The sequence below is a fragment of the Hypanus sabinus genome, chromosome 11, assembly GCF_030144855.1.
Source record: "Hypanus sabinus isolate sHypSab1 chromosome 11, sHypSab1.hap1, whole genome shotgun sequence".
NCBI lineage: Eukaryota > Metazoa > Chordata > Chondrichthyes > Myliobatiformes > Dasyatidae > Hypanus > Hypanus sabinus.
In genome coordinates, this window is record NC_082716.1 from 29,406,992 (window position 1) to 29,695,349 (window position 288,358).

Genomic DNA, 288,358 nt, shown 5'->3' on the forward strand with positions numbered 1-288,358 from the left:
AGGCAGAGGTTAATAGGATCCTGATTAATCAGGGCATGCAAGGTTATGGGGAGAAGGCAGGAGAATGGATTTGATCAGGAAATGGATCAGCCATGATGAAATGGCGGAAAAGATTTGATGGGCTGAATGGTCCAATTCTGCTCTTCTGTTTTATTATTGTATGGTCTAATGAATCAATGACAATTAATTAGCTTACATACTGAACCAGAACCTAGGCTACCTCAGATATGTATGTACAGTAAAGTGTTGTGTTTAGGGAGTTTTTTAGAATTTAAATAAATCAATTAGTTAATGCATGGAGTTTCCAATATTTAAAGGTGGTTCAAATTTTGCAGATGGCACAAGTTTTAGTGATTTGATAGGCAGTTTGAAGAAATGGAAAAGATTTTTCAAACAGTAAGGGCAACAAAAGGAGTTCAGAGATGCAATTTAATTTAAAGTATATCACCTTAAGGTTTCTGAAAGGGGAAAAAGAACAACAGGGATCTAAACGATAGAAAAAGAACTAAAGAAAAACAGAATAGATGGCTGAATGTGCAGAAGGCTAATGTGTGGAACTGTAAACCATCAGCGCCAACATGAGTTTCTAAAACAAGGTAAAAGTGATTGTGATAGTTCGGTACATGTGAGTGGTCAAGGCTACAATCCTTGTGCTGTAAGCTTTTGCTGATCTATCATCAGATCTGGTTTATGCTTTTAGTAGGTGCTGACATGACCACAAAGTGTAAATGGAAACATGCTTTATTCCGTCCCAGAATCATTTTTCATGAGCTGAAAATGAAATAAATAATAACTTCTCAAAATTCAGAGACAAGAACAATCCTCCCACACTCTATGATCTATAATAATTGACTAGTTCCAAGGTAACAATAGCTGTGCTTCACTTATGCCTCATAAATCAGCCAGCTTCTGAGTGAAGTCTGTGAACACTGGTGAATGCTCTTTAGGTCACTCCTGGCAATACCACAGCTTCTTCTTTCCCCACCAGTTGAACTAAGGTGCCACATTTAATTGTAATGAAAGCAAACCCTTTTCTTTACTTTACCTCCCATCTCTTTCAACAATAATCATCCAGTGACCCTGCTTCACCCACTAATATGAAACAATTAAATCTTGAATCACTTGATATCCCTTAGGGAAATTTTGTTTCTGTTTTTATGATTTTGCAAAAAAGAAACACGACACACATCGCTGGATTTTAGGGATTCATGCCCTGCTGAAAAGGCTGATGACTGTGCTGTGAAGTGTTTTCAAATGAATGAATAGGTAGAATAAGACCCTTCAGGGTTTAACTTGTCATATTTAGTTGGTAAGAAAAATAAAATTGCCCTGTTAGTTTTCTGAGTGCTGACTGCATGGCTAATGAGAAAGTGATTGAATTGTTATGCATGGCCTAGTCTGAATTGTAATTACATTTTTTTTAATGCGGGATGTTTTTTTCACATTAGCTTAACACCAGTCACTTTCAGCTGAGTATCAACATTGCATTGCAACTGATTCCATCTAATATTTAACAGTACTGTCACTTGTCACTTACTGCCATTGTCACTTACAGCCAAATCTGAAATAAAAGCAAAGATTAAAGGGAAAGGACAATTCTCGTGCCTTGTAACTGTTGAACTTAACACTGGCTGCTGGAAAATCAGGCTATGTGATTGAATAACTATCAGTCAGAAGGAATCAGATATTCAGAGATTGAGTAGGTAATTTCAGCTGGGTTGAATGCGCAGTGTCAGCTTTATGTGTTACAGTCCGAAGTTCCACTATTGCCCATATATACTAGGTCTTTGCTGATCAGCGATTAAGCTATTGTCAGAGCCACCGCTGAATTCCAATAAGATCTAGAGAGTACTGTAGAAGAGAGTACAATTGCACAGTGGTACTGAATTGCATTTTCAACTGTGCTTCAGTCTTTCAGTGTTTGGGCATTTAGAATTGCTTGTGGTTTTATTGACTTTTGATTTGGTCACCTTCCCATTTCTTTATATTTTAATCTGTCCTTATGAGCAGAAGACCATAAGGTATAGAAGAACAAATAAGCCATTCACCCCTTTCATTCTGCTCTGCCGTTCAATCATGGTTGAATTTTTCAACCCCATTCTCCTGCCTTCTCCCCTTCACTCTTAACTCACTTATCAATGAAGAACCTATCAAACTCTGCCTTAAATTCACTCAGTGACTGGGCTTTCACATCTGTCTGTGACAATGAATTCCACAAGCTCATTGGCCTCTGGCTGAAAAAGTGTCTTCTCATCTCAGTTCCAAAGAGGCGTCCCTTTTATTCTGTGTCGTCAGATCCTCGACTCTCTTACTAATGGAAACAAATCCTCTTTATCCAGATTTTTCATGATTTGGTAGATTTCAATGAGATTCCCCTCATCTGTCAGACAAGAACATTTAACTAAACACCTTCTTTGTGCTGCACAGGTGTTGCAGGGTGTGAGTCAAAGTAATTGTTTTTTATTGTGAAGACAGGGAGAAGAAAAATTGAAACAAAAGATCTTTAGCAGCTACACTTTACTTTTTAAGGCATTGTTTAAGGTACCAGGAAGAATTAAAGCACTATTACAAACTCCTCCTTCAGAATCCATTCTAATTATAAGACCATAAGCCTGTAATACATTGGAGCAGAATTAGGCCATTCAACCCATCAAGTCTGCTCTGCCTTTCCATCATGGCTGATTTATTATCCCTCTCAACCCCATTCTCCTGCTTCTCGTAAACATTGATGCCCTTACTAATCAAGAACCTATCAGCCTCTGCTTTAAATATACCCAGTGGATTGGCCTCCACAGCCATCTTTGGCAAAGAATTCCACAGGTTCACCACTCTCTGGTTTCCACCTCATCTCTGTTTTAAAGGGACATACTTCTGTTCTGAGGCCACGCTCTCTGGTCCTAGACTTCCCCACTGTAGGAAATATCTTCTCTACATTATTACCTTTGTCTTTTGAATATTCTTCATGCCGGCAACTATTTCTTCAGTCCTGACCTTGATCTTGTAAAAAGGGGTTGCAGGAGGGTGCTGGCAAGAAGTCAAAGTGATTCTAAGTACAAAGGTACCCAGAGATTCAGCCAAATCTTTGTGCTGCTTTATTGCAGCTGTTCATGTTTGATCTATCTCAATGGTGTGCCAACCAAAGAGTTCTGTTGGTCTGGATGACAACGTTTAAACAGCTGCAGCACAGTTTGAGAAAGGGACAAAAAAATTAGCCCCATTAAGTAATTCTCCATGTGCAGCCAATTATCCTGTACTGATGTCAATTACTTCTAAGTGGTTGGGAACTGGAGCCAATCTCATCAGGATGGTTGTGTGCTTGGAACCCTCAGTTATTTCTGCTCTGTGGTCATGCAGATGATTAGTCATCACTCCTTCACTGGGTTCAGAAGGCATGCCAGAGGTTTGAGTGAAAATAATGGGAGCAGTTAAATATAGAAGGAAGGTAGAGAACCATCATCATAAAGCCTTGGAGGAAAAAGGAATTCCAGTGGTTTTTCAACACACTGGTAAGATGAAATGCGATAAAGACCAAATAAAACAAGCACAAAGGCATCCATAAAGGAAGAAGTGAGACTGTAGAGATTTGACAGAGCATCTTAGTAGCTGTCAGAGTTTGATGGCTGTAGAGGAGTTGCTAGAACAGCATGGATTGTGGCCAAACATTTTACATTGCAGCAACTTTGACATGATTGCAAGGAGATGGAGGCAGGCTTGAGGTCAATAGGTTTTGCTATTCACTGTGCTGATTGTAAACGCTTACAGCAGCTAGCACAGGTTTCTTTCCTGTTCTCAGCAGACATGGGCCTTGCAATATGGTTATCAATAGAAGTTGTTGCAAGTTGTGGCTGAGGTCACCTTTAAAACTTTGGCCAATTTGACATTACGCTGTCCCATGTTGCACTCAGCAACTTGGAAAATATGCCATCCTACATCTGAGGTGCTTCCAATAAATGGCCTGGCCTTGAAATATTAAAACTCTTAATTTATTTATTTAAGTTTCTGGTAAGAATATCATCACACCTTTATCATCCAGCCTAATATTAATAGGAATTATCCCAATAGGTGTCTCCGGAGAAGAGATTGAGCAGAGTATTGTATATTCATCACTACCTACAGGTGGTTGAGTGTCAGTGCCAGAGACAACACTCTGGTTCATTATAATTGTTCTTGGCTTCCATTTACAAATCTGATTTATTTCTTCTCCTCTCCAGCAATGTCATTTGCAGCAAGACATATTCCCTCCTTATTACATATTCAATCCATGATTAAATTGAGCTATTGAAAGAATCAAAAGAACTATTCAATGTTGCCATAACTTATGCTGTACCTCAGTCCAACACATTGAAACTGATTTGGTGAAATCCAACTTAGCCTCAATAAAATGTGCTGCTCAACAGCTCTAGAAGAGAAAATAAAACCTCATATATCATGAAGGGCAAGTAGCACTTACTCCTCCAACAGAAGTGACTAATGTTCTTTCATCCCCTGCCACCATTTAGCACAATGGAAACATTCAATGTCAGCAAATATCAATTAAAAATACTCACGATGGATAATATCAGAAGTGACTGCATGTGCAAAGCTATTTTATGTTCAGTTATTGTCTAGCCACCAAATAGAACTTAAAAGGAATAAAGAAGGGGTTTCTGGTGACGTCATCGTTGAGAATGGTAGCTTAAGTCACTAGCTCCTCCGGAAAAACGCGTATTAAGCCCCATTAACCCGTCAAATATAATATTTTTTGAGAAATATTTGAACTGAAAAGAGGGGCAAGAATGGGGAAAAAGAAAGGAAATTTAAAAAGTGACTCTGCGGAGCCTGCGTCCAGGAGGAGTGCAGCGAGCGGCTCTCCGACCCGACCGCGTGCAAGCGAGGCGGTCGCTGGGCCTCGTTCAGTCGAAGCGGCGAATGTCTTCGAAATCCTGAAAGAAATAATGGAGGTCCAGAAAGATATAAAGCAGCAGCTCCATGATATTAAGGCAGAGCTCGCCAGCGTTGATCAAAAAATAGCGGTGGCAGAGACTCGCATTACGTGGAACGGTTACTGAGCAAGACAATAAAAATCATACACCACCAAGAAGGTAAACTGCTTGATCTGGAGGGAAGATCACGGCAGAAAAATATCAGAATCTACAATGTTCCCGAAGGAGCGGAGGGCCGTCTATGACGGAGTTTGTCGGAAAGTTATTGCGGGACGCATTGGATCTTCCCCCAGCTATGAAGCTGGAAATCAAGAGAATGCAGTGCGTGCTAGTCCCAAAACCTACCCAGGATAGAAAGCCATGATCAATTATAATTAAATTATTTCGGTACAGCACAAAGGCGGAGATTCTACAAAGGGCCTGGGGTAAGAAGAGAGTGTTTTTAGAGGATAAATTAATATATTTCGACCAAGATTACCCCCCCCCCCGCGGTCCTCCAGAAACGCAAAGAATACTCCAAAGTAAAGCGAGTGTGCTGTCTTTACGACAGTTATTTAGTTTATAATATTTTCGCTTAGTAATTCATTCAATAGTATTTTCTAGTTAGAATTAGAAGTGTTTAAAGTGTATTCATTGCATGTAAAATATATCGGCATGCGATGACGTCACATCCGGTTTCGCCGCGTCTTGTGGGAAAATACCGGTTTGAAATTAGCGCGAGGGTGGGGGCTTTCCACGAGGCTCACCTGAGCAGAAGCAGTTTTGCAGGCATGAGAAATCACAGTGAGAGCAACGCTGTAAGTTAATAGATAATCGATATATTGAACTAAGATGTTAATGCTGATCCTGTTAGAGGTAACGACGGTAGATAACGTTTATGCTTTCGTTAGTTAAAGAGTCGCGGATAGTTTGCATGGAAGTGTATTTAAAGTAGTCAATGGAGCAGGTAAACTCTCCCTGTATACTGCACCTTAGTGTAATGTAGTTATAGTCACCTTTGCAAGTATTTACACTTGAAATGTGATATTAAGGAAGGAACAAATACTGTATCAATCTTGTATTGTTTTATCAACAGTTTTCACCATATGTTAATGTGAAGAGTGAACAGTAAATGGTTAATCTTACTGCGATCTGGTTTGCATTGGCTGTGGTTTATCCGGACGTTAAATTCGGCGTTCGTTACACCCGAAGGAGAACGTTACAGCGAGTACTAAAGCAAAATAAGATTAGATTTCAAACTCCGTACCCTGCTGAACTTCGAGTGTTTTATGATAACGGGATGCAGTTGTACCAGACAGTGGAAGAGGCGACTACAAATATGAAGGCCAGAGGGTTGTCTGTCAGCATGACCAAAATGAAAGAAAGCCTGGCTGAGGAATTGTCTCACTCGACTTGGGAAATAGTGCGAGAATCGAGAAGGCAGGAGGCAGGAAGAAGCCAAGAGAAACATATCAGGAAGAGACCAGGAGTTTCCCAAAGACAGTCCTCACCCCTTTCAGAAGAGCCATAAGGTTTGGCTAACTTTTAAAATGCTGAGAAGATAAACAGAAGCAAAAGTACACGGTGATATACCTATCTCGAGAAATACTGATTATAATGTGGATTTTACATGACTTAGTTGTTATTCTTTATTCGTTCACTTACTCCTTTTTCCCCACCAAAATGAGAATATATATATGTATATGTGTGCATATATGTGTATCTGTGTAATGTGTATGTATATGTGTATGCATATATATATTTGTGTGTGTGTGTGTGTGTATATATAGGAGGAGTACACAGGGAAATCTTTTCTGTGTAATGGATTTGTTCACTGACTTTTATGAATACTGCAATGGGGGCCCTCAACTCACAAATAGGAGGGGTTATCCCCCACAACTAGACATTTCCTCTAGCTTAACACATGGTCATCTACTACAGAGCTCAGCCTTGGAATCACATGTTCATTACCATTTTTGTTATTATCTGTGTTTCTTGGTTCTTATTTGTTCAGGGAGTAGATCGATTAAGTTTTATTCTAATTTCAATGATACATTGACAGATAAATACAGATGGCTAAGGACAAGGTAAAATTCATTTCTTTTAATGTAAATGGGCTATTAAATCCAATCAAATGTAAGAGAATTTTATCCAAAATAAAAAAAGAACAAGCCCATGTAGTATATTTACAGGAAACTAATTTAAATGATAATGAGCATAAAAAACTAAAGAGAATGGGCTTCACTAATCTGTTTTTCTCCACATATAAATCAGGACATAAGAGGAGTTGCTATTCTTATCTCAAGTAAGCTAAATTTTGAAAAAATATTCAAAAGAAGGCAGATATATTCTGGTAAAGGGGAATATAGACAGCAATTCAGTTACTCTATTGAATATATACACACCCCCGGGAAGTGATATTGGTTTCTTTCAGAAAATTACTGATATTATGGTAATGGAAACAGAAAGTCTTCTGATATGTGGGGGAGACTTAAATTTACAATTACACCCAAACTTAGACTCTTCCAATAGAAAAACCTATGAAACAAAATCTTTACATAAGAAAGTTAATACACTTTTTGAGGATGTATGGAGGAACCTTTTCCCTGACAGAAGGGATTACACTCATTATTCTGCTCCACATTCTGTATATACAAGAATAGACTATTTCATAGCATTTGGAAAAGACAAAGACAAAATAAGCACCTGTGGAATTGGGAAAATAGATGTAAGTGACCATGCACCTATATATTTATCTGTTGATTTTGACCTACAACCAAACAATACTATTTGGAAACTAATTTCAAGTCTACTCAATGATCCATACTTTAAGGAACAAATTTAAAAAGAAATTGGTCTCTACTTAGAATTTAATGATAATGGAGAGGTTTCACCTCCCATTTTATGGGATACTCTGAAGGCGGTCTTAAGAGGGAAAATTATAGTGATACCTTCATATAAGAAAAAAAGAAGGAATAAAACATTAGAGGAACTACAAAATAGACTGAAGGAACTAGAGAAAAAACACAAATTGAATTTGGCACAGGATACATTAGGGGAAATTAAAAGAATTAGGAATGAAATAAATAATTTTCCTATGCAAGAAATCAGGAAAAACTTAATGTTTCTGAAACAGAGACATTATGAAAGTGGATCAAAATCTATGAAAATACTGGCGTGGAAACTGAAAAAAAGGATAGCAGAAAATACAATTCATCAAATTAGGGACCCAAGAACGAAAATGATGAAAAATAAGCTAAGTGAAATTCAAGAAGCTTTTGAAGTGTTTTACAAAATGTTGTATTCCAAAGTTCCAGGGGAAGCATAACCCAAACTGACACCTTCTTGATTTCTCTAGAGTTACCCACTTTAAGTGAAGAACAAAATAGAACGATGACTACTGACATAACTGAAGTTGAATTAAAAGATGCAATTAGTAGGCTTAAATTAAGCAAGTCACCAGGATCAGATGGGTATATGGCAGAGTGGTACAAAGAATTTAAAAATGAGTTAATTCCTGTTTTACTCCCCATGCTGAACTGGGCTCTAAAAAAGGCACAAATGCCACCCAGTTGGAAGGAAGCGATAATCTCAGCTATACCGAAAGAAGTCAAAGATAAAATAGAATGTGGGTCATTTAGACCAATATCCATTCTTAATGTAGATTATAGGTTATTTACCTCCATCATGGCCAAACAATTAGAGGAGTTTCTACCCATACTTTATACGTAATGATCAGACAGGTTTTATACAACAACACCAGACTCAAGACAATATACAAAGGACACTTCACATTATGGATCATATACAGAAAAATAAAATCGAAGCAATAGTGATAATCACGGATGCCGAAAAAGCATTTGATTCGGTTAATTGGAATTTTCTTTACAGAGTTTTACATAGATTTGGTTTCCAAGACACAATTATTAAAACTATACAGACACTATACAACAATCCTACTGCTAGGATTAAAATCAATGGATATTTATCAAATAGTCTTACCCTAGAAAGGGGCACAAGACAGGGTTGTGCATGGTCACCGCTACTCTTCGCGCTATATCTAGAACCATTAGCTCAATATATCAGACAAAATGATATCAGGGGAATTACTATTAAAGGGACAGAGCATAAATTGGCTTGTTATGCGGATGACATTTTGATCTATTTAGGGCAACCAACATACCCTTTACCTAATTTGATGCAATCCTTTGAACAATATGGTCAATTATCAGGATACAAGATCAACGTAGATAAAACCCAATTACTTTCATATTACTATAGCCCACCAAGAGAAATTGAAAGTCGATACACCTGGGCATGGCACACAGAGTCTTTCAAATACTTGGGCATCATTATGCCAAAAGATTTGGCAAAATTATCAGAATGTAATGATCAGCCTTTATATAAAAAAAATTAAGGAAGTTGTGGCAAGATGGAGCCTGATTCCTTTTTTCAGTCTCAGTTCAAGGATTGAGTCTATTAAAATGAATATACTGCCCAGACTGTTATATCTCTTTCAGACCCTACCAATAGAGATTAATCAAAATCAATTCAATAAATGGAACAAGATGTTATCAAGGTATATTTGGCAGAGTAAAAGGCCTAGCATTCATCTCAAAACTTTGCAATTAGCAAAGAAAAGGGGGGATGGGGCTTGCCTTCTCTTAGAGATTATTATTTTGCAGCACAGTTGAGAGCTGTGATATGTTGGTGCAACCCATCATATGATGCTCAATGGAAAAACATTGAGGAGCGGGTACTTCCCATCCCCATACAAGCAATTTTGGCTGATAACAACCTGCAAAGGTACATAAATATTATTGATTACCCATGGGTGAAATTGACTCTATAAAAGAATATTATCTAGAGGGAGATATTGCAATTCTTAAATGGTGTGCATATGGCTCTGATTTTACACCAAATAAATTGGATGCTAGATTTAAGGACTGGACAGCTAAAGGAATAACAGTTCTTTGCAACATAATGAAAGAAGGAACACTGTTCAGTTTTGAAATGCTTAAAGAAAAACACTTAGGAAAACAAGATTTTTATCGGTATTTACAGATGTGACAATATATTACTAAAACGCTTAAAAATGTAACCAAGGCAAATACGTGCTTGATAGAGCTCTTTAGAAAAGCATATAATTCAGATAATGGTAGTAGAATCATTTCAAGCATGTATAAGGGGTTGTCAAATCTTAAAACACATTCGACTTCATACATTAAAACAAAATGGGAGAAGGAAGGAGGGATAATTATATCTGAGGAAGAATGGACAACAATATGGAGATATCAATGGAAGTGTACCAATTCATGAAATGGAGGGAGTTTGGATGGAAAAACTTGATAAGATATTTTATTACACCCTCTCAAAAATCCCATTATGATAGTAACCTCCCAGTTTGCTGGAGAAATTGTGGAAATCAAAATGCAAATCATTATCATATTTTTTGGGACTGCCCTGTTATCAAGAACTATTGGAGGGGGATACACAATGCCCTACAAGATATCTTTAATTGTGAAACACCCTTGGAGAGTAAGACCATATATTTTGGATATATACCTCAAGAATGGTTGAAAAGAGATAAATATTTAATGAATATACTGTTGGTGGCTGGTAAAAAAAACTCTTACTAGGAAATGCTTATCACAGGAGAGCCCAACTTTAAATACATGGATGGAAATTACAATGGACATTTACAAAATGGAGAAGATAACAGCATCTGTTAATCATAAGCTGGAACAATTTGATTCATATTGGGAAAAATGGTTTAACTACATAATGCCTCAAAGGCCTGATTTTATTCTTACAAATCAATGAATCTTTTGTAAAAAAAAAGATCACTCCCTACTTGTACATAGTTCTTTCCTTTTGCTTGTTTTTTCTTTCCACTCTTTTCTATAAGTGTACACCTCAGATAAATACTTTGTGGAGATTTGTGATATATATAATTATATGATGTATATGTACAATGTCTGAAATACATCTTATGGAAATGTTTGTTTGATGAACTTCAATAAAAAAAATAAATTACAAAAAAAAGAAATAAAGAAAAACAAATCGCTATGGGACCAGAAGACCATAAGATATAGAAGCAGAAATAGATCATTTGGCCCTTTGAGGCAGCTCCACAATTTCATCATGTTGATCTAATTTTCCTCTCATCCCCAAACTCCTGCCTTCTGAATTCAAGTGAGTACAAACGCAAAGCCTTCAAACACTCTTGATAAGAGAAACCGTCCAATCCTGCAATGTGAACCTTCTTTGAACTCTTTTCAGTTTCAGCACATCCTTTCTAAGATAAGAGGTACAAGCCTGTTCACAATAGTCCAAATGAGGCCTTACTATTGCTTTATAAAGTTTCAACATTACATCCTTGCTTTTATATTTTAGTCCTCTTGAAATGAATGCTAACATTGCATTAGCCTTCCTCACCACAGACTCAACCTGCAAATTAACCTAAAATCCTGTACTAAGACTCCCAAGTCCCTTTGTGCTTCCATTTTTTGTATTTTCTTTCCATTTAGAAAATAGCCAACCCTTTGATTTCTTCTACCAAAGTACATGACCATACACTTCCTGTCACTGTATTCCATTTGCCATTTCTTTGCTCATTCTCCTAATCTGTCTGTCCTTCTGTAGCCTCTCTACTTCCTCAAAGCCATCTGCTCCTCCACCTATCTTTATTTCATCTCTAAACTTTGCAACAAAACCGTCAATTCCATCATCCAAATTATTGACATATAACGTAAAAAGAATCGGTCCCAACTCAGACATCTATGGAACACCACTAGTCACTGGCAGCCAGTCAGAAAAGGCTACCTTTGTTCCCACTCTGCCTCCTGCCAATCAGCCAATGTTTTGTCCATGCCAGAATCTTTCCTGTAGTGCCATGGACTCGTAGTTTGTTAAGCAGCCTCATGTGTGACACTTTGTCAAAGGCTTCTGAGAATCCAAGTCACAACATCAACTGATTCTCCTTTATATGCCCTGTTCATTATTTCTTCAAAGAATTTCAAAAGATTTGTTAGGTAAGAATTTTCCCTTGATGAAACCATGCTTGACTATAGCCTACACACACAAAGTGCTGGAGGAGCTCAGCAGGCCAGGCAGTATCTATAGAGAAAAGTACAGTCAGGCCAAAATGTTGACTGCACTTTTTTTCCATTGATGCTGCCTAGCCTGCTGAGTTCCTCCAACATTTTGTGTGTGTTGCTCGGATTTTCAGCATCTATAGATTTTCTCTTGTTTCTGTTCGGACTACAGCCTACTTTACCATATGCCTCCAAGTACCTTGAAACCTCATAATTAATAATTGACTCCAACATCTTCCTAACCATTGAGTTCTGACTAATGTCTATTGTTTCCTTTCTTCAGCCTCTCTCTCTTCTTGACGAATGGAGTGGCATGTGCAAGTTTACAGTCTTCCAGAACCATTCCTGAATTTAGTGATTCTTGAAAGATCATTACTAATGCTACCACAATCTCTTCAGCCATCTCTTTCAGAACTCTGGGGTGTTCACCATCTGGTCCAGGTGACTTATCTACCTTCAGACCTTTCAGTTTCCCAAGAACCTTCTACCTGGTTATAAAAACTTCACACACTTCATGCCCCTGACACCTGAAACTTCCACCATAGTGCTAGTGTGTTCCACAGTGAAGACTGATGCAATATACTTATTCAGTTCACCTGCCATTTCCTTGACCCCAATTACTACCTCTCCAGCATTGTTTTTCAGCAGTTTGATATTCATTTTCATCTCTGTTTTACACTTCATTAATCTGAAGAAATTTTTGGTATTTTCTTTAATATAACTGGCCAGCTTACTTTTGTATTCCATCTTTACCTTCTTAATACAGTATCTTTTTAGTTGCCTTCTGTTGGACTTAAAAGCTTCTCAATTCTCTATCTTCACAATAATTCTTGCTTTATTATATGCCCTCTCTTTGGATTTTATGTTGGGTTTGACTTCTTTTGTTGGTCACGGTTGTGTCATCTTTCCTTTAGAATACTTCTTTCTCTTTGTGGTGTATATATCCTGTGCCTTTCAAATCTGACATTTGCTTCTCCTTCTCAAATTTCAAGGTGAATTTGATCATATTATGATCACTTGCCCCTAAGGGTTCTTGTACCTTATGCTCTCTAATCAGTTCAGGTTCATTGCACAACACCCACTCATCTAGTGTGCTCGGCCACAGGCTACTCTAAAAGGTCATTTGATAGGCACTCTAGAAATCCCCCCTCCTGTAATCTAGTACCAACCTGATTTTCCCTATCTACTTGTATATTGAAGACTCCAGGACTATTGTAACATTGCCCTTTTGGCATACGTTTTCTATTTCCCATTGTAATTTGTAGGCCACATCCTTACTACTGTTTGAGGGTCTGTATACAACTCCCATCAGGGTCTTTTTACCCTTGTTATTCCTAAGCTCTATCCACAATGATTCAACACCTTCCAACCCTGTGTCACCTCTTTCTAATGATTTGGTTTCATTTTTTTTATCAATACAGTAATGCCGCTGCCCCCCCACCACTGCCTTCCTGCCTATCCTCTTAATACAATATGTATCTTTGTACATTAAGCTCCCAGCTATAATCTTTCAGCCATGATTCAGTGATGCCTACAATATCATACCTGCCAACCTGTAACTGCACTACAAGTTCATCAACCTTATTCCATGTGCTGCATGCATCAGATACAACACCTTCAGTCCTCACTTCACCCTTTTTGATTTTGTTGCAACCTTTTAAATTTCAACTCATCTTGTTGATTGCAATTTTTCATTATCAACAGCCCCTCCTCACTACACATTGCTTCTGTTTGAAAACCAGCTACTTCATCTTCAGCACTATTATCCGCCTTTCCTACCATACTTCTTGCATTGAAATACAGGCAGCTCAGGACATTGGTCGCACCATGCTCAACCTTTTGATTCCTATCTTTGTCTGAGGTCTTATCAACATCTGCCTCCACAATCACTCCACTAAATGTTCTGGCACTCTGGTTCCCATACCCCTGCAACTCTAGTCTAAACCCCACCGTGCAGCATTAACATTAAATTTCCCTCTAGGATATTAGTCCCTCTCCAGCTCAAGTACAAACAACCCCTTCTGCAAAGGTCCTACCTTCCCTGGAAGAGAGTTCAATAATCCAAAAATCTTATGCTCTCCCTCCTACACCAACTCCTTAGCCACATGTTAAACTATATAAGCTGCCTAGTTCTGGCCTCAATAACAAGTGACACAGGTAGCAAACATGAGATTGCAACCCAGGAGGTCCTGCCCTTTAACTTAGCACCTAAATCTTTGAACTCCTTATGCAGAACCTCGTCACTCGTCCGACCCATGTCATTGTTACCTACCTGGACCATGACTTCTGGCTGTTCACCATCCCACTTAAAATTGCTGAGGGCTCAATCCAAGATATCCCAGACCCTGACACCTGGGAGGCAACGTGCCATCTGGGAATCTTGTTCACACCCACAGAACCTCAGGGTCCACAGTGGTTTAGGCAGCACCTGTCAAGCCAGTGGGATTATCATCATTTGGAGCTAAATATATATATAAAAATAATCAAAAAATCTAAATATATCAGGGATGGGATAAGAAGCGGAGGAGGGTATTTAGCATTCTCCCCCCCTTTCCTTTTTGTCTCTCTTTTTGCCCATCACTCTGCCTGTTCTCCATCTCCTTCTGGTGCTCCCCTCCCCTTTTCTTTCTCCCTAGGCCTCCCATCCCATGATGCTTCCCCTTCTCTAGCTCTGTATCCCTTTTGCCAATTACCTTTCTGGCCCTCAGCTTCACCCCACTCCCTCCGGTCTTCTCTTATCATTTCGCATTTCCCCCTCCCCCTCCTACTTTCAAACCTCTTACTATCTTTCCTTTCAGTTCGTACTGATGAAGGGTCTTGGCCAGAAACGTCAACAGTGCTTCTCCCTATAGATGCTGTCTGACCTGCTGCGTTCCACCAACATTTTGTGTGTGAAGATTGAAAGTACATTTGTTATCAAAATATGAATGCAGCATACAAACCTAAGATTCATTTTCCCACAGATAGCCACAAAACAAAAAAAAATGTAAACTATTGAAAGAATAGCATCAAACCCCCAACGCACAAAGAACAAATCACACAAACAGCACAAAAAAGCATGAGTGCATAACGCAGAATATAAGATATCAAACCACAAGTCATCGAGACAGTCCAGAAATGTTCAGTTCAGCTCAGCTCACTTCAAGGAGGCAACCAGAAACCAGAAGCACATCTTAACATGAACGACAGAGTCCAAGCACAAACAACGTCAATTAAACATTGCGCAAGGCCCACCTTCCTCCAGGAGCAGCAAGCAAGAGCAAGAGAGAAACTGGTAACTCAAGCACCCATGCAAAACCTGCAATTTTCATGTTATATTCTCCAATGGTGAAGAAGCTGAAAGGATTGAGGGGTATATGTGGTGGGGAAGGCATTCGTACCAGCCACCAAAATCCCAGTTAACATTATCCAGCAAAAGCAAATAACAGTCTTGTAGGCACTGGATTTCAACATCAGTCTTTGCAATGACTTGAAGTTTTAACAAGTGGAGGTCCATCTCCACAGTGACCTTGGGAGAGTGTGGAATTAGATAAAGGGAGAGATCCTTATTGTGCAATATTTGACATCAAGCCAATGAGCACAGAGCCAGGGTGTGTATGCTATCATATAGTATCCAGGGATATCGCTCAGCATCTTGTTTGAAATCACAACAAGACCACTGAACTTCAGGTTACTGAGCAATGTGAGGTCCATTTGGGAAGGTTACTAAATAAGAACCTGATGAAGAGGTTGGTGACCAAAATGAATTGTAAACACTCTTCACACTATCAGAATTTTATTTTCCTTTAGACCACAAGAGCAGAATCAGGCCATTCAACCCATTAAGTCTGCTCCACTATTCAATCATGGCTGATTTATTATACCCCTGAATCCCATGCTCTTGCCTTCTCCCTGTAACCTTTGACACCCTTACTAACTAAGAACCTAACAACCTCCACTTTTAATATACCCAATTACTTGGCATCTGTGGCAATGAAATCCACAGGTTCATCACCATCTGGCTAAAGAAATTCCTTCTCATCTCAGTTCTAAAGAGATGTCCTTCTGTTCTGAGTCTGTGTCATCCGGTCTAGACTCCCTGACTGTAGGAAACATCCTATCCATGTCAACTCTATCTAGACCTTTCAATATCTGCTAGGTTTCAATTACATCCCCACCCTTCATTCTTCTAAACACCAGTGTGTACAGACCCAAAGCTTTTAGTCCTCTCAAAATGAATGCTAAGTCATTTATCAATATCTGTCTGTATCTATTGAAAGAAAGGGAGTGTCCATGGAACTTAATGCTGTGGCTGCAGTTTTGATGAGTAAGAATGTAACTGACAGTGGGAAGATGGTACTATGAACCTTCCTTCATAGCACAAAAAGGCATTGATCAAGGTGAAAGAGATGGGTTAAGTTTGAGTTATGAGTGGTGAAAATGGAGCAAAGCCTTGTCTTCTGATTGTTCCAGAGCACAAATCATATTTGATATAAGAGGTCAAGCGCGTGAAGAAACTATATCAGCTATGCCTGACAAGTACCCCTGAAAGTTTTGTTATTAATTCGTGGTATAAAAGCCAAGATTCACTGAACACAGAGCACTGCATCTCAGTTCTTCAAAGCTCATCTGCCCCTGCAGCTTTGATTGGAAAGGGATAAAGAGGCAATACATGTACTAGCTAAGTTTTTTGATTGGGTTACACCAGATGGCATCATTAGCTTCTGTGGAGATTGTAACCATCAATGCAGAAGCAAAAGTGGAGGTATATTCCTTAAAACTGATATTTTGTTTTCTCTGCTTGAAGAGGGAAAGACCTACACAATCCTTGCTGTAGCATGATTTGTTGTCTGTCGTATCTGATGATGGCAGATTTTCAAACCTGTGCAGAAGAATTTTAAAATGTAAAAGCTGGTTCATTTGGGCATTTCCACTCCCTCGATTTCAGAAATACAGGTCCAAGTAGTACAAGTAATCATGACAATCAAACTTCCTTGATTGCAGTAGGTAACCATAACTTTTTCTGTGCCTTGTCATGCCCCTTCACAAAACATGTGAGATCTGACTTCCTGGCAATTGGATCCCAGTGTCAATCTCATTCACCCAGTACACTGGAGCTGACTTTGCATGCTATGACAGTCCTGTCTCTATCTCACTGGGGTATGAGGCCCTCCAGCTGTCCTCACTTGGTTTAGCCCACTTTGTCAAAGCCTGTCCTGGATAATTGCAAAGAAAGCACTTGTTTTCTCACGTCACGTTCTTTCTTCATGTCATGCCTCAGGTAGAAATACAAGAACCTCAGGACTCTCACCACAAAGTTCAAGAACAGTTACTACCCTTCAACCATCAGGCAATTGAACAAAAGGAAATAGCTACATTCATTCAACAACTCCTTCATCTTGTTACTTCATGCTTGATATTTATTGTTGTCCATTGATCCTGTTTACAGTTACTGTTCTATAAATTTGCTAAGTATGCCCACAGAAAAGGAATCTCAGAGTTGTATGTGGTGGCATGTATGTACTCTGGTAATAAATTTTACCGTGGACTTTGAAAATGGTGCATGCAAACAGCTACTTGGAGTCACAGGTAAGAGCTGAGTGCCCAGTGGGCTGTGAAGGTAGTGAACTGCACCAGAAGGAATATGACAAGTCCCTTCTCAGGATGTGCTACCCCTCCCTGAACACCCTACAATCTACACAATCCTAGCACATAATTGCCAGTAAGTCACAAGAGTCAAAAGTTCATAAGTCTACCTAACGATAAGTACCCAAGTTAATCAGTTCCAAAAATAAAAAGACTTCTGTTTGGAATAACATCATCTGTGAGCATTTTCCAGATGACAATGGATAATCCTTTCCTGGATTTTCTAAACATAAGTTATCAAAATGATATTTCAGTGTCTGGAAAAGCAAAGTTAGGCCATGGGGAGAACCTAGTAGATGGATTGCAGTGATCTAGAGTGAAGGGAGACTAGTGTATGTCAAGAGTAGGCACATCTCTTATCATACCTCTCAACTGACAAAACCCCAATCAGCACCAGCTTACTAACGCTGTGACCACTTTGCACTAAATTTGACTTTGTTTCTTTTTGTTCTCATTGTAGTTTTTCTTGTAAAATTATGTACAAGTTATATTTAATTCATGGCTTTCTTGTCAATGTTGATTATATAATGCTATTTGCCGATTATACTACTGCAAGTTGTCAGTCCTTGTATATACGACTTTGACTTTAATGTGAATGAAGATGGTGAAATGGTTAGTAAAGAAGTCCACTTCATCTTTTACTGCTTCTTGCTGACCCATTAGTGACACATACAGGAGAATGAGCCTTATGATTAACCACCATGACATAGAAATCCTCTATTAACCTGCAACTACAACACAATGTTATCTCACATCTTTTATAAAGTCCTCAAAACAAGCCTGGAAACCACTGGCCACTTTACATAATTTAGGAGCTATCTCTCACTGAAAGCAGTTATCAAAGATAGAATTCATTTTGGCCTTCAATACACCAGAATAGATTAAGCTGTGTGAGGAAAAGTTTAAAACTTAGCACCAAACAGCCAGCAGTGATTCCTGCCCTTTGATTATTCTCAAACATGGACTAATTTCAGGAGGGATCTCAAGCACCAAAGAGATATCACTGCAGCCTCCACAAAATCTTCCAAATTCAGGTTTGGTATTTTTCTTTTAGTTTTCCCTGCAGTTATTTTTTTTTCTTTTACTCTGTAGTTGACTTTATTGATTTCCATTTGTGAAGTAAGAAATGTGAAATGTTATTTCAGATATCACAGCCTAGGCTCCTCTTTCTCTATATCATGTGAGGCAGGATAGTATAGAATGTTGTGCATTTGCTAAACATCATTCCGTATGAGGAATTCAACAGACTGAACACTGGTGAAATAACTTCCAATGATTAGAAGGCTGTATGTAAGCAAATTGTTTTCAGTATTGAAATCTCTGCTCCATAAGTTCAGATGACGATAAGGAGTATGAGCAGAATTAATCCATTAGGTTCATCAAGTATGCTCCGTCATTACATCACTATTCCCCTCAACTTCATTCTCCCTCCTTCTCCCCATAACCTTTAATGTCCTTTCTATTTAATAACCTATCAACCTCTGCTGTATGTATGCACAATAACTTGGCCTCCACAGCCATCTGTGGCAATGATTTCCACAGATTCACCAACCTCTGGTGGAAGAAATTTCTCCTCATCTCTGTTCTAAAGGAATGCTCAAAGGTTCAAGGTATACAACTCTGAAAGTCTTCTTCTCCAGATAATCACAAAACTAAGGAAGAGAAGAACAGCAACATGATCATCAACCCCCAAATCCCTCTTCCCTGCACAAAAGCAGAACAAGCACATCAGCCCCAAATTCCCCTCCCCTGCACACAAAAAAAAAGCGAGGAAGATCGGGCAGAAAACATAGAATATAAAAAGCTACAAGACTGGGAAAAGAAAGGTCTGTAGTCAAAGTCCATATCCAAAACACAAAAAACCTGGGTAACATTTTCTGGACCCAGCACAGAGAATAGAGGAATGTCCTTTTATTCTAAGACTGTTCCTGCTGGTCCTAGACTCCCCCACTAAAGGAACTATCCTCCCCACTTCCACTCTATCTAGGATGTTCAATATGTTACTCAAGATGTAGAAGTATGCACGGGGAGTTTCTTCTATCAAAGTCAGCAGCAGGTTTCGAAAGGCAGCTGAGGTTCCCCGACCATATCGCAGCCACCACCCTGAAACCAGACATTGTCATTGTGTCTGAGTCTACGAAGCAGGTGGTGATGCTGGAGCTGACAGTCCCATGGGAAGATCACTTGGAAGAGGCCTTTGAAAGGAAGCTATCGAGGTACACAGGACTGGTCAGCAACTGCCAACAGGCTGGATGGAGAGCGAGGTGTCTCCCAGTGGAAGTTGGTTGTAGGGGATTTGCAGCCCGTTCCTTAGCCAGAGCCTTCAGCAATTTGAGCATTGAGGGAGAGAGGAAGAAGAGAGCCATCCGCAGTACCACCGATGCGGCAGAGAGGCCTCAAGGTGGCTGTGGCTCAAGAGAGGGGAGCCATGGAGTCATGTGTAGCTAGCCATCTGGACACAAGCTGGAGTCTGATCAGCCCCGGCTGGGTCACCTGGAGGAGGGTGTATGATGTTGAAAGACCCAAAACACCCAATGATTCCAAGAACATCACTGATGATGTGTCCAGAAGCATCAGTACATGTATGCACACAGAATATCACTAGCATATGTTGTGAAATTTGTGGTTTTGTGGCAGCAGTACAGTGCAAAACAGTAAACTTACAATAAGTTGCAAAATAAATAAATAGCACAAAAGATGAATAATAAGAATTTATGAATAATATCCACATGATATGTGCATCTACCATAATCATGATTCTTCCCATAAAAGGATTTGCAACCACTAAGGCAAAGGTTTGAATGGAGCTATTGCTAGTCTTTGGGATATTTTTGTCATTGCTTCCAGATCTTCATAATGAGCTCTAGCATTTTGTGAATTTACAGTTGCTGGACCAACCTTGCGTGTCCTTCATGCAATGACTTCAGAAAGACTGCTCACCCATGTGTAGATCTCTAAGCATTCTGGATTGTTATTTTTTATATTATTCAGTAATATGGTAAAAATGAGGCATCTTCACATTCACCTTCTCATTCATGGACATGTATCCGTACATCCCCCTGATAGTGGCATTGTAGCAGGTGTACTGTTAGTGAATTCCAGCATTTTCACCATCTGATTTTGTACTAAAGTTTCACATGAAGGTGAGGTGACACAGGACATTCAGATACTGATTTTACCACCCATTCTTGATCTCCACAATGCAATTGTGTGCCTCCAATGTCATTATTTAACTCTATGATCTGCCTGAAACACCAAAAATACTCTGCAGGGCCTTGTGGTTCATTAAAGCTATAAGGTCATAGTTTTACACTTACTTGGAGAACTTTGTCACTCTGTGGAAGACAGCCAGATTCTGCATCTAATCATGAGTAATATTTCACTTCTAAAAAAGGGACTTTGATGCAAGATTAACTAATTGCTTCTCCCTATTCCTTTTAGAGTGTGACAAAACTACATTACAGGGCAAAAGTAATGGCTTTGCTGGATCGTAATGTACTAAAATCCATGAAGTCAGCAGAAATTGTTTTACTTCTCAAAGTACTACTTTATGTTTCTTTGTCTAGTTCCTTTCTCTTGTGTGTTTCCAGCAACTTTTCTAGAGGTTGTAATACTTCTTATAGGTAGTAGGAAAATGTCATTAATAGTGAGAAATCCTAAGCTATGTTGATCCAATTACCTTTAAGGGATGTCAACTGATGTGATGGATGATAACACATCAACTCGAGTCCAGTAGAACTTGGTCTTTAATAGGAATTCAATCACTTCAAACACACCATCATTCAATTAATCCTCAGTGGCTTTGCATTTTGAAGATTTCCCAGGATGTTGCCTGGATTGTAAAACAAGTCTTATGAGGCAAGGTTAGCAGAGCTGGGACTTTTCTCTTCGGAGCGTAGAAGGATGAGAGGGGATTTGATAGAGGTCTACAAGATTATGAGAGGCAGAGATAGGGTGGATAGCCAGTACCTGTTTCCCAGGGCACGAATAGCAAACACCAGAGGGCATAGGTACAAAATTAAGGGAGGGAAGTTTAGGGGAGACATCAAGGGTAAGTTTTTTACACAGAGGGTTGTGAGTGCCTGGACTGGCTTGCCAGCGATGGTGGTGGAGGCTAAATCATTAGAGGTATTTAAGAGCCTCTTGGACCGGCACATGGATGAATGAAAATTAGAGGGTTACGGGGTAGTGTGGGGTTTAGTGTTATCTTTAAGGAATGTATGGGTTGGCACAACATCGAGTGCCGAAGGGCCTGTACTCCGCTGTAGTATTCTAGTGTCTAGTGTCTAGTTCACTATTCTTGGCTTATGACTATATCACAAGAATCAGAATGAGAATCGGGTTTAATATTATTGGCAAGCATCATTAAATTTGTTGTTTTGCAGCAGCAGTACACAACAATACATAATAACAAAAAACACTACTAATTACAATAATACTAATATATAAAAATTACGTTAACTAAGTAGTGAAAAAAGAAAGAAAATATAGTGAGGTAATGTTCATGGGTTTGTTGTCCATTCAGAAATCTGATGGCAGAGAGAAAGGGTCTGTTGCTGAAATATTGATTAGGGGTCTGCAGCCTCCTTGGTGGTAACAATGAGAAGAGTGCATGTCCTGGGTGATGGAGGTTCTTAATGATGGATGCTGCTTTCTTGAGGCACCACCTTTTGAAGGTGTCCATGATGCTGGGGATGCTAGTACCCATGATGGAGCTGGCTGAGTTTACAACTTTCTGCAGCTTTTTCCAATCCTGTGCAGTGGCCCCTCCATACCAGACAGTGATGCAATGAGTTCGAATGCTCTCCACAGTGTATCTGTAGAAATTAGTCAGTCTTTGATGACATATCATGTCTCCTCAAATTCCTAATGAAATATAGCAACAGTGGTGTCTTCTTTTTAATTGCATCAATACATTGGACCCAGGATATATCTTTAGAGATAATTTCACCCAGGAGCTTGAAACTGCTCACATTTTCCACTGCTGATCACTCGATGAGGACTGGTCTGAGTTCTATTAATTTCTCCTTGCACAATCAGTTTTTGGTTTTACTGACATTGAGTCCAAGGTTGCTGTTGCAACACTACTAAACCAGCTGATCTACCTCGTTCCTATACACGTCCTCATCACCATCTGAAATTCTGCCAACAATAATCGCGTCATTGACACATTTATAGATGGCATTTGAATTATGGTTTTATAGAGAGTAGAGCAATGGGCTAAGCATGTATCCTTGAGGTAAGCCAATGTTGACTGTCAGCAAGGAGATGTTATTTCCAATCCACACTTCATCTGGTCACCCGGTGAGGAAGTCAAGGATCCATTTAGAGAGTGAACTACAGATACCTAGGTTTTGTAGCTTGTTGATTGGAACTGAGGGTACTATGGTGTTCAACACTGAATTGTAATCAATGGATAGTAGCCTGATGTAAGCATTGCTATCGTCCAGTGGAGCACCAATTAGATTGCATACCTTGTAGACCTATTGTGCGTACAGACAAACTGCAGCAGGTTCAGGCCCTTGATTAGACAGGAGTTGATTCTGGCCATGACCAGCCTCTCAAAGTGCTTCTTCACTGTAGATGTGAGTGCAACTGGGCAATAGTTATTGAGGCAGCATGCTCACCCTGCTCTTCTAGGTGTAAGGTTCAACACGTACGGTTGACTTCTTTTCCCATGGTGCTTTTTCGAAGCATGTGGGAACATTCAACTGCAGCAGAGAGAGATTTAAAATGTCCTTAAACTCCCCAGTAGTTAGTTGATTAGGACAGGTTTTCAGATACAACCAGCAGGGGCTTACGCCTTGCAAGGGTTCACCCCCTTAAAAGATGTTCTGAAGTCGGCCTCTGAGATAGAGATCACAGGATAACCAGATACTGCAAGGATTCGCACTGGTATTTTTTCTCCCATTCTATGCATGGATAAGAGGCATTGAAGAGCACCCCACCAAATGCTACATGGATGAGATGAAGAGCCCAGACTAAGTCTGGCGTTTTATAGACTTCTCTGAGTTTCAAGCTCAGCATCTCTATCTGCAGTGGTCACTCCTGGATCGTCACTGTTAATGTCATTGGGAAACCTTTTATTTGTTTTATCTAGTGTCCCTGAATGTTCATTGACATATTCCTGCCCACGGACCTCTTGACACGAAGAACATTTGTTTAAGAGTCTGGTAAACAGGGCACATCTATTAAATTATTCCCTTCTTCATCTTAATTTTGCAGCCTTATTCCATCTCTGAATGTCTGCAACTCAGCTGTCTGTTTCCATTTCATTCTTTCAAAGTACAGGGATGTGAGTGAGGAGAATGATGCCCACATGTCTGGGCTGGTATTCACAGCCTTTCGGAATGCAAGTTAAATCCACAATACATTTATTTGGTATTTTACGTGCTAACATAGAGGACAGTTCATATTTATAAAGTGTAGATAATACTGTCTTCGAAGCTACAGCATCTGGTCAAACTACGGCATCAGCAGCATCTGGTATTCACAGCATTTTAGGAAATGTTATGAACTCAATCCGCAATACTTTGTCAAACTGGTGGCCGAAGCCATTTGCTAAGTGTGAATGATCTAAACCCAAAAATTCACTCTAACAGTCCCTCCTCTTCGCCCTTCTGGACAAAATTAAATTTGTACCAGGAAAGGCCAACCTAGGAGCAAAAACGCCCTTTCTCGAAACTCCACCCCCTTCCCAATTTGTGTGACTCGATATTTATCCTAGCATTCCCTAATCACTACCTACTAAACGTTAAGCAGAGAGGCTGTTCCAAGTCTGTAGAAATGCGGCTCCTTTCGTGTGCCTGTCGGCTCTCTCCCTGCTGGCTGACTGCAGCTTAATCACATTCCTTTGTCTTCAGCCCCTCATCCTCTGGTCGCTGAAACTCTCTTCCCAGGACTCCCACAGTCTCTCTCATCGATGTACAGGAAGGGGCTGGGGTGGCTGCAAGGACCTCTCCCCGGTGGCACCCCCTTCTGAACTGCCCGGTCAATCACTGGCCCAACTGCTGAAAAGGCAGACTGCTCAGACTGGGGGTGATTGCTTTCAGATGCCGTGTGCAGTCTGAAATGCCATCGAAGTGGTGGAACTTGTCGTCTCTGCTTTAACTTAAAAAATCCCTCCCCATCTATTTTCCAATATTTTTCTATTCTATGCTATTAAACTAATCATCTACCTTCAGCAATCAGCTTTCTTTACCGAGTACCATCATCATCACACTTCAGCAGGCTATTCATTGTTTTCCACACGCTTTCGGCGTTTTCTGCCTTTGCGTTTCCTCTGAGTATGTTTGGACATACCCAGAAATACACTGGAAGCTGCACTCTCCTGATTTCTAGTATTTGTGACTCACTTCTTTCTGCTTTTACTGTTTTCCCTCTTACACCCTTGTGTCACGTACCCTGTGACGGGTTAAAGAACCAGCAGAAATGGAAAACACATTGGAGTCTGGTACTGCTATTAACTAATATTGTGTACTGATCGATTTCCCTGCATCGATCCTCCAAAAACCCACCTTCCTGTGGGTACAACAAAGCTCGTCCAGTGTCCAAAACCATGGGTCTGTCTGTGTATCAGCGGACCTGGTATTTATCCCGACATGTTGGACACCAGCTGTCCATCAACCTGCTCCGCCCTCCTCTCTCTGTAAGAGTTTTACAAGCAGGCAAGTGTCCTTGTGGAAAGGTAAACAAGCTTGTAGAGAAACCATAACATCAATCTTTCGAGCAGTCTTTCTCTCTCTCTCCCTCACTCATTGGACGCCTCCCTTTCTCTCTTAATAATAACTCAAACAGTGTCCAAAATCCAGTCTCATTCTCCCTACATTTTAAAGTGATAGTCCACAGAACATATGAACCCTAGGGGTACATAACACTTGATACAACTGGCCTGTCCGGTTGTTGGTAAGGGTAAGTCTGTTATCAATACCGATGCCGCTGTGTCTACTACCATATGGCATTGCATCCCCCTAACAATGCCGTTGTGTACATCCGCGGGTCACCAGCACTGGCAGTGGAGCCCGCCGTCACATCCTTTTCTGACCTAGGAGCTGTCTTTATTAGTTCTGTGATCTGAATGACAGTCAGACTGGTCAGACCGGGCACCGATGGGGTGGGAGATGGAGTGTCTGCTGTGACGTTCACCCGGGATTTCCCCCTTCCTTTTGGACACTCTCTCCAGCCATGTCCCGATAGGCCACAGCTGCAGCATATCAACTACTCCACTGTCTTATACCTAGTCCAGCTCTCGTTTGCTAGGTGCCCTGCTTGTCGGCACCTAAAACAAAACCTCTGGGTCATCATAACATCTGCACCTCCTATACCCACTTTACGATTTCTCTTTGCCCTTTCGTCGGTCTCTCACTAGCCAACGAAACTATCGCAGAGTAGGTCGACCCTACTGTAATGCCTAAATCTAAAACTTCCTGGTGGGCTGAGCTCAGGCCTTCCTTCAGCGTTTTCAGGAAGACTTGCTCGTCATCCAGCCTCTCTCGCCTCCCCCCAGTCACTGCCTCACTTCCCCTTTAAAAGAACCTTTACTGGTAGGTACAAAGCAGCTTCTTTATTCGACACAACAAGGTACAGCAAGCATCATACGGAGACCCTTTGGTGGAAGAGGTCTGCTAGCCCAGTGTGGACTCTATATTTATTTGCTAAACACAAAGGGCAATCCCTGTTTATACAGTATAGACAATGCATAGACAATACTTTCTTTTGAAGCTACATACAAAACATCACGCCTTCTGGCTTCATCCTTTCCTCCTGAGGCCCGCATGTCTGGGCTGGTATTCACAGCCTTTCGGAATGCAAGTTAAATCCACAATACATTTATTTGGTATTTTACGTGCTTACATAGAGAACAGTTCATATTTATAAAGTGTAGATAATACTGTCTTTGAAACTACAGCATCTGGTCAAACTACGGCATCAACAGCGTCTGGTATTCACAGCTTTTAGGAAATGCATTGTTATGAACTCAATCCACAGTACTTTGTCAAACAGAAGACTGGTGGCCAAATTGTTTGCTAAGTGTGAATGATCTAAACCCAAAAATTCACTCTAACACAGTGTATCTTATGGCGCTACATACCATTATACATGTAAGGCTGACTTCTTTTCCCATAGTGCTTTTGGGGATTTTAGCTTTGACTGTTTGCCCTCCAGTTACAATTGTCCTTTAACTCTATCTAATTGATTCGACTCAGTGCATCCAACATTACTGTTAATCCTTTAACAGACAGTTTTGACATTATATTGTTATCAACTATTTCTCGAGGTTGGTACAAAATAAACACTAATTAAGCTTGCAATGCCAGGGTAGGAAAGGACATAGAGCCATGTTGACTGCTGGGAATATGTGCTTGGACATGTTTTGGAGTTTCACTGGCTTACTTTCATGGAACAGTGAAATTAATTCAGCGCATTCCGTCAAAATTGACATTTTTTTTTGACAGCTAAGATGAAGTAATGGTTTCCGACAAAACTGAATCAGCCCTGTCTGTACCAGTATGCTCTTATTGCTTATTTGTTTTAATCATAGAAAGTTGGAGACAGAAACAATATGGAAGCAGGCCATTTGGCCCATAAATTCTATGCTGACTATTATTCACCCATTTACACCAATCCTACATTGACCTAATGTTTTTATTTTCCCCACATTCCTATCAACTTATCCCTGATTTCGCACTTTCACGATATACTAGACTAGGGGCAACTTACAGCAGCCAATAGCCTATGAACCCATGCATCTTTGGTCTGTGGGAGAGAATCTGACGACTTGGAAGAAACCAAGTGGTCAGAGGAAGAATGTGCAAAATCTGTACAGAGATATCCCAAGGTCAGACAGACCGACATACTTTATTGATCCCAAGGGGAATTTGGGCAACCAGGATAAATCCTGAATCTCTGCTGCTGCAAGTCATTGGTGCTTCCATTAATTGCTTCTACAACAGGCGGCAGACAATACTTATCATGACACAGAGTGTTGCTGGAGCTGAACGATAAATGGAAAGGCAGGCGGCAGGCAATACTTACCTTGGCACAGAGAGACCGAGTTACACAGGCAAACTTCGGTACTGAAGTAAAACTTAGAATACACAATCCTAAGCGGCCGGGAACGTGAATTACCACACTGGCTAAAACAACGATCTGGCAATGAGTGGCTGCAAAGCCAGGGTATCTATGCTGCAGATTGAAATGAGAATCAGGTGCCACAATCAAGGAGCCTGGGAGAACACAGGAAAAAGGGAATTAGAAGAATATGAAGAATTAAGGTTCGGGACCATGACAGCTTGCTGCATTTGATCTTCTGTCTCCCACGACACACCAGTTTCCTGCAGCGGCACCATCCTCAAGTCTGGCCCCAGAGACACGAAATCCTGGAACCCTGAAGGTGCATTAGTCTTCTAGGCTGCATCCTCGGCATATCGAATAGCAGGCAGTCATGAGACCCTGAGAGCGGGTCCCAATCGTGCAAAGAACTGAAGATCACATTTCTTCCCCATTCTGATGTTTGGTCTGAACAGCAACTAAATCTCCTGACTTGATCATGTCTACATGTTATGCATTGAGTTACTGCCACATGATTGGCTGCTTAGATATTTGCATTAAGATGCAGGTGTACCTAATAAGGTGACCACTGTGTGTAGACCACGATTTTAACTTGATTCCCAGTTCTGAAAGCTTTGATTTCCCTGCAAGCAATGAACTAGTTTTATGGTTGACTTTCTAATGCCTGGTGAAAGAAAATTATTTGAAATGTTTGGGATTGAACTTAGAGACACAGAACCTTAGAGTCATACAACTTGAAAACTAAGGATCTTCAGCCCAACTGATCCAAGCTGACTGAGATACCCCATCCAAGCTAATCCCATTTGCCAGCATTGGCCCATAACTTTCTAAACCTTTCCCAATCTTCTACCTCTCCAGCTGAATTTTAACAGCTATTTATTGCTCTTGCCTCAACCAATTCTTCAAGCAACTCATTCCAAACACACACTTCTCTTCACATAAAGTTGTGGCCCCTCAAGTTCCTACTAAATTTTTTCCCACTCACTTAAACCTGTGCCCTCCATTTCCCAGTTCTGGGAAAATGACTGAGTACATTCACCCAGTTTAACCATTCATGATTTTATATGCTTCTGTAAGATCAACTCTGTCTCCTACGCTCCAAGGAATGAAGTCTTAGTCTCTGCAATCTCCCTCTAACTGTCCCTTGTGTCCCAGCAGATTTTTGTAAATCCTTTCTGCACTCTTTCTCATTTAATAACATCTTTCCTATAGCAAGGCAATGAAAACTGTACTCACACACCAAGTGCAACCTCACCTCTGCCCTGTAAAATTCTAACATGACATCCCTTCAAACTTTTATACTCTAAGCCCTTATTATGAAGGCCAGTGTGCTTCACCACTATGTCTATCTGTCACTCTATGTTCAGTGAAATTTGTATTTGTACTCCAAGCTCCCTCTTTTCTTCCACAGCTCCCAGGGTTCTTTCAAACTCTGTACAGCTCCTATCTGGACCTATCTTTCCAAACTATAACACCTCATGCTTTCCCAAATTGAAGTTCATTTATATTTCTTAGCCCACTTATTCAGCTGATAAAGATCCCCTCTGTAATCTTTGATTACATTCTTCATTGTTCATATTACCACCTATTTATATCTGCACACTTACTAATCATGCTTTGTACATTCTTATCCAAGTTGTTGGTATAGACAATAAACAAGGATGGGCCCACCACCCTGAGGCACTCCACTAATCAAAGACCTCGCATCTTAGGCTACATCCACACTATGCCGGATAAATCCATAACCGAAGCTTTTTCTCTTCGTTTTTACCCTCCGTCCACACTAAAACAACGTTTGCGTCTCCAGAAACCGGAGCTTTTCAAAAACGCTTTCCAAGGTGAATATTTTTGAAAACGATGTTCGGGCAGATCAGTGTAGGCCTTCTAGTAACCGGAGACTTCTGAAAACGCTAACAGACAGCAGTGTGCTATTTCATTGTTTTCTTGAACGCAACCTAACAATTTCAGAACAGACAGCAACAAGACTGAAGCCAGAAGAGGTAGAAATGTACTCACCAAATACCTTGACCCATAACTTACTGAATAAATAAATATACTGTACTCACTTTGCCCTGTTTTCTGTCCTTGCTCGTATGAATGTGGTTTACCCATTTATGCAAGTACTTCTCTGACAATAGATGTGTAACAACCTAATGTAACATTGTCTAGAAATACAAGATAACACTGATGCAGACATGTTTTATACATTTAACAAGGTGTGTTATTAATGCAACAGTTAGTCAGTTTTTCAATGTTCGTCATTAGCCGGGTTATACTGCCCGTGAACTCCCTGTCAGTTGCCGCCGTACGCTCCAGTATTTGTTTTTTTTTTAGTTTTAAGCTCTCCTGCGCGAGAGCCAACAGCTGTCATTTTAAGTTTTTCTCTCTATAACTACACAAACGCGCACTTTTACAGCGAGATTCGACACCAAACATGTCGCTTGTTTTTGATAGATGTGTCCTGCACATGCCAAGTAGGAGGAGATTCGCCAAAATCTCCATTTCAGTGTGGGTAGAGATATTTTCAAAAACGCATAGTGTGGACGCCTATCGTTTTTACGCGAAACCGGCGTTTTCAAAATTATCTGGTCTGGTGTGGATGTAGCCTTAGAAGCAAACTTCCATCACCTGCACTTGTATCTACGCTTGCCCGTTTACCTGCTCCCTCAACTGCATTCAAGGCCTTTCATGTGAGGGAACACTTCACCTGCAATCTGTGGGATCATCGACTATATCCAGTGCTCTTGGTGAGGCCTCTCTATATTGTAGACCGATGAAGACTAGGGGATTGCTTTGTAGAGCACCTTCACTCTCCCTGCGAAAAGTGGGATTTCCCGGTGGCCAACCATTTTCTTTCCAAACCCTGTTCCCATTCCAACACATTGGTCCATGGCCTCCTTTTCTGCCATGATGAGACCACTGTCAGGTTGGAGGAGAATCACCTTATATTTTGCCTCCAACCTGATGGCAGGAATATCGATTTCTCCAACTTCTAGTAAATTATTTTTTATCTCCTCTTTCTCTTTTCTTTATTTCCCCACTCTGTCTTATCTCTTGTCCTCACCTGCCTATCACTTCTCCCCAGTGGAGCTCACATTCCCTTTCTACCATGGTCCACTCTCCTCCACTATCAGATTCTTCTTCTCCAGCCCATTTAGCTTTTCTACCTATCACCTCCCAGTGTCTAACTTCACGGCCCTTCCCCATACACTTGTCTTCACCTATCTCTTCTATCTTGTACTCTCTCCCCTCTCCCATTTTATTCTGGCACCTTCCTTTCCAGTCCTGATGAAGGTTCTCAGCTGAGCACGTCAAATGATTATTCAGTTCCATAGATGCTGCCTGACCTGCTGAATTCCGTTAGCATTTTGTACGTGTGCTCTGAATTTCCATAGTCTGAAGAATCTCTTGTATTCCACCATTTCTTTTAGCTTTCTACCATCAAACCAATTGTGAATCCAATTCACTCCTTCTCCCTCTCCCTAGGTTCTACGTGATCTAACCTTTCAGAGCAACCTATCATGTGGAAACCTATCAAAGGTTTTACTGAAGCCCACATCTACTGCCCTGTCTTGGTCATCTCATCAAAATAAAAACAGTCAGGTTAATAGGACATAATTTCCCATGCACAAAACCATGCTCACCTCCCCCAGTGAAACCCGGTCTCTCCAGTTACCCATATATTTCAACAAATCTGAATCCTCTCCAGTGACTTATCTACCACATATTTTAAACTTACTCTCCTATAGTTCCAAGGTTTTTCCTTGACATGCTTTTTTAAATCAAGACACAACATTTACTGCCTTCCTGTTGACACTGCACTCGTGGCTGATGATACGAACGTCTCAGTTTGCAATTTCTCCTCTGGCCCCCTATGGTGCACTTGGATGTACCTCATCAGACCCTGAAGATTTGTCTACCTGCATACCACTCACATAGCCTCACTGGATTATTTCATCTCTGACTGTTTCTGAACATTCTCCTTAATCAAAGAATGGAACTCACCCCTTCCCTCTATTGCCTGCCTCTATCCTGCATAAAGTACCTAAAGGGCAGTGTAATACCCTGGCACATTAAGATGCCAATCCTGTCTCTCCCTTAGCCATATTTCTATCAACAATTACAAGCTATTACTTCATCCACCTTGCCAGTCAGACTTTTTGCATTGAAATAAATGCAATTGAATCCAGCAGGATTTCCTCACTCATTGCAGTTCTCCTGCCTGTCAGCCCTATTGAACTTGCTGTCCCTGACTTCTGCATCACTTTCCAGTGTCTCATCAACTTCTGCACATTGATACACTTTGTTCATGATTATATTGCAGATTAGAGCATTTTCAGGGCTGGTTTATGAAATAATATTGCTATTGTGAAGAATCAACTTTCTGACATGATTACTGCCTGTTTAATGTTCCATTTAGTAATGTAGAGGAGCTTCAACAGTTCAGGGACACGGTACACTGGAGTCCATAAGTATGAAAAATACAATGTGCTCCCCCATTCTCACCCAGAGAAAACTCAGTACTTTCAAAAGCCATACCCAATAGTTTATATTTCCTCACATAGTGGATGACTGGAATAGATTATTATATGCAGTTTTGTTGTGTAGGAGAGGAGGACATACTTAATTGTCTCCAATAAAGATCAATGAAGCCTCACCTATGAGGGAGTTATCGTCTAATAAAAGATTAGCAAAATAGGGTTGTAATCTAGGATAGTAATTTCTGGATTGCTACCTGTGCCATGCACCAGTGAGGGTAGAAACAGGATGAAGAGGCAGATGAATGCATGGCTGAGAAACTGGTGCAGACAGCAGGGCTTCAGGTTCTTGCATCACTGGGATCTCTTCCAGGGGAGGCATGACTTATACAGGTTGTTCCTGAACCTGAGGGGGACCAATATTCTCGCAGGCAGGTTTATTAGAGCTGTTCGGGAGGGTTTAAACTAGTTTGGCAGGGAGATGGGAAACTGAGTGAAGGGATTCAGGAGAGGACAGATGGTAAACAAATGCAAAGATTGTGTGCAGTCAGACTGTCAGGAAGGGTGGACAGGCAGATGACAGGACAGAATTGCAGCCAGCAGGGTGAGTATCAGTGCATTAGGGATGCAGAAACAAAAAGTGTAGCAAAAATACTACTCAAAGTATCGTATCTTAATGAGCGGAGTATAAGAAATAAGGTGGATGATCTTGTTGCATTTTTACAGATTGTCGGGTATGATGTTGTGGCCATCACTGAATTGTGTCTGAAGGGTGGTTGTAGTTGGGAGCTGAATGTCCAAGGTTACACATTGTATCGGGGGGTTAGAAAGGTAGGCGGTGGGGACATGGGGAGGTGATTGGTGTGGCCCCACTGATAAAGAATGATAGAGCATCAAATCATTAGAAAGATGTGACATAGAATCAGAAGGTGTTGAGTCCTTGTGGGTTAAAAAATTGCAAGTGTAAAAGGACACTGATGGCAGTTATCTACAGGCCTCCAAACAGTAACTGGGATGTGGACTACAGATTACAAAAGGAAATAGCAACAATGTGTCAAAAGAGCAGTGTTATGATAGTCAAGGCAGATTTTAACATGCAGGTAGATTGAGAAAATTGGGTTGGTAATGGATCCCAAGAGAGTGAATTTGTTGATTGCCTCTGAGATGGCTTTTCAGAGCAGTTTGTCATTGAGACTAATAGGGGATCAGCAATAGTGGATTAGGTGTTATGTAATTTTGAACCGGAGATGATTAGGGAGCTTAAGGTAAAGGAACCCTTAGGAGCCCATAATCACAATACGATTGAGTTCAACTTGAAATTTGGCATTAGCGATGATCTTTCAAAAATCATTGGACTCTGGCATGCTTCCGGAGGACTGAAGAATTGCAAATGTCACTCCACTCTTTAAGAAAGAAGGGAGGCAGCAGAAAGGAAATTATAGAGCAGTTAGCCTGACCTCCGTGGTTGGGAAGATGTTGGAGTCATTTGTTAATGTTATGGAGTACTTGGTGCCACAGGACAAGATAGGACAAAGTCAGCATAGTTTCCTTAAGTGGAAAACTTGCCTGATGATCCTGTTGAAATTCTTTGAAGAGATTATAACTAGGATAGATAAATGGGATTCTGTGGATGTTGTATATTTGGACTTTCAGAATGCCTTTGACAGGGTACCACACATGAGGCTGCTTACCATGATAGTACAGGAAAGATACTGGTATGGTTAGAGTATTGGTTGATTGATAGGAGGCAACGAGCGAGAATAAAAGGTTCCTTTTCTGATTGGCTGCCAATGACTAGTGGTTTTCTGCAGGGGTCAGTGCATGAATCACTTCTTGTTATGCTGTGTATTAATGTCTTGGATGATGGAATAGATGGCTGCTTTGCAACATTTGCAGATGATATGAAGATTGGTGGAGGGGCAGGTACTGTTGATGGAGCAGGAAGGCTAAAGAAATACTTAGACAGATTAGGAGAATGGGTAAGAAAGTGATAAAAGAAATACATTGTTGGAAAATGCAAAGTCATGTTCTTTGGTAGAAGAAATAAATGTGCAGACTGTTTTCTAAATGGGGAGAAAATCCAAAAATCTGAGATGCAATGGGGCTTGGGAGTCATTGTGCAGAACACACTAAAGGTTAGCTTGCAGGGGATGCCCTTTCCTCACTGTCACCATCAGGTAGGAGGTACAGAAGCATGAATGCACACACTTGGTGATTCAGAAACAGCTTTGTTCCCTCTGCACCCAATTCCTAAATGGACATTAATCCCATGAACACTATCTCACTTTTTAAATATATATTATTTCTGTTTTGCACACTTTTTAATTTATTCATTATTTTAAGCATCTGTTAGTCTCAAAAGGCCATGGATTTGCGCCTTGGAAAGTTTCCAGGGCGCAGGCCTGGGCAGGGTTGTATGGGAGACCTGCAGTTACCCATGCTGCAAGTCTCCCCTCTCCACACCACCGATGTTGTCCAAGGGAAGGACAAGGGCAGATACAGCTTGGCACCAGTGTCATCGCAGATCAATGTGTGGTTAAGTGCCTTGCTCTAGGACACAACATGCTGCCTAATCTGAGGCTTGAACGAGCAACCTTCAGATCACGAGACCAATGCCATAACCACTTGGCCACACACCAACACTCTATTCATTATATGTATTCTGTAATTGAGTTATTTATTTCTTTTTTTTTAATCTTTTTTTTCCTTCTTCTATCTTATGTATAGCATTGAACTGTTATTGCTAAGTTAACAAATTTCACGACACATGCTGGTGATAATAAACCTGATTCTGATTCTGTTTCTAAGGTTAAATCAGTGGTGAGGAAGGTAAATGCAAAGTTAGCATTCATTTCAAGTGGTCTAGAATATGAGCAGGGGTATAAGACACTGGTGTGGCCTCACCTTCAGCATTCTGAATAGTTTTGGGCTCCTTTTCTAATAAAAGATGTGCTGGCCTTGGAGAGGGTTCATTGGAGATTCTCAAGGATGATTCTGGGAATGAAAGGGTTATCATATGAGGAAGGTTTGATGGCTCTGAGTATGTACTCGCTGAAATTTAGAAGGATAAGGGGGGGATCTCATTGAAACTTTTTGAACATTGAAAGTCAAGACAGAATAGATGTGGAAAGAATGTTTCCCGTGGTGGGGGAGTTTAGGACAAGAGTGCACAGCCTCAGGATAGAGGGGCGTCCATTTGAAACAGAGAACTGGAGAAATTACTTTTGCCAAGCCATTGGGTCATTGGGTCATTAGGTGTATTTAAGGCAGAAGTTGATATGTTCATTATTGGCCACAGCATCAAAGGTTACAGGGAGAAGGGCGGGGAGTGGGGCTGAGGACAGAAAAAAAAGGTTCAACCATGATTGAATGACGGAGTAGACTTGATAGGCTTAATGGCCTAATTCTGCTCCTATGCCTTACAGTCTTATTGTCCTATAATCTCCGGAAATTTAGAATGAAAGATAATTCCCTAATGGGTTTTGAGAAGGTGAATGTTCTGAGGATGATTACCTTAATTGAGTAGTCTTTAATTATGAAGGACATAGTTATAAGAAAGACTGTAGTAGTATTGGAAGAGTCCAAAATGGTTTCACTTGGCTAATTCCTGGAATCAAAACATTGTATTATTAAGAGAGGCTAGACAATTTTGATTTGAGCTCTTTCAGGTTTAGAAGAACGAGTAGGAATCTCATTGAAGCAGTTAGGATCCCAAAGCGGGCCACAAAAGAGTCCCAAACAAAGGGACCAAGCTTCACGGTAAGGACAGGACGTATAACACTAAAGTACACTGTAACTTCTTCATGCAGGGTCTCTGGAATTCTTTGCCCCAGAGAATGGTTGAGACAAATGTGTTAAAGGTATTTAAAGTGGAGATAGATAAGTTTTTGTATAATCGGGGCCTTGAGGTAATTGGGAACTTACATAGAGTAGGAACTGAAGTCTGGAGTAGATCAGCCATGATTCTATTGAACAGCTGGGCAGGTATAAGGAGTCAGGAGGCCAACTCCAGATCCTACCATCTTCTGTTCTCATGTGTCATAAGATCTGACTTCACAATCATGATAAAGAGAGTTAAGGGTCTTTGAAATTCTCTATCTCAGAGAAGTGCAGAGTCTTTTAATATTCAAAGCTGTGTCAAGCAGATTTTGGATTAAAGGGGAAGCAAGGCTTATGAGGGTCAATGGGAAAATGGTATTGATGCTAAGGAACACATCAGCTGCATTCTTATTGAATGGCAGTACACACAATAAAGAAAACTGTATGAGCCACCCCTGATCTTACTTCCTTTGTTCTTATGTTCTAGTTTTGTTTCAGTACAGCTCATCCCAAAGTCTTGTATAGCTATATTGAAAACAAAATTATAGCAGTGATGGGAATTAGTTAGGAAATTATAAGCCAGTGAGCCTGATGTCATTCATGGGTAAACTATAGGAAGGTATTCTAAGAGACAGGGTATATAAGTATTTGGATAGGAGAGTCTGATTAATGATAGTCAATGTGGTTTTGTGCATGGCAGGTCATGTCCAATCAATCTTAGAATTTTTTGAAGAGATAACCAAGAAGGTTGATGAAGGAAACATTGTTGACGTTATCTACATGGAATTCAGCAAGCCCTTTGACAGAGTTTCACATGGGAGGCTGTTCCAGAAGGTTAAGTTGCTTGACATTCAAGATAAAGTAGCCAACCGGATTTAACATTGGCTTAGCAGGAAAAGCCAGAGAGTGCTAGAAGATGGTTGTCTCTTTGACTCTTTGATTAGAAGCTTGCTAAGGGATCAATGGACCCATTGATGTGTTTTTATCTATATCAACAATCTGGATGATAATGTGGAAACTGGATCAGCAGATTTGTACATAACACCACATCTATGGGTGCAGTGGAGCATGAGGAAGGCTATCAAAACTTAAAGGAGGATCTGGACTAGCTGGAAAAATGGGCTGAAAATGGTAGATGAAATTTAATGCATGTGAGATGTTGCACTTTGGAAGAACAGACCAGAGTTGGACTTACACAGTGAACAGTACTGCACAAGGAATGTGGTAGAACAGAAGGATCTGGGAACATGGTATCACAGGTAGATAACATTTTACACATAGGCCTACATAAATCAAGGTATTGAGTACAGGAGTTGGGTTGTTATGCTGAAGTTTTTTAAGATGTTGATGAGGCAAAAATCTGGAGTATTATGAGCATTTCTGGTCACCAACTACAGGAAAGTTCAAAGTAAATTTATTATCAAAGTTCAACCCTGAGATTCATTTTATTGTGGGCATTCACAGTAAAATACAAAAAACACAATAGAAGCAATAAAAGATTGTGCACAAAAGGATGGATAAACACCCAATGTGCAAAAAAACCACAAAAAAACTGTGCAAATACAAGAAGAATATGAACAAAGAAAAAATAATAATGAGCAATAATTATTGAGAATATGAAATGAAGTGTAACTGAAAATGAGTCCATGGGTTGTGGGAACATTTTTGTAGTGGGGTGAGCAAAGATGTGTGAAGTTATCTCCTCTGGTTCAGAAGCCTGATGGTTGAGGGGTAATGACTATTCCGCCTGGTGGTGTTGGTCCTGAGGCTCATGTACCTTCTTCCCGATGGCAGCAGCGAGAAAGGGGTATGGCCATGATGGTGGGAGTCGTTGATGGTAGATACTGCTTTTCTACAACAGCACTCAGTGTAAATTTATTTGTTTGTTTTTTTATTTGTGGTGTGGTGTAGGACCTTTCAACCTTTCACGCCACACTGCCCCAGCAACTCCCGATAAACCCTATTAACACAAACCTGATCACAGGACAATTTACAACAGCCAGTTAACCTACCCGGTATGTCTTTGGATTGTGGGAGGAAACCGGAGGACCTAAAGAAAGTCCATGTATTCCACGGGGTCAATATAGAGAGATACCTTACAGAATGGTTCTGGAATTGAACTCTGACCTCTTGAATGCCTCAAACTGTAATAGAGTCACACTAACCACTACGCCAGTATGGCAAAGGTATGCTCAGCGGTGTAGAGGGCTTTACCCACGATGGCCATTTCCATTATAGTTAGCAGACGTTTCCATTCAAGGTTGTGGGTACTTCCATATAAGGCTGTGTTGCAAGTTTTCAACATTCCAACGCACATCTATAGAAGCTTGTCAAAGTTTTAGATGATGTGGCAAATCTTCATAAACTTGCAAGGAAGTAGAGGCACTGCCATGCTTCCTTTCTATTGGCACTTACTTGCTGAATCAGGGCAGATCCTCTGAAATTATAACACTGGGGAATTTTAAGTTGCTGACCCTCTCTGCTTCTAATCACTCAATGCGGTCTGGCTCATGGACCTCCGATTTTCCCCTCCTGAAGTCAATAATCGGCTCCTTGTCTTGCTGACATTGAGTGAGAGGTTGTCGTTATATACCACTTAGCCAGATTTTCAATATCCCTCCTACATGCTGATTCACCACCACCTTTGATACGGCCATTAACAGTGATGTCATCAGCAAACATAAATGTGACAGTGGACCTGTGCTCAACCTCAGAGTCATAAGTGTAAAGTGAGTAGAGTAGGAGGCAAAGCACACAGCCCTGTGGTGCACATGTGCTGATGGAGATTGTGGAGAAAATGTTGTTGCCGATATAAACTGACTGGGACCTGCAAGTGAGGAAATCAAGGATCCAGTTGGACAAGGAGGTATTGAGCCCAGGACATGAAGCTTATTGATTAATTTTGAGAGATGATAGCATTGCATGCCAAGCTGTAGTCAATGAAGAGCATCCTGATGTATGCATCTTCACCATCCAGATATTCCACGGCTGAGTGAGCCAATGAAATATCATCCGCTGTTGACCTGTTGTGATGGTAGGCAATTTGGAGTGGATCCAAGTCACTTCTTCAGGCTTTCACAATAATTCAATTCAAGCTTTCAGTAAGCTTGAAAGAGTGCAGAGAAAATCCATGATAATGTTGATCTGAGTTAAAAGGAAATGCTGAATAGGTTAGGACTTTATTATGTGGAGCGCAGGAGAATGAGGAGAGATCTTTACAGAGGTATACAAAATTATAAGTGATCTAAATAGGGTGAATGAATGCAGGCTATCTCCGGTGGGATTAGCTGAGACTGGTACCAGAGATCAAATGTTCAGGGTGAAAATTTAAATTTTAAAGAGGAATTTCTAACTCAGAGGATGGTTCCAGTATCAAACGAGCTGCTAGAGGAAGTGATAGATGTGGGTTCAAACTGACAATTAACAGAAGTTTGTATAAGTACGTAGAAGGGAGGGGTAGATGGAACTAGGTAGAAGATCAGGGTGGCACAGAATAGATGAGCCAATGGGCCTGTTTCTGTGCAGTAGTGTTCTATGACTATACGATATGCTCAAACTACATGGCATCAACAGCTAAGTTGCCACAGGTGAAACAAATCTCCCCTCCCTACATGATGTTCCATCCAACAGGTCACCTCAGGAAAAAAATGCAATTGCTGTTCCGGAAAGCAAACAAGCTCAGTCCGTAAACATAATCATAGTATAAGACAAAAGCAATTACACAGGATGATTCAGCACAAGACAGAGGACAACCTGAATCCTTGCCAGCTTCACTGGTACCGAGGAGTCAGGCACCACATTGACTCGTTCCACAGGAAAAGACGGCTCAAATTAGTGATTAAATGCTGTACACAGTAAACACAGCACAGATGGCATATTCTATGATTAACTTTCAAACCAGCATGGAGTTCATTATACGTGAGTTCAGCTTGCACTTGGTAGCCATGCAAAAGACCATTAACCCTGTTGGAAGAGCAGCATTCTACCTTTGGATTCAAATAAAAGACCAACATTAATCCCTGTAATCCAAATGCTAGTCATTACTAGCAGGGCAAACAAAATGCTGGAGGAGCTCAGCAAGTCAGGCAGCATCTATGGAGGAGGAATAAACAGTCAAAAGTTTTGTCTGAGACTCTTATGACCGCAAAGGTCATGAGTTCTGACGTTCTGTCCTCGACATTCTCTGCCCCTCACCCTTTTTTCAGGTTATACAATTTGACCAAGATTTTTGTCATCTGTCCAGGAACCTCAGTGAATGACTTGTATTCACATTTTGTTTAATTACATTTCTGTGAAGAATTCTGCAATGTTTTGTTGTGTTGAAGTCACAATATAAATACAAGCTGTGTTGCTTCCAAATGAAGGTGTGTACATGACATATGACAAATATCGATAATTCATCTCTGGTGGCATTTCAATCTCTTTGTGTCTGTTTCCATCACATCAGGAATTGAGTACAGTCCTTCTAACACTGATGATTATTGAATTCAACAAATTGGTTTGGTTTAGGTTTAAAATGTATATTGAATTCAAGTCTGAAAGTGAAATATTTGTGTTTAATGGATACTCTGGGAACAACAGTTTGACCTCATGTACATAACTCAAAGCTCTAATTAAATTTTTGCATCCTCTGTTCAAAAGGTGGAATTCTGCAGAATATCCAGGTCAGATTTTCAACCACATTATTAGAAAGAAGACTTGACAACTTCATTTCCTTCTCCTATTGCAGACTCCACTAAGTGATTGCACACCAGTAGTTCAATATAAGGTGAGCAAACATTTTTAACTGTTGAGTGTCCAGCTCCTTCTCCAGCAGGAGGGTTATTATTTTTCACAAGGTACATCAAAACACCACTGCTGAGAAACTAGACGTATTTGGAGTTGTCCCTTTTTTAAATTGTGTGTGATCAGAATTTTGCATCAATTCCAAATGCCTTGCGTCCATTTCCTGTTAAATCTAGCACATGGGAAATTGGGCCAACTGTGATCCATCTTGTCACATGTAATGTCTTCTTGTGATAAAACCTCTCACATATGATGAGCCAACACGAGGAAATCTGCAGACGCTGGAAATTCAAACAACAACGCACACAGAATGCTGGCGGAACACAGCAGGCCAGGCAGCATCTATAAGGAGAAGCATTGTCGACGTTTCGGGCCAAGACCCTTCATCAGGACTAACTGAAAGGAAAGATAGTAAGAGTGGGGTAATGGGGGGAAGTAGTGAAAGTAGTGGGGGGAGGGGGAAATGTGAAATGATAGGAGAAGACCGGAGGTAGTGGGATGAAGCTAAGAGCTGGAAAGGTGATTGGCGAAAGTGATACAGAGCTGGAGAAGAGAAAGGATCATGGGACGGGAGGCCTAGGGAGAAAGAAGGTGGGGGAGCACCAGAGGGAGATGGAGAACAGGCAAACAACTAAATATGTCAGGGATGGGGTAAGAAGCGGGGGAGGGACATTAATGGAAGTTAGAGAAGTCAATGTTCATGCCATCAGGTTGGAGGCTACCCAGCTGGTATATAAGGTGTTATTCCTCCAACCTGATTTCGGATCAGAAAATATCAAAATGAATCCATGAATGGCAGCCTCTGATGGTTTGGTTCAGGTCATTGTGTAAGTCATGTAACAGCAACTTACCTAAACAACTACAGCATGTGTAAAACATGCAGGTTGGGTTTTAACGCCACTAAAGTAGTGCAGACCAAGATAACCATTTCTCTCAGGAGGGATTTTCTATTTTTTATTATCTCCACTCTGGCATTAATGCAGTATCCATTCCATGTGCCAAAAAAAGTCAAATTTCTAGGCACATTGCCCTTCCTTATCCATTGGCAAGCAACTATCTCAGAACGTCTCTCATTTTCAGTCAAAAGCTGCTGCTGTCTGTAAAGCCAATTTTAATTTAAAAATAGTCATCCAAACAAAACTTTGTTCAATCAGTTTTGTCCTATAAATCAAACAACTCTTCACTTCATAAACACCTGAGTCCTGATGAGGGGTCTCGGCCTGAACCATCGACTCTTTATTCCCTTCCATAGATGTTGCCTGACCTGCTGAGTTCCTCCTGTCTTCTGTGTAAGAAACTCTTTAGAATCAGAATCAGCTTCACAATCAGGTTTAATATCATCGGCATATGTCATCAAATTTGCTAACTTTGCAGCAGCAGTACCATGCAATATACTACAATAGAGAGAAAAAGAGAACTGTGAGTTATTGTAAGTATATAAATATATTAAATAGTTAAATAAAATAAGCAGTGCAAAAATAGGAATTTTTTTTTAAAAGTAGTGAGATAGTGTTCATGGGTTTAATATCCATTCAGAAATCGGATGGCAGAGGGGGAAAAGCTGTTCCTGGATCATTGAGTGTGTGCCTTCAGGCTGTTATACCTCTTTCCTGATAATTGCAATGAGAAGAAGGCATGTCCTGGGTGGTGGAGGTGCTTAGGGATGGACACCACCTTTCTGAGTCATTGCCTTTTGAAGGTGTCCTTGATGCTGAGAACGCAAGTGCCGGAGATCAAGCTGGCTGAGCTCACAACTTTCTGCTGCTTTTTTTTGGCCCCTCCATACCACTTGGTGATGCAGCCAGTTAGAATGATCTCCACAATGGTTGTATTGTCAGCAAATTTACAGGTGGCCTTTGAGCTGTGGCTTGCCACATAGTCATGGGTGCAAAGAGAGTAGGGCAGTGGGCTAAGCACACATCCGTGAGTGTTGACTGTCCACGAGTGGGAGACGTTATATCCAATTCACACAGATTGTGGTCTTTTGGTTAGGGAGACAAGGGTCCAATTGCAGAAGGAGGGACAGAGGCCCAGATTTTGAAGCTATTCAATCAGAATTGTAGGAATGATGGTGTTAAATGCTGAGCTGTAGTCAATAAACAGCACACTGACATAGTCATTTGTGTTGTCCAGGTGATCTAAGACCGTGTGGAGAACCAATGAGATCATATCCGCTATAGACCTATTGTGGCAATAGTCAAATCACAGTGGGTCCAGGACCCTGCTGAGGCAGGAGTTGATTCTAGCCATGACCAACTTCTCAAAAACTTCAGCACCATAGATGTGAGTGCTCTGGATGAAAGTCATTAAGGCAGATTAACCTGCTGTTCTTGGGGACTGATATAATTGTTGCCCTTTTGAAGTTGGTGGGAGTTTCTGACTGTAACAACGAGAGATTGAAATGCCTTTGAACACCCCTGCCAATTGGTTGGCACAGGTTTTCAGAGCCTTACCAGGTACTCCATCGGGGCCTCCTGTATTGCAAGGGTTCATCCTGTTGAAAGTCAGCCTCCGAGACAGAGATCACGGCCTAACAAAGTGCTGCAGGGATCCTTTTAGCTGTAGTTTTATTCTCCCTTTCAAAGTGAGCATAAAAGGCGTTGATCTCGTCTGGGAGTGAAACATCACTGCCATTCATGATGCTGTGTTTCGCTCTGTAGGAGCCAATGGCCTGCAAACCCTGTCAGAGTTGACATACATATGATGTCACCTCCAACCTCGCTCAGAATTACACTTCAGTTAATTTTCAGGTGCCGCTTCCATAGCAGTGGTTCTAATATATGTGACAAACATTTCTAGAAACCAAACAAATACAGTAACATATGTTGACAAAAATACATATGAAGTTTATTAAAAGTGAATATAATACAATATTGGGAGAGTTAGAGAACAGAGGCTGACACCTCAATTGAAAGAGATTGACCTTAATTAGTCCTTTGATGAATTTACTCTAATATTCACAGGAATTCCCCAATGTGATTTTCAATCAGCTTGCCTGTCAGTCAGCTAGACCAACAATTTTTTGATAAGGAAACCATTATAACAGCAACATTTGAATTTGTTTCTTTAACTCAGGCAACCTATTCATATTCTATACCTTCACAGTATGGTCTGGGTCAATTTTGACCTGGCCCAAGAATCCCCTCATAACAAGTGTCTATACCAAATTTTGAACCACAGATCTAGTCAGAATGTATAAATAGCCTACCTAACATTAATAAATGAGTGATTAATCCAGAGATCTGAAATCCATTTCAATAGGTACGGGTCAAATTTGACCCAGATCAGCCTCAATGTACAAAAATTTGTAGCACCTGTACAAAAGTATAAAAATTTTTTTATATTTTCATTTTTGCACATTTTAGGCCACTTTAGGAAAAGTCATCAAATTTCAGCTTTAAAAAATGGCATTTAGGGTGTTTTTACTGCTGTCAAATGTCAAAACGGGTCAAATTTGACCAGAACAGTATGTCAGGGTTAATTGGCAACTCAACTTGCAAATACATATCAAGGAATAGGGAGGCTGTAAAAGTATTGGAAGTTATGTAGCGAGCAATGGCTCAGAAAAGGGGCTTCTGTTTCTGTGCAGTAAAGGAATAGTTTCCCTTTACCAGAAATGGGAAAAATCACTAAGGAACTCCAGGCCAAAAGCTTAGCTTCTAACAGTATCTCTTGCAATATCAGTTTTCTTAGCATATTTGTTCACTTCTCATGTCCTCTGGAGTATAATTCACAACACCTACTCTCTCCCTCACTTCTCCTGCCTATGAATAGTGCATCACAACTTATTTCTTTTCCTTACTCCTCTCTCACATTCTCTGCCTCATACAGAGATCACTGCTTATCCAAAACATGGCATCATGGGATGCTTAAGTTGAGGCAGTGAGTATAAAACATGGAGATTCAATGCAATTCAAGTTTTTTTTCATTCAACCATACATAAATACTCATGAATACAGAAATGAGACAGTGTTACTATGGGGTTAAGGTGCTAAAACACTTTACCAACAGTCACACACGAGAACTCATACGTGGAATAAAAGAGTCCCCATGCACAGCCTCCCTGCAGCTTGATGCCCAGTCCTCCCACATACACGTCAACAAACACCTGTAGAATATCAGTAAGATATGATACAGAATATGCATGTATATAGTTCAGACCTCCCAGCCCACCGATATAATCTATCGACCCACCCCGATACCTGTTAGGTAACACTGCAGCTTCAAGACCCAGTCCTCACATATGCATGGTAATAAACCCATACAGAATATCAGTAAAATACAATGAAACAGAGTATCTATGTACACGGACCATTCCTCCTAGCCCACCAAGATCTCTCGATCAGCCCCAACACCCCCCCCCCCCGATGCCCATTGCCCAGGTGATACCAGGGCTTAGTGGCCTAGTCCTCCCATAAACAGGCATATATAGAAAACAGTATAAACAGAACCAGGCAGACATATATGTATATAGTCTAGACCTCTCAGTCCAATTGAAAACTTCACTCCAATTTGAATCTTTTCGAACAGCGGGTTCAGCCACTATGTTCACATCTAGGCATAAGACTTTGAAATGTTGGGGCCCTAGAGGGGGTGCAGAGCAGATTCATTAGAATGCGCACCAGGATGATGGATTCATTTACAATGTTAGATTTGTGAATCTGTGACAGTTCTTAGAGCAAAGAGGTTGAAAAGGATATTTGATATAGATGTACATTATCCCAATGGATTAAGATAGGATAAATAGTGTAGAGAGAAACTGATCTCATTGGCAGATAGTTCAAAGACTTGGGGGCACAAACTTAAAGTGAAGAGAAAATGGTACAGGCGATGTAAAAGAAAACTCTTTTATGTAGGTAGGGATAATACTGTAGAACTGACTGCCAGCTAAATGTGATCGAAGCAGAGTTGCTCAGAGCTTTCAAAGAGAATTTATCACCACATGAGGGAAAAATAACTTGCAAGGCTAACAGAAGGAGCAAGGGATTGGTAACAGATAAAATTTTCATTGGATACCAGGCTTGACCTTGACAGTGTGAATGGCTTTCTGCACTGTAATTATTTGATGATTAGACGATTCTACCTCATCTGATGCAATCCTGACTTCCTTGAGTCTTTCATGCAACAGCTAACGGGCAGTGTTCCAGAACACCTCAGAAGGGTGACAGTGATGCACAGCCATCAGTCAGGGCTGAGAAAACACAATACAAGGCACCTGGTGGCAAAAGGGGAGGTCACTGTCCCTGCTGCTGAGCGTTCTGAAGGAAGGTGGGCAAAGCGCAAAGAAAGACTCATGACTGTGGCATTCAGCCATGGTTGGGAGGCCTTGAGTAGGCTTCTCCACATCTTCCCGTTCTGCCTCATGCTATACATGCCACATGACAAGTTTCAGCTTCTGGCAGTTCATCCTTGCCTCCTATTCAACATATTTATGTAGTTGATGATAGTGCGGAGCATAATATGAGGTTATAGGGTGATAGTGATGTGATGATGAAATGGGCTGAGAAATACCAGATGAAATTCAATCCAGATAAATGCCAAGAGATGCATTTTAGAAATACTAGTGGGGCTATGACCTATGCCATGAATGGTCAGGACTCAGGGAATATTGAGGAACAAAGGCATCTTGGTATGCAGTTGAAAGATCCTTGAATCTGTCAGCACAGATAGATAACTTGGTGTATTAGATGTTGGGATTGAATATAAGAGCAGAGGGGTTATACTCCTGTGATGGAGATTTTTGAATTATGTGGAGAGACTAAAGTGGCTAAGTCTGTTTTCCTTAGAGCAGAGGAGACATGAGTGAAGCATATAAAACTATAAGGGGTATAGATAGGGTAGACTGCAGAGTAGAAGCAGAAAGCTCCATCACAGGCACTGATGACAGACCTCTTGGTGGGAGAGCATTTTGGTGAGAGTGACTACAACTCTCTTAGCTTCAGCATAGCTATGGAAAGGGATAAAATCAGACAAAATGGTAATATGCTTAACTGGGGAAGGGCTAACTTTGAAGGATTGAGGCAGGAACTAGTGAGAGTAAATTGGAAACAGATGTTCAAAGGAGAAAGCACAGCAGTAATGTGGGAGAAGTTTAGGGACCACTTGAACTGGGTTCAGGATAGGTTTTTCCCACTGAGGCAAGGAAAAAATGGTAGGGAAAGGGAACTGTGGCTGACGAAACACATGAGGCAACTCGTCAAGAGGAAAAAGGAAGCATATATTAGATATAAGAAGCAGGAAGTAGGAGGGGCTCATGAGAAATATAGGGTAGCCAGGAAGGAGCTGAAGAAAGGACTTAGGAGAGCTCGAAGGGGGCATGAGAAGGCCTTGGCATGGATTAAGGAGAACCCCAAGGTGTTCTATGCGTATGTGAAGAACAGGAGGATGACGAGAACAAAGGTGGGACCGCTAAAGGATAAAGGGGGCAACATGTACCTGGAGGCGGAGGAGGTTGGGGAGGTCCTAAGTGAATACTTTGCTTCAGTATTCACAAGTGAAAAGGATCTTGACCAGAGTGAGTTTGAAATAGAGCAGGCCTGAGTGCTGGACAATGCAGAGATTATAGAAGAAGAAGTGCTGGACCTTCTTAGAAACATCAAGATTGCTAAAGCCCTAAGCCAGATATGATACACCCCAGGTTGTTGTGGGAATTGGGAGAAGAGATCGTTGGAACCATAGAACCATAGAAAACTACAGCACAGAAACAGGCCTTTTGGCCCTTCTTGGCTGTGCCAAACCATTTTTCTGCCTAGTCCCACTGACCTGCACCTGAGCCATATCCCTCCAAACCCTTCTCATCCATATACCTGTCCAAGTTTTTCTTAAATGTCAAAAGTGAGCCCACATTCACCACTTCATCTGGCAGCTCATTCCACACTCCCATCACTCTCTGCGGGAAGAAGCCCCCCCAATGTTCCCTTTAAACTTTTCCCCCTTCACCCTTAACCTATGACCTCTGGTTTTTTTTCTCCCCTAGCCTCAGTGGAAAAAGCCTGCTTGAATTTCCACTCCTTGGCTTCTTCCATTGAGCCAATGTCTAATCCAATTTACTACCTCTACATTTATATCTAACAACTGAATCTTCCTAACTAACCTCCCATGCGGGACCTTGTCAAAGGCCTTACTGAAGTCCATGTATACAACATCCACTACCTTCCTTTCATCCACTTTCCTGGTAACTTCCTCAAAAAACTATAATAGATTGGTTAAACATGACCTACCACACACAAAGCCATGCTGATGTTTTCTAATAAGTCCCTGTCTATCCAAATATTTGTAGATCCTATCTCTTAGTATTCCTTCCAATAATTTATCTACTACTGATGTCAAACTTACCGGCCTATAATTTCCCAGCTTACTTTTTGAGCCTTTTTTAAACAACAGAACTACATGGAAGAGCAAATGTGTAAGGAGATAGCAGATATTTGTAGTAAACACAAGGTGGTGATTGTGGGAGATTTTAATTTTCCACATGTAGACTGGGAAGCTCATTCTGTAAAAGGGCTGGATGGTTTAGAGTTTGTGAAATGAGTGCAGGATAGTTTTTTGCAACAATACATAGAAGTACCGACTAGAGATGGGGCAGTGTTGGATCTCCTGTTAGGGAATGCGATAGGTCAGCTGACAGATGTATGTGTTGGGGAGCACTTCGGTCCAGTGATCACAATAGCATTAGCTTCAATATAATTATGGAGAAGGACAGGACAGGACCTAGAGTTGAGATTTTTGATTGGAGAAAGGCTAACTTTGAGGAGATGCGAAGGGATTTAGAGAGAGTGGATTGGGTCAAGTTGTTTTATGGGAAGGATGTAATAGAGAAATGGAGGTCATTTAAGGGTGAAATTATGAGGGTACAGAATCTTTATGTTCCTGTTAGGTTGAAAGGAAAGGTTAAAGGTTTGAAAGCACCATGGTTTTCAAGGGATATTAGAAAATTGGTTCAGAAAAAGAGGGACGTCTACAATAGATATAGGCAGCATGGAGTAAAGGAATTGCTCGAGGAATATAAAGAATGTAAAAGGAATCTTAAGAAAGAGTTTAGAAAAGCTAAAAGAAGATACGAGGTTGGTTTGACAAATAAGGTGAAAGTAAATCCGAAAGGTTTCTACAGTTATATTAAAAGCAAGAGGATAGTGAGGGATAAAATTGGTCCCTTAGAGAATCAGGGTGGTCAGCTATGTGTGGTGCCGAGGGAGATGGGAGAGATTTTGAACGATTTTTTCTCTTCGGTATTCACTAAGGAGAAGGATATTGAATTGTGTAAGGTGTGGGAAACAAGTAAGGAAGTTATGGAACCTATGACAATTAAAGAGGTGGAAGTACTGGCGCTTTTAAGAAATTTAAAAGTGGATAAATCTCCGGGTCCTGACAGGATATTCCCCAGGACCTTGAGGGAAGTTTGTGTAGAAATAGCAGAAGCTCGGAAGGAGATATTTAAGATGTCATTAGAAACGGGGATTGTGCCGCAGGATTGGCGTATTGCTCATGTGGTTCTATTGTTTAAAAAGGGTTCCAGAAGTAAGCCTAGCAATTATAGACCTGTCAGTTTGACATCAGTGGTGGGTAAATTAATGGAAAGTATTCTTAGAGATAGTATTAATAATTATCTGGATAGAAAGGATCTGATTAGGAGTAGCCAGCATGGATTTGTGCGTGGAAGGTCATGTTTGACAAACCTTATTGAATTTTTTGAAGAAGTTACGAGGAATGTTGACGACGGTAAGGCAGTGGATGTAGTCTATATGGACTTCAGCAAAACCTTTGACAAAGTTCCACATGGAAGGTTAGTTAAGAAGGTTCAGTCGTTAGGTATTAATGCTGGAGTAATAAAATGGATTCAATAGTGGCTAGATGGGAAATGCCAGAGTGTAGTGGTGGATAATTGTTTATCGGGATGGAGGCCGGTGACTAGCGGGGTGCCTCAGGGATCTGTTTTGGGCCCAATGTTGTTTGTAATATACATAAATGATCTGGATGATGGGGTGGTAAATTGGATTAGTAAGTATGCCGATGATACTAAGGTAGGAGGTGTTGTGGATAATGAGGTGGATTTTCAAAGCTTGCAGGGAGATTTATGCCGGTTAGAAGAATGGGCTGAACGTTGGCAGATGGAGTTTAATGCTGAGAAGTGTGAGGTTCTACATTTTGGCAGGAATAATCCAAATAGAACATACAGGGTAAATGGTAGGGCATTGAGGAATGCAGTGGAACAGAGAGATCTAGGAATAACAGTGCATAGTTCCCTGAAGGTGGAGCCTCATGTAGATAGGGTGGTGAAGAAGGCTTTTGGAATGCTGGCCTTTATAAATCAAAGCATTGAGTACAGAAGTTGGGATGTAATGTTAAAATTGTACAAGGCATTGGTAAGGCCAAATTTGGAATATTGTGTACAGTTCTGGTCACCGAATTATAGGAAAGATATCAATAAATTAGAGAGAGTGCAGAGACGATTTACTAGGATGTTACCTGGATTTCAGCACTTAAGTTACAGAGAAAGGTTGAACAGGTTAGGTCTCTATTCATTGGAGCGTAGAAGGTTGAGGGGGGATTTGATCGAGGTATTTAAAATTTTGAGAGGGATAGATAGAGTTGACATGAACAGGCTGTTTCCATTGAGAGTAGGGGAGATTCAAACTAGAGGACATGATTTGAGAGTTAGGGGGCAGAAGTTTAAGGGAAACACGAGGGGGTATTTCTTTACTCAGAGAGTGATAGCTGTGTGGAATGAGCTTCCTGTAGAAGTAGTAGAGGCCAGTTCAGTTGTGTCATTTAAGGTAAAATTGGATAGGTATATGGACAGGAAAGGAGTGGAGGGTTATGGGCTGAGTGCGGGTAGGTGGGACTAGGTGAGATTAAGGGTTCGGCATGGACTAGGAGGGCCAAGGTGGCCTGTTTCCATGCTGTGATTGTTATATGGTTATATGTTCTATCCTCCAATCCTCCCGTGGATTTCGACATTTTAAATATTTCTGCCAGGGCCCCTGCAATTTTAACACTAGTCTCCTTCAAGGTCCAAGGAAATACCCTGTCAGGTCCTGGGGATTTATCTACTCTGATTTGCCTCAAGACAGCAAGCACCTCCTCCTCTTTAATCTATATAAGTTCCATGACCTCCCTACTTGTTTGCCCTGTTTCCATAGACTCCATTCCAGTTTCCTTAGTAAATACAGATGCAAAAAACCCATTTAATATCTCTCCCATTTCTTTTGGTTCCATACATAGCCGACCACTCTGATCTTCAAGAGGACCAATTTTATCCCTTACTATCTTTTTGCTCTTAACATACCTGTAGAAGCTCTTAGGAATATCCTTCATCCTGACTGCCAAAGCAACCTCAAGTCTCCTTTTAGCCTTCCTGATTTCTTTCTTAAATATTTTCTTACTCTTTTTATACTCCTCAAGCATCTTATTTCCTCTCTGTTGCCTATACATGTTATACATCTCTCTCTTCTTCTTTATCAGAGTTCTAATATCCCTCAAGAACCAAGGTTCCTTATTCTTATTCATTTTGCCTTTAACCTTGACAGGAACATACAAACTCTGTGATCTGAAAATTTCTCCTTTGAAGGCCTGCCACTTACCAATCACATCCTTGCCAGAGAAGAACCTGTCCCGATCTACGCTTTTAGATCCTTTCTCATTTCTTCAAATTTGGCCTTTTTTCAGTTTGGAACTTCAACTCGAGAACCAGATCTATCTTTATCTATGATCAAGTTGAAACTTGATCAACTTGATCAACTGGAGCATTAGCTATGATCTTTGAATCCGGGGAAGTGCCGGAGGACTGGAGAATGACAAATATAGTTCCCTTGTTTAAAAACGATAATAGGGAGAAACCTGGGAACTGTAGACCGGTGAGTCTTATGTCTCTGTGGTCTGCAAACTACTGGAAAGGATTCTTAAGGTTAGGATCTACAAGCATTTGGAGAAGTACAGTCTACTCGTGGATAGTCAACATGGTTTTGTGAAGGGAAGATCACAAGCCTGATTGAGTTTTTTTGAAGAGGTAACAAAATAGATTGATGAGTGTAGGGCAGTGGATGTGGTCTACATGGACTTTAGCAAGGCATTTGACAAGGTCCCTCATGAGAGACTCATCCAGAAAGTCATGAGGCATGGGATAAGTGGAACCTTGGCTGTTTGGATAAAAAATTGGCTTAAAGGGAGAAAGCAGAGGGTAGTTGTGAAAGGAAAGTATTCTGCCTGGAGGTCGGTGACTAGAGGAGTGCCGCAGGGATCTGTCCTGGGACCCCTACTATTTGTGATTTTTATAAATGACCTGGACGTAGAGGCAGAAGGATGGATGAGTAAGTTTGTGGATGACACGAAGATTGGAGGAGTTGGGGATGGAGCTGCAGGTTATCGAAGGTTATAAGAGGATATAGATAGGCTGCAGAGTTGGGCAGAAAAATGGCAGATGGAGTTCAATCCGGATAAGTGTGAAGTGATGCATTTTGGAAGGACAAACCAGAAGACTGACTACAGGATTAATGGTCAGTTACTTAAAAGTGTGGATGAACAAAGGGACCTTGGGCTTCAAATCCATACATCACTCAAAGTCGCTGCACAGGTTGATAGGGTAGTTAAGAAGGCCTATGAGATGCTAGGCTTCGTTAACAGGGGGACTGAGTTCAAGAGTAGAGAGGTCATGTTGCAACTCTACAAATCTCTGGTGAGACCGCACTTAGAGTATTGTGTTCAATTCTGGTCACCTCATTATAGGAAGGATGTGGAAGCTATGGAGGGGGTGCAGAGGAGATTTACCAGGATGTTGCCTGGTTTGGAGAACAAGTCATATGAAGCAAGGTTAGCAGAGCTGGGACTTTTCTCTTTGGAGCGTAGAAGAATGAGAGGAGACCTGATAGAGGTCTACAAGATTATGAGAGGCATAGATTGGGTGGATAGTCAGTACCTGTTTTCCAGGGCACCAACAGCAAACACCAGAAGGCATATGTACAAAATTAAGGGAGGGAAGTTTAGGGGAGATATCAGGGGTAAGTTTTTTTACACAGAGGGTTGTGAGTGCCTGGAATGGCTTGCCAGCGATGGTGGTGGAGGCTAAATCATTAGAGGTATTTAAGAGCCTCTTGGACAGGCACATGGATGAAATTGATGAGATCGATGAGGACCTAGAATACACTACCTGAGAGAGTGGTGAAAACAGAGTCACTGACATCATTGTCTAGCATTGAAAGCTAATGGCCAACTGCTGGATGGGTGCCCACTGATCACTGTGGATGTTGAGAACTGAATATCCTGTCCCTATGCTGTATGGCGCTGACACTAAACACTATCCCTTGTCCGTCTACTTTGTACAGTATAATGCAGGAGAGTTCTCAGCTACCCTTTGCCTCATTAGAGGAAGAGACTGATATTTCCAAATGTATGCCCACACTGACCTGACCCAGTAACCAATAGTTCAATCACACATGTGTAGGTTGGGGAATCACTGTATGCAAACAAAAGAGTGAAGGATAGTGTGAAAGTCAGAAGGAAAAAAACGGCTGTTTGTGTAAAACTGTAATAAAGCCAGAAGGTGCAAGATTACTTAACTCTCTTCCACTTTCCACAGATGCTGCCTGACCTGTTGAGTGCTTCTAACACCTTATTCCAATGCATAGTGTGCAGTGAATGTCAGCTGGCTGGTGGGGGGTGTTTTGTTTCGTAACTCCAAAACACAAAACTAATCAAAGGAAAAACATGGAGTGGGGATAACGTGTTCTCAGTTCATTCTTTCTTTAGCAAGGCACACACATATGATATAATGTTATAGTGAGGTATGCTGTTCATCTACTTTTACATATAACTCATAATGAGTTGCACAAACAACAAAGAATGTTTAATCAAACAATATATTTACAATATTACTTGAATATTATTGAAATATTAAATACACAACAGTGGAGAGGCTAGACTAATTCTGCTGCAGAAATCATAGTTTTGAATTCAAGTCCAGTTATGAATGAAGGTGAATGGACTTACACTAGGGCATGCACTGTAGAACTTGCCTGTAGGCTGCATACAGTATTAAGCCAGGCTTCATCTCAGGCTGGGATTTCATCAGGGACATGTAAGGAATTTTATTCCATGTAGATCAAATGGTGACTTTTAACTTGAAGGGGGGCACCACTTTCATTATGAAACTGGTTGTTTCCATGGAAGCACAGAATGTTGCCAGGAAAGATTGGACTGCTGCTGTTTTGTCTCTGGGGAGCCATGTGAAGTTCCAGAGCATCACATCCATCCTGTATTCTCTAGAAAGCTCACAGCATCATCAATGGAGGCTTGACTATATCTCTTCCCACACTGCTTCCTATAAAAATGCTACTCCCTTTTCTCTGTTCCCTTGCCTCTGCCACATCCGTTCCCAGCATGTAGCTTTCCTTTCCAGGACATCAGTGGTGCTCTCCTTCATCATAGAATGGGGCTTCCCTTCCTCCACCATTGATGCTGCCCTCACCTGCACCTCCTCCATTTCCTTAACATCCATGCTCTCCCCATCTTCCAGTTGTCTTAACAGTTCCTCTTATCCTTGCCTATCATCCCATCAGCCTCCGCTTCCCACACATCATTCTCCACAACTTTCAGCATCTCCAAAGGGATCCTACCACCAAGCATATCTTTACCTCCACCCTCTCTCTCTGTTTTCTGCAAGGATCACTCCCTTTATGATTCCCTCGTCCATTTGTCCCTCCCGGCACTTGTCTCTGCAAGTGGCCAAAGTGCTACACCTGCCCATTCACCTCCTCCCTTACCTCCATCTAGGGCTCCGAAGACTCCATTCAGCTGAGGTAATACTTCGCCTATAGATCTGCTCAGGTTGTCTGTGAAATCCAATGCTCCCAAGTCAGCCTCCTCTACATTGGTGAGACCCATTGTCAACTGGGGGACCGCTTTGTCGAGCATCTCTACTCCAACCATCAAAAGCAGAACTTTCCAATTGCCAAACTTTTTAATTCCAATTTCCATTCATGTTCCCACGTGTCAGTCTATGGCCTCCTGTTGTCCCAAGATGAGGCCACCCTCAGTGTGGAGGAGCAACACCTTATATTCCGTTGCCTCCAACCTGATAAAATGAATTTCAATTCTCCTGGTAAAAAAATTCCCTCCCCTCCCCTCTTCTTCTATTCTCCAGTCTGGCCTCTTACCCCTTCTCACATGTCTATCACCTCCCCCAGGTCCCTCCTTCCTTCCCTTTCTCCTGTGGTCCACTCTCCTCTCCTATCGAATTCCTTCCTCTCCAGCCTTTATCTTTCCTACACACCTGGCTTCATCTAGCTCCTTCTAGCTATCCTCATTCCCCTCCACCCACCTTTTTATTCTAGCATCTTCCACCTGGCTTTCCAGTCCTGAAGAAGAGTCTCACCCCAAAATGTTGAATGTTTATTCATTTCCATAGATGCTAACCTGTCAATTTCCACCAGCATCTTGTGCGTGTTGCTGTGTATGGAGACTGCAACATTTTGGATCCCAGGCAAATCCACAGGCACTCCCCATCCTCGAGGAATTTGATTCAGGTTTTGCTGCTTGAGTAGAGAAGCACAGACTCCTTCCTGCTACATTGTCGCAGCATATAATAGGAGATGCCATCTGCTCCAGCCTGGAATAATTCTGCAGGACAAATGCCAAAGGCTGCAGTATCTTCATCAGCTGTAGGCATTGGCATGATGCCTTGGTCTGGGCATCAGTTGTAACAGAGCACTGGTAGCATCTACCGCACTGAAAGTGGAAACCTCCCACATGACTGTGGTTGAAGCCAAACCAGGATGAGAGCTCCCTCTGGGTGTGGCCTGACTACTGCAGTCAATACACCTCTCTGCTGCTAACTATTGCTTCTTGACCTCCTTGTTCCCTTGCTTCTTCCCCTCTTCAAGCACCTGATACAGGCAAAAATCTGTCTCACAAAGGCAGAGTCAATTGTAATGGAGAAAGGTGCAGAGAAGGATGAACCAACAAATGTAGAACAGATTGATCATATTCTAAATAGTGCTTCTTTGGGGCCCTTGCTGAAGGTTAGCATTGTAATTGGCTGGGTGAGTTTATCATGTGGTGAGTCAGATACTGGGCAGGCAGATAACCCGAAAACTGTGTAACTCCTAATTTAATTACAAGACTTTAATAACAACTCTGGTTGATATCTGTAAGGCAGCGTGGCACACCTCCATGGTAACGTACCTTAGGTGGCTACCTCATGCCTGTAAAATAATTGCTTTTTTCATTCTTCTGTGTTTGGAATAGCTTTATCTGTAATACTTTGACATGTAAATTATTCCAAACTGTTATCAGATCCTGAATAGAGAATTTCTTCCTGACTTTTGTATATTTCCTACTGACAAATCATTATTTATATCCCTGGTTTGGTTTCTCAGTGCACTTTGAAGTAATAATCTGAAATTCTGTTATCTGTGCTATCTTATCTACTTTGATAAGATTCTGCTTATCTGTCTGCTTTCTGGACTCTGAAGTTTAAGCTTTTTTGCTCTCTCATATGGCTCACTTTAATTAATTTTTGGGATTGGTCTTACTACGCACAAGATATATAATACGTGTATATCTTCTTAGTTCTACTCTGAACAAACCTAAAAGCAGTAATTCAAACATGACTACCCTGAACATTGCCAGTCTTTTAATTTCTGCTGCTGTCTTCTGCATACATTGTATCCTTCAGAATCAGAATCAGCTTTAATACCACCAGCAAACGTCACAAAATTTGTTGTTTTGTGGCAGCAGTATATCACAATGCATAATAATAAAAACTATAAATTACAATAAGAATTAAATAAGTAGTACAAAAGTGAGCAAAAAATTACTGAGATAGTGTTTATGGATTCATTGTCCATTCAGCAATCTGATGGCAGAGGGGAAGAAGCTGCTCTGGAAAAGTTGAGTGTGTGTCTTCAGCTCCTATACCACCTCCTTGATGGTAGCAAGGAGAGGAGGGCATTATGGGGGTGATGGAGGATCCTTAATGATAGATGCCACCTTTTTGAGGCATCGCCTTTAGAAGGTGTCCTGGATGTTGGGAAGTCTGGTGCTCATGATGGAGCTAGCTGAGTTTACAACTTTCTCTAGCTTTTTCCAATCTGGAGCAGTGGCCCCTCCATATCACATGGTGATGCAACCAGTTAGAATGACCTCCACGGCACATCTGTAGAAATTTGCAAGTGACTTTGGTGACATACTAGTTCTCAAGTCATGTCAAGTCACTTTTATTGTCATTTTGACCATAACTGCTATGTACAGTACATAGTAAAAATGAGACAACGTTTTTCAGGACCATGGTGTTACATGACACCGTACAAAAACTAGACTGAACTACGTAAAAAACAACACAGAGAGAAAGAAACAACTACACTAGACTACAGACCTACCCAAGACTACGTAAAGTGCACCAAACAGTGCAGGCATTACAATAAATAATAAACAGGACAATAGGGCAGTAAGGTGTCAGTCCAGGCTCTGGGTATTGAGGAGTCTGATAGCTTGGAGGAAGAAACTGTTACATAGTCTGGTCGTGAGAGCCCGAATGCTTCAGTGCCTTTTCCCAGGCGGCAGGAGGGAGAAGAGTTTGTATGAAGGGTGCATGGGGTCTTTCATAATGCTGTTTGCTTTGCGGATGCAGCATGTAGTGTAAATGTCCGTGATGGTGGGAAGAGGAGATCTATTATTCTCTTCAAACTTCTAATGAAGTATAGCCACTGTTGTGCCTTCTTCGTAACTATGTCAATAGTCTGGGCCCAGGATAGATCCTCAGAGATGTTGACACATTGGAACTTGAAACACCCCAACCTTTCAACTTCTGATTCCTCAATGAGGACTGGTGTGGTTTCCCTCAATCTCCCCTTCTTGAAGTCTTTCTGAAGTTGAGTGCAAGGTTGTTTCTGCAACGAAACTCAACCAGCTCAACTATCTCACTCCTGTATGTCTCCTTGTCACCATCTGAAATTCTGCCAGTGTTGATTGCCAGCGAGAAGGAGCTGTTATTTCTGATCCGCACACACTGTGGTCTCCTGGTGAGGAAGTCAAAGATCCATTTGCAGAGGGAGGTACAGACTCCCAGGTTTTGGAGCTTTTTGATTAGAACTGAGAGTATGATTGTGGTTGGGACACAGAGCTGTAGTCAGTAAGTAGCAGCATAGTATGTATCACTATTGTCCAGGTAATCCAAGGCCGAGTGGAGAGCCAGAGAAATTCCATCCACTGAAGACCTATTATGGTGTCAGGCAAATTGCAGTGGGTCCAGGTCATTGTTTAAGCAGGGGCTGACTCTAGCCTTCTATTGGCCTTTAAAGATACTTTGTGAAATACCAAGCTCAATGCTAAAATTCCACTCCATTACACACTGGAGAATGTGTCTTAAAGCTGTCATGCTCTTTGCCGTTTTTGGGGTGGATTTAGTGTTGTGAAAGAATCCCACCTGCAATTTCCAGTGGCTAACTACCTTTTTGCCGTTTCTTGGGGACTTGAAAGATCACCTTCAATAAATGTTGCCCTTCTTATTCTTCTTGACAGATGAATGACAGTATACACATAATTTTGTTGGAAAGTACCAATTAAAGAGCATTTCCAGTACTTTTTTTGTTTTTATAATATTTAATTTGGCATTGGTTTCATAGAATCATAGAATTACAGAACACTACAGCATATTACAGGCCTTTAGGCACACAATGTTATGCTGTCAGCGGTTAATGCTGTCTAAATCCACATTTCTCCTCAGCTGTATTACTAAAATACTTCTTTTAGGAACGTAGAAAAGTCATAAAATAGGAACAGGCCCCTTGAGTCACAATGTTCTGCTGAAATAATTAAATTAGCAATCAAATGTCCAACTTACAAATCCCTTCAGCCTTCACTCTGAACATATCCTTTCATTTTCGGCACATTCATGTGCCTAACCAAGACCCTATAGAATGCCACTGTAGTACTTGCCTCCATCACCATCCCAGGCATGCATTCCAGGCACCTATTAATCTCTGTGTAAAAAAAAAGAACTTGTCCTACACATCTGCTTTGAATTTTACTCCCTCTCACTTTAAATGCACGTCCTCTGGTATTGAACAATACAAATATGGTAAAAAGATGCTGGCTGTACTCTCCATCTATGCCCCGACTAAACTTATCTACTTCTACAGGACCTTTCCTCAGTCTCAGATAGCACAATCTAAGTTGGTCAACCTTCTCATTTTAACAATGATTTTCTATATTTTTACTGAGGCCTCTTCTCACCATGTCAAGCCTGAAATAGTAACTGACACCCTGTGAGACATCCCACACTGCTTGGTTTTACCTTCTCCCCAAGATCCACAAGTCTGACTGTCCTGGTAGACTCACAGTTTTTGCCTGCTCCTGCCCCACCGAACTTGTATCTGCCTACCTGGACTCCATTTTGTCACCCATAGTTCAGTCCTTCCCCACCTACATCCGGTTTACATCCCACGCCCTCCACCTCTTCAATAACTTCCAGTTCCCTGGTCCTGACCGCTTCATTTTCACTATAGACTTCCAATCTTTATACCACTTCCATTCCCCATCAAGAAGGCTTCAAAGCCCTTCGCTACTTTCTTGACAATAGACCTCACCAGTTCCCCAACACCACTGGTTGGCGAAACTGGTACTCACACTTAATAACTTCTCTTTTGGCTCTTCCCTTTTTCTTCAGACCAAGGGTGTAGCTATGGGCACTCACTCGCATGGACCCCAGTTATGCCTGCCTCTCCATTAGTTACGTGGAACAGTCTTTACTCCAAATCTATGCTGGTACTGCTCTCCAACTTTTCCTTTGCTACATTGACGACTACATTGATGCTGCTTCCTGCACCCATGCTGAGCTCGTCAATTTCATCGACTTTGCCTCTAATTTCCACCATCCTCAAATTCACTTGGTCCATCACGGACACTTATCTCCCCTTTCTTGATCTCTCAGTCTCCATCTCTGGAGACAAGCTGTCCACTGGCATCTTCTATAAACCCATTGACTTTTATAACTACCTCAACTACACCTCCTCCCACCTTGCCAAATGCAAAAATGCTATTCCCTATTCCCAGTTCCTCCATCTCCACCGCATCTGCTCCCAGGATAAGGTTTTCCATCCAGAACATCTCAAATGTCCTCTTTCTTTAAGGATCGTGGTTTCCCTTCTGCCGTCATCAATGATGTCCTCACCCACATCTCCTCCATTTCCCTCACATCGGTCCTCACCCCATCCTCCCTTCACCACAACAGGGACCATGTTCCCGTCCTCACCTACCACCCCACCTGCCTCCAGATCCAGCATATTATCCTCCGCAACTTCCGCCACCTTCAACAGGACCCCACCACTAAGCACATCTTTCCCTCTCTACCCCTCTCCGCTATCAACAGGGATTGTTCCCTCCACGACTGCCTGGTCCACATGTCCCTCCCCACAGATCTCCCACCAGACACTTATCCCTGCAAGAGTAAGTGCTACTAAGGAGGTGTCCCTACACCTCCTCTCTCACCACCATTCAGGGCCCCAAACAGTCCTTCCAGGTGAGGGAACACTTCACTTGTGAGTTTGTTGGGGTCGTCTATTGCATCCGGTGTTCCTGGTGCGGCCTCCTCTACATCGGCGAGGCCCGATGCAGATTGGGGGACCGCTTCATTGAGCACCTCCTCTCTGTCTGCCACAACAGACAGGATCTCCCGGTTGCCAGCCACTTCAACTCTCCTTCACATTCCCATTTGGATATGTCCATACATGGCCTCCTCTGTAGCCATGATGAGGCCAAACTCAGGTTGGAGGAGCAACACCTCATATACCATTTGGGCAGTCTCTAGCCCCTTGGCATGAACATTGAATTCTTCAACTTCCGGTTAATCCTCTCCCTTCCCCCATCCCAGATTCACTCTGCCTCCTCCTCCAGCTGCCTATTACCTCTCTCATGATTCTGCCTTCTTCTGCTACACATAGTGCTTTCCCCTTACATTCCTACTTCACCTCTCCTGCCTATCCCCTCCCTGCTTCCCCTCCCCTACTCCTTGATCTTTCCCCTTACTGGTTTTTCACCTGGCACCTACCCGCCTTCTCCTTCCCACCCTCCCCCCACCTTCTTTATAGGGCCCCTGCCCCCTCCCTCTTCAGTCTTGACGAAGGGTCTCGGCCCAAAACGTTGACTGCTCGTTTCCACGGATACTACCCAACCTGCTGAGTTCCTCCAGCATGTTGAACGTGTTGCTTTGACCCCAGCATCTGCAGTGTACTTTGTGTTTACCCTTTGAGACTTCTTTCACTGATGTTTCTGTTGCAGGCCCAAAGACAGGTACAATTGCCCATTCAATCACCTTCTGCTCTTTACTTTTACTTGGTTTAATGACTTATTTAGATTGGGAAATGCCAAAGTAGAGAACTGTGAACATTAATGGAAAGTTTAATCGGTGTAAAGCAGCAATTTATCGTTTTACTTTTGTACAGTGGCTAAAGTAAAGGAGTAAAATATGATAAATAATTAAACATATGTATTAGTTCAGTATTTCAAAAAGAATATTTTTTGTTTTAAGGCATATGAATCCCAAAATCCTTTGCTCCCACCAAATTTATAAACTCACTCTCCATTCTATGTTGACAAATACAGTGTTCTGCAAAAGTCTTAGGCACACTAGTCACTGGCAGTTGACCACTCACTGCCTCCTGCCTGTCAGCCATTCCGCTATCCATGCCAGAATCTTTCCTGTTACGCCATAGGATTTTATCTTGTTAAGAATGCTCATTTGCGGCACCTTGTCGAAGGCCTGAAGATACAAGTAAATGAGATCCACTGACTTTCCTTTGTCCACCCTGCTTGTTACTTCCTCAAAGAACCCTAACAGATTTGTCAGGCAAGATTTCCCTTTACAGAAACCATGCTGACTTTGACTTATTTTATCGTTAGTCTCCAAGTACCCTGAAATCTCATCTTGAATAATAGACCCCAACACTTTCCCAACCACTGAGGTTAGGCTAACTGGCCTAAAATTTCCTTTCTTTTGCATTCCTCCTTTCTTAAAGAATGGAGCAACATTGGCAATCTTCCAGTCCTCAGAGTCTATGCTAGATTCAAGTGATTCTTGAAAGATCATGAACAATGCATTCATTATCTCATCAGCAATCTCTCTCAGGACTCTGAGATGTAGCCCATCTGGCCCAGATGACTTATCCACCTTAAGACCTTTCAGTTTGTCTGGCATTTTTTCCATTGCAATGGCACTTCTGCTCCCTGACCTGCACAGACTTCTGGCACACTGTTAGTGTCTTCCACATTGAAGACTGATGCAAAGTATCCAATAAGTTCATCTGTCATTTCTTTATTTCACATTATTACCTCCCCAGCATCATTTTCCAGTGGTCCAATATCTACTCTCACCTCCTTTTTACTCTTTATATAAATGAAAAAAAATTAGTATCCTGTTTTGTTATTGGCTAGTTTGCTCTCATATTTCATCTTTACCCTTCTTACAGCTTTGCTGTGGATTGTTGTTGCCTTTTGTGGATTTTATAAGCTTCTCAATCATCCAACACCGAACTGCAGGATAAATTCAATCATATAATGATCACTGCTTTCTAAGGGTTCTTTTACATTAAGCTTCCTAATAAGATCTGGGTTATTACACAACAAACTAAGATAACCTTTCTCCGAGTAGGCTCAAGCACAAGCAAGCTCTAAATATCTATTTTGTAGGCAAATTCTCTCTCTTGCAATCCAACACCAACCTGATTTTCCCAAATCCCCTTGCATATTGAAGTCCCCCATTACAATTCTGTCATTACCCTTATTATATGCCCTTTCCAGCTACCTTTGCAATCTCAACCCCACATCTTGCCTACTATTTGAAGGCCTATATATAATTCCTATAATAGTTTTTCTACCAATGCACCCACAAAGATGAAACATTCTCTGACCCCATGTCACCTCGTCCTAAAGATGTAACCACATCTCTTACCAAGAGAGCCACACCACTGCCTATGCTTTCCTGCCTGTCTTTTTGATGCAAAGTATATCATTTGATGTTAAGCTCTCACCTATGGTCTTCTTTCAGCCATGACTCAGTGATGCCCACATGTCTTACTGACAAATCTCTAACTGCACCACAAGTTTGTCCACCTTATTCTGAATGCTACACTCATTTAAATACAGCGCCTTCACTCCTGTATTCTTTACCCTTTTGTATTTTTGTTCTGTGGTACAATTTAACTCTTTGCTCCGTCTGCATTTGTACCCAATCATTGGCTTGTCCTTCCTTACATTTATATTAAATGTTACATCGTCTACTTGTGAACCTGCTAGCTCATCTTCAGCTCTATCATACTGGTTCCCATCTCCCTGCCATATTAGTTTAAACCACTCCCAACAGCTCTAGTAAATTTGCCCCCAAGAATTTTGGTCCCCCTCAGACTCAAGTGCAACCCATCCCTTTTGTACAGATCACACCTGCCCAGAAGAGATCCCAATCATCCAGAAATCTGAATCCCTGCCCCCTGCTCCAATTCTTCAGCCACACATTATCTGTCATCTCATTCTATTGCTATCCTCACTGTTGTGTGGCACTGGCAGCAATCCCAAGATCACTACCCTTAAGTTCCTGTTTCTCAGCTTCCTTCCTAACTCCCTGTATTTTTTATTCAGGACCTCCCCCCCTTTTCCAATATTTACCTTGACTTCTGGTTATTCACCCTCCCTTTTCAGGATATTGTGGACACATTCAGAAACATTGAGGACCCTGGCACCTGAGGGTTTTCTTTTTCACATCCAGAGAATTGCCCATCTGTTCCCCTAACTATAGAGACACCTATTACTGCTGCCATCCTTTTCAATTCCCTATCATTCTGAGCCACAGGGCCAGACTCGGAGACAGAGGTACAGCTACTGCAGGCAAGTTCACCTTACACACACCCCCCCCCCCACCAAAAGTACTCACGACGGAGTACTTATGAAGGGGATGGCCACAAGCGTGCTCTCCACTATCTGACGTTCTTCCTTCCCATTCCTGACAGTCACCCAATTGCCTGTCTTCTGTAGCCTTGGGGTGACCCCTTCCCTGTAGCTCTATTACGTCTTCACTTTCCTTAACAAGCCAGAGGTCATCGAGCTGCAGCTCCAGTTCTTAGTCATGGTGTCTAAGGAGCTACACCTGGTGCAGATGTGGCCATTGTGGAGGCTGGTAGTCTCCTGCAATTCCTATATCTGACACCTAGTACAGAACACTGCTCCTGTAGACAAACTCCCTATTCCCTCAACAGTTAAATAAGAAGAAATAAGAAATAAGGAATGAACTTGCCTCCTTACCACACTTCTGACTGTTCTCACCAAAGATCCATTGAGCCAAAGCCTTACCACTCTGACTCAGACCACTCAAATGATGACCACTGCTCTAGACAGTACCCCACTTTTATGGAGACCGGGTTTGTAAAGCTTCGCCGAATTTGCGCGGGAACACTACTCCTGCATCTGCGCTGTACCCCAATCAGCGACTCCTGCTGAAAAAAACTTTTTAGCCCTTCTTGAAGCATTGTATTTTGAAAATTTCATCATTGCTGGGGAGGCTAGGCTCATGACGGAGCTGCCTGAGTTTACAACCCTTTGCAACTTTTTCTAATTCTGATTGTTACAGCTTCCACACTAGACGGTAATGCTACCAGATAGAATTCTGTAGAAATTTTTTTAGATCTATGTGGATCCCTGCAACATCTGGTGACCCCGTGTTGTCTTGGAAGCCGACAACAAAACATCTTTCAAGAAGGTGATCCCTCTCAAGGCATCATGCTCAGATGGAGTATCTGGTAGGGTTCTGAAAACCTTAGTCAATCAACTGGCAGGAGTGTTTAATGACATCGTCAATCTCTCACCGCTGCATTCTGAAGTTCCCACCTGCTTCAAAAGAGTGACAATCATACCAGTGCCCAAGAGGAGCAGACTCAGTTGTCTCAATGTGTATTGCCCAGTGACACTCACGTCTACTGTGATGAAATGCTTTGAGAGGCTGGTCATGGCCAGAATCTACTCTTGCCTAAGCAAGGACCTGGACCCATTTCAATTTGTCTATCACCACAATAGGTCTGCAGCAGATGCAATCTCACTGTCTCTCCCCTCTGTCTCGGATAACCTGGACAATAGTACCTCAAGGATGCATGCTTCGCTGATTGCTCTACTCTTTCTACTCCCATGGGAGTGAGCCAGGGCTCAGCTCAAACACCATCTATAAATTTGCTGACAACACTATTGTTGGAAGAGTTTTAGATGGTAATGAGGAGGTGTACAGAGTGAAGTAGATCAGCTAGTTGAGTGGTGTCACAGCAACACCCTTGCACTCAGCATTAGTGAGACCAAGGAATTGATTGTAGACTTCAGGAAGGGGAAGTCAGGAAATACACAGCAGTCCTCATCAAGGGATCTGAAGTGGCAAAATGAGCAGTTTCAAGTTTCTGGTCTGTCCACGTGTCTGAGGAACTACCCCAGACCCAAATTACAAATACAATTACAAGGATGGCATGACAGCAGCTATATTTCATTAAGAGTTTGAGGAGAATTGGCATGTCAACATAGACAGTTGCAAATTTCCACAGATGTACTGTGGAGAGCATCCTAACTGGTTGCAAAACTGTCTGATATGGAGGGGCCAGTACACAGAATCAGAAAAAGCTGCAGAAAGTTTTGAATTCAGCCAGCTCCATCATGGACACTAACCTACCTAGGAAAGAGGACGCATACGAAAGATGATGCCTCAAAAGGCATCCATCATCAAGGACTCCCATCACCCAGGACATGCCCTCTTCTCATAGCTGCCATCAAGGAGGAGGTACAAGAGCCTGAAGGCACACACTCAACAATTCAGGAGCAGCTTCTTCCTCTCTGCCATCAGATTTTTAAATGGACAATGAACCCATGAGCACCTTATTGGCATTTTTACCTCTATCTTTGCACTACTTATTTAATTTGTTTTTTTAATATATACTTTTATTGTAATTTATGGTTTTAATTCCTTTGGTTCCACAGGTGACATGTGGTGTTACTTGTTCAGAGACTTCTTGAAGTCCTCTGCAATTATTGGGAAGGCAACAGGGTGTGCTGTTTCATGATTGTTGATCACTGTGTTCAGCTCCTCGAGTGCCAGTGTAATATTGGCCAGTGGTGGAATGTACCAAGACTAAAACTCCTTTGGCAGATAGAATGGACAACACTTGACTACCAGATTTTCCAGATTGGTGGGGACAGGACTAAAATACAACCACCTTGTCCATGCACCGTGATGAATTAGTTATGAAACAAATTCCACCACCTCTGCCTTAATTCATAGTCCATAATGAATTATTGAAACAAAGAATGCTTAGTCAACAACATATTTACCAGATTACTCAAATACCACTGAAATATTAAGTACACAGCACACTTCATACCAGAGGATGATGCAATCTGTTAGAATACTTTCCATGGTACACTTGTAGAAATCTCCATATGAGTCTTTGGAGACGTACCATGTCTCCTCAAGCTCCTGATAAAATATAATAGCTGACATACCATCTTTCTAATTGTATCAATATGTTGGATCCAGGTTAGATCTCCAGAGATGTTGACACCCAGGTACTTGAAATGGCTCACTCTATCAACAGCTGATCCCTCGATGAGGACTGGTGCATGTCTCCTTGATCTAACCTTTCTGAAGTTCACAATCAATTCCTTGTTCTTATTGCCGTTGAGTGCCAAGTTGTTGCTGCGGCACCACTCAACCAGCTGATCTGCCTTTTTCCTGTTCACCTCCTCATCACTCTCTGAAATTCTGCCAATAATAATTGTGTCATCAGCAACTTTACAAATGGCATTTGAGCTGTGCCTAGCCAAACAGTCATGGGTGTCGAGAGAGTAAAACAGTAGACTGAGCACACATCTCGAGGTGCACCAGGGTTGATTGTCAGCAAAGAGAAGATGTTATTTCGGATCCATAATGACTGTAATCTGCCAGTGAGGAAGTTGCAGAGGGAGGTACAGAGGCATGGGTTTTGGAACTTGTTGTATAGAACTGAGGGTATGAATGTGTTGAACACTGAGCTGTGATCAATAAACAACAGCCTGACATAGTTATTGCTATTGTCCAAGAGAACCAAGGCCGAATGGAGTGTCAGTGAGATTGGCTTCAGCTGTAGGCCTATTATGGTGATAGGCAAATTGTAAAGGGTCCAAGTCTTGGCTTAGGCAGGAGTTGATTCTAACCATGATCAAACTCTCAAAGCATGTCATCACAGTAGATGTGGATGCAACTGTGTGATAGTCATGAGGCAGCTCACCCTGCTTTTCTTGGGCATGGATCCTTGAAGCAAATTACGCAGCAGTGCCTGGTGTCCATCTGCTGCTGCAGTTTTTATTTTAATATCGATATATCAAATCCATAAACCACAGATATAGCAAAAAAGCTTCACTTCAGCTTTAATGACCATGCAGTCACATTTTGACGTCTTCTAATGCTAGATTTTAGACCAAAGAAACAAGTGGTTACACATATCAAAAAGACCAGGCTCAGCGGACGTTTCCAAGGAAACATGAAAATACCATATGCGTAATTATCTACTATGAGTTTGTCTTGTTTCAAGTGAACAAAACTACATCGAGTACATGATGTTATAGAGCACAGTCAAATTTATAAAGTACTGAATGTTTTGTTTTTCTACAATCAATTGAATTCAATGTCCAAAAGGAGAAACTACATAGCTTCTCTGCTGTCCATTATAAGTAAATGTTTCGATGTTAATTTTTTGTTAAATATTCTTTTACTCTGTAGGCAATCAACGGTCAGCGTTAGAACTCTTTTTATTTGTCTGTATCTTGCTGATATTGCTATTAAGGCCAGCATTTATTGTTCACCTTTAGTTGTCCTTGCTACCCCATATGAGAGTGGCAGTGCGGTAGCATGCAGTGGGAGTCTAGAGTTATACGTAGATCAGTCTGAGATACCCTCCCTAATATAACTCAACAAAGCAGTTGAGTTTACTGTGTCAGCATTACTGACACTAACTCTTTAATTAAATCTGAGGTGCAAAAAAATCTGAGGTGCAAAGGAACTTGGAAGCCTTTGTACATTTCCCTAAAGGTTAATTTGCAGATTGGTGAGGAAGGCAAATGAAACGCTAGCATTCATTTCAAGAGGACTAGAACATAAAAGCAAGGATGTAATATTGAGGCTTTATAAAGTGCCAGTGAGGCCTCACTTGGAGTTTCAGACCCCCTCGTTTTAGAAATGATGTGCTGCAACTGGATAGGGTTCAAAGGAGGTTCACAAAATTAATTCCAGCATTGAATGGCTTGTCATATGAAGCGTGTTTGATGGCTCTAGGCCTGTGCTCACTAGAATTTAGAAGAATGAGGGGTGACTTCATTGAAACCTATTGAGCGAAAAGCCTTGTTAGAGTGGATGTGGAGAGGATGTTTCCTATGATGGGGAGTCTAAGACCGGAGGGCACAGCCTCAGAATCGAGGGACTTCCATTTAGAACCACGATGAGGAGGAATTTCTTCAGCCAAAGAATGGTGAATTTGTGGAATTCATTGCCACAGGCAGCTGTGGATTCAAAGTCATTGGGTATATTTAAGGCAGAGTTTGATAGATTCTTGATTAGTCAGGGTATGAAGGGTTATGTGGAGAAGGCAGAAGATCTGGGTTGAGAGGGAAATGGATCAGACATGACGAAATGGCGGAGCAGACTTGATGGGCCAAATGGCCTAATTCTGCTCCTATGTCTTATGGTCTCAGTAATATCTAATTAACCACATTCTCATTCACCAGATCCCACAATGGGATTTGAATTCTTGCCTCCAAATCATGTCACTCCACTCTCTAAGAAGGGAGGGAAGCAAAAAAAAGGATATTGTTGACCAAGTAGCTAGACTTCAGTGGTTGGGAAGATTATTAAGGACAAGGTTTCGGGTTACTTGAAGGTACACAATAAAATAGACTGAAGTCAGCATGGTTTCCTTAAGGATAAATCTTGCCTGAAAATTCTGCCGGAAACCTTTAAAGAAATTACAGGTAGGATTGACAAAGGAAAATCAATGGATGTTGTTTACTTGGATTTTTAGAAGGCCTTTGACAAGTTGTTGCACATGGGGCTGCTTAACAAAATAATAATCCTATGGTATTACAGGAAAGATGCTAGTATAGACAGAAGGTTGGCTGACTGGCAGAATGCTAAAAATGGGAATGAAGGGGGCCTTTTCTGGATGTCTGCCAGTAATGAGCAATGTTCTGCAGGTGCCAGTGTCTGCCACTTTTCCATATTACATGTTAATGATCTGGATAACAGTATTAATGTTTTTGTGGCCATGTTTGCAAAGATACAAGGGTGGGTGGAGGGGCAGCTAATATTGTGGAGCTTGCAGAAGGTCTTGGACATATTAGAAGGATGGGCAAAAAAATGGCAGGTGCAATACAGTGCAAGGAATTTATTTACTTTTTTTTATTGATACAGCATGGAGTACACTTTTCTGGTCCTTTGAGTTGCACCACCCCAGCAACCCCCAACAACCCTGATTTAACCATAAACCTAACTGAGGGACAATTCACAATGACCAATTAAAATACCTGGTATATCTTTGGATTGTGGGCGGAAACTAGAGTACCTGGAGAAAACCCACACATTTTGTGGCAAGGATGTAAAGACTCCTTACAGGTGACGCCAGAATTGAATTCTGAACACAATTGCTTAGAGTTGTAATAGCATCGTGCTAAATACAGTGCTATTATGGCACTCGCGGTAGTGTAGAGTATGGTCATGAAATTTGGTAGAAGGAACAAAGGCGTAGACTATTTATTCAACAGGTAGCAAAGTCAGAAATTGGAAGTGCAAAGAGACTTGGAAGGCCTATTGCAGGGTTCCCTATATTGCAGGTTGAGTCAGTAGCAAAGAAGGTGAATACAAAGCCCGTACTTGTTTCAAGAGCACTGGAATACAAGAACAAAGATGTAATGCTGAGGCTTTATAAGGCTCATTTAGCTGTATACATGTGTATGGTTGAATGACAATAAACTTGACCTTGAACTTGAGATCTAAGTAAGGATGTGTTGGCATTGGAGAGAGTCCAGAGGAGGTTTATGAGAATGTTCCCTGGAATGAAAGCTTTAATGTATGAGAAAGGTTTGATAGCCCTGTGCCCGTATCTGCTGGAATTTAGAAGAACCATGATGGCAATACAGAAGACATGTGATAGGTTATTGATAGCTCAAAAGCAAGGGAATTTGATTAAAAACGTTATTAATAACACTTTTTTTTGAAGTAAGTTGTACTAACCTCTCACCACAAATACGAAGGAGTGTGCAAATGCAAAATAGAAACATGCCCTGCTGATGCGCTCAAAAATCAACACACTTGGAGTTGGAGTCGTGCTGGTTGGAGTTAACAATTCGTAGGGGAGAAGATAGGTCAAAGGAGTTCCAATGCCCGTCCAACTAACCCAGATGCAAGGGTGGATCACTCTAAGTGCCAAGCCAATTTGGAGGGACCGAGAATGACTTCTTCCGCAGTGAAATCCAGGTCCAAAGCAAATCTCTGGGTGGCATGTTCAAGGCCCAGAATGATTCACTGCATGAGGCCTAGGTCATAATGCAAAGTACAATCTGCTGTTTAGACAGTCTAAGTCCCGACCCATATAGAGTGGAAAAGCGGTGTGTCGAGAGCTGGGGTGTTGTGGTGAACTACGTGTGCCTGTCTGGACACACCCCCTGCTGACTGCTCCTGTGGCTCCTCCCACAGGCCCCTGTATAAAGGCGATTCAGGTCTAATCCTCTGCCTCATTCTCCAGGATGTAATATGATGGTCACTCACTGCTGGTTCCTTCTTCAGTCAATAAAAGCCGATATCTCGCCTTACGTCTCAGAGTGGGTTATTGATGGTGCATCAATTTTATTGACTGAAAGTTTTAAAACATGGAAACCGTTTTACGTCCGGAAAGGTTGGATTTGGACCCTCAAGACCCTGAAGCAGCTCTTGCTTTTGAACACTGGCTTGCATGCTTCCAATCATACTTGGCGGAGCTTCGTGCGACTGACCCTGCCGTTATGTACAGAATTCTACTCTCGAGGGTCACCCCCAAAGTTTACTCCATTATCCGGGACCTGCCGACCTACGAAGGGGCACTGGATGCCCTCAAAAGACAGTACCTGCGGCCGGTGAACACCGTTTACGCAAGACATCGTTTAGCTACCCGGCGACAGCAGCCTGGAGAATCGAGCGCCGAGTTTCTCCGAGCACTACAGACACTCGTCCGAGCTTGTGACTGCAAGACGCTCACGGCAGAACAACATGCGGAGCTGCTAGTGCGAGATGCCTTTGTGACGGGACTGAGGTCAGTGTACGTGCGCCAGCGGCTGCTGGAACACTCAGATCTTACCTTACACTCGGCGATCGAGACGGCCAATGCTCTGGAAGCTGCGCTGCACTACGCCGACGCTGTCCAGTCGCGCGATTCCCCGCCGGTTCCGTGGATGCTTCAGACCCCGCCACCGCCGGCACCCGCGAGCGAAATTGCCGCTGCCAGTCGCGATTCCACGAGCTCCCCAAACCCGACCACAGCGGCAGCCCATCAGAAGCCTGTGCTTTGTTATTTCTGTGGCCATAAAAAACACTCTCGAAAACGCTGTCCAGCGCGAGAAGCGACCTGCTCCAGCTGCGGAAAGCGGGGCCATTTCGCCAAGGTCTGTAAGTCTAAACTGCGAGCGGAGTGCAGCGCTGCAAGTGAAACGTGGGGGCCGCCATCTTGCATGCCCGGATGTGGGCGGCCATCTTTGTCGGCGTCAGCACTCCCCACCCCCGACCCTCCGATGCTTACCGGGTACCCCGGATGTGGGCGGCCATCTTTGTCGGCGTCAGCATGCCCCGCCCCCGACCCTCCGATGCTTACCGGGTACCCCGACGGCGATTCAATTCTGGCCACTGTAACCCTTGACCAAAGCGCCCCACACCAGCTTGCAAGGTCCATGATGGACATCCGGGTGGAGGGGCACAGGACTAGATGCCTGTTTGACACGGGCAGCACTAAGAGTTTCATTCACCCGGACACAGTGCAACGCTGTGGACTCGCAACACGGCCAGTAAGTCAGAAGATCCATTTGGTTTCTGGGTCACATTCCACAGACATCCGGGCAGGTTGTGTAGCGACATTGGTGGTGCAAGGCACAGAGTATCGGAACTTTGCGCTACTGGTCATGCCTAATCTGTGCGCACCTGTGCTATTGGGGCTGGACTTCCAGAGCCACCTCGAAAGTGTGACTATGGCATATGACGGGACCCTCCCACCACTCACTGTCCGGAATCCTCAGTTCTGCGGGCCTTCATCACTACTGACCACACACACACAGCGACACACACATCCCATCCAGCATGACAGCTGCGCTACCAACACCACTTGCAGTCTCTCCACTCTCAAGGTCCCTCCCCCGCCGCTGTTCGCCAACCTGACCCCGACTGTAAACCGGTGCAGTGGTTGCTCAGGGAGGGGATCATTGAGCCAAGCACAAGCCCTTGGAGGGCCCAGGTGATCGGATGGTGGCCCCACCCCCCCCTCACGAACTCCTATTCTCTTTTCCCAGGAAGTCTGTCACTGGGACCGCTCTACCAGTTTGGCTGATGTCCCCGGGGCCAGTGCTGCTCCGGAAACATGTGAGGAGCAATAAATACTCCCCGCTGGTCGAGAGGGTTCACCTTCTGCATGCGAACCCCTAGTATGCTTACGTGGTCTTACCTGATGGGCGGGAGGATACGGCCTCCATCCGCGACCTGGCGCCCGCAGGTGCAGCAGACCACTACCCTGAACACTCTCCGGTAACTATGAACCCTGTACCCGGGGTGACACCGCGCTCACCAGGCCCTACATGGACTCCTCATGACACTTATATACCAGGTGCCTCGCACATGCATGAGCTGGAACCAGCACAACTTCCATCTCCTGTGCAATCACCAATGCCACCGGCGTCTGTGCAATCACAGCTGGTGCTACGTAGATCGCAGCGACAGGTTCGACCACCTGATAGACTTGACCTGTAAGAAACTTTGCCACATGGGGACTCTTTCAAACAAAGGGGGGGTGAATGTGGTGAACTACGTGTGCCTGTCTGGACACACCCCCTGCTGACTGCTCCTGTGGCTCCTCCCACAGGCCCCTGTATAAAGGCCATTCAGGTCTAATCCTCTGCCTCATTCTCCAGGATGTAATATGATGGTCACTCACTGCTGGTTCCTTCTTCAGCTGATATCTCGCCTTACGTCTCAGAGTGAGTTATTGATGGTGCATCAGGTGTAGATAGTTCTGGGCGCTGAGCTGATTTGGAGAGGTTGAAAACAGCTCCTTCAGCAGTGAAACCTAGGCCTGAAACGATTCACTGGTGGCAGGGCTGGGTCCTAGTGCAAAGTTTGGACAACTTAAACACCAGCCCAGATAGTCTGGGGGCTTCTCTCTCTGTGACACTAAGGCTGTGAGACTGCCCCCAGCTGCTATGCTTCATGTCTGTGAACTTTGTCCTGCTAATATGATGAATTAAATACCTAGGCTTTGGGCCTACTCCGGGCTGCTATGGGGATTTGGATTTAAGGACTCAATTTGGTTTGGAATGCTGTTGTTGCTCGCTTTTATTGTTTGTATGATTTTTTTGTGTTTTTTTTTCTTTCTCTGATGGCATTGAGGGCTGGTCTTACTTTTTTGACTTGGGTTCTTTCAGGTTCTTTGCTTTGTGACTGCCTGTTAGCAAATAAATCTCAAGGTTGTATAATTTATACATTCTCTGACAATAAATACACTTTGAAACTTTGAATAATAGAGCAGACTCAATGGGCTGAATAGGCTAATTCCACTCCAATGTCTTATGGTCTTGGTCTTGTGGACCAAGGCTTCCATTTCCCACAAGATCACTGACTTTATGTAATCTCACTATGTTGTGTCTTCTATTGTTCTATGGGAGGCTGGTAATCCCAGAGCTTTGCAGGGACTTTCCAAGTGCAACTGATTGACTGCCCTGAGAGAACAGCTTGAACAAACAGTGAAGCCTTACCTTCAAGCTCACCAGCTGTCAAATCCACTACTATTATTGCAAATGTGTTTGACTTGGTAACCCAGGTTCAGACAGAAGATTTTTCAGCCTCAAAGCTGGGAAATCCATGGATGTTTGCACAGCCTGCTTGGACTCCATGAAAAGTCTACCGATGCAGATTTGAGTTCTGTAGCCAATGGTAGCTAAGGAGAAGCCTGCACAGTTAAATGCTGATCTGCCAACAGATCCATTTGGAATTGAGCAGATGATTGACATCATTAATAAAGGTCACTTGATTACTAGTGCAGTTACATAATCACTATGCAGCTGCCCCCAAGGTATCACATTTAGTGTGTTATCCATCGATTAACAATAACTTAGAAATATATCAGGTGGTCAAGTTCAAGCCTATGGTAAGCATACAGGAAATAGGCTTATCATGATTGCAATATGTCTTCATTACTCATAGATGATTTAGTCTACAGCACTGAAGAGGAAGCTTTTTAACTAATTGTCTCTGTGCTGCTGTGTATATGCTTTGCACAGGAATACTGTTTTTATCAGAAATCGATGTTTAAGACAAACAGGCTGTTCTATTATTACCCAAAGAAATTTACAGCTGGAAGAATGATATTGCAGGAGATAAAATTCCTATAGGCATTGCAATTAATATAGATGATTAGCACATGTTAATGAGAGGAAATTTCTTTGGTCAGCAATTGCCCCAATTTTAGCTAAAGTGACTCTTGGAGGAATAATCCGGATTTATGCGCAGACTCTTGTGATTTGTTGATGATTTTAAACAGCAATTATAGGGTACTGTAGAACCATTATTGTATATTTGCTCTGTGGTTCACTCGGCAGCATGGAGTCAGTAGAAGTTCAGAGCAGTGCAAAGCAAAGCACTTTGTTACGACCGACTCTGCTACTTTATACCCACAATGGGAATGTTGCATTTTATCAGGGAAGTTTTAAGAACTTCTTTAAATCTTACTCCCAGGCTACCTGTTAATATCTTTACTTGACAGGGTTTGGAATACATATTCACTTTAGGAAATGTGGTGTTGAGCATGTGATTAATTCGGTCTGGCCAATGGGGTTAATTCAGGTCCTAACGCTGACCTCAAAGAGCGAGTCTATTTTAGCTGCAGACAAAATGATGGATGAACTCAGCAAGTCAGGCAGCTTCTATGGAGAGGAATAAACAGTCGACAGTCCATATACCCCCTCCCTCACCACCATTCAGAACCCCAAATTTCCAGGTGAGGTGCAACATCATTTGCCAGGGTAGCGAGTGCTCCCAATGCAGCCTCCGCTACATTGGTGAGACCCAGTATAGACTGCGGATCACTTCGTCAAGGATCTTCACTCCATCTGTCACACAAGCTGGGATTTCCTGGTGGCTATGCCTACCAAAGCAGCAGGTCCACAGCAGATGTGATCTCATTAGCTCTTCACCCAACCCTGGAATATCTGGACAACAAATATGCAAACATCAGGATGCTCTTTATCAATTACAGCTCAGCATTAGCATTTAATACCATCATCCCTTCAAATCAGTAAATTCCAAGACCTGGGCCTTAGTGCCCAGTCAATTAAGATTTGCAAAGCACAATCTGTATCAGCACCGATGCACCGCAGTGCAGTGATGTGTACTTAACCCCCTGCTTAACTTGCTATACACCTCTGACTTTGCAGCTAAGTTCAGCTCCAGTACCATATTCAAGTTTGCTGATGACACCACTGTTGTGGGCCATATCAACAATGGTGTTGAATCCTCATATAGGAGGGAGATTGAAAATTTGGCTAAGTGGTGTAACAACGACAGCCTCTCACTCTGTCAGGGTGCTGGAGCAGGGACCCAATCATAGACCAAGTACTGGGCACACTGTGATATTTATTGATAAACAAATCCAGAGGGGCAACAAGATCGGCATCAAAGTTCAGGCAGAGATCAAAACATCCAGAGAAATCCAAAAATCAGAATCAGCAAACAGGCAGAGTCAAAAACCAAAATAATCAAGATAAACAGGCAGGGTCAATACTCAAAAGGACAGAGTTTAAATATGAATACTAGACAGGCTCAGGAAAACTTACTGACACAATCTGGCAAAACACAGGTGCAAACACAGGACTGAAATACACTGAGCAATAAACAGTGAGGGAGATGATAGGTGGAGCACAATGAGACACAGGTGGCAGCATTACAGGTAATGATGAGAAACAGGTGAGGGGCGGAGTAATCATTAATACAGGGGCCAGAGTAGAGCAGGGGCGGGGACAGGAGCACGAGAACATGAGACATGTAAACAAACAAGAGCACATGGCAATACAAAAGCACAGAATGACGGCTGGGGAGAAGCACACAAAAAGACAAGGTTCAACTGGAAGTACTGACACACTCAGTCAACAAGACCAAGGAACAGATTGTAGACTTCAGGAGAGGGAAACCAGAGGTCCATGAGCCAATACTCAGCAGAGAATCACAGGTGGAGAGGTTCAGTAATTTTAAATTTCTGTGTGTCACTATCTCAGAGGACCTCTCCTGGACACGTAATATAAATACAATTGCAAAGAAAACACGACAGCGCCTCTATTTCCTCTGGAGTCTGCAAAGATTCGATATGATGAAGATGGCAGAGTTGGTCATTGAAACACTGTTTTTAATTGATACCTGCACCCTGCTGGAAGCCCGAGAAGAGTTTACTCATTTGATACATCATCAAAAATATTGACAATCTTCTATAGATGTGTGGTGCAAAGTTTGCTGACTGGCTGCATTAAGGCCTGGTTTAGGAACACCAATGCCTTTGAGTGGAAAATCCTACAAAAGGCAGTGATTTGGCCCAGAGTAAAGCCTTCTCTACCATTGAGCACACCTACATGAAATATTGCCATAGAAAGGCAGCATCCATCATCAAAGATCCTTATCACCTGGTCATGCTCTTTTCTCGCTGCTGCCATCAGGTAGAAAGTACAAGTCCCTCAGGACTCACTCCACCAGGTTCAAGAACGGTTACTAACCTTCAACCGTCAGGCTCTTGAACAAAAAGGAATAACTACACTCGTTCTATTTCTTGTGTTCCCACAACCAATGGTCTCACTTTAAGGACTCTTTATCTTGTTACTTCATGCTGTCACTATTTATTGCTATTTATTTATATCTGCATTTTCACAGTTTGTTTACAGTTAACAGTTCTGTTCTATGGATTTTCTAAGTGTGCCCGCAGGAAAAAGAATCCAATACAGTAGTTTTATGTGAAAACATGTATGTACTCCAATAATAATTTTACTTTGAACTTTAAACATTCTTGTTCTGACATGTCACCTCAGCTGTCACTGTGAAGGAGGTGGGAAAGCAGAAGATATTTAACATTAGGTTTTTTTTAATCACATGTACGTCGCAACATTTAAGCATGCAGTGAAAATGTGTTATTTTGCATCAATGACCAACGAAGACCAAGGATTGTGCTGAGGACGGCCCACAGGTATAACCATATAACAATCACAGCACGGAAACAGGCCATCTCGGCCCTCCTAGTCCGTGCCGAACTCTTAATCTCACCTACCCGCACTCAGCCCATAACCCTCCACTCCTTTCCTGTCCATATACCTATCCAATTTTACCTTAAATGACACAACTGAACTGGCCTCTACTACTTCTACAGGAAGCTCATTCCACACAGCTATCACTCTCTGAGTAAAGAAATACCCCCTCGTGTTTCCCTTAAACTTCTGCCCCCTAACTCTCAAATCATGTCCTCTCGTTTGAATCTCCCCTACTCTCAATGGAAACAGCCTATTCACGTCAACTCTATCTATCCCTCTCAAAATTTTAAATACCTCGATCAAATCCCCCCTCAACCTTCTACGCTCCAATGAATAGAGACCTAACTTGTTCAACCTTTCTCTGTAACTTAAGTGCTGAAATCCAGGTAACATCCTAATAAATCGTCTCTGCACTCTCTCTAATTTATTGATATCTTTCCTATAATTCGGTGACCAGAACTGTACACAATATTCCAAATTTGGCCTTACCAATGCCTTGTACAATTTTAACATTACATCCCAACTTCTGTACTCAATGCTTTGATTTATAAAGGCCAGCGTTCCAAAAGCCTTCTTCACCACCCTATCTACATGAGGCTCCACCTTCAGGGAACTATGCACTGTTATTCCTAGATCTCTCTGTTCCACTGCATTCCTCAATGCCCTACCATTTACCCTGTATGTTCTATTTGGATTATTCCTGCCAAAATGTAGAACCTCACACTTCTCAGCATTAAACTCCATCTGCCAACGTTCAGCCCATTCTTCTAACCGGCATAAATCTCCCTGCAAGCTTTGAAAATCCACCTCATTATCCACAACACCTCCTACCTTAGTATCATCGGCATACTTACTAATCCAATTTACCACCCCGTCATCCAGATCATTTATGTATATTACAAACAACATTGGGCCCAAAACAGATCCCTGAGGCACCCCCCTAGTCACCGGCCTCCATCCCGATAAACAATTATCCACCACTACACTCTGGCATTTCCCATCTAGCCACTGTTGAATCCATTTTATTACTCCAGCATTAATACCTAACGACTGAACCTTCTTAACTAACCTTCCATGTGGAACTTTGTCAAAGGTTTTGCTGAAGTCCATATAGACTACATCCACTGCCTTACCGTCGTCAACATTCCTCGTAACTTCTTCAAAAAATTCAATAAGGTTCGTCAAACATGACCTTCCACGCACAAATCCATGCTGACTACTCCTAATCAGATCCTTTCTATCCAGATAATTATTAATACTATCTCTAAGAATACTTTCCATTAATTTACCCACCACTGATGTCAAACTGACAGGTCTATAATTGCTAGGCTTACTTCTGGAACCCTTTTTAAACAATAGAACCACATGAGCAATACGCCAATCCTGTGGCACAATCCCCGTTTCTAATGACATCTTAAAGATCTCCTTCCGAGCTTCTGCTATTTCTACACAAACTTCCCTCAAGGTCCTGGGGAATATCCTGTCAGGACCCGGAGATTTATCCACTTTTAAATTTCTTAAAAGCACCAGTACTTCCACCTCTTTAATTGTCATAGGTTCCATAACTTCCTTACTTGTTTCCCACACCTTACACAATTCAATATCCTTCTCCTTAGTGAATACCGAAGAGAAAAAATCGTTCAAAATCTCTCCCATCTCCCTCGGCACCACACATAGCTGACCACCCTGATTCTCTAAGGGACCAATTTTATCCCTCACTATCCTCTTGCTTTTAATATAACTGTAGAAACCTTTCGGATTTACTTTCACCTTATTTGTCAAACCAACCTCGTATCTTCTTTTAGCTTTTCTAAACTCTTTCTTAAGATTCCTTTTACATTCTTTATATTCCTCGAGCAATTCCTTTACTCCATGCTGCCTATATCTATTGTAGACGTCCCTCTTTTTCTGAACCAATTTTCTAATATCCCTTGAAAACCATGGTGCTTTCAAACCTTTAACCTTTCCTTTCAACCTAACAGGAACATAAAGATTCTGTACCCTCATAATTTCACCCTTAAATGACCTCCATTTCTCTATTACATCCTTCCCATAAAACAACTTGACCCAATCCACTCTCTCTAAATCCCTTCGCATCTCCTCAAAGTTAGCCTTTCTCCAATCAAAAATCTCAACTCTAGGTCCTGTCCTGTCCTTCTCCATAATTATATTGAAGCTAATGCTATTGTGATCACTGGACCGAAGTGCTCCCCAACACATACATCTGTCAGCTGACCTATCGCATTCCCTAACAGGAGATCCAACACTGCCTCATCTCTAGTCGGTACTTCTATGTATTGTTGCAAAAAACTATCCTGCACTCATTTCACAAACTCTAAACCATCCAGCCCTTTTACAGAATGAGCTTCCCAGTCTACGTGTGGAAAATTAAAATCTCCCACAATCACCACCTTGTGTTTACTACAAATATCTGCTATCTCCTTACATATTTGCTCTTCCAACTCACGCTCCCCATTAGGTGGCCTATAATACACTCCTATCAGTGTTACTGCACCTTTCCCATTCTTCAATTCCACCCAAATAGTCTCCCTAGAGGAGCTCTCTAATCTATCCTTCCAAAGCACCGCCATAAGATTTTCTCGGACAAGCAATGCAACACCTCCTCCTCTGGCCCCTCCTAATCTATCACACCTGAAGCAACTAAATCCAGGAATATTTAGTTGCCAATCACACCCTTCCTGCAACCATGTTTCACTAATAGCTACAACATCATAATTCCAGGTATCAATCCACGCTTTAAGCTCATCCACCTTTCTTACAATGCTCCTAGCATTAAAATAGATACATTTAAGATACTCTCCACCTCCTCCTCTCTTTTCATCCCTAACAATGCATTCAAATTTATTATCCTTTTCTTTCTTCTCCCCTACATCTTTGGGCTGAGCGCATCCCTTCTCCATCACCTGCCTTTCCTCCCTCACACAATGTCTCTTTACTTGCTCTACTGGTGAACTAACCTCCTCTCCCATAGTTTCCTCAAATTGATTCCCGCCCCCCCCCTCCCATCTTACTAGTTTAAAGTCTGCCCTGTAGCCCTGGCAAACCTCCCCGCTAGGATATTGGTCCCCCCAAGATTCAAGTGTAACCCGTCCTTCTTGAACAGGTCACGCCTGCCCCATGATCCAGAAACTTGAATCCCTGCCCCCTGCTCCAATCCCACAGCCACACATTCATCCTCCACCTAATTCCATTCCTACTCTCACTGTCGCGTGGCACAGGCAGTAATCCCGAGATTACTACCTTTGCGGTCCTTCTTCTTAACTGCCTTCCTAACTCCTTATAATCTCATTTCAGGACCTCTTCCTCTTTCCTACCTATGTCATTGGTACCTACATGTACCACGACCTCTGGCTCCTCACCCTCCCACTTCAGGATATCTTGGACGCGATCAGAAACGTCCTGAACCCTGGCACCAGGGAGGCAAATTACCATCTGGGACTCCCGATCACCTCCACAGAACCGCCTGTCTGAACCCCTGACTATCGAGTCCCCTATTACTATGGTCCTCTTTCTTCTATCCCTACCCTTCTGAGCTACAGGGCCGTCCTCTGTGCCGGAGGCCCGGCCACGTCACTTCCACCAGGTAGGCTGTCCCCCCCAACAGTACTCAAACATGAGTACTTATTGTCAAGGGGTACAGCCACTGGGGTACTCTCTAGTACCTGCCTCTTCCCCTTCCTGACTGTGACCCACCTATCTGCCTCCCGTGGCCCCGGAGTGACCACCTGCCTGTAACTCCTCTCTATCACCTCCTTACTCTCCCTGACCAGGCGAAGGTCATCAAGCTGCAGCTCCAGTTCCCTAACTCGGTCCTTCAGGAGCTGCAGTTCGGCGCACCTGGCGCAGATGTGGACGTCCGGGAGGCTCGGAGACTCCAGGATCTCCCACATCCGACACCGAGAACAACAAGCTGCCCTCACATTCATACTTCCCAAATAACTGACAATAACAAGAACTAAAAGATAAGCCTACTGTGCCCTCTTTCGCCTAAACCCCCTGAGCCCAAGCCCTACACTCTGCTCCCGGCTCACTCCGCTGCCCACAAATGAAGCTGCCCGCTTCTTAAGGCTGCGTTCTTTTTATATCTTCCCTCCTTCCCAGGCCTCCTTCACGCGCCTGCGCAGTCCTGCCTCTCAGAACTCCGATCTGAGACGCAATTGGACAATTTGAAAATGGCCGCCACCGCACTTCCTCTCAAAGCCTCGCTGTCCTCTTCCAAAAGAGAACTACCTCACTCAGTCTTCTCCTTTTTATATCTTCCCGCCTTCCCAGGCCTCCTTCACGCGCCTGCGCAGTCCTGCCTCTCAGAACTCCGATCTGAGACACAATTGGACAATTTGATAATGGCCGCCGCCGCACTTCCTCTCAAAGCCTCAAAGGTATCACCATGCTTCCTGTGCCAACATAACATGACCATAACTCATTACCCTATGTCATACATCCTCGGAATGTGGGAGGGAAAAGAAGCATTGGGAGGAAACCCATGCAGTCATGGGAAGAATATATAAACTCCTTACTGACAGCAGTGGGAATTAAACCCCGATTGGTGATTGCTGGAGCTATAAAAGTGATTGGACTAATCACTATTCCTCTATGCCTTAAGGAGAGGTATCACTTATTGAAGGACACCTAATCTTAGACCTGCTCTAGTCAATAAATTTTGTAATTATTCTGAGAAAAAATTAAGGGGTGTCAGTGTGTTATTGAACTCTAATAAAGTCTATTGCATAGTTCACAAACCAATATGTGTGGGACTCAAGGAGCTTAAAGTATATGTTAATTATTCCCTTTGGATCTTTCCAAAGTGTTGAATCTCACAGCTGGTCACACAGCTTAAAGCAGCAAATGTTGTTACATGTTACATGTACTATATCCAGTTAAGATTCTGGTCAATACCCTATCTCACCTCTCTTGGTCTATTCATGATGGGATCTCAGAGATGGTAGGGCAGTCGTTGGCATTTGATTCATTATTTTCCATTTATCAACTTCTATCCAAATGTTAGTTGTGTAATAATGCCTGCAGGCAGGAGCTACTGCAGCATCTAAGTACTTACAAAGAGAAGTTAACATTGTATAATTATCAGAGAACATTCCTAATTTTGAGTTTCTAGGAGTGGAAAGGCCATTAGTAAAGCAGCTGTTGAAGGCTGAAGCAAGATTCCTCCCCTCGGGAATATGGGCAGTGATAACTCGGGCCTTAGAATGGAATGAAGCATAGAAACATAGAAAACCTACAGCACAATACAGGCCCTTCAGCCCACAATGGTTGAAAATGATTAGATTGCACAAAACACGCCTGTTCTTTTTTCCCTACATTTGCACCAGGAAAACTTGCACCTCCTCTGCCTGACCTTCTCCTCTTCCTCCAACCACAGCTCTGTATGATTCTTGCAATCTGATTTTATCTACGTTGCCAAGGCATGTTTCCGTGAGTACTTAGCAAAGAACTTCTGCCATTCAGATCCCCACCCTCACTGGCTACTGGGAGAACATAAAATGAACCAGAATTAAATAACAGAAACATAGTAATATGGAAAATAGTGGTACTATTCAATATGATAATGGCTAGTCACCAAATTCAGCACTAGCTTTCTCACTACTCCAAAGAATACAGAAAATGGCAGGGGGATGGGAACCTGGATGATGGAGCGGAGGATGAGCCTGCAGTTCTACAAGTAGATGATGGATGTAACATGAATGAAAGGAAGGACAAGCCAATGACTGGGTACAAATGCAGACAGAGCAAAGAGTTAAATTGTACCACAGAGGCAAAATTCAAAAGGGCAAAGAATACAGGACTGAAATTGTATTTAAATGTAAGTAGCATTCAGAATAAGGTGGATGAATTCGTGGTGCGATTAGAGATTGGTTGGTATGATGTTGTGGGCATCACTGAGTCATGGCTGAAAGAAGGCCATGGTTGGGAGCTTAACAGCAAATGATATACTTTGTATTGAAAGGACAGGGAAGAATGCGTAGGCGGTGGTATGGATCTGTTAGTATGGGATGGAATTACATCTTTAGAAAGAGGTGACGGTGTCAAAAAATATTGAATCTTTGAAACTGGAGTTAAGAAACTGCAAGGGTGAAAAAACATTATGGGAATCATACATAGGCATCCATATCATAGTCAAGAAGTTGAAAAGGGAGCTGTAGAAGACATTTAATAAGGGCAATAACACCATTGTAATAGGGAACTTAATATGCCAGGGGATTAGGAAAATCAGGTTGGTCTCGCAAGAGAGGGAATTTGCTGAATAACGACAAGATGGCTTTTTAGAGTAACTTGTGTTTGAGCCTACTCGGCGAAAGGCTATCTTAGATTGGGCGTAGTGTATTAACCATGATTTTATTTGGGAGCTTAACGTAAAGGAACCCGTAGGAGGCAGTGATTGAATTCATACTACAATTTGAGAGGAAGCATAAATCCATGTATCAGTATTGCAATAGAATAAAGGAAATTACAGAGGCATGAGAGAGGAGCTTGTCCATGTGGATGTGAGGAGGATACTGGCAGGGATGACGGCAGAGCGGAGATGGTTGAAGTTTCTGGGAATAGTTCACAAGGCACAAGATAAATAAATCCCACAGAGGAAGAATTTTTCAAATGTCACAGGTAGGCAACTGTGGCTGACAAGGGAAGTTAAGAACTGCAAAAAGCCAAGGAAAATGCATATAAAGTAGAAAAAGTGAGTGGGAAGTCGGATGATTGGGAAGCTTTTAAAATCCACAAAAGGCAATTAAAAGATCCAAAAGAAGGGAAAAGATGAAATATGAGGAAGGACTAGCCAATAATAGATACCAGAAAGTATTTTTTTCAGTTATACAAAGAGTGAAAGGGAGGTGAGAGTTGATGTGGAACACTGGAAAATGATGTTGGTGAGCTAGTATTGAGGGATAAATAAATAGCAAATGAATTTAATGAGTACTTTGCATCTGTCTTCACTGGGGAACACTAGCAATGTGCCAGAGGTCCCTGAGTGTCAGGGAGCAGGAGTGAGCATCAATGCTATTACAAAGGAAAATGTGCTAGGCAAACTGAAAGGTGGCTACGTCACCTAGGCCAAATGGACTACATCCCTGAGTCCTGAGAAAGGTCGCTGAAGAGATAACGGATGTATTGGTCATGGTCTTTCAAGAATCACTTGATTCTGGCATGGTCCTGGAGGACTGGAAGATTGCAAATGCCACTCCACTCTTTAAGAAGGAAGGAAGGAAGGCAAAAGGAAGGAAATTATAGGCCAGTTAGCTCAACCTCAGTGGTTGGGAAAGTGTTGGAGTCTATTATTAAGGATTATTGAGGCACTTGGAGACTAATGATAAAATAATTCAAAGTCAGCATGCATTCTGTAAAATTTTGTTTGTCAAATCTGTTGGGAAATGTATGATAATGTATTTTGGTAAAAGGAACAATAGTGTGGAATATTATCTAAATGGGGAGAAGGCTCAAACATCAGAGGTGCAGAGGGACTTAGGAGCCCTCATGCAAGACTCGCTGAATGTTAATTTACAGGTTGAGTCTGTGGTAAAGAAGGCAAATGCAATGTTGGCATCTATTTCAAGGGAAATAGAATGCGAAAATAAGGAGATAATATTGAGCTTTTATAAGACACTAGGCAGGCTTCACTTGGAGTATTGTCAACAGTTTTGGGCCTCATATCTCAGAAAGAATGTGTTGCCATTGGACAGAGTCCAGAGGAGGTTCACGAGAACGATTCCGGGAATGAAGGGGTTAACATATGAGGGGTGTTTGACAGTTTTGGGCCTGTACTCACTGGAATTTAGAAGAATCCATAGGTATCTCATTGAAACTTACTAAATGTTGAAAGGACGAGATAGGGTGGATGTGGACAGGACGTTTCCTGTGGTGCTGGTATCCAGAACTGGAGGTCACAGCTTCAAAATTGAAGGACCACCCTTTGGAACAGAGATAAGAAGGACTTTTTTAGCCAGAGAGTGGTGAATCTGTGGAATGCTCTGCCATAAACTGCAGTGGAGGTCAAGTCTGTATGTATATTTAAGGCAGAAGTTGATAGTTCCCTGATTGGTCAGGGCATCAAAGGATATGGCAAGAAGGCTGGTGTATGGGGTTATGTGGGATCTGGGATCAGTCATGATAGAATGGCAGAGTAGACTCGATGGGCTGAATGGACTAATTCTGCTCCTATGTCTTGCTCCATTTATGCTCCATTTATTTCCTTCTCAACTCCATTTAGCATATAATAACATCATGGTAGATAGAGGTCAAATATTATTTTCACATTTCACTAAATCTACACTCTACTGCATTTTGGGTGAATATTCTCACTCCTGACTAAGAATCCATCACAAATTGTGACAGTGGAATTTCAATATGAAATTACAGTATGGAAAACTAGCATTATTGTTAAAAACAATATTGATAAGATGTTTTAAAATGAACCTAATATGATAGGGCAACTCCCCAGTGGTATGTGTATTAATGCATTGTGGCCCAGCTACAGTATATGAGTCCAGAGGTTTCCTGAGAGATCTTTTGGGGATTTTTTCTGATTCAGCTGTCTGCCATCTCTACGTACTTCAGGCCCTAATAGCCCTCCATGTGTATCAGAAATAATAAATCGTATTCTAGCTGTAAGACCCCTTCTTCTGGGGCACCGCCTGTCACTTGTGCAGTGACAGAAGCAGGCAAGGGACTGACAATAGCTGGAGAGCCACCTGCTTGTTCGTATGTCTGCCAAGCTGTGCTGGAGCTGAGTTTGCAGATCAGCCAGTGATCCGCTTAAGCACAGGCTGCTGCAGGACCACAAGGTCTCTGAATCCCTCGCTGCTGCTCCCTGCACGTCCGTGGCTACATAATCCTGAAAGCCATGTATCCCATAGGCTGTGTAGGCTCCCACAGGCATAGCTGGTTGCCTCAGGGAATACCCTACCTGGTTTTCAGCTGAAAAGGTATGTAAAAGGTTCCAGCATCACTTAAGTAACCACACTGTCACTGACGTGACAAGACTGGTGAAGTAAAATCTTTTCTCTTGCACACTGCCAGTTCCATTGGTGCTACACTGCATATCCCAATGAACACCCTGAAACAAAGTTTAACTTTTTTTTTTGACATTGTGGGGCATCTCATCGTCCACCACGTCATTATCAGCGAACAACTGGTGGAAAAGAATCAGACAACTCATAACGTGAACGTGCTCACCACTTCTGAAAGACCTGACTGCAAATGCAGAACAGGTGTCATAAAAATCTTTGTGAGGGATTTCTCATCGATTCCTATATCTCAAGAATGCATGCCTCAAACTTATAACATGTTAATCTCTGCAAAGTGTTCGTGCCACTTGAGTTCTCCGGTAGACAAAATTGTTTGCACTAGTCACACTATTCAATCCAAATGTGTATATGACCTGAAGCTCCTGGATTATGGTAACTATGTGGGAATATTAGATATATACTTGTAGCTGTTATCCACCTTTTTTACAGGAAACCACAGTAATTTCTTCACGCCATCCAATAACATACTGTAAGCACTGGATAAGGTTTGTAACCCTGGAGACCTAAGAGCTAAACACAGCTTTTTTGCTAGGTATGTGAAGAATTGACTGGGTCCAGGATACATTGTTCAGGCTGGGAGACTCTCCTGATGTCTGACCTTGATGACGGAAGGATTAGGAGCAAGATGGGATTGGATTGCAGAAGGGGATATTCCATCAACGTCAGTTACACTGATGCAAACAACGAACACAAGTTGGCTTAACTACACAGGTTGGACAGCCTTTGCCTGTACTTTTGAACACCGGACTGTAATTTTGGTCAAAGTCAAAGATCAATTTTGACCTTGCCCTAGCTCTTATACTGGAAAAGTCCCTGCCTATCGAGTTTGAAGATATCAAATGTGTACACGAGGTAACATCTCTCACCTTGAGAATGGACTTACGTGATCTCCCTAATATAACACTGCACACCAAATTTTGAGATCCAGATAGCATCAGCAGCAGTAGTCCAGAACTTTAGGTCAGGAAGTTGAGTGAACCCTAATCTCCTTTGACAAAACCATCAAAGCAAGTTTGAATTTAAGATTGGAGATCTCAGTGAAGCAGCCTGAATGTTGCTCCTTTAGTAGCACAGTTGCATGGTGAAGGGGACTTACCTGGCTGCTGTGTAGAGAAATAAGACACATTGTTTTACAGACCTCTGAGACTGAAAATCCCACTGCCATCCAATTATATTTGTTGCATGATTGAACTTTTTCTCCAGATTCCAACATCTGCAGCCTGTATAACATCTGTGTCTGTATAATTTATTTGTTTTGAGATGCAGCACAGTAACAGCCCCTTCCATCCCAGCAAGTCCACGCCACCCAATTAAACCCATGTAACCCATTAACCAACTAACCTGTGCATCTTTTGGAATGGAAACCAGAACGCCCAGAGGAAACCTACACAGTCACAATGAGAACATACAAACTCCTTGCAGTCAGCAGTGGAACTGAACCCAGATTGCTAGTGCTGAAATATCGTTACAGTAAATATCGTTACTGTGCTCCCCGCCCCCACCCCTCCCCCACCCCCGTATGCTGTTGCACTGCTCTTCTTAACAGCTGAAGAAGTTTAACGCTGCAAAAAAGAAGTGGTAAGGAGAACAACTTGCTTACCTACTTGGACCCTTAGCTCCTATGTGGAGGATAGATCATCAAGGGCATACCATCTCCATGGCACTCTGAAGTCGAAAGAGTTGGAGTTCATCAACACTTCCACAATCCATTGCATCCACTGTACAGGGGATTGGCCTCTGTAGCTTCACTGGAGTCCTGTTGGCCTGTCTTACCCGTTTGCACCTCTCATAATGGGGATGCAATGTCAGACTTTGTGAGGCAAGGAGAACAAGAATCCTGACAAAAAAAAAAATGAGAAGACAGGTTTTGCGGCGTGGTAACATAGCGGTTAGCACAACGCTTTATAGTACCAGCGACACAGGTTCAGTTCCCACTGCTACCCGTAAGGAGTTTGAAACACATCAGTTTCCCCCAGGTTTCCTCCTATAGTTCAAAGACATACCATTTGGTAGGTTAATTGGTTATTGTAAATTGTCCCGTGATTAATCTCGGATTAAATTGGGGGATCACTGGGCGGCTCAGCTCAAAGGACCTGTATGGCCTATTTTGTGCTGTATCTCAATAAATAAAAGATAAATTTCTTGACAGATGCTATGGCATCAGAATTGTTCTGTCCCAGGTTTTCGACAACTTGGTGCTCCGTTGGGTTCTTAGCTCAACAAATCTCTAGCCTACAGAGTGTGAAAGTTAGGAATATATGCCGAACCAAAATCAAATAAGAATATGTGACCAGCTGAAATATTCTGTCCTCCTCTCGGCAAAACATAATGGAAGGATGACTGGGCAACAGTATAAAAGGATGAGTACAAATGTATGAGTGGCTAAGCAAGCAAAACAGATCTCGCGGACCCATCAGCATCTGTGGACAAAATCAACATATCACGATGAGGCCTTTAAATTGGAATGCTACCGATTTCAGTATCAGAAGTTTCTTGTGTCTCCATTTTATTGGATAAGTGGTTCTAATTTTGTGTATACATGGGTGGAGGTGGAGTGAGTGGTTCTTCGTGGAACAGTGAACATCAAGAGACTTGATAGGAGTTTTCAAATATCAAAGGTCTGGATGTAAAAGAAATGCTCCAGTGACCACAGTGTTGATATCCACAGAGTATTGACAAAAACGCATGAGGAATAATCCCGCACTGTGATTGGTTAGGGTTTGGAATGTGTTGCGTGATAGATATGGATTCAGACAAAACCTTCTAAAGGGTATTGCTTAAGTACCAGAAGGGATCAAACCTATGACAGAGATATTGAGGAGAGAGGAAGAGGGGGAGTAACTGAATCACACAATGAAAGATTCAATGAGACAAAAGGCTTCTATTCTATGTTTCTAGCAGTAGGCAATTCACCCACTTGCACTTGAACTGAATTTAATGAACACATGCCTGCCTAGTGGTTTAAGGATTATGCCTCTTCCAAAATATGTACTGTCTTGAATCCAAGCCCTCCTATGAACATCTCTTCAAAGGAAATGCAGTACTCTGTGCAGCTGTTGGATTCCTTCTGCTGCTTGATGCTTTATTTCCTTGTAAGGTGAAAAGCAATTACCAGATACTTTATGCTGTGCATTTTAGGCTTCAATACACCTTTATGTTTTATGCACTGCTTACTGTTAAGCACTTTGTCGACAGAAGGTTTGATGCTTTCTTATTGTCAGTTGTGCTTCTTATGAATAATCATAGAAAGCTTCAATCTTGTTCTGCTACATCATTTCAAGCTGTCCCTTCATTGCTTTTCTTGTTTTACAATGACAGCAGGCTGCCCACGATAAAAGTAAAAAAAAACAGCTACTGCTGGGCCAGAGTGCAAATAAAAGATAGTGGGTTCCGAAATGTGAACCGGAAGAAGCAAATAGGAAGATGTAAGTGGGAAGTGATGATTCTAACTCAAAGAAACAAAGTGAGTCTTTGAACCTGCAGCATTTGAAATGCAAAGAGATGCCCACCTGACTTGCTCCACTTTCAGGCTTGGCCTTCATGGGCAACATAGGGGATTGCATCGGAGCTTTGTGGTTAGCACATGTGGCGTGTGGCCAAGTGGTTAAGGTGTTGGGCTAGCGATCTGAAGGTTGTGAGTTTGAACCCCAGCTGAGGCAGTGTGTTGTGTCCTTGAGAAAGGTATTTAACCACATACTGCTCCAGTCCACCCAGCTGAAAACGGGTACTGGCTAAATGCTGGGGGTTAACCTCACGATAGACTATCCGGGGGGGGAGTCTCGTACTCTCAGTCACTTCATGCCATGGAAACTGGCCAAAGCATTGGCCTGATGAGTTTATAAGGCTCAGGACAGACTTCAACTTTTCAACTTAATTTCATGGTTAGCGCAGTACCAGCAACACAGGTTCAATTCTGCACCTGAGGGTAAGGAGTTTGCACATTGTTTGGGTTAATTTTAACCCCATTCTACCTGCCACGGGAGATTTCACTGATCTTTTTGGGAGCAGTGTACATTCCGCCTCAGGCCAATAACAAATAGGCTCTAGATGATCTGAGCAATGTGATCAGCAGGCACAAAGCAACACACTCTGACACCTTCACCGTCATTTTGGGGGATTTTAACCAGGCCAGCTGGAAAAAAAATCACTAAGTTATTACCATAAACAAATCACTTGTAGTACCAGAGGGAACAACACTGGACTGGTGTTACTCTAAGATCAACAGTGCTTACGCCCACACTTCAGGAAGTCTGATCACCAGCTGTACTTCTACTCCCTGAGTATAGGCAGAGACTGAAGACTGCAGCACCAGCAGTGAGGACCAAGAAGGTATGAGCAAGGGAAGCACAGGAGAGCTTACAGGGCCATGTTGAATCGGTGGACTGGACTGTGTTCAGGGATTCGTCTTTGAATCTGGGTGAAAATGCCGCAGTTGCTACCGACTTCATTAAAACCTGTTTTGTTGAGTGTTTGCCTATGAAATCTTGCTGTACATTCCCAAACCAAAAGCCACGGATGAACCAGGAGGTTCACCGCCTGCTGATGGCTAGATCTGTGGGATTTTAGATTAGCAACCCAGGTCTGTACAAGAAAATCAGGTATGATTTTCAGAGGACTATTTCAAGTGCAATGAAACAATTCCGAGCGAGGTTCGAGGTGACATCGGATGCACGTCAACTCTGGCAGGGTTTGCTGGACATTACTTCCTACAAAGCGAAACCCAATAGCATGAATGGCAGCGATACTTCACTACCAGATGAGCTCAACACCTTTTATACCTGCTTTGAAAAGGAGAATAAAACCACAGCTGTGAAGACCCCTGCTGCACCAGGTGACTCGATGATCTCTGTCCTGGAAGGTGATGTCAGGCTGTCTTTCAGGAGGGTGAACCCTCACAAGGCAGCTGGCCCTGATAGAGTACCTGGTAAGGCTCTGAAAACTTGTACCAACCAACTGGCAGGAGTATTCAATGACATTTTCAACCTCTCACTGCTTACAGACAGAAGTTCCCACCAGCTTCAAAAGGACACCAATTATACTAGTGCCCAAGAAAAGTCATGTGAACTGCCTTAATGACTATCACCCAGTAGCACTCACATCTACAGTGATAAAATGCTTTGAGAGATTGGTCATAGCTAGGATCAACTCCTGCCTCAGCAAGGACCTGGACCCATGGCAATTTGTCCCTATCCACAATAGGTTTACAGCAGACGCAATCTCAGTGGCTCTTCACACAGCCTTATGTCACCCGGACAATACAAATACCTATGTCAGAATGCTGGCCATTGGCTACAGCTCAGCATTTAATACCAACATTGCTACAGTCCTGGTCAATAAGCTACAGAACTTGGGCCTCTGCACTTCCCTCTGCAATTGGATCTGCAGCTTCCTAAGTGGAAGACCACAATCTGTTCGGATTGGTAATAATACCTCTTCCTCAAGATGATCAGCACTGGTGCACCTCACCGGGGCTTAGCCCATTGCTCTACTCTCTCTATACCCATGACTGTGTGGCTAGGCATAGCTCAAATGCCATCTATAAATTTGCTGACGATACCACCATTGTTGGCAGAATGTCAGATGGAGACATGAGGGCATACAGGAGTGAGTTATACCAGCTAGTTGAGTGGTGCTGCAGCAACAATCTTACATTCTACGTCAGTATGACAAAAGAGCTGATTGTGGACTTCAGGAAGGATAAGACGAGGGAACACAAACCAATCCTCATAGAGGGATCAGAAGTGGAGAGAGTGAGCAATTTCAAGTTCCTGGGTGTCAAGATCTCTAAGGATCTAACCGGGTCCCCACATATTGATGCAGCTATAAAGAAGGTGGTGTAGTGGTATCAGTACTGGACTTCGAGGCAAATGGTCCCATGTTCAATTCCGGCCAGTTCCTTGCATGTTTTCCATCTGTGCTGTGTTGAGCTAGCAACTCAGCCTCGTAAAAAACAGTCAAATTCTACGGAAAAAGCAAAAAAGCCTCCAAATGCGCCACAAGGTGTGAAATGGAACACAATGAAGGTAAGATAGCGGCCATTGTCGGAGTGGACTGAGGCAGAGTGTGTCGGCTTTGGCTCAATCAGGCTTCGGTGAGAACAGGCAGAGGCGACTGCGCAAGCGCGTGAAAGTCGGCCCGTGAGGCAGCGGGAGAATTTAAATAGCGAGCAGAGGCTGAGTACGAGCTTCACTCCAGGTGAGGTAAGGCCGGGTAAACTCCTTTAATTAATCTAATTAGCTTACGAGTAAGTAATGGAGGCAGCAGTTAGGGAAGCAGTTTGCAGTGTGTGGGAAGTCAGGGCTAGCGCTGTTGTCCCTGATGACTACACCTTCAAAAGGGGCATCCAGCTGCAGCTCCTGACAAACTGAGTTACGGAACTGGAGCTGGAGCTGGACGAACTTCGGATCATTCATGAGGCAGAGGCCGAAATAAACAGGAGTTACAGGGAGATAGTCACCCCTAAAAGTCAGGAGGCAGGTAGCTGGGTGACTGTCAGGAGAGGGAAGGGGAATAGACAGGAAGAGCAGAGCACCCCTGTGGCTGTTCCCATCAATAATAAGTATACCGTTTTGGATACTGTTGGTGGGGACGACCTACCAGGGACAAGTTGCAGTGGTTGCGTCTCTGGCACCGAGACTGGACCCTTAGCTCAGAAGGGAAGGAGGGAAAAAAGGAGAGCAGTAGTGATAGGAGATTCAATAATTAGGGGGACAGATAGAAGGTTCTGTGGAAGAGATCGAAAATCCTGGATGGTCTGTTGCCTCCCTGGTGCCAGGGTCCGTGATATCTCGGATCGAGTTCTCAGTATTCTCAAGAGGGAGGGTGAGCAGCTGGATGTCGTGGTCCATGTAGGGACCAATGACATGAATAGGAAGTGTGAGGAGGTCCTGTAAGGTGAGTTTAGGGAGCTAGGTGCCAGGCTAAAGGACAGGACCTCCAGGATAGCAATCTCAGGATTGCTGCCAGTGCCACGTGCAGGCGGGTTTAGAATTAGTAAGATAGTGCAAATCAACACATGGCTGAAGACATGGTGCAGGACGGAGGGCTTCAGATTTATAGATAATTGGGCAGTTTTCCAGGGAAGGTGGGACCTGTTCCGGTGGGACGGTTTACATCTGAACTGGAGGGGGACAAATATTCTTGCAGGTAGGTTTGCTAGAGAGGCTCCAGTGGATTTAAACTAGATATGAGGGGAGGAGGGGAACCAGAGTGTAGGAACAGATGTATGGGAGAAGGAAGAAAAAGAAGACAGTAAAGTTCTTTGTATTGTTAGAGATAAACAAAGAGGAAGGGGTGGAGAATTTCTTAAATGCATTTATTTTAATGCTAGGAGCATTGTAAGAAAGGTGGATGAGCTCAGAGCATGGATTAATATCTGGAAATATGATGTTGTAGCTATTAGTGAAACATGGTTGCAGGAGGGGTGTGATTGGCAACTAAATATTCCTGGATTTCGTTGCTTCAGGTGTGATAGAGTCAGAGGAACAAGAGGGGGAGGTGTTGCATTGCTTGTCAGAGAAAATATTACAGTGGTGCTCTGGCAGGATAGATTAGAGGGCTTGTCTGGGGAGACTATTTGGGTGGAATTGAGGAATGGGAAAGGTGTAGTAACACTTATAAGGGTGTATTATAGACCACTTAAATGGGAGCAAGAATTGGAGGACCAAATTTGCAAGAAGATAGCAGACATTCGTAGTAAACACAGGGTTGTGATTGTGGGAGATTTTAATTTTCCACACATAGACTGGGAAGCCCATACTGTAAAAGGGATGGATGGTTTGGAGTTTGTAAAATGTGTGCAGTATAGTTTTTTTGCAGCAATACATAGAGGAACCAACTAGAAAAAGGGCAGTGTTGGATCTCCTGTTAGGGAATGAAATAGGTCAGGTGACAGAGGTATGTGTTGGGGAGCACTTTGGGTCCAGTGATCACAATGCCATTAGTTTTAATATAATTATAGAGAAGGATAGGACTGGATCCAGTGTTGAGATTTTTGATTGGAGAAAGGCTAACTGTGAGGAGCTGCGAAAGGATTTAGAAGGAGTGGATTGGGACAATTTGTTTTATGGGAAGGATGTAATAGAGAAATGGAGGTCATTTAAAGGTGAAGTTCTGAGGGTACAGAATCTTTATGTTCCTGTTAGGTTGAAAGAAAAGGTTAAAAGTTTGAGAGAGCCATGGTTTTCAGGGGATATTGGAAACTTGGTTAGGAAAAAGAGAGATATCTACAATAAATATAGGCAGCATGGAGTAAATGAGGTGCTCGAGGAATATAAAGAATGTAAGAAGAATCTTAAGAAAGAAATTAGAAAAGCTAAAAGAAGATACGAGGTTGCTTTGGCAAGTAAGGTGAAAATAAATCCGAAGGGTTTCTACAGTTATATTAATAGCAAAAGGATAGTGAGGGATAAAATTGGTCCCTTAAAGATTCAGAGTGGACAGCTACGTGTGGAGCCGAAAGAGATGGGGGAGATTTTAAAAAATTTCTTTTCTTCGGTATTCACTAAGGAGAAGGATATTGAATTGTGTAAGGTAAGGGAAATGAGTAGGGAAGTTATGGAAACTATGACGATTAAAGAGGAGGAAGTACAGATGCTTTTAAGGAATATAAAAGTGGATAAATCTTCGGATCCTGACAGGATATTCCCTAGGACCTTGAGGGAGGTTAGTGTAGAAATAGCAGGGGCTCTGACAGAAATATTTCAAATATCATTAGGAATGGGGATGGTGTTGGAGGATTGGCATATTGCTCATGTGGTTCCATTGTTTAAAAAGGGTTCTAAGAGTAAACCTAGCAATTATAGGCCTGTCAGTTTGACATCAGCGGTGGGTAAATTAATGGAAAATATTCTTAGAGATGGTATATATAATTATCTGGATAGAGAGGGTCTGATTAAGAACAGTCAACATGGATTTGAGCGTGTAAGGTCATGTTTGACAAATCTTATTGAATTTTTTGAAGAGGTTACGAGGAAAGTTGACGAGGGTAAAGCAGTGGATGTTGTCTATATGGACTTCAGTAAGGTCTTTGACAAGGTTCCACACGGAATGTTAGTTAAGAAGGTTCAATTGTTAGGTATTAATATTGAAGTAGTAAAATGGATTCAACAGTGGTTGGGAGATGCCAAAGAGTAGTGGTGGATAACTGTTTGTCAGGTTGGAGGCCTGTGACTAGTGGTGTGCCTCAGGGATCTGTACTGGGTCCAGTGTTGTTTGTCATATACAGTAATGATCTGGATGATGGGATGGTAAATTGGATTAGTAAGTATGCTGATGATAATAAGGTAGGTGACGTTGTGGATAATTAAGTAGGTTTTCAAAGTTTGCGGAGAGATTTAGGCCAGTTAGAAGAGTGGGCTGAACGATGGCAGATGGAGTTTAATGCTGATAAGTGTGAAGTACTACATTTTGGTAGGAATAATCCAAATAGGACATACATGGTAAATGGTAGGGCATTGAAGAATGCAGTAGAACAGAGTAATCTAGAAATAATGGTGCATAGTTCCCTGAAGGTGGAATCTCATGTGGATAGGGTGATGAAGAAAGCTTTTGGTATGTTGGCCTTTGTAAGTCAGAGCATTGAGTATAGGAGTTGGGATATAATGTTAAAATTATACAAGGCATTGGTAAGGCCGAATTTGGAGTATTGTGTACAGTTCTAGTGACTGAATTATAGGAAAGATGTGAACAAAATAGAGAGAGTACAGAGAAGATTTACTAGAATGTTACCTGGGTTTCAGCACCTAAGTTACAGGGAAAGATTGAACAAGTTAGGTCTTTATTCTTTGGAGCATAGAAGGTTGAGGGGGGACTTGATAGAGGTATTTAAAATTATAAGGGGGATAGATAGAGTTGACATGGTAGGCTTTTTCCATTGAGAGTAAGGGAGATTCAAACAAGAGGACATGAGTTGAGAGTTAGAGTAACACGAGGGGGAATTTCTTTACTCAGAGAGTGGTAGCTGTGTGGAACAAGCTTCCAGCAGAAGTGGTAGAGGCAGGTTTGGTATTGTCATTTAAAGTAAAATTGGATAGGTATATGGACAGGAAAGGAATGGCGGGTTATGGGCTGAGTGCGAGTCAGTGAAACTAGATGAGAGTAAGTATTCGGCATGGACTAGAAGGGCCGAGATGGCCTATTTCCATGCTGTAATTGTTAAATGGTTATATGGTTATAAGATAAATGCTATATTTCATTAGTAGCTTGAGAGGATTTGGTTTGTCATCTACAACACTTAGAAAACTTCTACAAATATACCAAGGGAGGCATTCTGACAGGCTGCGTCACTGTCTGGTATGGTGGGGGGGGGGGGGGGGGGGCTACTGCACAGGATCCAAAAAAGGTACAGAAAATTGTAAAATTACTATGCTCCATCTTGGTTACTAGCCTCCACAGTATCCATGACAACTTCCAGAAGTGGTGCCTCAGAAAAACAGTGTCTATTATTAAGGACCCCTCCCCGCCCCATCACCCAGGACATGCCCTCTTCTCATTGTTACCATCAGGAAGGAGGTATAGATGCCTGAAGACAAACACTCAGTGATTCAGGAACAGCTTCTTCTCCTCTGCCATCGATTCCAAAAAGAACGTATAACCCACAAACGCCAGCTCACTTTTATTTTATTTCTGATTTTTCACCATTTTTTATTTAACTATTTAATATACATATTGGTACTTACTGAAACTGATTTACTTATTTTTTTATATTATCATGGATTGCATTTTACTGCTGCTGCTGCTAAGTTAACAAATTTCATGATATATGCCAATGATATTAAACCTGATTCTGAATCTGATTCTAATAACCCAATGTATGGGTTAATAAGTTAACCCACAGATGTGTTCAATTGGGCAGTGCGGGCTCATTGGGCTGGAAGATCCTGTTACTGTGTTGTATCTCTAAATAAAATAAAAATGTAATAAAATTAGCCCAGCAACCATTGGGAATCTGAATGTTCATTTGTAGCTTGGAAAATAGGATCTTTAAATGGTGTTGCTTTACTAAAACAAAGCATTAATTTTTTGATGAGGTGAAGTAGGAGGTTCACAACAGGGTTACCAGATAGTGCCCAGAGGTTAAGGAGTTCAAGCATAATCAGCCAATGGGCTGTCAGTACGTGGGAAATTCATGGAAGGCAGAAAGTCATTTTTTTGTTGGTCTTAATCACAATAATTCCAAGCTTTAAAGTGGAAGATAGCTTGCAGACAGCTTGAGGTATTTGAAATGGTGGATTTGAAGTGGACAGCCATGGAGAAGCTATTTCCAGCTGTGCCATAACAGAAACGAGAGCAGTATCTTAAAATTTGGGCCATTCAAGAGAAAGGATACAAAGTTGGGATATCTGAACTATGGCTGGAGGGACAATTGAAATTTCCAGGAATGAGTTTGACAAAGTTTCGTCCAATAAGGATAGGAGGCAACAGTGAATTAGTGCTGCAATTAAAGTCATAGAGAAGAGATACAGGCCCTTTGACCCAACAATAATGCAACTGGTGCCCTCCCAGCTAGACCCATTCTCCTGTGTTTTTCCCATATTCCTCTAAGCCCCGCCCCTCCACATACCGATCCAAGTGCTTCTTGAATTATGCTGTATTACCCGCCTCAGCCACTTTCTCTGGTAGCTCATTCTATATACCCACCATTCTCTGCCCAGCGGGAGGAGGGAGAAGAGAGAATGATTTGGGTGAAAGGGATCCTTGATTATGTTGGCTGCTTTCTGAAAGCAGGAGAGAGTGCTCTAACATAGTAAACTTTAGTACGCATGGACGGTACCTATAAGTTATTCACAGCCCCTCCCCAGAAGTTTTCATGTTTTATTGGTTTTCAGCATTGAATCACAGTGGATTTAATTTGGCTTTTTTAACACTGATTAACAGAAAAAGACTTTTTCTTGTCAAAGTGAAAACAGACCTCAACAAAGTAATCTAATTTATTTACAAATATAAAACATGATATATTTGAATGCAGAAGTATTCATTCCCGTTTAACATGAAGCACCAAATCATCACTGGTGCAGCCAATTGGTTTTAAAAGTCACATAATCAGTTAAATAGAGGTCACCTGTGAGCAGTCAAGGTGTTTCAATACACCTGTGTCTGAAAGGTCCAGCTGCTGGTAAGTCAGTATCCTGGCAAAAACTAGGCCATGAAGATAAAAGAACTCCATGAAAAGCACAAATCAGGAGATGAATACAAGAAAATTTCCAAATCTCTGTACATCTCTGGAGTACAATTAAGTCAATCACTAAGAAATGAAAAGAATATGACACAGCTGTAAATCTGTCCAGAGCACTCAAAAGTTGAGTGACAACTCTGGTGGAGTCACAAGCTTCGATAGCTGAAATGGAAGAGACTGTGCATACAACAACTGTTAACTGGGTGCTTTACCAGTCACAGCTTTTCGGGAGAGTAGCTAAGAGTAAGCCACTGTTGAGAAAAAAACACACATACATGAAATCTCATTTGTCAGAGGCATTTGGCAGACTCTGAAGTCAGCTAGAGGAAGGTTCTATGATTTGATGAAGCCAAAATTGAACTTTTTGGCCAGCAGACTAAACTTTATGTTTGGTGTAGGCCGAACACTGCACATCATTAAACGCACATCACCCCTACTGTGAAATGTGGTGGTGGCTGAAACATGCCGTGGGGATGCTTCACTGCAGCAGGCCCTGTAGGGCTTGCAAAGGTAGAAGGTAAAATGAGTGCAACAAAATACAGAGAAATCCTAGGGGAAACTCTAATGATGTCTGCAAGAGAACTGCGACTTCGGAGAAGATTTGTTTTCTAACAGGACAATGACCTCAAGCATAAAGCCACAGTTACACAAGAATGGCTTTAAAACAACAAAATTAATGTCATGAAGTGGCCAGGTGAGAGTCCAGACCTCAATCCAATTGAAAACTTGTGGCTGAACTTGTGGTTGTTCACTCAAGATCCTCATACAACCTGACAAAGCCTGAGCACTTTTGTAAAGAAAAATTGCAGTATCCAGATGTACAAAGCTGGATGAGGCTTATCCACACAAACTCAAGGGTGTAATTGTAGCCAAAGGTGCACCTACTAAGAAGTGACTTGAAGGGGGTGGATACTTAAGCAATTAATTATTTTGTGCTTTATATTTGTAAATAACTTAGATCACTTTGTAGCGATCTGTTTTCACTTTAACATGGAAGAGTCTATTTCTATTGATCAGTGTCAAAAAAGCCAAATTAAACCCACAGTGATTCTACGTTGTAAAACATGAAAAGGTCCAAGGGGGGGGGGGGGTGAATAATTTTTATGGACACTGTATGTGAAGGTAGGACTATGGAAAGAAGTGCATGTGAACTTTGAGCTCAGCAGGTGCTATTTGGAGAGCTTTGTGATGTCAGTGCTCATTTAACTCTGTACTCTTCGGCCATGTACTGACTGGTGGGTAGGGATGATGGCTTGAGTCTGGCTAAAGGCAGTAATGTGCTGATTAATCACATTGTGCCTTCAGACCCCTTGGACTAGCCATAAAACAAAAAACACATGTAGTGCTGTTGGACTGTGAGTATAATCAGCTTCCGTCTGGCTGCATTCAGATATTCTGTTGTGCACAGGTGATGAATCTGTGGGCTCCCTGCAACATATTTGTGCAGAATATAGAGCTTATGAATGCAGCTTAGGGCTGTGATTACAATACATAAGATTAAAGTGTTAGTAGGCATATATTAATTTTGATAAGAATGTTGTTATGATCATAGATGACTCTGCATTAAAGATAGTAAGTTTCTAAATGATAAATCTTAGTTGTAAAGCATTGCTCACTCATAACAAAATGATCAACTTGAAAAGTTATGAGAATCATAGGTTTTTATTTGGATATCTTACTGCATTAAAGTGAAGCAAAATTAATGTAAATTTGGTGCAGCATAGTGGTTTCCACAACACATTACAGTACACGTGACCAGGGTTCAATTCCTGCCACTGCCTTTAAGGAGCTTGTCCGTTCTTCCCGTGACTGTGTAGTTTTCCTTTGGGTGCTCCAGTTTCCCCCAACAATCCGAGCTGCAACTGTGAAAATTATGTAATGAGTGATGTTCAGAAGGAAAGGATTTCTCCAAAGAACCCTCTTTCTCTTTTGTATTTCTTCCATGCAGTTCTATTTTCTCTTCCTCTGAGATTGAGCTAGGAGGAAATAGCTCAATGAATGCCGAAAGCTCAAGACTCTACATTAGCAATGAATACACTTATACTAAATGACAAGATTCCTAAAAGCCAGGGTAAACACATTTATTTAAAACCTCATGTATTGTAATATGTCCATTAGCTTTAGGCAATAAAATATACTTATCTGTTCCACAAAGGAGTATTTAAGACCTGTTAAGAATCTGTAAATGATATAGAAACTAGTTATGTAGCTGCTAAGGAGAACAAAAGCTGTGACTGTAAAAAGATGCAGATAGCCTAGTAGCGGCCAATGGAATTTAATCTAGAAGCATATGAGATGAAATTCATTTGGTAGAATGTATCAATTGAAAGGAATATACAATAAATGGGAGGATATTGATAAGTGTGTGGGAACAGAAAGACCTTGGAGCATATGTCCAGAGATCCTCTTGGGTAGATAATGACCTATGATGGTAGATAAAATGGTAGATGCAGATTCCTTTACCATGTAAAACATGGTGGAATGAGGATCAGGCTTACGGGGCCAATTGTTGTCATCCTTTCAAGTTGAAGTTCAATTGTCATTCAATCATACACATGAATATAGTCAAATGAAATAGTGTTCCTCTGGGACAAGGGGCAAAACACAAAACCAACAATCATACACGGCACATAGAGCGCATATAATTATGATAGCATGAAAGCATACAAAACAAAATAAAAAATAATATAGCCCAAGTCCCTGAGCATCATGGCTGTAGATTGATGGTGCATGGATATTGTCCTGGAGCAGGGTTTGCAAGAATAGCCTGTGGCATTACCATGTATCGCTTAGTGTAGTCGCAGATGAAAGCAATCTAGCCTATCTTCCATTGAGCAAACACTGATTGATGGTGCTGGTGGGAGGAGCCAGCTTCCACTCAACGTGGAACCCAACAGCACACAGCCAGCTCCAGCGTCTTTGTCCTCGACAACCGCCAAAGGCGATCCTGAGGCATTAATGAGGGTCTGGTCCACACCGTGACTGAGATCACACAGCTTCCCTGCCGTTGGTCTTTTCTGTGAGCCAGTGCATCAAGCTTGCGGTATTCTGTATTACCAATGTCCAAGAGGGCCTTGCGATCACAACAAAAACATCCAAGGCAATCACGTGCACCGTTCAATGGACTGCACACCACCATTGTCACCTTTGTACCTGGGAGGCTGAAGCAGGGTGCAGCACTATACACAACAAGTCCAGATCCTCCACTTACAGGATAGGCCTGCAGTACTTGATGTTCTTAATATCCAGCTCTGCAAAGAGTAAGATGTAAAGAGTAAGTAATGACACCTTTGATTGGACCCCAAGATGCAGCTGCATCCCCATCTTCTTTTCTATTTCCTACTGTCTTTAGTTAGGATTAGGTTTTCTGACAGTGGGCTGAATAGTCTCTCTCTATTTAGTTTTTTTCATGGTTTTGGACAGGCATGGCCTTCTGGTAACTATTGTTGTCCTCTTGTTTTTCTTTACAGTCATACCAATGTACAACACCGAGTAAGTCCCTTCATCGAATCTATACTGACTCACTTTTGTACCAATCCTACAATATTCCAACTTTTTATTCTCTCCACATTCCTGTCAATTCCCACAGATTCTGCCACTAGCCCACACATCCAGAATAACTTACAATGGCCTATTAACCTAACAATCCACACAGTTTTGGATGTGAGTGGAGCCAGAACTCCTGGGCATTGGCTGGAATATATTTCATCCGCATACTGATAAAATCAGTTGAATGCCATTCCAATTGCCTTTTTCACTGCTAATCTGACAGTGGTGCTGAACCTCCACTGATTCAAAATCAGAATCAGAATCAGGTTTATTATCACAGGCATGTGGCGTGAAATTTGTTGACTTAGCAGCAGCAGTTCAATGCAATACATAATCTAGAAGGAAAAAACACAAAATAAGAAAATAATAACAAATAAATCAATTCCTTTATACATATATTGAATAGATTAAAAGTTGTGCAAAAAACAGAATTATTATATATTAAAAAAGTGAGGTAGTGTTCACAGGTCCAATGTCATTTAGGAATCAGATGGCAGAGGGGAAGAAGCTGTTCCTGAATCGCTGAGTGTGTGCCTTCAGGCTTCTGTACCTCCTACCCAATGGTAACAGTGAGAAAAGGGCATACCCTGGGTGCTGGAGGTCCTTAATAATGGACGCTGCCTTTCTGAGACACTGCTCCTTGAAGATGTCCTGGGTACTTTGTAGTCTAGTACCCAAGATGGAGCTGACTAGATTTACAATCTTCTGCAGTTTCCTTTGGTCCTGCGCAGTAGCCCCTCCATACCAGGCAATGATGCAGCCTGTCAGAATGCTCTCCACAGTACATCCATAGAAGTTTTTGAGTCTATTTGTTGACATACCAAATCTCTTCAAACTCCTAATGAAGTATAGTCACTGCCTTGCCTTCTTTATAACTGCATCGATATGTTGGGACCAGATAAGATGCTCAGAAATCTTGACACCCAGGAACTTGAAACTGCTCACTCTCTCCACCTCTGATCCTTCTAAGAGGATTGGTATGTGTTTCTTTATCTTACCCTTCCAGAAGTCCACAATCAGCTCTTTTGTCTTACTGATGTTGAGTGCCAGGTTGTTGCTGCAACACCACTCCACTAGTTGGCATATCTCACTCCTGTATGCCCTCTTGTAACCACCTGAGATTCTACCAACAATGGTATCGTCAGGAAATCTATAGATGGTATTTGAACTATGCCTAATCATACAGTCATCGGTATATAGAGAGTAGAGCAGTGGGCTAAGCACACATCCCTGAGGTGTTGATCATCAGTGAGGAGGATATGTTATCACCTATCTTCACAGATTGTGATTTTCAGGTTAGGAAGTCGAGGATCCAATTGCAGGGGGAGGTACAGATGCCCAGTTTCTGCAACTTCTCAGTCAGGATCATAGGAAAGATGGTATGAGCTATAGTTGATGAACAGCATCTTGACATAGGTGTTTGTGTTGTTCAGATGGTCTAAAGCTGTGCGAAGAGCCATTGAGATTGCATCTGCCATTGAACTATTGTGGTGATAGGCAAATTGCAATGGTTCCAGGTCCTGGCTGAGGTAGGAGTTCATTCTAGACATGACCAACCTCTCAAAGCATTTCATTGCTGTCGATGGGAGAGCTACCAGGCCGTAGTCATTAAGGCAGATCACACTATTCTGTTTAGACACTGGTATAACTGTTGCCTTTTTGAAGCAAGTGGGAGCTTATACCAGTAGTAGTGAGAGGTTGAAAATGTCCTTGAATACTCCCGCCAATTGCTTGGCACAAGATTTCAGAGCCTTACCAGGTACTCCATCGGGACCGTCTGCCATGCCAGGGTTCACTCTCTTGAAAAACAACCTAACATCGGCCTCTGAGACAGAGATCACAGGGTCATCAGGTGCAGCAGGGATCTTCACAACTGTAGTTGTATTTTCCCTTGCAAAGCGGACATAGAAGGCGTTGAGTTCATCTGGTCGTGAAGCATTGCTGCCATTCATGCTATTGTGTTTCGCTTTGTAGGAATTAATGACTTGCAAACCCTGCCAGATCTGTCATGCATCCAATGTTGCCTCCAACCTCATTCAAAATTGTTGCTTCGCCCTTGAAATAGCCCTCTGCAAATCATACCTGGTTTTCTGGTACAGGCTTGCATTGCCAGACTTGAATGCCACAGATCTAGCTTTCAGTAGACGATATATTCTGGTTCATCCATGGCTTTTGGTTTGGAAATGTACAGTAAGTCTTTGTAGGCACACATTCATCCACACAGGTTTTAACGAAGTTGGTAACAACTGTAACATACTCATCCAGGTTCGAAGATGAATCCCTGGATACAGTCCTGTCCACCGATTCAAAGCAGTCCTGTAGACGCTCCTGTGCTTCGCTTGTCCAAACCTTCTTGGTCCTCACTGCTGGTGCTGGAGTCTTCAGTCTCTGCCTATATTCAGGGAGTAGAAGTACAGCCAGGTGATCAGACTTCTTGACGTGAGGGTGTGGAATAGCACGGCAAGAATTCTTAATGGTGGTGTGGCAATGGTCCAGTGTGTTCATTCGAATGCAAAATAGGTATGAAGAGATATAAAAGTCAAGCATAGACTGCAAATCCCTCCCTCAGAGGAGCGTGGGCTACTGAAACTGAGTGGGAATGCAAACTCCCTGTGGAAAAAGCAGGTGCCAAGTAACATGGGGCTCATCATCATCACCAATCTAAGACTTGGAGAAATTGGAGCTGGATATGTACATGCGATTTTATGGCTGGCAGGATTCCTTGCGTAAATGTTTGCTCACATGATTTATAGTTACTAAAATTGATTTCAGATTGTGTAGCATGAGGGTGAAAAGAAACACTATGAAATCTGATTTCTGGACACATACCTTTTGATGGAACAAGTCGTACTTTCATAGATAATAGTCTTAGTTGCTGCACTGCCTCTCTACTTTTCAGTGCAATTGCTTGTTCCATTGTTAATTCAACTTACACGTCACTATAATTGAGTGTTTAGCTAATTATGTAGGAACTTGCCTGGATAAGTTGTATTCTTCCGGCTGGTTTTGGATTGGCCACTCAGTTGTGCATTTAATTTAGTGTACCCTAATGCATACACAGGAGTCTTGTGTGACTGCCACAAAAGGCAAACAATTTAACTGGTAATTAAAATGCTGCCTGTGTGGTCAGCGGAATTACAATTTGTGTTTAACTTAATATTTTCAGCGACATTGACCATGATCATTGAAAATCCAAGCACAGTTCAACTCAAACTGTAATGAGACTGGAATATATTACATGCACACTACAAGAAGAATATCACAGTGGTTAATGCTGCCCAGTGTTTCAATGATGATATTGCCACACTATCTCAGTTAAATGGTAATGTATGTCCGCTCATTACACCGGAGAGTTGAGGAGGATTTCAGTGTTCCCTTTGGCCATCTTTTTAGAGGCTGTGTCACATCCTGAACTAGCACAATAATTCTATTAATGAGTATATACATAATATAGATATTAATAACTAGAACAAGCTGTTGTTGAATTAATCCAGGCTATGCTCAATTCTCACTGCTAATGTCAGGAAGGTGGTACACCACACCACCAGGCTCCCCTCAGGTATCAGAAGGGATAACTTCACTCAACTTCATTCACCCTGGTACTGATCTTATAAACTATGGACTCATTTCCAAGGACTCTTCAAATCCCGTTCTCAATACTTATTGCTTACTTACTTACTATCATTATGTTGTTTTATCCCGTGTTTGTATTTGCACCATTTGTCATCTTTTGCAGATTGGTTGTCTACCTGTCTTTGTTGTGTGTGATTTTTAATTAATTTTATTGTAGTTATTTTTGTATTTACTGAGAACGCCTATAAGAAAGTGAGTCTGGGTTGTATATGTACTTTGATAATAACTTTACTTTGAACTTTAAAAAAGAAGCAACATGGAAGACCTTTTGCTCACAAAGTGGACGACACAAACCCAATGGAAGGCTTTTTAATCTGTTGGCTATTCAGGAAGAGATCATCTCTAACAGATTATCAGATGCTGATATGACTTAATGTTACTGAAACATTATAGATCTGTAGTTTCATACCTCCACTCATTAAATGAATCCACATCTAGAACTTCAGTGATTGGAGGTATTTCTCAGAGGGTTTTTCTGTGTTGTCCTTTCCCTCTGTATCTTGGATTCAGCATCAGAATGATCTCTACTGATTTATTTACTTGGTTAGGCATATTATTTCACCCACACCATTATGTCATGAAGCATAGAAACATTACTTTCTCCAAATTTTTTCCAGATTATTGGGTTACATAAAGAATTATGTTATGAACAAGAATTTTAAACCATTGAATGATTCAATTTTTATTGTTTACCGAGAATTTACACTAGAATGCTCTTATCTTTTGCTTCTGTAACTATCTTATCCATAACTAAACCTGACATCTAATTCTAGCCAGATCATGAAAGCCTGTATTCACTGTATTTTGGAGTGCACTTAAAAATGCAGTAACAATTTAACTTAGCTGCAATGGGTTTCAAGTGGAAATTCATGAAATAGCTTTCCAGCATTTATAAATCTCCTTCTTGAGTCTGCTCTGATGTATCAAATGTGATGCATTATTTAATGTTTTAGATGTCAATGGTTTAGATTAGATACATTTTATTTGTCATATATACATCGAAACTTACAGTGAAATGCATCGAGGATGGTCTGGGAGCAACACCCAAGTGTCTTCATGCTTTCAGTGCCATCACAGCAGGCCCATGATTTACTAAATCGGACATCTTTTGAATGGGAGAGGCAACCCACATGGTAACGGGGAGAACATATGAACTCCTTACGAACAGTGGCAGGAATTGAACACCGATTGCTGGGACTGTAAGTCATTACTCCAGCTGCAATGCTACTGTGCTGTGTAAACATTTTTTAAAAATGACTGTTTACTCCCCTCCATAGATGCTGCTTAACTTGCTGAGTTCCTCGAGCATTTTGTGTGTATACCTTTCCTCAAGAAAGGAGAACCAAAATGCACGCGGTACTCCAGGTGCAGCCTCACCAGTATCCTGTCCAATTGCAGAAGAAAACGTCCTTGCTGTTAAATTCAAGCCCTTTAGCAATGAAGACCAACATGCCATTTGCCTTCTTGATAAACTGATGCATCTGCAAATCAACCTTTTGTGTGATTCATGCGCAGACACTCCCAAGTCCCTCTACACAACAGCACGCTACAATCTTGCACTATATAATAATAAAAATACCTTGTATTTTTCCTTCTAAAGTGGATGACCTCGCATTTAGCAACATTCTACTCCATCTGATAAACCCTTGTCCTCTCACTTAACCTGCAGTACTGTGCAGAAGTCTTTTGTACATATATTGAGATCAGGTGCCCAAGACTGTTGCACAATACTGTATTCATCAACATGGAGCGCAGAGGGAATTTGTAAATCTGGTGGAAGCACAGGATGTTAGGAATGACAAGGGAGTTGTGCCACAGGAGCAGTGTGGGACAGGTGGCAGAGAAGGAGTGCCAGGAATGAGAAGTGGTGCCTATGCAGACACTCCTAGCCCCGAGATACCAAGCAAGGTCATTTGATTCCAAACAATTGGTTTATTGATCATTAAAGAACGTCCCTCTGGTACTTCCTGCTCCCTCCCCTCCCCTTTCCCCTTTTCCCAACCATGATTCACCTCTCCCCATCCACAATAGAGACCCATATCAGAATCAGGTTTATCATCATTCATGAGATCTGTTTTTTTGCAGCAGTGGTACAGTGTGATACATAAAATAACTATATTACAGTGGTCCCCAACCACCGGGCCGCAAAGCATGTGCTACCGAGCCGTGAGGAAACGATATGATTTTTCGATATGAAACGATACAAGTCAGCTGCACCTTTCCTCATTCCCTGTCACGTCCACTGTTGAACTTGAACGCACGCGATGTCATCAGTCACCTAGAGAGAAATGCCGTTGCTACTGGCCTGGTTGTGGACAGAGGCGCCGCCTCTAAACCTGTTTACCACACCGAATGTTCGTGAGGAACCCGGTGCTAAAATATTCGCAGACAACTAATTCGGGCTCAGGGTTTCATAAGTAGCAGAGCAGCTACCTCGCTGCGATCTACTGAAAGTCATCCCTCGAGCCAAACTTTTGTCGACCGATAGATCCTACCTACCTACAAGTAGGGTGGGCACATAATGGTCAGTTTCAACAAGAGTTTCCATTACAGATGCCCTGGTCCTCCTGTGGTTAATGTTTGATAAGGGTACCAGTGATCTTTTTGAACATACCTTTCCATCAACGTACTTCCTCTGTCAGGGAAACTACTATGAACAAATGGATGGGATGGCCATGGTATGTCCTTGCCACCGGCGATTTCTAACTTCTGCATGGAGGGCTCTGATGAGGGGGCTCTGAGTTCATCCCCTTTGCACCCCAAATGCTTCTTCAGATATGTCAATGACACCTTCTTAGTGTGACTTCGTGGATGCCAGGCATTCCAACAGTTCCACAACAGCCTGAGCAGCATACATTCAAACATTCAATTTACAATGGAGACGGAGACCATTGGTTGCTTTCTGTTCCTGGACATTTTAATACAGCGGAAACTGGATGGTAGCCTCAGACACAGTGTTTTTGGAAACCCACTCACATAGATTGTACCTCAACAATAACAGCTACCATCATACCTCCCAACTTAGAGCAGTTCTTTCTAATTTGATTAATGGTGTGAAAGCTATTTCAGACCCGAAAGGTCTCCACAAAGAAATAAGACGAATAAGAACAATGTTCCTACAGAATGGCTACGAAGTGATTATAACCAATTATGCCCTTTAAAGGGCTGACAGGAAACCTACCAATGAGGAGGAACCCATTGCTACCTCCTGCCTCCTCTATATTTCCATGGTTTTTGGAAGGATTGTCAGGATCCTTTAAAAAAAATACCAGATTAATACCATCCACTGACCTGCAGACCGTGCTCAAGTCACAGCTTATGTGGGTCAAAGACAACCTGGGACTCAGGATGGCTAGCTGGCATTTAAAGGATTCCCTCTGAATGCACAACAAGGTTTATTGGTCAGACAGGACACACAGAGGAAGTCCGTATCAAAGAGCACAGGAGTCGTTTGGGTTACCCAGAGAAATCAGTGGTAGCAGAATATTGAGTTTGCAATGGCTATAGGATTGAGCTCAATGGCACAAAATTACTGTGCCACACCAATGGCTTTTGGGACCGCCTGGTGAAGAAATCCGTTTAAATAAAACTAAAGAATAAGTATTTTAATAAAGACGAAGAACTCACTCTAAGTAAGAACTGGAATTCAATTGTAAACAAGGTGGGACACAGGAAATCTGGTTGGATGAGGACTAACCAATCTGGAGGAATGGATGACGGGGGTATAAATACCACCAAAATAAACGTGCCCAAGCATCATTCCTGATGATGGCAGAGCTTGTCATGGAAACATTGGTTAAAATTGATATCAGTACCCAGCTAAAATCTGAAGAAGAGAGTTTATTCATCCAAGGTCTGTTTTTCCCACTCATACTATAATTGTTTTTAACTGGAATATGCTTTTGTTGAGCACTGTGAAATACCTCTTTGGCAGTCTTCCACTACCCCTGCATGTCCTTCTATATTACTAGATAAATTCCTCACTCATAGACTGAGTTCCCAGTTTACACTAGCCAGTTCTTCCCTCATCCCTTGTTTAGGCATAATGTACTGGTTTTAGATTGAATTGTTGCACCCTCCATTTGTATGAGAAATTCAATCACACTGGAATCACTTTTTCCAAGAGGATCCCCAACTACAAGGTTACTAATTTAACCTGCCTTCTTGCACAGGATCAGATCTAAAATAATGTTTTCCCTTGTAGGTTCACTAACATGCTGTTCAAGAAAGGCATCACAGTTACATTCTTCCTTAAGTCTGCCTCAACCAACTTCATTCACCCAATCGATGCGTAGGTTAAAGCCCCCATGACAACTGCCCGTCCATTCTTACATGTGTCAAGTATTTCTTGGCAAATTACCCATGCTACATTATATTATTATTCTGTGACCTATAGATAACTCAAATCAAAGATCTTTCTCCCTTTAATATTTCTAATCTCTTAGCCAGATGGACTTAACATTCGGCTCTTATCATTATTTGATCTTATCATTAATTAAGAACACCACCCCTGCATATCCTTCTATATCACCAGATAAATTTGTATACTCAATTCCCAGTCATCTCCACCCCGCATAAAAGTTTCTATAATGGCTACTAAATCATGCCTCTTTGTACTGATTTGTGCCATTTAAATTAATCTCTTGTTTGCTTTGGCCAGGTTTTGTTGCATTATTTTCACAACATAGAAATGCCTAGTTATAGAGATTAAGGGGTCAGTATGATCTCATTAGTTATAACCACTCAGGCTTTTTAAATAGCATTTGACTGAGTGAATGGTTTCACATTCCTAGCTGAAGCTTCTTCCAAGGTATTTAAATTCCCTGAATGGATGAAAAGAAAGGAAGAGATATATACAAGAGATTCTGCAGGTGCAAGAAATCTTAAGCAATATATGCAAGGTGAAAAGTCTTGGCCAGTAATATTGATGTTTATTTCTTTCCAAAGATGCTGCCCGACTTGTTAAGTGCCTCTAGTATTTTATGTGTGTGTTGCATTTTTTTAGAGCTTTTCATAATCTCAGGGCATTTTCCAGCCAATGCAATGCTAGTGAAGGATTTAAGCATCAGGAAATGTAGTACTTAATTTTCACACAGCAAGATTAATTGAACTGAATTGGTTTATTGTGTCACATACAGTGAAGTACAATGAAAAACTTGTCTTGAATGCCGGCCACGCTGATCGTTTCTTTTAACAGTACGTTGGGGTTGATCAGAGGGAAATAATATCAAAATGCAGGAAAAAGTGTTACAGAGAAGATGTGGGCAGTGCAGATGGACAATAAGGTGCAAAGGTATGATGAGATAGACTGTGAGGTAAAGAGTCAGGGGTCATGTGATGTAATGGTTAGCGCAATGTTATTACAGCCCAGGACGTTCAGAGTTCAATTGTGGCACCACCTCTAAGGAGCTTGTACGTTTTCCACATGGCCAAGCATGTTTCCTCCAGGAGCTCCACAGTCCAAAACTGTTATTGGTCATTGTAAACGATCCTGTAATTAATCTCATGTTAAGTAGGTGGGCTGCTGGTGATGCAGTCATTGGGCCGGAAGGGCCTGTTTCGCGCTGTATCTCTAAATAAACAAATAAATAGCATAATCAACTTTATCATAGTAGGGACTAGATAATCATTTTCTTTGAATGATGATGATGGAGGTATAAGTATTGACTATTCTGGCTTCTTCCCCCTTCCTTTCCAGTCATAGTGAAGGGTTTCAGCTCAAAGTGTTGACTGTTTATTTCGCTCCACCCTCCATAGATGCTGCCTGACCTGCTGATTTCCTCCAGCATTTCCTATGTGTTACCCTGGAGTTTTGGCATCTGCAGAATCATTTGTTTGAGTATTGACTATTGATGAGTCACGTGGAGGCTGCAGCTGGACAATAAAAAATGTCTTTATGATCTTCAAGAAAGAATCTATCCTCTCTGTACACAATATTTTATACTTTTCAAATGCAGAGACAACAATAAGGAGTGAACTATTGTAGTGTTCTCACTCAGGTGTAACGGAACGCCGAACTAAACACCGAGGTAAACCGTAGTCAATGAAAACAGGATCGCAGTAAGATTAACCATTTACTGTTCACTCTTCCTCATTAACGTATGGTGAAAACTATTGATAAAACAATACAAGATTTGTACAGCATTTGTTTCCTTCTTGATATCACATATACATCGTAAATACTTGCAAAAGTAAAACTACAACAACTACATTACATTAAAGTGCAGCATACAGTCAGAATCTACCTACGCCATTGACTGCTTTAAATACACTTCAACACAAACTATCCGCAACTCTTTAACTAACAAAAACATAAACCTTATCAACCGTCGTTACTTTTAACAGAATCAGCGTTAACATTTTAATTCAACATATCAATTATCTCACAAACTTACGGCGTTGTTTCACTATGTTTCTAATGCGTAGAAGACAACTTTTCTTGCGCTGGACTCACACATGTGAGCCCCCACCTTCCCATTTCTCCAAACCGGTATTTTCCCACAGGACACGGCGAAACCGGATGTGACGTCATCGCATGCCGCGATATATCACAGACAACGAATTTACTTTAAACAATCTTAACTTTAACTAGAAAATGCTAACAAACGAATTACTAAGTGAAAACATTATAAACTAAATAACTGCCATAAAGGCAACACACTCCCCGCTTGACCTTCGTAAGGTCACAATGAACGTAATACAGAACTTCAGTCTCTAAATCAGTCCTTAGGTAGAAGTAGAATGACTTCTGTAACTGGCCTTTGGTAAATTTTCACATCACCTTGGTCAGTAGTTTTCAACTCAAACTTCCTGACATGTCCATCCCTACTAGGGAATGTAGCAGTGATTCTGGCCATTGGCCAGCAGTTGCGGGCGAATTGCTTGTCCCTGAGCAGGACTAAATCTCCAACTTGAAGATTCCTGCAGGGTTCTATCCACTTTTGTCTGTGTTGCAACAAAGGTAGAGATTCCTGTCTCCAACGAGACCAGAACCAATTTGTCAGAGCCTGGACCTGTCTCCATTGCTTTGTGTACAAATCCTTATCAGAGAAGTCCCCTGGTGGAGGGGGAGCTCCTGCCTTCTGTGTAAGGAGCATTGATGGCGAGAGTATGAAGGGGTTTTCTGGGTCAGAAGGCACAGGTAGGAGTGGTCGTGCATTTATAATGGCTGTGATCTCCGCCATTAGTGTGCACAGTACCTCCTGGGTCAATTGGGTGCATTGCTGCATCTCAGGTTTCCTTTTCAGGGTTTATTGCAAGGGCGTGAACTGCTTGACTGCCTGCTCTTTGTTGTTTGACAAGCACTGGCGTGGTTCTCTGAAAGGCAGTGGGGCGACCCCATTATTTGCTTCATCTCTGAAGACCTTGGTGTCCTTTTTTTTTAAGGAAATGGTGTCTTGAGCTGATTGAGCAAGTTTATTATCATGCTCAGTTTGAGCGAAGACTGACTGACCCAGCGTCTTGTCAGTTACTATACATTTGTTAAAGCCTTGTCGTGCTTCCTTAATACACATGAAACTTGTGCAGGGTTGAAAAATTGAATGGCAGGCACTCTCTAGCACATTGGTCTTGAGTGTATTAACCATCGGTTTGTGTACGTTCCCAGAGCACACCTCTCCTATCACCACCCAGCCCAGATCCAGGCGTTGCGCAAAGGGGGCGTCGTGTGGTCCATTGACCTGCTGCCTAACCTTGTGCACCCGAAGAACATCACTTCCTAATAGCAGGAGTATTTCTGCTTTTGGATCCAGTTCTGGAATGTGTTTGGCGATGTGGTGGAGATGTGGCTGGTGTAGCACCGCACTTGGCGTCGGGATCTCAGTGCGGTTATTCAAAATCTCATTGCACTCTAAGGGTGGAGGGAGACAGATGACGACTTTACCATCCAGGGACTCGAGCTGGAAGCCTTCTGCCTTCCTTCCATAAGTTTCCACGTTGCCTGAGCAAGTTCTAAGGTAGTATGGGAACTGCTCACTCTCAATGTTGAACAAGTTAAAGAACTCTGGACTGACTAGTGAGCGATTGTTCTGATCATCCAGAATTACATAGGCTTTGATGGCCTTGTCTTTGGCTCCTTTAGGGTACACCTTAGTGAGGCAGATCTTTGAACAAGAACAGCTTGACTGAGCTTTACTGCAAACTTCTGTACAGCTCGAGCTGACAACAGTTGTCCTGGAGTGAGCCTCACCCTCCCCACTGTCCTGTTGTGGGGGTGAAGGAGCATTGTCGGTTTGCGGAAACGGGCCGGGATGCATGGCCCCATCGTGATTAGTGCTATTACATTCCGGACACTTCACGGCGATCGTACACTCTTTAGCAAAGTGAGAGGTCGAAGAGCAGCATTTAAAACATATTCTTTTCTCCTTGAGAAGGGCCATCCTCTCTTCAAGGGGTTTTTCACTAAACTTCATTTTCTGAGGGGGTGGGGTTTGTTATGCAATGGACAATTCTTGCTAGGGTTATGGTTAGTTGTAAAGGCTTCAGTCTTAAGCACTGAGACGGGTTTATTAATGTTGAAATTATTCGAAGAGGATTTATCTGGCTTGGTGTAAATTGTACTGCTTCCTGGACCCATGATACTAGGGTCGTTTCACTTCTTCGCCTCCTTGCACACAAACCTAGTGAAATACTCAAAGGGAGGAAATCGACCATTGTGGTCTTCTTTGTACTCTGAGGCAACAGACACCCACCTGCCCTGCAGCCCAAATGGAAGTTTGTCCACGATTTGTCTAATCCCGGATGGAGTATCTAGGTATACTAGACCAGTTGAGTAGCCATCTTCTTTGGCTCCTTGAATCTCCATGAGTATATCTCCGAGTTTCCTTAACTTAATGTGGTCCTTGGCTGACACCTTAGGAACATTTTCCAGATGTTGGTATAGCGCCACTTCAATAATTTCGGGGGCCGCATAGCCCTCCCGAAGTCTCTCCCATGCTTTGCTTAAGGCTAGCTCGGGTTTGTTGATGTACACTGAACGTATGTGGCTCACCTGTTTGCATGATTCTTTTCCCAGCCATTTCGTCATAAGATCCAACTCTTGGGTTGCTTTGAGCTGGACTCCATCGATAGCGTTGGTGAATGTGGAGTACCATGCATGGTAATTTTCAGGTTTATCTTCAAACTGGTACAGTCCTGAAGTGACGAGATTTTGTCGTGCTAAATACTGTGCCATGGGTTCAACTGCAAGTGGCATGCGGGCTGGGGAAATATGTCGGCGGGTATATGACCGAGGGCGTACATCTGTTATGGACTTTGCTGTTCTGAATTCGGCCTTTGCCTCTCCTCTCGCCAAATCTGGTAAGTTTGGTGTCGAGAAGTATTTGTCATCAGCCCTTTCATTCTTGACTTCATCGCGGAGTTGCAAGGGTAAATTGTCTTCCTCGGATGGATGTGATGCAATTGGGCCTCTCTGGGACTCCTCATGAAGTGGGGCATTATCAAATAAGTATGGAGAGGAAGAACGAATCTCCCAGTCTGTTTGAGATCGGACATAGTTGCTTGTGCGTTCCAATCTGATCTTTTCTGAAGTAGATTTTACGTCAACCAGATCGTGCATTTCTTCAGCATCTTCTATTAATTCTGCTTCCACCCTGGCAGCTTCTTCTTCTTGTTCCAGCGTCAGCACTTCTAACTCTGCCGCTATCCTTGCCCTCTCCAACTGGTTTTCGGCTTCTCTGGCAGCTGCTTCCATTTTCAATTTTGCTTCTTGTTTGGCGTAGCGCACTCGCACCTTGGCGGATTCTGCTTTAGCTCTTGTGTGGGCGGCCTTACTTGATGATGCCCTACTGCCCCTGTCGCTGAGTGGCAACTACTTGATGCTGGATCGAGTTGTCATTGCAGCAATTGAAACACCTGATAATGCCGCCTTTTCACTGTAGTGTTCTCGCTCGGGTGTAACAGAACGCCGAACTAAACACCAAGGTAAACCGTAGTCAATGAAACAAGGTCGCAGTAAGATTAACCGTTTACTGTTCACTCTTCCTCATTAACGTATGGTGAAAACTGTTGATAAAACAATACAAGATTTTTACAGCATTTGTTTCCTTCTTGATATTACATATACATTGTAAATACTTGCAAAAGTAAAACTACAACAACTACATTACATTAAAGTGCAGCATACAGTCAGAATCTACCTACCCCATTGACTGCTTTAAATACACTTCAACACAAACTATCCGCAACTCTTTAACTAACAAAAACATAAACCTTATCGACCGTCATTATTTTTAACAGAATCAGCGTTAACATTTTAATTCAACATATCAATTATCTCATGAACTTACGGTGTTGCTTCACTATGTTTCTAATGCGTAGAAGACAACTTTTCTTGCACTGGACTTGCACATGTGAGCCCCCACCTTCCCGTTTCTCCAAACCGGTATTTTCCCACAGGACGCGGCAAAACCGGATGTGATGTCATCGCATGCCGTGATATATCACAGACAACGAATTTACTTTAAACAATCCTAACTTTAACTAGAAAATGCTAACAAACAAATTGCTAAGCGAAAATATTATAAACTAAATAACTGCCATAAAGGCAACACATTATAGTTTCAATGACTATTTACAGACAGACAGACATACCTTATTGATCCCAAGGGAAATTGGGTTTTGTTACAGCCGCACCAACCAAGAATAGTGTAGAGGTATAGCAATATAAAACCATAAATAATTAAATAATAAGAAGAAGAAGTGTGGTGAACTACATATACCTGTCTGGACATGCCTCCCTGCTGACTGCTCCTGTGGCTCCTCCCACAGACCCCTGTATAAAGGCGATTGAGGTCTGAGCCTGGCCTCTCAGTCTCCAGGATGTAGTATGGTCGTCACTCACTTTTTGTTCCTTCTTCCAGTCAATAGAAGCCGATATCTTGCCTTTACGTCTCAGAGTGAGTTATTGATGGTGTATCAAGAAGTAAATTATTCCAAGTGGAAATAAGTCCAGGACCAGCCTGTTGGCTCAGGGTGTCTGACCCTCTGAGGGAGGAGTTGTAAAGTTTGATGGCCTATTTGATGACTTCCTATTACGCTCAGTGTTACATCTCGGTGGAATGAGTCTCTGGCTGAATGTACTCCTGAGCCTAACCAGTACATTATGGAGTGGATGGGAGATATTGTCCAAGATGGCATGCAACTTGGACAGCATCCTCTTTTCCGACACCACCGTCAGAGAGTCCAGTTCCATCCCCCACAACATCACTGGCCTTACGAATGAGTTTGTTGATTCTGTTGGTGTCTGCTACCCTCAGCCTGCTGCCCCAGCACACAACAGCAAACATGATAGCACTGGCCACCATAGACTCGTAGAACATCCTCAGCATCGTCCGGCAGATGTTAAAGGGCCTCAGTCTCCTCAGGAAGTAGAGACGGCTCTGGCCCTTCTTGTAGACAGCCTCGGTGTTCTTTGATTAGTCCAGTTTATTGTCAATTCATATCCCCAGGTATTTGTAATCCTCCACCATGTCCACACTGACCCCTTGGATGGAAACATTTTTTACCTACTTGAACATTTTAAATGTAGGTAGACAGGTAATTTTCACAAGTATTGAACATACCAATTCACAGAAACTTTTTGAGTATTCAAATAATGTGGTGGTTCAAGAGCCTCGACACAAACTCCAGATATCTAAGATAATAGACAATAGGTGCTGAAGTAGACCATTTGGCCCCTCGAGTCTGCACTATACATCTTTTGTTACAGAATTATGGGATGATTCCCTCAATATACAATTAGCCAGTAAATTGTGTGATGAAACTGTCCTGAGCTGGTTATGAAGTAGGTGGATATGCCTTTAACAGTATGTTAATACAGGGAACAGCCACTGAACAGCTATCCTTATCTCATCCTAAGGGTTTCAATGACTATCAGTTCATATGAACGTTCATCTAACATCTTGTTCTGAGTAGTTTCAATGATAAAGAATGAGAATAATCAATACTCAATGATTGGTTTCAATTGCCTTTCTGAAGACTGGTTCTCATTTTAATTAATATTTGCAATCCATAATTTCACGATAGCATAGTGGTTAGCACAATGATTTACAGAACAGGTGACGTGGGTTCAGTTTCCCAAGCTGTCTGTAAGGGATTTGTACGTTCTCCCTGTGACTTTGTGAGTTTCCTACAGGTGCTCCGATTTCCTTCCACAGTCCAAGGATGTGTACTGATTAATTGGCCGTTATAAATTGCCCTGTGATTAGGCTAGGGTTAAATCAGGGTTTCTGGGCGGCACGACTTGAAGGGTCTGTTCCACACTGTGTCTCAATAAATACTAAATAAATAATAAAGAATGACCCCCTAATAATACCAACTCCTTGGAATATTGTCCTTTCCTCCATAAAATCAAACCAGAGAATATCTACAGATGAAAATCCAAAGCTACACACACAAAATACTGGAGGAGTTCAGCAGGCCAGTGAGCATCAATGGAAAAGAGTAAAGGGTCGACACTTTAGGTCAAGTTCTTCAGGACTGATGAAATGTCGACTCTTTAATCTTTTCCATAGATGCTGCCTGGCCTGTTGAGTTCCTTGAGCACTTTTTGTGAAAGAGATTCTGCAAATGCTGTAAATCTTGAGCAAGAACACAAAATGCTGGAAGAACTCAGCAGATGAGGCAGCACCTACAGAGGGGAATAAAGAATCGACGTTTTGGGCCGAGGCCCTTTATCAAGACTGAAAAGGAAGGGGGCCAAAGGCAGAATAAAGGGGTGGGATTACAATAAAATGTGCTTGGTTAACACACACGCACACACACACACACACACACACACACACACACACACACACACACACACACACACACCCCCCCCCGAGAAACTGAGCAAGTCAGTCACAATCTATGGAGGGGAATAGACAGTGACACTTCAGGCTGAAACCCTTCTTCACAAAACCCAATGAAGACCCAAAATGTAAGCTGTTTACCTCCATCTATAGATATTAAAAGACATACTGAATTCCTCCAGCATTTGGTGTGTGTTTCTCAAGATTTCCAGCAGCTGCAGAATCTCTTGTGGTTGATTTCTTTTGGGGCCTTTTTGAACTTTTCACCTGGTCAGTGCATGGTAAGTGCAAACCCACAATTGGTCCGTGGCATTGGCCTTCATTCAAAACTTCCACATGATTCTTCATATCCACCTGAGCCAAGCCTCAGATTAACACCTCATCAGAGAAAAAAACACAAAACGCTGGAGGAGCTCAGCAAGCCAGGCAGTACCTGTGGAAAAAAGAAAACAGCCAATGTCTCGAACCAAGACACTTCATAAGGACAGAATCACAGAATCAGAATCAGGATGAATATCATCGGTATACGTTGTGAAATTTGTTAAATTTGCGGCAGCAGTACAATGCAATACATGATAATATAGAAAAAAAATCCTAAATAAGTAGTGCAAAAACTGAAATAAAAAAGTAGTGAGGTAGTGTTCGTGGGTTAAACATCCATTCAGAAATCAGATTCTGTTCCTGAATCACTGAGTGTGTGCCTTCAAGCTTCTGTACTTCCTTCTTGACAGTAATAATGAGAAGAGGGCATGTCCTGGGTGGTGGGGGTCTTTAACCAATGGCAAAGTAGCAAAATCTCCTATACTGGAGACTTAAAAGACCATTCTGTGAACCAGAGCTAGGAATGAAGCTGACTGAGGCAAACTGCTGCTGAAACTCATTTTGTGCCTCTGAAGCTGTTAAATGATAGCACAATTTGCCTTCTTTGCGTAACAGATAGTATGATATTACTTTGACAATTCTACATGCTTCCTACACACTGAAAGCTTTTGCATCATCAGCTGATTTCCTCAGAGTATAATGATGTGAATGTGGAGGTTGATAGTGTGTTGAGATACCTTCGCACGTAATATGGGGCAACATGACCAATGAATCTATTGCTCAGCAATTGCAGGCACCCACTCATTCCTGGTACAGAACATTAATGCAAAACCTCTCAGTGTGTGAATAATCTTCCTTGCTTTCTTCAGCTCTTTCCTCAACCTGCTTTAAAGATAATTGAAACAATCAGCTATTACCTACATCAATAACCAATCAAAATACAAGTCTGGGCAATAAAACCACCCTGCATACCTAGGTGTCAAAGGTTATCAAGGGAATGAGTTGAACTTTTGACTTGGTAACTCCGTTCAACTCATTTCTCACCCGAGTGTCCACTGACTAACAGGCGAGATGAGATCAATGGAGGATATCATTTACATTTGTCCATATCTACAGGAAAGGTATCAATAAGATTGTAAAGCACTGAAAAAAATTACAAGGATGTAGCTGGAATTTTCCTTGGATATTGAATATTCCTTGGAGCAGAGTAGAATAATGGGAGATCTAATAGAGACATACAAAATTACATAGGGTGAGTACATGCAGGGTTTTTTTTAGATTTGATGGGTCAAAAGACCTGTTTTGGTGCTGCAATATGACTCCAGCTCACTTCCGACAATAAATAGAGGGAAAATGATGGTATATTGTCAAAAATTGCACTGCCCAACATCCACCTGTTGTCACCAGATGGGATCACCTCCATACAAGTGAGATAGAAGTGAGGATTTTGTGGCAGGGCAAGATTAATCTTCCACAGTGGGAGCTGAAAAAGACCTCCTTTTGTCTCTGGTTCACTCAAAGCAAAGCAAAAGCATCTGAATGCTTGAATCCATCAAACAAAATTCATATCTCAGATAAAGCAGTTGAAATCAAAATCTCAATGGCACCAACAGGAGCAAATATGAATATCTAGGAAAGAGACCTTGCTGACTCTAGGTGGATGGTTCTTTTGCTGGACTGAAGTTCAAAGTTCAAAATAAAACTTATTATCAGAATACATACGTGTCATCACATTCAACCTTGAGATTCTTTATCTGCGAGCATACTTAGCAAATCTACAAAGCAGTAACTGTAAACATCAGGAACTGGGAACAAACTGCAAAAGCAGATATAAATAAATAAAATGCAGTAAATAATGAACAGGAAGGAACAAGATAAAAGGGTCCTTAAATGAGTGTAGTTATCCCCTTTTGTTCAAGAGCCTGATGGTTGGTTTAAGGTGAGAGATTAACACATTCATATTTGCTGGTTTTGCAATGCTGCTGTACATCAAATTTTCCAACTGCAGTTCCTGAGAATGAGCAGTAGCCGTTCTGTAGGGCTGATTGTCAATAATTCCTGAGGATGAGCAGCAAGGGACCGATACGTGCCAATCTTCCCTGCTGCAAATCACCCAACAGGAAAACAGATTATTATCTGAACGGTGGCCGATTGAGAAAAGAGGAGATGCAACGAGACCTGGGTGTCATTGTACACCAGTCATTGAAGGTGGGCATGCAGGTACAACAGGTGGTGAAAAAGGCAAATGGTATGTTGGCATTCATAGCAAAAGGATTTGAGTACAGGAGCAGGAAGGTTCTACTGCAGTTGTACAAGGCCTTGGTGAGACCGCACCTAGAATATTGTGTGCAGTTTTGGTCCCTTAATCTGAGGAAAGACATTCTTGCCATAGAGGGAGTACAGAGAAGGTTCACCAGATTGATTCCTGGGATGGAAGGACTTTTATATGAAGAAAGACTGGATCGACTAGGCTTATACTCACTGGAGTTTAGAAGGTTGAGGGGGGAATCTTATTGAAAAGTAAAAAATTCTAAAGGGATTGGACAGGCTAGATGCAGGAAGATTGTTTCCGATGTTGGGGAAGTCCAGAATGAGGGGTCACAGTTTAAGGATAAAGGGGAAGCCTTTTAGGACTGAGATGAGGAAAAACTTCTTCACACAGAGAGTGGTGAATCTGTGGAATTCTCTGCCACAGGAAACAGTTGAGGCCGGTCCATTGGCTATATTTAAGAGGAAGTTAGATATGGCCCTTGTGGCTAAAGGGATCGGGGTGGGGGGGGGGGGTATGGAGAGAAAGCAGGTACAGGGTTCTGAGTTGGATGATCAGCCATGATCATACTGAATGGCGGTGCAGTCTTGAAGGGCCGAATGGCCTACTCCTGCACCTATTTTCTATGTTTCTATCTTCCACAGATCCTCAGGGAAAATGGAAAGAACATGGAGAATCAGTTACAGGAACTGAGGGTGGGCAATAGGATCATCAAATGGAGGTTAAATCCAGAAAGGGCTGGATCAGACCCCCAGCAGAAGCACCGGGCAAAGTCCTTGCCTCCATATCCCCTGGAGCAGACCCATACCAGGAGGACCATGCACTGTTCCCATCTCTGTATCCCTCAGTCACACCAACACTGGGTGTACCATACACAGTTCCCACCTCCATATCCTTGAGTCAGCCACATGCATGGTTCCCACCTCAATATTCCTGGATCAGACCACACCGGGAGCACCATACACAGATTCTGACTCTGTATCCCTTGTGTCAAAATAACACATGGACCACCCCACATGTGAGAATTCTAGAATACTTTCTTCTTGTTTGGACATTCTAACCTATCTCCCCACTCCCAGGAAATGAGCTGCCACATGCTGACAATGCCCTGCATATCTTTGTCAACCCTAGCCCGTCCTCAAGAGGGTCCCGAGCATGGGATTAAAGTCCAACTGTGCTTGTCGCTCCCCTGACACCACTGAGGGTGACCATTTTGTCAGAGGTCCGGCCCTGGTCCTGTTGTTGAGCAAAGCTATGAACCTGGTTGGGTTTCACATCCTGGTGTTGAGGAGGATGCCATTTCCCATGGACTCTTGGGACAACAGTGGCATTCATATAGTCCCAGCCTCCACCAAAGGCTCGAGCAAATTTCTACAGATGTATCATGGAGAGCATTCTAACTGGTTGCATCACCATCTGGTATGGAGGCTCCATGTACAACGCAGATCAATAAAAAGCTGCAGAGTGGTTCCAATGTTGTTTTGTAACTCCAAAAGATAAAACTAATCAAAATAAAAACAAGGGAGCACCAGAGATGCATGGGTTAGTTTTGTTTTCACTTTAAGCAAGGAGCACAAGTATGATGTGGTGGCATGATAATTTACTGTAGGCCACTCACATACTTTTACTTATCAGCCATAATTAAAGATTTAAATAAACAAGAATGCTTAATTAATCAATATATTTGCAATATTATTTAAATATTATTAAAATATCACATACACCCTGCCAGCTCCATCATGGGCAATAGTCTCCCTACCATCCACTATGTATCTTCAAAGATTAGTGCCTCTGCAGTGTGACATCCATCGCCAAGGATCCTCACCATCCAAGACATGTCCTCTTCCCATTACCGCTGCTAGGGAGCAGGTACAGGAGTCTGAGGACGCATACTGAATGCTTCTTTCCTTCTGCTATCAGAGTTCTGAACGATCCATGAACCTTTCAAAATTACCTTGCTATTTTGCTCTCTTTTTGCACTACTTATTTACTCGTTGTATATTTCTTATTGTAACATAGTAATTTTTTATGGATTGCATTGTAAAACAAAAAAATTCACAATGTAGCTGTGTGACAAAAAACCTGATTCTGACAACAGGATGTAAAAAGCAACATCGGGTAAGGGAAATGGCAAGACCAGGCAGGCATCTCCGCTTACAATAACAAACTTGAACTCATCATCAGTAAGTGCAAGGAATTAGTTGTGGGCTTCAGAAAGGGGAATTCGAGGGCTCACTCCTCATTTAGGGGTGAAAAGGTGAACAGTTTCGAGCTCCTGGGTGTCAACGACTCTGAAGATCTATCCTGTGCCCAACATATTGATTCAATGACGAAGAAGACATGACAGCAGCTATATTTCATTAGGAGTTTGAGGAGATTTGGAATGTCACCAAAAACTCTAACAAATTTCTGCAGGTGTACCATGAAGAGCATTTTAACTGGTTGCATCACCCCTGGCTTGGAGAGGCCACTGCACAGGATCTGAAAAAGCAGCATATGGTTGTAGACCCAGACGTATCCATCATGGGTAACAGCCTTCCCAGCGTCAAGGACACCTTGAAAAGGCAATGCCTCTGAATGGCGGCATCCATCAAAAGGACCTCACAAGTGTATGCAATATACATCCTGAAAGTCTTGTTCTTCACAGATATCTATGAAAATAGAAAAGTGCCCCTAAGAATGAGTGACAGTTTAAACGTTAGAACCCCAAAGGCTCCCACTCCCCCCATGCAGAAGCTGCAGCAAAGTAATGACCTCCCCTGCCCCAACACACTTCTGCAAGAAACATCAGCACTTTCCACCCACCAGGCATGCAATAGCAAAGCCCCCAATAAAGACCAAGATCTGCAGTACAACAGAAACTAATTCTTCACCTGACAAATTGGCATACCATTCCCACCCTACCAAAGGGAAAAAGAAGAATCCCCTTTCACAGCAAGGGAGAGACACATCAAAACAACTCGCTTTTTTTCCAAGTTCTCTGACCGGAGAATGGGCAACACAGAGAGTGCAGGATTTATTGAATACAGAGCCTCTGACAGCTGATTCACCGCTCCCGATATTCCGTTCTCTCCCGCGACACTTGGGATTTGAAAATCAGCCACTTGTGAGCCCCAAGGACCAGATCTCAACACTGCAAAAAAACGAAGTCTGAGGGTAACTCCAGGTCAGGGTCTTCAACAGAACCCCATCCATCCTGAAATGGAAAAAGAGAGACATCAAAGGTAGAAATTAAGCTGCATTTGTAGATGAACTCAGAGTCATTATTGCATTGTAGTATCATTATAGTCATCATCGTAACTCCATCTCGTCTATGAATTTATATATTTATATTGCATTGCCACAGAACAACAAATTCCATGACACGTCAGTGATATTAAACATTATTCTGATTCTGATGCTTAAAATGTTCAAAAGTTAATCCAAAAATAATAGTGAGGTCAACAGCTGGTAGAATTGTGCTAAAGTGAAATAGGATCTAGAGTGTAAATTACATTCTTTAATTTAAGGAACTCAGGAGTGGTACAACTCAGTTACATGGAACACTCGTCCTGTTGAATATGGAAAACTGCAGACTCTACCTGCTGCCTACTGTGCTTTCAGATGGTTAACCAGAGAGCAAACACGTGCAGGAAATGCATCCAACTGCAGCTAAAAGACTGTGTTTTAGAGCTGGAGCTGAGGCTAGAATCACCAAGTTGCACTGGGACCTAAGTTCCTCTCTAAGCACGTTAAGAGAGAATGCCATACCCATGCTAAGACTGCACTGGTGGAAAGTGGATGGAAGCATAGAATGCAGGAGTTAACTCGAACAGAGGTACCATATTGGTTACTATTGGAAGAAATGGCTTCTCATGAAATACAGCAAGAGCCAAGTGTCTGACACGATGGTAGCTCAACTTCACAGGCAAGTAGGAAAAAGGAGGGAGAGCTACTGATCAATCAACATTGGTGAGAGGTGCGACCCCATCTTGCCTCCCTGGTGTTGAGGTCCAACTGTAATAGAGAGGCTGCAGGACATTCTAATGGGTGATTGTATGGCTAGTTAGCATAGTGCAACTTGATGAAAGCAATATATGTAGGTGAGGAAAGGATAAAGCCATTCAAGTCAATAAGAGTTTGAAAATGAGTTTAAAAGCAGGAACTCAAAGGTAATAACTTCAGAATATTGAGACTGGGGAAGGGAAGAACCAGTCACACCCATGGTTCAAAGGTCAATTTTAATGTCAGAGAAATGTATGCAATATATATCCTGAAATGCTTTTTCATGGAGGACGAGGACTGATACCCTCATGGGGGGTATTTGTTTATTAAATAATGGCATAATACTTACATGACAGGGTGGCATGCAGTTTTGAAACTAAATTCCTATCGGTGATGCTAGTCTTGTCCTTAAAGCTGGCAGAGATTGTAGTTTTGAAAAATGTTGTCTAAAGTAATTTGATGATTTAACGGACAGTGTTAGTGTAAGGAAAGGTGGTAAAATTAGTAAATTAAGTATTCTATATCTTAATATACAGAACATTCAAAATAAACTCAATGAACAAATAGCATTACTAGAGATAAAGAGAAATGATCTGAAAATGATGAAGAGACATACAATAGTTACAAGATCAGAGATGGGAACTCATTATTCAGGACAATTGGCTTTTAAAAAGGACTGTTGGAAAGAAAAGTAAGCTAATCAAAGATGAAATAAGTATAGATATGAGAAATTATCTAGACATTAAAAGTGTAAGAAGTTTTGAATACAAGCAAATAAGAGCAAGGAAAAGAAGATGGTGTAAAGGTTGGTGGTAAACGCCTAAAAAGAGCAGCTTTGTTGTAGTCAAGTATAAATCCATGAGCGTGTCTTTAGAGACTGTAATCTGAGTCGTTTTCTGGGCAATATGGTACAGAGCCAAATAAGGGAATAAGCTATGGATCTGGTAATATGTAATGAGACAGTTTTAATTAATGATCTCAGAGTGGATGAGTGTGATAGAATTTAGCATTCAGCTTTAGAGTGAGAAACTTGGGTCTGAAACAACTGTTAAAATAAGTGGAATTACAGAGAAATGAGGAATGTTAGCTAAAGTGAACCAGGTAAATAGACTGATGGATTAGACAGCAGACAAGCAATGGCAGATATTTAAGGAGCTAATTCATGACTCCCAGCTAAAATATACCCCAATCAGGGAAGATTCTAAAGGGAGTGGTGATTCAATCATAGTTAACAAAGAAGTTAAGGAGGTTATTAGATTGTACGAGATAATATATTAAAATAGCAAACATTAGTGGTAAGCATGAAGATTGTGTTAAATTCAGAATCCAGCAACCAAATAAAAGCAAATCAAGAGGGAGAAAATAAACTAAGACAAACTAATATAAAGTATTAGTAACAATGAGTCACTTATGAAGTCCTGATGAAGGGTCTTGGCCCAAAACATTGACTGTTTGCTCTTTTCCATAGATGCTGCCTGGCCTACTGAGTTCCTCCAGCATTTTGCGTACATTGCTAGGTGGCAATGAGAACTTCTCCAATTATATGAAGGTGGGCTCTTTAAAGAATAAGAATAGGAAAATAATTATAGGAAGAAGGATATGACAAAGGAGTTACATATTATTTTGCAACAGTCATAAAGGTATAAGATACAACACAAAAATGCCCTTTGCAGTAGAAATATTATGTCTGATTATTTAGAAACTCTAATGGTTTTGAATTTGTCTCACCAGGTTCTGATTCCTTCAGTTCCTTTACATCTATGAGATACTGTTTTGCACACTTCCTTTAATTTCACCAGGGCTCCATTTTCCTTATTTTCTTTACACTCCCCACCACCCCATTTCCTGTTCCCCTTTTAAACTAACTAGGTTCCTTGTAAAATATATTACACTCTTGTGTAACATCTGAGAAAACAATGACTTGTAAGTGTATTGGGATATTAATAGGAGCAACAGAAAATCTGCAAGTCCACCATCAGTGCACAAAGGGTGCTGGATTAATGGAATTAATAATGTATTTAAAAAGTATAGAAGTTAAATAGTTTCACCATCACTGGAGAATAAATATTAAGTAAATTAATAGGGCTAATGGCTGATAAGTCTTCGCATCTTAGGAGTGCGTACGGAAATATTGGGTGCATTTGTTGGAATCTTTCGAAAAACAGAGATTCATGAGAGTTTATGAATGAGAAGAATGCTGCCGAGCTGATAACTTATTCAAAATGGATGGAGAAGAAAAATTTAATAACTACAGATTGGTCAGCTTACAATCCACTATTGGAATAAGGTTCAATCAATGATTAAGGGGGTATTTTGGAAAATCATAATCTGAACAAGGTAAATCAATGTGCTTCATGAAAGTGATGTCTTGTCCAGCACATATCTTTGCATTTTTTTATGGTAGTGTCAGCCAGATTGGATAGAGAATAATCAGCAGATTTAATATACTTTCAAGAGGCTTTCAACAAGGTGTAACACAGAAGAAAGGTAACTTCACAAGATAAGAGCTCATTGTGTTGGAGGTAAAATATTACCATGAATAAAGGATTAACTAACAACAGATTCAGAAATCAGAAGTGCAAAGGGACTTGGGAGTTCTTGTGTCGCATTCCCTGAAGGTTAACTTGCAGGCTGAGTCGGTGGTTAGGAAGGCAAATGCAATTTTAGCATTCATTTTGAGAAGACTGTAAAAGCAAGGATACTATCCTGAAGACCACACTTGGCATATCACGAGCAGTTTTGGACCCCTTATCTAAGAAAAGATGTGCTGCTATTGGAGAGGGTACAGGAGAAGTTCAGAAGAATCATCCTGGAGACGAAAGCATTAACACATGATGAACACTTGAAGGCTCTGGGCCTGTACTCACTGGAGTTGAGAAGGATAAGGGGGAACCTCATAGAAACTTATCAAATATTGAAAGGGATGTGGATGTGGAGAGGATATACCTACAGTGTGAAAGTCGAGGACCAGCAGGCACAGCCACAGAATAGAAGAATATCCCTTTAGAACAGAGATAAGGAGGAATTTCTTTACCAGAAGGTAGTGAATCTGTGGAATTCATTACCACAGATGGTGGTGGAGGCTAAGTCATAGGGTATACTTAAAACAGAGACTGATGTTTTTGATAAGTAAGGGTGGAAAAGGTTATAGGAATAGGCAGGAGAATGGGGTAGAGAGGGATAATACCAGTCATGATCAAATGGAAAGATAGAATCAATGGGGCCGAATGGCATAATTCTGCTCCCCTGTTGTATCATCTGAAGCCAGAAGCAGTAAGAATAAGGGGGCACTTTCAATATGATAACAGAGGTACCACAGGTATCATTGCTGGGGTAGTGGCCATTTACAATATATATTCATAATTTAGAGTGATATAGAACATAAATGGAATCTGAGATTATGCTGACCAATATGCTTTCATTTTGACTAACACAGGGAATTCTACAGATGCTGGAAATCCAGAGCAACACACACAAAATGCTGGAGGAACTCAGATCACGTAACAACTCACTTCTTCTTATATCCTAGCTTCATCTCCCTTCCCCAACCCACCCACATTCCCCCCTCACCTGGTTTCACCCATCATCTGCCAGCTTGTAATCCTTCCCCTCCCGCCACCTTCACATTCTGGCTTCTTCCCCCAGTAATAATGAAGGGTCTCAGCCCTAAATGGCCACGGTTTATTCTCCTCTATAGACGCTGCCTCTCCTGCTGAGTTCCTCCAGCTTTTTTTTTGTATGTTGCTCCATTTACACTAATCCTACATAAATCCTATTTTATACTTCAACATTTCCAATAGAGAAAGAAGCAATTGTATTATAGACAAGTAGAGGGAAGAAAAGCAGTTGAAAGGTTACAAAGATTTACCAAAGTGATTGGTAGATAAGTGAGTGGATAATGTTTTAGAAATTGGAATATAATATAGTAACAAAAAAGGCAGAGGTTGATAGATTTTTGATTGGTCAGGGCACAGAGGGATACGGGGAGAAGGCAGGAGACTGGGGCTAAGAGGAAAATTGGATCAGCCATGATGAACTGGTAGGGCAGACTTGATGGGTGAAATGGCCCAATTCTGTTTCTACATCTTATGGTCTTGTGGTTGTAGTAAAACATGAAACTGTTCATTTTTAAAAGCAATAATACAGATTATTATTTAAATAGACAAAGATACAGAAAGCAGCAGAACAAAGGGATTTGGAGGTTCTCACATGAAACACTGAAAGCTAGCATATGAGAAATGTGCAGCAGGTAATTAGGAAGACTATTGGAATGATGGCTTTTATTTCAGGGGCATTTGAATATAAAAATAAGATAGGCTGTATCTAGATGATTGTGGATGGTTTTGCCTCTTTATTTACAAGAATATATACACTCAGTGGCCACTTTTTTTTAGGTTTCGGAGCTTTCTAAAAGACTGGCTACTGAGTAGATTTCTGTATGTTCGTGATCCTCTGCAGCCCATCCATTTCAAAGTTTGATGTGTTCTGAAATGCTCTTCTGCACACCACTGTTGTAACACGTGATTATTTAAGTTACCGTTGCCTTCCTGTAATCTTAAACCAGTATGGCCATTCTTCTCTGAACTCTTTCATTAACAAGGCATTTTCACCCACAGAAAGGCCACTCACTGGATAATTTTCTGTTTTCTGCACCATTCTCTGTAAACTCTTGAGACTGTTGTGCGTGAGAATCCCAGGAGAGCAGCACTGAGGTATTCAAACCACCCATCTGACACCAACAATCAAACCACTTAGATCACATTTCTTTCCCATTCTGATGTTATGTCTAAACAACAACCGAACCTCTTGACCATGGCTCCATGTTTTTATGCTGTCATGTGATTGGCTGATTAAATACTTTAACAAGCTGGTGTACTTCATAAAGTGGCTACTGAGTTCATAGGAAATTATAAGATAATTCAAGGTATGGAGAAAATTAGTTAGGGTGAAAAGATACATTAAGCAAGTCTTGAGTTTAGGAAAATGGGAGATGAATTGAATGAAACTTAATCCTTTCTTCTCTCGGAGGATTGAGAGTCTTTGGAACTGTTGAAAGGGGCGATGAAGGCTGAATGCTAGATTATATTCAAAGCCAAGATAGGTTTTTTTTTAAAATAAATAACAGAATTGTGGGTTATGAGGAGCCAGCAAAAGAGTGGATTTAAGGAAAGTTGGATCGGCCATGATCTTATTGAAATGCAGAGCATGTTCAAAAGTCTGAATAGTCTTCTCCTTTTCCTACTTCTTACGGCTTCTAGCTGTGTAAAGATGTCACTATAAGAGAGTACTGTGATTAAAATATGGTTTTTATTACTATGCACTGTGCTTGTAAAGTTTCTGAGATGTTCTCCCCTTCTTCTAAATTGACTTGACTAGATTATTTTGCCTATCATGCCTGAAGTAATTTGCATGTATGGGCCCAATTTAACTGCAAGGGTAGATAAGTCTAATAAAGTTTTCAATTACATGCCATGGCAACAAAATTAGAAAACACTGCCTTGTGATTGTTCTATTTTTCCTTCTGGAATTTATCCTATGTCCCAGACATCATTTTAAGATTATAATATTAAGCAAATTTATCCAACAAAACAAAGAACAAATGAATAATCTAACAGTGATAGATCAGATCTCCACCATAAAATCTGCAGGAAAAACAATTACAGAATCTAATGCACAGCTGTTTCTTTCACAACATTATATAAAGAATGAAAATCTCTTCTAGGACTGATTCACTCTCGACATAATTTTATATGCCAGGTTTAGGAAGCCTGAGAAAAATATAGGCCCAGTAGCATAATAAAGGACGAAGTTTCTCTTCCTGAGGAGTTCTCATGACCTCTGGTCCTCGGAGACATCAAGCACATCACCAGCCAGACACGGTCAGAACAAAAATCCATGTGATGTAAAGCAAAAACCAAACATTGAAGCCCAAAGAAGGGGCTGAAATTTTACAAATGTTACAAAGGGGGCCATAGGGAATTTCGAAAGGATGAATGTCCCAACCCAAACATTTCTAATCTTGTGGCTTATATGAAAAATTTCATGGGAAAGAGGAAAGGCTGAAATTGAGTGTGTTATGAGGGAGTAATTCTTTGCTTTCATAGTTGTTCAATGATGAAGATAAAGAAGTGAATTTGATTTATCCCTAATTTCCGTATGAAGTTCTTTTGCACATTATCTGTTGCAGTGCTCAGCAAAAGGAATCTTCCCTGTACCCAGAAGTGCTAAACAGATTTCTGTAATTTTAATAGGGTTCCTAATACAACTCTTCATGGAAATCTTCTCAATGGCAGTGCCGAACTAACAATTGGGAGAGTGATAGCTTAAATACTTAAATTTATCTGGCCAAATGTTGGAAGAAGAGATTAATACAGATGCGTATCCTCTGGTTATTATGGATATGGTGGACCATATTGCCTTCCTTTGACTGACTTCTTCCAAACTGACTACTCGAGTTTTACAAGGGGGAGTGGAAACCTGGACAAAGTTAGTTTTAACATATCTGAAAAACTAATGCAGCAATATCTGCATCTGGTGTAATACTCACTCAAGTCACTAATATAGAAAGAAATGGTGTACAAGAACAGAAACTGCAGTGCTGGCAAGCTAGAGACTGAATGAAGTTCCTTACAAAGCTTGAGCAAACAGTGTTGATCTACATCAACATAAAAGTGATATAGGAGACCTCCAATAAAAGAGCAGTGAGACAGGATTACACAAGCTGACAAGTTCCAAAGGCATGTCACCGTCTTCTGATTTGTGGAGCAGTTGACTCAAGCAGCTCAATGCTTTCACACCATGAGCACCACTTTTTCATGTCATTATTTTCAATGGTGAATTGGCAAGTGTCTGAATGCATTTATAAATCGGCCTTCTGCTCTTCTTACAGATGATTATGTAGGAACCATTGAAGCACAGCTATAACTCGAGCAACACAAAACACTGCAGAATCCACTTGGTAAAAGTATCAGCAACTTTTGATCTTTGGATGTGGCAGAATGTGAGTTAGAATTGAATTTTCCACTGACCAAAGATTTGATTGATTTTCCTTGCGAATTCCATACTCAAGTCAAAATTTTGGTTTAGGCTGAACAATAGCAAACAATATTCTTTTGCTCTCCCAGGGATGACATTGGAATGGAACAATTCTGTTAGTTCCAGTTTAGTTTGTTAGCTAATTAAATTAGTGCTGAAGGGCACCTCAGCCTTGTATTACATTCAGAGCAAGTCTTTTCTAATATGTGACTTTTGATAATCTCAAGCCATCAGCAGCATCTGGTACCTCACCAGTTAGCACCATATTTGGCTGGAAAAGGAACCTAAATAATTCCAGGCAAAGACTGGTCGTTGGTCCCAAAAGAAAAGGTTGGAACTTTTCAATTTAAATTATGACTCCCTTATAAAGGACATCACTGGCAGATTTCAGAAGAATTAATGCCCAAAAGCTGTCACTTCTAACATTAGGGAATTCATATAAAATATTTAAATGGAAATGTTCCTTGCCTCAATCCCTGATGTAAGAGGAGAATTGTTAGTTGTTATTGGTAAGATACCAGCAAAGATTTTGACAGCATCAGTCAAATCATGACAGAGTTCTTCAAAAATGGCTTACTGCACCAGGTTATCCAGGTGACTTCTGGGGACTCCTTTATGAAAGAGGCACACAAGTGACTCAAGGCAGGAAAACCACCATAAATCTAACAAAATTCAGGTAGTCACCATTTAAATTACAAGGAACCCACAGGATCAGGGACAACAATAATTTTCAGCTTGCTTAGCAGCACATTCTTTTAAAAAACAATAAAAGAAAACACATAGCAAATCAGTATCTGTGAAAAGAGAAACAGGACAGAGACTCGTCATCAGTTTTTCATCGACACTCTTGTTTAGAATCTGCAGTGTTTTCCGATACTCATCCTCCCCTCCTGAACACCCAAAGTAGTAGTGAGTGTGGAATGTGATGGCATATGCATTGGTAGAGTAATAAATTAGTGAAAATGTTCCTTTAATTCAGGAGCAGCATTCAAACATCACATAAAACACAGCATGACATGATGAAATTGCTGCATGGGCTAAGACTTTGAGTCTCCATGGCTACAAACTATAGAAATAAATCCAATCACGTTCAAAGAGAAATCATGTACGGGCGTAGCAAAAATCAAGTTACACTGGCAGGCAGCAAGACTCGGATGCACCGAGCACTGGTCTTCAGGTTCACTCTCAACAGGACCTGCAGTCGGTGAAGCACTTGAAGTGTGTTCATGTCATTTTCTGTGTTTGCAACCCTAAATATTTATTCTGGCTATAATTTTCACTCTTTATCTTGCTGGTAATTCTCAGTCAGTTGATATTCAAATCTGTAACTGTATTGTGAAATTTATGAGTATCGACATTCATATCAGACTGAACTTGCTAGAACTTTCAAAGAATATGTCAGTTCACTTAACTCGCACATTTTGTTTGTTTAATTCCAAGTTAGGTAGAATTGTATAGTTAATTTCAAAACTATACAAAATTTCAAAACTTAAGCTTTGGCTTAAGATTAAGGGAGATTTATTGATCGTGTTTCAGGGAGTTGGTAAAATATCAGTAGGGAATGTATATATTTTATTGCTCATGTATAGTTCAATAAATTCACTTTAAAAATTCACATTTTATCAACCCAAACTTGTACAATGATCATTTAAATCTCCTACTGTACCTCAACATCAAAACACATAAATGGTTTAATTTGCCACACCACAGCTACATAGCAGGAGACAAAGGTAAAAAAAATGTTTATATAACCACCTGGTAAAGTCCGCATCATAGATTTTATAATCTGAAAAGGTTATCAACCCAAAACATTAACGCTTTATCTTACCTTGGATAACACCTGACCTGAAGTGTGTTCATGTCATTTTCTGTGTTTGCAACCCTAAATATTTATTTTGGCTATAATTTTCCTTCCATCAATGCCCCTTCAAAAACAAAGTTGTGCATTGTCCATCTCAGTTGTTGTGGTCCTTGTGACAACGGAGACTCCAGTGGTGACTCGTTGAACTGACTGGCACAACACTAATTCTGCAGTATAGCAACACTACGATCAACTTGATCACTTTACACTAAAACAACCTTTGATTTCTTTTGTTATTGTAAAATGTATAATTTGTTTTATTTTCTGGTAAATGTGCTTCTGCCATGCCATGTGCCCATGATGCTGCTTTGAGAAGCCACATTACACGTTGCCCACTGACTACCATATGATGGCATGACTTACTAACTACAAGCTTGCTACTTAACCTACTTCACAGAGCATAAGAAACCGAAGCTGGAGGAGGCCATTTTTCCCCACAGTCAGGCTTCACCTGAAGATACAGGCTGATGTGCTATTAGGTAGAACTCTGTTTCTCATCTGGTTCCCATAAACAATGATTCCACCAAATTATATTAAAAAAAATCTGTCTATCTCGCTACTCAATGACATAGATTCCATAACTCATGAGGCAGAGAATGTTTGAATTCCTTGAAGAAACTCTTCCTCGTGGAATTGGCCTCATGGTAAAAAAAAACAGCCCCTTATCATGAGGCCCGGTCTGGTTCTAGGTTCACTTACCAGTGAAGAAATTCTCCCAGCTGCTATCAATTTCCATGAGGGTGAGAAATTAGTGGTGTAAAAATTCAATACTGATGTTAGCCTGATCTTTTCACCCACTGTTGCTGATTCTGCCTTTGAATTCTCTATCAAGTGTGATCTTTGTGTGCAGAGCAGCAGGAAGCTTGCATTGTTGTAATCCCATACATGGACCAAAAATGATATAATCAAAGGACAATAAAACTTGGAAGGATTCCACATTGCCTACTGGCACTCTGCAGGAACACAGAAGGTTCGGTATATACTAGAAACCTTGAGCAACACATGCAGAGTGCTGGAGGAACACAGCAAGTCAGGAGCATTTATTGAGGGGAATAAACAGTAGACATTTCGGCTGAGATCCTTCGTCAGGACTGGAAAGGAAGGTGGGGAAGAAGCCAGAATAAGAAGCTGTGGGTGGGGGGAAGATGGGAGAGGAAGCAGAACAAGCTGACAGGTGATGAGGCGAAACCAAGCTTGGAGGAGCTTTTGTCTGAGTAGCCTCCAATCTGATAGTATGAACATTGATTTCTCCATCTTCCAGGACTTTCTCCTTCCTCCCTCCTATCTTTTTCTATTCCCTGTTCTAGTTACCCTCTCACCCCTTCTCCTTTCATCTGGCTATTACCGCCCTTTGGTTCCCATAGAAGCATAGAACATTACAGCACAGAAACAGGCCTTTTGGCCCTTCTTGGCTGTGCCGAACCATTTTTCTGCCTAGTCCCACTGACCTGCACCTGGATCATATCCCTCCGTACGCCTCTCATCCATGTTTCTGTCCAAGTTTTTCTTAAATGTTAAAAGTGAGCCTGCATTTACCACTTCATCTGGCAGCTCATTCCACACTCCCACCACTCTCTGTGTGAAGAAGCCCCCCCCACCCCCCCCAATGTTCCCTTTAAACTTTTCCCCCTTCACCCTTAACCCATGTCCTCCGGTTTTTTTCTCCCCTAACCTCAGTGGAAAAAGTCTGTTTGCACTCACTGTATCTATACCCATCATAATTTTATATACTATCAAATCTCCCCTCATTCTTCTACGCTCCAAGGAATAAAGTCCTAACCTATTCAACCTTTCTCTGTATCTCAGTTTCTCGAGTCCTGGCAACATCCTTGTAAACCTTCTCTGCACTTTTTCAACCTTATGAATATCCTTCCTGTAATTCGGTGACCAAAACTGCAGACAATACTCCAAATTCAGCCTCACCAATTCCTTATACAACCTCACCATAACATTCCAACTCTTATACTCAATACTTTGATTTATGAAGGCCAATGTACCAAAAGCTCTCTTTACTTACCCTATTTACCTGTGACACCACTTTTAGGGAATTATGTATCTGTATTCCCCGGTCCCTCTATTCTACTGCACTCCTCAGTGCCCTACCATTTACCTTGTATGTTCTACCTTGGTTTTTCCTTCCAAAGTGCAATACCTCACACTTGTCTGTATTAATCTCCATCTGCTATTTTTCTGCCCATTCCTCCAACTGGTCCAAATCCCTCCGCAAGCTTTGAAAACCTTCCTCACTGTCCACTACACCTCCAATCTTTGTATCATCAGCAAATTTGCTGATCCAATTTACCACATTATCATCCAGATCATTGATATAGATGACAAATAACAATGGAACCAGCACTGATCCCTGTGGCACACCACTAGTCACAGGCCTCCACTCAGAGTAGCAATCCTCCACTACCACTCTCTGACTTCTTCCATTGAGCCAATGTCTAATCCAGTTTATTGCCTCACCATGTATACCTGGCAACTGAATCTTTCTAACTAACCTCCCATGCGGGACCTTGTCAAAGGCCTTACTAAAGTCCGTTTAGGCAACATCCACTGCCTTCCCTTCATCCACTTTCCTTGTAACCTCCTTGAAAAACTCTAATAGATTTGTTAAACATGACCTACCACGCACAAAGCTGTGTTGACTCTCCCTAATAAGTCCCTGTCCACCTAAATACTTGTAGATCTTATCTCTTAGTACTCCTTCCAATAATTTACCTCCAGCAAATTTACCGGCCTATAATTTCCCGGATTTCTTTTAGAGCCTTTTTTACGGAACAACATGAGCTATTCTGCAATTGTCCAGCACCTCACCCGTAGATACCGACAACCTTCCCTTTCGTTCATGGTTAAATATCCTCTCCTATCAAATTCCGTATTCAACCTTTTACCTCTCCACCCAGCCCCTCCCAGCTTCTTCATCTTTCCCTTCCCGACGACCCACCTTCTCCCTCACACCTATCATCTGCCAGCTTGTACTCCTTCCACTCCTCCACCTTTCTTAGTGTGGCTTCCTCCTTCCTTTCCAGTCCTGATGAAGGTCTGAAACATCAATTGTTTATTCCTCTCCATAGATGCCTGACCTGCTGAGTTCCTCCATATTTTTGTGTGCATGGTCCTATGCAGATCTTTTTGCTAGAGCCACCTAATGAATCTATTCTCAATTGTTTGTCTCAAATTTCCTTGTAATCTTTTCCCCTTGCAAATATCATCCTATACTCTTTTGCATTTTAATCAGTAAAGCACATCTTGCGTAGTAGAGTAGGAGGAACTGTATCAGTGAGAGTTTAACATCCCATTCAGTCCTGGTATAATTGCTTAGAAGCGTTTTTGTTTTTGCAGACATTGAAATGATCAGCTCAGATTTATCACATGCCTGGCACAGCTGACCAAAAACAGAATATGTGATGACAGGCTATTGTTTATGTTCCACTTTGTGGCAAACAGATGCCACAAGCAACTTTCCTCATGAAAAACACATGGATCAGTTTCAACTCATAAGTCTGGAGCTCCCAACAAGACCATCCTAGACTTGTTACATTTTTATGTGAAAAACAGCATTCCTGCTTGCTCTTTGTAACTGGTATGAGCACATGCTCATGCTAAGAGAAATGCTCAACTAAACTAGTCCATTTAGTTTGTACAATCTGTCCTGCCATATTTCAGTCATAAATGTTTCAAGTGCCAACAAGTCGATTGGTAGCCTTTCTGAAAAGAGCATTTTATGACGACAGTAAACTGTTCAGGGTACATCTGGAATCTAATAATGTAATCTGCAGACTTCCCCTTCTGGCAAAGAAATTTCCATTAGCCGCATGAACACAAGAAGAACTCATGGGAACAAGAGCAGGACTAGCCCTCCTGACCCTGGGCAGCTCCACATTACTTTCAGTTCCTTAATTTTACAAATACTTGTCTATCTCCATCTTAAGTATATCACTTGGTGAAATTCCAGAGATTCACCATGCTCTGAGAGAAAGAAATTAATCTCACTTTTAAATGGTCAGCCCATTATTTTGTAGACAGGCCCCGAAAACATCTTAACATCCACCTTTTCAAGATCCCCTTAGGATCATATATGTTTAAATAAAGTCTACCTCTCATTTTCTAAACTCCAAGGGATACAGACCAAAAGTGCCTATCCTCTCTTAATAGGATAATTAACTCATCCCAGGAATTAGCCTGGTAAATCTCCTTTGGATTGCCTCCAGTGCAACTGGCCCCCTTTTAAGGTAAGGAGAACAAAACTGTATTCAGTAGTTCATGTGTAGACTCACCAGCACCTTCAACAACAGTAACAAATTCTTTCTATTCTTAAACGCCAACTTCTTCAGAACAAAGTTCAAAACACTAGAATCACAGAAAAATATATAGCCAAAAACCAGGCCCTTTAATCCAACTCATCCACCCCGACCAAGTTGCCTGCATGATTTGCTCCCATTTGGCTGAGTTTGGCCCATAGTCTTTTCCTTGTAAATACTATATTTGTCCAAGTGCCTTTTAAACATTGTAAGTATACCTACCTGTATCACTCTCAGTGAGAGTTCTTTAAACATACCATCACCTACTATGTGAAAAAGTTGCTTCTTAAGTCCTCTTTAAATCTTTTCCCTCTCATCCTGAATCTCTAGTTACAGACTCCACTCATCAGGGAAAAGGTCTGTGACCATTTACCATATCCATGCCCTCATGATTTTAAATACCTCTATAGCAGGGGTTCCCAGCCTGGGGTCCACAGGCCCCTTGGTTAACAGTTGGGGTCCATGGTATACAAAAAGGCTGGGAACACCTTCTCCATCATATCACCCCTCAGCTTCCAGCACTGTAGGGAAAAGGAAACACCAGCTGTGAAGGACTGGGTTGATGTAAGGAAAACAGACTGCATTTGAGATTGTTAAAACTGTGGCCTCCTCCACATTGACTTGTTTAGTGAATGATAAGTATTATTTTGATTTCTGTACTGCTACTAATGTAGACATTTGTTTTTCCTCTTTCTGTATTGCATTTGTGCTGGCTGTAATAAAACATTTTCTTGTGGCCTTGATCACATGTCATTTCCTTTGTCTGCAAATGCATATGCACATATCCTGAATTGAACCAGGAAAGAACACATTGAACTTCATCATTATCTTGGCGTAACTGGTGAAATATTCTGCTATTCAATGGATGAGCTTTAATTTTGTTGATATCAGATATTACTGTCATGCTTAACAAAAGTCTCTGGCTTGAGATTTCTGTTTGCAAGATGTCGAAGATGAATTACACAATGGATTGCAAACAGATTTGGAATTTCTTTTTTCATAAATGCCACTAAACCAGCATATATGGTGCTCCATCTGTTGCACAAAAAAAATCATGTTCCTAATCGGAATACTTTTATCCTTAGTATATATTTTGAGCTCACCGTAGGTTGTTTCTCTGTTGATATTTGTTTTAACATTTTACAAAAGAGAATCTTTTCAAAACTTTTCCATTTTATATAAACTGTACATATGGCATTAGCAATGCCTCGTTGTCTCACACAGTTGACTCATCCAGTTGTATCCCAAATTCTGTTACTTTGTAGTTCTATGTATAGTTAGTACACATTGTCTTCACTCATTTCGGCAACATAACAAGCTATAGAGTTACTACTAAGAGGAATTGATTTTAAAATATAGTAATGGTATTCAGTTTGAGTTCATGGTGAGCCCTTCTGATACAGCGGACATTATTAATCTTTCACCAATTGTATGAGATTTTTCACACATGCTATCATTTTGGAAATGTTATAAGGAGCAATGAGACCACAATCAAGGTTATTTTTAGCTTTCTTGGCAAATGATTCAAGTGTGCAACACTTTTCAAATCCTTCTTTCTTCTTCTGGAACCGAGCAACACCATTTTCAGGTTGTCTTTTACGGAAGTTTTCCTGCAATCTTAATGGTTTCATAGCTTCATGAGGTTGAATAGGTACATTTAATGTCAGAGAAAGGTATACAATATTCATCCTGAAATTCTTTTTCTTCGCAAACATCCATGAAAACAGAGGAGTGCCCCAAAGAAAGAATTAAACATCAGAACCACAACCCCCCCCCAGCTCCCCTTTCCCATGCCCAAGCAGCAGCAAGGCCTCCCCCACCTGCAAAAAAACCCTCCACTGAGCACTCAAGCATGCAGCAAAGACACAGACTTGCAGTACCACAAAGACTAATTGTTCACCCAGTATTTGACATACCACAGGCTCTCTCTCTCTCTCTCTCTCTCTCTCTCTCTCTCTCTCTCTCTCTCTCTCTCTCTCTCTCTCTCTCTCTCTCTCTCTCTCTCTCTCTCTCCTCTCTCTCTCTCTCTCTCTCTCTCTCTCTCTCTCTCTCTCTCTCTCTCTCCCCCTAATAAGGGGAAAAGAGGTGTCACAGCGAGAGGGGAGACCTAACAAACAACTCATTGATCTATGATGTAAAAAGTCTGTTGCATCGCTTTTTCCGAGCTCTGCACCCAAAGAACCCAGGACACTGGGCACAAAACCAGCAGCTAGACCACAGCTTCCGATGTTCAGTGTTCTCCCTCGACGCCTCAGTCAGGGGAACCAACCTTGAATCAGCCCGCCTGCAGAGGCATGAAAATCTGGCACCCTGAAGGCACGCTATTCTTCCAGGCCATGTCCTTGGGATATCAAAAAGCAGCCAGTCATGAGGCCCGGAGAGCAGGTCCCATTCCCGCAAAGAATCGAAGTCAGGGTGTAACTCCAGGTCAGGGTCTTCAAAAGAACCTTGAAAGGGGGAGAAAAAAGAGATTATCCGAGATATAAATAGAGCTGCTTCCGAATTTGCAAGGCAAGGAGTTGCCATTTAGCACCGTCATGACTGCTCCACCCTTTGAACAGTACAGTATTGCAAATAAGACACATGGAGAATAGCTGAAATGACAGGAACAGAATAAAACCATACTCCAGGTACCTAACATTACAAAGTTTCTGTAGTTTTTGTTTCTTAGCAAGATTAGGATTCAAGGCTTCACCACCATTAGACGCATAGAGATTGCGTCATAAATATTTATCTATCATCAGTGGATTAAATTAAAATTAAAAAAATTAACACAAACTGGGAATGCCTATTGGATGTTGATGATGACAGTGAGTTGACACAGATAGAATGATGGTAGTGGCACACAAAGGAACGGCAAGGCAAAGATGAAGATGATCACAATGGTGAACATCATGTTGAGAAGGGTTCAGATTGGAATCTGAACGTTAGTCAGGATACGGATGATGTTCATCAATCTACCTTTATACTATTCTAGTTGGCAAGACTGACCACTCATGTGAGGTCTCATAATCCCCAAAGATGGTTCTTGACCGCACATATAAAACCGAGGTCACTTTTCCCCAAGAGGAATTCTCTAGGTCACTGATTGTCTCTTTCTTGTCGCCTGCAGTTCTAGTGTTCTTCCCGTGTTCCAGTACCTCATTCTTTTTTTTTTTGGAAGTGCCTGATCTACTAATGGTCGGTCAGTTCTCGGGCCGCTTACCACTCCCCCGCCCCCAAGAATCTTGAATGCCCTCCGACTTCAATTTCCCCAATGCCACCATTGAGAATCACTGGGCTCAGAATAAATCAGGGATTGTTGAATGGCTCAAAGGGCTGGAAGGGCCTGCTCTGTACTGTATCTAAACAAAAATAACAGCACAGTGCAGGCTAACAATGTTGTGCTGATCCTTGAATCTACTCTATCCATCTAACCCTCCCCTCGAACATAGCCCTCAAGTTTTTTTACTGTTATCCACCTGTCTATCTAAGTGTTTCATGGATGTCCCTACAGTATCGACTTCAATCACCACCCCAGGTGGCACATTCCAGGCACCAACCACTGGCTGTATAACCTCTAACATCCCACCTATACTTTTCTTTAATCACCAGAAAATCATGCCCTCTTGCTATAACTATTTCCATGCTGGGAAAAAGTTTCTGTGCATCTATGCCTCTGTTCATCTTGTCAAGTCACCTCTCATCCTCTGCTCCAAAGGGAAAAGTCCTATCTCACTTAACCTCTCTTCATAAGATATGCCTCTCTAATCCAGGCAGCATCCTATGAGATCTCCTCTGCACCCACTCTAAAGCTTCTGAAACTTAACACTATATTCCAAATGTGGTAACCAATGTTTTATAGAGCTACAATATTACCTCACTCGTGTGGTCCTAGTGCATAGACTTGAGATCTGTACACTGTCGATTGCTTCTTTTCTACTGTGATTGGAACATTATAGAAAGGATTGCAAGAGGAGAAATTCAACAAGCAACGAGGTAAAATGTTATCACAAATGACCTTTAGAACATAATCATAGATTTTCTTACAAAAACTCAAAAGTTATCAGCTGTTGCTAATTCTAATATAAATCTGAAGGCTCAATATGTCAGGTAAGTGTGTTGAAAGACAAGTTGAATGGGTGCTGATTGAGACAGGGTGGCAAAGGCTAGCAAATAGCAAAATATTCATCTGGTATTGGTGTAAATAAGAAATGAATGAAATCGGATAAAATAAAACAGGACAGAAGGAAAGTAGTCTGGAGATTAGAGATTAAAGATTGAAATCTTTAATCACTAAAATACAGCAGACAAAACCAGCGCGTGTTTTTGCTAAATTGTTATATTCTATGCAACACATACAAAATGCTGGAGGAACTCAGCAGGACAAGCAGCACCTAAGAAAAAAGCAAAGAGCCAATGTTTCGGGCCATGGCTCTTCTTCAGGACTGTGGAAGGGTCTTCACCCAAAACATCAACTATTTACTCTTTTCCATAGATGCTACCTGGCCTGCTGAGTTTCTCCAGCATTTTGTATGTGTTTCTTCGGAACATCTTTGAGCATCTGCAGATTTTCTCATGTTTGTTGTATTCTATGATGTGCCATGGTGCCAACTCAGAGGACAAGGTTCCATCTCTCAAGTTTATATTGGCCTTTGTTGTAACAACAAACAAGGCCACTGACAGGAAAGGTAGATTTCAATAGGATGGAGAACTGAAGTAACAGAGACCCGCGGTGCCCTTGTGGATCATTTAGAACGATTCTCCAAAGCAGACATACAATCTGTGTTTGGCTTCTCCAATCTAAAGGACATCACACTGTGAGCACAGAATGAAATTCACTAAATTAGATGAGGTGCAAGCAAATCCCATCTTTCCCTGAAGGGAACTTTTACTTATACCACTGCGTGTTGTTTTGGATGCAGAGTACTCGGTCAAGGTGGCAGTGCAATTGCTGGAGAAAGCTGATGAATGAGACATTTTCACACCTTCTGCCTATTCCCATCGCAACTGCAGCATGAGCACGCAAGAACTTTCATCTCTAAATGCAATGTGTGAGGTATTCAGATAAGCACTTCAGAGATAAGAATATTGAAGTTTACAATGAGGAAATAGGATTATAATTGATCAAACTAATCATTTCCTGGCTTAACCATTATTGCCAGCCCTCCGAAGCACAGTTATAACATATTCTGCCTGCCCTGTTGGTCAACTTGTTGTTTCAAATAAGCCTTCTGAGCATGGGAACCACTCCTTGAAAGCGAAAACCAGGCTTGGAACTCAACTATTGTTAAGATGTCAGGCTTTATTGATGTGGGATCAGCGAGTATGCTGGAACTTTGCAGCAGCTTTCAAGGGGAGAGGCTCCTCCTGGGAAAGGAGGCAGTATTTGGGAAGGACTGAGCAATGTCAAAAAGTGCCCTGGGGAATTGGAACTATTGCTAATAAGCAAGCAGATCCTTAATCTTCATGATTTCCTGCTGGTTGCTCAAAAGAACCATTTTGATGGTTCCATAATTATTCTCTCAAGCTATTCATAAATTCTTTGACTTGAATGAGCTGGGTGGTAAGAATCACTTGCTGCAGGCTTCTACCAGGGAAAGTAGCAGAAAAACCATGCCTCCCTGTTGTATACCATATCAAGTTTGCACCTCCTCTTGGGAAAAGGGATCTGCCTCAAATGAGCAACACAAGTATCAGAAATTCCATGCATCCATTCTGTAGCAATTCCACAGTAATGTGTATATTGTCTTCAAAGTACACTATATACATACTGGTCCACTATCAACTTCAAAACAAGAGCTGGCCTTTGACTTCAGGAATGGAGGCAGTGTACATCAACAGTGCTGAAGTCAAGAGGGAAGAGCGCTTGAAGTTCTGAGGAGTGAACATCACCAATACCCTGTCCCAGTCCAGCTTCGTAGACTTTGTAGGCAAAAAAAAGGCTCAGTGGTGTCGATCCGTTTTCTGAGTCTGCAGAAATTATGCATGACCCCTTTGACTCTCACCACTTTCCCAGATGCACGATAGAAAGCATCAATTAAAGTCAAAGTTGTGTATTGTCATATGCACAAGTACATCTATGTACAGATGCAATGAAAACCCTATTTGTAGGAACATCGCTGACACATAGCGTGATATCAGCAACATTCACAAGAAAAACCAACACATTGGAAATTATACACAATTTTTAAAAGATTATCATAATTAGAACAAAAAAACAATCCTTGTTAGTGCAAAGTTGGCAAAGTAGTCATAGTATTGCTAACCTGTAATGATTAGGTTTGAAGCAAAGTAGCTGTTCTTGAACTTCAGGTTCTTGAACTTCAGGTGTGTAACTTTAGGTTTCAGTACCTCCTGCCTGGTCATAGTATCATGGCTTGGGTTGGCAATTGCTCTGTCCAATACTGCAAGTAACCACAGAGCATTGTGGATACAGCTAAGCACATCATGGAAACCTACCTGTCCATGAACTTTGTCTACACTTCTTGCTGTCTACACTCCACACACCTCAAATATTCTCCATTCTTCTCCTTCCATCAGGCAGAAGATACAAAAGCCTGAAAGCACGTCCCCCCAGGTTCAAAGACATCTTCCATCCACTCTTATAAGGCTATTGAATGGTCCCTAGTATGAAATGATAGACTCTTGATCTCACAATCTACCTTGATTTGGCCCTAAACTACCTTGTCTGCCAGCACTGAAATTTCTCTATATTCTGCTATTGTTTCCTCTTGTACTGTTCCCATCAGTACAGTGATGGGATGGAATAGCATACAAAACAAAGGTTTTCACTGTACCTTAGTGCACGTGACAGTAATAGGTGAATTTGCTAATTATCGTCAGTGGAAAATCAAGCATGTGACAATGAACAGAATGGCCAGCTTATACTCAGTAGGCACTTTATTAGGTACAGGAGGTACCATTGAGTGTACTTCCGTATGTCCGTGGTCTTCTGCTGCTGTAACTCGTCTACTTCAAGTTCCAACACGTCTGTTCAGAAGTGCTCTTCTGCACGTTACTGCTGTAATACATGGTTATTTGAGTTACTGCTACCTCCCTGTTAGCTTGATCCAGTCTGGCCATTCATTGCTGACCTCTTTCATTAACTAGGCATTTTCACCCACAGAACTGCCACTCGCTGGATGTTTTTGGGTTTCGCATCATTCTCTGTAAACCCTATAGACTGTTATGTGTGAAAATCCCAGGAGATCTGCAGTTTCTGTGATACTCAAACCACTCTGCCTGGCACCGACAATCATTCCACAGTCAAAGTTACTTAGATCACATTTCCTCCCCATTCTGATGTTCAGTCTGAACAGCAACTGAACCTCTTGGCCATGTCTGTATGCTTTTATCTATTGAGTTACTGCCACATGATTGACTGATTAGTTATTTCCATTAATGAGTAAGTGTACCTAATAAAGTGGGCACTGAGCGTATTTGCTATGGTTCTGATAATCCAGAGGTTTCTGCCCTCTATAGAAATTTCCCTGATAAATTATATACGATTATCAAAATGAGGGAAATACTTCTTCAAATTGTGGTAATGGTTTCTTAATGTCTTTGATGGCATTATTAAAGTTAAATAGCAAGAAAGGCTTAATTACTTCCTTCTGGCACAATATAAAAATGTATTTTCAAAGTTCTCAGAGAGCGACTTTTATTAACAAAAGAGAAAATATCCTTTGCAGAACACCACCAGCTGACAATGCCCTTTGACAGCCAGCAGCTTCCTCCTGGATGTACTTGGTGCACACAACTAAAAGTACAGTGGGAAGAACAGAGGTGCAGCTAGAAGAGCTGCTACCGCTGATCAAAGATCAGAGATGTCGAGTATTTCTCCACTAAATCTCCCAAAATAAAGCACGATACAGATACAGAATTTTATCACACACCTTTATTACTCGCTAGGGAAAAGCTCGCCTCCGCTCCGATCTCGGTTTTTCTGTGTAAAACCAAGACAAGGTTACCTTTTTCCAGCAAGCTCAATCCTTCCAATTGTGCAGTTGGTTCGTCTCTCCTACTTCCCTATTTTCGCCCAATGTTCATTACAATGAGTGCTGGCAGTCACATCTTCCTTTAGTAAGCACATTAGCTTAGCATCCTGGGATTGTCTACTCCATTTTGTTACATCAAATGGTTAAGTTTAATACGTATTTCTCCAGGGATCAGTCCTGAATTCGGGCACTGTCTGTATGGCGTTTATGTATTCTCACTGTGATTGTGTGACTCTCCATGATTCTATAACTATGACTCTGAATACACCTTTGCTGAAACATCCACAGATAGGATTCACAGTCAGGTTAAGATGTCAGCCCTTTAGGAATGAGAGCAGGAGAGGGTTTGGATACTCCAGACTTTGATTACATTTGAGGCTGTGATCATTAGAAATAAAAACACTGAATGAATCAGCAAACGTGGATCTGGGCGGGTAAAGTGAAATTGATGAGGTGAGACACCGTATGGTCTGTTCCTGCTTCTGTTTCCTATGTGCTTGTGTTGAAACAAGAGGGCATTTCTTCAATTTATGTTATCATTAACATTTCTAATGTAATAATGAAAGCCTTTGAATTGAATGGTTACCAGCTGCCTTGGTGAATCTGAGTAATTATTTTGCTCCTATTAAATTAATAGTATCAACTCTATCGCCATGTGAAAGCTGATTTCAACAGTGCCATTCATCAGCACATTTCTGAATGAAACATTTACACATGAATATACAGAAAATATGTTCTGATTTCAAAAAGACTTTTGAGATGTACTATAACTTGGTATTGATTTATTATTGTCACCTGTACCAAGGTTTTGTTTTCTTGCCATAGGGCACAGTGCATCAGTACAGCGAGGATGTGAAAAGAGAAACAAAATGCCATTCCCAAGGAAGTGCAGAGCAGATAGACAAACGAAATGTAAGGGCCATGGTGAGGTAGATTGGGAGAGCAGAGATCGTTTCTTACTGAATGAGGTAGCAGTGTGATAGAAGCAGTCCTCAAGTCTGGTGGTACGTGCTATTAAGCTTTTGTATCATCTGACCAATGGCACCAGGGAGAAAAGAGGATGACCAGGGTCAGAAGAGTCCATTATTATGTTGACTGCTTAGTTAAGGCAGCAGGAATTGTACACAAGTCAGCGGAGAGGAGGCAAGTTTTTGTGATGCATTGGGCTGTGTTCACATTCCTCTACAGTTGTCTACAGTTGAAGAGTTGAACAAAATGGAGGCTGAGCTTAGCAACACAACTCAATTACAATGTAAGACAGTCAGACGAGTGAAGCTTGAGCTGTGGATGGTAAGTGGTACTGGGTGCTCAGCCACAGTCTGGGCCTATAAGAAAAATCTGCTAGGATGGGCAGTGGAATTCGAGCACAATCCAGGAAAGTCCGACTCATCCCTTGATGTCTGAGCATAACACACAAATTTTGAGGTTGAATTTCATCCTTCGGGAAATCTATTTATTTCTTTACGTCTTTAACCCTTGCAGAGGTCAAACAAAGTTGTATCTGCCAAAAATCAAAGCAGAGACAAAAGACCTTAAAAGCACCATGATCCCTGTTGGTTGAAGGAGAACACACAAAACAACTGTAATTCAATACCTTTCAGCAAAATATTTAAGAGCATTAGTATTTCCATGGCATTTCCTAACTTTGAAATCAACGACATATTTATATACTTTCAAGGTCAAAGCCCTTCTTTGAACTCAGGGGAAATCAGCTGAAGTACTAGCTTTATTTCAGACAGAACCACATGAAGGTCTTCTATGTCAGGAAGGGATATCATTCCAGAGATGAGATTCAATTAACAGTCAACTTGTAATCGCCTCAAATCCTGATGGATCCCTCATGCTTTAACATTAACAATGCACGCTGCCCACTCAGAGTACTGAATGATTTAAATTATTTTCTCTTCAAGAAGCCTGCAGATTTCTGCCTGCAAATTTGATTTCATTGCTTAAAGCACTAACCACGTTTTGAAGAACTACGGTGTAGTGCAGGGATCAATGTGGGTATTGGTTTGGGTCGTTTAACAAGCTCAACTCAAACACTGAACATGGAATAGTACAGCACATTACAGGCCCTTCGGCCCACAATGTTGTGCCGACCCTCAAACCCTGCCTCACATATAATAACCCCCCACCTTAAATTCCTCCATATACCTGTCTAGTAGTCTCCTAAACTTCACTAGTGTATCTGCCTCCACCACTGACTCAAGCAGTGCATTCCACACACCAACCACTCTCTGAGTGAAAAACCTTCATTCTGGGCTGACTGTGCCTTGGTAAATGCAGGTGTAATGTTTCCAGCCCACCTTGCTGCATATTCATGTCTGATTCATCAGTATTAAGCATTCCTGTCATTCATTTTTATGATCACATACTTTTATGAAGTCAGCCACTTTTTTTTGTTAAGCTTTCCTCTTACTGCAGTCTTCACTTGATTCTTTTACATATTCAGAATTTTATGTGCCTTGTTTCACTTACTTTAATTTGGTTTGTTCAGCTTTATTTTTATTTCTAGAACTCTGGCAAGATGGACTTTGAAATGACATACATAAATGTCTCTTTTCTTGGCTCAGATCAGTTTACAGACAGCACAAGTTTCCCTCCACGATCTTTCCTCACTTTTTTAAAATTATTTTGGTTTACTTCATTACCGTGCATTTTCTCACTTGTTCTGGGCGCATCCTGTTACGTGGAATAGTTGCTCTCAAGTCCAACATGTCTGTGCCTGCTGATTCTATTGCTTGGGTAATTTTCAGTATGTCAATAGAGGTCAGATTCACCTTCGTTAACAACCACCTCAAAATCCAATTGTTATTGATCCCACACACTAACCTGTCTCGAAGCATTTTGAGTTGCACGATCATAACTTGGAGAAACCCATTCTAATTTAGCTTCACGCTCAGCCAATGTTTCATTAGGTTTCCTTAAACATAAATCAAACTTACATTTTTGTATAATCTCACTTGTCATTGGCTTAAAGTGATTCTTCAACAAATTCACAAATCCTTTAAATTGTTTTCACATGCACTCAGCAAGTTTCTGATTAAACTCAATGCAGGGCTCCCACTGCACTAATTAGGAGAAATTTCTTTTTGTTTCATGATGCATACTAAGTGATGTGACAGGCATCACATTCCTGCATTTTAAAGCCCTGTCCTCATAGAACACTACAGGTCATTTAGCCCATGATGTTGTTCTGGCCCTTTAACCTACTCTACAATCTGCAATGTAATCTCTCTCTCTCTCGCTCTCTCTCTCTCTCTCTCTCTCTCTCTCTCTCTCTCTCTCTCTCTCTCTCTCTCTCTCCCCCTCTCTCTCTCCCCCCCCCTCTCTCTCTCTCATAACCCTCATTTATCTTTCATCCATGCACCTATCTAAAAGTCTCTTAAATGTCCCCAGTGTATCTACCTCTACATCCAACTTTGGCAGCCCACTCCATACATCTACTTACCTCTGTGCCCGAAAATGACACTCTGACATCCCCCCTATATTTTTTCCCAACACCTTGAAATTATGCCCTGTTGTATTAGCAATTTCTACCCTGGGAAAAAGTCTCTGCTGCCAGTAACATTGTGTACATCTTTATCAAATCACCTCTTATCCTCCTTCTCCCCAAAGAGAAAAGCCCTTCCTTGCTCGCTCAACCTATTCTCATAAGACATGCTCTCTAATCCAGGCAGCATTCTGGTAAATCTTCGTCCTGCCCTCTCTAAAGATTCCATATCTTTACTATATTGAGACCTTAATTGTAGTGGCTGTTTCCTGCTCTGTTTTTTAAATACGTTTATTCAAGGAATGTGGGCTTTGCAGACTAGGCCAATATTATTTGTCCTTAGTTGCCCTTGGGAAGGTGATGAGAAGCTGCGTTCTGGAGCCTCTGCAATCTTTGAGATGTGTGTATACCTATGATGCTGTTGGGGGGAGAAAGTACTGGGACTGGTGAATGAATGGCGATATATTTCAAGTCAGGATATCGTGCTTGGAGAGAAACTTCCAGAGGATGATGTCCCCAAGATGTCCAGCATCTTCCTCTGGTGTTCCCCTCCCCCTTTCTTTCTCCCTAGGCCTCCCGTCCCATGATCCTCTCCCTTCTCCAGCTCTGTATCCCTTTTGCCAATCAACTTTCTAGCTCTTAGCTTCATCCCACCCCCTCCGGTCTCCTATCATTTCAGATCTCCCCACCCCCTCCCACTTTCAAATCTCTTATTATCTCTTCTTTCAGTTAGTCCTGACGAAGGGTCTCAGCCCAAAACATTGACTGTGCCTCTTCCTATAGATGCTGCCTGGCCTGCTGCATTCTACTAGCATTTTGTGTGTGTTGCTTTACTTTTGTATTTCATCTTTACCTTCTTAATGATGTTTTTAATTGCCTTCTGCTGGTTTTTAAAAGCTTCCCAAACCTCTAACTTCCCAATCCCTTAACTTTCCACTAATTTTTGCTCTATTATATGCTCTCTCATTGGCTTTGACTTCACTTGTCAACCACAGTTGTGTTGTCTGCCTTTAGAATATTTCTTCTTTTTGGGATATATGTATATCGCACACCATCCAAATTGCTCTGAGAACTCCCAGCCATTGCTGTTCTGGTGTCATCCCTGCCAGTGTTAGTTTCAATCAATTTTAATGAGTTCTTCTCTCATGCCTCTGTAATTCACTTTACTCCACTATAGTACTGATAAATCTGACCTTAGCTGCTTCTTCCCAAATTTCAGGGTAAATTCGAGCATATTATGATCACTGTCCCCTAAGGGTTCCTTTACCTTAAGCTCACTCATCAAATTCCAGTTCATTGAACAACACCCAGCTGAGAATAACTCGTGGGCTCAACCATGAGCTGCTCTAAAAAGCCATCTCATAGGCATTCTAGAAATTCCCCCTCTTGGAATTCAGCACCATCCTGACTTTCCCAATCTACCTGCATATTGAAATCCCCATGACTGTTGTAACATTGCCTTTTTGGCATGCATTTTCTATCTCCAGTTGTAATTTGTAGACCACATCTTTACTACTGTTTGGTGGTCTGTATTTAACTCCCATCAGGGTCTTTTTTACCTTTGCAGTTCCTTAACTCTATCCACAATGATTCAACACCAACTGCCCCTATGTCACCTCTTTCTAATGATTTAATTTAACTTTTTTACCACACCACCCCCCTCTGCCTTTCTGGATGTCCTTTTGACACAGTGTGTATCCTTGGACATTATGCTCCCAGCTATAACCTTCCTTCCGCAATGAGTCAGTTTTGCCTACAACATCACACAAGCCAATCGGTAACTGTTCTACAAGTTCACCGACCTTATTCAATATACTGCACGCATTCAAGTATAAACAAAATATTCACCCATTTCCCCCTTTAACATTGCAACTCATTCCGTTGGCTGCAATTTTGCTCTATCATCAGCCTCTCCTGACTCGGATTTTCACTACACATTGTCGCCATTTGCGAAATCAGTTTAAACCCAGCCGGACAACTCTAGCCGACTTGCCCACACAGATATTTGGCCCCCCCCAGGTTCAGGTTGTTGCACTGAGCGACTGAAGCGAACCCAAGTGCAGGACACAGGCACCGAGATTGAGTTTGGATGTTTACACAGGCCTAATGGCTGAACAGCACACGAGGGATCTTGACAAGGAGCCCTGATATGGAACCTTGACACGGAGCCTTAACTCACAGAAACTGACTCTCATAAGTAAACCTTGAAACTGGAGCTAAACTTAGAACAAGTGGTTCTAAGCAATCAGGAAACATAGTTTACTCACGGGGAAAAAGACCAATGAACTGGTGACTAGTGGTTGTGACATAGAGGTTCTTATACTGAGTCTTTGATGGAAACCAGGTGTGTCATCGCCAAAGAGAATCGGAAGCCATTTGGGAAATTAACGATCAGAACCACGGGATAATCAAAGAAAATTAGGAGCAAGATAGGAAATTAACGATCGGGACCATGACGCAGGTATAAATCTTTCCATTTGTACGCATCATACCTCCCCCAAAACAGATCCCGATCATCCACAAATCTGAGCCCCTGCCCCCTGCACCAGCTCCTCAGCCACACATTCACCTGCCATGTCATCCTATTTTCACCCTCATTGTCACATGACACAGGCAGCAATCCAGGGATTAATACCCTGGAAGTCCTGCTTCTCAGTTTTCTACCTAGCTCCCTAAAGTCTCCATTCAAGACCTTCTCACCTTGTCTGTCTATGTCATTGATGCCAATATGTACCCAGGCTCCGGCAGCTCACCTTCAACCTTGAAAATGTCATGGACCTGATCCAAGATATTCCTGATCCTGGCACCAGGGAGGAAACATGCCATTCAGATGTCTATCACACCCACAGAACCTCATCTCTGTCCTCTGACTAAGGAATCTCCAATCAACACTACAGTCCTCTTCACCACTCTGCTCTTCTGAGCCACAGCACCAGATTTACTGCCAGACACCCAGTCACTGAAGGTCCTCCTCAACAGTATCTAAAATTTTATACTCATTATTCAGGGGACCAGCCACAGGTATATTCTGCACTCGCTGTGCATATCCCCTCTTTCACTTGACAGTAACACAGTTAGCTGCCTCCTGCAATCTAGGGGTAACTACCTCTCTGTAACTCCTGTCCATCACCTCCTCATTCTTCCATGTGAGTTGAAGGTCATTGAGCTGCAGCTCCAGTTCCTTAATACATTCTCTCAGGAGCTGCAATATGGTGTACCTGGTGCAAAGGTTTTTGTCTAGGAGACTGGAGATCTCCCACTTCCCACATCCCATGCAGAGCACAAAACAGTACCCCAGAGTCATTTTCACTAAACTACTATGCCCTAATAGTTAAAGAATGAACAAATAAGTACTGAGAGACAGAAATTTACAAACTATTAATCTCACCCAAGCCTCATGAGCCAAAGACACTCTAAAGACTGGCACTCTCCAAAACAATGGCTGCTCTGCTTGCGCAGGAATTATTTTCATTGGCCCTTTCTAAGGAAACCCTCCTGTTGATTGGTCGGTCCTCAAATCGGAGAAACTGCCACGAAACTTTTGTTTGCCATCCTGATTAAAAAGTAACTCTTTTAACTCACCCCTGGTGTGGATTTTTCAACTCAAAGGATGTTTGTCAGACTTTTCTCATGTAGATTTTTTTCACAATTAGTGTATTTCATTTTTCGTGCAAGAAAATTTCAGGGTAGTATTTGGTAATAATGTACGTTCATTATTTTGATAATACGTTAGTTTGAACTTTGAATTTTGGATATGCACAATGTGTAAGCAAAAGTGATTGCTTATTGGCCATTTGATTACTAATTTAATTAGTAGAGCACAACATATTGGGCTGAATGGTCTGATCCTGTGCTGTAACAGTTCAATGTTCTGTTTCTATGATTCATATCATTGAGTATTAGATTATTGGAGCAATGATGTTATCAGGTCATGATTTTTAATAAGCCCCATCTGCCTTTGGTGGGGCCTTCATTTATGTTCTGAATACATAAAAATGTTCTGTTCACCCTCCTTGTTAAATCAGCTAAAAGACTGAACATTGGGAGTCCGTAAAATGACAAGACAAACTGCCTAACCCTACACATTGTTCCCATTGAGCAGATATGCCAGGAAACCTGAAGTAAAGATGACTCTACATTCTAAAATGGAAGTGCACTTTATGACAAAGGTCAAAAGCACTATGCAGTGATTGTCTAAAAGAAATGAGTTATGTGTCTTTTCTTGATGCCCTGAAGCATCTAAAACCACAGGTGAGAGGCCGAAGGGAAATGCTTCTGTTAATGAATGACAGCAGATTAGAAGCAATGGAGAGAAGAGACATTGGGATTAACAGAGCTTCCAGGAGCTAGTAAATGTAAAAAAGAAATAAATATATTCTCAGCAGATAAATGTAAGATTCCTTTGCAAATGCTTTTGTATCAAAAGCATATTGTATTGCTTTATTATTGTCACATGTACTGAGAAACTGTGCAAAGCTCGTCTTGCATAAGGCTCCTATACAGTGCATTGCAGAAGAACAAGGTAAAACAATAACTGAGTACAGAATAAAGTGTGGTGCAGGTAAACAACGAGTGAACAATCATAATGAGCTAGATTGTGAGGTCGAGAGTCCATTTTATCTCACTAGGGAACTGTTTAATAGTCTTATCACAGCAAGATAGAAGCTGCGCACCTTGTGCAGCTGGATCCTAAAATTCCTATCAGATCGCTGACAGGTGGTAAGGATGGGCTCTCTCACCTTTGACCCTCAGCACAGGTACCCCCTCCCCATCCCTGAGGGTTGTGCCCTGTCCCCTTCCCTACTCCCTTTACACCCTCGACTGTGTTGCCACACACAGCTCCAATCTGCTGATCAAATTCACAGATGACACGACTTTGTTTGGCCTTATTTCTAGCAGAGATGAGGAAGCCTACAGAGGAAAGGTTGACACCCTGACACAGTGGTGCCAGGAAAACAACCTCTCCCTCAATGTCCAAAAACAAAAGAGCAGATTGTGGATTTCAGGAGGAACAGAGACAGGCTCAGCCCCATTCAACATCAATGGATCTGCAGTTGAGAGGGTGAGTAGTTTCAAGTTCCTCAGTATACACATCACTGATGATCTCATCTGGACTGTACACACCGGCTTTGTGACAGAAAAAGCACAACAGAGTCTCTTCCACTTCAGTCAACTGAAGAATTTCAGCATGAGCCCCCAAATCCTCAAGATCTTCTCCAGGGTCACCATTGAGAGCATCCTGACCGGCTGTATCACTGCCTGGTACGGGAATTGTACCATCCTTGATCGCTGGGCACTGCAGAGAGTGGTACTGACAACCCCAGTGCATTTGTGGACATGAACTTCCCTCCACTGAGGACATTTAAAGCAGCAGGTACAGAAAGAAGGCCTGGAACATCATCGAGGACACCATTCACTCCTACCATAAAGTGTTTCAGCAAACAGCATCACAGCATTAGAGCCAGAACCAACAGGCTACGGGACAGGTTATTTCTAAAGCCGTTAGACTTTTAAACTCACATGTCTGATATTGTGATAGAGTCATAATGCAAAGATATTTACTCCCTCATGTTGTGGGGTGGATATAAGATTTAAATAAACTCTAAAGCTGTCCTTGAGCGTAGTGGCAAGTGCTTTCAAGCTTTCAAGGTGGTGTAGGCGGGGTCTTTAAATATCTGGCTGCACTACTGAGGCAGTGAGAAATATAGACAAAGTCCAGAGAGGAGAGGTTAGTTTCCATGACGTTCTGAGCTGTGTCCACAACTTTCTGCAGTTTCTTGAGGTCACATACAGAGTAGTTGCCATACCAAGCCATTAGTCATCCAGATAGAATGCTTGACAAAAATTGGTTGGGGTTGACAGGGTCTTTAACCTCCTGAGGAAGTCGAGGCATGGGTGAGCTTTCCTGGCCATTACATAAACATGGTTTAACTAGAAGAGGCTATTTGTGATGTTTATTCCTTGGAATTAGAAACTTTCAAACCTCTCAACACCTTTGACGTAGGCAGGAGCAGGTGACCACCCACTTCCTGAATTCAATCACCAGCTCTTATGTTCTGTTGACAATGAGGGAAAGGTTCTTGTCACAACACCATGTCACTAAGCTCTCTGTCTCCTTCCTGTTCTCTGACTCATCATTTTTTGGGATATGGCCCACTATGGTGGGCTCATCTGTAAGCTTGTAGGTGATTTAGAGCAGAAACGGCCCATAGAGTCATGAGTCATGAGTGTACAGGGAGTAGAGTAGGGGGCTGAGGACACAACTTGTGGAGCACCAGAGTTGAGAATAATTGTGGCAGAGATGTTGCTGCCTGTCTTTATTGATTGCAGTCTGTTGGTCAAGAAGTCAAGGATCAAAGGAAGGCAAGGGCTGACAAGATCTGGAGTTTGGTGATGAGAATCGAAGGTAGAGCTCAAAGGTTTCAAAGGTACATTTAATGTCAGGGAAATATATACAATATACATCCTGAAATGCTTTTTCTTCGCAACCATCCACAAAAACAGAGAAGTGCCCCAAAAGAATGAATGACAGTTAAATGTCAGAACCCCTAAGTTCCCCCCAAGCTCCCCTCCCTCCTGCTCATAAGTGGTAGCAAGCAACGATCCCCCTTCCCCCCCGCTGGCAAAAAAAAGCATCGGCAACCTCCACCAAGCACTCAAGCATGAGCAGAACAACAGCAAAGGCACAGGCTTGCCGTACTCCAAAGACTACTCGTTCACCTGGTGTTCGACACACCGCAGGCTCTCTCTCTCCCCCTAACAAGGGAGAAAGAGGTGTCGCCATTTCACAGCGAGAGGGGAGACATAACAAACAACTCACTGGCTTACGATGTTAAAAATCTGTTGCATTGCTTTTTCCGAGCTCTGTGCCCAAAGGTCTTGGGTGTCCGGGCACACAGCCCTTCCATCTCCCACGGCACACCGACCTCCTGCCCGGACACCGAACTTCGATCCGCCTGGCTCCAGAGCCATGAGATCTCAGCCCTCGGAAGGTGAACTGAGCTCTTCGGCAGCTGTAGTCAGTAAGCAATAGTCTGACATAGAAGTCTTTACTATCGATGGGCATAGGGCCAAGGAGATGGCATCCACCACAGACCTGTTTTAATGTAGGTAAATTGCAGTGGGTCAAGAATGACTGGAAGGCTGGATTCACCCTGCTCCATGGCCTGTGTCTCAAAGAACTTCATGATAATAGATGTCAAAGCCATTCCCTCTGTATTATCTTGCACATACTTAGCACAATCAATCCTTCCAATGCTCAGTTCCCATGTGCCTATCACTTCACTGAAACAAGTAGAATATGCTATTTTACTGTTTGCTGACTCTTTCTCAAATCAGACACTATGTTGATTTGCCTCACACGGCTGTAACTCTTATCCAAGCAACCTACCTGAATTCACATGCACAAGAAGCTGGCATATGCAACAGCAGAGCCATCTTCTTCAATGGGATTTTGACGTTTTGGTTAACGGTCACATTGACTGAATTTTAGTGGGAAGTTCTGCTGGTTGCCAGCCAAATTTCTGCCTGGGGATCTGCAGAGGCATCAGGTGAACAATCCAACGAGCTTCAGCCAGCAATTACGGAGGGGCGGAAGTGAGTTAACGTCTCAGTGAAAAGAAGTTAAAAATCATACTTATTGGATTGCAGAGGAAGGGAAGGGAAGGATAGCACAAAGGGAATGTCCATAATAGGGTGGAGATGAAGTCAAGTGGAGGCAGTAACAGTTAAGATTTGGTTTGTTAATTGATGATCTGTCAGGAAGAGATGCAAGGAGCAAAAAAATGGATGAAGATAAAACTTGGCCTTTCATTTCTTCCCTTCCCAACATCCAAGAACCCAAGCATTCTCTACAGGTGAAGTCATGATTCACTCTTACCTTTTCCAACTTATGACATGGTCTGTTCTACACTAGAGAAATCAAATGTAAATTTGGTGAGCACTTTGCAGAAATCTCTGCTCAGCCCACAGGATCTACCTGGTGTTGCCTTTCACTTAAATTATTGATCAAGTTCAAGTTTATTGTCCTTTTACTCTATATATACACACACACAACTAAATGAAACAACGTTCCTCCGGAGCATGGTGCACCCACAAAACATATATTCTAGCTCTATTCACACCAATCTATTCTACACTGTTCCACTGAACCCCAATATAAGCTTAGGGAACAGTATCTCATTTTTTATATAGATATTGTTAAATTAGAATGTAGAAATTATATTTTTCTAATACCTTCCTTGTAGTTTAGCTTTCTTATGCTGACTCGTATTTTCATATAATGACCCATATATGTGTGTAATTGTTAGTAAATCTTCCTGTAATCATTAATTTATGGCTGTGTTTTTATAGATGCTTCTCAGGTTTTCTGCAGCAGGTGTGATACCACTTGAATCTGGCTATTTTTATAAATTAATTGTTATCACTGCAATTTTGTGTATATCTAGGCTGAAGGTGAGACAACCACAATGACTTTTTCTGGGGTTTTTTCTTCGTTTGTTCTTTGCACTTGTAAAACTTGGCAGTAACCACCGAGTTTTATGCCTTGTTCATGACTTCCAAAGAAACTCAGATCAGTATCACCAGATCCAACAATATACTGCAGCCATTATAACCAAACACTAAATTTAAAATTTTCAGGTATTCACCATTTGGATTGGAACTGGCTGGCTGTAATTAACCTGAAACATTTTTTTCTCCTTTTGTCAACGCTATTCAACGTGCTGGTTACAGATTTCATTCACCTCTTCCTATTCCACACTCATTCGCACATTCCAAATTACTCTTGAGGAAACAGTGGTTCTTTAACCATCTTTACTTGAAGTTAGCCTCACAATGCTGTAGGGAAGGGGTTTCCAGGGTTTTGACCCTGTATGATGAGGGAATGGTGATTTTAGGACAAAAAGGAAGGAGATGGTGATCCCAACAATTTGCTGCCCCTGGCCTTTTTAGAGTCATTGTGCAATAGAGTAACACAGCACAGAAACAAATATTCTTGCCCATCATATCCATTCAAATTACCAAGTCTTCCATCTGTTGCACAATCTCTGTGACTCCCTTCCATCAGTCAGGAGGCACCATAACATTAGGACAAAGACTGTTAGGATGGGAAACAGCTTCTTCTCACAGGCCTTGAGATTACTGAGCTCCCAGCCACCACCCAGCTCTTATCACGTATGAAAAGCCAGTAGTGTTATACTGTTTACTTATTAACTTGTGTGGTAAATGCTCTTTATGTTAAATGTCAATCTTCTGGAATATATTTTACGTTTTGTTAATTTCTTTGTTGAATTATTACTTTATGTGTTGTGTGTGAGTTTTAGGTATTGTCTTGTGCACCTTGGTCTGGAAGAACATTGCTTCATTTGGCAGTACACATATATGTGGTTGAATGGCAATAAAACTGAACTTGAAGTTACTCAGTGCATGGTCAAAAACCCAACTACGTCTTGGTGATTCAAATGCTAACCCGATTTTTTTGGTGAGGGAGGGGTTTGGGGTTTTGATGTTATCATCGCTGATTTTTTTCCAAGGGAGAGGCTTGGGGGCTTTGGGGTTTTTAATGTTCCAGCTGTTCTCCATTTGGGCGATCTTTTAATTTTTTTTTGTGTGAGAGAGGGGGTGGAGGGTTTTGGGATATTCACATTTTTTTCTTTTTCTTTTTTGGGCTGGGGTGGGGTTGTTGATGTCTATTCTTTTAACAAAAGTCCCATGTTTTTCCTGCATTTCATGGCTACCTGAAGATGAATATCAGAGTTGTATTATACATGCATACTTTGACAATGAAGTGAAACTATGAGCTTATGTACCTGTGAAATGCTTACCAAACGTTGTGAGAGCACCTCCCACCACCACATTCAGAGGCAGCGTGTTCCTGATATTAACCATACACTGGGTGAAAACATTCTTCCTCACACCCACTGTAAACCTCTTAACCCTAATGTTAAACCTATGACTCTAACCTTTGATACCTCTGCCATTAAGTGGTTGTTAGTGAGATGTTGTTGTTGACGAGACAGGTAAGCATAGTAACAGCATGTGCAGCGGAGTGAATGTACACTTAAGATGGTGGATGGGACACCAATTAATGGACTGCTTGGTCCTGGATAGAGTCCAATGTTTTAACAGTTGTTGGACCTGCACTCATCCAGGCAAATGGAGGTTATTCCATTATATTCGTGACTTGTGCTTTGCAATACTGTGAAAAGGATTGCGTATCAGAAGGTGAGTTATTGACTGCAGAATATTCAGCCTCTGCCTTGCTCCTGTAGCCATGGTATTTACAGTACATGGCCAGCCCATTTTCTGATCATCAGTGATCCACAGTATATTAATGTTGGGGACCTGGTATTCAGGGATGCTATTGAACTCAGTAACTGATGGCTGGGTTCACCCTTGTTATAGATGGCCATTATCTGACTCCTCAGTGGTATGAATGTTCCCTGTCATTTATCAGCATATACTTGAATGTGTAGGAGTTTTAGCCTGCATGCAGCTATGAACTGTTTCATTAGTGTCACTTCATGTCATTTTTGCTTTTATGTTTAATCTATGTTGATCAAAATTCTGAAGTGAATTTGCATGTCTCTGTAAGTTCTGTTTAATGTTTTATGCATCTTTTTGCTCCAGCTGTTCAGCTACTGCTGAGAAATGCACCTTTAATTTAATATTGCTATTCTAAATACTTGCTCCCAAAATTGGACTGGTTCTGCCACAATCTTGCCGTAACCTACCATAGTAATGTAATATGTGCAGTAAGCAAAACTCTGCTTTACATATCTGAATCCAAAGTGGAAAGTCTGGGGCTTGTTATTATCAAAGATATGTAATAACCATGGGGAAAGCACACCAAGCTTATCAGAATGATATCAGAAATGTGTGATATAAGGTACAAAGTCCAAGAAAATTGAGACTTTTTATTAGAGGTGCTGTAAACGTCAAATATAATGGACAAGCTAATCTCTGATAGAAGTGAAGAGGCCACAATCTCAAGATCAGCAATAGAATCCTGAAGAAGAAAACTGGAAAAAAAGTTATTTGTGCTATTGGAATGTGCAGTTCTTTGACCCAGGTGGATTGGTGTTCAAAGTGTTACAGCATATCAAAAGATATGGATAATTAATTATAAAACACAAAAGTGAATGAAAGGAAAGCAAGAAGGACATTCACTCTTCTCCACTCTTGCATCAGGTAGAATTTACAAAAGCCTGAAAGTATGTATAACTAGAGTGAAGAACAGTTTCCATCACACTGTTAGACTCTTGGATGATAAAATGGACTTTTGGCCTCACAATCTATCTCATTATGATCTTGCATTTTATCATTTCCCTACACTGCATTCTTTTGATAGGTTTACGATTTATTCTGCATTGCCATTGTTTTACTTTATTCAAGATCAATGCTCTGTGTAATGATTTGATCTGCATAAACAGTATACAAGAAAGGATTTTCACCGTATCTTGGTATGTGTGACAATAATAAACCAATATTGATAATAAAATATAATTAATTTAGTCAAAAAGTAGAATATAGCGAACAAAGAAGGTCAGAGAGCAGCTAAATTCAATAAGACATTAATTCCTGCTTCTTGTACTTTTCTTTCTGTGTTGTAGTTTTTACATACTACCTCTGTAATTTGTAATTTATCCAGAGAATGGTTGCCATCTTTGTGGCAGCCATCCTGTACTGAAACTCTCTCAGAACATTAAAGTCCACATTCATATCAGAGTATTCCTCCACCTGCCCTTAGAGGGTTAAGGGCCTCATTTATGGCTTAGTATACCATTTGGGTATGATATGGTACTATTTAAAATTCTTCAATAAACATCGGTCTAGAAAATAAGAAGCACCAATTTTATGTTACAGTAGTACAGAACACAGATTTGATTCCATTTTGGTAATTGCATTGTGTTCTGACAGATGCAGCTCAGAATGGGAATATTTACATTTTAATTTTGCTTTAGTTCAGAGGTATTATTCTTTCAGATTTCTTTTCAGTTTTGCAATAACAGATAGTTGCGGTCACATCAGTATTCAGTCTTCAATATTATAGTGATACTAAATAAGAATTGTTTATCGACTGCTGGATCAGATATTAATCACTACTTGAGCCATAGAGAGGTAGAGCTCACTAACAGCCCTTTGGCCCACTTAGTCCATAACCACTTTAAATATTTCTAACCTTAACTATATCGTATCTATAAAAACACAAAATGATGGCAGAACTCAGCAGGCCAGACAGCATCTATGGGAGGAGGTAGTGACGACGTTTTGGGCCGAAACCTTTCATCAGGAGTGAAGTAACGTGGGATGGTCGAGGGGGGATAAGAAGTGGGGGGAGGGATAAAGTAGAGATCTAGGAAGTGATAGGCTGGAGGGAAATAGGCTGGGGGGGTGGAGAATTATGGGAAATAAAAGAGAAAGAAAGGTAGGACTGGGGGGAGATAATAGTGAGGGGGGAAAAAGAGAGAGAAAGAGAACCAGACTAAAATAATAGATAGGGATGGGGGTAAGGGGGGCCAGGAGTATCAACGGAGGTCTGTGAGTTGGATGTTCATACCAGCAGGTAGGAGGCTACCTAGGCGGGAGATAAGGTATTGCTCCATCGACCTGTGTATCTATATGTGCTTTGTGTGATGATATCTGTGTTTTGCACCTTGGCCCCAGTGGAATGATGTTTCATTTAGTTATACACAAGCGTGTGGTTGAATGACAATAAATTTCAACTTGAACTTGACTTAAGTACAAGATGGTGCAGAGTGTGATAACTCATTGCAAGTTGCTTTCTGCAGTTACATAAATTTGTCTTGGATAGTAACATGAATGCAAGAAAAATGAGGGTTATGGTTTGCATATGAGGGAAGGGTTATTGAGGGATTGAGGAGCAGGTTTATAAGAGTCAGCACAACAACGTGTGCCCAAGGCCCCACACTGAGCTCTACTGTACATCGTTATATCTTGTAATGAAATCATCTGTTTGGATGACATGCAAAACGCAATTTCTCACTACCTTGGTACATGTAACAATAAGAAGAGGAGATTAGATTAGCTTTATTTATTACCTGTACATCAAAATATCAAGTGAAGTGTGTCTTTTGCAACAATGACCAACACAGTCTGAGGATGTGGTGGGGGCAGTTCCATGTGTCACTATGCTTCCAGTGCCCACATAGTGTGTCCGGAATTTAATAACCCTAACCCGTACATCTTTGGAAAGTAGGAGGAAACCAGAGCGCTCTGAGGAATCCCGCACAATCACAGGGAGACCATACCAACTCCTTACAGCAACAATTGAGCCCCAATTACTGGCACTGTAAAGCGCTGGGCAAAGTTCTCTGCTACTGTGCCCCCCCTCCCATAATAACCAACAAACCCAAACTATTTGTACCCTGCCTCCCACATGACCATCAAATCTGTCTACTCCCCCCCCCCCCTTCCCCTCATCCCCCTGAAGCTACCACTCATTTACACAAGACAATTAACCTACTGACCCACACACTATTTGGGAAGCAGAGCGTGCAGAGGAATCCCATGTGGTCACAGTGAGAATGTAAAAACTCCTCACGGACAGCAGTGGAGATCAGGAATGAACCTGGTGCGTGGAACTGGAGCTGAAGCTCGAGGTGGACCTGAGGATATTTTAATTCCATGACTGCCTTAATCTTTTACTCTGATTTCTTCCCAACACCACCGCATGGCTCGACCAACGCATCCCACAGAAAATTAGAATTGTTTGTTCATCTACATGAAGCAGTTTAGTATCTAGAAGCTCCATTTTTGAAAGAAAATAAATGAAAAAATTAATTCTACAGAGTCAGTATTTACTACAACATGGAGTTTTATCACTAAAAAATGTAGTTTTCAGGTAAGCCTTTGGGATTGTTATTAAGAAATTCAGGACCTAGATATATTGATCTTGGAGGGGATGTTACACTGCTGCACCAGAATAACAACAGGGCTACAGTGATTAAATTATGCTGAAAGTACATACAGTAAACTTGTAACCCTTGTGACTCCTCAGGTTCTGCTGAAGGCTTTCGGCCCAAAACGACGACTGTACTCTTTTCCATAAACGCTGCCTGGCCTGCCGAGTTCCTCCAGCATCTTGTGTGTGTTACTTGGAATTCCAGCATCTGCAGATTTTATCTTGTTTGTGTACAGTAAACTTGTATTCTTTTGAATGCAGGTTAATTCATAATATCATTAGAATGATCATGATTAAAGGATTAAGCTGGGGAAGATAAAGAAAATAATTATTCCTTCCTCTGAAAGAAGCCAGAAAAGGGGAACATAACCCTAAAATAAAGGATTATGTCATAAAAATGGTAGGATAAATCTCAAATACCCCGTCCAAAAAAAATTACAGAAGTTTGTCAATTAACATGTTTTGAACAGGCACTAACATATGGTCATATTAAGGGTTAAAAAATTAAGAAACTAATTGGAATGACCAAAAATTATCTATTGAATGGCAGAAAGGATTCAAGTGCACAGATGGCCTTTTCATGATCCTACGTGATTGCATATCTCTTGCCATTATGAGTGGAAAGGTTTTGTTTCATTAGCAGAACATCATGTTAGACAATTCACCACAGAATACTGGACTAGTATTCTTCTTGCCTATGGTAATTTTACTTTGGTGCAGATGGTTGAGATCTGTCAAATCAGAAAATCTACAAAACAGTATGATGCTAGTGCGCCATTACACCGTCTGCACTGGTCAAAAAAGAAGTTGCCCTAACTAATTCCAGCTTTCTGCACTCAGGCTGTAGCCATACACATCACAAAATTTCAAGCACACAATCAAATACTTTTTAAACTTAAGAACCATTGGGCACCATGGTACCATAACGGTAAGCTTGATTCTATAACACCTCAAGTTGTTCCAGCATTCACGGTTCAATTCCTGGTGCCGTTCCATAAGGAGTCTGTACATTCTCTCCATTGAATGTATGGGTTTTCCCCGGCTTCTTCCCACAGTCCAAAGATGTACCAGATAGGTTAATTGATCATTATAAATTGTCCAATGGTTGGGTTGAGTTAATCAGGGTTGTGGGGTTGCTAAGGCAGTGTGGCTTGAAGGGTCTACTCCATGCTGTATCGTGAAATAAAATTTTAAAAATAATATAAACTTGACAATGGTTTCTACCCTACACTCTGTGAACTCCAAACCCTACAGCCCTATGTGTGGAAAAGTATTTCCTCTTCCTCCTCGAATCCTTTACAAACTGTTAACAATTGCCCCTGATTTCTAATCTTGCAGTTTCAGGGAATCAGCCTTTCCTATTTACTGCCTCTCTTTAGATCCTTCATAAATTTATAACTACTCAATTAAACATCTCTTTGATCTATTAATTCCAAAATCTGCTATTTTATAGACATGTAAAAATAGTAATGTGCTTGATCATTGGATCAGAGCTTGGAAAGGGAACCTCTGAGACATGACAGGTTGGACTGCCTTGTAACAGAGTACAGTTCAGGCAAATGTAGAGTACCACGTTTTAAACAGATTGTATTGACTTTTCAAATATTGAATTCCATTGAAGGTCACAAAAAATTAGTGAATTCTGTAGAACTCAAAGAATAGTTGAATATAATTCAGGTAATACGGTAAATCTCTATCTCCATCCATAGTCAACCGTCCCATAAATCAACCTTCAATCACCATATTATAAATATTTATGAGATATCAAATATGTAGCTTTTCTGCATTCTGATCAGGAGTTCCAGTCTTTTTCCAGCCTGAAGAGGAATTGTTCAATCTTGTAAAGCTTTGCCTTCAAATAGTTCCAATGTTGTAAGCCTCAGGAGATGAGATCTGAAGATTATCACCTCATCTCATAATCTACACTTGCTTTCCTAGTCCTGGTTCTCGTATGACCTGGAGAGGAGGGCAGAAGATAATGTGACTTTAATCCTTCATACCTGCTAATAAAAATTGTACTTAATTGATTAAAATTCTCATAGTACAGTATTTACCATGAGTCATAGGTCAGATATGATGGCAGAATATAGCATTAATGGTAGGAATTCTTGGCAGTGTGGAGGATCAGAGGGATCTTGGGGTCCGAGTTCATAGGACATTCAAAGTTGCTATGCAGGTTGACTCTGTGGTTAAGAAGGCGTACAGTGCATTGGCCTTCGTCAATTGTGGGATTGAGTTTAAGAGCTAAGAGGTAATGTTGCAGCTAAATAGAACCCTGGTCAGACCCCACTTGGAGTACTGTGCTCAATTCTGGTCGCCTCACTACAGGAAGGACGTGGAAAAGGATGCAGAGGAGATTTACAAGGATGTTTCCTGGATTGGGGAGCATACCTTATGAGAATAGGTTGAGTGAACTCGGCCTTTTCTCCTTGGAGCGATGGAGGATGAGCGATGGAGACCTGATAGAGGTGTATAAGAAGGTGAGAAGCATTGATCGTATGGATAGTCAGAGGTTTTTTCCCGGGGCTGAAATTGCTAACATGGGAGGGTATAGTTTTAAAATGCTTGGAAATAGGTACAGAGGAGATGTCAGGGGTAAGATTTTACGCAGAGAGTTGTGGGTGTGTGGAATGGACTGCCGGCAGCAGTGGTGAAGGCAGAAACGATAAGGTATTCTAGGAGACTCCTGGATAGGTACATGGAGCTTAGAAAAATAGAGGGCTATGGGTAAGCTTAGGTAGTTCTAAGGTAGGAACATATTCGGCACAGCTTTGTGGGCCAAAGGGCATGTATTGTGCTGTAGGTTTTCTCTGCTTCTGTGTTTCAATACAATTATCAAACATCTTTGAGTTATTGCAATAAATGAAGACCTTGTGAACTCTTTAAAATGATATGCTCTTCAGATGGAGTGGATTTTGCAATCTCTATGTGTCCAATATCAAAACAAAGTTTTCAAGATGAAAATGTTAACTCTCTGCTCTAAAGAAATGGAACATAACATTCAATTTCCTCATCTTCAGTTGGTGAATCAAGATATATATACCCTATGAGGCCAAGCCTCATGAACCAACAAATTAAGAAGCAACAATAACCCTGCGTAGAGAATATAGTGACAAAATTAATTTAAAATCAAAACAAAAGAATTGCCACTAGCCGGAGACTGCCACAGGGTTGTTATAATTGTATGTCACACCCTCTGCTCCAATGATTGTTTCGAAGAGTCAAATCCTTTATTAGCAATTAGCAGCATATAATGCTGATGCAATATTAAGTGATATGACCTCCGTCGTTCCGAAGTTACAAACTGCCATGAAGTAAGCAAGAGTACGTAACTTATTCCCTTCACGCTTTCCATTCCCCTGCTAATGTGACTAGTTACCATAATAAACCCTGCAGCACAGAATACAAATCAGATAGAGAACAGATACATAGTTCCTACACAGTACATTTAGAATCTTCCTAAAAATTTCACAAAGCAAATACTCTTCTCCAGTTCACTTAACAATATAATGACCCTTGAATTTAGATTGTTCATTACTTGTATAAGAAAACTTTCTCCAGTGATGCTGCTGCAGTTAGTGCTACTGTCTTACAGCTTCAGGCACCCAGATTCAGTCTGCCCAGTGCAGATGAAAGGTCATGACCTGAAACAATAATTATCAATTTTCTTCCATAGATGCCTCCTGATTCGCTGAGCTGCACATTCCCCTAGTGACTATAGTTTTATTTCCTTGGTTTGACTTCTCATGTCCTAAAGACAGACAGATAACTTAATGGACTACTGTAAAAGACCCCTTCATGCAGATCGAGACAAAGGAGTGATAGAGAGCTGGTGAATATGAGAGAGAGACAGAGAAAATAAGTTACAGGACTACCAGGATATAAGAAACACAAGGGATTTTGCAAATGATGGAAATCCAGAGCAACGCACAAAAGACCGGAGAAGCCAGGAAATAAGGATGTGTTTGGCACTCACGGAATTCATCTGCAGAGAGCTCAGTGCATTGAACGTCATCTTTCAGTGTTGTAATATAGAAATTTTTTAAAATTTACTTGGATTACTTGTCCATATCACAAAACTAAATAACCACATCATGAGCATCTAGTCATAAAGCTGCCTGTGATATGAACTATGAGCGCTCTGGGTTGAGCTTCAACCACATCTTTAACCAATCATTGAAAGCTATCAATCAAAAGCATTGCCAGTCCTTGATAATCAAATAAGTTGACCTGATCTATATCAATTATTTCGTAATAGGACCCACTGAAACACAAAGTAAACCAAAAACCTAATAGACAATTGGCTTCCAAATCCATGCAAGTATTTGTCTTATCCTCAGATGCCAATATTAGCAGATTGCAACATAAATTTGATCTTGCTCGAAGTAAGTGACATTACAACCATGGCCACATTGTGGCTAGATATTAAAAAAAACATCAATGGACAATTTAACACAGAACAAACATTACATGTATATCACAGACATATTGACTGTCATGCTTTATAACTTTATCACAAATGTTCCCAAATCTGGCTTGTGGTGGTATAGCCATCTCTCAGCTCAAAAACAATGGAGTGGTTGTTTTATGTTCAGCCCACAAGCAGTCCATGTTACTTTCTCTCATTAGCTCATGGAATGCTCCTGGTATTTGTTATCCATCCCTCTGTACTCTTTAAATGAATAGCTTGATAAGGCATCTCAGTCAACCACTCTGATGGGTCTGAAATTGGAAATAAGCCAGACCCGGTTTGGACAGCAGCTTTCTCTCCCTGAAGGAAATTGGGAATCAATTCGACTTTTAAACACAATCCAGCAGTTTTAGGATCTACATGATAAACTCTGGCTTTTACTTTAATTCCAGAGATATTTATTTACTTGAATTTAAATTCCCCAGCTGCTACAATGGAATTTTAATTCACACCTGCAGATCAATAAGGCAGGCCTCTAGTTGCTAGTCCAGTAACTTAACCACAACGCCAGCAGTGTACATTAAACCACCATAAGAAATTTACTAAACATAGCATTAGAAAGCCATGGAGTGTAATAAATATAGAGTAATAATGGTTTATTTGTCACACTCATTGGCTGCCCAATGCTATTCCTGAATAGATTCATTGGCAGCAAACATTATGTCTGACCCAACTAGCTCATGGACTTGTAAAACATCTGTGTGTGGCTTCTTAGTAATCCAAGTTTGTTTGTGTGTATAACTCCCCGGGGAAGCAGCACCATCTGGTTTCTATAACTGTGCAGTCCAATACATCCATTTTTGCTGGCAAACCCCAACTTACATAGTGGATTAAGAGTAAACTATAATTCACATAATTATAATTTCTTATAAACAGAGAAATACATACTGTAATTCTGATCAATAAATGGAAATCAAGAAATCTAAAATAATTTTTACTTACTTCAACGCTTGCAGTAAGAACCTTGACAGTCTGCCGAATCGTAGCTCAGATTTCATCACATCACACATAAAGAAGCAGCATTTATTCAATTCAAGATGAAAACGTGACGCGCTTCAATATAGAATACATTGACCCTTGAGTGGCACCTAACCTTCAAAGAATTCTAATGAATCTATTGGAAGGGTGTCAAAGGTTACAGGGAGAAGGCAGGAGAATGGGTTTGAGAGGGGTAATAAATGAGACATGATGGAATGGTGAAACAGACTCAATGAGCCAAATCACTGAATTCTGTTCCTATATCTTATGGAAACAACTTTCGCTCTCAGCATCAAGGACATCTGCACAAATATGAGGAAGCTCCATGAAACAGATGTGTCAAGGCATCTGTCCCTAAATATGTAATAGCTCAACAGATATCATGGAATCACAAAATGGTAATAACCATATAACCATATAGCAACTACAGCACAGAAGCAGGCCATCTCGGCCCTTCTAGTCCATGCCGAACGCTTACTGTCACCTAGACCCACCGACCTGCACTCAGCCCATAACCCTCCATTCCTTTCCTGTCCATATACCTATCCAATTTTTTTTAAATGACACTCATTTAAAATGACAATCTTTTTTAATAAACACTGAAGAGAGCAATTTATCTCGTGCCATGTGGACCATCTCTGTGTAAGAGCAATAAACCCATCCATTCCTCAACCCTCTTCCCATTGCTGTGGGAACTCATTGGCCCCAGCACAGAATTCCAACATTCACTTCCCTCCAATCCAATACAAGAACATTTCCTATCCTTGTCTTTGCTGTTCACCAATTTTGTATCTGAGCAAGAAAGCTTTCATAGACTTCAAACTTGATGACAACACTAATATGTGGCACCTTCTGTGCAAGTCCACATGCAAACTTATCTTAAGTTTATCCCTACCTGTTTTTCAGCAAGAATGTAACAATTGGAATCTTACAAGTTTCATGCATCACCGCTGAATCTGCTGTTGAATTATAACGAGAACTTTTGCAGTCTCCTTCCCTCATTACTTCAGCAGCATGGATACCTCGCTTCTGAACCTGGGACAGGCATGGGAAGCTTGCAGTACCAGCTCTTTAACAACTTTTAGCCCATCCAGAATCTCATCTCCATCTTCCTTTGTAAGGGTTCCAAAAGCGTTTTCTTGCTTTCAGTTCTACTAAGATTTGATGTGATTTTGTATAGAATTGGCCCTTCTGCTCTTGACTCATTTACCAAAGAGCGGTCTATATTTCACCACAATACAAATCTTGTGAAATCGGAAACACAAGTGATTCTACAGATGTTGGAAATCTGGAGCAAAGCACACAAAATGCTGGAGGAACTCAGCAAGACAGGCAGCATCTATGAAGGGGAATAAACAATCAGTGTTTCAGGACAACATCACACCAGGACTGTGATATTATGATCACTACTTCCTAGATACTTCCTCACTGCTATTTATCCAACTCATTTCCCAAAACCAATTTCAGGAACACTGCCTTCGTCAGGTTCCGGTTCAGATTCAAAGTCATGTTCGATGGTCATTCAACTATGCACGAATACTCATGCCTACAGCCAAACAAAGCAGCATCTCTCCAGGGTCAAGGTGCAAAACACAGTACCAACAGTCATACAGAGCACAAGGTACATATAGCAAAGTTCAAACTTCAAAGTAAATTTATCATCAAAGTACATATACGTCACCATATACAACACAGAGATTCAGATTCTTGCGGGCATACTCAACAAATCTATAATAGAATAATAACCATAGAAGAATTAATGAAAGACATTGTGAGTGTTCAACCAGCGTGCAAAGGACAACAAAATGTGCAAATACAAGAAGAAAGAAATAATAATAATAAATAAATAAATAAGCAATAAATATTGAGAACATGATATTAAAGTGTCCTTGGAAGTCATAGGTTGTTGGAACATTAATGATGGGGCAAGTGGAGTTCACTGAAGTTATCCTCACTAATTCAGGACTCTGATAGTTGAGGGGTAATAGTTGTTCCTGAACCTGGTAGGCTGAGCTCTGAGGCTCCTGTACCTTCTTCCTGATGGCAGTAGCAAAAAGGGAGCATATCCTGGGTTCCGGGGGTACCTGATGATGGATGCAGCCCTCCTGTGTAGATGTGCTCAATGGTGGGGAGGGCTTTACCCATGATGGACTGGCCCGTATCCAGTACTTTTTGTAGGATTTTCTGTTCAATGGTATTGGTGTTTCAATACCAGGCTGTGATGCAGCCAGTCAATACACATTCAACTATACATCTTTAGAAGTTTGTCAAAGTTTCAGATGTCATGCTGAACCTTTGCAAACTCTTAAGGAAGTAGATGTACTAACATGCTTTCTTCATAATTGCATTTATCTGCACTGACCCAGGACAGATTCACTACAATGATAACACCAAGGAATTTAAAGTTGCTGACCCCCTCCACTTCCGCTCCCTCAATGTGGACTAGTTCAAGAGAGCAGTTTCGTCCTCTAAAGTCAATAATCAACTTCTTGGTCTTGCAAACTTTGAGTGTGAGGCTATTGTTGTGGCACCATTCAGCCAGATCTTCAAACTCCCTCCTGTGTGCTAATTCATCACCACCTTTGATTCAGCCAATGATAGTGGCATCATCAGTAAACTTAATTATGACATTGGAGCTGTGCTTCACCACACAAGCATAAGAGTGAAACAAGCAGATCAGGGGGCTAAGCATACAGTCTTGTGGTGTGCTGTTGTTGCCAATTCAAACTTATTAGAGTCTGCAAGTGAGGAAGTCAAGGATCCAATTTCACAAGGAGGTATTGAGGCCAAGGTCTTGGAACTTATTCATTAGTTCTGAAGGGATGATGGTATTGAATGCTGAGCTGTAGACAATAAAGAGCTTTTAAGATAGCAGTAAACATAGTCACACAAAAAAATATTGTTGCCCAAGTCCCTATTTCCATGGATATCATCAGCAAGAACAAGCCCTCAGCAGTCTGCAGACAGGTGCATTCCAGCTTGTCTTCCATAAGCAAATACCGGAAGGCAGCATCAATGCCAGGATGGACACCATGCCTCACCCCCTCTGAAGTCACCTCTCCTAGTTGGCCGCACCACAGCATGGAGCCTAGTCTGTGCTACCATCAAGGCCACGCAGCTCCCGTGTCATCAGTCCCGCCAATAAGTTAGTGAACCTGACTTGACCCATTCCACATTAAAAATATCCAACAGTGTCTTGCGATCACAAGAAAACTGACTAAGATAAACCCTCACTGTTAGACTGCCCACCAACTTTGTGCACTGACTCCAATGCTTTTCTACAGCAGGCAGCAACACAGTCCACACAGGTTTCAGCTTCCCATCTCCTCCTCCAATGAGAAACTCGCTGATGAGGTAGACCTGCAGTACTTGAAGTACCCAGTGTCCAGCGGTATCTGGAGATGGTTAAAAAATACATTTAAGTAAGTTGTTTGTTGAAACACCAAATATCCCTACTCTATAGATTTTGCAAATATCAACAATTTCCCTGCTAATTTGCTCCTTGATGTTTTTACCACTATTTAGTGGCCTATGGAATAATCTGAATAGTAGAAATACATCTCTATAGTTTATTATTCCAAATAAATAAATCCAGGAATACTTAAAACATTTTGCCAGATCTGTTACTGATAAAACATTGAAAATCCAAATGGCTCTATACAGATGCAGCTCACCACTTCTCTTTTATACTGTTTATATTTCTTGTATATGGACATACACATTGTAAAGCTTTATTAGACCACCTTGTACTCGCTCCTGAGTTGGTGCTGTCTATAACTTCCTTGCCATGTGTTATTTATCTTGCTCAATTCTTTCCATGCCTTTTCAAACCTTTCTAACACTTACTTCTTATTCCACCTCCTGCCACATTAGTTTAAGCTAATTCAACACTCCTCCCCTTCCTACAGAACTAGTAAGCTTTCTAAAGAGTGTATAGTCTCCAGCTGTCCCAAAACTACTCTCCAGCAATCCAAAGCCGTCCACCATGCATCATCTCCCACTGCCGATATCCTCCAGCATTCTGTGTGTGTTACTCTGCATTTCCAGCATCTGCAGAGCTTCTTGTGTTTATGATTTGCCCACGAGTACCAGAGATTGATTGATTGATTTATTTATTTGCAGCAGAAATAGGCCCTTTGAGCCAAACCGTCCACCAACCCCTGACAACCCTGATTTAACCCTAATCTAATTTTGGGACAATTTACAATGATCAGTTAACCTAATAACCGGTACGTCTTTGAACTGGGAGAGAAAAGTGGAGGACTCAGAGAAAACCCATGCATTCCACAGGGAGGATGTGCAGAGGCTCCTTACGGAGGATGCCAGGGTTGAACTCTGAATTGCAATGCCCCAAGCTGTAATAGCATTGCACTAACACCCAGGGGAATATTTCAACAGCTGTCTATTCTGTCTGCGCCTCTTATAACTTAATAAACTTCTGTCAGATATACCCTCAGTGTCCAATGCAACTGAAGCGTATCCAATTTCACCTTATAGCACATGCATTCTAATCCAGCAATACGTATCCCAATATCAGTCCAACTTCTGGGCTGCCAGAATTTTCTGAAGTTGCTCAGTGATATCCCTGGCATCTAGAAGAAAACATATTATCTTGGGATCGCATTGTGACCGTAAAAATACATTTTTTCCCATAAGAACTGAATCCATATTATTCTTCTGAACTTCCTGCCCCATGCATAACTAAGGCACTATAATCTCAACTCCAGGGACAGTCACTGGAGAAATCCTTTTCCCCAATGCTCAGAGTCATTTCTCCCTTCCCTCAGGTCATCTGGCAGTCACCCATTTCTACTCTGGCTGCACTCATTTGAGTTATGGAGCAACCACATTCTGAAATGTGCTACCAATGAAGCACTGCGGATGAGTGGAAATTGCTTCAAGGCAAGGGTTAAAATGTGCACAGACACTTTGTATAGCCTTTCTATGTGTGAAAGTTCACTATGATAACAGTAAAGGTGATATGCTGACGGAGACAGCGTGCAGACAAACTCATGTACAGACTTTCTGTTCAAGCCTCAGAACCAAGGTCACTGAACAGAAAAGGACAAGATAAAGATGCAAACAAACGTCTCTTAGGCAACTCTTATTCCTGAACCTTTATTTTACTAATTCTAAAGTATTATTGACCTTTAACACATGGATTTAATTGGTTATTAACAGCTGAAATATGCATTATGATTGGTACTTAAATATTGAAATGAAGGGATTCAGAAGCATTCAAAGTTTCTATTGAATCAATATTTGTATACAACTGGTCAATTTCTGGATAAGTATGGCATTTCCTGGTTCAAACTTCATAACATTGTGGAGCCACGCTGCTCTCCGTGTGCACAAGTAAAATGAAATGTGATTGGGGAATGAATGCAAGTTGTCAGAGTCCAGTTAATCGACGACAGGTAAACTTCACTAAGGGTCAGTCGTTGCTCAGTGCAGAGCTTCATCTCCGCCAATAGCTCCTCTTGCAGTTGTCAGCCTGAGGGCATGGAGAAGTATTGTGGATGTAGAAACAAGCCTCTCATCCCCTTCACCCTTCTGTAAAATTGCCATCGCTGATTACCCGGATTCTGAAAACTTGCGCTTGTTCCTCAATCACACTTTATTTACTAGTGCACAAGTAAATGGCCGCTGTCACCAAAATGTTTGAATTTAAAAAAATGCCATTTTTATATGGAAATTGACAAGTTGAAATTGGAATTGGATTGGAAAGATGGCGGCGCATTCAGACACAGTTGCCACTCTGTCCCTGGGTGTAATAGTTCGTCTATGTCCTGTGTGTCTTTGTTATGACAGGAAAACACTGCTGGCTATTAAATATACTGTGCACAGCAATTCCACCTCGCTAGCGAACTGTTGGACCGCAGACGAGCTCAGCAGCTTGCTTGAGCTTACAGCGCACGCCATTGCCTGCTTCAGACACCCACATGAGATGCCATCGAAAGCAGTGTGTAAGAAAACAAAAGCAAGGTGAACTCGCTGGGGTATTGGAGGGGCTAAGATCGAAGCCCTTCGGGCCATCTTCATTCTTACTGGCAAACCCGTTCTCTTCAAAATAAACGGAACTCCTTGCCCCTGATACTGAACCAGCCAGAGACGAGGAACATCTGTGCACTAATTCTCACTAAAGATTGGCTGTGGGACTCCATACCAGATGTGGCCATCCAGCTGGAGAGTTTCAGCGCCTTTTGGACTAACAGGAACCCCACAGACTCAGGCAAGATCCACAGTGGCAATATCTGTATTTACACAAATAAGAACTGGTCTAGCTGCGGCACCCCACTGTTCATGGACAATTGAGTTCATTTTTGTGCAATGCAGACCACTTTATTTACCAGCAGAGTTCTCTACAGTTGTGTTGGTAGCTGTATATATCTCCTCATCTGCTAATGCCAGCAAGGCACTGTGTGAGCTCTACAGCATCATCAGTGACTTTCAAACCAAACACCCTAATGATATCTTCATTGTCTCTGGTGATTTTAACCATGTGAACCTAAAGACAGTCCTGCCTAAATTCCACCAGCATGTTGGTTTTGCTACCAGAGGTGAAATTACACTAGACTTGGTGTATAGTAATATGCCAGGTGCATATAAAGCAGTTCCTCGACCACACATCGGGCTCCCAGATCACTTTAACTGTAATGCTAATTCCAGCATGCAAATCACTGATCAAACCAGTTCTAAAGGTGGTGAAAGCCTAGCCTGAGGGGGCAATCTCAGCACTGCAGGACAGGGCTGCTTTGAAAACACGAACTGGAGAGCATTCACAGAGGCCGCTACCTATGGCAACCACATTAACATCAAGCAATAGGTGGATTCTGTAACCAGCCACATAGAGAAATGTACTGAAGATGTTACCATCATGAAACACATCCAGATGAGGGCAAATCAGAAACCAAGGCTTTCTGCAGAGGTCGGCGCATGGCTGAGGGATTGTGATGCTGCCTTTAGATTGTGCAATGTGACAGCTCTCAGGGAAGCAAGTACTGCACATTCCTGCTCCATCAGAAAGGCGAAACAGGAGCATTCAGGGAATACACAGCTACCTCTGTGATAACAGGGACACAAGGTGCATATGGCAAGGAATTCAGAAGATCACAGACTACAAGTCTACCCTGCACATCAGTGACCAGGATACCTCATTCCCCGATGGGTTTTTACACCCGGTTTAATGCACAGAACAAAGTGCTGGTGAGGAAGGCGACTCTCCCCCTCAGGGGAGAAAACACCCCGTCTGGCTGAAACTAAGGTGAGGAAGACCCTGGCCAGAGACAACCCACGCAAAGTTGTGGGGCCCAATTATATACCAGGTTGGGTTCTGAAAGACTGCGCAGCTCAATTAATCGAGGTGCTGATGACTATATTCAACATCTCTCTGGAACAGTCCATTGTCCCCTCGGTTTTCAAGGCAGCAGCCATCATTCCAGTGTCAAAGTAGGAGACAGTAACCTGCCTGAATGACTATCGTCTGGTGGCATTAACATCAACCATGATGAAATGCTTTGAGAAACTGGTCATGGAGCACATTAAATCCTTACTTCTGGTTACAATGGATCCTTTCCAGTTTGCTTATCACTCAAGTAACAATGCAACACCCACAAAATGCTGGAGGAACTCAGCAGGCCAGGCAGCAGCTGTGGAAAAAAAGTACAGTCGACGCTTCAGGCCAAGACCCTTCAGCAAGACTGGAGAAGAAAAAGATGAGAAGTAGATTTAAAAGGTGGGGGAGGGAGGGGAGAGAGAAACACAAGGTGATAGGTGAAACCAGGAGGGGAAGGGATGAAGTAAAGGGCTGGGAAGTTGATTGATGAAAGAGATACAGGGCAGGAGAAGGGGAAGGCAACACTTCAACTGAGAATCTGTTGGAGTTATCTGCTGTATCCCATGCTCCTGATGCGGCCTCCTCTACGTCAGTGTAATCAGGACTGCTTTTACGAGCAGCTCGGCTCCAACCACTGAAAGTGAAAATTCCCAGTGGCCAGCCATTTTATTTCCTAATCACATTCCCATTTCAATACAGCCACCTTTTCTGCCATGATGTGGAAGAGCAACACCTCATATTCCATCAAGGTAGAATCCAACGTGAATGCATGAATATCGATTTCTGCTTCCAATAATTTTTCCCCCTCCACTTCCATTTCCCATTCTGGCCTCTTGCCTCTTCTTGTCACCTGCATATCACCTCTCTCTGGTGCCCATCCTCCTTCCCTTTCTCCCCTGGTCCACTCTCAGCTCCGATTAGATTCCTTCTTCTCTAGCCCGTTGCCTTTTCCACCTGTCACCTCCCAGTTTCTTACTTCATCTCCACTTCCCCTTCCATCTAGCTTCACTTATCACCTTCTAGCTGGTCCTCCTCCCCTTCCCTCAGCTTTTTATTCTGGCATCTTCTCTCTTCCTTTCCAGTCCTGATGAATGGGATCAACTACTTATTCACTTCCATCGATGCTCCCTGATCTGCTGAGCTCCTCCAGCATGGTGTGTGTGTTGTTCAAAGATATCTCTTAGCACACTATCTGCACACCGACATTGCTTGCATATTATTAACTCCTTGCCTTGCTGCAGCTTCCACAAGACCATGGCAGGCTCCTCTCTCAGTATCACTTTCTTGGACTAACCATGTATTCTTCTAGTTTCTCATATCTAAAAATCTATGGTTCTCTTTCCTGATTATATTTGGCAGCTAAGCCTCCCTAGCCCTCATCAGCCGAGAAATTTCAAAGATTTACTACACTTGGTATCAGCTCATCCCTCTGCAATTGGACCTTGGACTTTCTCACTAACAGACCCCAATCTGTTAAGTTAGACAACCACTCCTCCTCCACTCTCACCCTGAACACCAACGTGCCTCAAGGCTGTGTGTTGAGCCCTCTTCTGTACTCCCTTTTCACCTATGACTGCGTTCCCGTACATGGTTCTAACTCCATAATCGAGTTCGCCGATGACTCCACAGTGCTGGCCTGATCAGAGGAGATGATGGGACAGCCTACAGAGATGAAATCCTGGCTGCGTGGTGTGCGGACAACAACCTGGCCCTTAACACCCAGAAGACCAAGGAGATCATTGCTAGGAGCCACACTCAAGTCCCCATCTACATCAATGGAGCTATCGTGGAGTGTGTATCAAGCTTCAAATTCCTTGGTGTCCACATTTCTGATGATCTCACCTGGTCCCTGAACTCCTCCATCCTGATCAAAAAGACACAACAGCACCTTTATTTCCTGTGGAGCATCAGGAAAGTTCACCTCTGTCCCAGGATACTGGCGGACTTTTACCGCTGTACCATTGAGAGCACACTCACCAACTGCACCTCAGTGTGGTATGGCAATTGTCCCGTACCGGACCGCAAAGCACTCCAGTGTGTGGTGAAAACTGCCCAGCAGATTATTGGCACCCAATTGCCCACCATTGAGAACATCTACCATAAACACTGCCTGGACAGGGCAAAAAGCATTATCAAGGATGCATCTCACCCTAACCATGGACTTTTTACTCTCCACCCATCTGGTAGGTGCTTCAGGCGCCTCCGCTCCTGCACCAGCAGGCACAGGAAGAGCTTCTCCCCTGAGGCTGTGACCCTGCTGAACCTCACATCACAGCACTAAGCAGTATTGCACCCATATTGTACTGTCTCAGTACTTTTATATTTGCGTGCTGTAGCACTTTTTATTCACAGTTATTTTGTAAATAACACTATTTTTTGCATTTCTGGTTTGATGCTAACTGCATTTCATTGGCTTTGTATCTGTACTCGGCACAATGACAATAAAGTTGAATCTAATCTAATCTTGAGAAATTTCTTCTCATCTGCTCTAAATGCCTCACTGACAATTAACACTAGTGCATATCAAGGGTGCAAGCTTAGTCCACTGCTCCACTCTCTCTACACCCACAAGCCTGTGGCTAGACACAGCTCAAACACCATCTATAAATTTGACGATGACACAACTATTGTCGGCAGAATTTCAGATGGTGCCGAGGAGTTGTACCGGAGTGAGATAAATCAGCGTTTTCAGTGGTGCTGCAATAACAACCTTAGATTCAGCATCAGTATGACCAGGGAATTGCTTGTGCACTTCAGGAAGGGAAAGTAAGGGGAACACACTCCTGTCCTCTTGGAGGGATCAGCAATGGAAAGGGAGAGTAGTTTCAAATTCCTGGCTGTCAACATCTCTGAAGATCTATCCTGGACCCAATATATTGATGCAATTACAAAGAAAACATAACGGCCGCTATATTTCTTTAGGAGTCTATGGAAACTTGGTATGTCACCAAAGACTCTCACAAATTTCTACAGGTGTATCGTGAAAAGCATTCTAAGCGGTCGTATACTGTCTGGTATGGAGGGGCCACTGCACACGATTAGATGAGGCAGCAGAAAGTCGTAAATTCAACCAGCTTCATCATGGGCACTAGCCTTCCCAGTATTGAGAACACCTTCAAAAGGTGATGCCTCAAAAAGACGGCATCCACCATTAAGGACTGCTATCACCCAGGACATGCCCTTTCCCCATTGCTACCATCAAAGAGGAGGAAGAGGCACAGACAGGAGCCTGAGGAGACACACTCAACATTTCAGAAACAGCTTCTTCCCCTCCACTGTCAGATTGCTGAATGGACAATGACCCACATACACCATCTCTCTTTATTTACGTTTTCTCTCCTTTTGCACTACTTATTTAATTTATTTTATATACATTTCATTGTAATTTATAGTTTCTTTTTACTATTATATATTGCAATGTACTACTGCAGTGAAACAACAAATTTCTTGACATGTGCCAGTGATATTAAGCCTGGTTCTGATTCTGGGAAGGAAAGATTGAGTGGCATGACTAGAGCTGAGCGAGATGTTTGAAGTACAAAGTGAAATGGATGATTGTCTGAAATCATCATATTTATTGCTGACTTTGGGGAAGCTGTAATTTGCTTAGTCAGGAGAGATGGTATTCTTCCATCTCTATCGGCACATGAATCATTCCATTTTTTTCTGTTCTCTTCTCCATCGTAAACCTTTATTCTTTGCCACTTTTGCTTTTCTTTACAAAATAAAACTTGCTTTTTAAAAACTTTTCCCATAGCTGGCAAAAGGTTTTGACGTGAAGTGTTCTCACTCTCAACAAATGATTTCAGTAGATGAAAATGTAATAAAGGAAGGTGGATTGGAAACCAAAAAATCCAGTTCTGCAGGTCCTGGAAATCCAGAGCAACACATACAAAGTGCTAGAGGAACTCAGCAAGTCAGGCACCTATCAACTGACAATATTTTGAGCCAAGACACTTAATAAGGGCTGGAATGTAAGGGAAAGAAGCCAGAAGAAGAAGAGGGAGGGGAAGGAGTACAAGCTGGCAGGTGATAGGTGAAACCATTTGACGGGGGTAGTAGGTAGTTTGGGGAGGATGGTTGAAGTGAGAAGCTGGGAGGTGACAGGTGGAAAAGGTAAATGACTGAAGAGCTATTCTGATAGGAGTGGAGAGTAGACCATAGGAAGAAAAGGTGCATCATAAGGAGGTGATGGGTAGGTAAAGAGAAGAAAAGGGTGAGAGAGGAGCTAGTATGGAGAAGAGAATAAAAGAGAAGTGAGTGAGGAGGATCTCTTTCTTTGGCTTATCATCACAGAAAAATTACTGTATAGCTCGGATATACCTGTGTGGCTGAGAAAGTGTTTCTGTCAGCAATGAGGAGCAGAATGGTTCACAAGGGAGCACTGCTAGACATTGGTAGCTCAAGGATTGCAGTAAAGGTTACTCAAGGTAAGTCAAGGTTCTCCTGCCACATCTTTTATATCAACCACATAGCTACATAAAATCTTTTATACTCTCTCTACCAGCATCTGAACATTAGCAAAATTACAGCTACAAGAGTCAACCTTTCCACTTCATAATTCAAAATTTACTCTGTCAGCTCACCTTAATTCCCTCAGTGACTTGTATGTGTCTTCAAGGACACTTGACTCGAAAAGTAAATGCATCTTCAGCTCTCATAATTAAGGTGTGAAAACTTTTGTGCATCAATCTTAAAAGTCCTTACGAGACAAAAGTGCAGGCTTTAGATAGGCAGGGAGCAGGATGAATACCCAGAATGACTTAAGTCTTCATTTACTTGAAATTGGCTGACTTCCTAACCAGATTAGGGTGAAAGGTGAAGAGCCTAGAAAAACATGGTTAACCAGCTAGAGATAAGCTTTGTAGTTGATGGGTAAACTCTAGGGGAGAGGAGGGTGAAAACATTGCTTGTGAGGTTTGGAGGAATTACAATGGTTTTTAATGGCAAAACAGTAACACTTTTCAATCTATTTGGAGAATCCCCCTGACATGCAGCAACTCGGAATTTATTCTGAACAAGCTTGGGGTAAAGTTGCCATTTGGACTCCATGGTACAGCTGGACCTAAATTTCCATACACTGTTGAAAGTAAGCAGGAGGTTTCTGAATGGTCTCAATTGTAGGACTCTGCTGATTACATTTGGAAGTGGTGGGAAAGAACTGAGTTGATATTGGTTCTAGTTGACCTGTGCATTCTCAATAGCTCACTCATCCGGTTCTTAAACATAGGTAATCAAAAATGACCCCACTGCCTTCCCTCAATCCTGCTCTAGAACGTGTGGTAGAAGTCATCAATCAAGGGGAACCACTGTTGCTGTACACCCCTGAGAAAGAAGTGTGGGAGGATTGATGCACAGAAAGTTTGCAACAGGTCCTTCCGGCCCAACAAGCCATACCACACAGTGCACCATAGTCTCAAGGAGACACCAGATAGTGTAGAAAGAGAGAGAGCTTAAAATAAGCAAGTAGGGACAGTTGGCACATTTTGCGCAGCACAGTCCCAAAGAGACCTTGAGCAGAGGGAGAGAGAATTTAAAAGAAGTGAGCAGGGGCAATTAGCACTTACAAGAGACATTGGATTGTGCATAATCAGGCATTTGGCAAGAACCAATAAAAATAAAGTTAGGTTTAAGCAGAGTGGCCATTGTGTGAGAGGGCCAGTGCTGGAGTGGGGAGTTGAAGCTTTGGCAAGGGGAGGTGAAGGTTGATTTTTTTCTTCATTATTTATTCTTTATTTCTTTCTTATTGCGCATTTAGAGCAGTGAGGTTGCCGGACGGGATACGAGAATGCTCCTCTTGTAGGATATGCAAGGGAGGAGACCGCCGATGACCCTGACAACTACACCTACAGGAAGCGCATCCAGCTGCAACTTCCAACAGAACATTGCTAAGGAGTTAGAGCTGGAACTGGATGAACACTGGATCATTTGTAAGGATGAGGGGTACAAGTTGGTACATACAAGGAGGCATTTACACCCAAGGTGCAGAACACAGGTAACTGGGTTGGGAGGGGAAAAGGAGATAGGCAGCCAATGCAGAGTACCCCTGTGGCCATTCCCCCATTAACAGCAATAACATTTTGGATACTGTTGGGGAGGATGACCTAACAGAGGAAAGCCAGAGAGTTCATTTCTCTGGCACTGAATCAGGCTCTGTGACTCAGATAGGGGATTTGCTGGTTAAGGGAACACAAAGAAGGTTTGTGGATGACAGTGAGATTCCCAGATAGTTTGTTGCCTCCCAGATATCAGGGCTAGGGACAGCTCTAAGAGGGAGGATGAGCCAGAAGACGTGGTCCACGTTGGACCAATGACGTGGGTAAGATGGGTAACGAGGTCCTGCAAAGTCAATTCAGGCAGTTAGGTGCTAAGTTAAAGTACAGGACCTCCAGAGTTGTGATCTCAGGATTGCTACCTGTGAAACATGCTATTGAGGCCAGAAAAAAGAAGATTATACAGTTTCAAACACGTGAAAACCTGCAAATGCTGGAAATCCCAGCAACACACACAAAATGCTGGAGGAATTCAGCAGGCCAGGCCAGGAAAAGAGTACAGTCAACGTTTTGGACTAAAACTCTTCGGCAGGACAGTTTAACATGTGGCTAAGGGGTTGGTGCAGGTGGGAGGGCTTCAGATTTCTGGATCACTGAGCTCTCTTCCAGGGAAGGTGGAACCTTCACAGAAAGGATGGTTTGCAGCTGAACTAGAGAGGGACTGGTGGGAAGGAGTGTTACTGCTGAACAGAGGCAGGAGCGTGGAGTGTTTAAACCAGAGTTGTGGGGGGTGGGAGGATGATGGAAACCAGAGTGCCAGAACAGATAATGGAGAGGTTGTGGAGAAAAATTATGTTAAGCTCACATGCAAAGTCAGAAAGCAAAAGGCTGAGCATGTTGGAACAAATGTTCTGAGCTGCATAGATTTCAACGCAAGGAGTATTATAGAAAAAGATGGATGAGTTTAGGGAATGGATCAGCACATGAAATTATGACATTTCAGCCATTAGGTCTGACAGGTCAATGTTCTGGGGTCCCATTGTTTTAGACATATAGAGTGGGAGGGATTGAAGTGGGACTAGTCAGGGGAAATGCCATGGCAGTGCTCAGTCAGGACAGACTGGAGAGCTCATCTGGTGAGACTTTATGGGTGGAAATGAGGAATAAGAAAGGTACCACCACATTAATGATAACATATGTATTATAGACCATGCAGCAGTCTGCAGGATTTAGAGATCAAATTTGTAGAGAGATGGCAGGCTGTTGCAAGAAATCTAAGGTTGTGATAGTAGGTGATTTTAATTTTCCACATACTGGAACTCCATACTGTAAAAGGGCTAGATGGGAAAGAGTTATCAAATGGAAAAGGACAGTTTGGTCCAGTGGTTGAGATTCTAACACGGAGAAAGGTCAATGTTGATGCTTTCAGAAAGGATCTGGCAATGGTGTATGGGACAGATTGTTTTCTGGTAAAGGTGCTCTTGGTAAGTGGGTGGCCTTCAAAAGCAAATTTTTGGAAGTACAGACTTTGTATGTCCTGTCAGATTAAAGGTGAGGATAATAGGTTTAGGAAACATTGGTTTTCAGGAGGCATCAAGGCTCTGGGTAAGAAAAAGAAGACATGAACAAATGAGGTACTTGATGAGTATATGAAATGCAAGAGAACCCTTAAAAAGAAATCAGGATGTGAGGTTCCATTAGCAGAAAAGGTGAAGGAGAGTACTAGCAAACAAAAATTTGCAGAGGCTGGAAATCCAAGCAACACACACACAATACTCAGCAAGCCAGGTAGCATCTATGCAGAAGAGTAAACAGTCAACGTTTCAGGCTAAGACCCTTCATCAGGGTGGTGTATTAATACAAGATATATTAAGAGCAAAAGCATAGCAAGGAACAAAATTGGTCCCCTGGAAAATCAAAGTGGTTAACTATGCATGGAGCTGAAAGAGGTGGGGAAATCTGAAATGGACTCTTGCATCTGTATTTACTCGGGAAATGCACACACTGTCTATAGATGTGAGATTACAAAGAAGGTGCTTGCTGTCTTGTAGCAAATTAGGGTGGATAAATCTGCAGGACCTGGCAAAGTGTTCCCTTAAACTCTATTTGAGGCTAGTGCAGAAATTGCACAAGCCCTAGTAATGATATTTAAAACATCCTTAGCCACGAGTGAGGTGCCAGAGGATTAGAGATTAGCTAATGCTGTACCATTACTTAAGAAAGGCTCTAAGAATAAATCACAAAATTATGGGTTGATAAATCTAACAACAATAGTGGGAACATTTTTGAAAGGTATTCTAAGGGACCAGATATATAAGTATTTGGATAGACAGGGACTGATTAGGGATAGTCAATATGGCTTTGTGCATGGTACGTCTTGTCTAATTAATCTTACGTAGTTTTTTGAGGACATTACCAGGAAAGTTGATGAAGGTAAGTTAGTGGATGATATCTACATGGACTTTAGCAAGGACATTGACAAGTTCCCATATGGGAGGTTGGTCAGGAAGGTTCAGTCACTTGTCATTCAGGATGAGGTTGTAAATTGGATTTAACATTGGCTTCGCAGAAGAAGCCAGAGAGTGGTTATATGTGGTTGCCTCTGACTGGAGGCCTGTGACTAGTGGTATTCTGCAGGGTTTGCTGCTGGGTCTGTTGTTTGTCATTGATATCAATGATTTGGATGATAATATGATGAACTAGATCAGCAAATTTATGGATGACACCAGCATTGGTGGTTTGTGGACATTGAGGAAGACCACCAAAGCATACAACAGCATCTGAACTTGATAGAAAAAGGGGCTAAAAAATAGGAGATGAAGTTTAATGCAGGCAAGTGTAGGGTGTTGCACGTTGGGAGAGACAAGCAGTGTAGATCTCACACAGTGAACGGAAGAGCACTAAGGAGTGTGGTAAAACAGGATAGAGCAGATTCAGAGAGTCATACAGCATAGACACTGGCCCATCTACACATCTATAATTCCTTGAAAGTGGCATCACAGGTAGAGAGGATCATAAAGAAAGCTTTTGGCACATTGGTCTTGATAAATCAATGTATTGAGTGTAGGAGTTGGCATGTTATGTTGAAATTGTATAAGATGTTTGTGAAGCCTAATTTGGAGTATTGTATGCAGCTTTGCTCACCTACCTACAGGAAAGGTGTAAACAAGGTTGAAACAGTACAGAGAAAGTGTTGTTGGCACTTGAGGACCTGAGATATAGGGAAAGGTTGAATAGGTTGGAACTTTATTCTCTGGAATGTACAAGAGAGATGGGAGATTTGATAGAAGTACAGAAAATTATGAAAGGTAAAGACAGGGAGAATGCAAGCTGGCTTTTTCCACTAAGGTTGGGTGAGAATACAACTGGAAGTCATGGGTTCAGAGTGAAAGCTGAAACATTTAAGGGGAACATTTGGGGGGAGTTATTCACTTAGAAGGTGGTGACAGCGTGGAATGAGCTACCAATGCTAGTGGTGGGTGCGGGTCCGATTTCAACACTTAAAAGAAATTAGGATAGATATGTGGACAGAAGGGGTATGCAGGGCTATAGTCTTGGTGCAGATCAATGGGCCTAGACAGATTAATTTCTCTTCGAGGTTTCAGTCAGAGAAAGCAAAGGAAAGAAAGTCTCAATTTTTTCATCTTCTTTATATCTGTTCAGCTAGGACAGTAGAGGTGCCAGACAGGATGTGTGAATACTCCTCTTGTGGGATGTGGAAAGGCAGGGAGACCTCCAGTGTCCCTGATGACTACAACTGCGAGAAGTGCATCCAGATGTATTCCGCATCAAGGAATGGGAGTTGGAACTGGATGAACTCTGGATTATTTGGTAGGCTGAAGGGGTGATGTTTAGGACAAAGAGAGGTAGTTACACCCAAGGTGTAGGACACAGGAAACTGGGTGACAGTCAGGAAGGGGAAAGGGGTTAAGGAGGCCATTGCAGGGTACCCTTGGTTGGGGGTGGTGGGGGGTGATGGTGATCTATTAGAGGAAAGCCTCAGTGGGCAAGTCTCTGGCACTGAGTTTGCCTCGGGGGGTGGGGGTGCAGAAGAGGCACGCTGTGGTAATAGGGTATTCATTAGTTAGGGGAACAGAGTTAGTTAGGTTCTGTGGACAGGAACAAAGTTCCCGGATGGTATGTTGCCTCCCAGGTGCTATGGTCCAGGATATTTGTGAATGGGTGCTCATTAAGTGAGAGGGTGAACAGCCAGAAATCATGGTCCATGTAGGTACCAATGATGTGGGTAGGACGAGTGACGAGGCTCGGCATAGGGTGTTCGGGGAGTTAGATGCTAAGCTAAAGGGCAGGACTCCAGGCCAAGCACAGCAGTTAGAATTTTCTGACTTGAAAAGTGGAGGGCCAGCACTTTCCAGACATGAATGGTTGGTAAAAATCCAACCAGACAGGCACCAATTCAAAGTTCTCAGTGTGGCATCAACAGGCAACTGCAGCCCAAATGGTAGCGCTAACCAGAGACTGGCACAGCTGCTTATTGTTAATGAGATGGTGTTTGAGAAGGGGATTGGTAAACTCAAAGGCATGAAGGTCAGAAGTGAATTGAGTGAAGCAGCAACACCAAGATTCCATAAAGTGTGTCCAGTGCCTTACACACTACATCCTAAAGTCAATGCTAGACTTCAGAGGTTGGAGGCATCTGGAATTCTCTCCAAGGTTGAGTGGAATGATTGGACCATGCCTGGTTTCCCAGTGATCAAGAAAGGGAGAGCCCAAGCCATGCGCTTATGTGGGGATTTTAAAGTGAGCATCAACCTGGTGCTGTGTGGTGTGCCATGAAGAGACGACATTTTTGTTTCTTTGGCAGGCAAGGAGAGGTTTTAAAGGATTGGCTTGTCACATGCCAATCTGCAAACGGAGATTGAGTAGTCAAGCTGGAAATTCTGTACAATCAACACTCACAAGGGACTGTTATAGTATAATTATCTTGTTTTTTGGCATCACATCATCTCCAGCGTCATTGAATCATGGCTGAAAGAAGATTATAGCTGGGAGCTTAATGTCCAAGGATACACATTGTATCGAAATGACAGGCAGGAAGGCAGAGGGGTTGGCATTGCTCTGTTGGTTAAGAAATGAAATCAAATCATTAGGAAGAGGTGACATAGTTTAAGAAGGAATCATTGTGGATAGAGCTAAGGAACTGCAAGGTTTAAAAGACCCTGATGGGAGTCGTATACAGATCCCCAAAGAGTAGTAAGGATGTGGTCTACAAATTACAAATGGAGATAGAAAATGCATGCCAAAAGGACAATGTTGCAGTAGTCATGGGAGACTTCAAGATGCAGATAGATTGAGAAGATCAGGTTAGTGCTGAATTACAGGTGGAGGAATTTCTAGAGTCCATTCAGGATGGCTTTTTAGAGAAGCTTGTGGTTAAGCCCAATGGAGGATCAGCTCTTCTGGATTTGGTGTTTTGCAATGAACCAGAATTGATTAGAGAGCCTAAGGTAAAAGAACCCTTAGGAGAAAGTGATTATAATATGATTGAATTCACCCTGAAATTTGAGAAACGGAAGCTAAAGTCAGATGTATCAGTATTTTCAATAGAGTAAAAGGAATTGCAGAGGAATGAGAAAGGAGTTGGCCAGAATTAGTTGGAAACGAACACTGGCTGGGATGATGGCAGAGCAGAAATAGCTGGAATTTCTGGAAGCGATTCGGAAAGCGCAGGATATATACATCCCAAAGAGGAAGGAGTACTCTAAAGGCAAAATGACACTACTGTGGCTAACAAAAGAAGTCCAAGCCAACAGAAAAATCAAAGTGAAGCATATAATAGAGCAAAAATTAGTGGGAAGTTAGAAGATTGGAAAGCTTTTAAAAAACAGCAGAAATCATTTAGAAGGTAGAGATGGAATATGAAACTAAGCTAGCCAATAATACTAAAGAGGATACCAAAAGTTTCTTCAGATACATAAAGTGTAAAAGAAAGGCAAGAGTGGATATTGTGCTGAAATAGAGGATGACTGAATAAGTATTTTGCATCAGTCTTCACTGTGGAAGACACCAGCAGTATGGCGGAAGTTCAAACTGAAAGGTTTGAAGGTAGATAAGTCACCTGGAGCAGATGGTGGACACGCCATGGTTCTGAAAGCGGTGGCTGAAGAGACTCTGGAGGCATTAGTAATGATCTTTCAAGAATCACTAGATTTTGGAAGGCTCCTGGAAGACTGGAAAATTAAAAAATGTCACTTCACTCTTGAAGAAGAGAGAGAGAGGTAGAAGAAAGGAAACTATAGGCCAGTTAGTCTGACCTCTGTGGTTGGAGTCAATTATTAAGAAGGAGATCTCAGGGTACATGGAGGCACATGACAAAATAGATCGTAGTCAGCAGTTTCCTCGAAGGAAAATCTTGTCCAACAAACCTGCTGGAATTCTTTTGAAGAAATAACAAGCAGGATGGACAAAGAAGAATTGGTGGATGTTGTGAACTTGGATTTTCAGAAGGCCTTTGACATGGTGCCACGCATAAAGCTGCATAACAAGCTATGAGCCTGTGGTATTATAGGAAAGATTCTAGCATGGATAAAACAGTGGCTTATTGGCAGGAGGCAAAGAGTGGGAATAAAGGGAACCTTTGCTGGTTGGCTACTAATGACTAGTGGTAGTTCACAGGGATCTGTGTTGGGACCGATTCTTCTTATGTTATTTGTCAGTGATCTGGATGATGGAATTGGTGGCTTTGAGGCAAAATTTTGAATACAAAATACAGGGTGTTGGAGGGGCAGGTAGTTTTGAGGAAGTAAAGAGACTACAGAGGACTTAGATTAGGAGAATGGGCAAAGAAATAGTAGATGGAATATAATGTCAGGAAGTATATGGCCATGTACTTTGATAGAAGAAATAAAAGGGTTAACTATTTTCTAAATGGGGAGAAAATATAAAAAACTGAGGTGCAAAGGGACTTGTGAGTCGTTGTGCAGGATTCCCTAAAGGTTAATTTGTAGGTTGAGTATGTATTGAGGAAGGCAAATGCAATGTTAGCATTCATTTCAAGAGGACTAAAATATAAAAGCAAGGATGTAATTTTGAGACTTTATAAAGCACTGATGATGTCTCACTTGGAGTATTGTGAGCAGTTCTGAGGTCCTTATCTTAGAAAGGATCTTCTGAAACTGGAAAGGATTCAAAGGAAGTTCACAAAAATGATTCCAGGATTGAACATCTTGTCATATGAAGAGCATTTGATGGCTCTGGGCCTGTATTTGCTGTAACTCAGAAGGATGAGGGGTAACCTCATTGAAACCTATAGAACGGTGATAGACGTTCATAGAGGTGGGTGTGGGAAGTATGTTTCATAAGGTGGTAGAGTCTAAGACCAGAGGCCACCACTGCAGAATATAGGGGCATCCTTTTAGAATGGAGATGAGGAGGAATTTCTTTAGCTAAGAGTGGTGAATCTCCAGATTTCTTTGCCACAGGCAGCTGTGAAGGCTAAGTCTGAATGTAAATTTAAGGCAGAGGTTGAAAGTTTCCTGATTGGTCAGGGTGTGAAGGGATACGGGGAGAAGGCAGGAGATGGGGCTGGGAGGAAAATCGGATAAGCTACGATGAAATGGCAGATGAGACTCGACTGGCCAAATGGCCTAACTCTGCTCCTGTATCTTATGGCCTTATGGACACAAGCTCCAATGGCATCGTGCTAACTGCTGTGCTGCTATGGGTGCTGGAGAAAGGTGGAGGGTTGCAGTTGGGGGCAAGAAAACCTAGTCACAGGTAAGAATAGCATGATGCGTGCTGCACATGGGAAGTGTATGTAGAATTGTCTCTTCACAGGAAAATGTCGTCAGGCACGTAACTGGACACTTGCTTTCACATGGTGATTAGCAGCCGAGGAAAAAGTAAGCACGCATTCTAAACTATTCCACAGTTACTGCTGTTTATTTACCAAAGCTTTCTCGGCATTGTTCCTATGCAGAGATACCCATTCTTTGGCAATCAGACATTCAGTCAGAAGACCCGGAACAGGTATTTGGAGCTTGCAGAATGACAACAATGTAGCTTTACTGCTGAAATCCACAGGAGGAATCTCTACTACCAAACACCCTGTTCACTGGATCAGGATCAGTGCAAAGACCAAGCCAGCATTCAAATTTATGGCTTCTGAATCAGAAGCATGAAAAATCCTATGTGATTACATGTGTTAAGTAATCGTTTTCATGGATATTATTCTATTTAGAGGTATAGTTTATTCAGGAGGTGTGAAAAGGTAACTAATCCAAATGAGCAGCTATCAATTGTTCACATTCTTTCCCTAAATATTGTGGATTTAACAGAAAGATCAATTAGAATATATCCTAGAAAGGATTATCACATGAATTGTGTGCTGAAATAGAAAGTCAGTAAAATCTGGATTCTAAATGCCACATTATAGAGCAGCCTATGTATCTGCATTACCAGGACTGAAAGGGTAATGTATTCCTGCTTCTACTGAAAAAGTCCTTGAAGCATGTATATGAAGTATTCAGCACACACTGCAGATCAGGCAAAACTGTACCTGGTTGATTGATTTTCAATGATTGAGGTCAATGTCTCTGACAATATTGAATGAACAGTGTATCTGTATTGTGCTATTTCTCTTGGTTTTTAATTGAGATACTTTGGTGCAAGGCCAAGGCCAGATCTGCAAGGCTCCTCCAAGGTTGAAGAGTATAGAAGTAATGAGGTAAATTAGGAGGTAATAATATGACAATGGCAAGCTGAGGTCTTAAAAGTCTGAAGAGTGTAGACAGAAGATATGACTGAGAAAGATAATGAATTAAACTGATTTTTAAACTTGGAAAAGAATAAATATTGTTGTTCTTTCTTGGAATACAATAGAGATATTGCTACTGAGAGGATTGGTTTTAATATTATTAGGTTTTACAGGGAAAAACAAAATCTTTGGGCCTAAATATCCAAGAGCCAGATTCTGGCAGAAGTTCTCTAATCATTCCAACAGGCAAATTGAAGCACTATATCGTGCAAAGTTAGAATTCCCAGCCCAGACCCTTTTTCTGTGGGAGGAGAATTCAAGAACCATAATTATCTAATCATTAGATTGAAACCCTTCAGATCTGTGCTGTTATTCAACATGGTTATGGATACTGTGCCCCTTAACTCCATTTCTCTTCCATGCCATTTACACATTCCACAATTCCATGATCTTTTACAAATGTACCTGCTTGCACATTAAATACATCAAGTGATTTAGATACCAAAGTCCTTTTCCAAAGTGTAGAGAATTCCAGATGATCCTCACCACCCTCAGTGAGAAGCAATTCTTAACTTTTAAAACGATGTTGTAGCTGGCCAGTGGTATAGTGGCACCAGCACCGGACTTCAAGGTGAATGGTCCCAATTTCGAATCCGGCTGGCTTCTGCATTCTTTCCACCCATGCTAGGTTGAGCATTAAGCTAGCAGCTTAGCCTTGCGAAAAAAACAGTACAGTAATTGCTACAGAAACAGCAAAACTGCCACCCAATGCACCACAAGGAATGATAAGGTACAACAAAAACATTTATGTCACTTCATTTGAGATTCTCTCACACACAGAAACATCTCAGCATCTCCTTTATAATAACCCTTCAGGATATTACAGATTTCAATAAGACTTCGTTCTTCTAAATTTCAAAGGATATGGGTCTAACGTTTTGATGGCATTCATGATAGGGCCAGGAATTAACCTAGTGAACCTTTATTGGATTGCCTCCAATGTTAGTTTATCTTTCCTTAAATAAGCTGACCAGAACTGTTCATAACACTCCCCATGCAGCCTCAGCAATAGTCTGTACGATTGTAAGATTAATTTCATTCCCTTATTCCCTTCTAATAGAGGCCAATATCTCATTTACATTTTTAATTACTTGTTGTACTTGCATGCTAACTTTGAGTCATTCACAAGAACACTAAAATCCCTTTATATGCCACTTACTTAGAGGCTCTTTCTAATTAGAAAATAGACTCTTTTGATTATTCCTACAATGATACATGATCTCGTACTTTCCTGCATTAAACTCCATTTGCCAAATTTTTTCACTCTCTCTCAAATGATCTCCATCCTGTTGCAGATTCTAAATATCTCTATTGTGGCTTATCTGCTGTCCCTGGCATCCTACTTTCAGTGAATTCCTTTGCTTCATCAACCACCACTACTCCACTCAGCCAGCCAGTTGCTCAAAATAACAAAAATTGTCAAAGACTAATATCCCTCAGCACCAATTCTCCACCTCCCAAACTTCCTAACCATGTTCAGCATGGACGGCAGACTTCCTCCAAATTATACGAGGAGCACAATGCTAATACGAGGGGTATAATTTTAAGGTGATTGGAAGAAAGTACAAAGGGAGTGTCAGTGGCAAGTAAGTTTGTTTGTTTGCACAGTGAATGGTGAATGTGTGGAACACCCTACCACTATTGGTGGCAGCGACAGATACATTAGGGGCATTTAGAAAACTGTTATATAGGCACAGGAATAATAGAAAAATGTTGGGTTGTGCAGGAGAGAAGGATTAGATTGATCTTAGAATAGGTTGAAAAGTCAGAACAATGTTGTGGGATGAATGTCTGTATCTGCTGTAATGTTCTGTGTTCAAATGAAGTCCTTCCAGAAATAGAAACAAAACTGGCTTGAATTAAATTTATGAACCTTTGCAGCAGCAGCACTAGCAAGGCCAATTTTAAACAGAAGCAAGAAAGGACAAACAAAATGCATCCGAAATTTGAATGCAAATTGGTAATATTTCAGTTTGGTTCTCCTGTGTTTGTTATGAATGGTAGCAGGAGCTGTGAAAGTGATAAAGGCACATGAAGTAAGCTTACTGAGAATGGATGGAGCAGTGTTTATCAACAACTGCAATTTGGTGAATAACTTCTTGTCAACACTCTCAGCCAATTAACTGCACGCTATCTATTGTAGAACAAAATTATGAAGACCCATCTTGTAAAGACACTATCCAGAAGAAGGCAATGGTAAACCACTTCTGTAGAAAAATTTGCCCAGAACAATCATGCTCATGAGACCATGATCACCTACATCATATGTCACAGCTCATCCTGATGAATGATGGGCTGTTTAAAAAGCAGCGGAAACAAAAATGTAAACCACTTATAGAAAGAGGTTAATTTCTCCAAGAACATAGTGAATTAGGATAATTGTACATAAATTATTTACATAATGTGGTTTCCTCCCACATTCCAACAACCCAAGAGTTATTTATGGGTATGCAATGTAGACACAGAAGCATCACAAAACTTGTGGCTATCTCTAGCTCAACCTCAGACTGTTGGTTGTTGACACAAATTGCACATTTCATTAGATATTTTGATGTACATGTGACAAATAAAGCTATTCTTTATTCTTTAAAAATCAGTTTCAATCCTTTTACAAATTGATTGAGAGGGGAATTACCCAGTCATCTCCATTCTGATGTCTTCTTTGTAACGATGCAAGAACTAGGTGGGTCTGTTTGTGCATTTGGGGTGGAGAGGGTGTGGATTAAAGTTTTTAAGTAATATTTAATCTTAGAGGCGCCTTAAGTAAATTCCATCTTTGGTACTTCATTTTACAAAGGTACTACATTATCTAAACTAAAGTGGTAGGTAGTGGAAAACCTCTTTAGGGTTACTGAGACGAAAGAAACAGGGATAGAATCCAAGGATATCCCACTACACTACTCTTTTTCATTAGCCCTGTAAATTCTTTTCCCCAGGATCATATACAATACCCTTTTGAAAGCTCCAACTAACTCCATTTGCACCTCAACCCTTATTGGCATTGAGTTCCAGGCCATCTCAACACTGCACAGGATCCCAAAAAGCTGCAGAAAGATCAAACCCAACCAGCTCCATCTTGTATACTAGCCTGTCCAACAAGGAAGACATCTTTGAAAGTTGAAAACTCAAAAAGGCAACATTCCACATTTAGGAACACCACCCCGCCCCCGCCCCACCCCACCCAAGACATGCCTTTTCCTCATTCCTACCATCTGGGAGGAGGTACAGGGACCTGAAGATAGACACAACGTTTTGGAAGAGCTTCTTCTCTTCTGCCATCAGATTTCTGAAAAGTCATTGAATCCATCAACACTACCTCACTACTTTTGCTCTTTTTGCATGATAGATATACTTATTTGTATTAATATTATATATTTCTTATTGTAATTTATAGTATGTTGTATATATCTCACTGTACTGCTACCACAAAATAATTTTCACAACGTATGTCAGTGATAGTAAACCTGATTCTAAAATCTCTGCATAGGATAACTGTTCTTTTTTTTCCCTAAAACTTTCATCCTTCAGTTTAAATGTGTGTCCTAGTCCTTGAATCATGGGCTGATGGAAACAGCTTGGCAGCTGGCACTATTTACTCTGTATGGACCCTATCTGGTAATGAGATTTTGGATGGGCCTGCTAATGGCTACACACAGTTTTCACCTCAGGAAGCTACATTCCATGGGAAACTTCTGACAATAGATAAATATACTCTCCGCTATTGTTTCTGTTCTGTTAAGAGTGACATTTTTCACAGAAATCTTATTTCCAGGAGTACTCTTGCCCTCACTTGGCTCCCTCAAAGACACTTTCTGAATATAGCATAGCCACCAATTAAAAAATACGTTGTTGTGAGTCTGATATTTAAGATACATTCTTGACACAGCACAGATCCTGAAGATTCAGAATGTAAGAAACAACTTAGTTTCGAATACAGTTACTTGATGTTGTGTCATGTCCTTTTGCACATTACAAAATGCAAAGATCCCTTGAGAGATGAAGTTCAAATCTTTGGTTTGCCTGTTGTCTTTGAGAACACTGACAATCTGAAATAGCATCATACTGGAGAGATGCCAAAGACTATTACATTTTATGTTGAGAATCAAGGTAATCACTAGGTTCCATCAGGAACTATCAGTATTGGATTGGGGGGAATTCACCACAGTGAGGTGAGCCAGAAGCCTCCAATAGATCCGATAAGACTCAGAGCATTACACTGTGAAGAATTCTTTAAAAACAAGGTAACATCAACAAAGAACAAAAATTCTTGAAAACAACCATTAAAGTTTCAAGCTGGAAACAGCAATCGGTTAATAACAAAGGAACATCCTCACTGTTTTGTCTTTACGACAGTTATTTAGTTTATTGTAGCGGTGTGCTACACGCAGCGCTAAAATTACGACACGGAGTCGGTAACTGCAGTCGAAGGAAAAAACTTTATTCGAAAACTTCAGCCTCACTTTTAAGCCTCCCTCAACCGGCCCCCCATGGCGCAGAGGCTCCAAAGCTCTGTGCTCGCAAACCCCCGTAGGCTATCTAATTGTGAGTCGGTTCGGATGCGCCAGGAAATGGGTCGCCACATAACCCCCCCCCCCCAGAACCGGCGATACACCCCCCAATGTCCACAGTCTGGGCCAGAACCTGCTTGGGAGGTCGGCCTCTGCGCCAAGGCGCCGACAACTCGGCTGGTTGCGCCAGGTCCACATGGGCCGGTTTGAGGTGGTCCACCGTGAAAACCTCCTCTTTCCCCCCAACGTCCAGCACGAACGTGGACCCGTTGTTCCGGAGCACCATAAATGGCCCCTCGTATGGCCGCTGCAGCGGTGGCCGATGCCCGCCCCTTCGTACAAACACAAACTTACAGTTCTGTAGGTCTTTGGGTACGCAGGTCGGGTGCCGCCCGTGCTGTGAAGTGGGTATGGGGGCCAGGTTACCGAGCTTCTCGCGTAGTCTGCCCAGGACTGCTGCGGGTCCTTCCTCTTGCCCCCTTGGGGCTGGTAGGAACTCCCCGGGGACGACCAGGGGCGCGCCGTATACCAACTCGGCCGACGAGGCGTGCAGGTCGTCCTTGGGCGCTGTGCGGATGCCGAGTAGGACCCAGGGAAGCTCATCCGCCCAGTTGGCTCCTCGCAGGCGGGCCATGAGGGCCGACTTCAGGTGACGGTGGAAACGCTCCACTAGCCCGTTCGACTGTGGGTGGTAGGCAGTTGTGTGGTGCAGCTGAGTCCCCAAAAGGCTGGCCATAGCTGACTACAGGCTGGAGGTGAACTGGGCGCCTCTGTCGGAGGTAATGTGGGCCGGTACACCAAAGCGAGATATCCAGGTGGCGATCAGGGCTCGGGCGCAAGATTCGGAGGTGGTGTCGGTGAGCGGGACCGCCTCTGGCCATCTTGTGAACCGGTCCACGATAGTCAGGAGGTAACGCGCTCCACGCGACACTGGCAGGGGCCCCACGATATCGACATGAATGTGGTCGAAACGCCGGTGGGCGGGATGGAACTGCTGCGGTGGGGCTTTGGTGTGACGCTGCACCTTGGCCGTCTGGCAGTGCATGTACGTTTTGGCCCATTCACTGACCTGTTTGCGGAGTCCGTGCCAAACGAACCTGCTGAAAACCATCCGGACAACTGTCTGGATGGAGGGATGCGCCAAGGTATGAATGGAGTCGAAAACGTGGCGCCGCCATGCTGTCGGGACGATTGGACGGGGCTGGCCGGTGGCGACGTCACAGAGTAGGGTCCTCTCACCTGGGCCTACGGGGAGGCCCTGGAGCTGCAAACCGGAGACTGCGGTTCTGTAACTCGGAACCTCCGCATCCGCCTGCTGCGCCTCTGCCAGTGCCTCAAAGTCTACCCCTTGGGAAAGGGCATGAACGGTAGGGCGAGAGAGCGCGTCCGCCATGACATTGTCCTTACCTGAGACGTGCCGGACATCTGTCGTGTATTCAGAGATGTAGGACAGGTGGCGTTGCTGGCGGGACGACCAGAGGTCGGACGCTTTCGTAAACGCAAAGGTAAGCGGTTTGTGGTCCGTGAACGCGGTGAAGGGCCGACCTTCTAGGAAGTACCTGAAATGCCGGATTGCCAGGTAGAGCGCCAACAGTTCCCGGTCGAAAGCACTGTACTTGAGCTCGGGTGGCCGCAGGTGTTTGCTGAAAAACGCCAGGGGTTGCCAGCGACCCGCGATGAGTTGCTCCAGCACCCCACCGACTGCCGTGTTTGATGCGTCCACTGTGAGGGCGGTAGGGGCGTCCATTCTGGGATGTACTAGCATTGCGGCGTCCGCCAAAGCTTCCTTCGTTTGAACAAAAGCGGCGGCGGACTCCTCGTCCCAGGTAATGTCCTTGCTCGGACCCGACATCAGGGCGAACAGGGGGCGCATGATCCGGGCAGCTGAAGGGAGGAAGCTGCGGTAGAAATTGACCATACCTACGAATTCCTGAAGGCCTTTGATCATGGTGGGTCGGGGAAAGAGGCGGACCGCATCTACCTTAGCGGGCAGAGTGGTTGCCCCGTCTTTAGTAATCCTGTGGCCCAGGAAGTCAATGGTATCGAGTCCGAACTGGCATTTGGCGGGGTTGATTGTAAGACCGTACTCACTCAGTCGGGCACAGAGTTGACGGAGGTGGGACAGATGCTCCTGACGGCTGCCACTGGCTATGAGGATGTCATCCAAATAGATGATCGCGAAGTCCAGGTCCCGTCCCACCGCGTCCATTAACCGCAGGAACGTCTGTGCGGCATTCTTCAGGCCGAACGGCATGCAGAGGAACTCGAAAAGGCCGAAAGGGGTGATGAGAGCCGTTTTGGGGACGTCGTCAGGATGCATCGGGATTTGATGGTACCCTCGGACGAGGTCTACCTTGGAGAAGATCCGTGCGCCGTGCAGGTTTGCTGCAAAGTCCTGAATGTGCGGCACAGGGTAGCGGTCCGGTGTGGTAGCCTCGTTCAGCCTGCGGTAGTCGCCGCACGGTCTCCAGCCCCCCGTCGCTTTGGGCACCATGTGCAGGGGGGAGGCCCATGGGCTGTCGGACCGCCGGATGATCCCCAATTCCTCCATCCTCTGGAACTCCTCCTTCGCCAGTCGGAGCTTGTCTGGGGGAAGCCGCTGAGCGCGGGCATGGAGGGGTGGTCCCTGGGTCGGGATGTGGTGCTGTATGCCGTGCCTGGGCATGGCCGCTGTGAACTGCGGTGCCAGAACCGATGGGAACTCCGCCAGGACCCTGGTGAAGTCGTTGTCGGACAGCGTGATGGAGCCGAGGTGAGGGGCTGGCAACTGGGCTGCACCCAGAGAGAACGTCTGAAAGGTCTCGGCGTGTACCAGTCTCTTCCTGGGCAGGTCGACCAGTAGGCTGTGAGCCCGCAAAAAATCCGCACCCAGAAGCGATTGGGCTACGGCGGCCAGTGTAAAGTCCCACGTGAACTGGCTGGAGCCGAACTGTAGCTGCACCTGACGGGTGCCATAGGTCCTTACTGTGCTGCCGTTCACGGCCCTCAGGGGGGGACCCGGTGCCCTGCTGCGGGTGTCGTAACTCGTCGGGGGTAAAACGCTGATCTCAGCCCCAGTATCGACCAAAAACCGGCGTCCCGACTTTCTATCCCACACATACAAAAGGCTTTCCCGATGGCCAGCCGCCGTAGCCATCAGAGGCGGCTGGCCCTGGCGTTTCCCGGGAACTTGCAGGGCGGGCGACAACGGCGGGCTTCTGCGCCCCACTGCTGGTGGTAGAAGCACCAGTGTTCATTGGGCCGGGGGTTGGCGGGCTCTGCGGCCGGGCCTGGACTGGTTTGCTGCCGGGAGCATGGCTGGGAGATCTGTGCGATGGACGCCCCGCTCACCTTTTTGGCGTTCCACAGCAAGTCCGCCCGGGCTGCCACCTTCCGGGGGTCACTGAAATCCGCGTCGGACAGCAGCAGGCGTATGTCCTCGGGCAGCTGCTCCAGGAATGCCTGCTCAAACATGAGGCATGTGTGTCCGTCGGCCAGAGACAACATCTCATTCATTAAAGCCGATGGAGGTGCAGTAAACGGGCAGCCCGCTCGCGCCGTGAGAGTCCGAAAGTCCTGAGGAGCAGGGCTTTGAAATCCGTGTACTTGCCGCCTGCCGGGGGCGACTGTACGAACTCCGCGACCTGGGCCGCTGTGTCCTGGTCAAGGGAGCTCACCACGTAGTAGTAGCAGGTGTCTTCTGAGGTGATCTGGCAAACGTGGAATTGGGCTTCGGCTTGCTGGAACCAGAGGTCTGGGCGCTGTGTCCAGAAACCCGGCAGTTTCAACGAAACCGCATGAACAGAGGCGGCTTCGGTCATTTCTGGTCCAAAAATCATTTGGACCGTCGGGGTCACCAATTGTAGCAGTGTGCTACACGCAGCGCTAAAATTACGACACGGAGTCGGTAACCGCAGTCGAAGGAAAAAACTTTATTCGAAAACTTCAGCCTCACTTTTAAGCCTCCCTCAACCGGCCCCCCCATGGCGCAGAGGCTCCAAAGCTCTGTGTTCGCAAACCCCCGTAGGCTATCTAATTGTGAGTCGGTTCGGATGCGCCAGGAAATGGGTCGCCACATTATAATATTTTTGCTTAGTAATTCATTTGTTAGTATTTTCTAGTTAGAATTAGAAGTGTTTAAAGTATATTCATTGCATGTAAAATATATCGGCATGCGATGACGTCACATCCGGTTTCGCCGCGTCCTGTGGGAAAATACCGGTTTGAGATCAACGCGAGGGTGGGGGGAGCTCACCACGAGGCACACCTGAGCAGAAGTTGTTTTGCAGGCATGAGAAATCACAGTGAGAGCAACGCTGTAAGTTAATAGATAATCGATATATTGAACTAAGATGTTAATGCCGATCCTGTTAAAAGTAACGACGGCTTTCGTTAGTTAAAGAGTTGCGGATAGTTTGCATTGAAGTGTATTTAAAGTAGTCAATGGAGCAGGTAAACTCTCCCTGTATACTGCACCTTAGTGTAATGTAGTTATAGTCACCTTTACAAGTATTTACAATTGAAATGTAATATTAAGGAAGGAACAAATACTGTATCAATCTTGTATTGTTTTATCAACAGTTTTCACCATATGTTAATGTGAAGAGTGAACAGTAAATAGTTAATCTTACTGCAAACTGGTTTCATTGACTGTGGTTTATCTCGACGTTTAATTCGGCGTTCGTTACACCCGAAGGAGAACGTTACAGTGAAAAAGCGGCATTATCAGGTGTTTCAAGTGCTGCAATGTCAGCTCGATCCAGCATCAAGTCGACGCCGCCCAGCGACAAGGGCAGTAGAGCGACATCAAGTAAGTCCACCCAGGCAAGAGCCAGGGCAGAAGCCGCCAGGGTGCGACTGCTTAACGCCAGACAAGAAGCAGTTTTGAAAATAGAACAGGCCACCAGAGAATCCGAAATCCAGAAGGAAAAGGCCGCCAGAGAAGCCGAAATCCAGAAGGAAAGGGCCGCCAGAGAAATGGAAGCGGCCGCCAGAGAAGCCGAAATCCAGAAGGAAAGGGCCACCAGAGAAGTCGAAACCCAGTTGGAAATGGCAAAAATATCAACAGAGTTGCAAGTGCTGCAGCTAGAAAGAGAAGAAGAAGCTGCCAAGGCGGAAGCAGGGTACATAGAAGAAGCTGAAGGGACGCATGATCAGACCGAAGTAAGATCTACTTTAGAAAGGACCAGATTGGAACGCACAAGTGACTATGTACGATCTCAAATAGACAGGCAGGCTCGTCCTTCCTCTCCATATGTATTCGATAACTTCCCAAGATACAAGGAAGACAATTTACCCTCGCGACTCCGCGATGAAGTCAAGAATGAAAGAGCTGACATCCAATACTTCTCGACACCAAACTTACAAGATTTGGTGTGAAGAGATGCAGAGGTCGAATCCAGGACGGCAAATTCCATAAGAAACGTACGCTCTCAGTCATATAGGCGACAACGTACTTCTCCAGCCCGCATGCCGCTTACAAGTGATCCCGTGATGCAGTATTTAGCACGACGGGATCTCGTCACTTCGGGACTGTACCAGTTTGACAATAAACCTGAAAATTACCGTGCATGGTACTCCACATTCACCAACGCTATCGACGGAGTCCAGCTCAGTGCAACCCAAAAGTTGGACCTTATGGCAAAATGGCTGGGGAAAGAATCACGCGACCAGGTGAGACGCATACGTTCAGTGTACATCAACAAACCTGAGCTAGCTTTAAGCAAAGTGTGGGAGAGACTTCGGGAGGGCTATGGGGCCCCCGAAATTATTGAAGCGATGCTATATCGACGTCTGGAAAACTTTCCTAAGGTGTCAGCCAAAGATCACGTTAAGTTAAGAGAATTCGGAGATTTACTCATGGAGATCCAAGGCGCCAAAGAAGATGGCTACTCAGCTAGTCTAGTATACCTAGATACTCCATCCGGGATTAGACAAGTCGTGGACAAACTTCCATTCGGGCTGCAGGACAGGTGGCTGTCCGTTGCTTTAGAATACAAGGTAAACAACGATGATCGATTTCCTCCCTTTGAACTCCTCACTAGGTTCGTGTGCTGGGAGGCAAAGAAGCGAAACGACCCTAGCCTCGCGGGTCCAGGAAGCAGTACGATTTACACCAAGCCAGGTGGATCCTCTTCGAATGTTTTCAACATTGATAAACCCGTGTCAGTGCTCAAGACCGAAGCCCTTACAACTAACAACGACCCTAGCAAGTATTGTCCGTTGCATAACAAACCTCACCCCCTCAAAGGATGCAGAATGTTTAGGGAAAAACCCCTTGCAGAGAGGACGGTCCTTCTCAAGGAGAAAAGAATATGTTTTAGATGCTGTTCCTCAACCTCTCACCTCGCCAGAGAGTGTACGATCGCTGTGAAGTGTCCAGAATGTGATAGCCCAGATCACGTCGGGGCCATGCATCCCGACCTGTCACCGCAAACCGACGATGCTCCTTCACCCCCACAATAGGACGGCGGGGAGGGAGAGGCTCACCCCAGGACAACAGTTGTCAGCTCGAACTGTACAGAAGTTTGCGGTCAAGCTCAGTCAAGCCGTTCTTGTTCCAAGATCTGCCTCACTAAGGTGTACCCTAAAGGAGCCAAAGACAAGGCCATCAAAGCCTATGTAATTCTGGATGATCAGAACAATCGCTCACTAGTCAGTCCAGAGTTCTTTAAATTGTTCAACATTGAGAGTGAGCAGTTCCCATACTACCTCAAAACTTGCTCAGGCAACATGGAAACCCAAGGAAGGAAGGCAGAAGGCATCCAGATCGAGTCCCTGGATGGTAAAGTCATCATCTGTCTCCCTCCGCTCTTAGAGTGCGATGGAATCATGAATAACCGCACTGAGATCCCGACACCAAGTGCGGTGCTACACCAGCCACATCTCCGCCACATCGCAAAACACATCCCAGAACTGGATCCAAAAGCAGAAATACTCCTGCTATTAGGGAGAGACGTTCTCCGGGTGCACAAGGTTAGGCAGCAGGTCAATGGACCACACGACGCCCCCTTTGCGCAACGCCTGGATCTCGGCTGGGTGGTGATAGGAGGGGTGTGCCCTGACGATGTACACAAACCAATGGTTAACACACTCAAGACCAATGTGCTAGAGAGTGGCCGCCATTCAATCTTTCAACCCTGCCCGAGTGTCCCGTGCATTAAGGAAGCTTAACAAGACGTTAACAAGTGTAAGGTAACTGACGAGACGCTAGGTCAGTCAGTTTTCGTTCAAACTGAGCATGGAAATAAACTTGCACAATCAGCTCAAGATGCCAGTTCTTTAAAAACAAAGGACACCAAGGTCTTCAGAGATGAAGCAAATAATGGGGTTGCCCCATTGCCTTTCAGAGAACCACGCCAGCGCTCACCAGATAACAAAGAGCAGGCAGTCAAGCGGTTCACGTCCTTACGAAAAACCCGGAAAAGGAAACCTGAGATGCAGCAACGCACCCGATTGGCCCACGAGGTACTGTGCACCCTAATGGCAGAGGTCACAGCCACTATAAACGCACGACCACTCCTACCTGTGTCCTCTGACCCAGAAAACCCCTTCATACTTTCGCCATCAGTGCTCCTTATGCAGAAGGCAGGAGCACCCCCCTCCACCAGGAAACTTCTCAGACAAGGATTTGTACACAAAGCAATGGAGACGAGTCCAGGCTCTGGCAAATCAGTTCTGGTCTCACTGGAGACAGGAATATCTACCTTTGTTGCAACAGAGACAAAAGTGGACAGAACCCCGCAGGAATCTTCAAGTTGGAGACTTAGTCCTGCTCAGGGACAAGCAAATTGCCCGTAACAGCTGGCCAATGGCCAGAATCACTGCTACATTCCCTAGCGGGGATGGACATGTCAGGAAGATCGAATTGAAGACCACCGACCAAGGCGATGTGAAAATTTACCAAAGGCCAGTTACAGAAGTTATTCTACTTCTACCTAATGACTGATTAAGAGACTAAGTGTTGTACTCTGTTCATTGTGACCTTATGAAGGTCAGGCGGGGAGTGTGTTGTCTTTATGACAGTTATTTAGTTTATAATATTTTCGCTTAGTAATTCATTTGTTAGTATTTTCTAGTTAGAATTAGAAGTGTTTAAAGTATATTCATTGCATGTAAAATATATCGGCATGCGATGACGTCACATCCGGTTTCGCCGCGTCCTGTGGGAAAATACCGGTTTGAGATCAACGCGAGGGTGGGGGGAGCTCACCACGAGGCACACCTGAGCAGAAGTTGTTTTGCAGGCATTAGAAATCACAGTGAGAGCAATGCTGTAAGTTAATAGATAATCGATATATTGAACTAAGATGTTAATGCCGATCCTGTTAAAAGTAACGACGGTGGATAATGTTTATGCTTTCGTTAGTTAAAGAGTTGCAGATAGTTTGCATTGAAGTGTATTTAAAGTAGTCAATGGAGCAGGTAAACTCTCCCTGTATACTGCACCTTAGTGTAATGTAGTTATAGTCACCTTTACAAGTATTTACAATTGAAATGTAATATTAAGGAAGAAACAAATACTGTATCAATCTTGTATTGTTTTATCAACAGTTTTCACCATATGTTAATGTGAAGAGTGAACAGTAAATGGTTAATCTTACTGCAAACTGGTTTCATTGACTGTGGTTTATCTCGACGTTTAATTCGGCGTTCGTTACACCCGAAGGAGAACGTTACACTCACGTTTTAGGAATTGAAAGTGATCATTCAGCGGACATCAACTCCGAAAGAAAGGGAATTTCAGGAGCAAGACCATGGCTCTCTGAACTGGCAATATAAAGTAAGTAGATCGGGTGTTAAAGACAGTCTGTGGCATACTTGCCTTCATCAGCTGAGCTGCTGAGTTTAAAAGTCAGCGGATCATGTTTCAGCCACCTAGAGCTTTGGTTATGGCACATTTGGAGAGTTCTGATCAGTTCTGTTCACTGCGTTACAGGAAGGATGTCGAGGCTTTGGAGAGTCAAAGTCAAAGTTACTATATATTACCTTGAGATTCATTTTCTTGCAGTATTTACAGGAAAATAAAGAAATACAATAAAATTTATGAAAAACTATACACAAAGATTGACAATCAATTTGCAAAAGACAAATTGTGCAAATAATAAAAAAGATATAATACTGAGAACATGAGCGGTGGAGTCCTTGAAAGTGAGTCTGTGGTTGTCAAGTCAGTTCATTATTGAGGTATGTGAAGATATCCATGCTGATTCAGAAGGCTGATGAATGAAATTGATGGTTCAGGTGTAGAAGATGATCACTAGGCTTACACAAACTTGGGTTGTTTCCTCTGGAGCAGACGCTGGGAGCAATCTGATAGAAGTATATAAAATAATGAGAGATACAGATAGCAGAGATAGAGAGCGTCTTTTGCCAGTGTGGAAATATCAAATACTGGAGGATATAGTTTTAAGTTATGAGGGGGAAAGTCTCATGCCTGATACATGCTGCCAAGAGATATGGTGGAAGCAAATATGGTGACAATTTTAAAGAGATTCAAGATTGCTTAATTTCATGTCCAGTACACAAGTGTAAGGAGGATATACGTCCATAAAGTGATGCTAAGCTATACACAAGTTGTCTGACAGGAAATGATAAAGTAGTGGTGGAGTTAGTGGGCGGATGTGTTGATCAGTCTTGCTGCTTGAGCAGACAGTAACATCCTTCATGAAGTTACTGACCCTTTCTGTATATATATTCTTGATGGTGGGTAGGCTGATGCCAGTGATGCATTGGGCAGTCGTAGAGCCTTCCTGCTTGTGAGAGTGCAGTTTCTGTACCAAGTAATGATGCAGCTTGATAGGATGCTCTCTCCTGCACTTGTGTAGGATGAAGTGGTGAGTGTAGATGTGCAAATTCTAGCTCTCTTCAGCCTCCTCAGAATGTAAAGGCATTGGTGGGCTTTCATGTTCTGGGACCATGAGAGGTTGAAACTGCTTCCAGTTTCCACTGTACCACCAATGTAAAGTGGGGTGTGAGTGGAAGGAGTTCTCCTGAAGTCAATAACCATCTCTTTTGCTTATCAACATTTAGGAAGACAGGCGAACACACAGGGTATGGAGGGATGGAGACCACGAGCAGGCAGACAGGTAGTTTAAATTTCCATCATGAATGGCACGGACATCATGGGTCAGAGAACCTGTACCTGGGTTCTATAAAAGTAAATTCAGAGGAAGTAAAAAGAAAACAATTTTATTAAAAGCAAAGGTCAATAAAAATACATCAAAACTTACAAAAGGTATCTTGTTTTAGGATGTTCAAATAATTCACATTGTCAGAAACACAAACAGTAATTAGCTTCTTCAAGCAATCTTTATAGCACCTTTTGCACCTTAAAGCATGCAACACACCTTGGTGATGAACTTTAAAAATATTCAAAGTACATTCTACGCCAGAGTCAGATGATAGTGATGACTGATGGATTCCAACTGAATATTTTAGCTGTCGCCAAGACCTTTTAAAAGGTGCCAGACAGGGTGGGGATCAGCTTTGTTATTTGTGCTGATAAACAAAACAGCTCATTGATCACTGAGTAGCAGGTATGTGCCTATTGAAAGCTACCCAAAGAGATTAAAAGGCAAATACTGTAGATGTTAGATTATCTCAAATTCTCAGAAAGACCATCAGACACAGGAGCTCCATCAAGACTGCTCCACCATTCCATCATGGCTGATTCATTATCCCTCAAGCCCATTCTCTGGCCTGCTTCCTATAACTTGTGACACCCTTACTAAAGTTCAAATTTCAAAGTACATTTATTATCAAATTAAGTATACCGAATATAAATCTGAGATTTGTCCTCCCATAGAGAGTCACTAATCAATAAGCTATCAACCTCTGCCATAGATGTACCTAATGGCTTGGCCTGCACAGCCATCTGTAGTAGTGAGTTCCACAAAGTTACCACACTCTGGCTTAATAAATTTCTCATCTCTGTTCTAAAGGGACATCCTTCTACTCTGAGGCAGTGCCCTCTGGTCCTAAACTCCTCTAATATATGAAACGACCTCTCCACATCCACTCTGTCTAGGCCTTTTAATATTTGATAAGTTTCAATGAGAATGACCCCCCCCCCCAATTCTTCTGAATTCCAGTGAGGGAAGGTTCAGGACCGTCAAAAACTCCTGATATATTAACCCTGTGATCATTCTCGCGAACATCCTCCGGGCTCTCTCCAAAGCCAGCTCATCCTTTCTTAGATAAGGGACCCAAAACTGCTCAATATTCCAATAGCAGTCTGACCAATGCCTTATAAAACTTCAGTGTTACATCCTTTTAGACCAGAGGAAGAAGGAATAGAGTTAAAATTACAGCTCCATTATCAGTTCTGGCGCAAACTGGAATATCTGAAATGGTTGAATTCAACATCATCAGATCCCTCGTAACCTTGTTCCAAGCTAAACCGATTTATTTCAAGTCAAACCATTTGAAATGAGATGGACAGTGCCTCAGCCCTCAAGCTTCATGTGTACACAGTGTATGGCAGAGCAGTTTTTGATTAGGCAAAACCCCAGTCAGTTAGCTTTTGGCATCCATACTTGTGGAAATGGCATCTAAGAAAGCCTTGATGATGTGCCCCAAAAAGCGACCTGAAAATAGAAATCATTGCTATGATGCAGAAGTTTCCCCACAGATGCCACACAACCAGCTGAGTGCCTCCAGCAAAGTACGTCTTTGCTGAAATGGAAATCCTTGGTGCTTCTGAGGAGCAGAGTAGTGCTTCATTGATTGCTCACCGATACATTTTAAATGAATTGATTGTGTATGATTAAAATAAAGAGCAATAAATTAGAGACTGCGTGAAGTGACAACTGAGAGTTTGAAAGTGTTGATGGTAAGTATGTTTGGTTTAGTTAAGGTAGAGGAACGCCTTAATTTTTGTATCAATGACGCTCAAAGCAGCTGTGCAGGTTGACTCTCTGTTTAAGAAGATGTATGGTGTATTGGCCTTCATCAATTGTGGAGTTGAATTTAGGAGCCGAGAGGTAATGCTGCAGCTATGTAGGATGCTGGTCAGACCCCACTTGGAGTACTGTGCTCAGTTCTGGTCGACTCACTACAGGAAGGGTATGGAAGCCATAGAAAGGGTGTAGAGGAGATTTACAAGGATGTTGCCTGGATTGGGGAGCATGCCTTATGGAAAATAGGTTGAGTGAATACGGCCTTTTCTCCTTGGAATGACGGAGGATGAGAGGTGACCTGATAGAGGTGTATAAGATGATGAGGGGCATTGATCAGGTGGATAGTCAGAGGCTTTTTCCCAGGGCTGAAATGGTTGCCACAAGAGGACACAGGTTTAAGGTCCAGGAAACACACACAAAATGCTGGTGGAACACAGCAGGCCAGGCAGCATCTATAGGGAGAAGCACTGTCCACGTTTCAGGCTGAGACCCTTTGTCAGGACACAGATTTAAGGTGCTGGGGGTTAGGTACAGAGGAGATGTCAGGGGTAAGTTCTTTTACTCAAAGAGTGGTGAGTGTGTGGAATGGGCTGCCGGCAACGGTGGTGGAGGTGGATACGATAGGGTCTTTTAAAAGACATTTAAATAGGTACATGGAACTTAGAAAAATAGACAGCTATAGGTAAGCCTAGTAATTCCTAAGGTAGGGACAAGTTCGGCACAACTTTGTGGGCCAAAGGGCCTGTATTCTGCTGTAGGTTTTCTATGTTTCTATAATCAGGACAGGATCAGCTTTAATAAGGATTTTAATTTCATTTCACTTATTTATGAAATTCGGGTGATCAAAATATTGAAATTATTCCAAAATACCACAGTATTTTTCACAGACTTAATGTCACAGGTTACACGTTGCAACTTGCGTAGTTTTTTCAGATCAGATTCATTATCACCAACTTGCATACATGAAATTCATTGATCTGCTGCAGCATTACACTGCAATGATATTAAATTACTATTAATTATAAAATAAATAAATAGTGCAAAAAAGGAATAACAATGTAACACCCACGGATTCAGGAACCACTCAGAAATCTGAGGACAAATGGAAAGTTGTTGTTCCTGCATAATTTCCCAAATATATATCCCCATATAACTCAGCATTCGACTGCATTGATTACTAGGGGTGGCTACAAGTTGCCTGGATGGAGAATAATGTGCAGGAAGGGAGGAAATGTGGATATTGCAGTATCATAACTGCAGTCCTTCATTGATTCTATTATGGATTTATTAGGTATGCCCCACAAGAAAGTGAATCTCAGAGTTGTATATGGTGACATATATGTACTTTGATAATAAATTTACTTTTTACTTTGACATAGCAATTATGGAGACTGATCCAACTGAAAAGAGCAGCTGGGATGAAAGCTGTTGGCAAGGTAAATTTATGTATGCTCTTGTTAGGAGTAGAGAAGGATGAGTAGAAATGCAGGCTAGAGAGCTGAATTTGAAAGCTTTGTCAATGTACTAAAAGACAAGTTATGCTTAAGGTCTGAGAAGCAAGGGTGTGGAATATATTTCAGAACAGATACAAGGGAGCAGGAGAAACTGGGAGAATGGAATGGAGTCCATACAGGAAACAAGACAGAGTGGCCAAGGTGACTGTGGTAATTATAATAGATATTGCAGCTAATCTATCTACTGAGAGGGAACAAGAAAAAGGAAAGAGATAGAGATCGATCATCTGAAACAGGGAGCAGACTGGAAAATTGCAGCAAAGACGATGAAATTTTTAAGGGGAAACAGCACCCATACACCTAACATTGCACTAGGGAAAAAAAAGAGCTGGGGGAGGAACCTTCAGAAGAAATGAAAAAGTTGCATGTATCCCACAAAGAAACAGGCATAGCTTGGACCGATACAATCTACATAACTCCATCTTTGATTCGCAATAATTTGCTCAATATAAGAATAATTTCAACCAGGAGATGGAAGGTGGGAGTGAAAGGTTTCCAACTGGGTCACAGTTGAAGGAAGAAATGACAGGCTTTTGAATTCTCCAGGTGTGGGATGCATGTGGTAAAATGCGACAAAGAAAATGGAGACTATTGAATAGAAGGCATCAAAGTTGACAGGAAGAGAAATGGGAGTGGACCGGACAAGGGCAGAATAACTGGAGTCAAGGTAATGGGAACTAATTTATGTGGTACAAGAGCACACCGAAACAAAGGGTCTATTAGGATTATGCTGTTTGTGAATCTTGGATATGTGATAGATATTGGACTATATTTCTGGGGAATATGGAAGGAAAATTTCTTGATGAAATATGTACATAGATCTGAAGACAAGCCTGTGTTCAATGGCACAGTCACAGTCCACAGGGGAATGTAAGCATGTGAGAGAATTCTCATTCAGTCTCTGCAAGACAGAGGTTAGTTGACCAAACATTGACAGCATCACTCTTATCGATGGGTATGATGAGAATGGGCTAGCCATTTTATGAGCAGAGTGCCGCAAGTGCAGACCAGAGTTGGCTAGGGTGAGATACAGAGTTTGAAATGGTCAATGCCACACAGTTAGCGTTGAATGGATTGAAAGAGGCCAGAACAGGACTGGGAATTCTGAAGACTTGAGCAAGGGCCCATTCCTGAAGTGAAGGCTCACAGATGAAATGGGCACAGGAGTTAAGACAGCAGCAGAAGAGCTCACTATGATTCTTGTCTTATAATTCAATGTGTTGGGGACATGAAAGGACAAAGCTGTGAACTCTGCCAAGGATTTATCATTCAGAGAGAGAGTGAAATCATAGAAAATGGCAAGATTGGGAGAGATAGGGAAATCAGAGAAAAGAGTAGGGGGCAGTTGAATCTTGTGACACATGCTGTCTAAAAGTTGAAATTACTTTAATGCAAGAAATATCAGGAGCAAGAGTGATGAACTCAGAACATGGAACTACAATGTTGGGGCCATTATAGAGACTAGGAATGGCTGCTGGATGTTCCAGGCTTTAGATGTTTCTAGAGGGACAAGAGGGCAGTAAAAGAGGTGGGAAGTAGCAATGCTAATGAGAGATAGTACCACAGCTGTAGAAAGGGAGGACATCATGGAGGGATTATCTGCTGAGTCAGTGTGGATGGAAGTCAGAAACAGGAAGGAGCAATCACTCTATTGAACCTCCAAACAGTAACAAGGACTCTGAGAAGCAGATCGACAGGTTCTAGAAAGATGCAAAAATAACAGGGTGGTTGTCCTAGAAGGTGTCAGCTACCTTAGTATTAATTGGCACCTCCTTAGTGCAAAAGGTGTAGATGGAGTGGAATTAATTAGGTGTGTCTAAGAAGGATTTGACATGTATTGACAAACCAACTAAAGGAAAGGCCATACTGGATCTGGTTCTTGACAGTGAACCAGGTCAGGTGACAGATCTTTCAGTGGGAGAGTACCTTGGATACAGTGACCACAACTCCTTGAACATTACTATGGCCATGGGAAGGGATAGGAGCAGAGCAATTAAGGGAGGGCAAATTTTGATGCTAATAGGCAGGAACTTGGGAGCATAAATAGCAAATGGACATACTCAGAAAAATGCACAATGGAAAAGTGGAGGTTGTTTAGGGACTACCTGCATAAGGTTCTGGATTGGTTTGTCCCACTGAAACAGAGGAAGGATGGCAGGGTGAAGGAACCATGGTTGACAAGAATTGAATTGAATTTTTTGAATTGAATTGATTTTATTTCTTACATCCTTCACATACATGAGGAGTAAAAATCTTTATGTTGTGTCTCCATCTAAATGTGCAAATTATAGTAATTTGTAATAAATAGTATGAACAACAGGTCAGCATAGAAATACAATTTATCAACATGAATTAATCAGTCTAATAACCTAGAGGAAAAAGCTGTCCTGGAGCTTGTTGGTCCTGGCGTTAATCCTGTGGTTCTGTTTCCCAGATGGTAGCAGCTGGAACAGTTTGTGGTTGGGGTGACTCAGGTCCCCAATGATCTTTCAGGCCCTTTTTTTTTTACACACCTGTCACTGTAAATGTTCTGAATCATGGGAAGTTCACAAGTACAGATGCGCTGGGCTGTCCACACCACTCTCTGCAGAGTCCTGCGATTGAGGGAAGTACAGTTCCCATACCAGGCAGTGATGCAGCCAGTCAGGATGCTCTCAATTGTGCCCCTGTAGAATGTTCTTTGGATTTGGGGACCCATACCAAACTTCCTCAACCGTCTGAGGTGAAAGAGGCGCTGTTATGCTTTTCTCACCACACAGCCGGTGTGTACAGATCACGTGAGATCCTCGGTGATGTAAGTGCTGCAGAACTTAAAGCTATTCACCCTTTCAACCCCAGATTTATTGATGTCAATAGGGGTGAGCCTGTCTTCATTCCTCCTATAGTCCACAACCATCTCCTTTGTTTTTGCAACATTGAGGGACAGATTGTTTTCTTGGCACCACTGTGTCAGGGTAATGACTTCCTCTCTGTGGGATGCTTCATTATTATTTCAGATTAGGCCAATCAGTGTAGTGTCATCAGCAAATTTAATTAGCAGATTGGAGCTGTGGATGGCAACGCAGTCATGGGTATACAGAGAGTTAAAGAGGGGGCTTAGGACACAGCCCTGGGGGCTCCTGTGTTGAGGGTCAGAGGGGCAGAGATGAGGGAGTCCACTCTTACCACCTGTTGGCAAACTGACAGGAAGTCCAAGATCAGCAGCACAAGGCAGGGTGAAGGCCGAGGTCTCTGAGCTTCCTGTCAAGTCTGGAGGGAATTGTGGTGTTGAATACTGAACTGTAGTCCAGGAACAGCATTCTCACATAAGCATCCATCTTCTTCAGATGTGTAAGGACGGTGTGTAGAGTTGTGGCTATTGTGTAATCTGTCAATCAGTTGTGTAGGTAGGTGAATTGCAGGGGTCCGGTATGGGTCAAGTGGAACATTTAGTCAAAAGGAAGAAGGAAGCTTACTTAAAGTTTAGGAAGCAAAGATGAAACAGATCTCTAGAGGGGTACAAGGTAGCCCAGAAGGAGCTAAAGAAGGGATTTAGGGTAGCTAGAATGGGACATGAGAAAGCCTTGGCAAGTAGAATGAAACTAAATAAATAATAACAGTAAGTGTATATATGTATATTAAATAGATTATAAATACTGCAACAACAGAAATAATATATCTTAAAAAAAGAGGTAGTGTTCATTGGTTCAATGTCCATTTAGGAATCATATGGCAGAGGAGAAGAAGCTGTTCCTGAATCACAGAGTGTGTATCTTCTGGCTTCCGTACTTATTTCCTGATGGTAACAATGAGAAGATAGCACGCTCAGGCGAATGGGGGTTCTTAATAATGGATATAACCTATCTGGAGCACCGCTTCCTGAAGATGTCTTGGATTAGTATCTAGTACTATTAGCAGCTAGTACCCAAGATGGAGCTGACCTATTTTACAATTTTCTATATCTTTTTTCAATCCTGTGCAGTAAACACCCCCCACCGCTGTACCAGACAGTGATGCAGCCTGTTAGAATCTCTTCAAACTCAAAATGAAATATAGCCACTGTCTTGTCTTCTTTATAGCTGCATTGATATGTTGCAACCAGGTTAGATCCTCAGAGAACCAGAAACCAGGATTGGTTTGTGTTCCCTTATTTTACACTTCCAGAAGTCCACCACCAGCTCTTTCATCTTTCTGACATTGAGTGTGAGGTTGTTCCTGCGACACCAGTCAACTAGCTGGTATATCCTGTTCCTGTACGCCCTCTCATCCCCATCTGAGATTCTATTAATCATGCTTGTATCATTAGCAAATTTATAGATGGTATTTGAGCTATACATATGCACACATTCATGGGTATTGAGGGAGTAGAGTAGTGGACTAAACACACACCCCTGAGGTGCTTTGGAGTTGATCGTCAGCAAAGAAGAGATATTATTACCAATCCACAGAGATTGTGATCTTCCGGTTAGGAAGTGGAGGATCCAATTGTGGAGGGAAGTACAGAGGCCCAGATTCTGTAGCTTATCAATTAGGACTGGGGGAATGAAGGTGTTACATGCTGAGCTATAGTCAACGAACAGCATCCTGACATAGGTATTTGTGTGGTCCAGGTGGTCTAAGGCCATGTGGAGAGACACTGAAATCTCATCTGCTGTAGGTTTATTGTGGTGATAGCCAAATTATAGTGGGTCCAGGTCCCAGCTGAGGCAAGAGTTCATTCTAGCCATGACCAACTTCTCAATGATTTCAATCACTGTAGATGTGAGTGCTACTGGGTGATAGTTATTAAAGCATCTCACAGTACTCTTCTTAGGCTCTGGTATAATTGTTACCTTTTTGAAGCAGGTGGGAACTTCTGACCATAGCAGTGAGAGATTAAAAGTGTCCTTGAATATTCCTGCCAGTTGGTTGACACAAGTTTTCAGAGCCTTACCAAGTGCTCCATCAGGGCCTGTTGCCTTTCAAGGGTTCACTCTCCTGAAAGACTTTGTCCTCCAGACAGAGGTCACAAGGTCACCAGTTGCAGCAGTGATCTTCACAGCTGTAGTTATATTCTCCCTTTCAAAGTGGGCGTGGAAGGCGTTGAGCTCATCTGGTAATGAGGCACCGCTGCCAGCAAGTAATGTCCTGCAAACCCTGCCGGAGTCAATATGCATCCAACGTGGCCTCCAACCTCACTCTGAATTGTTTCTTTGCTCTTGAAATAGCTCTCTGTAAGTCATTGCTGGTTTTCTTGTACATTCCTGGGTTGCCAGACTTAAATGCCACAGATCTAGCCCTCGGCAGGTGACGAACCTCTTGGTTCATCTGCGGCTTTTGGTTTGGGAATGTACAGCAAGTTTTCATAGGCAAACACTCATCCATGCAGGTTTTAATGAAATCGGTAATGACTGTGGCATTTCATCCAGATTCAAAGACGAATCCCTGAACACAGTCCAGTTCAATTCAACATGGCCCCGTAAGCTCTCCTGAGCTTCCCTTGTCCATATCTTCTTGGTCCTCACTGCTGGTGCTGCAGTCTTCAGTCTCTGCCTATACTCGAGGAGTAGAAGTACAGCCAGGTGATCACACTTCCCAAAGTGTGGGCGTAAGCACTGTTGATCTTAGTGCAACAACAGTCCAGTGTGTTGCTTCCTTTGCTACTACAGGTGATTTGTTGATGGTAATTACTTAGTGACCTTTATCAAGATGGCCTGACTAAAATCCCCCAAAATGATGGTGAAGGTATCAGGGTGTGCTGTTTAGTGCATGTTGATTCCATTGCTCAAATCATCTGGACCCTGTCTGACATTGGCCTGAAGTTTAATGTACACCACCACCAAAATGATTGCAGAAATCTCCCTCAGCAGCTAAAATGGACAGAGCTTAATCGTGAGATATTCCAGGACTGATGAGCAGAACTGGGACAACACTAATAGATTTGTGCACCAAGAGGAGTTGATCATGAGGCATACACCTCCATCTCTGCTTTTGAGAGACTCGACAATCCTTTCCTGTGAACCCGTCAAACTGGATCCCGGTGTCCAGTAAGGAAAGGGTTAACCAGGATTCCTTGAAACAAAGGATGCAATTGGTCCTAATGTCCCTCTGATACAGCACCCTAGCTCTGAGTTCTTCGATTTCATTTACTAGGGACTGTACGTTTGCCAGCAAGGTAGTAGGTGTTGGGAGTGAAAACCACGTTTTCTGAAACACAGGCACCTCTGATCAGCAGTCACGTTTCCTATGACGGCCAGTGAGAAGTATAGTCACAATTGGCATTGTTTCCATCAGATTTAAGCAGCAATAGATTATTCTACCGTATTAAGACATCTTTATTAACTGTACAGACCTTGAAAGCAATTGTGATTCTCAACTATACCAAGCTGAAACAGGAATATTTAATTGTATCCATCCAGCAGTGCTTCATGAAATTGCCTTCAAGGCGTAAATCCTGTCAGGGATAAAGGAGGAATTATGCCTGAAGTGGGAAGAGGCAGAGGAGGTCCTTAATGAATACTTTGCTTTAGTATTCACCAGTAAGAAGATTCTTGACAAATGTGATGTCATCGTAGAACAGGCTAATGTGCTGGAAGATTGGCACTATATTTCTCTCCACAGATGATGGTTATAACTTGGTATTTCCCATATTCAAAAAGTTCAAAGTTCAACTGGAAATATTATTCTCTTTTACTAAATATTATTGTCTTTCATTTCAAAGTTTCAGCAACTGCTGTGTTCTGCATCTCAGCGTTCCAGCATGCATGCTGTCCGCTGCTTCATTCATTTCTCAGTATACACGTCCTCCAGGCAGATCTATCAAGAGGAGCAAACCTTCACTGTCTCCCACAATGCTTACAGCATCTGTGCCTTCTGGATCCTCTCAGTCATTCCTTTGATTCTCTCCATCCCACCCACTTCTCTGCAGCTTAAAATGTGCCTTTGGTCTCAGCTCTAATGAAAGGTCATAGCTGTCTGCATGCGACGGTGGCCACATTCTGGGCAACAGCTTCGACAAGCCGGCTAGACCAGATGAGGGTAGCCGACGGGTCTCAAACCCTCGGTGAGATAGGGAGTTGTCTATCCCAGTATGTGAAGACAGACTCCGGCGGATTGAGCCGATGAGACCAATGAAAGGTCCAACAGTCAAGAAGGCGGTCTCTGGAAGCGTCATGGAACGTGTAGAGCACAACAAGACACAGAAGACCTCCTGGTCATCCACTGCGCCTAGTCCCATCTCCAGCCATCACGACTCTTGTCTTGCCACTGGATCCAGATGGGAATTGGGAAGAGACAGTGAGGCTGATGCTGCGCAACTCTCCCTCACTTAAATCCAAATCAAGCGCTAGTCTGGACACCATCAGCTGGCTGGTGGCATAGAGCCATCAACACTGGACTTCAGGGCGAGAGGTCCCCAGTTCAAATCCGGCCATCTCCCTTGTATGCTCTCCATCCGTGCTGGGTTGAGCGTCAAGCTAGTCCTCATCGACAACGATGGACGAACCTTAAGTGAAAGGTCACAGACCTGAAGTAGTAACTTTGACTAATTTCTCCAGAGATATTTGCACTGTTATTGAGCATTACCTGCACTTCCTGTGTTTTACTTGCAGCAAAACTCCTGATTTCATTGTTGTTTCTGTCCTAGTGCAGGCACTCCAACAACATGGAGTAAATACAGTGATGAGTGAAGACAGATTGATGTGCAGCTTACAGAGGAATTGTAAGGAGTTTTATTACAATGAACCAGCTGTGCTTGTGCTTCTTGGTACAAGGGGTGAGCTTGAGAGGTACTATCAGAGTAGCCGAGGCAAATAGCTGCAATGCAGTTTGCAAATGGTACAAATTGTGGTCACAGTATGCTGGTGGTGAAGGAGGTAGAAATTCTGTGCAAGTGGATAGAATGTCTGTCAATCAGATTGTTTGGTTCTGGGTGGTCTCGAGCTTCTCGGATATCTTTGGACCTTCTTCCATGGAAGTGGTGTGTACTCCATCATGCCAAACATTCCTTGAGGTCTCAAGAATTACTCACCGTGAGATACGTAGACACCAATGTGCTCTTTATTTACATGGCTGGTCCAGTTGAGTTTGCGGTCAATGGTGATTAACCTTTCCCTTCTCCCATGATTCTGAAGCTGATGCTAACAAAAGAATGTCTGAGATAGGGAGCTGTTAGAAATGGCCTTTAGCTAGGATTTCTGTGCTGCAAGTATCATTTTTCTCAGGTATAGATGCAGCACCACTAGAAAAGCTGTGACAGAAACTGAGAAAATGAGAGAAGGGAAGAGAACATTCAAAACAAAGTGAGATAAGAGCTGTGGGCACATCAGCCAAGGATGTCAGATATATTATAGTTTCCTGGTCTCCAGCTTAACAGATTCTGAACATGGCCATACAGTGGCTTGGCGAGTAGTTCTGCTGCCTCAACAGCTCTAGTGACCCAGGCTCAATCACGATCTGTGGGTGCAATCTGTGAGGAGTTTACACCTTCCTGTGAATGATTGTACTTCCCCAGGTGCTACAATCATTGATTTTGGTAGAAAAATTGGTGAATGAAAATTGCCTCTAATATGTGGGTGATGGTAGAATCTGGATGTGAGCTGATGGAAGTTTGAGGAGGATAAAATGAATGGAAGTAGGTGTCTGATGATCAGCTGAAGTCTCCACTTCCATGTTGTATGACTGCTGACCAATACCAGAGTATAGCTTCCTTCATCAAACTAATTGAAAACAGATAAGTGAAAGTTCAGATCAAACTCTTCTGCCTGCACCTTAACTAGAATTCCAATTGCCAGGAAACAAGAAATCAGCTCCAAACTGGAGGAAAAGCTCAACGGATCTGAGATTGTTGCTCCCTGTGAAGATGAGAATGGGGGCTGTAGGAAGGATGAGCAAATGAAACATGGAACCATGGTTCACTGAGGATGAAACCACTTTAGGAGCATCGAAAGCAGTTTTGGGCCCGTATCTAAGAAAGGATATGCTGACGTTGAAAAGGTCCAGAGCATGTTTATGAGAATGATCCCAGGAATGAAAAGGTTAACATTTGAGGAGTGTTTAATGGCTCTGGATTTGCACTTGCTGAAGTTTAGTAGATTGAGGGGGAAATCTCATTGAAATCTACTTAATGTTGAAATGTCTCGATAGACTAGACATACGAATGATGTTTCCAATAGTAGGAAAGTTAAAGACCAGAGGTCACAGCCGGAAAACAGAAATTTAAAAAATTATTTATTTACTCACAGGGTGGTGTACCTATGGAATTCACTGCCAAATATTTAAAGTGGATTTTGACAGGTTCTTGTGATTACTGTGTCAAGGGTTTTGGGGAGAAGACAGGAGAATGGGGTTGAGAGGGAAAGCAAGTCGGCCATAATCAAATATCAGAGCAGACTCTTCATTTTAGGATGAACATGAGAGCTGATTACACATGAGATTATTAAAAGTAATAGAATAGATCATCTGGAAATTAATTTAAATCCTGGATGTAGAATTAACAAACACTGATTCAACAACAAATCGTGCTTAAATGGAGAAAGTGAAATGTTATATGGTGATTCAAAGGAACATCAAGGAAATTGAACCTGACACCAAGAAAAATCAAGTCAGACAACAAAATTCTGATCAAGGTTGGTTTTAAGAAACACCTGAAGATAGGTGGTGGAGAGTAATTCATTGGTAACTCATGGCATTGCACGCAGCTTAGAGGAACTAAATTCTCAAAATCCACATCAAAAATTATTTTTCAAACACAGATGAAATAGAAAAAATACATTTTCAGATAGTTAAGTGCAGAAACATCATTAAACAATGGGTAATATAAATTGTGCTTCCATGATTTCCATTTCATTTAAGTTAGTGACAGAGATCCACAAAGGCAAACTTAAAAGCCTGCAAAAATTATAGATGTGGTTAACAATTTGAGAGGGCTTCCACAAATGGAATAAAGGACACTTAACCAATAAAAGTGATCTGATATCTCACTCAGAACTAAACAGAATATTTGAAAATTTCAGCTTTTTCTTTCCTCCCCCATGTTTTTGTTTTACTTTTTGCTTTCATTATTTCTACACTGATTCAGGAGGTCAGCATGATGAAGCAGCATCTGTACTTCTGCCTTTCAGGATGTAGGAGATAATCAAATTCCAAATTGGAAATGATCCTATGCTAACATTGCCAAGCACATTTTGTGATATGTGTCAGCCACAACAGAAAATTCTTTATACAGTAATAATAAATTAAGGCAAGCAATGAGAATAAAGCACGTTTATCAATGTCAATCTCACAGAAAATACCATTTAGACATTGTTAATTGTAAACTAATACTTCATAGTCTGATTAACGCTCAGAAGCAATCAAGTACACAAGTTATATTTCAAACCCCTGTGGGAATTTTCTTTCTGATTTGTTGAACGTAGGCATTGTTGTCAAGGCCAGCATATATTACCAATCACAAATTGCACTTAAACTGAGAGCTTGTTGGGCCATTTCATAAAACTGTTAGGGGATCAAGGAAAAGAGACACATTGGCTAGTAAGAGTGGCAACAATGGTAGGCAATTGGCATAGTGGATACCTTTTGACCTGGTAAAGTATCAACAATTACATACACAGAGCAAATGGCTGTAATGGTTGATGCTGTCCAGCTCATGAGACAACTAATATATCAAATTCTTGCAAGAGAGCATAGAACTGAGCACCATGGTCATATATGAAACAAGAAAGGCAATACTACTACTTTGGTCGGACTGGAGACATATTAAATACTTGTAAGCCTTGTTCAGCAAAAGAGACCACTAAGGAGAATGGCAAACACGAGGAAATCTGCAGATGCTGGAAATTCAAGCAACACACACAAAATGCTGGTGGAATGCAGCAGGCCAGGCAGCATCTACAGGGAGAAGCGCTGTCGAAGGGTCTTGGCCCGAAACGTCAACAGCGCTTCTCCCTATAGATGCTGCCTGGCCTGCTGCATTCCACCAGCATTTTGTGTGTACCACTAAGGAAAATGGATATTTTTCAATAGTTATTGTGACATTTTTCTCCAGCACTTTAAGAGATTGTCACAAGTTATCCATTCAGTATGAACAACAGGAGATCTATGGGCAAAAATGTCACTGGGCTAGGGAACAAGTACAAAAGGTTTTGCAGATACTGGCAATTCTGAGCAAAGCACACAAAATGACAAAGGAACTCAGCACGCCAGGCAGCATCTTTGGAAAGGAATAAATAGTCGACAGCTTGTGCCAAAACCTTTCATCAAGACTGGAAAAAAAGGATCATAAGCCAGAATAAACTGGGTCAGGAAAAGAGGAAATGAGTACAAGCTGGCAAGTGACAGTAAGACCAGGTGAGAAGAAAGTGGATGAGTGGAGAAGGGGAATGAAATAAGCAGGGAGGAGGAGATAAGCGGAAGAGATAGAGGGCTAAAGGACAGGATAGTGGACCATGGAAGAAACAGAAAGAGGAGGGGAATCAGAGGGAGGTGATGGACAAGTGAGGAGAAGAGAAGGGATGAGAAGGTAACCAAAATGGGGAATAGAAAAAGAGAGAATGAGGAGAAAAGAAATTACTGGAAGTTACAAAACAATCTTCATTCCATGAGATTGGAGGCTACCCAGGCAGAATATGAGGTGTGCTCCTCCAATTTCACAGTGGAAGACATTAGCAACATACCTGATAGCCAGAGGTCTCAGGGAATAGAATTATGTACAGTCAAGATTACTAGAGAGAAAGTGCTTGATGCTAAATGGACTAAGGATAGATAAGTCTCCCAGACTGCAAGAAGTGCATCCACTGTTTCTGAAGGAAGTGGCTTTGGAGATTGTGGAGGCATTGGAAATAATCTTCCAGGAATCAGTAGACTCTGGCACGGTTCCGGAGGACTGGAAGGTCGCAAATGTAGTTCCATTGTTTAAGAAAGGGGGGAGGCAGCAAAAAGAAAATTACAGACCTATTAGTCTGACATCGGTAGTTGGAAAATTATTGGAGTTGATCCTCAAGGATGAGGTTATGAATTACCTTGAGGTGCATAACAAAATAGGCCCAAGCCAGCATGGTTTCATGAAGGGAAGATCCTGCCTCACCAACCTATTGGAATTTTTTGAGGTAATCTCAGATAAGATTGACAAGAGAGAGGCTGTGGATGTTGTGTATTTGGATTTTCAAAAGGCCTTTAATAAGGTGCCGCATAAGAGGCTGCTTAATAAGATGAGAGGCCATGGAATTACAGGAAAGATATTGGAATGGGTGGAGCATTGGCTTATAGGCAGAAAGCAAAGAATGGGAATACAGGGATCCTATTCTGGTTGGTTGCCGGTTACTAGTGATGTTCCGCAGGGGTCAGTGTTGGGGCCTCCTCTGTTTACACTGTATATCAATGATGTAGATTATGGATTAGATGGTTTTGTGGCTAAGCTTGCAGATGACACCAAGATAGGTGGAGGAGCAGGAAGTGTTGCAGAAACGGAAAGGTTGCAGAGAGACTTGGTCAGTTTAGGAGAGTGGGCAAAGAAATGGCAGATGAGATACAATGTTGAGAAATGTATGGTTGTACATTTTGGAAGAAGAAACAATCGGGCAGATTATTATTTAGATGGGGAGAAATTTCAAATATCGGAAGTGCAAAGGGACTTAGGGGTCCTCGTGCAGGATACCCTAAAGGTTAACCACCAGGTTGGATCGACAGTAAGGAAAGCGAATGCTATGTTGGCATTCATTTCAAGAGGAATAGTGTATAAGAATAAGGAGGTGTTAATGAGGCTCTATGGGGCACTGGTGAGACCCCATTTGGAATACTGTGTGCAGTTTTGGGCCGCCTATCTTAGAAAGGATGTGCTGATGTTGGAGAGAGTTCAGAGAAGATTCACGAGGATGATTCCTGGAATGCAGGGACTAACATATGAGGAGTGTTTGTTGGCTCTTGGATTATATTTATTAGAGTATAGAAGAATGAGAGGGGATCTCATGGAAACATTTCGAATGTTGAAAGGGTTGGACAGAGTAGACGTGGAAAGGCTGTTTCCCTTGGTGGGTGAGTCCAGGACAAGAGGTCACAGTCTTAGAATTAGAGGGTACCCATTTAAAACAGAGATGAGGAGAAATTTTTTCAGCCAGAGGGTCATGGATTTATGGAATTCATTGCCACATACAGCTGTGGGGGCCCAATCATTGAGGATTTTTAAGGAAGAGATTGACAGGTATCTAATCAGTCAGGGTATCAAGGGATATGGGAAAAAAAGCCAGAAATTGGAACTAGACGGGAGAATAGTTTAGCTCATGGTGGATTGGCAGAGCAGACTCGATGGGACGAATGGCCTGCTTCTGCTCCTTTGTCTTGTGATCTTGTGAAATTGAGTTTGGCCTCATCATGGAAGTAGGAAGCTGTGGATAGACATGTCAGAATGGGAATTAGAAGTTGAATTGAAATGGGTAGCCACTGGGAGCTTTTTCCTCACCTGGTCTTGCCTATCACCTGCCAGCTTGTAGTCCTTCCTCTTTGACCCCACCCCCCCTCATTTTCTTACTCTGGTTTCTGCCCCCTTCTTTTTCCAGTCCTGATGAAGGGTCTAGGATTGAAAAATCACTGTTTATTCCCTTTCACTTGACTTGCTGAGCTCCCCAGCATTTTGTGCATTGCTCAAGATTTCCAGCATTTGTAGTATCTTTTGTGATTATGATCAGAATGCACTTTGATACTATGACAAGTTATTCAGTTATAGGGCAAGATATGTACCAAGATTATCTCAGCAGTCTCCATTAACCTGCTGACACAAGAGACTAGAGAAAATTAAATACAAACTGCTGGAAGAACGCAATGGGTCAAGCAGTATCTGTCGATGTAAAGTGATGGTTGATGTTTTGGGTCAAGGCCTGGAATCAGCACTGAGACCATAGAAGAAAGGTTGCCCATATAAAGAGGTAGGATGGAGGGGTGAGACTAGGGCTGGTGGGTGGCAAGTGGAACCAGGCAAGATGGGAGATAATGGCCAGGTGAGAGAGGGGGAGAAGGAAGTCATATATGGAACCAGATAAAGGAGGAACAGTGGGCAGAGGCAACCAGATTGGGAAAGGCAGAAATGTGGGGGAAAGAAATGGCAAGTAATGTAGCCAATAATATAAATCAGTTAATGATACAAAGTTAGGTGGAGGGGCATGTAGTCCAGGAAGCAGGTAGCCAATTTGATAGTTTGGGAGAATGGGCAAATTGGTAGGTTTAAAACAGCAGAGGGAGGTGTATGCTCATGCACTTTAGTAGAAGGTATAAAGGCATAGACTATATGCTCAATAGGGAGAGAATTCAGAAATTGGAGGAAATCCTAGTGAAGGAATTCCTCATGGTTGAGTCAATAGTAAGGAAGGCAAATGCAATATTAATATTCACATTGAGAGGGCTAAAGATTTAAAAGTAAAGATGCAGTGCTGAGTATAAGGCGTTGATAAGACCACATTCGGAATACGGTGGGCAGTTTTGTGCCCCATACCTAAGAAAGGATGTGTTGGCGTTGGGGAGAGACCGGAGGATATTTAGAGAATTATCCCAGGGATGAAAGCATTAACATAATCCTGAGCATTTGATGACTTTAGGCCTGTAGTTACTGGACCTCAGAAGGATGATGGGAGAATTCATTAAAGCCTATTGGAAATTGAAAGACCTAGATAAAATGGACATGAAGAAAATGCTTCCAGTAGTGAGAGAGTCTAGAACACCCCTTTAGAATGAAGGTGAGGAAGAATTACTTTAGCCATAGGGTGGTGAATCTATAGAAATCATTTCTCACAGACATCTGTGGAGGTCAAAACTTCAAGTATACTTAAACCAGAGGCTGATATGATTTTTGATTAGTAAGGGCTTCAAGGTTTACAGGGAGAAAGCAGGAGAATGAGGTTGAGAAGAGAAAATAAATCAGCCATAACTGAATGGAAGAACAGAATCAGTAGTCCAAATGATCTAATTCAGCTGTGTCTTATGGTCTTATTATCTATGAGGAAGAGTAAATATGCTTCTGGAGAAGAGAACAGAATGTGAAATAGGCCTCACTCTCCATTTAAGGTAGTGTGTCGATCAAGGTACCAGTAGCAGTATGTCTGAGGAAAGCCCGTCTGAGAAGACTATCAAGAAAGAAAAGTTTTATAGAGGGAAACAAGCTTTTAAGATGGTGAAATTCATGCTAAGTCATTTGCAGAAAAGACTTCTGGTAGGATATAACAAATTGCTACCATAGAATTGCCTATTAACAGACAGAAAAGATGTGCCGTTTGAGAACATTTATGAAGAATGTATAATCAAATAATATTTCAAGGTTGTCATCCACACTATTCTCTTTAAACTCGAGACCATTGTACACAAAAAACCCAGGAGGTCAGATATTTTGATGCTCAGACCACATTGTCTGCTTCTACAATGATTCCATGGTCAAAGTCATTTAGATCATATTTCTTCTCCATTCCGATGTTTGATCTGAAAAACTGAAACTCCTGACCATGCTTGCATGCTTTTATGCATTGAGTCATTACCACATGATTGGCACCTTTCCTTTAGAAAACCAATAAGTTGATTATAATGGCCATTGATTTCTGAGAAGAGTGAAATTGAGCGTAGTGGTAAACTGAAAGTTAAAGTTAAAATGCCATATTATGGCGACCCATTTCCTGGCACATCCGAACCGACTCACAATTAGATAGCCTACGGGGGTTTGCGAGCACAGAGCTTTGGAGCCTCTGCGCCACGGGGGGCAGGTTGAGGGAGGCTTAAAAGTGAGGCTGAAGATTTCGAATAAAGTTTTTTCCTTCGACTGCAGTTACCGACTCCATGTTGTAATTTTAGCGCTGTGTGTAGCACACCGCTACAATATCACGTTTTAAGGAACAACCATCCATTATGTTCAAATTCTAATCTAAAGAGGAGAAATGCAAATAACCACTTCATCAAAAAGCAGAAATCAAAACATTAGAACATCATTATCAATATTGTCATGTAATTAAGGTAATAACAAATTAAGCAGTCTCAAATTCACACTAAGATGTAGATTGCTCATAAGGTATTATTCAATGCTGCAGGTATCTGTTGATCTATTTGCATAAGCCTACTCAAAAACATTGTATGAAGTATTTCAATCATTTTCATAAATTTGCTTTTGGGACATGGGAAATACAGGCAAAGCTGCATTTATTATCCATCTCTAATTGCTCGAGGAGGTGGTGGGGGAATTTAATCAGAGCAAGTTTCAAATACATATTTTCTCCTCGAACTTCTGTCCTTCTTGAATGAAAATGTACTGTAGCAAGGGTATTTTTACAGCTCTTGTTACATGTAGGCAACCTGCACACTTTTTTAAACTTCAAATCATTTGGAGAACTATTGACATTTACCACCAGAGGAGGTTCAGCAGAATCATCCACACTGTGGCTTCACCACATCATATAGGATCAGAATTAGGCCATTTGGCCCATCGAAACTGCTCCACCTAGATCAAGTCATGGAAGCTAAATCATGGATAGACTCGCACACATGGATAATTAGCCAAACCTTACTGGACAGATAGAGCTGGGTTAATAATGCCTCACTATTTTTTTCCATTCACAAACCAGTAAGTGCAGGAGGTTAAAAGATAGACCAAGAATTGTGAATCTTCAAAACCCACTGATCAACTAATATCACTTGCTTTACACAAGCAGCTTCCTGAGTTTAGGTGCCTTCTTGGATTCCATTCTACACATTAATTTGCCAGTAATCTTACTGCAGAATGTTAGAAATGGATGAGGAAGGGGAAAAAAGTACCATTTCAATGATATGATAATTTTAAATTCAATAGCAATCAACCCTTCCAGTCCAGAAAGGGAACAATTTAAACTATTCACCCTCATTTTTGCACTAATTACTGTTTGAGATTTTACAATTTTTCATACTTGTCATTTGCGTTTCTTTTTCTCAAGTAATTCAATCTTCCTTTCTCTCTCTCAGTACCCAATTTGGTTCTAATTCACCCACTTTAATTCACCATTTCTTAGTTCCTTTGCTCTCAATAAAACATATGAAATTGTAGGGCACAGAAGGAAATCATAATGGCCTTTATGACGAGACACACTGCAGAATGAAAGTCTGCTCTAATATCTTTATTGAAGCAGGCAAACCAGCTATTTGATGATCCTCATTAAATGCAGACTTTTTTTGTGATTTGGATGCAGGGACATGCCAGCTGGGTTAATTGGGCAACACTGCATATTACTCACTATTCTTCCAACTTTGATTATTGGATTCCTAACATTACCTCCCTGCAGTTTCCAAGTTGGAGGGAGGATCAAGGTCAGATTTCCTGGTTCCAAAAGTCTGTAATGGTGAAAACAATGACTGAACACTGGTGTGAGACAGTATTTGTGGGTCATGTGGAGAGTAGTTTAAACAGTTTAAACAGGCTTTGCAAGTACATGGAGAGAGGTCAAGCTAATGGAAGAAAACACAAGAAGTATTGAAAATATGAACAGAGGACAGCCATTCAGCCAATAAAGCCTGCTCTACCTCCCAATATGATCATGTTTGATCAGCTACTTCAATACCGATGCCTCAACATCCCCCACATATCCCATAATGCTTTGCACTTCTCCAAATTTACCTTAGATATTTTCAGTGACTTTGCCTCTGTAGCCTTCTGTGACATGAATTTCACAGGTTCACCACTCCTTAAAGAAACAGCATGAGTTGTACAGCATAGAAGCAGGTCTTTCAGTCTATTATGGCCACACCAAAGCTGTTGTCCATTTACATTAATCCTATTTGCCCCTATTGGGATTGCCTTATCTATTCAAGTGCCTGTCTTAATGTCTCTTAATTAGTGATTGCATTTGATTTCACAGCCTCTTCTGGCAACAAGTTCTGTATATCAAAAACTCTGTATACAAAATACTTTCCCCGAAATCTCCTTAAAAAGAATCAGAATCAGTTTCAATATCACTGGCATATGTCATGAAATTTTGTTAATTTTACATCTGCAATACAATGAAATATATGATAGATAAATAAATATAGAGTAAAAAGCTGAGTTATATTAACTATATATATGTGCAATGTGTAAAATAAGTAGTGCAATATAACACAAATAAAGTAGTAGTGAGGTGGTGTTCCTGGGTTCAATGTTCATTTAGAAATTGGATGGCAGAAGGGAAGAAGCTGTTCCTGAATTGCTGTGTGTGTCCCTTCAGGCTTCCGTACCTCCTTCCCGATGGTAATAATGAGAAGAGGGCATATCCTGGGTGACGGGGGTTCTTAATGATGGACGCTGCCTTCCTAAGGTGCCACTTCTTGAAGATGCCTTGGATACTACAGAGGCTGGTACCCATGATAGAACTGACTAATTTTCCAAGTTTCTGCAGCTTATTTTCATGAAGTGCAGTTGCCTCCCATCACCCCCACCCCCATACAACACATTGATGCAGCCAGTCAGAATGCTCTCCCCGGTACATTTGTAGAAGTTTTCAAGTGTTTTAATTGACAAAGCAAACTTCAAACTCCGAATGAAATATAGTCACTGTCTTGCCTTCTTTATGGCTGCATCAATATGTTGCATCCAGGTTAGGTCCTCAGAGATATTGACACTCACTCTCTGCTCTTTTGGTCCTTCCCTGAGAAATGCTTTTTGTGTTCCTTCATCTTGCCCTTCCTGAAGTCCACAATCAGCTCTTTGATCTTGCTGACATTGAGTGCCAGGTTGTTGCTGCGACACCACTCAACTAATGGGTATTTCTTGCTCCTGTATGCTCTTTTGTCACCATCTGAAATTCTGCCAACAATGTTTGTATCATCGGCAAATTTATAGAAGCTGTTTGAGCTATGTCTAGCCACACAGCCACAGGGGTAGAAAGATTAGAGCAGTGGGCTAAGCACACATCTTGTGGAGCACCAGTGTTAACTGCCAGTGAGGTAAGATGTTGTTTCCAATCCGCACAGATTGTGGTCTTCTGGTTAGAAAGTCAAAGGTCTAGTTGTAGAGAGAGGTTCAGAGGCCAGGGTTCTGTAGTTTACACCTTAAACCATGCCCCTTTGTGTTTATAAACTACCATCACCTCTCTGCCCTATCCACACCTCTAATAACTATGTATGCCTTTATCACCTCATCTCTCAGCCTCTTTCACACAAGCGAAAACAAGCCCAGAATATTCAATCTCCTCCCATATCTAAAGTAGTCCAAATCATCTTTGATTTCTGATGAATCTTCTCTGTAATTTCCAGTGGAACCACATTATTCCTAAGAGATGGCAAGCAGAACTGCACACAACAGTCTAAAAGTAGCCTGAACAGTGTTTTCTAAGGGTGCCACATAACCTCAATGTCTAGGTCTTAAGTCCTGATCTTGAGGACAAGCACATAGTACCTGTTTTTCACCTCCCGATCTACATTTGTTGCCAAGGTGCCGCTTGTCAAAAATATTCCTTTTTTAAGTAACATGTTGTCGTTTTTTGTTTTTCCTACCGAAGTGAGCAACTTCACATTTCTCTGTGATATACTGCATCAAGCACATATTTTCCATCCACTAATCTTTTAAGTCACCCTTTGCAGCTTCTATGCAATCCACAATCTCACCCAGTTTTATATCCATGGCTGGTTTCAAAATAGTACATTTTGTTCCCTCCTTCATATCATTGATTTACAGTACAAGTACTCTTCTCTGCAATTACCACAGAAGTTATCCATTTATTTGGTATTTCTTTTTGCTAGCCAATTTCCAAACAAGTTTCAATCCATCCCAATAAATTACCTCTGATACCTTACACCAACTTCACAGAAAAATTCACTTAGGCTTTGGAAATGAATGAGGTGGGTGGGGACGTGAGTCTGTGATCACTCAAAGCTCACAAAGAAACCTTAAAAGAAATCAGTCATCTTTTCTTTTCGTGAGGATATTTTGGAGGGCTCTTATTAGACTCTCCATTTTAAAATTTTCATATGTCTTAAATGTGAAAGAAATACGATTATGTGGCCTACCTAGACCTGAATTTGTTTGATTTTTGGCACCAGGGACATAATGAAATACCCAGCCATCGTAACCCTCACATATTCCAACACTGTCTCCCACTAAGTCAGGGAAAGAATTGGTTTAAAAATGCCCACTTTCAATCCTTAGACTTGTTCAATTCCAAAAATGCATTATCTAACATGAGCCTATTATCATCCCATTTTGTATGCTTAGGATATATTGCTGATATAACTTCCCTCATTGTCTGGAATGTGCTTGTAACTCAGGCTATTAAATTAGATATTGTGATACACTTTACCTTGCCTGTCTGTTCAAAACACTCAGGCTTTCATAAATCATCTAAAGTTAGACTATTATGCATTGCTTGTTACTTTAAAACTTTTCCTGTGACTTCAAAAAGCTTTTGGTACGCTCGGTGTAATTTCACTCTAAAGTATCAGAAAATAAATTTGTAACAAGATCAATGAAGGTGCCCAATTCACCCCTTTTTAATCTTGACTATCTTTCTCCCTTTCAACTAAATTGGCAGTCTGTTAGGTTCAGTTTTCCTGAAGGCCAAGTTGTACAATTGTTGGTAGAAAAATGGCTAGTGGGAGAACCGTATGAAACAATCAGTTTCCATTTGGCTTCCCATTTTGCACTCTTCAGTATCTATAGGAGGTATTACTCTAAAGGATTCTCACAACGCTATTGCATGCTGGTTTTGTATGGGTGCAACTTGTCATTCACACTGGAAAATCTCACCCCACCCCCCATTCAACTGCACCATCCATCCCCAATCCTACTTTGGGGAATCATACAGTATATTTAGCAGTGTCTCTTGTCTCAATTTCACAGGTGATTCAGTCCAGTTTACCAAGTCACAGCTATGAGTGAGGTCATTCTGGTGATCCATACATCATTCCTTCTGCATTAATGTCATTATTATTGGATGTGCCATCACTGCCCCAAGACATGATGCTAACACTGCAATAATAACCCATTCTTTCCTGTGCATTCTTAACTAATCAACACTGCTTCTTCACCATGTTTTCTTGCTGCCTCCACTTTGACAATAGTCTCCCTTCTTTTTCCTGGCAAAATTCAGCAAACCAAAATTAATCCTTCAAACATTAACTCAGTGATACTTTTTTAAAGAAATTGTATAGTTGATTCTTGGCTGTTGATCAGGATTGTGATAGTCCGTGGGGAGACTTTCATCAAATACATAAGATGCCAAAAGCCAATTTAATGCTGAACTCCATTTTGAAGCGATTATTGAAGTCAGCACAAGACAAGCCAGCTAGAGGCTTGATTGCTTTTTAAAATGTCTCTGATAGTCCTTGTTAAAGAAACCACATGACACATTTGTGGCCAGTCCTTCAACATAAGAGCTGATTGGAAGTCTCATAGATGATGATCTCAGGTACAATCAGTTACTAAAGGGACTGCTACAATTTTATGGTCATTCCTGGATCTGGAAGGGAAACATCTGAAATACAGATTTCCTGGAACAGTTCCTCAACTATATCAATGGACCTCAGCAGAACTGGTGAGCTGTTCTACAATATTAGACAATGTATTGGAGTCACCAAGATGTAGGCCAAAAACTCCTTGCTATGGAGCCCCTTGGCCAAGCAAAAATTGGAGCAGGACACAGGGGGAAGCTGAACAGTACTAGCTGCTGAGGGGGAAAAAAGGGCTGGAGGATCAGGAGACTAAACCCCTCTCTCCTGGATATTTTCCTCTTTCTGAACCTCCTCTGCTACATTCAACAACCTGGTACCCTTTCCCCTGATCTTTGAGACTTGCTTGAGTGTGCCACCCTGAGCTAATCAAAGCTTTCAGTGGAGGTGAATGCGAGAAACCCGTTGATACAGCTCCATGGCATCTCATTCGGGTCCAACATGTGCTGGTGAAAAATAAGGCTAAGATATTCACAAACATGTTCAGCCAGACATCTCAGCTTCCCCCATGTGACTTATAGCATCACAGAAGCTATTTTTCAGCCTATTAGTCAAGTATTTACTCTATGTGGCCGGCCCAGTCAAGTTTCTCTGATCCATGGGATTGTGATGGCTTGGGAGTGAGTTTGATGAGGAGGGTTGTAACCTTCATCACAGTAATACATCAAATGTCTCATGAGTATGATTTGGATATAGCAAAGTCTATGATACCAGAATAAATCCAAAGTTCAAAGTAAATTTTATTATCCAAGTGCATTGTTGTTGTCCCATTTCGCACCTTGTGGCACATTGGTGGCATTTTTTGCCATTTCCTAAGCATTTGTTTTTTTTTATGAGGCAGAGTTGCTAGCTTGATGCTCAACTCAGCACAGATGGAAAATGCGCAAGGAGCCGGTCAGATTCAAACTCATGACCATTTGCCTCGAAGTCTAGTGCTGCTGCCACTACACCACAGGCCGTCTGATCGAATTATATACGTAGATGTCACCATATACATCCCTGAGATCCATTCCCCTGTGCAAATCTATAGAATATTAACTATAACAGGATCAATGAAAGATCAGCCAGAGTGGGGAAGACAAAAAACTACGAAATGTTATTTATGTAGGCTTTTATTTGTCTGATTCATCTGTAGAATGTATCCTTACCTTCATAAATTATTGTGTGTTGTGTGTTTTACACCCTGGTTTGAAGAAACATTGTCTCATTTCTATATACGTTATATATGTTATATACATGTATTTAGTTCAATGACAATAAACCTCACGTCACTTGTCAAATGCAAATATAAATAAATAGTGAGAACATGAGATAATGAGATAAAGAGTCCTTAAAGTGAAATCATTGGCTGTAGGAACATTTCAATGATGGGGCAAGTGAGCGTAGATATCCCCTTTGTTCAAGAGCCTGATGGTTTGTGCAAGTCCTGCAGCTCTTGTACCTTCTACCTAATGATAGTAGCAAGAGGAGACCGTAACCTGAGTGGTGGATATCTCTGATGATGGATGCTTCTTTCCTATGACAGTGTTTCATGTAAATGTGCTCAATGGTTGGGTGGACTTTACGCATGATGTACTGGGCTGAATCAATTCCCTTTTGTAGGATTTTCCACTCTACCTGGTGTTTCTATACTAGGCCATGTACAGCTGAAGTTCAAAGTTTAATTTCAAAGCTAGTCAATATACTCCCCACTACACATCTATAGAAGTTTGTCAAATTTTTAGATGTCATGTTGAATCTCCACAGACTCCTAAGGAAGTGGAGGTGCTGCCGTGTTTTCTTCGCAATTGCACTTCCATGCTGTGCCAAGGACAGGTCCTCTGAAATAGTAACACCTAGGGATTTAAAGTTGCTGACCCTCTCCACCTCTGATCCTCCGAAGAGAACTGGCTCATCCAGTGTTAGAAATCTGCATGGCAAAATTACCTGTGCCTCTGCCCAACATGTTCTAGTGCAGCTACAATATTAGCATCTACCCAACAGCATGTGATTCAACCCAGATATTTCCAGTTCACAAATAAAAACCTGAACAAATTCAATTCAATTAATTACTGCTCAGTTGATCTATTCTCAAACATCAGTAAACTGATGGAAGTTGTCACTGACAAGGCTCTCGAGCAGCATCTGCTTATTAATAACCTGCTCACAGCTGCCTCAGCTTATTTTACCACAATTTCTCTCCTCTAGAACTCTCCACAAACTTGGTCCAAACATGATCAAAGGTGACGCAAGACTGACAACCCTTTATATCAGGACAGGATTTAACAAACTGATTTATCAAAAATTACGTCAATAGGCATCAGAGGCAAAGCGATCCGAATGTTGAACCGTAATAGATGGTTATGGTTGTTGGAGGCAAACGTTCCTCAAGGCAGTGTTCCAGACCAAATCACCTTCAAGTGCTTCTTCAGTGACTTCCCTTCCCAACAGCACTGTGTACTCGATAAGTTCTAGAAAGCAGCTCTTTACCTCCTTCCCAAGTGATTTTAAGTATAGACACTAAAGGTTGACTTTGCAGTGACACTCAAATCTCCACATCTCATAGAATTCAAATAATGATAAATCAGCAAATCCAGAGCAAATTTGAATGCTAAGGGTTGACTTTCAAATGCTCTCATCATCTGCATCACATCCATTCAGCATCAGTTTTCACCCTTATGTCAAAATTAACCATTTCTATTTAGTAGAAACGGTTGTGTCAAAGGGAAGATTTGTGCAGCTTACACCCACATTTTTGATTGGCATCCAGTGAAAGGAAGATTTGCAATTGTCACAACTTCAAGACATGCCAAATCTCCTGACAACCACTGATGAAAGGTGGGGATTTATACACAGATAAATCAAGAAGAATCAACAAAGTGAGCTCAAGATTTCCAGCATTTGTAGAATCTTGTGTTTATGAGCAAAGTAATCATACATTTTCGGGATTTTGGCTGAGGAGTAAATTATTGCCAGGGTAAATCTAAGAAGGTATGCACAGTACCGAGCAATTGAAACGTCCTGCCTGTGCATTCAGGTATCAATAGACCTCAACACTGCAAATTTTTTTTCAGCCACAAGTTAACATAGCCCCTCCTTCCACAATCATCCCATTCCTTGCTTGATTCATCAACCATATCTCCCATGCCAGTAACCTTAATGTGATGAAGACAAATTTGAATAAATTTATGGCTGATGTGCCAGTTCAATCAGTCGATAATCCCTTCAGTAATTCTTATTCCCTAAATTAACCCCGAGTACCTTATAGAGTATTAACTAAGTAAGTAACTAACTTATTTGACAGTGTAAGAAATATTATTTACTTCTCTATTTATTGAAGACTTATTTTCCCACATTCCTTTGGCACCCAATCTTCACTCTTTCAGTACTGTTAACAAAAGGCCTCCACTATTTACTCAAAAGTAACTGGTGCCGAATCCACTTCTGTTCCAATGTTTTAGTCCAATGCTCAGCATGTATTTCCAGCAAAAAGACACTAGGGGCCAGCACAGGAGCATGGGGAGTCATTGTCACATGATCTCCATGACATCACCTCAGGTGAGCTTTGTACCCCTGATCTTCCCACTTCCATCTTCATTACAGCACCTGGTTCTGCCCTTGCCTCAGCTTGCCTGCTGGTACTATCACCACTGAAAACTATTCAATTCTAATTATTTTTGATTGCTCCCCTTCATTATATACTCCACCAGTTTGAGGTCATTCAATGTCTTCACTCCCTGTGTCTTAAGTTGTACCATATCCCATTAATCCATTGGTCCTCTGCTTGCCAATCTACTTTGATTGCTATTTAAGCAATACCTACATATTAACATGTTCATTCTTGTTTTCTCTCTGTGGCATCAACCACAACAATCCTCCATGTACCCCATGCCCAGTGAGATATCGGAGTTAATTCATCTTCTCCAGTTTTGGCTGCTTGAACATCTTAAATGTAATTGCTCCATAGTTGTTGACCATTCCTTCACATACCAAGCCCAAATTATGGAAACCCTCACTGGAAAACTATCTTAAAGCTCTTCAAGGTCTCCTAAGGCACTCTTAGTTCTCCAAAGACTCTTTAACCAAGAAACATTTCATAATAAAATAAGGAAGTGCTGCTCATGGACACATGATGTTCTGTAATGTTCTTTCAAACTGCCTAGGATGAAAACAGAAGTAAGGTACCATTTTCATGCCTCTTTACTAAACAAAAATCTATCACTCTCTTATGTGGAAACTTTCCGAACATCACACAACTTCTTGGGGAAATTATTATAGACTTCCATCAGCTCTATGTGAAAAGACTGGGGAGGAGATCAAGGCAGAATTTCAAATAAACCGTGACTACTGATGTCTGAAAAATCATTTGAGCTTCATTTCTGCAGCTTGTTATCTGGTTTGAGATTTTTGAATTTATCCCTGTTTCCCTCCACTTACCCTTTCCGCTTTTTGTTGTTCAATGTACTTATTATTTTCCTTTCTCGGTACATTCCATTTCGGAGTACGTTCATCCAAGCTCTTGATAATGCGAGCCAAGGGAGGACTGCATCTTCCTACAGCATCAAAGTGAAGAAGAAAATAGAGCAATAATCTCCCTTGGCCGTAAAAGTCCCTCAGAAGTGATTGACAACGTTCTCAGTGTGAAGAGAGCATTAATTTCTGTGCACAGCATAGAGCAGTGATGACGCAGAGGGCACCAGTGGTTTTGGAGGCTCCTCGTTGCCCTAGATCATGTGATGTATTAGAATTACTGCAATGCGTGCAGCATTAGTCAGCACATGAACACACAAGCACTGTGCTCCTTCTGATTGCCTGGTGGGCAAAAGGAATGACTTAAGTGACATTTGTTCACTGCATTAGAGAATCTGCTGGGAGAGACTGGAATGTGAGTGACAGCTGGAATTTATGTGTGGGGAGCACAGTAATTATCTGCAGGTATTTCACGCTGCCAATTACTTCTTTCTTTCCCCGTTTTAAAAGAAAGTCTTCCCCAACGCCTGATCTCCATTAATTCTACAATAGGGCTTAGGCTGTGTTGAGCTGAGGTTGCTAATCAGGTCAACCAAACCAAACGTCCCATGGCTCTGCAGGCAATCAACATAAGCAGATTTTGCAAACCAGAAGCCTCAGAGACAATGTTTGTATTTTCAAGTTAATCTTTCACCAAGTTAACCCTTCAGCATCCTTCACGAAACTCTGCCCTGATTGGGAAAGAACACTGAACAGCTGCAGTGCCAAAGATAAATATTTTCATTATCCAAACTTCTGGCGATGGTTACTATGAGAAACACTACAGATTTTTCCCATGAATTTTATGAAATAATGTACAACATTCCCTTCCTAAATATTCAGGCGCTTGTGTTTGTCAGCTTCCATGAAATTCCATTAAGACCCGTGCAAGCTGTCTATCATTCTACACACCTCATTTCCACTGGCTGGTAATTCCTGCAGGGAAAAGCTAAGAACCTACTGCATACAAGATTGCATGGCTAAGGAATGAGCAAACAAATTACCACTTCCTGGAGAAGCACACAAATCCATTAAGGTACTTTAGACAAATAAAGCTGTTAAGATGTATAGAATTTCAAATATGTGTGAAAGCATTTCAGCATTTAAAGCACTAATTGGAAGATCCCTTTAATTATTGATACAAGCCATATCCAAACGAAATTCCCCCTGTAAAATGAGTAGGTGATAATTAACTAGAGAGATCATAACAGTCGCAGAAGTGCCTCAACAGCAGTGACCTGGGATAATAGTAGAGAAAGAGGCCAGTTAGTCCATCAAGTCTGTCCCAACCTGGTAGGATAATCCTGATACTATAATTCCTATTGACATATAATTCAAAAGTTAAAGTAGATTTTGTTATCACAGTAAGTATACGGGGCCAGACCCATCCTTCACAACACCTGGAACCGAGAGACCCTCGGCTCATTGTGGTGCTTGCCATAATTAAGTTCTATACACAGCCTGATGCAACCACACACAAAAGTGATCACCAGGGTGAGGGTGACATTGTTTTTGGGTATGCTTTTGCCCCCATTGTCAGGGGACTTGTGCTTTGGGACATGTCCGACCCGCTTCATCTTGCATCCCCAGATGAACCAGAAGATGGCTCGGGAGATTCACAAGTGGAAGGAGTGGGGAATGGACCACACCAGCATGATGTACAGCTGTACTGAGAGCACCTCACACCTGAAAATCAGGCTTTCCCCATTAGTGATACAGTGAGCTCTCTCCACAGTCCCAATTTCTGTTTTTCTCTCTGGATCTCTGGATTTCCAGCATCCACATAATCTCTTGTGTTTCTACTTGACCTTTTCAGTCTACTGTGACCAATTCATGTTGCATGCCTCTGCCTTTCCAAACCTGATGGTGAAGGCCACACTGGATTGGCTGGGCCAGCTGCTGAAGAGCAAGTCCTCGTTCTTCATTCCGTTAACCCTGGCCCCTGATGCCAAATCAAAGTGGTTGCTGATGCTAATCAATCAGTAAACTGACCTCACATCCAAGCAGAGAACAGTGACCTTCAACTCCAGGAAGGTTTTCACTTGGATCCCCTCACTGCCTGGCAGTGTCACCCCTCTTATCCTCTCATCCTTCCTGATAGCTAGGAAAAGTGTCCCATACGGTGCACAAACAAGACAGGGGAGAGTGGGTAACCTTGCCTGACTCCCAACTTGACAGAAAAGATATCTGTTTCCCACACATTGATTTGGACTGCACTAAAGATGTCAGCGTAGAGCAGGTGGATCCATTTCCTGATGCCCACCCCAAGTCCCATTTTGGAAATGTGTGCGATATGTACGTGTGTGATATCTGATCAAAGGCTTTCTCCTGGTCTAAGCTGATCAGGCAGACACCCCTCTTTTGTCCTGCATGTAGCTGGTGGTGTCCCTGAGCAGAACAAGGCTGTCCAAGGTCTTCCTGCCAGGTACAGCACGGGTTTGGTCTGGGTAGATTATCTGTCCCAGAACAGAATCGGCCCTGTTGGTGATAGCCTTGGATAGGGTCATTTTGGTTTACGTGCAACAGTGAAATAGGTCACCAATTCCTGATGTCCTCCATCTCACCCTTCTCCTTGTAGATGAGGGTAATGATCCCATTCTTGTAGAGTCTCACATGCTGCCAGCTAGAAACATAGCATTGTACACTTTCTGCAGTTTCTTGAATGGTTATTAAATTAAATACTTCGAAGGACTGAAGCAACAAAGGGCTCATGTGAGGTTCAAGCTCACATCTCACATTTGGAACCCAGGGGAATGTTCCCACCTGAATTCACTACAACTACTTGCACTGATATAGAGTCTTTAATGTAATGTAGTATCCATCAGCTACTGACCAAGAGAGCCATTGCTGAACATTGGCGAATTGGACGGCTGCATTATCTCTTCAATCCATCATTTCGCTTCTCATCCGAGAACAGTTGAAAGTCATCTAACATACACTGATCATAAACACTAGCTGAAGTTAAGGCTTAATCTGGGTGATATCCTTTTGTATTCTATGGTCAGCTTCAACAAAATTAAATTTTTTAAAATGTATTTTTGGAAAGCAAAAGCATGATTTCTTCTGGTTAAGATGCTGCTACCAAACTTGAGCATCAGCTTCCTGGTAGTCAAAAAGCTAAGAAATCCAACTGAAATCATCACTTAAAATACTTTTTCTGAGGTAAATTGTGTTAAATTACCACCACAAACAGTAAAATGGCGAGAGGTGGCAAGGCGAGTTCAGGGGGTGAATCAATGCAGATGAAATTCCGATGCTCATACAACTGGCCCGGCAGCAAAGTTAGATCTCTCTGGGTGTCATAAGGAGAAGTCAGGGCCCGGGAAGAGGAGATTAGATTTTGATGCTCCTACAACTGGCCTGGTGTGATGCTGGATCTTTCTGGGCATTGAGCTGATTTGAAGAGTTTGAGAGTGGCTTCAGGTTTGGCAACAGGTTTGGGTGCACAGTGAGTCACTGAGCAGTATGGTCTAGGCCTGGAGCCTTTCACAGCAGTGGTTCCTGTGTCCTAATGCGAGGTACAACATGCAGTTTAGATAATTTAAACGCCAGCCCAAATCATTAGCGATAGCCAATTTTGCTCACTCTCCGTGATCTTCACTCCTCTCTCCAGCGAACTGAGTTTTTTGCTGTTCTATTGTTGGGTTCATTTAAACACAGCCCAGATAGACTGAAAAGACAGGGTGTTGATTCGGATGAGATTTCAATTTCAACTGCCCAACTGCTGTGTTCCTTGCCTGCTAACATATTGAACTGGTAACTGAGGCTTTGGGCCTACTCTGAGCTGCTCCAGGATTCGGATCTGAAGACTCATTTTTGGTTCAGAATATTGTTGTTCGCTTCAATTGTTTGCATGATTTGTTTTTTTTCCTCTTTCTCTTGTGCATCCAGTCTTGGTCTTTTAGTTTTAATTCTATTCCTTTTTTTATTTAATTGAATTCTTTCAGGTTTCTTGCTTTGTGGCTACCTGTGAGCAAGCAAATCTCAAGGTTGTATGATTTATACATTCTTTGATAATAGATGTACTTGAATCTTGATTTTACATGGGTTAAATAATGTAGTCCTGAACATGGGCAGAACAAATATGCATAATAATTTTTCACCTGTTGATTCAATGCAGGCAGCTTATCAGCTGCCTTTTACTAGAATGACAGCAGCCTGCAGCCATATTTCCATGTTGCTTCCTGGCTGTGTACATCAGCAGGGGGTCCAAACTGTCAATTCCTACCTGCAGTTAGAGCTGACTGGTGCTAGTTAAGACGAGTCTACACCCCTTAAAGGGAAAGTTTATTGTGGCTGGAGCTGGTGCTGACTTTAGCTTTGGAAGTGACCCTGAACTGGGGAGTTACTTTAACAGAGGGAGCTCTAAGGATTTAGGACCAAAGATTAGCTTTATTTGTCACTTGTCCATCAAAAAGTACAGTCAAATGCATTGTTTGCACCAAATCAAGTCATTGAGAGTTGTGCTGGGACAGGCCACAAGTGTTGCCATGCTTCTAGTGCCAACACAGCACGCACACAACCCCCCTGACCCTAACGCCTTTGGAAAATGGGAGGAGAATGGAGCATCTGGAGGAAGCCTACATGGTCACAGAGGGAATGAACAACTCACAGACAGCATTGGGAACCGAACCCGGGTTAATTTTACAGCTGGCATTGCAAAGTGTTGTGCTAACCTAGGTGCGGCATTCGTGCTAGCATTGCAATTAGCATAACACTATTACAACACCAGCGACCCAGGTACAATTCCGCCCCTGACTATAACGAGTTTGTACGCTTTCCCCACGACCACAGAGGTTTCTCCCAGATGCTCTGGTTTCTTCCCACCTTCCAAAGACGTGTAATTTAGAAGGTTGATTGGTCACATGAGTGTAATTGGGCAGCACAAGTTCAATGGTCCAGGAAGCCCTGTTACTGTGCTGCATCACTAAATAAAAGAAATAAGGATAACCACTATGCTAAGAGATGCTGTGTACAGTAACATTAACAGCAATAGCCTCTAAACAAGATGCACTTCATCCCTTTCTCTCTTGACAGTGTACAGCCAGAAACAACAAGGGCAACTTCTGAAGGACTGACGCTCCTGCATGTCGTAATCCCCATGGGGGACTTAGTACTGCTTGGGATTGAAAGGCTACTGCTGGTAGGATTAACACCTGCAGTGATAATGGAATCTTAATTCCGCCCCCTCACTCCTACATCGTCATCCTCATCCCAGAGTCACTCCTGAACTGTGGAGAATGTAGCCTGCACCTCTTACATGCATCATCACCTCACTTCCCACACCAGAAGCTCTCATTAATGCCCTCCTGTTCTTGGATATTTGAAGTGTGCAATCAGGCTCGAAGGAGGAGAACTGCATGATCAGAGTGAAGATGAAGATGATTGTTGTCATTTGGTTTCACAGATCCCAGGCACCAGGTCTGACAATGTTACAGCCTGTGATTAGAGATGAAAGAGCTGAGTGTGGCGAGAGCTCAGCTGAGAGTGTGTCCAGCTGTGACTTAGGGGATGACAGTCAGTTCACCAGAAAGCAAGTTAGGCTGCAGGGGATTTAGAGAAGAGGGAAACAATGCAGGAGGCTTGTGGACAGGCAGAAGCCATGTTTTGGGTACTGAGACACCTGCTGGAGTGCGAACACTGACATCAATTTGGCACAGAGATTTTCAGAGTTTAGTAATTATTCTTACCAGTTTAGAGGTGTGGCCAAATAATTTTGCACACCTGTAGACCTCTCTGATGGGCAACTTTGCAACTTCCATTTCAGCACCAATGCCGGACCTCAATGTCAAAGGGATTTCATTTGAAAAGGGCTTGCACATTTCATAGCAGTCCTGTAATGTATGATCCAACAGATCACAAGCATTGCTGATGTGCATCCCCAATGAAAGGTTTTCGACCCGCCAACGCTCAAGGTTACCCTCCCTGACCATTTGCGGTTTCCTCCACTGAAAGTCAGCAGCCTTCCAGCAATCATGCTGCAGCTGTTGAGATGGTCTTGCAGAGAAGCACTAGGAGAGAGCAATGATCTCTGCACAATATTTGGTCTGAGGCATCTGTTCTGCATTGTGATCAAAGGATGATCAGTGACAGAGGGAAGTTAAGGTGTTCAGCTTCCAGAACAGGGAATAAAGGTCACAGGTATTGGCATTACACACATTAATTGCGCACATGGAGAGAGGAGCTCGTCATTTTTCCTCTTCTGTTGTTCTTCCTCATTTTCCTCCACATGGCTGATCACAAAGCTAGGCATCACTGTGCGCACGATGGTCTCTCCACACTCACATTGTTCTCAATCACTGTAAAGGGACATTGGTGAGACCACACACAAGGAAAATTGCATCCAATTCTGGTCACCCAGATAAAGAAAGGATGGAAATGCGCAAACAACATTCACAGGAATGTTATCTGCACTGCAGGGCTTGAGTCATAAGGAGAGACAAAGTAGGCTGGGATTTGACCTCCCTGGGGTGTAGGAGGTTGACTTTATAGAGGTATATAAAATCAAGACGTAAATGAGGTGGGAGGTCATAGTCTTTTTCCTCAGGGTAGGGGAGCCTAAAACTAAAGAGACACCTCTTTTTCCCTTATTAGAGAGAGAATGAGCCTGTGGTATGTCGCATTACTGGGTGAACGAGTAGTCTTTGGGGTACTGCAGGTCTGTGTCTTTATTGATGCTTTGCAGCACGCTTGAGTGCTTGGTGGCGGGCGCTGATGATCTTTTGCTGGTGGGGGCAGGGGTTGCTGTTTGTGCATGGCAGGGGGGAGCTGGGGCGGCTTTGGGGTTCTAACATATAACTGCTATTCATTCTTTGGGGCACTCCTCCGTTTTCATGGATGTTTGCAAAGGAAAAGAATTTCAGGATGAATATTGTGTATATTTCTCTGACACTAAATGTACCTCTGGTATAGATTTAAGTTTAGAGGAGCTACTTGTTCACAGAGGGTTTGGATGGGATCTGGAATGACCTGCCAGAGGAAGCTGTAGTGATGGGAACAATTACGATATTTAAAAGTCATGTGGACAGGTACGTGCGGAGAAAAGGCCTGGAGCAGGTGTCTCCAACCTTTTTTTATTGCATGGACCAATACATTATACAAGGGTTCCCTGGGCCTCATGTTGGGAAATCACTGGTCTTGCAGGAAATGGGCAAATACAGGCAAATAGAGCTATCTCTTCGGATAGAGACAATCAGTGAGCTCCCTTACTCATACCACAGAATACAGTAAATAACCCCATCTATAATCTGAATGGAAACATAGGTCTCCTCAACAAGAGGGTAGTCCTTGCCTTGCTCCAAGGTCGTATTTGTAGCTGCAAAAGAAACAAAATTTCACTGAAATTGTTCTTTTTGAAACCATAGCCATCTCATATATTATTCAAGTTTCAGAATGGAGACTTGCATCCCAAATCTCCTCCTTCACACACCAGCAGTTTCCACCTGCATGACATTCTACCTGTCCAACAATATTTCAAAAGGAATTCCTACTAATGCATACATGTATGGAGCAAATTAAATTATTCATTGGAGCGTAGGAGACTGATGGGTGATCTTATAGAGGGGTACAGATGAAGGGAATACACACAGGGCTGAGGAATCAAGAAGTAGAGGGCATAGGTTTAGTATTTGGAGATAAACTAAAAAATAAGACCACAAAGGTAATAATCTCTGGATTACTACTAGTGCCATGTGCTAGTCAGAGTAGAAATAGGAGGATATTTCAGATGAATATGTGGCTTGAAAAATGGAGCATGGGGGAGGGATTCAATTTTCTGGGGCATTGGAACCAATTCTGGGGAAGGTGGGACCGGTATAAGCAGGACAGTCTGCACCTGGGCTGGACTGGAACCAATGTCCTAGGGGGAGCGTTTGCTACTGCTGTTCAGGAGGCTTTAAACTAATGTGGCAGGGGGATGGGAACAAGTGCAGAGAGACAGAGGGGTGTAAAATGAGGGTAAAGCAAAAAGTAATGTGAAAAGTGAAAGTGGCATGCAGGCAAATCCAGGGCAAAAAGCAAAAAGAGCCACTTTTCAACATAATTGTATAAGGGCTAAGAGTGTTGTAAAAACAAGCCTGAAGGCTTTGTGTGTCAATGCGAGGAGCATTCGTAACAAGGTGGATGAATTGAATATGCAGGTAGTTATTAATGAATATGATATAGTTGGGATCACAGAGACATGGCTCCAGGGTGACCAAGGATGGGAGCTCAACATCCGGGGATATTCAATATTCAGGAGGGATAGACAGGAAAGAAAAGGAGGTGGGGTAGCATTGCTGGTTAGAGAGGAGATTAACGCAATAGAAAGGAAGGACTGGAGGATGTGGAATCGATATGGGTAGAGCTGCATAACACTAAGGGGCAGAAAACGCTGGTGGGAGATGTGTACAGACCACCTAACAGTAGTAGTGAGAATGGGGATGGCATTAAACAGGAAATTAGAAATGCATGCAATAAAGGAACAGTAGTTATAATGGGTGACTTCAATCTACATATAGATTGGGTGAACCAAATTGGTAAGGGTGCAGAGGAAGAGGATTTCTTGGAATATATGCGGGATGGTTTTCTGAACCAACATGTCGAGGAACCAACTAGAGAGCAGGCAATTCTAGATTGGGCATTGAGCAATGAGGAAGGGTTAGTTAGCGATCTTGTCGTGCGAGGCCCCTTGGGTAAGAGTGACCATAATATGGTGGAATTCTTCATTAAGATGGAGAGTGACATAGTTAATTCAGAAACAAAGCTTCTGAACTTAAAGAAGGGTAACTTTGAAGGTATGAGATGTGAATTAACTAAGATAGACTGGCAAATGATACTTAAAGGGTTGATGGTGGATATGCAATGGCAAGCATTTAAAGATCGCATGGATGAACTACAATTGTTCATCCCAGTTTGGCAAAAGAATAAACCAGGGAAGGTAGTGCACCCGTGGCTGACAAAGGAAATTAGGGATAGTATCAAGTCCAAAGAAGAAACATATAAATTAGCAAAAAAAAAGCGGCACACCTGAGGACTGGGAGAAATTCAGAGACCAGCAGAGGAGGACAAAGGGCTTAATTAGGAAAGGGAAAAAAGATTATGAGAGAAAGCTGGCAGGGAACATAAAAACTGAGTGTAAAAGCTTTTATAGATACATGAAAAGAAAAAGATTGGTCAAGACAAATGTAGGTCCTTTACAGTCAGAAACAGGTGAATTGATCATAGGGAACAAAGACATGGCAGACCAATTGAATAACTACTTTGGTTCTATCTTCACTAAGGAGGACATAAATAATCTTCCAGAAATAGTAAGGGACCGAGGGTCTAGTGAGATGGAGGAACTGAAGGAAATACATGTTAGTAGGGAAGTGGTATTAGGTAAATTGAAGGGATTAAAGGCAGATAAATCACCAGGGCCAGATGGTCTGCATCCCAGAGTGCTTAAGGAAGTAGCCCAAGAAATAGTGGATGCATTAGTGATAATTTTTACTTAGCTTCTGGATTAGTTCCTGAGGATTGGAGGGTGGCTAATGTAACCCCACTTTTTAAAAATGGAGGGAGAGAGAAATTGGGGAATTATAGACCAGTTAGTCTGACATCGGTGGTGGGGAAAATGCTAGAGTCGGTTATCAATGATGTGATAACAGCACATTTGGAAAGAGGTGAAATCATCGGTTAAAGTCAGCATGGATCTGTGAAAATCATGTCTGACGAATCTTATAGAATTTTTTGAAGATGTAACTAGTAGAGTGGATAGGGGAGAGCCAGTGGATGTGGTATATTTAGATTTTCAAAAGACTTTTGACAAGGTCCCACACAGGAGATTAGTGTGCAAATTTAAAGCACATGTTATTAGGGGTATGGTATTGATGTGGATAGAGAATTGGTTGGCAGACAGGAAACGAAGAGTGGGAGTAAACGGGACCTTTTCAGACTGGCAGGCAGTGACTAGTGGGGTACCGCAAGGCTCAGTGCTGGGTCCCCAGTTGTTTACAATATATATTATTGATTTAGACAAGGGAATTAAATGCCACATCTCCAAGTTTGAAAATGACACGAAGCTGGGCGGCGGTGTTAGCTGAGAGGAGGATGCTAAGAGGATGCAGGGTGACTTAGGTAGGTTAGGTGAGTGGCAGATGCAATTTAATGTGGATAAATGTGAGGTTATCCACTTTGGTTGCAAGAACAGGAAAACAGATTATTATCTGAACGGTGGCCGATTAGGAAAAGGGGAGATGCAACGAGACCTGGGTGTCATTGTACACCAGTCATTGAAGGTGGGCATGCAGGTACAGCAGGCGGTGAAAAAGGCAAATGGTATGTTGGCATTCATAGCAAAAGGATTTGAGTACAGGAGCAGGGAGGTTCTACTGTAGTTGTACAAGGCCTTGGTGAGACCGCACCTAGAATATTGTGTGCAGTTTTGGTCCCCTAATCTGAGGAAAGACATTCTTGCCATAGAGGGAGTACAGAGAAGGTTCACCAGATGGATTCCTGGGATGGCAGGACTTTCATATGAAGAAAGACTGGATTGACTAGGCTTATACTCACTGGAATTTAGAAGATTGAGGGGGGATCTTATTGAAATGTATAAAATTCTAAAGGGATTGGACAAGCTAGATGCAGGAAGATTATTTCCGATGTTGGGGAAGTCCAGAACGAGGGGTCACAGTTTAAGGATAAAGGGGAAGCCTTTTAGGACTGAGATGAGGAAAAACTTCTTCACACAGAGAGTGGTGAATCTGTGGAATTCTCTGCCACAGGAAACAGTTGAGGCCGGTTCATTGGCTATATTTAAGAGGAATTTAGATATGGCCCTTGTGGCTAAAGGGATCAGGGGGAATGGAGAGAAAGCAGGTACAGGGTTCTGAGTTGGATGATCAGCCATGATCATACTGAATGGTGGTGCAGGCTCGAAGGGCCAAATGGCCTACTCCTGCACCTATTTTCTATGTTTCTATTAGAGAAGAGATGTAATAGGAACCTGAGGGGCAACTATTTAACTCAGAGGATGGTCAGTGTATGGAATGATTGAGGTGGGCACATTAACAACATTTAAAAGGCACTCAGACAGGTACGTGGCTAGGAAAGGTATAGAGGGATATGAGGCAAATACTGGCAAATGGAGCCAGATGAGAAACTTGGCCAGCTTGGACCAATTGAGCCAAAGGGTCTGCTTCCATGCTGTATAACTCCAAAGATTCTACATACAGCAGTTTATTGCAGCTATCATTCTTCTCCCTGTAGACTATTTCAATTTGAAATTACTGTAGATTAGTCAGAAAAAAAAATTGGGCCTTCACCTGCAGCTGACCCAGCTTGAGATGAGGAACTGCAGCATGCTTGTTCTTGTAGTACTGTAGCTCCAGGACAATATCCTATGCACCGTCAATCTTCATCCATGCCACTCAGGGACTTGTACTAATATTATTTTGAGACTGTATGTGCTATGGTAACTATATGTGCTGTGTGCAACTGTATGTCCCAGGAAAACTGTTTCATTTAGCTGTATACATGTGCATGGTTGAATAACGATTAAATTTTAACTTGAATATTGTCAGCAATATAGGTAGATGAACCCTTTATTTGGCACTTGCTGAGGTGGTAGAGTAGGAATTCTTTCTTTTGCAACTTAATACATGCATAGCCATGGAAGGTTAAGTAAAGATGTCAGTCAAAGTGCTGAGCTCCAAAACAGCAGCACCTGTATTAAAGGAGAATTGTATTTTGATTAATGTCATGGCCTGCCTTTCCCGCATTCTTCCAGTAAACGTAAACTGTGTGCTCCCATCACCTGCCCCATGTGCCAGTAAACTCTCCCGAAAATGCAGTGCTCTTCAGAAGTCAATTTACATCTGGCTTCCTAGCAAAGGGTGCAACTGAAGCACTTAGCCCTTCTCCTCTCCTTGGGGCTGAAACAATATCAGATCTCATCACAATGTAGCTTCTGTTATTTGAAGAACTGATCCATATGGATTTTAGTTTTCTGACATTAAGTCTGAGGGTGGTTGTGCCTTTGAAATATGTTACCAATGATATCACAGAGAACACACAATAAACTACCATCAGTCTGATTCTCATTCATGTCCGTGTTCATGTTTTGATAATTTTTACTTTAATTATTTACCTAATGTTTTGCAAACGACACAACATGAGGAATGCCATGAACATATGAATGGAATGCTGTCAATCATGCCTTGCCGGAACCAATGTTCCTAAGGTCAAATCTGTACTCCACAATCTCTCATTGTACATCTCTTGCACCAGTTATTTGTATAAATGTTTATCCCCACAATGAGCAACTGTATTCTTAACCCTGCCTGGGCCACATTTGCAGAACTATCCACATTTAATTCAGTATTTTGAGGGTCATGATGACTGTGATTTTGCATAACTCTGTAAAATTGTGCCCTCGGTTGGGATTTGAATGTAAGAGCTCTCTTATGTGTAAGTGCTCTGTAAAGCAGTCTAGATTATACACCAACCTGCTGCTGGCTTGGTCCCACATTAATCTAGGTGCTTGACATCATTGGCCTCATTCCAGTTGGTGGTCGCATATTCCCTTTGGCTTCTACCGTGTTACCACTGGCTCTGGCCTCCTATTTCATCATTCCATGCAGTGGAAGCAGCAAATGAGGTCGGCGACATGGCCAGATACTGCAAGGTTCTCACAACAGAAAACCACAAGAGATTCCGAAGATGCTGGAAATCCAGAGCGACACAGCAGGTCAGACAGCAACAATAGAAAGGAATAAAGAACCAATCTTTAGGATTATATTTAGGATATTAATAAGGTTGAAAGAGTGCAGAGCAGGTTTACAAGGATGTTGCTGGGACTTGAGAAACTGAGTTACAGAGAAAGGTTAAATAGGTTAGGACTTTATTCCCTGGAGTGTAGAAGAATGAGGGGAGATTTGATAGCAGTATATAAAATTATGATGGGTATAGGTAGAGTGAATGCAAGCAGTCTTCTTCCACTGAGGTTAGGGGAGAAAAAAAATAGAGGACATGGGTTAAGGGTGAAGGGGGAAAGTTTAAAGGGAACATGGGCTTCTTCACAAAGAGAGTGGTGGGAGTGTGGAATGAGCTGCCAGATGAGGTGGTAAATGCTTTTTAACATTTTTAACATTTAAGAGAAACTTGGACAGGTACATGGATGAGAGGTGTATGGAGGTATATGGTCCAGGTGCAGGTCAGTGGAACTAGGCAGAAAAATGATTCAGCACAGCCAAGAAGGGCCAAAAGGCCTGTTTCTGTGCTGTAATGTTCTATTGTTCTATGACCTTTCGGGCCAAGACCCTTAATCAAAACTGAAACATTGATTATTCCTTTCCATAAATGCTTCCTGACCTGCTGAGTTCCTCCAGCATTTTGTGTGTGCTGCTTGCAACAGAGAAGTTTTCTTTTGTTCCAGATTCCAGCATCAGCAGTCACTTGTGTCTCTATAGCTGCAAACACAATGTTAATGTGTCACACGGGTCTCCACCCATTTTTGTTTCAGTTAGAGATACGGTCCAGCACAAGCCTGCATATTTGCCCGAAAACATTTTTCTCACTCTTTCTCACCTTCAACAAACATCTCCCAAGAGAGAAGCTAATGTTCAGGGCTAATGGGAAACTGTTCAGCCTACAGTGACTACACTGTGGACCCAAGGTCAGCCAAACCCCAGTTGTTGTGATAGTGTGCACATTCAGAGGCCAAACTTCAAGCCATCATTGACTTCTTCACTGAAGCACAAGAGAGGATCTGATTGACATATTGTGGCGACCCATTTCCTAGCGTATCCGAACCGACTCACAATTAGATAGCCTACGGGGGTTTGCGAGCACAGAGCTTTGGAGCCTCTGCGCCATGGGGGGCCGGTTGACAGAGGCTTAAAAGTGAGGCTGAAGTTTTCGAATAAAGTTTTTTCCTTCGACTGCAGTTACCAACTCCGTGTGGTAATTTCAGCGCTGCGTGTAGCACACCGCTACAATATCACATTTTCTTATTGACTCTTCGGTAGAAGCGTGTAAAGAGAAAGACTCAGTCTCCTTATTTGGGTGATTCATGCAGAAGAAGGAGAATTAGAAAGGAACTGCACTTTTAGTAAATCTTCAAAGAAAATGTAGGGAAAAAATGATTTTCAGCTCTCCTGGCTCTGAAGGATTTATAAATAGATTGTGAATTTTAGCCCAGGCTACCAGCAAAAAGTAGTCATGATGCGTTGCTTTCGTGTGCTGGTCTGGAGAGAATGAGTCAACACTGACAGATGAGTTGGTTTTGCTGATTGTTTAAAAGGAGGCTGCATTGCTTGTCCCATCATCCTCGCTGAATGCAGTTCATCTGTCTCATTGAGATGACATGTTCCCTCTGATGAGTTTGCTGCAAATGAGAATGGAAAGAGATGAATCAACAATCAGTGAGAAGGAGAGAGTGTACAGATCACATCAGGCAGAATAACGGAAGAGGAAAAAAAACACCACGTTAAACCCCCGACAGTCTGAGGCACAGCAGCACTGTAAAAGGCTTTAGGCACAAAGGGACAAAAGCAGGACCAGAGATTGACTCCACTTATCCTCCATTAGCAGGTTCAGTGCGATGGCCTGAGAACAAGAGGCAACAGCACCATCAGGGACAGTGAAACAATTCAGGCAGTGAGCGACAATATGACAAATGAGTAAAAGGTGAACGGTGTCATTGTGTAATCAAGGAGTAATATCATTTCAGCCTGGCTTAAGTAGAATAGTAAAGGGGTCCTTCAGAATCAATGTGTATCCTATAGGTTACAACTGAGGGGAAAAATGTACATTGGCCTGCATGCATATGTCTGTGTTTGCCTGCTTTTGTCTCTGTGTCCCTGGAGAGAGAAAGAGAGATCCAAATACATTCTGTCACTGAAAAGATGATAAACACAGAAATGAATTTTATAAGGCATGGCAAGTCATACTAGTTAGAGGAGCTTTGAACAAATTGCTACCCACAGGGACAGAAATTCCTCCAGGTCTCATCACCGTGCTGCAAGATATTAACTCTTTAATAGGCATAGATATCAGCCTGTGTAAAAAGAGGGAAATAGGCGGAGAAATTCATGTAAAGGGGGAAATGTTTAAATCCCTTTCAATTGAACGTACACAACATGGAAGTGTTAAAATAACTACAAATAAATCTGCCAGGACGTAATGTACAGGCCTGGAGCGTGAAGGTTACCTATGTCACATTATGTTTTTGAGCTGAAGTAATTTCACTAAATCACAGTTTCATTTTTATTACAGTATATATTCTCCCCTCCCAGCTCACCGGAAGCCCCACCTTTGTTGACAGTTAGCTTTTGCAGTTGTCAGGTGGCCTTGGGTTGGAGAATGAAGGAAACCAATGCTGTTCCCCCTCCCCCACCCCCACCACAGGCGAGAGGCGACCTTCCCCTTCTCTCAAACATGTCCCTTGTCTGACAGAGAACGTGTTCGCATATCACTTTCACAGTACAGACTAAGGCGCAGGGGGGCTGGGAACCATGGACCGTGTAAAGGAATTAACATGCTGCATTATCAGTATCTATTTCAAACACTTCAGTGCATCATTTCACTCCTTGGCTCTCTCTTTACATTATGTTAATTATTCATTTTAAATGACTTGAATTGATGAAATTCCCTGATGCCTTTGTTCAACACATGAAGCAGACACTGGTGCAATGTATCTCATCAGGTCTGACCTGCACACGATTCTGTCGTGGCCTTGAGTATCTCACAGGCCCCTCGACTTCTTTTCTTCAGTGAGTGACTTGTCTCTGTTTTTCACAGAGTCTGACTGCGTTTCTGCAAATTCCTCTTCAGTTTTCTTTTTTTAATTTTCTCCTGATTTATCTTCATGATTTCCTTCTCTCGCCCAAGAAAAACAATTTGCATTTGATTAGCACGTTCCATGCAGTAAAATGTCTGTGGGTGATTAATAGGATAATTAGCAGACAAAATTTGACACCAAACTGCATTTTAGGACATATCATGAAGTACTTGATCAAAGAGATTAGATTAAGATTGCTTTAAAGACAAAGAAAGGTACAGAGGTTTAACAATGACAGCATGTATTTATGTAGCATCCTTTACACTGTAAAATGACCCAAGGCACTTTACAGAGGCATTATCAAATATCATTTGATATTAAGCTACATAAGAGAGGTGTTACAGAAGGTGACCAAATGATTGCTCAGAGGCAAGTTTTAAACAATGTTCACAAAGTGGAAAGAAAGGTTACATTTTAGGGTGGTTTAGAAGGAAATTCCAAAGCCTATTGCTTTGGCAGCTGTAGATACAATCACCAATAGCGGTGCAATTAAAATTCTTTGGCCAAGCTTTTGAGCACCTGGCCAACAATCTCATAAAGTGGCTCAGTGCCTATTCTTGCCTGAAAGGGCTCCCGTGAACTCCCTTGGACATTTTACAACTAGTAAAAAGTGTGACATGTATACAAGGTGCTACTGTTCTTGAATAGTCAAGATGGGGCTAACAAAAGCATTGATGAGGGTTTCAGTAACAGATGGACTGAGGGAAGGGTGAGGATCGCCAACATTAACATATGTATTTCTGTCTCTTGCTGTGAGTATATTCCTTGGATCATCTTTGAGCTTTTAATTGTCTTTTCCTCTCAATCTCTTTTGCACTTTAAATTGAAGCAGTTCCTGACACGGGGTGTTGGCCCAAAACGCTGACTGTTCCTTTGCCTCACAGATATTCCAGCATTTATGATCTCTTGAGTCGTCAGTAATGATTAGATTTGGATTACTGGCAAAAATACTGCATCTCAGGTTTATATAGCTACTAAAGCCGTAACTTTCCCTAAGGAGATTTTAATCAATCTATTGTCATTAAAGAAACAGGCTACCATCACAACCAGCCCACAAACAATGAAGGTAAGACCATCAGACCATAAGGCATAAAGAGAAGAACTGGGCTATTTGACCCACCAAGTCTTCTCCGCCAATCAATCAGGGCTGATAATTTTTCTCATTCCTCAGCCTTACTCTCTGGCTTTCTCCCCATAACCTTTGATGCTGTGGCCAAACAAAAACCTATTGATCTCCACCTTAAATACACCAAATGACCTGGCCTCCACAGGTAACTGTGGTAACAAATTGCACAAATTCCTCACCCTCTGGCTAAAGAAATTTCTCTGCATCTTTGTTTTAAATGGATGCCCCTCTATACTGAGGCTGTGCCCTCATGTTCTGAACTCCCCCACCATGGGAAACATCTTTTCCACATCTACTCTGTCCAGACCTTTCAAAATTCAAAAGGTTTCAATGAGATTCTCCCTTATCCTTCTAAATTCTACTGGGTATAGACCAGGGGTGGGCAAACTTTTTGACTTGAGGGCCACAAAGGGTTCTAAAATTTGACAGGGGGGCCGGACCAGGAGCAGATGGACGGAGTGTTTTGGTAATACACCTCATAAGAGAAAATAAAGTATCATGGGATATGTAGAAAACATGTGCTTTAATTTCAATTGAAAATGAACACATGCATTACAACAAAATATCTGTCTTTGAAGTCCCATGGTATTTAGCTACTTATTGAAATGACTTTTAAAACACTAAAAATTAAATGAATAAAATACAGCTTTTTTTAATAGTAACAGTTATTATTTTAAAGCACTGAAAATTCTGTTATCCTTCAAGATATTATCATCATCACTCTCCTCCTGACTGTCTTTATTTCAAAAACGGTAGGAGATGCAGGTCTACTTGTCCTGCTCCTTCTTATTCAATTGTCCCCTGTGCCAAAACTCAACAACGACCCGCACAACGACAAAGCAGGGAGAGCGCGCCGGTATGCGGAGCTCTGTGCTCGCAAATCCCTGCAGGCGATCTCTCTTAGCCGGAACGCTGGCTAATTGTGAGCCGGTTCGGATGTGCCAGGAAATGGGTCGCCACAAGGTCACAAAGTAAAGCGCAAATGTGGAGTAATACGCTGCACCTCAACAAAGGTCAATGTATATAGAGTGCGTCATCTATTGGGAAAACGCCAGAATTGCAGGGAGAAAACGTTAACAAGGTTTATTAATATAATTTCATCGTTCTGCGGGCCGGATTAAAAAGCTTAACGGGCCGCATATGGCCCGTGGGCCGTAGTTTGCCCATGCCTGGTATAGACTCAGAGCTATCAAACATTCCTCATATGATAACCTTTTCATTCCTGGAATTTTCTTATATTCTAGACCTCTTGAAATGAATGCTTACATTGTATTTGCCTTCTTCACCACCGACTCATCCTGCAAGTTAACCTTTAGGGTGTTCTGCACAAGAATTCCAAAGTCACTTTGCATTTCAGATTTTTGGATTTTCTCCCTGGTTAGAAAATAATCTGCATAGTTATTTCTTCTACCAAAGAACATGACCATGCATTTTTCAATGTTGTATTTAATTTGCCACTTTCTTGCCCATTCTCCTAATCTGTCTAAGCTCTTCTGAAGCTTTCCAGTTTCCTCAACACTATCTGCCCCTCCACCAAACTTCATATCATCTGCAAGCTTGGCAACGAAGCCAACTATTCCATCACATAAGTCATTGATATACATTATAAAAAGAAGTGATCTTAACAATGACCCTGCAGAACACCTCCAGTCACTGGCAGCCAACCAGAAAAGTATCCTTTTATTCCACTTACTGCCTCCTACCAATCAGTCAATGCCCTAACCATGCCAGTAACTTTCCTGTAATACAATGGGCTCTTAACTTGGTAAGCAGCCTCATGTATGGCACCTTGTCAAAGGTCTTCTGAAAATCCAAATATACAACATCCACTGCTTCCTCTTTATCTATCCTACTTCCACCAGGTCCATCGGGCATGACTTTCCCCTAAGGAAACCATGCTGACTTTGTCCTATCTTATCCAGTATCACCAAGCACTCCATAATCTTGCCTTTAACAATTGACTCCAACATCTTCCCAACCACTGAGGTCAGCCTAATTAGTCTACAATTCCCTTTCTGCTACCTCTCTTCTTTCTTAAAGGCTAGAGTGACATTTGCAATTTTCCAGTCCTCTGGAACCATGCCAGAGTCCAATAATTTTTGGAAGATCATTACTACTGCCTCCACAATCTCTACCCCTACCTCCTTCAGGACCCCAGAGTGCAGTTCATCTGGCCTGAGTGACTTGTGTACCTTTACATCTTTCAGGTTTTTGAGCACCTTCTCTCTTGTAATAATAACTGCACTCACTTCTCTTCCCTCACACCCTTCAACATCTGGCACTCTGCTAGTGTCTTCCACAATGAAGACTGATGCAAAATACTCATTTAGTTCATCTGCCATCTCCTTGTCCCCTGTTATTATTTCTGCAGCTTCATTTTCTGATGGCCCTACATCCACCTTCATCTCTCTTTTTATTTTTAGATGCTTGAAAGGGTTTTTACTATCAACCTTAATATTGTTTGCTAGTTTGATTTCATATTTCATCTCTTCCTTCCTAATGATTATTTTAGTTGATTTCTGTCGGTTTTAAAAGTTTCCTAATCCTCTGTCATCCCATTAATTTTTCCTTTGTTATATGCCCTCTCTTGTGCTTTTATATGAGCATTGACTTTCCTTGTCAGGCACAGCTGTATTGTGTTTGCCATTTGAGTATTTATTTTTTTAAATCATCTATCCTGCACTCTTCTCATTTTTCCCAGAAACTTAAGTCATTGCTGCTCTGCTGTCATCCCTGCTAGCATCTCCTTCCAATTTACTTTGGCCAACTCCACTATAATTTCCTTTAATTGATTGAAATACTGTCACATCAGAGTGTACTTTCTCCCTATCACATTTCAAGTTGGACTCAATCATATTGAGATCACTGTCTCCTAAGGGTTCCTTTACTTTAAGCTCCCAATTCACCTCCGGTTCATTACAAAGCAGCTAATCGCTGATCCCCTAGTAGATTTAACAACAAGCTGCTCTAAAAAGCCATCCTATAGGCATTCAACAAATTCACTCTCTTGAGTTCCATTACCAACCTGATTATTCCAATCTAACTGCATGTTAAAATCTCCCATGACTATCATTACATTGCCCTTTGGACACGCCTTTTCTATTTCCCATTTTAATTTGTAGTAGACATCTCAGCTACTGTTTGGAGGTCTGTATATAAGCCATAGGAGCCCTGCAGTTTCTTAACTCTACCCACAATGATTCAACCTCTTCTGATCCTATGTCACATCTTTCAAGAACCTGAAGCCCTGACCCCTGTACCAGCTTCTCAGCCATACATTCATCAGCCAAATCATCCTGTTTCTACCTTCACTGGCACATGGCACAGGAAGCAATCCAGAAATAACTACCCCGGAGGCCCTGCTTCTCTGCTTTCTGCCCAGCTCTAAATTCTCTCTTCAAACCTCTTTGTTTTTCCTTCTTATGTCATTAATACCAATATGTACCAAGACATCTGGCTGCTCCCCTCCCCTTTCAAAATGCTGTGGATGCAATCCAAGGTGTTCCTGACCCATGCACCTGGGAGACAACATACCATCTGGATAGCCAGTTCACATCCAAGAGGGTTGGGAAAAGGGTCTAGATCTAAGCAGATATGACAAACTTCTCTAAATGGCAAAATTCAACCTAATGTACTGGGCTTTGTAATCTTAAATTGACCTTGTGTTCTGTTGAAACAGCAGAAGACTTAAATTTTGCAGACAATGAGAAATCAGGCTGGATTTGGCAGTAATCTCCAAGGCTGCTTTACAGATGGTTAACCACATTCAGTTGCAATTCATAAACCGAGATAGTTAACCTGTTGATTTTGCAGCAAAATCTGTCTAAGTCACATTATCTGATAGATTCTTTAGAGTCATAATTTTGGACTACACAGTTCTTGGAAGCTTTCTCACAGCTGGGATCAGAATCTCCTCTCACTGAGTCAATCCTTACAAATTTCACTCCCCAGGTCTTCAGAAGTCATGCAGCAGGGAATGGTGAGTGTACAGTTAAAGTGGCACAAGGAATTTGAGCAGTTTTTTTTTCTTCTACTGAACATCATAATCTGTAGCTCAGCAAGCCAAATGAGAATGAATCCAGCATCATTAGCAAAGAACAGATCCTCCCAGCTTACAGATGCTCAACATACGCACAGCCCATACATATAGACGAGAATTCAGAAGAGTAGTGGGATGGATTTGGTAGCTGCTGCAGATTTGCAGGCATCTCCTGGGTGGGAAGTTGCCTTGCATTTCCAACCTGGAAGTTATTCACAGTTCTCAGGAACAGAACCCTTCTGAAGCCTGGGGAGGAGCCGTACAGGTCACAGATCGGTGAGACAGGTCAGAAATGAAAAGCAGCCTCCCCTCCATGAATGTCTATACTTTTTGCTGCCTTGATAAAGCAGCCAGCATAATCAAAGATCTTACCCACCCCCAACTTTCTCTCTTCTCCCTGTCTGCACTGGGCAGAAGTTTCAAAAGCCTGAAAGTAAATACCACCAGACTCAAAGGCAAATTTGTCATAAGATTCAGTTCTCTCGTATGATAAGGTGGACTCTTGACTTCACAATCTACCTCACCAAGGCCTTGCAGCTTATTGCCTGCCTGTACTGCACTTTCTCTGTCACTGGAACACTTCATTCTGCATTCTGTTATTCTTCTCCCTCAATGCATTGAAACGATCTATATGAATGGCATGTTTATCACTATACCTCAGTCCGTGCTTCTCCTGTACCTAATAAAGTGGCCAATGAGTGTATGCTTGCGTTTTCCTGCTGCAGTAGCCCATCCATTTCAAGATTTGATATGTTGTGCGTTCAGGGATGCTCTTCTTTAAACCATTATTGCAATGAGTGGTTATCTGAATTATTGTTGTGTTCCTGTCAGCTTGAACCGGTCTGGCCATTCTCCTCTGACCTCTCCAATTAGCAAGGCATTTTTGCCCTCAGAGCTGGCACTCAATGGATTTTTTCTTTTTGTTTTTCTCACCATTCTCTATGAACTCTTGACTGCGGTGACCGCTGTGCATGAAAATCCCAAGAGAACAGCATTTTCTAAGATACTCAAACCACCCAGTCTTGCACCATCAACCATTCCACGGTCAAAGTCACTTAGATCACATTTCTTCCCCATTGTGATGTCTGGTCTGGACAACAACTGAAACACTTGACCAGGTTTGCATGCATTGAGTTGCTGCCATATGACTGGATGATTAAATATTAGCATGAATATGGTATTCTCCTTGTTTGACTCAATGAGCAAATCAGACTAATTATAGATACGGCTTCCAAGATGCAGCACTGTATCATTCTCCTCTTATTTTCAACAAGATAAAGATGTCATTCATTATAGCCCTACTATACATCAATTAATTCTTCACAGATGGTCCCTGTTATACAGGTCCTTTTACTTGCAACAACTGCAGTGTGAAAGATGAAAAACAACCAAGGCATGTCTATCTATGAAATCACAATAGCTCTGACTCTCTCAGTAAATACTTGCAGTCCTTTCAGCAGATCAAAATGTTCTGGAGCGGGACACTGATCTGGTGTTTTTGAAGGGCACTGTTGCACAAACTAAAAGCAGAAAAAAAACATAAAATCTTTGGCAGTTCTGTCAGCATTTGCTTCTTCCCTCTCCACCTATCACCTGCTGACTTGTACTCCACCCCTTTCTTCCCTCCTTATTCTGGCTTCTGTCTCCTTCCACTCCAGTCTTAAAGAAGAGACTCGGCCAAAAGCATTATCTCTTTATTTCTCTCCATAAGTGCTGCCCGATCTGCTGAGTCCTTCCAACAGTTCTGTGTGTCGTTTGATGCACCTGCAGTATTTTGTTTAGTCTTACAGTTCCGGGAATCGTTGGCCTGAAGAAAACCTGATCCTTCCATCACACTGCCTGGACAGCTAAAAGTTTTCCAGCATTTTCTTGTTTTCTGTCTAGATTCTGGCATTCATGGCAGTTTGCTTTGATTAGAAACTGATCCTTTATCAGAGTCACTAAGTGAACATGATCTTATCGTTGATATTGATTAGCAGATTACCAGATATTTGTAATTTCCAGTTCAAATCAATCCCCATGCTGTCTCTGTTGTTAATTAACACATCTCCACATCAGCGAACAGACAAGGGAGAGGACGAGCTCTACAGATAGAGGGGTGTGAGAGGATCTAACCACGTGGGGACACAACAGAGTGCAGGCACACGAAACAATGAGCAAAGCTGCACAGAAGGGAGAGACAGAGAGAGAGGACAGAGGGACAGAGAGGCAGAGAGACAGAGATCAGAATTATATTCAATAGAGCTACTGCTATTCCCTCAGAATGGTAGAATATATTGAAAGGTTTGAATAATGGTATCCTAGGCCACATGCCACATTAACATTTACTGCAAAGGAGTTGGCTATTTGGTTGATTAAGTCAGTGCCAACAAACAACAAATTTTACGACAGATGTCAGTGATAATGAACGCAATTCTGATTCTGAGTAAAGGGAGGAAGGGAAGTAGGGAACCGGGAGAGACGATGGGCAGACCATAAGGCAGGGAGGAGGAAGAGGAGAGTTGGAAGAGCTGCCATTTTTGAACAAGCTGGAAGGAAATTGATGAGCCAGGTGAGGGAAAAGTAGGTAGGTGAGGGGAAGGAGATGAAAGGGAATGATGCAAGCAGCTAGGCAATGATAGAAATGAAGGGATGAAGAAAAAGAAATCTGATAGGAAAGTGTACAATATAGATCTATTTATTTTAGAGCAATTATTACCCTCCCCCCCCCGTTAGCACTACATATTGATCTGTTGTCTACACATGTGCTGTTGTCCACACATGCACATTTTTCTATCTCTCCCTTGTTGCAATAATCAGTGATGAATAATGTTACCTTCATGAAGTAGCATCTCATGTAAATACTACCAATGGATCAGGGAGAGTCAGGTTTCAAGTTTATTATCATATACAGATCAAAACGTACAGTAATTTTCATCATTTGCATTAACAACCAGCACACCCAAGTGTGTGTGCAACTCGCAAATTTCGGCAAACATTCCAGCATCAACAAAACGTGCTTACAACACTCGGTGGAACACAACACAACAAACAACAAGCCCTGTTCCTCCCTCCTACCCATGCACATACACAGTCCTTTAACTCTGCGACAGGCTATCTTCTTAGGCCTCCAGCCTCCAGTGGGCCCGGAGTCAGGCTTGCAGACATTGGGTTTTGACTTCCCAGCAACTCACAGAGGTTCGCAGGTTCAGCTCCGGCCAACAGGCCTCAGCTTCTGTGTAATGTGCGGATCTATTTCTTTCAGAGCAGTGACTCCCCCCTCCCTCACCCTTAGCACTACGTATCGATCCATTGTCTGCACATGCCCAGTTGTCTAGGTATACACATTTCTCTCGCTCGCTCTCTCTCTCTCAATGCAATATGAATACACCAGCTAAAGCCATCTCCCGTGTGCGTGCTTTTATTTAAATGATATGTAGTTGTGCACAGACACAACGAATTGGCAATGAGTACGAACCAGAATGTCAGAGAATATCACAAACTTCACCGACAATTACCATAAGGCCATAAGACATCGGAACAGTTTTAGGCCATTCAGCCCATCAAGCCTGCTCCACCACCCCGTCATGGCTGATCCCGGATCCCACACACTATATACCTGCCTTTCTGCCATATCCTTTGATACCCTGACCAAACAGGAAACTATCAACTTCTGCCTTAAATATACCCACAGACTTGGCCTCCACCACAATCTGTGGCAGTGCATTCCATAGATTCACTACCCTCTGGCTAAAACAATCCCTCCTTGCCTCTGTTCTAAAAGGTCACCCCTCAGTTTTGAGGTGGTGCTCTCTAGTTCTAGATGCTTGCAATATAGAAACATTCTCTCCACATCCACCCTATCTAATCCTTTCAATGTTCAGTAGGTTTCAATGAGATCCACCAACAACCCCCCCCCCCCACGTATTCTTCTAAATTTCAGTGAGTACAGACCCAAAATGCCAAATGTTCCTAATATGTTAACCCCTTCATTCTTGGAATCATCCTTGTGAACCTCCTCTGGACTCTCTCCAATGACAACACATCCCTTCTGTGATATGGGGCTCAAAACTGTTGACAATACTCCAGGTGCAACCTGACCAGTGTCTTATAAAGCCTCAGCATTATCTCCTTGCTTTTATGTTCTATTCCCCTCGAAATAAATGCCAACATTGTATTTACCTTTACCATAGACTCAATCTGTAAATTAACCTTCTGGGAGTTTTGCACGAGGACTCGTAAGTCCCTCTGCGCCTCTGATGTTTGAACCTTCTCCCCATTTAGATAACCGTCCAAACTATTGTTCCTTTTATCAAAATGCATTATCATACATTTCCTAACATTGTATTCCATCTGCCACACTTTTGACCATTCTTTCAATTTGTCTAAGTCTTGCTGCAATCACATTGCATCCTACAGCACTACCTACTCCTGCACCTATCTTCGTATCATCCGCAAACTTTGCTACAAGCCAACAATTCTATCATCCAAATCACTGACAAACAATCTGAAAAGTAAGGGTCTCAATATTGACCCCAGAGGAACAGCATCAGTCACTGGCAGCCAACTAGAAAAGGCCCCCATTGTTCCCACTCACTGGCTCCTCTCTGTCAGTCATTCCTCTATCCATGCCAGCATCCTTCCTGTAACACCATACCATTTTATCTTATTAAGCAGCCTCACACGTGGCACCTTATCAAATGTCTTCTTAAAATCCAAGTAAATGACATCCACCGCCTCTCCATTGTCCACCCTGCTTTTACTTCCTTGAAGAACTCTAATAGTTTTGTCGGTTGAGATTTCCCTTCACAGAAACCATGCTGACTTCGACCTATATTATTATTAGTCCCCAAGTACTCTGAAACTTCATCCTTAGTAATAAACTCCAATACTTTCCCAACCACTGAGGTTAGGCTAACTGGCCTATAATTTCCTTTATTTTGCCTTCCTCCCTTCTTAAAGAGTGGAATGACATTTGCAATCTTCCAGTCCTCCAGGACCATGCCAGAATCAAGTGATTCTTGAAGGATTATGACCAATGCATCTGTTATTTCTTCAGCAACCTCTCTCAGGCTGCTGGCATGTAGTCCATCTGGTCCAGGTGACTTATCCACCTTAAGATCTTTCAGTTTGCCTGGCACCTTTCCCTTTGTAATAGCAATGGCACTGACTCCTGCTTCCTGACCCTCACAGACCTCTGGCACACTGCTAGTGTCTTCCACAGGTGCAAAGTTCATCTGCCATTTCTTTGTCCCCCATTACTACCTCACCAGCATCATTTTCCAATGGTCCAATATCAATTCTCACCTCCCTTTTACTCTTTGTATAACGGAAAAAAAATTGTTGGTATCCTGCTTTACATTATCGTCTAGTCTGCCCTCATATTTCATCCTTTCTCTTCTTATAGATATTTAAATTGCCTTTAGTTGGATTTTAAAAGCTTCACAATCATCCAACTTCCCACTCACTTTTGCTACCTTATATGCCCTTTTCTTGGCTTTTATGCAGTCCTTAACTTCCCTTGTCAGCCACAGTTGCCTACCCCTGCTATTTAAAAACTACTCCTTCTGTGGGACATATCTATCCTGTGAACTATTCCCAGAAACTTCAGCCATCTCTGCTCTGCCATCATCCCCACCAGAATCCCCCTCCAATCCACCTGGGCAAGCTGCTCCCTCATGCCTCTGTAATTCCCTTTACTCTATTGTGATAATGTTTCATGTGACTTATGCTACTTCCTCTCAAATTGCAGTATGAATTCAATCACATAATGATCATTATCTCCTAAGGGTACCTTTACACTAAGTTCCCTAATAAGATCTGGGTTATCACACAACACCCAATCTAAGATAGCCTTTCCCTGACTAAGCTCGAGCACAAGCTGTTCTAAAAAGCCATCTTGCAGGCATTCAACAAATTCCCTCTCTTGCAGGACAAAGCAGCGAGAGTTAAACAGCATGAGAAGGCCACCACAGACATTAAAAAACACATGAGTACAGTACATAGTAACAATGGAAGTTGCACTGAGTTTAAAAGAGAAAAAAAAAATATGGCAATGGCTTCAGACAGGAAAGTTGATGAACTTGGTCGCGCTGGGAGTCAAGAAGGCCAAAATTGAACTGGATGAAACAGCGACACCAAGATTCCATAAAGCACGTCCAGAGCCTTATGCACTATATCCCAAAGAGAATGCTGAACTGCAGAGCTTGGAGGCATCTGGAATGCTCTCCAAGGCTGAGTGGAGTGATTGGGCCATGCTCATTATCCCAGTGATCAAAAAATGGAAGGCCAGAGCCTTTTGCACATGTGGGGATTTCAAGGTAAGCAGCAACCCAGTTCTACATACTGTGCAGTGTCCCCTGCCATGAGCAGCAGACATTTTTGTGTCTTTTGTAGGTGGGAAGAGATAGACTTGTCACAAGCCTATCTGCAAATGGAGATTGAAGAGTCAAGCAGGAAATTGCACACAATCGACACTCACAAGGGACTGTTCCAGTATAATCATCTTGTCTTTGGTGTCGCATCAACCCCAGAAATTTGGCAAAGAGCAATGGACCAAGCAATCCAAGATATCCCAGGAACACAATGTTACCTTGATGAGAACATCGTGAGTGGAAAAAATGATGAAGAGCACCTCCAGAACCTCAGTAGTACTTAACAGGCTGAGTGAGTACGGTCTGAATGCAAACAAAAAGAAATGTGAATTTTTCAAAAATGAAGTGTGGTGGCGACCCACTTCCTAGCGCACTCGAACCAGCTCACAAATAGCCAGCGCGCCGGCACAAAGGCCAGTCCCAAAAGGGTGCCAGGTCTGCTTCACCAACAAAGGGAAAAGCCTGCAGGGGATTGTGAATACGTGCCCCCTACAGCATCCGCGCCCGGGGAGGGCGGGATCAGGGAGACTTTAAAGCAAGGCTGTGAAGTTCAAATAAAATCTTCTTTAACTGCAGTTTACCGACTCCGTGTCGTTATTTTAGCACTGCGTGTAGCACACCGCTACAGTGTCATATTGTGGACATGTCATTGACAAGCATGCTCACATAAGTCACAAGAGAAGACTGAAGCAGTGCTACAGGCACCCAAATCAGAAAATGTGTCACAAATAAAGCCATACTTGGGCCTTGTAAACTACTACCAACGGTTTCTCCCAAACAATGTCGCATCCATTGAATGCACAGTTGCAGACAGGAGCAAAGTGGGAATGGTCAGAAAGATGTGGAAGAACATTCAAGGAAACAAAGAGACTAATAATAAGTCCAATGAACTGCTCACCCACGCTGACTCATCCCTGCCCATCAGAATGGCGTGGAATGCATCCCCTTATGGCATTGGAGCCGTTTAGTCATACATTATGAAAGATTGATCTGAACATCCAATCAGTGATGAGTACAGAATGCAACTATGCACAGATCAACCATTAGGTTGAGGTATGGGATGGATAAGGTATGGGGAATAAAGAAGTTCCACTACTACCTTCATGGACAAAAGTTTACTCTAGCAATAGATCACCTTGTGTCCATTTTCAATCCCAGGAAGGGAATTCCAGTGATCACTGCTACCTGGTCGCAATGTTGGGCACTATTCCTAGGAGCCCACTCTTATGACATCCAGCCCAATGGCACCAAACAGCACAATAAAACTGATGGTTTGTCACGTCTTCCAGTATTGGCAGCTGAAGAAGAAAAGTATTCATACTGTGACCCAACTGAAATGTTCCACACTGAATTGGTAGACCAGTTGACAGTAACAAATTCTGAAATACAAAGGGAATCAAGGAATGGCCCAACATTGTCAAAGGTCTATGTGAAATCACCATGCAAGGATGGCCAGCTCACGGAAACCTTGTTTCCAGTGTTCTTAGCGAGACGAGACTAACCATTGGCAGGTCAAGGAACGATGATGTGTGGATCTTGTGTTGTGCTTCCCTCTAAGCTGCACTCCAGAGTGTTAGAGAACCTGCATGAAGGACACCTGGGTACAGTTGAGATGAAGAGTTTTACCCAGAGCTACGTGTGGTGGATAGATAGATTGAAGACTTGGCCAAAAGCTGTTCGGGATGCCAAAGAGTTCAAAATGCACCCCCTCAGGCACCAGTACTTCCTTGGGAGTAGCCATCCTCACCATGGCAAAGAGTACATATTGACTTTGCTGGGCCATTCATGGACTCCATGGTTCTGATTGCTGTGGATGCTCATTCGAAGTGGCCGAAGGTTATACCAATTAAATCAACCGCCTCAACAAAGACAGTTTCTGCCCTGAGTACTATCTTTGCCAGAAACATCTTACCAAAGTGACAGCAGACCATAATACATGTCAGAAGAATTCAGACTGTTCATGAAGAAAAATGGCATTGTACATTTCAAATCATCCCCTCACCACCCAGCAACAAATGGGTTAGCTGAAAGGTTTATCCAAATCTTCAATAAGTCAACTAAAGTGATGGACAAGGAGGAGATTTCTCTACAGCACAAGGTGGACAACTTCATCTTTTTGTATTGGAACTCTGTTCATGCGAAGACAAATCAAACACCTGCAATGCTGTTCATGAGCAGGAATCTGAGATGTCACATAGACCTCCTGAAACTAGATCTACGGAGGGAAGTACAAAATAAACAGTTCATCCAGTTGCCAAGTGAAGCAGCAAGGAGCTTCGAGAATGGACAGGAAGTCCTACCGCGTGATTACCAAGAAGTCAAGTGGACACCCAGTGGGATAACTACATACAAGAACTGGACCACTGATGTACACAGTGGATGTTGGAGATCAGACATGGGAACGTCATCTGGACCAGATACTGATTGCTCAACTGAAGAACACACCCACGTCAATTGTGTCCAACAAGACAGACACATTAGCTATTGGACCTACCTTTCAGTGATGATATCATTGACAGCGACGTGACACCCGAAACAGAGTATGTTGTCTTAGACAAGGCACATACCAAAGCTCCACAGGTCCAGAAGCACAAAAAGACACCTGCCAAAACTGAAGCCACTGCACAGGTCCAGAATTGCTCCTGAAAGAAACACAGCATCACCCAAAAGATTGAACCTTTAGAACTGTGAAGTTAGTCATGGACAACAATTATTTGGAATATGGGTTTATGAACCCATATTTTGTACATATACAGTTTTATGTTGCATTAATCTAAAGGGGAGGAAGTGTAATGTATGGACCTATTTCTTTTAGACCAATGAGCCCCTTCCTTAGTGCTAGGTATCGATCTGCTTTCTGTGCATGCTCTGTTGTCTAAGCATGCACATTCTTCTCCCTCTCTTTCTCACTGCAATGTGAATGTACCTGTTAAAGCCATTCCCGCGCACGTTTTCATTTAATATCTATGTAGTTGTGCACAGACACAACAGAGAGAACAGTAGACTGTGCAATAAAGGGAAGCTAGACAGCGGTGATGAGCAAATCGGGAGAGCAGGGGAGAGGAAGAGACAGGGTGAGAGAAACACAGCGAGGGTATTGGTAACCAGAAACTTCTTCACGCGAAGAACCAAATCATGCAGAGCCATATCAGTAAACCAAAATATCTACTTGTTTATGTTTCTTCATGGTTTCTCAAGCCGTTGTAATGGATTCTGGCTCCAGCTGCAAGTTATGAGCATCTTCCCATTAACTATTTGAGGCACAGACATAGAACTGTAGAGGAACAGGCCCTTCAGCCCACAATGTAGTGCCGAGTGATTAAAACGGTAATTAAACACCTAACTAGGTCTGCCTAAGTAATGTCCACACCCCTTCCTTCTCTGCATATTCATTGGCATATCTAGGATCCTCTTATATGTTTCTGCCACATTTGTTTCCATTTGCCTCCCATGACAGTGCATTCCAGACCGCCGTTAGTCTCCAGGTTAAAAAAAGGCTGAAATGGACATCCTGCACACAAAATGCTGGAGGAACTCAGCAGGCCAGGCAGCATCTTTGGAAAAGAGTAAACAGCCCTTCATCGGGACTGGAAAAGAAAGATGACTAATCAGAGCAAGAAGGTGATACTTCTTATCATTAATGGTATACTGTCTGTTTATATGTAGCAAGTCTTCGTTCTGCGCTAATTAGCCCCATTACAAAGTTGGAGATGGCAATAACCAACAGGGATTACTGCTGACTGGATGCAGTGAGGAGAGAGCTTCCATTTTTAAGTGCGTCTTTCGCTGGGTCAAATGGGTATGGGTTAATTGCACTTCCTGTTCCCAGAATACATTTTCCAGCAGCATCCAGTTAGCCCCCAGCAAATGCAACAGAGAATTAAGGTGAAAGTCAGTGATTTTCATTTAAAATTAGAATCTTCTCTGACACTCATAAAAATAAACACAGCTCCATATGTTTAAATAGGTTTAAAATATGTGTCACGCCTCACCAGTTCTTGCCTCTAGACAGTTTCTGAGGATACCTCAATTGGGAAACACGTGCCTTGATGCTATAGTTCAGTGACTACTGTGTTTCAATGTCAGGCGTGATCAATGGGACTGGGAAGGCATTTGGAGTCCCCAGCCGATTGTGAAACAGCTGTGGTCTGGATACAGTGGACATTAAAAAAAACTCAACTGGAAAAGCCTGTGTGAAATAATCACTTCATGTTCACACTAGTAGTCTTGTAACAATGCCTACATTTAATGTGATGTGTGTGCTAGCTTAAGGCTGCAGGGAACTACGTCAGTTGTCTCCACGTGCAGAGGCAGATGATGGCTTAATTTGCACATCAGGACTTACCTTCCATTTGAAACATAGGTTACAAAGCGGGTTCTGAGAGGAATGGGTTACCACTTATCAGAGCATGAGAAAAATATTATTCTGTTAGGGTCACCTTCCCTAATGTCCTTATGTAGCTCGAACATTTATTTGATTGTGATCTTCTGAAGTACCTTGGAAGATTTTTTTTCTCTGTTAAGAACATTGTATAAATAGAAAATGTTACTATCGACAAAATACCAGTTTTTACAGATGCATCATAGAGAGCATACTATGCAAATGCACTACCGCTGGATATGACAATTGCGTTGCCCAAGATCGCAAGAAGTCACAGAAGGTTATAAAGACCAGCCTAGCCCATCAAACAAACCAGCATACCTCCATTGACTCTGTCTACACTGCCTGCTGCCCTGGAAAAGCAGCAAAGATAATCAAGATCCCCTTCCACCTGGTCACTCTCCTTTCTCCCGTTTTCAAGGTCTCATTGTCAGCAGAAAGAGGGGAAGGATTGCTATGCAGTGGGGGCAGGTTTCTTGTAATTTAGTGAACCACATTGATGAAGAGCAGGAAGTAAGGCCTAAGGCAGCAAAAGGACTCACAGCACCTGCAGAATCACTGGTGAATGAGAGAAAAGGACCACCAGGTATGGTGGGGACAGCCATTTTCTGAGGAGCTGTGGATCTTCGCTGTGCGTTGAGCTTTGGTGAGGAAGGCAAGTCATGACTAGGTAACGTAAACGCAAGAGATTGTGCAAATGCTGGAAATTGTGAGCAACACACAATATGAGGGGGGAGGGGTGGAATAAACAGTTGACGATTTGGACCATGACCTTCATCAGGACTGGAAAGAAAGGGGATAGAGGCCAGTATAAGAACAGGGGTGGAAGGGAACCTCTATTCTCCTCCATAGATACCGACTAAATTGTTGAGTTCCTCTTGTATTTTTCATTTGTGTTGCTTAGGACCAGGTAACTTTCCTTTCCACTTCCTCAGTAAAAGGAACTAGTGGGAAAGGATACATGAGCCAGGGCAGTGGTATGTTCTGCCTGCAGGATGTGGGGCGTCTGCCAGAAGTCCATCCAGCTGCAGCTTCTATTTGACCTCAGCTTTGGGGCATCCAGAATGCAGACTATACCTTGGAAAACACAAACTAGTCACGCTGCAGCTGCAGAAAGAAAGGGGACTAGCGATCGTCAGGTAGTGCAACAGTCTCCCTGCGTAGTCATGCCCCTCTCATTTAGGTACAGTATAACATGCCAGATCCTGCTGGGTGTTGGAAGGGGTTAATTCTCTTGGACAAGGAGCTAAGTGGCTCCTTAGATGGCTGTAATACCGTGCAGCAGTGGGAAAAATCTATCCCAGTAGCGGTAGATGGGTATTTGTTAATAAGGGTTAAAAACAGGCAATAGTGCAGCTGAAAATGAGACTCCTGAATGGTATGTTGTCTTCCTGGTGCCAGGATTAGATGTGCCTTCAATGGGATATAGAAAACTCTGAATGGGAAAAGAGAATGGCCAGAGGCCATAGTTCACATTGCAGGGAGGCTTAAGCTAATTTGGAGGCAGGTGGGGAGATTGAACTAACTATATCGATAAATCAATCAACTTCAGACATAGCACAGGTGAGAGAGCATGGGAGGGCTGGCAAACTGGACTGCATTTACTTTTACAAAAGGAACCAGATAAGTTCAGAGCATGAATCAGCAACTGGATCAGCAACTGACAACTTAATATTCTAGGGCAAGGGTTGGCAACCCGCGGCTCTTTGATCTCTGTGCTGCTGCTCCCCGTGGTTTGTTAGTTTTTGAAATGTAATTCGATATTTGAAGATTATGGTGATCTTGTACAATCTAAAAACTTTGTGGAGACCCCATTTCCTGGCACATCCGAACCAGCTCACAATTAGCCACTGTTCCGGCTGAGGGAGATAGCCTACGGGGGTTTGTGAGTACGTGTCTTTTGGAACATCCGCGCCCACGGGGACGGGTTGAGGGAGGCTTTAAATCAAGGCTGTTTAGTTCAAATAAAGTTACCTTTGACTGCAGTGTCTTTATTTTAGCGCTGCGTGTAGCGCTACACCGCTACAACGTGTTTTTTATCGCTATTAATATACATCACCACTGCCAATGCCTGACACCAGCCAGTGCGCGCTTTCTTTTAATTCTTCGATCCAAGGTAGGCTAACTATGGAGTAACCTTCAACCCAACGTCTTTTTTTCGGAGTTCAAAATGTTTTTGTTGCATGCAGAAATGTAATTTCGTTTTCTCTGCAGGAGTTCATCAATTTCATAAATGCAACACATTATAGTTTGTTTATACATAGCATAAAGGCAAAAAAACCCGTTGTATGCAGTGTTATTTCATTTTAAATGTCAAACGGGTTTTGTGGCTCCCAGTGTTTTCTTTTCTGTGGGAAATGGGTCCATATTGGCTCTTTCAGTGGTAAACGTTGCCAACCCCTGTTCTAGGGTTTAGAAGTTTCAGATGTGACAAGAGGGTTTCAAAGCAGAGGTGGGAGTGCCACATCATTGGAAAGGAGGAACGTAATAGCAGTTCTAGAAAGGATGTCCCAGAGGGATCTTCCTCAGAGACCAAATGGGTAAAACATAGGGTTATAGATTCGAGATTGTTTAAGATAATTTCCAGTAAACCAGTGTAAAGGAGAACAAAAGAATGCAACATAAAAAGAAACACAATAAGATAAAGAATACAATTAAAACAACACAATACATTTAAATACATAAGGTAGCTTATATACATAGATTGATTGTATATCCATAAATGAGGCAAGGCACAGGAGTGTCTGGACATAAGGTGACTCTGACTGGAAAGGATAAAGTAGAGTTTGCGGGGAGCAGGCTGAGTGGTGGAGTGGGTTTGTGGATGGAGTTGTTGCTGTGTGGGGAAAGTATCTGTTTTTGAGTCTGGTGGGCTTGGCAGATAGTCTCTTCCCTGATGGGAGTGAGATAAACAGTCCATAAGCAGGGTGGGTGGGATCCTTCATGATATTACTGGCCTTTTTTTGACACCTTTCTGTATATATGTTCTTGGTGGTGGGTAGGCTGGTGCTGGTGATAAGTTGGGCAGTTTGGACTACCCGTTTTAGAGTTTAGAGTTCCGCAGCGTAGTTTCCGTGCCACGCAGTGACGCAGCATGTTAGGAAGCTCGCCACTGCGCACCGGTAGAAGGGCGCGAATACAGGTGTGTCTAGTCCAGCTCTCTTCAGCCTCCCCAGAAAGTAGAGACATTGGTGAGCTTTCCTGATGATGCAGGATGTGTTCTGGGACCGGGAGAGATTTTGTGAAATGAAAGCTCCCTGGAGTTTGAAACTGCTCACATTTTCCACTGTTGTGCTGTCCTTGTTTTCCAGGTGTTGCAGTGCCAGGTGCATGACAGACACTATGGCATCTATCATAGAGTCATTCTGTCAGTCCGCATATTAGTGAGTGTCCAGCGTGGCAGGAATAGAGTCTTTGATATGTGCCATACCGAGTGTTCAAAGCACTTCACGATGATTGGCATCAGTGCCACTGGTTCACTTAGTTCTGAAGGAATAGATTTCTTTGGTACAGGGATGATGGTGGCTATTTTGAAGCATGTGGGGACAGCAGCCTGGACGAGTGAAGTATTAAAGATGTCCCTGAAGACATCAGTGAGCTGGTGTACACACTCCCTGAATACTCAGCCTGGGCTGTTGTCTGGCCTGTCAGCCATATGGAGCTTGACTCTCTGCGGAGTCCTTCTCACGACTGCTGCTGCTACAGCCTCTGCCCGTCTGGAAGGGTGATAGCTTTCGTGGCCACTCGAAGCATACATAAAAGTTGTTTTGAGTGTCGGGGAGGGGAGCATTACTAGCACAGTCAGTGCTGTTTTCCTTCGCGTGGTCAGTAATGCCCTTGATGCTCAGCCGTATCGGTGTTAGTATTGGTTTATTATTGTCGTGTGTATCAAGATACAGTGAATATCTTGTCTTGCTTACCGTTTATACTGATCAAATGTATATGGTAAAACAATAACAATGTAGAATACAGAGTAAAAGCAACTGAAACACTGCAGCGATGGTAAACGACTAAGTGAAAGATTCTAACAAGATAGACTGTGAGGTCAAGAGCCCATCTTATCGCAGAAGAGGTCCATTTGTGAGTCTGATAACAGTGGGATAGAAGATGTCTTGAGTCTGATGGTACATGCTTTCAGGCTTTTGTATCTTCGGTCAAGTGGGAGGGGGAAGAAGAGAAATTCTCCGGAGTTGGTGGGGTCTTTGCACTCAGCCAGGTGGCTGCTGCTTTACTGTGGCAGCAAGAAGCATTGGCAGAGTCCATAGAGGAGAGGCTTGAAGTTTCAAGGTAGTTATTAAAAGGGATATGATGAGTCCACAAGCTGACGTGCCAAAGTGGGGAAAGGCTGATTACAATGCGTGCAATTCTGGCTGCAGCACTCTAGGAAGAATATGATTGTGCTGGAAAGAGTGCAGAGGATATTCATCAGGATATTGCCTGGGTTGGAGGACTTTAGATATAGGGAGAGGTTGGATAGGTTGGGCTGGTTTTCCCTGGAGTGAAGAAAGAAGAAGAGTAGGCTGAAGAATACCCAATAGAGATACTGTATATAAAATCATAAGGTGCACAGAGAGTGCAAAAGTCATATTCCTTTTCCATGACGGAGACAGCAGTCATAAGAGGGTACAGGTTTAATGAGACAGAAGGGAGCTTTAAAGGAGATCACTGCATTTAAAAGACATCATGACATAGACAAATCATAAAAGGTTCCAGCTCCAACACAGGCAACTGGGATTATTGTAGATGGGCAGGAAGGTCAGCATTGGCTTGGAGGGTCAAAGGGCCCACTCTTGCTGTACAACTCCATGATCTACGATCTAATTTTATGCCTATGCCTAACGGTCTTATGACTTTGTAACAGTAGTCCTCAGCACCAACGCCCTCCCCACCCACTGCCCTTACACTTCAGAGATATAAAGCAGGCACCTCAAAACATTGAAGAGGTAACAATGATACTGACACTGCAAAACTCTCCAAATCCATTGGTAAAATAAGCAAAACAACATCCCCATAATTACGGCCATGACTTATGCTCAGCCAACTCTGATGGGAAAACACACCAGGTAACCAGGGAAAGAGACACTCTATTTCAACATGCCAAGAAATTGCCAGAATAATAGGGAAAGTACTTCAAGAAAAGACTCAGAATTTCCTTAAAATTGTCATCTACTGAGAAGGACACCTGTTGCATGAGTGATCAAAATGGAATGTACTGAGAACTTGAACCCTCTTTATCAGGAGTACCTGAAAGTACAGCAAAATGAGTGGAAGGAGCACATTGCCTCCCATGTGACCACATCATCACCAACCACCCCCCCACAACCAGCACCACTACCCCTCACCAACCCCACCCCCCACCACCCACCACCACCACTGCCTTCACCTCACCTGTGCCCAGTCTGCAAAATTTACATCTCAGTTGGTCACTACAGCCATCTCAGAGTCTATAGAATTCAAATGAAAGCAATTTATTCGTAATGCAAATGACTGCTTAACATAGAGCTAATACCGTCCCTTAGATATACTGATATAGTATCATTTAGGAGAGACATAAAATTCTGAACCTAACTAATAGTCCATCCATAAACCCTCCTTCTAACTATTTGTTTCTGAATATACATTACAATGATATACTTCATATAATCATTGAAGCTATTGCAGGGAAATCTACGTTAAAAAGAATATTAATTTATGAACCATTTAACCATAGTTTGAAATTCTTTCTCTGCTTTCCCCAGCTGAATGTTGGTCCAGCTTCTAAATTAAAACACATCATACAGAATGCCATGGGATGAACTAATAGCTGTTGAGATGTCTTTTGCATAAAATAACACACACACAAAATGCTGGAGAAAATCAGCAGGTCAGGCAGAAGAAGGGATTTTTGCTCAAACATTGCTCTTTACTCAAACATTGCTCTTTACTCCTCTTCACAGATGCTGCTTGACCTGCTGATTTCCTCCAGCATTTTGCGTGTGCTTCTCTGGATTTCCAGATAGGCCGAATCTCTTATGTTTTTGCATAAAACGACATCTCCCTGACCCCCTGAACCTGTGCTGTGACCCCCATACAACTTAAAAGAGATTTTCCAAACATTTTATAAGAATAAATAGTTCCCCTTAACCAGCAACTAAAGAAAATGTACACGTTGTCACAAAACATTTTTACAGCAAATGAGGAAGTTTTGAAGTGGTGTAGTTTTCTCTCTTTTCCGGTACTGCAAACTTCCATATCTGCAAACTTTGTGGTGATTTGCCCTGCTCATATGATCTGGATCGAAGGGCTCAGTTTGGTTTGAAATGCTGTGTTGTTGCTCATTTCATTGTTTGCATAATTTGTTTTGTGTTTCATTTCCTCTTTCTCTGTGGTCTCATTATTTTCAATTGGGTTTTTTTTTTGGGTTCCTTCCTTCCTTTGCAACTGCCTGTAAGCAAACAAATCTCAAGTTTGTATAATTTATATATTCTTTGATAATAAATGCACTTTGAAACTACTGATGAAGCGTCTCCAAACTGTTAAGTGTTTAATTTAGTTTTTTTCATTGTGGCTTTTTTTTTCTTTCCCTAGATCATGCCTAATTGCTTTGACTATTTTTTACTTTTATACCAAAATGAGCAAGCTTTTCACGATAATACTCTTATGACAGCTTACAATGTGCACTAGAGAGCCCTCTGAGATTTTTGTGTTCAGGTCCCCAGTGTAGAACTTGTTCTAGCCCCTTCTGATTCAGAAGTTAGAGTACTTCCAAATGAGCCACAACCAATGGAGCAATGATTGCATTTAATTCCTCCACCTCCTCTGGCAGCACATTCTCTTGTTAAAACTACACCTGCATTTTATTGAAACCTCTGCCAAGGGAAAACTCAGTACTTAGTTGCCAGGATCAAGTAAGCGAAGAGGGTAATGTCAGGAAAAGAGAACCTTTCCAAGCTGTTATTTAAGGGTGTCCATGCGTGGGCAACAACCAACGACAAGGATTGCACAGTGCTACTGCAGACAGCGCTGCTGCCTCTCAGCTCCAGCAACCAGCATTCATTTCTGACCTACAGTGCTGTTTATGTGGAGTTTATTACTGTTTATGAGGGGCTCCATTTTCCTCCCACACAGAGTCATACAGCCGTAGGGTCATTGAGTCATAGAAAACTACAGCACAAAAGGAAGCCTTTTGGCCCAAGTCAAAACATTTAAACCACCTCATCCCATCGACCTGCACTTGAACATAGCCCTCCATACCCCTCCCATCCATGTACCTATCCAAACTTCTCTTAAGTGTTGAAATCAAAGTCTCATCCACCATTTGCACTGGTAGTTCATTCCACACCCTTACAACCCTCTGAGTGAAGAAGATTCCCCTCATGTTTCCCTTAAACATTTCATCTTTCACTTTTAACCTATGCCCTCTAGTTTTAGTCTGTGGTAAACTATGTGTATACCTGTCTGGACACGCCCCTCTGCTGACTGCTCCTGTGGCTCCTCCCACTGACCCCTGTATAAAAGTGATTGGAGGCACTGCTCCTCCCTCAGCCTCCAAGATGCCGTGGTCCCTTTTGCTGCTAATAAAAGCCTATCGTTCACCTCCCGTCTCTGAGAGTTATTGATGGTGCATCAACTTTATTAGCAGCAATTTTAAAACATGGAGAGCATTTTACGACCGGACCGATTGGATCTCGACCCACAATCCCAGGAAGCCGGCAACGTTTTCGAACTCTGGCTAGCATGCTTCGAATCGTACCTGGAGGAGATTCATGTGACCGACCCTGCCACAAAGCGCAGGGTTCTCCTCTGCAGAGTCAGTGCAAGGGTCTACCCCATGATCAGAGACCAAACGGACTACCAGGGTGCGATGGATGCCCTCAAAAGACAATACCAGAGGCCAATGAACACTGTCTACACAAGACATCGCTTAGCGACACAGCGGCAGCGGGCCAGAGAGTCAAGCGCTGAGTTTGACAGACACTCGTGCGGGCCTGCGACTGCAGGGGACTGACGGCAGAACAGCATGAGGAGCTGTTAGTAGGAGACGCCTTCGTTACGGGGATCAGGTCAGTGTATGTGCGCTAGCGGCTGCTGGAAAATGCCGATCTTACCTTACATTCGGCGATCGAACTGACTGACATGCTGGAGGCTGCTCTGCACAACGCTGATGCTGTCCAGGCATGCGATCTCCCGTTGGCCCCATGGATGCCGCAGACCCCGCAACCCGCCGGCGAGTCGACCAACGCTGCTGCCAGTCGCGAGTTCGCGCTGTGTTACTTCTGCAGACTCAAAAATCACCCCCAAAAATGCTGCCCGGCCCGAGAAGCTACCTGCTCCAGCTGCGGCAAGAAGGGCCACTTCGCCAAGGCCTGTGAGTCCAAATCATGAGCGGGGTCAAGCAGCGCCGCGTGCGAGGCATGGGAGTCACCATCTTGCCTGCCTGCCTCGTGCGAGGCATGGGGGCAGCCATCTTGCCTGCCCCCCCGCGTGTGAGGCATGGGGGCAGCCATCTTTGTCGGCGCCACCACGCCCCACCTCCAACCCACAGGTGCTCACCGGGCACCAAGACGGCGATGCAACTCCGGCCTCCGTGACCCTCGACCAAAGCACTCCACACCAGCTCGCAAGGTCAATGATGGACATCCTGGTGGAGGGGCACAGGACTAGCTGCCTGTTTGACATGGGCAGCACCGAGAGTCTTATTCACCCGGACACGGAGTAACGCTGCAGACTCGTGACACAGCTGGTAAGCCAGAAGGTCACCATGGCTTCTGGATCGCATTCCACAGACATCCGGGGGGGGGGGGGGGGTTGTGTAGCAACACTGGTGGTGCAGGGCACAGAATATCGGGACTTTGCGTTACTGGTCATGCCTCAACTATGTCCCCCTGTGCTATTGGGACTCGACTTCCAGAGCCACCTGAAAAGTGTGACAATGGAGTATGACGGGCCCCTCCCACCAATCACTGACAGGAATCCTCAGTTTTGTGGGACTTCGTCACATACTCCGCTACTGACCACACACACACACACCGACCCACACATCCCACTCAACACCATGTCAACAGCTGTGCTACTGGCACCACTTGCAGCCTCTCCACCCTCAAGATCCCTCCCCCACCGCTGTTCGCCAACCTGACCCCCGACTGTAAACCTGTGGCAACTAAAAGCAGGAGGTACAGCGCGGGGGACAGGGCCTTCATTCAGTCAGAGGTGTAGCGGCTGCTCAGGGAGGGGATCATTGAGCCAAGCACAAGTCCTTGGAGGGCCCAGGTGGTCATTATTCAGACCGGGCAGAAAAATAGGATGGTCCTGAACTATAGCCAGACCATCAATAGGTTCACGCAGCTTGACGCGTACCCCCTACCCCGCATCGCGGACATGGTCAATCAGGTAGCTCAGTACAAGGTGTACTCGACCATAGACCTGAAATCCACTTACCATCAGCTCCCCATCTGCCCAGAGGACCGCCCCTACACCGCCTTCGAGGTGTGCGGCAGGCTCTATCACTTCCTGCACGTCCCCTTCGGTGTCACGAATGGTGTCTCTATCTTCCAGAGGGAAATGGACCGGATGGTGGACCAATGCCAACTGAAGGCCACGTTCCCATATCTGGATAACATCACCATCTGCGGTCACGACTGGCAGGATCACGACACCAACCTCCAACAATTTTTCCAAGCAGCCAAAGCTCTTAACCTCACCTATAACAGGGACAAGTGTGTGTTCGGAACTACCCGACTTGCTATCCTTGAGTATGTCGTGGACAACGGGGTCATTGGCCCTGACCCCGACCGTAGGCCCCCCTGTTGGAACTCCCTCTTCCCACCATCCTCAGAGCCCTCAAACGGTGCCTGGGCTTCTTTTCCTATTACGCCCAATGGGTCCCCCATTATGCAGACAAGGCCTGCCCCCTGGTCGTCCACCGCATTTCCCCTCTCAGCCGAGGCCCGCGCGGCCTTCAGCCGCATTAAAGGGGACATTGCCAAAGCAACGATGCATGCGGTGGATGAGACCATTCCCTTCCAAGTAGAGAGTGAAGCCTCCAACTTAGCGCTGGCTGCTACCCTCAATCAGGCAGGAAGGCCGGTAGCATTCTTCTCTTGTACCCTTCAAGGCCCTGAAATTCGGCACTCCGCGGTGGAGAAAGAAGCCCAGGCCATAGTGGAAGCTATTAGGCACTGGAGGCACTATCTTGCCGGCAAAAGGTTCACCTTGCTGACCGACCAGCGCTCGGTTGCGTTCATGTTCAGCAACCAACAGCGGGGCAAAATCAAAAATGATAAAATTTTGAGGTGGAGAATAGAACTCTCCACCTACAACTATGACATCCTGTACCAGCCTGGAAGGCTCAATGAGCCCCCTGATGCCCTATCCCGGGGAGCGTGTGCCAGTGTGCAGCTCGACCGGCTATACGCCCTCCATGCACATCTTTGCCACCCGGGGGTCACCCGACTTTACCATTTCGTGAAAGCCTGGAACCTGCCTTACTCCCTTGAGGAAATCAGGACGATGACCAGGGACTGTCAAGTCTGCGCTGAGTGCAAACCGCACTTCTACCGTCCTGAAAAGGCACAACTTATCAAGACCACCACCCCTTTGAGCAACTGAGTGTCGACTTTAAGGGCCCCCTTCACTCCACTGACCGCAATGTCTACTTTCTCAACATAATCGACGAGTACTCGCAGTTCCCCTTTGCCATCCCCTGCCCCGATACCACTGCCACGCCCGTCATAAAAGCCCTGCGCCAGCTCTTCACTCTGTTCGGATATCCCTGCTATATCCACAGTGATAGAGGGTCCCCTTTATGAGTGATGAGCTGTGCCAGTACCTGCTGGCTAGGGGTATTGCTACAAGTAGGATAACGAGCTATAATCCCCAGGGGATTGGACAGGTGGAGAGGGAGAATGCCACAGTGTGGAAGTCCACACTCTTAGCCCTTAGGTCAAAGGGATTGCCAGTCTCTCGCTGGCAGGAGGTCCTCCCCGAGGCACTCCACTCCATCCGCTCCCTGTTACGCATGTCCACCAATGCCACCCCTCATAAGCGACTCTTTTCTTTTCCCAGGAAGTCTGCCACTGGGACCACCCTCCCGCCTTGGCTGATGTCCCCAGGGCCTGTGCTGCTCCGGAAACATGCGAGGAGTAATAAATACTCCCCGATGGTCGAGAGGGTTCACCTACTTCATGCGATCCCCCAGTATGCCTACATGGTCTTACCTGATGGGCGGGAGGACATGGTCTCCGTCTGTGACCTGGCGCCCGCAGGAGAACCAGACCCTTACCCCGAACACTCCACAGTGACTATGAACCCCGTACCCACCGATGTATATTCCCACGAGACACCGCGCACACCAAGCCCTACACAGACTCCTCATGACACTCCCATACCGGGCGCCATGCACACGCATGAGGGATTACTGATGCCTAACGGGCTGGCGCCTCAAGTCAGGCCAGAGCCAGCACAACCACCGTCACCGGTGCAATCACCACCGGTGCTACGTAGATCGCAGCGACAGATTCGACCACCTGATAGACTTAACCTGTAAATATACTTGTAAGAAACTTCGCCCTGTGGGGACTGTCTTTTAAAACAAAGGGGGGGGGGGTGAATGTGGTAAACTATGTATACCTGTCTGGACACGCCCCCCTGCTGACTGCTCCTGTGGCTCCTCCCACAGACCCCTGTATAAAGGTGATTGGAGGCACTGCTCCTCCCTCAGTCTCCAAGATATCGTGGTCCCTTTTGCTGCTGAAAAAAGCCTATCATTCACCTCCCGTCTCCGAGAGTTATTGATGATGCATCATAGTCCCAACCCAACCTCAGTGGAAAAAGCCTGCTTGCATTTGCCCTATCTATATCCTTTGTAATTGTGTATGCCACTTTCAAATCTCCCCTCAATCTTTTATGTTCTAGGAAATAAAGTTCTGATCTATGCAATCTTTCCTTATAACTCAGGTCCAACAGTCCTGGTAATATACGTGTAAATTTTCTCTGTACCAGTTCAATCTTATTTACATCTTTCCTGTAAGTTGGCAACCAAAACTGCACACAATACTCCAAATTAGGCCTCACCAATGTCTTATACAACTTCAACGTAACATCCCAACTCCTGTACTCAGTACATTGATTTATAAAGGCCAATGCACTAAAAGCTTTCTTAATGACCCTATCTACCTGTGATGATACTTTTGATGATTTATAGACCTATATTCCCAGACCCCTTTGTTCTACCACACTCCACAGTGCCGTACCGTTCACTGTGTAAGAGTTATCCCAGTTGCTCACCCCAAAGTGCAACACCTCACACTTGTCTGCATTAAATTCCATCTCCCATTTTTCCAGCTGGTTCAAATCCCAGTGCAAGATTTGATAGTTTTCCTCACTGTCCACTACACCCCCAATCTTGGTGGCATCTGCAAATTTGCTAATCCAGATAACCACATTATCATCCAGATCATTGATATATGAGGGGTGATTGATAAGTTTGTGTCCTAAGGTAGGAGTCAATTTTAGAAAACCTAGCACATTTATTTTTCAACGTTGTCCCCTCCTACATTTACACACAGTCCAGCAGTCGTGGAGGGTAAGGATCTTGGACCTCCAGGAAGTCCACAGATGGGTGATTGATAAGTTTGTGGCCTAAGGTAGAAGGAGATAAGTTATACAGCTGTTGTTACAAGCTCATGCAGTTCGACTTTGAGTGATAATGCAGAAAGTTTAAAGTTATTAACTCATCAAGGGTGATTTATAAGTTCATGGCCTAAGATAAAAGGAGATTAGGTATTAACTTCAAATTTTCTGCATAATCACTCAAAGAGTTGAACTGCATGAGCTCTATAACTCATCTCCTTCTACCTTAGGCCACAAATTTATCAATCACCCATCTGTGGACACCTGGAGGTCCAAGATCTGTATGTTCCACGACCGCTGCTCTAAGTGTATAAATGTAGGAGAGGGCTGTGTTGAAAAATAAATATGCTAGATTTTCTAGAATTGACTCCTTCTACCTTAGGCCACGAAGTTATCAATCACCCCTTGTACTTGACAAACATCAACAGACCCCCAACACAGATTCCTGTGGCATCCAGTCAGACAGGCAACTATCTACGGTCACTCTCTGACTTCTCCCACAAAGTCAATGTTTAATCCTACTCATTACCTCATCTTGAATGCCAATCAATTGAGCCATCTTGACCATCATCTTTTGTGGGACTTTGTCAAATACCACTGCCTAGGCTTCATCAACTTTCCTGGTAACATCCTCAAAAACTTCTATAAGATTGGTTAGACATGACCTACTATGCACGAAGGCATGCTGACTATCCTTAATCATTCCCTATCTATCCAAATACTCATGTACCAGGTCCCTTAGAATACTTTTCAATAGCTTTCCCATTACTGATGTCGGGCTTACTGGCCTATAATTTTCTGGTTTGTTATTAGACTCTTTCTTAACAATGGAATTATATTAGCTAACCTTAAATCCTCCAGTATCTCACCAGTTTTAAATATCTCTGCTAGGGCTTCCGCAATTTCTGCACTTACCTCCCAAAGGGAACACTTTGTCAGGCCCAGGGAATTGGTCCACCCTGATTTGCCTCAAGATAGCAAACACCTCTTATCTGCAATCTGTATAAGATCCATGATCTCACCACTGCTTTGCCTCAATTCAATAGGATCTCTGTCCATTTCCTGAGTAAATACAGATGCAAAAATCCATTTAAGATCTGCCCCATCTCTTTTGGGTCCATTCTGATCTTCCAGAGGACCAATTTTGTCTCTTGCAATCCTTTTCCTCTTAACATCTCTGCAGAAGTCCTGAGGATTCTCCTCACCTTGTCTGCTAGAACAACCTCGTGCCTTCTTTTAGCTCTCCTGATTTCTTTCTTAAGTGTTCTCTTGCATATATTATACTTAATATAAATAGTACCTTATTTGTTCCTGTCTGCCTGTATCTGCTAGGCACCCCCTTTTTCTTCTTAACCACAGCCTCACTATCTCTTGAAATCTCTCCCTAAACTTTTTATCCTTGACTTTTATTCTGACAGGCACATACAAGCTTTGTACGTGTAAAATTTCACTTTTGAAAGCCTTTCACTTACCAAGTACACCTTTGCCAGAAGACAATCTGTCCTAAGCCACATTTGGCTGATCCTTTCTGATATCATCAAAATTGCTCTCTCTACAACTTAGAATCTCAACCCATGAACCAGACGAATCCTTTTCCATAATTACCTTGAAACTAATGACATTATGAGCACCAGATACAAGGTGTCCCACTACACAAACTTCTGTCACCTGCCCTGTCTCATTCCCTAAGAGGAGATTAAGTGTCATTAGGACTTCTATGTACTGAAAGAGGAAACTTTCCTGAACACATCGAGATCAAGTGGATCATTGGGACTTCTATTTACTGATTAAGGAAACTTTCCTGTACACTTTTGACAGACTTATCCCATTTAGTCCCTTTACAGTATGGGAGTCCCAGTCATTATTTGGAAAGCTTGTATCATCTACCATCACAACGTTCTATTTCTTGCAAAAGTCCATGATGTTTCTGCCAAACTGTTCCTCTAAATACCATGATCAGTTGGGTGGTCTATAATATAGCCCCATTAACATGGTGATACGTTTCTTATTCCTCAGTTCCACCCATAATGTCTCACTAGACGATTCTCCAAACTCTCCTGACTGAACACTCTCATGACATTTTCCCTGACCAGTAACACCACCCCTCCCTCTTTAATCCTTCCTGGATTATTATGGCTAAAGCAATGGAACCCTGAGACATGTTTACAGGAGGGGCAGTACTCAAGTCTCACTAATGGCTACAATATCATACAGTAATTCCATATGTTGATCCATGTCCTGAGCTCATCTGCCTTTCCTATAATACTTCCTGCATTGAAATACACACAACAAAGAACGTCAGTCTCACCATGCTCAACATTTTGCTTCCTGACTTTGTCTCTAGTCTTAACAACATTTGGCACCACAACCACTCTACTTTGGCACTCTGGTTCTCATCCATTTGCAACTCTACTTTAAGCACCCCCCCCCCCCACCCCCCGAAGTACAGTTGGCCCTCCTTATCCGTGGGGGATTGGTTCTGACACCCCCCGCAGATGCCAAAAAATGCGGATGCTCAAGTCCCTTATTTAACATGGCTCAGCGCAGTGTTCTTTAGGACCCAGCGGAACCCCGGACTTTTTTTAATATGTCTCAGTGAGGTGGACATTAGGACCCAGCGGCGCAGCTCTGATTCCGCAGTGTTTCTGTTCACGAAAATAATTACAATCACGATTGAAAATAAGGTGGAAGTAATAAAGTAATTGGAAAGAGGTGAAATGCCATCGGTCATTGGAAAAGTGTTAGGCTCCAGTCAGTCAACGATCGGAACAATTTTAATGGAGCATGTGAAAGGCCCTGCCCCGATGAAAGCTACAATTATTACTAAGCAATGCAGTGGTTTAATTATTGAAATATATATGTTCCTTAAGTGTTTTATATGCATAGAAAGGTAAAATAAGTACTATATACTAAGAAAAATGTTTGACTAATTGACGCTAAATAATATCGGATGTACCTGTTCTGACTTCAAATCCGACTTAAAGACGGACTCAGGATCTGAACTCATTCATAACCCAGGCACTGCTACTTGAACTTTAAAATCATCTCTAGATTACTTATAATACCCAATACAATGTAAATGCTATGTAAATAGTTGCTATACTGTATTGTTTAGGGAATAATGACAAGAAAAAATAGTCTGTCGATGCTCAAACAACAAGTGCTGAAGAGAGAACTTCCGGGTTTTCCCAATCCGCGGTTGGTTGAATCCGCACATGCGGAACCCGCGGATAAGGAGGGCTGACTGTACTAGCAAACCTTCCCACCAGAATGTTTTGGTCCCCCTCCATCTCTTCTATACAAGTTGCACCTTCCCTGGAAGAGAGCCCAATTATCCAACAATCTAAAACACTCCTTCCTACACCAACTCATTAGCCACATGTTAAACTGTATGATCTTCCTACTTTTAACCTCACTAGCAAGTGACACAGTTAGTAATCCTGAAATCACAACCCTGAAAGTTTTGTCCTTTATCTTGTCATCTACTTATGTCGTTGGCACCAACGTGGACAGTGAACTCTTGCTGTCTTCCCTCCCACTTAAGGACGATCTGAGTTTTGGCATTTGAACAGCAGAATATCAGAGATCAGGAGTGTGAGAAGATGTGAATCACTCAGGTCAGCGAGTGAGCATTAAGAGCAGTGTTTCACAGAAGTTACAGCGTTTGAACAGTGGCCGATCAGTGATCAGGATTCATTACCAAGTGCACATTAAACTATGGTTGAAGCGGCCATCATTGGCCATTTTGAGGCTTTAGCTCCTTTTTTTAAAAACTTTTTTTATTGAGTTTTCAAATGATTACAGAAAGAAAAAAATATATATACCCTTCCCCCTCCCCTTAGCCCCTCCCCCTAACATCCCTATAGAAAAAAAGAAAAAGAAAAAGAAAGAAAGAAAGAAAGAAAGAAAGAAAGAAAGAAAGAAAGAAAGAAAGAAAGAAAGAAAGAAAGAAAGAAAGAAAGAAAGAAAGAAAGAAAGAAAGAAAGAAAGAAAGAAAGAAAGAAAGAAAGAAAGAAAGAAAGAGTGCCTGGATATCAGAAGATCCCCACATGCTCCACGGAGTTCGTAATAACTTTAGTATATATATTTATTTCTTTCCCCAAATAACCAAGTATTTTATCTTCGGAGCACCTATATATTTAATCCTGTCTTTTGTAAATAAGGGTGCCAAATTTTCAAAACTGTTTCATATTTATCTCTTCAATTATAAGTAATTTTTTCAAGTGGAATACAGCTGGAAATTTCATTCTTCCAACGATCTATACATAAGTATGAATCCGATTTCCAAGTAACTGCAATAGCCTTTTTGGCTACTGCCAGTGCAATTTTTATGAATTCTTTCTGATATTTATTCAATTTGGGTTTCGATTTTATCCCTTTAATATTGCCTAATAAAAATAATATTGGATTATGTGGAAGTTGTGTTCCAAGGCTTTAGCTCCTTGAGGCTTCTTCAAGGAGAGGCTTTTGTGAGAGAAGGCAAAAATCTGTACGTTAATTTATTGCTTCCTTCTTTATCATGGCACAGTTATAGCGGTAGGATAGATGAATCCTCCTCTTGCAGAATATGGGAAGGCAGGGAAACCTCCAGTGTCCCTGATGACCTCACCTACAAAAAGTGCATCCAGCTGCAACTTCGAACAGACCATGTTCAGGAACTGATTAACTCCAGATCATTCAGGAGGCTGAGAGGGTGATAGGGCAGATGTTTATTAGTATGTTAATTAGCTACTGTGATTGTATTGCATTTGTGACCACAAAGTTCTGAACTCAAATCAAGATTTTCAGCCCTATCTGATATAGATGGCTACAGATACCCTCACCAAACGGAGGTTATTCTTTTAGCTACCTACTCTTCAAATGCTCGATCACTTCCCTGTTTATCCTCCATGGCAATATTATCTGCCAATACCCACATTTTAAATGTTGGGACACCTCCCTATCAGGGAGCAGGTACTTCTAGCTAACAAAGTAGTTTAAACACAGTTCATTTCTTTTTAAGATAAAATTCTTAAAGCACATTTAAAACTCATAGAGGTTTTCTATCTTATAAAAGGTTTCTAAACTACAAATGATTTCTAAAACACAGATACAATTATATAAGCTAAAAAGACATACCAACAAGTTGCAGACGTCTGTTGCAGAAATCAAAGGCAGAGAAATGGATTCTAGTTCACCCTGTCTTTCTGTCATTCTTCTTACTGTGCCTTGAGCATTCCTAACAAGTATGACTGCTCTCTTATATTTATACTTTTTTTTTAGCCCTTGAGTAACTTCATGCACAAGTAACATCTTTTCAGATACCTTTCTGCACAGATGGTTTAAAAGCTTTTGGGGACAGACATCCCAGCCGTGAATTTTGACTCTCTGGGTACACAGATCTTCCAATGGTTGATAGATCAGCTATCTAATGTGCTGTGTGATGGTATCAATCTGGTCTCAAAAATTCCTTGAACTAAATAACTTAGCCAATGTTAGCTGATTTGATACAGGCCAATTAACATAACATCATTGTTTTACATTGTCTCTTTTGAGCAGTCAGCCCCATGCTGCAGCCCGTATCTCTATAATGTTGTTTGTTTACAAAGTTGCCCTTTTAACTTCAAATTGATTATTGCTTGCAATTTACATTATGAACTGAAGACTGGTTTCTGTTTATGATAAGAAGATGAACAAAGAATATTGGCTGGAAGTTTAATTTACTCAAAAACAGCTCTTTGATCTCTAGAAGTGTCAGCTGCTTTGTTAGAAAGCTGTGCTTGTCATAAAGGCTCCCCCGCCTGAGCCAAGGGCACTGAGTATCCATAATATTACTACAAATTATCACTAGTTTAAGTGACTGTCAAGAGAGGTATTCTTGGCAACGTATAAAGGAGAATGCAGTATATTAAAGGGAAATAAATTGAGAATTGGGATTAATGGATTAATAGCATGATTTTGACAGCTAACATGGACTCAGTAGGCCTAATGGACTCTCTATGTTGTAGAAGCACGTTGTTAATATGAAAAATATGAAAATGAAAATAGCTTGCGTAATGCTAATTCTCGTGATCAATGAGCTGGCTAAGACTTATTGATGAGTTTAACAGTGCGCATGTGACCAGAGACAATAACGTATGAACACATCATAGAATTTTGTTAACCTTGTTTTCGGATGGGATCACTGTTCGGAATGTAATCAAGAACATGCATGGTAGTATAGTGGGTAGCACAATCACTTTACAGTGCCAGTGATCACTGATCAGGTACGACTCCTACTGCTCTATGCAAGGTGTTTGTATGTTCTCCCTGTGACTGCATGGGTTTCCTCTGGCTGCTCTGGCTTCCTCCCGAATCCAGTGACATACCGAGTGGTTAAGGTTAGTCAGTTGTCAGCATTGTGACAGCTACGGCTTTCCCCAGCACAATCCTCATTGATTTGATTTGATGCAAATTTTACTGCATGTTTCGATGCACATGTGACAAACAATGCTAATTTTCCTAGAATGGTATGTGGTGTTCATTCAAAATTGCACACAGCACAACTTGTTTCTATCATTTTAAAAATACTTATTTAAAAAAAGATAGTCCAATAGATTTCAGCCTATTCTTTTCAGAGAGCATGTTGTGTAACATATGTCCTAGATAATTGGATCCACATCAGACTCACCTTTTCATACTGAAGGATAGATTATTATTACATTGCATCTGGGCACGTCTTTTACTGGTTCACTACCTGATTAAACTGATTTATTTTACATCTGGGGTGGAAGTATAAAGCAGGATTTATGTCAGTCCATTATTGACCCATCTGTGGGTTCCATTTAGTTTTACTTTTTGCCTGCATTATTCTTACAAGAAGATAAACAGAAGTCTCTGGTGAAGTCTGCCTGTCTTCTCATTTATTTTACAGTTCACCATTCTTAGCTCACCCCTGCTTCCATTTTTCCAAACTCCTTTTGCTTACATATTCTTTCATACATATAAATTGCAAATAAAATTCAGTTTTTATCTATAGAAATGTTTTACGTTTTCTTTTGCTCTTTCCATTTGCCTCTTCCAGAGAAAAGATCAGATTAATAGAAGCATTCCAAAAATTGCACTGAATGATGGCAATCAATAGGTAATTTTGGCATTAACTCAGTATCTAAAATAGGAAGCTATTATGTATAAGTTAATAATATTTCCACACAATCACTCAGGTGTCATATTTTCCCATTTTCAATGAAAAAAATTGCATAATTTTTTTCAACATGATTACCACAAGTGAAGAAATTATTCCAAAATTTTTCTCAACTTGTTAGAATTTATAATGTAAACTAATAATACCAAAGAATAAAATCATAGCCATCACTTGTCAGCCTTCAATGAGTAAGTAATCAATAAAAACTCTGGAATTGTCATTGCAGAAAGAGGAAGCAATCAGGAAAAAATGTATTAAATATTGCTTCTAATATTGATCCTCTGATTTGAAGGCATGACTTTCACTTTGACCTTTACCATTGAACTAGTCATTCCAACATACTTACTTACAAATCCTTAGCCAATTACACTAATCAATGGGCTGATATAAGATAAACATCTTTAGCTGTGATAATGAGATATCTGTGTTCTCCGTGCATTGTGGAAATCAGTGCCTCTATTTCATTGTTTAAAGGACATCAGTTAAAAACTTCGGCAATAATTCTCCCTAACACAGCTTATTTTGCTTGCATGTCACAGAAACTAAATTAGAGGAGCACCTTCCACGAGTTAACTTTTAATTCAGTTTAATCCATCAACTACAATCCATGATCCAGTGGACCACGAAGTACCATCTCTGATTTCTTGTCTTTGCTGATAATGGAATATTGGAATGTCAACCTACCAGTTCCAACAGCCTGTGGGAACTTCTCAACGTCTGTGGAGTGCCTTCAACTTAAAGGTGAATTACTGTATTTAACCTATTAACATTCTAGTTGATTGCTCATGCACTATTAATCCCTGCCAAATACTACCTTTGGTTTATGATAAAATAGGTAGTTTGGAGACTATTCACCAAGCTTCCTGAAATGAAAAGTAAAACGATAAGTATGCTGGCCTGCTATTATAGTGTTAGGTGGAAGAATAATTATGTTAGATGAACTCTCAGAAACCCTTGCTAATCATTCCTATCAGTCTCTTTTCCCCACGTTTTCCTACAACATATTATCTTTCACATGCTTATCAACTCCTTCCTCAGTCTACTATCCATCTATGTTAGCAGTAATTTACAAGGGCCAATTAATCTACCAAGCAGCACATCATTGGAATACAGGAGGTATCCGAAGCACTGGGGAGATCCATAACACAAATTTGAAACATTAACCACAGTAAACAAAAATGTATCAATTTTTGGAATTGGAATTGATTTATTATTGTCATATGCACTGAGATATAGTGAAAAGCTTGCTTTGCAAACTGTTCATTCAGATCAGATTATTACACAGCACATTCAGCTAAAACAACAATAAAATGCAAAGAAAAGTGTAAGAAAATTAAGTAGACATGGCTCAGACAGAGTCCAGCATAGGTAAATAATAAGGCCATTAATCAAAATCATAACAAGGTAGGTTTTGAGGTCAAGAGCCCAATTTGTTATACAAGGGAGATATTTAGTAGTTTTGTAGCAGCGGGATTCTTGAGCCTAGTGGTACACACTTTCAGACTTTTGAACCTTCTGCCCAATGGAAGAGGAGAAAAGAGAAAATGTCTGGGGTGGGTGGGGGCTTTGATTATGTTGGCTGCTTTACTGAGGCAGTGAGAAGTATAATTGAAGTCCAAAGAGGTAAAGCTGGTTTGGTTTCCATGATGTGCTAGATTACCTATTAAATCAAAACACCAATAGCATAATAGTTCAGCAGCCCGGTCTGCAGCTTCACAGCTGTAGAAAACCATGTTTGATCCTGACCACAGTGCAGTCTATGCAGACTTCGTTCATCCTCCCCTGTGACCATGAGACTTCTTCCATGGACTCCAGTTTAATCCCACATCCAAAGATGTTCTACTTGATAGGATCATTGGCTACTTTCACATCATGGGAGAA

The 288,358-nt window shown here is 42.3% G+C and overlaps 1 long non-coding RNA gene across 1 annotated transcript; it reads left to right on the forward strand.

Moving 5' to 3' along the window:
- The first annotated feature begins 154,406 nt into the window (after window positions 1–154,406).
- Window positions 154,407–164,355, forward strand: LOC132401550 (uncharacterized). Its single transcript, XR_009514608.1, has 3 exons — window positions 154,407–154,491; window positions 154,669–154,834; window positions 163,793–164,355. It is a non-coding gene; the product is annotated as an uncharacterized LOC132401550 (long non-coding RNA).
- The last annotated feature ends 124,003 nt before the right edge of the window (window positions 164,356–288,358 follow it).